The sequence below is a fragment of the Ambystoma mexicanum genome, chromosome 1p, assembly GCF_040938575.1.
Source record: "Ambystoma mexicanum isolate Mex_15411 chromosome 1p, UKY_AmexF1_1, whole genome shotgun sequence".
In the NCBI taxonomy this organism is placed as follows: domain Eukaryota; kingdom Metazoa; phylum Chordata; class Amphibia; order Caudata; family Ambystomatidae; genus Ambystoma; species Ambystoma mexicanum.
The window spans coordinates 228,831,002-229,119,359 of NC_090921.1; the positions used below are offsets into that span (position 1 = coordinate 228,831,002).

General features: G+C 46.5%; 1 protein-coding gene and 1 long non-coding RNA gene across 3 annotated transcripts; one reads left to right on the forward strand and one right to left on the reverse strand.

Moving 5' to 3' along the window:
- The first annotated feature begins 14,318 nt into the window (after positions 1 to 14,318).
- On the forward strand, positions 14,319 to 177,372 carry LOC138568318 (lysophosphatidic acid receptor 6-like). Of its 2 annotated transcripts, none has more exons than XM_069646435.1 (2): positions 14,319 to 14,564; positions 171,553 to 177,372. In XM_069646435.1, exon 2 carries the CDS (start codon positions 171,591 to 171,593, stop codon positions 172,530 to 172,532), a length of 942 nt encoding a protein of 313 aa, XP_069502536.1. In that variant the 5' UTR covers positions 14,319 to 14,564; positions 171,553 to 171,590; the 3' UTR covers positions 172,533 to 177,372. The 2 variants fall into 2 exon arrangements, with proteins under 2 accessions (XP_069502536.1, XP_069502537.1); XM_069646436.1 differs by lacking the exon at positions 14,319 to 14,564 and adding an exon at positions 82,581 to 82,735.
- On the reverse strand, positions 160,091 to 161,979 carry LOC138491266 (uncharacterized). The gene is made up of 3 exons (XR_011276025.1): positions 161,646 to 161,979; positions 161,141 to 161,271; positions 160,091 to 160,486 (listed from the first exon to the last, which is right to left on the reverse strand). It is a non-coding gene; the product is annotated as an uncharacterized lncRNA (long non-coding RNA).
- Positions 177,373 to 288,358: the final 110,986 nt, after the last annotated feature.

The following is a 288,358-nucleotide window of genomic DNA, read 5'->3' on the forward strand; positions in this document are numbered from 1 at the left end:
TTTGCAATGAAAAAATATGCATCGAAGGCATGTTTTTGAGGGGTAATGGGTTAATTCTTTTTGGGTGGGTCTTAAAGGGTAAAAAACGGGGGGATGGGAAGGGGCCCATTAAAAAAAGAAAAATGCATTTGATGCACATTTTTTCGATGCAAAGAATTCGATGGAAAACTCCCTCGAAGCAAAAAATTTGATGGATAGACCATAAACCACTGGGGACACGATAAATAAAATAACACAAAACTACCCCAATTCTATGTCAAGACCAGAGGCTCGGATTATGCTTTACTCTTTCCTTCACTTCTTGAGCAGCAGTTAAACAATAAATACAAACATGAACACAAAACTAAATTTCCCCAAAATTCCAGTCTTTTGTAGTTTGTTATTCATTGGCTGAAATCTTTTCCACCTGACATTCCTGGCCAATCCTGTAACTCACAGTCCATTGCCCTGTCTACTTGCTACACTTCCTCCTCTTTCTTTGCTGCTGCATGAACTTCCTTCTATCACCATGAAATTGAGCCTTCCGTGTATTTGATTTTATTTCCAATAATCTTCTAAAGTCTTTTGTTTTTGCTTGACCCCTCTGAATAGGAGCTCCTGTTCTTTCAATGTCAGCCAATTCCAGTTTGATAAGACCTTGGCTTTCTTGGCTCAGTGAACTCCTTAGCTGAACTTTTATTCTGTTAATTCAATTGCTTTTCTTGACTGCGACACTGAAATGAGGCCTTCTGTTTTGTTCAGTACTCCTTATATTTGTAGCGGAAACATTCATCCTTTCTTGGTCCATATGTCTATAGAGGTATATATATATATATCTATATGTTGGTGCTTGCCGCAGACTAATCTATTTAAAAGCATGTGGCTAGCTTCATGATGGCTTTGCTGCTTGCGTTTCATTGCATCTGTACATGTTTAAACTAACTATCTTCATCAGGTCTGTGGCATAAGTCTTGTCATCTTGTTCCCAAGATGTCACTTAACCTTGGCACCTTCTTGTACTTTATAAATCGTCTGCCTCGTTGGTCTTGTTATCTTTGTATATGGGTGTCGATTCAACTTTAGATGACGTCACCATTCATCCTTGTCATTTAGTTTCTTTGTTTCTTCAGGAAGCTTGTTCAAATGGCCATCATATTGTCTTGGATGCATGTATGGTTTCCTCAATGGGTACTTTACCTCCCCTATTCTCTTAGGTATAGGTATTCTTATGGATACTGCACAGAGTCCATGCTCTTCTCTTTGCTGGTTTACCTGTTCAGTGTACATCACATACTCTGGTTCATACGTTTCAGGTAATGTAGGTGGGGCAGTTTGGGTGGGGGTACTTGGCTCCTCCTCTACAGATGGGAGTTCACAAGCCTCTCATTCAGGCTGGCATCGGCCCCATGGTGTTTCACTGATGAAGCCAGTGGTCAGCCACCTGAGGGAACAGGGTATCATATTGATAGTTTACCTGGACGATTTCTATCTAATGGGTAAGAGCAAAGAATTATTGGAGCAACGGGTGAAAATCAAAATCAACCTTTTGCAGGACTTGGGGTCCCTGATCAATTGGTAGAAGGCAGATCTAAAACGGACTCAGTTGATAGAATTTCTAGGTTTTTTAGTGGACACAAGAAAGGGTACGCTCAGTCCACCAATAACAAAGGTAAACATGAACAAGAAGATCAAAAAAAATTCAGGCGAGAAAGATCATATCACTAAGGGAGTTAGCCAGATTAGCCTCCTCTATTTAGGCAATTGTTCCAGGGCCTCTCCGCTACAGAACCCTACAAAGCCTAAATATTCAACATCTCAGACAGGGACAGACATATAAACAGAAAGGGCCAGTATCTCCAAAAGCGAGAACAGAGCTGTGGTGATGGTTTCACCATATGGAGGCATGGAAGGAGAAAGCGATATTTGGCACCTCCCTGGACCTCATAATAGAGACAATGCCAGCCGTTGGGTCTGGGGAGCCTGCTGCAGAGAAATGACAACAGGGGGCAGATGGTCTGAGAGGGAATTAGACTTCCACATCAATTTCCTGAAACTGTTGGCAGGGCCCTTCACAGTGCAATGCTGGACTCAAGACAGAGCACGTTTCTGTGCACATTGCTAAAAATGGACAATGCCTTCGCTGTAAGAAACATCAACGGATTAGGCGGAAAAGGATTCAAGATTCAGCGCAGCTACCGAAAATACTTTTGCCACCTGTGCCTTCAGATAAATGCCAGTGTAACGGCAGAATACTTCTCAGGACTGCAGCATCAGGTAGCAGACTGGAACCCAATGAATCGGAGGGATGACAGCGACTGGCAGTTAGTCAGATCAGTATTTCAGACTCTAATGGACCTTCGTTGTCCATGCACGACAGAGCTGTTTGTTTTGAGACTGAACAAACAGCTGACACGCTGGAGACCAGACCCGGAAGCAAAGGTAACGGATGGTTTTGTCTAGATATGGGGTCCAGAGAGGGAATATGCATTCCCGCCGTTCACCTTGATCTGAAGAACTCTAGCGCAAGAATGGAAGCAGAGGTAAATGCTGGTGTTAGTGATGCCAGACTAGAAGAGCCAATTCTGATTCCCAGACTTACTGGAGATGTAATACAACAAGTCAATACTACTCCCGCTGTTTGCGGCGATATTACAAGGTCCGACAGGGTTTCAGCCCTTGGTACAGGAAGGGAACCTGAGGTTAATGATATGGGCATTTTTCGGAGAGTCTAGCATTTGCCAGGACTTTTGGAATACGCTTTACAAATCATGGAACAGGCATTGGTGCCAGGAACTAGAAAAGCATACAGAACTGCTTGGCCAAAATGACATAGCTGATGTATAGCGAGGAACGCACAGCCCACTGGAGCAATTGCAAATCACGTGGTGAATTTCCTAGCAGCTTTAGCAGCTCATTGGAAAGCATACATGGCGATTAACACTTGTTGGTCGGCGATATAGGCAGATCATAGGGTGGAAAGTCACCCAGTAGGGGAGCACCCATTAGTTTGCAGCCTGCTTAGAGGGGTATGAATATTGCGACTTCCAACACCCAAGTATGCTCATATGTGGGACGTGAACGATGTTCGGAGATTATTTCAAGGTTGGCCAGATACTGAAGATTTAACAAGGAAAGCATTATCAGCCAAACTAACAACGCTGATGTGTCTCATATCCTGCACGAGGGTATCAGATATTAGAGCATTGGAAGTAGACCAGAAGTCTTTTTTTCCCTTCAGGAATCACAATTTTCATCAATAAGAGAACAAAGATGGACACAAATCAGTCTCGTATCTGTCATTCCCAGATCAACCTAGGCTGTGATTAGTGAGCTGTCTAATGGCATACGAGGCCATGAGGGACAGTATTAGACCAGCACAGGTATCTCAATTACTTATAGCGCTGCCAATAGCATCAGCAACCCTAGCCAGGTGGGTAAGATGGAGCATGCTTAGGCAGGTATTGAAATCGGAGCATATAGGGCTCATTATGTCAGAGGCACGATGGTGGCAAAAGCATATAGTGTAAGAGCACGCCTGGAGGATATTCTAAAAGTATCGGATTGGTCAAAGGAGACGCAATGTGATTTTCGACCAATAGACCAGGTTTCAGCGTTGGTGGTGAGTAAGCTTAAACAAGCAAAATCTGAGCCTCCGCTCTTGACAGAGAATACTGATTTTCCATACTAATGTTAGAGAAAGTCAAGATTCTATTAAAGACACGAAGGTGTAGGATTAACCCACCCGTGTAATCGCTGCATTGTGAATGAGTGCTCAGAGACTGTGATGTTATATAAAGTTTATGCAATGTTGAAATTTGGAAACATGCGATGGCCCACCCGATCATTGATTAGTCTCTCTGCTGGTTTTTGTTTCCGTGTTCCAGCAGCCACAGAAGCCAAGCCAGCAGGATTGTGACAGGAACAAGGAGAGAGTGTTACAAGTTACGGCATCGATCGGTTGGTGCACATGAGTTAACACCAAGGTGCAGCAAGAGAAAAAGGAGGAAATGAAGCAAGCAGACAGGGTTATGGGCTGTGAGGGACAGGATTGGCTAGGAATGTCAGGCGGAAAAAGTTTCAGCCAATCAATACCAAACTACAAAAGACTGGAATTGTGGGTAAATGTTGTTTTCTGTTTAAGTTTGTATTTATTAATATGAATGTTTGAAATTCTGCTCGAGAAATAAAGGAATGAGTAAAGCATAATCCTTTGCATCTGTGTCTTTAATAGAATCTTGACTTTCTATAACGTTAGTATGGAAAGTAAGTATTCCTGCTAGTGCAAAAAGTATATGGGCAGCTGCACTGTGTGAACGTGGTGTTTGTTTCTTCTAGGTGCACATTAACGGTTTTGCTGAAGTACATGCATGAATGTGTCTTGGCCATTTCCATTGCATTCTTCACGGAGGTTAAAGCACATTTTTACTTACCAGAACTCTCAGCTTGAAAATTGAACTTGAACTCTCGGGGCCTGATATAACATGAAGCCAAAGACGGTTAGATCAGATCAGCAGCATTTCAGCACGTGCTTCAAATTAGATCAGATCAGCAGCATTTCAGTACACGCTTCAAATGGTTAGATCAGATCAGCAGCATTTCAGTACACGCTTCAAATGGTTAGATCAGATCAGCAGCATTTCAGCACGTGCTTCAAATGGTTAGATCAGATCAGCAGCATTTCAGTACACGCTTCAAATGGTTAGATCATATCAGCAGCATTTCAGCACGTGCTTCAAATGGTTAGATCAGATCAGCAGCATTTCAGTACACGCTTCAAATGGTTAGATCAGATCAGCAGCATTTCAGCACACGCTTCAAATGGTTAGATCAGATCAGCAGCATTTCAGCATGCACTTCAAATGGTTTGATAAGAACAGCAGCATTTCAGCACGCGCTTCAAATCGTTAGATCAGATCAGCAGAATTTCAGCACGCGCTCCAAATGGTTTCAGCAGGCGCTTCAAATGGAGTCCACTTCTGATGACAGATGGTGAGGATGGGCAAGAGACTGGGAGTGACAGAGAAAAGGGGATCAGGGGCGCGGGATCCTTTAGGAAACATAAGTGCTGATTCACAGAAGCGCTTTATAATGGCGCAATCCCATTGGAAAACGCTCTGTGAATCAGGCCCATAATGTACAACATCAACACTTTTGAGTAAAGGTAAAGGGGACTTCTCTCACCCAGGTAAGAAAGCCTGGCGGTGCCGGGTGGATGGGTGGTCGTACTTGGGCTCAGCTGTCTAGGGCCTGTGCTGCCACACAGGGACCAAGTGTCAGATGCTGCTGCGCCTCTGCCTCACCTCTCTGCACTGCTGCGGTATGAAAGGGGCTATGAAAAACAGATTAATAATGTTAATAATTATAACGTATGCTAACTGCGCCTGTTATATCAGGCGCCGATCTTGTCTTCTGTCCCTTTCTTCATCCCTGTGGTTCAATTGGTTTTAATCAAACTTAACTAGTTAGTCAATTTCTTTTGTTGAATTTTTGTATCGATTTTATTTACCACAGAATGTGGGAGGAGGTCTAACATCCACACCCGCCCCCACACAATCCACATCCCACGCCTCCACCACAACCAAACCAATATTGCCTGACCCCCAAAACAGCATCCACCTTTTGGTGGTTAAAAAGAGTAAACACATTTAGAAAAGAAATTCAATCAGTTGGTGGTCGACCAAAATACATACTTGTCTGTGTCCGTCTCTGCGGGCAAGAGTCGTGTTGTCAGGTGCATATTTGCTACTACCACCCATCTCTGCTGGCAGCAGATATATATTGAATGTCGAGGCATACTTGGAGATAGAAACAAACTTGGAGGCATACCTAGAGATAGGAACAAGCTGGGAAGCATACCTGGAGCTAGAAGCAAGCTGGGAGGCATACCTGGAGATCGAAACAAGCTGGGAGCATACCTGGAGATCGAAACAAGCTGGGAGGCATACCTGGAGATCGAAACAAGCTGGGAGCATACCTGGAGATCGAAACAAGCTGGGAGCATACCTGGAGATCGAAACAAGCTGGGAGCATACCTGGAGATCGAAACAAACTTGGAGGCATACCTAGAGATAGGAACAAGCTGGGAAGCATACCTGGAGCTAGAAGCAAGCTAGACCAGGTTTCAGCGTTGGTGGTGAGTAAGCTTAAACAAGCAAAATCTGAGCCTCCGCTCTTGACATAGAATACTGATTTTCCATACTAATGTTAGAGAAAGTCAAGATTCTATTTAAGACACGAAGGTGTAGGATTAACCCACCCGTGTAATCGCTGCATTGTGAATGAGTGCTCAGAGACTGTGATGTTATATAAAGTTTATGCAATGTTGAAGTTTGGAAACATGCGATGGCCCACCCGATCATTGATTAGTCTCACTGCTGGTTTTTGTTTCCGTGTTCCAGCAGGCACAGAAGCCAAGCCAGCAGGATTGTGACAGGAACAAGGAGAGAGTGTTACAAGTTACGGCATCGATCGGTTGGTGCACATGAGTTAACACCCAGGTGCAGCAAGAGAAAAAGGAGGAAATGAAGCAAGCAGACAGGGTTATGGGCTGTCAGGGACAGGATTGGCTAGGAATGTCAGGCGGAAAAAGTTTCAGCCAATCAATACCAAACTACAAAAGACTGGAATTGTGGGTAAATGTCGTTTTCTGTTTAAGTTTGTATTTATTAATATGAATGTTTGAAATTCTGCTCGAGAAAAAAAGGAATGAGTAAAGCATAATCCTTTGCATCTGTGTCTTTAATAGAATCTTGACTTTCTATAACGTTAGTATGGAAAGTAAGTATTCCTGTTAGTGCAAAAAGTATATGGGCAGCTGCACTGTGTGAACGTGGTGTTTGTTTCTTCTCAGTGCACATTAACGGTTTTGCTGAAGTACATGCATGAATGTGTCTTGGCCATTTCCATTGCATTCTTCACGGAGGGTAAACCACATTTTTACTTACCAGAACTCTCAGCTTGAAAATTGAACTTGAACTCTCGGGGCCTGATATAACATGAAGCCAAAGACGGTTAGATCAGATCAGCAGCATTTCAGCACGTGCTTCAAATTAGATCAGATCAGCAGCATTTCAGTACACGCTTCAAATGGTTAGATCAGATCAGCAGCATTTCAGTACACGCTTCAAATGGTTAGATCAGATCAGCAGCATTTCAGCACGTGCTTCAAATGGTTAGATCAGATCAGCAGCATTTCAGTACACGCTTCAAATGGTTAGATCAGATCAGCAGCATTTCAGTACACGCTTCAAATGGTTAGATCATATCAGCAGCATTTCAGCACGCGCTTCAAATGGTTAGATCAGATCAGCAGCATTTCAGCACGTGCTTCAAATGGTTAGATCAGATCAGCAGCATTTCAGTACATGCTTCAAATGGTTAGATCATATCAGCAGCATTTCAGCACGCGCTTCAAATGGTTAGATCAGATCAGCAGCATTTCAGTACACGCTTCAAATGGTTAGATCATATCAGCAGCATTTCAGCACGCGCTTTAAATGGTTAGATCAGATCAGCAGCATTTCAGCATGCACTTCAAATGGTTTGATAAGAACAGCAGCATTTCAGCACGCGCTTCAAATGGTTAGATCAGATCAGAAGAATTTCAGCACACGCTCCAAATGGTTTCAGCACGCGCTTCAAATGGAGTCCACTTCTGACGACAGATGGTGAGGATGGGCAAGAGACTGGGAGTGACAGAGAAAAGGGGATCAGGGGCAATGTTCCCTCTAAGCTGTGCGCATGTGCGCTCGCCCAGCTTCCTTCTGGGTGCCGCTCAGAAGGTTTTTAGCAGCGCACACAGACAATTCTCACCTATTCAAAAAGCTTTAATAAGGCACAAGCCACACCAATTAGCTGAGAATTGTCTTTCTTTTAAATTAAGAAACTAGTCTTGATATTCTGCTCATTTGCATTACACTAGAATGCAAGGGTGACCGTAAACACCTAAAATCCCTAGCAGCAAAATACACACACAAGAGGTTAAAAACGAAAATATGAAAAACTTGCTCCACGAACAGAAGAATCTAACCAGGATATTCCTGCACACATTAACCAAATGTTCCCTCCACACCCATGATTCCTAAACCTGACTCTCGCACACATTTACCTTATGACTCTAACTCCGTTCCCACAACACATGAAGATACTACCGGACAACCTTGACTCTTTCTCTCTCACCTCTGTGAAAGGTTAGCAGACTTGTAACTACATCCACTTGTTTTTATGTTTGTTGTAACATGAATAACGTTCACGTGCCAACATTTCTGTTACTCATTGTGCCTTACCAAAAGTGTCACCCGCACTATATAATCAAACTACTAGCTCAAATCAAATTAACAGATACTGACTGTAAGTAAGCAGGCTTCTTGGCTGTGTAACCTTATCCCATACTTTCTCTTTTTTTTTTGTTTACATATGCCACACAAGTGCTTTGAAGCAGCCCCCTTGCAAGTTAATGCATTATAAAACTCAAATATTAATTTGCCCTCTAATGATTTTGAGAAGACAAATGTGATGCTCAGTGTCTCCTATTTTAGCATTACGAACATTACACTATAAGTGGAGAGCAACATTGCAATATCATTTACTTAGCCTACAAGGGATAATGAGTATGGACTACCATAGTATCAGGGCACCGGATATTCAGACAGAATACTTTTCACACAATCTGCATCATTTCCAAGTGTCCAGAGTTCCTTTGGGCATAGACCTTCATACATTATATGGTAACTCGCTTTTATACAAAAACGGTTTCACTGAGCACTTGTGTAATCCTACACAATGATATAAGGGTGAGATATGTCGCGAACAATCAAGTATGCACTGCAGAAGAATTGTAAAAATGCAGCGTCATGCCATTGTTAAAACGCACATAATAGGTTGAGGCCAATGTTCCCTCTAATTATTTTTCTCTATGTGCGGAACTGGTTGGCTGTTGTGCGCACATTATTTTTGATCCATAGAAACCCAAGGAACTTCTTGTTGAATAAGCAACCAAGGGAAGATAAATCCTGGAATAAGGAACTATTATGTTATAACATTTATGGTGAAGTTACGAATTTTCCATTTTCAAAATGTATAAACCACGGAAGGACAAAGACATTAACCTTTTCACTTTAGAGTTACACTAAGGGCAAGAACAGTACTTGTCAAGAAATTCAGACAGAATACAACATTTATTCTGAGGGGCAGTTATTCTGATGCAATTATCCTTACACAAATTGTTAAAAGCATGTTCTCCTGGCCCTTGAATTACTTCATTAAAGTGGCACTTCAACTCTTATCAGCATGTTTTTTGACACATTGCTTTTATTTGCCATTAATCCATCAGCAAATGTTGTATTCTGTCTGAATTTCTTGACAGCCACATCAGTTATGCCAACAGATATGTGTTTTTGTAATACACTAGTGAATTTCCAGTGGCATAAAACATACCATTTTCTCTGCACAGAAGTAAGTTTGCAAGGTACTGTGGCAGATGTTGAAGTCTTGGACTGGTTGATGAGTTTTCTCTATAATCACATGACATATTTTATTTTAGCCTATCTGTTTGGAAAAAGTGTTGTAAGATTCATAAAGAATTGCATCCTCTGGGAAGAGGAAATTCTTCCAAACACTTCTGCAACGGTAGCTTACAAAGTGGCTTACCTCCTTAGTCTGTTGCGCACATGGAACATAATGTGCGCACAACAGCCAACCAGTTCCGCACATAGAGAAAAATAATTAGAGGGAACATTGATCAGGGGCGCGGGATCCTTTAGGAAACATAAGTGCTGATTCACAGAAGCGCTTTATAATGGCGCAACCCCATTGGAAAACGCTCTGTGAATCAGGCCCATAATGTACAACATCAACACTTTTGAGTAAAGGTAAAGGGGACTTCTCTCACCCAGGTAAGAAAGCCTGGCGGTGCCGGGTGGGTGGGTGGTCGTACTTGGGCTCAGCTGTCTAGGGCCTGTGCTGCCACACAGGGACCAAGTGTCAGATGCTGCTGCGCCTCTGCCTCACCTCTCTGCACTGCTGCGGTATGAAAGGGGCTATGAAAAACAGATTAATAATGTTAATAATTATAACGTATGCTAACTGCGCCTGTTATATCAGGCGCCGATCTTGTCTTCTGTCCCTTTCTTCATCCCTGTGGTTCAATGGGTTTTAATCAAACTTAACTAGGTAGTCAATTTCTTTTGTTGAATTTTTGTATCGATTTTATTTACCACAGAATGTGGGAGGAGGTCTAACATCCACACCCGCCCCCACACAATCCACATCCCACGCCTCCACCACAACCAAACCAATATTGCCTGACCCCCAAAACAGCATCCACCTTTTGGTGGTTAAAAAGAGTAAACACATTTAGAAAAGAAATTCAATCAGTTGGTGGTCGACCAAAATACATACTTGTCTGTGTCCGTCTCTGCGGGCAAGAGTCGTGTTGTCAGGTGCATGTTTGCTACTATCACCCATCTCTGCTGGCAGCAGATATATATTGAATGTCGAGGCATACCTGGAGATAGAAACAAACTTGGAGGCATACCTAGAGATAGGAACAAGCTGGGAAGCATACCTGGAGCTAGAAGCAAGCTGGGAGGCATACCTGGAGATCGAAACAAGCTGGGAGCATACCTGGAGATCGAAACAAGCTGGGAGGCATACCTGGAGATCGAAACAAGCTGGGAGCATACCTGGAGATCGAAACAAGGTGGGAGCATACCTGGAGATCGAAACAAGCTGGGAGCATACCTGGAGATCGAAACAAGCTGGGAGCATACCTTTAGATCGAAACAAGCTGGGAGGCATACCTGGATATCGAAACAAGCTGGGAGCATACCTGGAGATCGAAACAAGGTGGGAGGCATACCTGGAGATAGAAACACACTGGGAGGCATATCTGGAGATAGAAACAAGATGGGAGGCCTGTCTAGAGATAGGAACAAGCTGGGAAGCATACCTGGAGATCGAAACAACTTGGGAGGCATACCTGGAGACAGAAACAATCTGGGAGGCATATATGGAGATAGAAACACGCTGGGAGGCATACCTGGAGTTAGAAACAAGCTGGGGGGCACACATTTTCATTGAGTGTGTCTAGCAGGAATGTCGTCATCGCATTAGTGTGCATTGGGGAGGTGATTAGTTAGGCTCTCTGGGGTGTTGGGTTCTCGTAGACCATGTAAGGATCCAGAGACCTGGCAGCAGGCTCTAAAACTGTGTTTATTTTCTATGTTCTGTTCATTATTAATAGTTGAGTGTCTTTAACAAATGGCCGGCTCCAACAGCACTACCAGCCAATCTTGGACGGAACGCAAACTGAAACATTACCTTGCTGCTTACAGAAGAATCAAATAATTTTCTTGATATGAGATTGACCTTTTCCAAGAAACAAGGACATTTGAGATACTAAATGGTTTGCATTCTCAAGAAAAGACGCTATTAACAAAAGAAAATGAATTCATTGTATTAACATTGTCAACTGACTCTTTTAAAAAAAAATGCAATACTTATTTCTAATGTCCACTGCCAGTATCTGTTGCAGTCGAAGTAAGAACATACCATTTGTCTTATTGAGAAGCAAAGCCATTGGTGACCAGGCAAATGGCAGCAGTGCATCATATAAATCCCAGCAATGTAGCATTACAAAGCAAACTTTCAAAACCTAGAATAATCATTTCAATTATTTTGTGATATAAGTTTTCATTCCAAAGTGGACAGTGTGGTACACTTCTATTTTATTCTTTCAAAATAGTCCTGGACGAAAGAAGGGAAATAGCACAAATGAGGGTTTTTGGCTGCTTTGCATTACATCAAAGAGCATTTTGGGAGCAAAAAAATTACCACAGTTCTTCATGTTTCACTAATAGGCTGGTGAAAAAAGGGTTGCATGCTTGAATCACTAAATACATAATGCAGACTCTTGTTCTGATCTGTTGTTTGCCCTTTGGTTGTCTTCTAGCGCGACACGCCTTTGGGAGAACATGCGCTATACAAGCTGCAATAATATAACCGATTGGGTTTCGGACACATTTTATTTTTCACAACCCTTACCCTAGCCTAAACGTGTTTGCAAACATGACCCCCACAAGTAACAGCAACTACACTATTTGAAATATTATTATTCGTGGACCTAGCTTCGCGAAGCAATCAAGCACTTTGCCAGTCAAAATGGCGAAGGACATTGTGAGGGAAGCTGACATACAATATTGCAGGGCGCTAGCAACGGGGGAGGTCCAGGGCAGGCTATTAAGCAGCAATGTATCTACAAGCAACCAGGGGAGGAAACGGGGGAGAACGGACCACCCAGTCTCGGGTTAGGAGGGTGTGTGGGCCTAGGTGTTAGGGAGGAGCCAAACCTTTAAGAGCAGGGTCTTGGCTCCGTCCTGAAAAGAAGAAGTGAGGGTTGATTCTGGTTGTGACAGGAAGAAGTTCTTTCCTGCACCAGTTGAGTTCAAGTCTGCATATTTCTATGCCTCTGGTGGATCGTAGGTTTCAGAGATGCAGAGTTTCTCAGTTAGGTAGATCGGGGACTTCAGGTTGGTAGCCTTATAGGTGATGCAGGAGGATTTGAAGATATTTCCTTGTAGGTGGTGCCGGTGCAGCTCGATGAGGGTCGGGTGATGTGGTTGAATTTGCAGAGTCCCTTGATGAGTCGTGCTGCAGCATGTTGGACGCCTCTCAGGGGTGCCACGATAATCGCCAGAAGGCCTTCCCGAAGGCGCATTGCCACCATCCAGGTGGTAGAGCACCAAGGCTTGGACCGCAGAGCAGGAGTTGTTTTCTGGGATGAAGGGCTTTTTTCCAAAGGAAGGAACGTCGGTTCCAAGCCTTTTGTGACTTCCTTACTATGAGCTTCTTGAAGGAGAGGTGTTTCCCAATGTCAAATTCAAAGGACTTGGCCCCGGGGGGTTAACTGGGAGTGTGAAGCCCTCAAGGGTCATACCAGAGAGCCAGGTCTGGATGTAGGGTGTTCAGTGTTGTTGTTCGGCAGTATTAATTCAATCTTAAACACTGAAACGAAAATAATAGTATGAGTGAAAGTCGCATACTGAAATTATTAACAGCACTTGTGAAAATGTTGCACTAACCACCAACACTGCTTTCAAATTTTCACCCACAACCATAATCCCAAACCAATGCCAAAAGCAATTCCAACAGCTGCCCTGAGAACCATCACCACTTTTAAAACAATCTCACCTCAAGCAAACCAAACATCCAAACCAAGCCAGCCACACCAAGCAAGCAAACCAAACATCCAAACCAAGCCAGCCACACCAAGCAAGCAAACCAAACATCCAAACCAAGCCAGCCACACCAAGCAAGCAAACCAAACATCCAAACCAAGCCAGCCACACCAAGCATAACCCTGATAAGACGGCACATTCTTCAACCAATATTCACAATGCCCACCCAAACTCCATAACTACAACCCCAATCCCATGCTCAACAACTTAACCCATAATACTGCAACCACATTTCAATGACATCAGTAGTATCGGATTGAGTTACAAGCATCTGTCATTTGCCTATAGCACCAAGATGCCACCCCTGTGGGTGAACATGTACTATTCAAATGCACTTGTGTAATGTTATTTCCCACCCAGACCATACAAACATAATCCCACCAGCCATTATACTAACCCAAATACCATCAGCCCCAATAACCAACCCCACAAATAACCTCAACTCAAAGTACTACCTCAGCACTGGCCGTTCCCACCCAACCTCTGACTAAACTCCGACCAACCTAACCCCAACAACCACTATCCTCACCCAAACCTCAACCAACAACACCAATATCCACCCCATTAAACCAAGATTTCAGGGCGAGGGGAGGAGGAGGTATGGTTGACCCAACTTGAGAGACTTTGTGGGAAGGGCAAACTTGTCTGTGTGGAGCCATCTGAAGACACACTTCCAGTGAAACTTCAATGTTAAAAGCAGTTAACTCTAAACCAGATACTAAAGGACTACTGTGAGAATGAGCTGTCTTCTGTACCCTCCTATCACTGCCGACATGCAAATGCTAACACCCCATCATCATTTCAATTGCCGAAAAATGTATGCATAACAAGGCAGTTGCTAACTATGAAGTACGTTGCTGTGCCTTTCCTAACTGTGCAGCCGCTGGCCCCATGTATGGTCTATGTCGTGAGCCAGGTCTAGTCAGCATAATGCAACCTGTCAGGAGGAGGGGGCGACGAGGTGGTATGATTAACACTTGAGAGATTGTCGCACCCCCTAATCCTCGCGCTGAGGAAATGTTATCGTGTTTGCGGCCTGTACGGAAGCCCCGCGCGTTGGCGCCCACGCCACAGGCCTCTGGGGAGATGTTTCCCCGCGGGCCTGCGCGCCTCTGCGCGAGAGCCTCCTGCGCGCGCGGTCTCTGCGGGCGCTGCTGGGGAGGAAGCTGACAGGCGCCTCTGTCGTGTCACATCAACCGCAGCCCTCGGCGCGCCGCCGCTGCCGGGAAGGCGCCTGCACACGCCGACCCTTGAGCGTTGCAGCAGCCGGTGCCGGGGCTTCTCAGGCGGCGAGGGCCGGTCCCCTGGGTCGCGCTACAAATGCCAGAAGCGGCGCGCGGATTTCCGAAGGTATGACGGTCTAGAGTGGCTCTGGGTGGGAAGGCCTCGGGGAAAAGGCAAGGGCTTTAAATGGGCAGCGACTAAAACCAACAGCTGTGGTGCCATTGCGTGTAGTGAAAAGCGTTGGGTTCACACATATGAACTCTCCTATTGGCCTTGTAACATCCAAGAGTCAATATAACGTGGCCCACCCCCTCTCCCCCACTTAGTCAGTGTAGACATGTCCCACAGGCAGTACAGGCATGTTGACCACAAGCACTATAGCATGTACAAGAAATGACTACATCCATGAAGCTCATTAAAACATATAGGAAACTTCTAATCAAGCAGTATAGGAACGAGCACACACCAGGCTATGGGTGTGTCGCTCATAAGGCGGAACGACATTACCCTATATCAAGGATCATAAAAACGACCACCAAACAGGACATAAAGGGATTGACTCCAACATACAATATAGATATCAACGCCATCATCATAATAATGAGAGTAATTTGTGTTTTTATATAGTGCTTTATATGGGAGTGTGCCCACTTCTAAGCACTGTCATTATAGGTGTTATTGTTATCCAGTTTCATGATACTCAGAAGAATGAAGGGTTGTGTATTGCCTGCCCATTAATCAGGAATTGGACCTGGAAGTGATTGGGCCATGCTATCTGGAGACATATGTTTTTTAATATGATGGCCCTCTCCGCCTCGAGCCAAGAAAATATTCCATAAAACATAGTGGGAATGGTTAAAAAGCAAGTGGAAGCATACTGCACAAAAATAACACCAGACATGATGCTTATGTTTGTCTGTCAACTTTCTATCTCTAAATAGCATTATTTTGGCCCACCTAGTGGAGATAAGATAGTCCAGTTAAACCAAAACGATTTGCCTCCTAGTTATGAAGTGACTGGTTAATATAGAATGTGAGTGGGCCACTGTGCTGCTGCCTGCTTCATTAAGAAGCATCATATTGGGGGGTTCACAGTGTTCAGTGCTGCCACCGCTTGCCAGATTGGGCTATTCCCGCCGCGTGCAATTGCTATTCCAGTGCTGGAGGGGGTGTGGTGGCATGGCATGGGTGTGGCTGCATGGGGTGTGGCGGAATATTACTGGATGAGTAGCTGTGGGAGGAGTGGAGGAGCGGCAAGAATGCTCTCGGTGAGTTCAGAGTCTGGTCTGATCCCTTGTAGTCTTTTTGTCCAGGAAATGTAGGTGCATTCTGAAGGGGGAGGCGACACACCTTTCTTGTCCTACATTGTATAATAAAAGGCCAGACCAGGAAGAGCATAGTCTGGTGCGCTTTTGCCGTTTGATGATAACATCTGGCCTGGATCCCAGCCTCATTCTGCAGTCAACCCTTTAAGTCAGGAATTTTAGTATCTTCAGATTTAAGGAACGGCAGCTTCACCCCACCCCCAATTCCTCCTGCGTCCTGCATTTAAACTCAAAACCTCTCTAAGATAAGAACTCTGGTTGCTATTGTGTTCAATTTTGAGATCCCTGCTGTTACAAATGCAACATTTTTTGTTACAGTTTTATTGTGAGTAGCACCCAAGCCATTTGCCTGTTGAGCTGGGCCACTACATGTGTTTTTATTATTAGTTTGGGTTGTTAGGTGGTGCTTTAAGACCACCTATAAGCCTAAACTATTGCATTAGATTACAGAGAGGGAGAAATGCCGTATGAGGAGGGACACACAGCTTGAAGGTATGGTTTGGTTATTGTCCCACCCATTGACTGCCCAAGGCCATGCCAATCCCTCTGGCCATTCCCACCCAGTTCCTGCCCCTCCTTATGGGAACTCTTTGAGCTTGTTTTAATCAAGCCTTACCATCAAACTCTGCACTCCAAGTGCCTGTCAGTGTTCTCCTAAAGCAGTCCACTGAGAGTTAATGACTTCATTTGAGTTGTAAACGTGCTACTGGTGTAATAAAAAATGTCTTAACCTGGTCTACCTTCAGCCACTCGATTTATAAGGACGATGGTTGTCCTTCACCGAAGTCCTGTTAAATACAAGCATTGCCAAAGCCAACATATTTGTCTTGTGTATACGTATTATGCATTTGCCAGGCACTGCTATTAGGTGTCCAGGTACTTGCACCGTTTTGCTGCTGCTACCATCAACGGGCAGTTAATACCGTTATGGTAGTGCCTGGGAAGCGCCTACACAAAAGCACAAACGGTTGGCTTTGCCAATGCTTGTTTTTCTTAGTTTCAGTCCACTTACACAACTTGAAGAATCTATTAAACCCGCAAACAATAGCAGGTTCAAAGTAGCAGGTTCAATCCTTACATTTAAATGCATCCTTCAAAGGCTACGGCTACATGACCTCAGAGCTGGTGAATACAATACACACTCTAGTATTACCACTTACTAATCAGACTGTAATATACTAGACCACGCTATGGACCGGGCCTCTATAACATAAGGTTTCAGTGGCCTTAGACTGGGGGAGAATCCATCGGCTCCCAGAATGAGTCATGGTGCAACATCGGGCAAAGTCAAAAGCCAGGGTGGTCTAGAGGTATTATGCCCGACACCTGATGCTGCCTCAGCAAATGTGTGACCAACTTGGCAACTTGGGTCTGTTGCAAATTCAGAGGCTGTAAAAGACACAGAGATCGACACTCTGGACTAACAGAGGTGAGGAGTGAATGAATACGAGCAGAGATGAGAAAGATCTGAACGTTGCAAATGAAACTCCACACACAGAAGACACGCGAGCAATCATGACAACGCCACTCTGCCCTTCATATCAAAGGTGGCATTTAAATATAGCCTGCACAGATGCTTGCAGATTTACCGTTACAGGAATGAGGGGAGGGGTGCTGTGCGTGCACGCCTGGCTTCACACACTTACAGTTATTTCCCATTCAGAACAAAACCAGTGAACCGTATTAAATGGAAACAAAGTCCTCACTACACTCTGTGTGGAAAAACCACGATTTGCAGTGCGTACGCAGGGTATGAGTCTGCACCGTCACGGTTTCATGATCAGCCCACTCACTGCTACGAGGTATCCTGATCAAGAACAATAGCCAAGCCTGACCAAGACAATAACTAAGCCTGATCAAGAACAATAACTAAGCATGACCAAGAACAATAACTAAGCCTGACCAAGAACAATAACTAAGCATGACCAAGAACAATAACTAAGCCTGACCAAGAACAATAGCCAAGCCTGACCAAGACAATAACTAAGCCTGATCAGTAACAATAGCTGAGCCTGACCAGTCACAATAACTGAATCTGACCAAGAACAATAACTAAGCCTGACCAAGAACAATAACTAAGCCTGACCAAGAAAATAATTAAGCCTGACCAGTAACATAACTGAGCCTCACCATCAACAATAACTGAGTCTGACCAGCAACAATAACTGAGCCTGACCAGTAACAAAACTGAGCCTGGCCAGTCACAATAACTGAGTTTGACCAGTAACAATAACTAAGCCTGATCAGTAACAACAACTAAAACTGATCAGTAACAACAACTGAGACTGATCAGTCACAATAGCTGAGCCTGACCAGCAACAATAACTGAGCCTGACCCGCAACAATAACTGAGCCTGACCAGTAACAAAAATTGAGCATTGCCATTCACAATAACTGAGCCTGACCAGTAACAATAACTGAGCCTGACCAGTAACAATAACTAAGCCTGACCGGAAACAATAACTAAGCCTGATTAGTAACAATAACTAAGCCTGGCCTGTAGATATGTGTCAGAAACTATTTTCAATGAGATTGGATGTTTGATAAAAAAGAATATCTGTCTTCAGAATAAAGCATCGGCCTCGCTCTCCTCTTTTATGAAAGGTTTTAGGAGTAAGACACTCTGGAAGGTAAGGAGCGGCCGAGTGGGAGGCCTGGGGTATAGTGAGAATTGCGGCCACCTTGGCTTGCCATTCGGGCATCTGTATTTTAGAGCTGCTGTAGTCGAGTTAACAGGGGCGGTCAGGACGCCTGATTACACAATGCTAGGACTACCTGGCCCTTGTGCTGTGTCTGTGTAATAAGGGAAACATCCTGTGTAAAAGTCGCAGGAAGTGGAGGGCAGTTTTCAAGACGTCTCCAACTTGGGGTTCCAATGGCTTGAATCCATGAGATACCCTGGAATCCTCCCTTAACCAATGTTATTGGAACAGGGTCGCAGTAGGTTAGGCCATGTCTCTCATGGACTGGTGACCGAAATATCCGTTTTTTCCAGCAATTAAATGAAATGTACTGCTGGCCCTCCAAAAGACAAGTTCTGGGTCTGTCACGCAGGCTGTGAAAGTAGACTTGCTGCCAGAATGTGGGCATCATGAGTAATATTTGGTGTTTCATACATCACATCATGTCATGAACTCTAGTTCCAGAGCAATTGGGAACAGGTGTTACTAATACCCATCATTACCGCCAGGATTTGTGACCTCGGAAGGACGAGGGCATGCGTAGGCAGTGGGGTGCATCAAACTCTTCTTCAAACGGCATTGTCTCATCATAGGTGTGTGGCTTATGTGATTTCCCTATATATATTAAATAGTGATGGTAATATTGCTGAGCCCCGTGAGCAGTGGCAGGAAGCTTGGCCAACAGCTGACGATTGCAATAGTGGACTCACAATGACTTGTTCACCTTCGTTCCTATGTGGATTAATCCAGTTCAGAGCTAGGCCTCTTATTTCCAGGTTATTTAATCTGTTCCGTAAAACTAGATGGTCCACGGTGCTGGACACCACTGAATGGTCTACGAAAGCAACGCCGCCAAGGCCACCATCGTCAACCAGCGCCTTTATGTCATCTAGCATCATGGTGGTGACTGATTTGGAACTGTGAAGTGGTCTGAAGCCAGGCCAGTAAGGCTAGAAATATTGTGCTTCAGAACATGGTTAGTTAACTGGTTCAACAGAAACATTTCTAATAAATTATCAATGTAGGGAATATTGGAGAGGGTCCTGCAATTGGCCCGATGCTCTGGGCTAGACTGCAGGGTTTAGCTATGGCCACACTTTCAGAGCACATGAAGATAAATATTACAGGGGGGGGGGCTGCTGTCAATCAGCCGTTCTGCCATTTATAACAAGTGCATCCTGCTGCAAGTTCAGTTACAGTAGCTGCCATTTTGTAAGGGAAACTTGAACTGCTTAAGTAGATGAGAGATTGGTTGAAAGCTGCTTTTAAGTGCTTGCTTTGTTCCATTGTGCTTGGTACATTGCTGGTACATTGATGATTTCCACTTTGATGCAACATTAAATGGTGTTTTTATTTTTATTCTCACTTTGGTTTTAGGCCAACTTGTGTGTTTGCATATGTGAAAAGAAATTAATAGACATAGTAAAAAAGGCTCCATTCACGATATATTTTGGGGTAATTCAAGTATTGTAATGACTTGACACAGGCGCTTTGAGATGGTGTTCTCACATCAGCCTCATTGGCAGGTGTCAACCTTATTTTTGCAATTGCTTGTGAGGTTCACTGGCCAGCCCCCTCTTGCCTGCCCCCACTCCAGCCAATACACTGCATCGCCAGACATATAACGGTTTCAACTGGGCTTAGAACAACACAGCGCTCATCACATCAGCACCAAAGGCACTCATTACATCTGCCTGATTGTGCCTGCAGAGGTCAGGCGACCTACAAGAAGCATCCAGGATCTATCTACGGACTGCTAATGTGACCTATGACCTCAACACCGTAATCTTTGAAAGCTCTTTCCACCTCCAAAAGGGGTTTCAACTGGGCTGAGAAACAACACATAGCTCATCACAACAGAACCAGAGGCACTCATTTCAACTGCCTGAGGCTGCCTGCAGAAGTGGCTGCATAGGCAGCCTGACTCCCCCACCGGCTCCTGTTGCTAATCTGAGCAAAGCATCCTCCATCCAGCCTACTCCCCTCAGCCACCTGCACCACCATCAAGCAGCGGACAGGGCGGTCGGGCCAGGACTCTGTCTCCCGGCATGCTCTGCTCTGTAGCTGCAGTCTAGTGGTCCTGCCTCCCCTACCCACCATTGGATGCTCCTCACCACTTCCAGTACTTGCCTGCTTGCTTTGGGGTGACTCAGCCCTGGGTGTCCCAGCAAAGGGCAAACAGCTAAGGGACATTTTCCAGCCTTTCCTTCAGCCTATTTGCCTCATTGCCTTTGAGCTATTGCTTTGATGTGTCCAACTACTTGCTTGTGAGTGCCAATTACATCTTTGCTCAGCCCTGCTCTCATAATGCACTGCTCTTACGACCTCTTCCGTTCTCTTCTACTTCTTATTTCATTCTCTTCTGCTCAAAACCATTTCAGCTCTCTTCCTATCCATATCATCTCTTTTCCTCAACACTACCCTTCTTCCCGCTCACCTAGTCTCTCTTCACAAAACCTACAACCCGAACTTTCATCACACTTTCTCTTCTCGCATCTACTCTCTTTATATTGCTCTTTGGAATGCACTACCTGTCTGTAACAAGACTTCCTTTTCTTCTGACTTCCTTCTTTTCCATTCTCGTTCTCTTGTCATCATTACATTTACAGGAATTTGGATTTCTCCCTCAGACTCTGCAACCCTTGCTGGCCATTCACAACCCTGCCTACACCTTCATCCGCTCTTCCCAACCAACTCATAGATGTGGTCGTGTACGACTGTTTGCATCTTCCAAACTTGCTATCTATCCTACTCCTCTATCTCCCACTATTTCTCCCTCTTTCGAATACACTCCACAATCACTGCTCCCTATGGCAATCATATTATATCATATTATATCTCTCTATTGGCCACCTTGTCCCACTGGTCAATTTATTGACCACCGCTCCCAACTAATTAAGTCCCTTCCTCCCCATCATCACCTCATTGTCACTGTTGACTTTAGCACTCTTCCCCTTAACCACTTGCTGTCTTCCGTCCACTCTCTGCACACATATTCAAATGGTAACTCCCTTGTCCTTATTCTCTTCTCCTCTCAACTCTCTGCCACTAATATCTACACTGCTCCTTCTCCCTCTCATCATTCCATCGTCTTCGCCTCAATCGTCACTCATACTTCCATTCCTCTCTCTCCATCTACCACTTCCATTACCAAACACGTTTCCCTCCTCAAATTCCCTGTCTGCCTCTCTTACCTTCTCCAATACAAAATCCACTGTTCTGTCCACTGATAAAGACTTCACTAACTTTACACTGCTCTTAATGCTCCCTTATCCCCTCACTTCCCTCCCTGACTTTGCCAAATGTGAGTTGTATCGCTTTGTTTGCTTGACATCTCAACACCAGCCACCTCCAGATGTCCTGCAACAGCCTTATCTTCCTACTAGCCCCCTTACTGTTGGTGTTCACCAAGGGGGAGACCTGAGTCCACCTCTCTTCACTCTCTTTACCTCTTCTCCTGGCACCTCAATCTCCTCCTATGGCCCCTCCTTATCAACTCTTTGCTGATCACACTCAGATCTTCTTCTCCTTTGCCTCCTCAGCTGGTTAGCTATGGTCAAAATTTCTAACTGTCTCTCTGCCATCAAAACTGGACGCCATCTCAGTTGCTCATGCTCAACCCCACTAAGACTGAAGTTCTCTACTTCCCATCCTAACAGGCTAATTCTTCCTCTGAACCTCTTCTATTCTTTTCTCCTGGCTACCTTCCCAACTCTGCTACTGCTCACAACCTTGGTCTTCAACCCATCTCATGACTTCTAGCTCTTCATCTCCAAATCTACCACTTTGGCCAGACTTAATCCCGTCTAATTGCACAAATAAGACATCTTTCCTTTAACACTGCTAAACACCTAACTTCCTCTTTAGTACTCTCTCGATGTGACTACTGTGCTAGTCTCCTCTATGGCCTTCCCAACTATACTTTTTCACCTCTCAACAGAGTGCTAAACTTTGCTGCCCGTACACCGTTCAAACTTCTCTAATTCACCTCGACAGCATATCGTCAGTTAGGCTGTTTATCTATGAGACAAAGGGAAAAGTATAAACTCATTCTCATCATCTTCAAAACTATATACAGGCTTGGCCCACCCTAACTATCGGCCCATTTCACTCCCTTCTTCTCACCCCCTCGCTCTGTATGATCATCCTCGGCTCACCTTCTTGCAAACTCTCGTGCCACTTGCACTCCCTCTCGTTACCACTCTCTTCCTCTCCTCTCTCAATTTCTCTAGGAACCTCTCCCTCTCTGTTCTACTCCCACTACATCTCTATATTAATCCAACCTCCTAGCTCGCCACCTTTATGCGGAACCACTTGCATAGCATTCTATGAAACCACATCTTCCTGTTCTCCTCTGCCCCTACCTCTCTAGGACAACCCCACGGCACTTACCCCTCATCCTTCACCCTATAGCACTTTCTCCACTATCCCGTTCCTATATCATGCTCTACTGCCCTTGTCCCTGGTTCAAGTTTCTACCTCCCCTGCATCATCTGGTTTTATATCCACACCCTCTCACCCTTTGCTAAGGACACTGGTCCTCCGCTCTGTAAATCAATGTAAAAAAGTTTTGTAAACATCTTTGTGCCAACACTGCATTGTTTTCCCTGTAATTTTCATTAAATCATAATACAAAAATAAAGGGTTTCCACCCATCCCGAAGTGTTGTGTTATAATCCTGAAATCGTATTACTTATCCTGCGTATCTACTCAACAAAAGCACGACTGTGAAAGGTTCAGCTGGCACACCGTCCCAATAAGGTTGCTTTGCAACACAGTTTAGATACATCGCAGGTAGAGTTCTACCTGTGCCTTCCATGCTATCCTGTCATAGTACTGCAGCACGCAGCTATCGATGATGTTTGCCTTGCCCGGCCAGCCTTATGCCTGAGCTAAGAGTGCCATATTGCAGGGGAACTGCCCGGCTTGGCTGCATTGACCCGCTGGAGAGATTGAAATGACGAGCCAATTCTGAATCCAATTGCCGTAAGGTAAGTTTGAACCAAAAGCAACTGTTTGCATGCATGCATATTTACATGCACCTGCAGTGCGTGTGAGTTTGTGTCTTTGTGTGCGCGTCAGCCTATGAATATTTCAGTGTGCTTGGACGTGTGTATGTATGTGTACAAGTGTGTGTGGAAGAATGTTGCAAGTCCATTTCCTGTTAGGAAATAGAAGGCGCCACATCAGAGCATTTGTAACTTGAATTAGGGTGCTAAGTGAAAAGGTTGTTCATCTGATACATCCTGCTGCCTTACAGAGAATTGAATATCGAAGTACCTCCTCGCATGCAATGCAACAAGATATCGCAGGGTTGCATTTAAAAAGTACTATTTAAGGATTACATGTCCAAAGGTTTTAATCGAGGAACAAATATTGAATGTACACCGCACTTTAGGGGGATGATGGGAAATAAACTTGAACCTTTAACAGCTAGGGGATCTCATGCAAGCCACTGACCTGAGAGGCAAGGCAAACACGCTCGTGGATATGATATAATATGGTATGGTATTTGTAGCGCGCCTATACACAAGTGTTTCAAGGGGTGATGAGGCCGGGAGGGGAACAAAGGGAAGACATACAACGATCCTACTAGGCCAGGTGTCATTCAGATCGCGCAGCAAGTGCATGGGTAGAGGGGAAGGGAAAAGTGCAAGGGGAAAGGGAGAGGGGAAAAGTGCAAGGGGAAAGGGAGAGGGAAAAATGCAGTATAGGGGTAGTAGAATAACAAGATAAATAATAAGGGCCAGCTGGTGGCAAGTGCAAGGTAAGTGCAGACAAGTGCTGGGAAGGGGGGCTGTAGGGATACAGAGACAGTCCCGCAGTGCAGGGGTTGCCAGGTGGGCAGTGCAAGGGGAGAGTGGCTGGGCCAAGGACCGAGATCGGTGAGAGTGGCCCAGTTGCAGATTCAGTGCAATTGCAGTCAGGAATTTAGCAGGGGAGAGGGGGAGAGAAAGCAGAAGCAAAGAGGAAGGTTTTGAGGCAAGAGTGCCCTCTCAATTTTAATTTGCATTAGCTCAGGATATCTGCGTGAACTTGCACTGCGCGTGTGCCTCCTCAGGCTGGAGACAGGAGTTTGTGTGTGTGTCACTGGTATCAATAGTATTATTATTATTATTATTATTATTATTATTATTATTATCTTCTGCACACGAGAGAAATTTTGACCAAAAGAGCGCTGGCTAATTCTTCTTATTGCTGGGTCTGCGGCCTAGTTGATCAAATAGAATCTGTTCGTCATCTACTCACTTCATGTGTTGGACTGGCGCAGGAAAGAAGGGCTTATTTGACACCACTCATCACGTGCCCTTTTACACTCGACGAAGAGACAATATGGTTCCGTCTAATTGCAGGCGACTCCACTAGATGTAGCTCTGGTAAAAGCTAGCGACATTGGCTCATCGCCTGCAACCTCAGTAAGAGACCTCCAAGGAAATTTGAGAGTGGTGTCGTGAGTCCTGGGTCAACTTCCAACTTCCAAAAGTAGCACAAACACAGTTCGCCACAACACAGTTTTGTAAAAAACCCTAACAGGTTAACAAAAAAAAAAAAAAATTATTATTATTATCTTTATTGAGCATCGACCTAGCTTCTGGAAGCAACTGAGCACTTTGCAAGATTTAGCGGCAAGGGCACAGTGAGGGAAGCAGAGATGCAATGGAGCAGTGATCTAACAACTGGGGGGCATGGGGTGCCATTTGGCCGCACAGGTCTAACAGCAACCAGAGGAGGAAACGAGGGGAGTAGATCGCCCAGTCTCAGGTTAGGAAGGGAGTGAACAATGTATGGACCCGAGGTGGGAGGGTTACATAGAATGCAGGTAGTTAGCAGGCCACTAATTATGTTGAAAAACTGAAATCATGATCTGAGTAAGAATGCCTTCTTTCCCCAACCCACCCCCTGGCCATCCTCTCTAGGCATCCAACACAGTAAAGAAACTTGCATGTACCATGGACACAGATCTGACACTTTCACACCACATCAACTATGTCTAAATCATGCTATCTACAGTTATGCATTCTCAGATGCATCTTCCCCTACCTCTCCCACTCTTGCAGGTTCACTGCATCATGGCTATCGTAATCTCTTACCTAAACAACGCCAGCTCTCTACACCTGGGCGCCCCTGCATCTCAACTCAGAAAACTACAAATGGTCCAAAACAATGCAGCTAGTCTCCTCCTAGCCCTAGGCCCGAGAGAGCACATTGCACCCGCCCTCCTTTTCGTCCACTGGCTTCCTGTCAGGTGACGATCGACCTTGACAGCTATGTGCATCACTCACCGTGCTTAGCACAAGACAGGCCCATAATACCGGTTAGTAACTAGCCATCAACTTAAAGGCCTGCAGGACTAACACAACATGTGTAGTCAGCGAAGTTTCATGGTCGGCTATCACTCTTTCCCAAAACATCTCTGATGATTGTCTGTCTGCACTTTCCCCAAAATGCAAAAAATACTTCAACCTTACATCCTACGTACCTCTACACTCCAGTAGAATTTGTCTAAGGGACTGGACTCTGGCTTCCTCACAATATGGACAGAATTGTATTGCCGCCACATTCGTATTACGATGAGTCTATACTACTATACTATCAAACAGACTAGAAATACCCATAGCCCTCCAGTTTTAGCGAGGAATGTTCTTCACCACTGCAGACAGTAAGAGAAATGTGTAAAGCAGAATATGACATGATTTTCCTTTCAAGGGGAGAGACGTACTTCTTTTAAGTGGCTGGGTAGTGGCAGCATGCTGTGACTGAATGTCCTGGTGCTCTGCTTCGGGGCTTCCTTTGTGTCTGAAGACCGGAGTGCCAGCTGTGAGTCATACTCATAAAGGGCTGCGCTGTTGACTCTGCTGAGTATTGGTGAATCATGTAGACTGTGGGCCTCATGACGAGTTGGGTGGTAGCACTTAAATGCGGCGGTAACGCAATTACACGCCGGAAAAATGCTGATTTTTGGTGCAATGACTGCACAGTAATACCATTTACCGCTCAACCCGTGGTCCGCCGGACAGGTGGACGGTAACACAAATACAGCTGGGTGGTATCCCTCTCGGGATACCGCCCAACTCGTGATGAGGCCCTGTATCTATGGAGTCAGCTAGGGGGAAAGGTCAGGACATCAGTACGACTGGTCCTATACAGCGATGGAGCAATCCAAAAAACGGTGTAGCACAGAAGATGCAGAAATGAACAGCAGGATTCAGCACTGTCTATGGTGTCGTTGAGAGCACGAACGGTGCCAAGTAACTGCTTCAGAGCATTTAACAAGGGTCAGAGGCAAGGAGACGGATACGGGTGCAGAAGTCATCAAAAGACTGTACCTAATGGATGCATATGTGACATTTGTTTAGCGCACTATATTGGTGGCTGCCTGCAGTGCGCCCACCAGGAGCCTGACCAATACCCTGGTCTAAAAATATGACATGTCAGCCCTTTGGAGAATCTTCTGAAGCAGCATGGAATCTTAGCGCTATAACATGTTTGCTTTTCATCAGGAGGATGGTGAGGAATGTTTTGAAAGGTTTCCCTCGGCTGCATTTCTTACCACATAAGTGAAAAATACACAAAGGCATAGAGCTGTTGCATTCCTGGGCAGAAATCCAGAGTTTGCTTTGTTGGACTTGATGATAAGGTTTGGCCACGCTGCATACTCGTCCACAGCCTCGTAAACTGCTTTGGACTGCAGGGAATTGGGGTTTATAAGGACTCACGTGAAACATCATTGGCTTACAAATCACTTTAAATGAAAATGCATTTAGGCTGTCAGGAAAGAAATACACATACACAAAGTCGTGTTCAAGCGTTTCCCAACCTCCCCCACCTGCCGCTTTCTCTGCTGTCCACTAATTTCCTCCAATTTCCGGGCTGCCTGCCTTTGAGCCAATCTCCGAAGAAGAACCACATTGCATCACTGAGCATCTTCCAGCCGACCACTTGCCGACACCTGGTTTGTTCACCTGAAATGAGCAGATCACTGCAAAAGGACTTCTGCGCTTTGATGGATCGTCTTGCGCCGACTTGACTATCTTGATGCCCACAATCCAGTGAAAATCACTCACAAGTGTCTTGATATCAGCTGGACCCATCTAAAGCACCTAGAAGCCCAGCTTGATGATATTGAGCCCCCAAACAAGCAGTGACGCTGAAGGGGGTCTGTCCCTATGGACCACCTTAAACATCCCTAGTGACCTGGAAGGCTCCACACTCTACTGTTTTGAAAGAAATCTTAAAAAACAATTGCTGCTGAAATCATTGCCTGTGCACCTCTTTGTACCAAAGCCTGCACTCTTACAGGGGTGGGTCATTATTGTTTTTGTTAGTTCCGTGTATTTTCTAGTTTATTTGAAGCATCCTATCCTTATAAAATGTTGGTTGGACATTGTATTATTTTGATACCCATGTTATATTGTTGTTTGATTTGTTACTGTAGCAGCTCACATCCCCCCTGAAGAGTACAGCCTTCCCTCGGTACAGCCTTCCCTCGGCCAAATTGCACCCCTTTCACCTTAATGATTGGGACCACTGGTGGTTGTGTAGAAGTGTGGGGCTAATTCGGAGTTTTATCCATTAATCATCTCTGTTCTCCTGCTGAGTTATAGACATTTCAACACAACGCCATAAACTGAAGCATGACTCAATCCCGAACACTTAAACATGCCAAGTCTATCACACTGTACTCCCTATCCACAGACGCAACAATCTAGAGGACCTGTCCTGTTGAATAGAAAGCGATCCTTCATCTTGTGTGTACAACGGCAGTTACCGGCTGGCTGAGTGATCTGCGCTCTTTTCATTTTTAGCTCGGGCTATTAGGTGGCGCTTGCACCAAACATAAGACAAAACTATTGTATAACAGTACAGAGAGGGAGAAATGGCATGAGGAAGGACACACAGTTTATAGGTGTTGTTTGGACATTTTACCCACCCATTGGCTTTCCATGGCCATGCTAATCTCTATGGTCGTTCCAACCCAGTTCCTGCCCCTCCCCAACCAAAACACCTCTTTATGGGAACTCTTTGAGCTCGCTTTAATCAAGCCTTACCATGAAACCTTGCACTCAAAGTGCCTGCCAGTGTTTTTCTAAAGCAGTCTGAGAGTTAATGATTTAATTCGAGCAATAAAACAGCTACTAGTGCAATAATGAATGTCTTAACCAGGTCTGCCTTCAGCCTTTCGATTCATAAGCACTATACCCGTCCTTCACTGAAGTCCTATTAAAAACAAGCGTTTACAAAGCCAACAGTTTTAACTTGTGTATGAGGATAGGGTATTTGCCAGGCACTGCTATTAGATGCCCAGGCACTGATACCATTTTGCAGCTGCTAACACCCATGACCAGTTAATACCACTATGGTAGTGCCTGAAAAATGTCTTTCCCATGCCTACACAAAAGTCCAACGTGTTGGTATTGCCGTGCTTGTTAATTAATGGTCTTGTACCCGCAGCATGGTCTCAGCTTTATCCACAAAACGGCTGTGGGTTTCATGGCCAGCATGTGGTGCCATATATTTTCGATGTGCCTCTTTCTTTCTCTACAGGGAGGGTGTTGACAAACGTATGTGATGCGCATGGCCCACAGTCTAGCATGTTGGAATAGAACGTAATGTTGGCCACGTGCAGATGTCAAGGTGGTGTGCCAGCACATGTGCACATGGTGTGAGTAGCTGCATAACAGACAGTATAAATAATGACGACAATCTCTTTGCTTGGAGTATTCTTTTATTAGGCGAACACACACTTTAAGGTTTTACCAATTTTCGAAGAAAATAGATTCACAAAATCTTTCTTCATTGAACCCAAGGACGACCCGTTGGCCTGAGTAGCAAACACTGGGCTGGCGGAAAGGTTGTCTGATTTCTATGTTATGTTATGTCAGTTAAATGTGTATATTGCACATTCACTCAAGGGCATTTTGGCAATAGGAGGCACAGAGAAAGACTGCACAATACCTAGCCCTAGAAGAGAAGCGTCTTCAAGGAGCGTCTACATTCCAGGTGGTTTTGAATACGCCTAAGGGCAAGGGGCAGGGCGTTCCACAATTTGCCAACTTGCCCTTGAGAACACACATCCTCCACCCTAGAAAGGTGAAACAAGCACTGCCAAAGCGGATGCCAAAGCGTATAACCTGACCAGGAAGATAAGGAACACGCGTATCTTGGAGATAGTCAGCCCCCTGGCGATAATAGGCCCAATCAACCAGCCAGAGAGATTTCAACTCAATTCGCCTGGCCACTGTGAGCCAGTGGAGAGAGCATAAAACAGGGGTGATATGGGCACCATAGGGTGAGTTGGTAGCCACTCTTGCAGCGATATTTGCAAAGCCTGCAACTGGTGGATGAGACCCACTGGCTGAGCTAAGAACAGGACATTGAAGTAGTCTATTTGACTTAGAACTAGTGAGGTTCATAAGTGACAAGGCAAAAATAGCAGAACCTTGCGCAGTACCTAAAGTGAAAGTGACCAGCTTTACGAACTGGACCACCTGAGAGACCATCGTAAGTGATGAAGACAGAGCCACCCCTAAGTTCTTAACCACCGTCACTGGCATCGGAAAGTCAGTCAGTGTAGAATGGGCAAAAGGACAGGGTCCAGGTTGTAGGATTAGGAGGAGAACCCATCACCAGAACCTCTGCCTTGTTCACATTCACCTTCATCCAATTGCTGTTCATCGACATCCTTATGGATGTCTGGCACAATGACCCCTCTGCCTGGTTCAGATCAAAACGAACCATGATTTGGGTGTCATCGGCATATGTTTAGCACCGGAGGCCGAAGGAGCGGACGAGGCATACAAGAGGCTGAATGTAGATGTTAAAGAGTATAGAAGACAAAGCATAGCCTTGTGGGACCCCACAAGATAGTGAGTGGGTGAAGAGAAGGGAGGACGAGAAAGCACTTGGCCCCTATCAACCAGGAAAGAAGTAAACCATGCCGGGACAGGCCCATAGAGACCCACCGAGGCCAGGCGGGACAGAAGGATAGAGTGGTCGACAGTGTTGAAAGCCGCTGAAAGATCTAACAGTATCAAGGCGCCTGCTCCCCCACCGTCCACCAGGGACAGATGAATCCAGTGATGTTTCTTGAGGAGGGGGATAAGGATGGCCTATTTAAGCTCCACCGGAATGCAGCCTGACTCACATGACAGATTAACAGCCTGGGAAACCCGGGTAATCATGCCAGTATTATGATGTCTTTAAGAACATCCAAAGGGTCTGGATCAGAAGGAGCAGGCAGGTTAAGCAGTACAACAGCATTACATATGGCTTCTACAGAAAACATAGGGAAATGTGACCCCATCAGTAGGGAGTCCTCCTTTACCCTAACAGACTCCATACTGACAGCACACTTGTTTGCTAGATGAATAGTGACACGCAGTATATCTTCAATTTTAGTGATAAAGTATTTAGCCAGTGAATTGCAGATCAGTTGGGTAGGAACAGCTGTTGGTGCCCACCGAGAACAGTACCCTCGGCTGTTTCAGGGCATTCTAATTTTTATGAGTAAAGAAGGCTTCCTTGGCCTCGCAAATGGCTGCGTAATAATGTTTAGTGAGTTGACGGTAGACTGCATTCTCAGCCGCCCCATAAGAACAGTGCCTTTTGCGCTCGGCTTGCTCGGTTAAGTTGTACTGCTTTGAGCACACCTGAGAACCAAAGCTCAGAATAAGTTTCGAAGGAGCAACTACATCGGTCACAACCTTCAGCCACTCAGTCAGCCTTCAGCCACTCAGTCTGCGAGGTCAGATCAACTGTGGCGGCCATACCAGACTCTCCTTTAATTATAGACAATAGAGCATTATGGTCCACAGAGTGCCAATTTCGCTGCATAGCTGTAGGAGTGGCAATTTCAGGAAGTGGTGCAGGAACCCTCAGCACAAAATTCACTTAATGATGATCCGACCAGACCACTTTCTCAACAGGAAGAACACTGATCTGAGAATCACCGGAAAGCACCAGGTCAAGGATCTTGCCTAAAACATGCGTGTCCAATGTTCACTGCATGGAGCCTGGTGCGGTGAGGAAGAACAGGTAAGGAGATCAGGGGTTGAAGAGTGGGGGAATGGGATTAAAGGGCATCAATCAGTCTGGGTCTCGATGGGTGGCCATGGGGGGTGGGTGGTCCCCTATTTAGTGCATCGGTGGGAGGGGCAATGTACAGGGAGAGGGTAAAAAAAGTCATTTGTTGGGTGGGACCACAGGAGAGGTGTTCGGTGGGAGGAATTCGGGGAGGTATGCATCGTGAAAGCACAGTGATTCACGCTATTGTTCCCTTTTTTACACACTTACTTTACTTAGTGGTCCCCTCCTGATCCCCTCCACCCCCATTCATTGCTAGACCTTGCGCAAGCTTCGTCAGATCTTGAAATAATGCTAAAACTTGGCAACCGCCATATCACGAACAAAGAAAACTTCAGAAAAGAGCCTTAATCATCACAAAATCTACCAGTGTGGTTTCCAGATGCATGTGCACAGCACATCAGTCACACGTGATGTTGCCTATGTAGGTGAAACAGAAGAGACAAAGAAAGAATGACCACAAATTGGTCCAGCACTAACCGCAGCGAACCAGACAAAACAATTGGTCAACTTGTTGCTTTTCCAGGAAATAGTTCAGGCTGAGAGACAAGTGTCATGTCTCATTGTCTAGGTTGACCTACTTTCATCCATACCGCAAACATCAGCACCCGGAACACATTTCGACACTAATGAAAAAAAAACTCTGCACCTCTTTCTTCACAAAGCACTTAAAACTTGTCTTGTGAAAAAGGAAGATGCTAGTTTCTCCTTTTCAGGGGACTGAAGACACCAACGGCATATCATTTAAAGCCCAAGCCAGTGAATATTAGGACGTTGTGCACACTTGGAATCATGAAGTATGTTACAAAAACCCTAATGATAATATAAAAATTAAATGATCGCAGGGCAAATTACTAGGAATGCATGCTCACAAAATCGCTTGGAAATCATGACCTCTTGATCTCTCTTGTGCTCATCAGTTGCATGTCACTGCCGACAGATCATGATCGTGCTTTTTATTTCCCACGCCTCACCACAGTCTTAGAAATGACACATATGCTCAGAGAGGAGTGAGAACTGCGGGAAGTAGGGACTCCTGTCACTATTCCTTCAACATTGCTTCCTGCACTGAGTGCAGGTTTCACACAAACCCTTTAGAAGAAACAAAAGACGCCCTGCCTGTTTGAGTCTGTGTAGCACCTTTTAACCAGATAATATTGGTTACCTCCTGGCAAAAACAGTGCCAGTGTAAGGATGTATGCTGGCTCAAACAAAGCCGCTTCTCCCTTGCACACAATGTTATGTTTTTAAGGCCATCGTGGTTCCCCTGGATGGTAGAACCAGCCCAGGCACAGTGTCACTCTGGGGAGAGATCTACGTGATACACTCAAGAAGGAACCCATTCCATTGTCTCCTGGACCCAACATCTGAGCTGAATTTATAGATCCTTCACCAAGTCTTTCTTTCTGGAAACGCAGGTGAAAATTCACAGACGGATATCAGGACAAACCAGACAGCATGGACCACCAATACCCGAACAAAGGGACAACTGTAGCATAGGGAGGCGATATGTCTAAGGCCAAAAGGATTCAGAATAGACAAGAATCTCTGTGCCTGTATTCTGGGGAAAGAGGATATTTTCTATGGGAACGCCCTAAAGGCCCTCCAATAAGCCAACACCAGGGAAACACCCATCCATCGGGATGAGATTAGGGTGAAGCCTTTAACAGGTCTAGCATACAGCCCAGACCCAAACAACTGTTCCAAACAGTGACGTATGCTAATTCCCTTGGGTGCAACATTTACAAGGTTTTGGGATAACGAGCCGTTTTATAGACCCGAGCGTCACGTTCTCCACGATATTCCAATGATCTACGAGGATCGAGCTGAACCAATAATGCCCTTGAACAGCTCTCTGTGCACTTCGACGCCTGTAAGTTTTTGTTTTTCATATTTTTCTAAAAAAAGAAGACAGATTACAATGATGTATATATTATCGTGCGCTATCAAATGTTATCAATGATTGGTGCCCCTCCGCACTCATTAACATCCTAAATAATGCTGGTGGGCTTTAGCTTTACACATTTTGTGAAGGGGAGGGCTCGAAACCTAACTGTATGGAATAGGAAGGGTTCCATGTTATAATATCCCCGCAAAAATATTGCGATACAAAAATGTTTCCATATTTTTGCGGCGATATTACCCCATGGAACCTGCGGGGGACACCCCGCAACCCCCATATATTTTAAAAGGGAGCGAGGACACCCCCGCCTCCCCCCCACCGATTTACCCCATAAATTATCCCCACCAAAAATATCGCCTATGGCCGTTCCCGACGACCATATGTACGGCGATATTTTTGGTGGGGATAATATTACCTGATACCATAGGAAGATGAGTGGAAGATAACATTTCATACAATGTAGAGGTGTTTTGGAGATCATGGTAACCTATTTGGTGATGCAAATGCCCCCACTTTCCTCTAACACCTTGCAAATTATGTTTTTGAAGACATGTGACGGTGAGCCCCTTGTCCTGAGCTGGATTAACCACTGATTTAACTTGATTAAGTCACCCATTGCCATCGTTCAATCTCGTCACCAAGCACCCACTTCAATCAAACAAAGGGCGCATGCACAATGCCCGAATCCTAATAGAAAACACAAACATGTGACAATCTGAAGGCCTTAGAGACACTCCATCAAGTGAGGAAAAATTGGAAAAATTGACTAAGGGCCTCATTACACGGACTGCGGTGGACCAAGGAGCTATTAGCACCTTGGTCCATGCCGGTAAAATACCGGCACCGCCTTGGTGGAAAGGGGAATTACCGCCCTATTCCAAGGTTGGTGGGGCGGTAATTCCCCCTTCCCCCATTGCCCATCCCCATTCCCATTTTTGCCCAATAGGGCATAATGGGAATTGGGAAGGTGCTAATTACGGCACCGCAAATTGCGGTATCGTAATTAGCTCCCTGGTCCCTTTGCGGGTTGGTTTTTAACGCCTGCAAAAAGCAGGCGTTAAATTCTCCAACCCGCAAAGGGACCTCGTAGTAAGGCGGTAAGGATTTACCGGTACCGGTAAACCCTTACCGCCTACCGTGTAATGAGGCCCTAAGACTTTTGATCACCAAAGAAAGTGGTCCTCAACATGACAGAGGTGCGATCTGCAGGATCTACCTTGGGGATTGACATTTTGCTGTACGATTTGTGAGCATATATTTTTGGGCTTGGATTCTGGTGTTTCTGATCTGTAAGATGCATTCTTTGAAACTCCATGCAATTATTCGGGGTACTTTTAAATATTTGCTATGAAAGATTTCTTTCCTCATTGATGGTTTTATTTTATGTAACTCATGCTTCTGAAAATGCACTGTTTATTCTTTTATTTTTTAATTCTTATTCTATTTATTAATCTAAGTTCATAGTTTTACTCTGTTTTGTATTCCTGATGTATAATTTGTTTGTAAATGTTTAATTTAAACCAGGCACAATACAAAACAAGTGACATTAAAGGTGAAACATCGAACTGGCATGGATGCTCAAAATAGATCTAACTGCCTAAGATATGGGGGCATTTGCGAAGAAAACAAAGATAATCCTTTTTTCAACTCGCCACTGCGTTCCTTGCGAGCATCAGTCTTCCTCGAAGCTCTCAGCAACGTCTGGAACTGGAAATAATCAGTCGAAAGAGAGTATAAAATAGAATCGGTAAAGCCTCCCAGGGTAAATGTTGGACACAGATTTAAGCTATTCAGTGAAGGGTACAATATTTTAAGTAGAGTTAAAGACTGTGCAGTGAGATAAAAGACCCTGACGCTCTTATTAGGAGTTTTGAAAATAATAGGCTGGAAAATGACGCATCTATACTCATGCCTTGGGCAAGGGTCTGCAACCTGCAGCTCTCCAGATGTTTAGGACTACAACTCCCAAGATCCCTCACCATTGACAATGCTGGCCAAAGCTGACGGAAGTTGTAGTCCAAAACATCTGAAGAGCCAAAGGTTGCAGAGCCCTGCTTTAGAGCGAGGGTGTTAATGCCACTATAATGTCTTTGGGAGTCCATGTGTATGGTAGAAGAGGCCTGAGCACCTCACTTCTTGTCTAGTGTGGTGTGGCACATTCCAAGTGACACGGAAACGTGCACCAGCGTTTATTCAAAAATACACTCTATAATTTTAGTCAGAATTCCCTTTTTGGGGGGTGATTTGCTTATTTCACTTTACATTAAAGAACGCTGACTGTGTTTTGTGGCAAGTCAACAGGCCACAAAACACAGGCCTGCCCTAATCTACATATAGCGACAGCAGTGTAACCGATAAGTGGCGTGGATTTCCTCATATCCAGTAATAATGGGCACGAGTTGCATGCTAATTAATCATTATCGTGCCTCATAGGTACGCCACTTAAGCCTTTAAAAAGCACCATTGTGATGTGTGCACGAAATGATGGTTGATAGGAAAGTCAGTCCACGCCCAGGATAGGCAAATGTGCCACGCGGAACCGTGTGGCCTGAGCTTGCTAGGTCCACAGGGCGATGAAGCATGATTGTTGCAAACTCGTATGGGCAAAGAAAAGAAAATATACTATGGGCTTCATTATGAGTACGGGGGCGCAATAAAAAAGTGGTGGTAACGCAACTGCTGGCACTTTTTTGAATTATTTTTACTGTTGCATTATTAGTTTACATGAAACCTTATACAACATATTGCACATAATATAATGGTTCATTTAATGCATGATAAAACAGCATATACACAGATGAAAGATAAAAGGAGACAAAAACATTCCTGAAAATCAAATTGTAAGTTACTCCAATCAAGCAATCCCACTAAGTCAGTGCCTTGTCTGGGATGCCCAAGGGAAGCCCTTATTTATGTATTTTTATGGCAAGTTATAATCTGGATGATGAACCCTTGTATAACACTCCTCTCTTAGAATCCCCCTGACCCCACTGAGCCAAGAAGTAGATTTGTTTTGCAAATGTAAAAGGTTTATTTGAAAAATTAAACAATATATATCTATCACACTTTCATAGTAATTTAATATTTGATAGCACACTTGTGAAGATGATAGTGATCAACAATGGATAATGTTGCAGTGGTACACTCTTTTTGATGGCTTAGAAGTGATATAGAGAGGATAAAGTAGCTGAGAATGCGTTATGGCTTCAAGGACAATGCAATGATGAATGAAAATGCAGTACAGAAAATAAACTTGATATGACTTCAACAAAAGACAATGTAATCACTTTTCCTTGACAATTCACTCCCCGCCTTTATGCAATATAAGGAGATGGAAAGAGGAGCACACAGTTCTCAGGAATGCAATCAAATACAATACGAAATTCAGTTCCCCCCCAGCAAGTTTAGAGGAAAACAGGTAGAAGTTTGAAACACAGGCCCAAAATGCTTTGAATGTGATGACAATGAAGTGAGAAATGTGCTAAAAATGCTTTTAATTCCCTCTAGAGGTTCAGGATGGGTGATATCTAGTTTATATTAGCCCAGGCTCACTTTAGCAATGCTCTATGAGTAACTAGCAGGTTAAAACGAACTTTAGCAAAGGAAAGCAAGGAGCTGCTGATTTTTACACTTGGCTGAAATTGTGTAAAATGTCAAATCACGGCAAATTTAATCGCGTGCGTCGAGCGTAATTACGGAGGTCCTATAAGGACTAGCAACAGTTAAAACTCACTCCTAGCACAAACGGTTCCAGAGATACGGATACATTTGTAAAGGTAGTTTTACGGATTTGAAATTTTAAAGCTCAGAATGACAGATGACAGTTTTCAGTTTTAAAGATGACAGAATGACACGATTCTAGGAGGCAGTTCTAATAGGCTAAAATAGGTTGGATTAGATTATTTTAAACTAAGAAATTGGTTTTGCACAGTGAGTACTCACACTATATTTTTTAAATAAGCCGTCAAGTTCTGGTCAGGTTGGACGGGACTTCCAGCGGGTCGTTCTGAACAGCGGTCTGGTCTCTGGTTCTGCTCTCAGCACTGCACAGTTCTGGTCTCTCTGGATCTCTGGTCTCTCTGGATCTCTGGTCTTTCTGGATCTCTGGTCTCTGGAGGTTGATGGATTTGAAGTCTGGAGTCTCCCGGCAAAGCGTCCCGCAAGAAAGTGGAAAGTGAATGTCCCTACCTGTCCTGCACTGTCTGCTTTTATGTGTTTAGAAAGTGGGTGTGTGCATGGCATCACTGAGCCTGCCCCTCTCTACTTGTCATTGGCCCAATTCTCCCCTCTCCCATGATTGGGGGAAGGAAATTGATTGTCATCATGATGAGGTCTGTTTATGGGTCAGAGGATCCTCCCCATGTCAATTTTCCCACAAATCTATATTTGATTCAAATACATATTTCCCAGATACACAAGTGGTTGACATTACATGTACATATTACAGATGCATTAAGACAGGTCTCTGTTCAAGCCCCATGTTCCTGCGAGCTGTGATTCAGAAATGACAACCTTTTGCGCTTTTTGGTGGTTTACCAATATCGGACATTTACCAAAAATTACACAAATGTGCGCAAGGAGTATGGACATTAATTGATTAAGTGTCAGATTTTTAACATGCAGACATTTGGAGTAAGACCCTGTTTTCTGCTAGCAACCCCCCAGAATACACCACAGGGTCCTAACACCTCTTAAAATGTGCACAGAAAAATCACAAGAATAATGATATTATTTATATAATTTTAACCAGTCCGCACTATGAGTTATCTATCTTTTTAAAATTATGCCCTGGTCAAAAAGGGGTGTGGCTTCCCACATCACATGGTGGAATAACTGGTTTATCCACTTCCCCCAAGCTCAGCTGGCTCTCACAGGCACTGCCCCTCCCAGTTTCTCCCAAGAGGAAGCCTTTTTACGACCCCCCTAATATAACATTTGCCTGAGCCCAGGACAGGGCTTTGTTCAACCTCCTGCAGTCTGCAGGTACCCCTCCCTTAATTCAATCAGAGAGGTGTGATCTCCTTTTGGTGGGTCAGCAGGATGCAGCCAGGCCTGGGAAGAGTGGCTGAGCCGGTTTCTCCTGTCGGGGGTAGTTGTCAGGCAGAATTCAGCTAAATGTCACTTTAGTTCCCAGTTTTCTACATTCAAATCCAACTTACATGCAGCTATTTTTTATATATATATTAAATGATTACTTCCTTCAAGTCATTTCAGAATATAGTTTTACATTGTATCCACCTCTTAGCAAGTCTTTCCTTGGCCTGGTTTCGGTTCATTTGTTCAGTTTTACACAAAAGTCTGGTGGTTTTAAAACGCCGGCTTTCTGATAGTGGTGAGCACCAGTACTGCATCCATTTTTGACATTAAGAAAATGAATTCCCCACAGTTCTGGGTTGCTTTTGGCAATCAGCATTGCCATTCCCAATGGTTTCAGGCTACTGTGTGTGTAGCCCAATGGTGGTTTTAGGCAGTGCCCTCCTGTGCTCACAACATAGGCAAAAATGGGTGGCAGCCTATTCTTCATGTTTTCCCTGTGCACTCTCTGGGGAGTTCTGGCCATCATGATGTTTTTCATGCCAGTACTGCACAGTTTTATGGTAGGGCTTGGCTGCATGGGTAAAAATATCCCACAAGCCCCCCCTCTTGCGATGGCCATTCTGATCTTTCACTGATGGAACTCACAAGATCTGGGATGTTCACCTCATCTTCTTCCAATTCCGTAGATGGCACAGTTCAGCATCTTTTCCTCCCTCCAGTCGATCAATCAGCTCTTCTTGCTGGTCCTGATGGGCGGATTGGGCGGTACCCCGGGCCCCTCGGATCTTCGCTCCCGGTCCCCAGGTCCCTTCCGTGGTCAGTCTCCATGGTTTCATCTCTCCTAGGATAATAAAGCAAAAGCGGTAATACCTATTCATAGACATTTTCCCACCACCATTGATATAGTGGGGCGGCATATACATTTTATACATCAGGATACATTTTTCAGTCTTGTTTTAAAACAAGATATAACATGAAACATTTTTTTTCCAATCATATTTTAGAGACTATATGTGGGATATTTTAGGATGGGAACTGAATTAATCTGGAGCGGTCCCCTCTGGTATTGCAGAGGACTCCTGCAGTTGCTGCAGAGTGTGCCTTGGATGGCAACACTTTAGCTGATTTATATGTACCCACTTACCTTCCCCTTCTGCCAAATTACCTTTGTGGATGCGGATTTTGTAGGCAACAGGGGAGATTTTGTCTATAATTTCAAAGGGTCCCTTCCATGTAGGCAAAAATTTTCGCTGTTTGGCCTGGTTTCTTTCGAAATAATATAGATTGACCCGGTCTCCCACATCATATTCCTTCCTGGTGGTTTTCAAATCATAGTGCGTTTTCATACTTTCAGCTGATCTTTCTAGATTCCGCTGAGCATAGGCAAAAGCATGTTGGAGGTGTTTCCTTAAATTCTCCACATACTCATGAGTTGTGGAGGCATTTATCAGTGTCTGCTCTTGGGTCCTATAGAGCAAATGCTGGGGAAGCACCATCTTGCGTCCGGTCATCAACTGAAATGGTGACATTTTAGTTGCAGATGAAGGGGTAGATCTGATGGCCATTAGGACCAGTGGTAATCGTATATCCCAACTTGGCCCAGAATCTGCCACAAACTTTTTTAAGATTCTCACAATGGTTCGGTTGTATCTCTCTACTGCTCCAGAAGAAGCTGGCCTGTAAGCAATATGTAGCTTCCTTTTGACCCCCAGTATCTCCCACATCTTTGTCATTACTTCACTGGTGAAGTGGCTACCCCTGTCTGACTCAATCCTTTGAGGTAGACCAAAACGGGAAAAGATGTGGTTAATCATCAGGGCAGCTGCTGTTTCTGCCTTGCAGTTTGGGGCCGGGAGACATTCCACCCACTTGGTAAACAAGCATGTGACGGTCAACATGCACTTGTTTCCTCTAGACGAGCGAATTACAGGGCCTACAAAGTCGATTTCCAAATCTGACCATGGCAGTGTCATCCCCCTCTTTTGGAGAGGCGCACGGTGTGTGAGGGATGCTGGCTGAAATTGTGCACACACAAGACACCCCTTCAAGTATTGGTCGAGGTCCTGCCCCATGTGTGGCCAGTATGCAACCTCTCTTAAGATTTCAAGTGTTGTATGAAACCCCCTATGACCGGCGGTGGCCGCATCATGAGCGTGACTTAACATCAGGCTTCGGAATGAGGTAGGAACCACCCACTGATCATGGCCAGCTTGGGATTTCCTTACCAACAAACCGTCTTGGATTCGGAACATTTTTGGACATTTCATCAACACTCTTAGGTCCTCTTTCCCAATGTAATTGGTATTTGTCAGGGAAAAGTTCTCAGGGTCCTCAATGTGTTGGTAGAACTTGCCAATTATTGGGTCCCCCTTCTGAACTGTAATCAAATCAGCATCAGGGGTCACCTTACTCCATTGGGCAGTTGAAAGATCATTGTGAGTATTTGTCTGGGACCTAGTGATAGCAGTAACCTGGATTTCCCCCAACAGGGACTCTATTTCTATTAGCTCCCCTTGGATGGCCCCGGTTTTGGCCAGCTGATCAGCTAAGTCATTTCCAGTTTTGTCTGGTCCCTCTACTTTGGAATGACCCTTGATCTTTTTCGAGTAGATGGTCATCCCATTCGAGGTGACCAGATCATCAATGTTTTGAATTAACTTCCCATGTTTCAAGGGTTTGTTATTAGCACATAACATGCCTCTGGTTTTCCAATTAACCAGGTGCTCCACGAACCCGTTCCGTACATAATCCGAATCTGTGATTATGACCAGTTTGTGGAGTTGATGTTGGACAGCAGTGAGGATGGCCTAATGCACAGCCATCAACTCTGCCACCTGACTACTTTGGGGACCAATTTTGTATCCAGCGGAGGGTTCTGGAAACTCCTTCACCCATGCATTCCCTACGCCGGCCACCAGTTCTTTCTCCCCGTTGTTGTCAACATGGTAAGAGCATCCATCCACATAGACAGTGGGCATTCCCTCACACTTGTCTTCTTCAAAGACTGTGTGTGGGGAATTAAGGTATGCCTCCATGTTGTCCTTGATTTTTAGACTTTCGTCCTTGAGACAGTTCTCTCTGGCACAATCATGCAAGTCAGCCAGACCGTGCACGAGAGGACTCTTCTTGTTTTGGCCATATCTGACCTCCACAGCAAAGCCTTGCATTGACAGAATCCAGGAAGTAATTCGGGAATTACTCACATTTCCGGCCCAGATTCTGTCACTTTGGAGGTATTGCAGAGGCTGGTGTGGAGTCTCCACTATGATGTGTTCCCCCAGGATAAACGGGCGGTAATTCTTCAATGCCCACACCGTTGCCAGGAGTGCCTTCTCACAATTGTTGAATTTTTCCTCCACAGAGGATAAAGTTTTGCTCGCATAGGAGATTACTTTATTGACCTTGTCATGCTTTTGGTATAATACTGCCGTCAAGCACGTATTAGAGAACCCTGTCTCCAGGAAGAACTCCTTGTTTCTGACAGGGTAAGCTAGGCAAGGCGCTTGTGAGAGGCTTCTCTTGAGTTGTCGTACTGCCTCGGATTGTTCTGGACCCCATTCCCACTTGACCCCCCCCTTCAAGAGATGAATCAGGGGTCTAGTGATCTCTGCGTAGCCTTCAATGAACTTTCTGCTGTAATTAGTCAGTCCAAGGAGGCTCCTTAGTTCCCGCAGAGTGGTGGGGATTTCAGTTTCTGAAGTGCTTCCACTTTCTTTTCCTGGGGACAGAGACCCTGAGGAGTAATCTCATGCCCCAAGAAATTAACACGGGTTCTACACCACTGTGCTTTCTGAAAGGAAAGTTTTGCTCCTGCGGCCCTCAACTGTGTCAGAACATAACGGATCTCCGCTATGTGTTCTTCCACCGATGAACTTTTGATGAGGACATCATCTACATAAGCCAGGTTACCCCTCGCACCCAGGTCGGGCATGGCCTTATGTAGGAAAATGTTGAATTCATTGCCGGAGTTGAGGTATCCGAAGGGAGTCCGGGTCCATGTGTACTGCTGGCCCCCAAAGGTAAAAGCCAGTTTGTATTGGTCCTCCCTACTGACAGGCATGGTCCAGTATCCATTGGTCAGGTCTATTGCTGTGAATACCTGTGACCCCTGGATCTGGGCCAGCCCTTGTTCGATGTAGGGCAGAGGCCATCGGGAAGTATGGACCCGTTTGTTGAGCTCCCTAAGGTCAGCGCAGAGTCTCCACTGGCCATTTGGCTTCAATATTCCCAGCACCGGATCATTGAAAGTGCTGTCGACTGGACGGATTATTCCCCGGGACTCAAGGTTCTTAATTATTTCAGTAAGGGACTCCATGGATGCGAGAGGCAAACGATATTGCTTCACAAACACTGGAGTCATTCCAGGGTCCGTGGGAATTGTTGTGGTGTGGATGTCGGTGAGACCACAGTCATATGAGTCTACCGCAAAGAGATCTTGGAAATCCAAGAAAACTTGTTTCAACTTTTGCTTATGTTCCAGAGTCACACAGGCATCATCTAGGTTGACTCTCTCTTCCACCATCTGCCTGAAGCCTGGAATGACTTCTGGTTTGGCTATCTCAGCGGGCTCCTCCAGCTGGGTGGAGAAGTCCCTGGTCAGAGTGCTGATTTGGACTGGAGGCTTCAGGTGGGAAAGGCAGCCCTCATGGACCTGGAAAATCACCTCGTCCACTCTGAAGTCACAAGTCACATCTTCCTTACCATAAGGGCAAGAAGTGTACACCAGGAAGTTCCCCCCATGCCGGGTGAAAATCCTGTCTGGTGTTGTATTGTCCTCACTGTCACTGTCAAAACAGTCCTTGGGGATTTGTCCTAACAGTTCATTTCCTAAATCAATGGAGAAATGTCGGTCATCAACTGCCATTCCAATGATGGTGCCTGCGGCTAGAGTAATACTCTGTAAGTCACTGTTATCCACCTCTATTGGAATGGTGTCATGTTCTATGTTGACTAATGGTGTTGGGTTTACCCCTAACCCTTGCTGTTGGAGAAAAGCATTTAGATGAATATAAGCATCAGGGTTTTTCAATTTTTGTCCTCTTTTAACCTTCACTTCCAGGGAGAATTGTCGGGTCCTTTCTGGGATGGTGACTTCCTCTTTAAGCTGAATTTCAACTGCATAAGGTAGCAATTGAGCTGACCTAAGTGCTTTTTCCGGATCATCAAAGCCCATGGGTTTATCCGCTAATCGCAAGCTTTGAAGTTTATTAGGTCCAAACTAATGGCAAAGTGATTGAGAATGTCACTGCCTAAGTAAAAGGAGGCAGTGACGTCTCGCACAACCCAACAATTATGGACTATGCTCTTGTTGCCAATGGAGATTTTGACCATACACCTGCTTGGCAGGAAATGTTTGGAAGTGGGTGCTTCCAGGTCCATTTCCCATTTATCTATCAGTTTGAATGTGGGAATGGCTGGATCTTTTGGGAGTTGGTGGAACATGGCTTCGCTGATGAAGCTCTTACCGTTGTTCACACACACGCGAGCGAGAACAGAGTCCTTCCCATCATTTAACTGAACAGGGATGAACAACTGATCTCCAATTTGCTGAATATCAGCCAGCTCTGAGCTGATTTCACATCTTTTTGGACTATAGGAGTGGGAGTGTCTGATTGTGGATTGGTAAAGAATTTTAGAGTGTTTCCTTCCAGTGTGGAATACCACCTTAAACTGGAAGGAAGGTTGATTTTCAGAAATAGAGAGGACCCCCCCACCACCAGTCTGTTGTCCTACTGCTATTACTGTCACGTCTGGAATTTGGTTGTTCTGGAAGTGAAATTCTACTTGGTCAGATTTTTGTTCAACCATGTGGCAGGTGCCATTTAAAATAACATGCTTGATACTCTGTTTTAATTTTATTGGTCGGCTAGTCTGGGTCCGGAGGACCTTGTTTACGCAATCTATTAGGGGTGACAACCTTCTCAGGAGGTCATTCCCTAGTAAACAAAGGGTGCCCTCTGGAGTCACTACTATGACCGGGTGTTTCACCTTGTGTCGCCCAATTTTGATGTCCAAATCTGCAGTCCCCTCGACAGGAATTTCCTTCCCGTCAAAGTTCTGCAGTTGTCCAGGAAGAGAGGTGAGAGGGATATGGTAATTCTCCCCCCTTCCTGCATTTAGTTCATCAAAGGCCCTTTTGGACAGAAGGGTAGCTTGGGATCCAGTGTCCACCAGTGCCAAAATTGTACCCTGCCCCTGTACTTGTACCGGGGCATAGTATCTTCCCTCCTTCTCCTCAAGGGGGCACAGATAATGCACATTTTTGGACAACTGGTGGGCTAATTTTCTGGTTTTGGACATTGCTAGCGAAGAGATCTGGGCAGAATTCTGTGGAGAGCCTGGGGAATCTGAAAGAAAAAGTTGGCAACTGGAAATGGTTTCGGGTTCTGGGCTGCCCCCCTTTTTGGAGGCAGTCATCAGGATGGGTTGGACCCATGGGATTTTGGTATTGTTGGTTCTGGGATGAGATGATGGGCGGAGGTAGCTCAGTCTCCACATCTCCCCAGTCTGTTGATTCGGCTTTAGGTTCCCCTGGTTCTAGCTCTGGGCCGCCCCTGCCTTTTTGGAGGTCACCAGGATGGGTTTGAACCAGGGATTTTTAGTTTTGTTGGTTTTGGGATAGGATGGGCGGCGACAGCTCAATCCCCACATCTACCCAGTCTGGATTGGAATCTCTTGGGATCCATTTTTCCTTGGGAGGAGTTCCCCCATCTCTGAAGGAGAAGATCCTTTTCCCAGGATCCTCTGAGGATCCCTCTCCCTCAAATTGGGTCCTTTGTTTCTCCTACCCCCCCCTTTGCTCCTTGGGAGGCAGGCTTTCAGGGGCAGGAGATTTTGTTTCCGCTTCCTGGTTTTCCAGGGGCTGTTTACAAGTTGGGAAGGACGCTTCCTCCAGGGCTTTACACCCCCCTTCCCCTTGTGCCTCCTCCCTGGGAACCGGTGGGTTATCAGGGTGCTGCCCCCATCATTGTTCTGGAGCACCAGGCCCAGAGTTTGGGGCATTCTGCGGTGGCATGCTCATCTGAGGGTTCTGTTGAGCCTTCAGTATGTGACCCAGATCCTGTGCCATATTTTGGACCTGGCGCTCAAGTTGTGAATCCCGCTCAGGCTGATACAGGGCTCTATTTTCTCCCCTGGGCTGATCCCGGGAAGGGTAGCTATCCCTTCTCTGGTAATACCCCGGATTGGGAAGATTTGGGTACCCCGCCACCCTTTGCCTCCCCTCTCCCGGATTAGGTTGTCTGGGCTCAGGGAATTGGGGAAAGAAGGATGGATGGTTTTGGGGTTGGAAATTGGTTGGATACCTGGGAAAAAAGTTCTGCTCAGGATTTGGTGAATTTCTGCCCTCCTGGTGGAAGTTAGGAGGGAAGTTCCCTGGGTCAGGTGCTTGGCTGGATCCCCTCCCTTGGGCTGGAGGAGTCCACACATAACCCAGGATGGGTCGGTTTCCCTTGTAGCAGGGACTTACATAATCAGGGGAGTGGGGGACCCCATTTGTGGGACTACCTCCTCGACTCCCTGTCTGTGACTGGCCCGAGGGCCTTCTGGGCTGTGAATTATTCGGTGCAGGCAGGTTTTTAGGCCCCCCCATCTCCAAATCTAAAACGGGGGCAACCTTTACCTCCGCCACCTTGGCAGCTGCAGGGGTGCTGTTGGTTTTGGGGTTTTTCTGCGCATTACTTTTATTTTCTATGGGCTTCTTCACCTCATAGATCCGGGTGGCTTGCTCAATGACCCAGTCTAAAGATCTTTTATCATGAAAATCTCTCACGAGCTGGGTCATTATGTACTTGGGAAGAGCATGGAAAAAAGTATTGACAAATTCTCTGCTGTCCATGCGCACCCTTCTGGTGGTCTGCGCAAATGCACGCTTCAATTCTTGCACAAATTCTTGTGGGGCCTGATCCTCCCCACATTGCAAATTGTAGGCTGCCTTGCAAGCCTCTTGAGGATTTCTATGAACAGAATTTTTTTTCAAGATGGCCGCCCTATATGCAGACCATCTTGAATGGTTTTGGTCCTCCAGCCCTGCAAAGAAACTGGAGTATTCTGGGGAGAATGTCCATTTGACGTACTGGATGCAGCTACTTCTGTCCTTCAAATGGAAAGTCTCCATCATTTGCTCATAGAGCTCCAAGGGTTCCCAAACAGAATACTTGGCGTTCTTATGATAAGGCGTGATGACACTCCTTATTGCCTTTATTTGTTTCAATGGGTCCTTAAGCAAGGCCCTTTTTGCCTTATTGGCCTTTTTGGTTCAGGTAACCCTGGTCCATTCATCCTCTGACTCCGAAGCACTGCTCCCAGAGGTGCCCGTCTGATCTTCCAGGTTTTCCCAGATTCTGCGAGCCTGGGAATGGCTGGCAGAATGTGGGGACCTGGTCTCCTGTGTCCTGTAACACTCAGAGGAATCTTCAGATCCCTCCTTGCTGCCAGGATTTGATGGGTACCCCCACCCCCCCACTGACCTAACTGGGCAGAGGTTTTCAGGATGCCCTTAATATGCCTACTCTCCTGGGGTTCCCCACTAAATTGCACTGTGCTTGGGTGCCCATACCCGGATGCCCGCCCCTCCATTCCTGGGTGGTACTGGCCTATGAGCCCCATACTTTTAGCTTTATAGTAATCTGCCATCCCTGTGGCCCCGTGCTCATGTGCGCCAGGGAACATGGGGGTGGCAGAGTCCAGGGACTATTAGAGATGAAGGCCTCTGGTACTAGGGCTCCTGAGGTTATGCTCGGGCATTTCCCTTTCCAAGCGAACTTCATCTCTATCAGCCCCTGCTCCCTTTTGCAATGCAAGAGCCTGGGCTTTCAGCTCCTCAACCAAGGCCTTACTCGACTCTATCAATCTCTCCTGCATGGCTACTGTTGCTGGAGCCTATCATTGTGCTGGCAGAGAGCCTCATTCTCTCTCTGTGCCTCCTGATTAGTACTGGAGTACTGGGCCAGTCTTTGCTGCAGGAGGGTTATCTCCTGCGTCCCATCCCTACTGGCCTGCTCCTTTCTTGCCAGAGCCTCTTCCACCCTCCTGGTGTGCTCTAACAGGTTCTGATGCTCTTTTTGGAGGTCACCCAGCCCCTGGAGGGCCAAGTGATTTTCTTCAGTTTTTCTTTTTAAATGGCAGACTTCCTGGCCTAAGGTGTCCCTTTCCTGACTAAGAGTCTGCATCTGTGCCGCCAGGTCGTCTCTTTGCCTTTGAAGGGCACCAGCTTTCTGGCGCTCCTGATCAAACTATGCCTGGGTATCCAGGTCTTTCAGGATCAGTTTATTGCTCTCTGCCTTTTCCCTATCTAGGTGGCTTTGCAGGGTGACTACCTGCTCAGCACATGCCCTATTGAAATCTAATTGTTGCTCCAGCTTTTTCTGGCTCTGCAGTAGGGAGTCCAAACGGTCTTGGTGCTCCTTCTGCAAGGCCAGAATTCTGGTATCCTGGTCAGCCTTTTCCTGTTGCAGGATATCCATATCCTCCTTTATTTTAATGATGTACTGTCTACTATCATTTTCTGACTCCTGGCTCCTGTGCAGCCTCTGCTCAGAAGAGTCCAGGTCAGATTGGGCCTTTTCTAACACCATCTGTTGCCTATTTGCCAGATCTTGGCCTTCAGCACATTTGTCCTGCATGGCTCCCATATATAGATAGAAATATGCCGCTATCCTGGCAATCTTATTGTGTTCATCTTTGGCTTTGGAAGCCATATATAGTTCACTCAGGGCCACATGTAAGGGACCCTGATCTCTCCACATATCTGACCCAGTTGTAGTGACCTGTTGTGTGATCGCCTGCAACCATACATTTTGGTCCTGCTCAGACCATTCATCTCTCACAAACTGTTTATGTAAGAGGTGCTCCCTAGCTATCTTCATATCTACCGAGGTCGTCATTCTGGAATTTGAGTTCCTTCCTGACTTACAGAAGTTTGTATTTTATTTTGCAAAACAGACCGTTTCCTTAGAGCGTTCCTTTGAGGGGTGCTTTCACAGTGTAAAACAGCATGGTGATCTAACCGGATATGTGTATCCGGTCAGTTGGCACACTGTATTAAGCTGCACAAGTGGTAAATCTAACCCAGAAAATCCCAGCTAGGAGCCCCCACTTTGTAAGTGACTCCAAACAAGCAATCCCACTAAGTCAGTGCCTTGTCTGGGATGCCCAAGGGAAGCCCTTATTTATGTATTTTATGGCAAGTTATAATCTGGATGATGAACCCTTGTATAACACCCATCTCTTAGAATCCCCCTGACCCCACTGAGCCAAGAAGTAGATTTGTTTTGCAAATGTAAAAGGTTTATTTGAAAAATTAAACAATATATCTATCACACTTTTATAGTAATTTAATATTTGATAGCACACTTGTGAAGATGATAGTGATCAACAATGGATAATGTTACAGTGGTACACTCTTTTTGATGGCTTAGAAGTGATATAGAGAGGATAAAGTAGCTGAGACTGCTTTATGGCTTCAAGGACAATGCAATGATGAATGAAAATGCAGTACAGAAAATAAACTTGATATGACTTCAACAAAAGACTATGTAATCACTTTTCCTTGACAATTCACTCCCCGCCTTTATGCAATATAAGGAGATGGAAAGAGGAGCACACAGTTCTCAGGAATGCAATCAAATACAATACGAAATTCAGTTCCCCCCCAGCAAGTTTAGAGGAAAACAGGTAGAAGTTTGAAACACAGGCCCAAAATGCTTTGAATGTGATGACAATGAAGTGAGAAATGTGCTAAAAATGCTTTTAATTCCCTCTAGAGGTTCAGGATGGGTGATATCTAGTTTATATTAGCCCAGGCTCACTTTAGCAATGCTCTATGAGTAACTAGCAGGTTAAAACGAACTTTAGCAAAGGAAAGCAAGGAGCTGCTGATTTTTACACTTGGCTGAAATTGTGTAAAATGTCAAATCACGGCAAATTTATTCACGTGCGTCGAGCGTAATTACAGAGGCCCTATAATGAGTTGAAAGCCTAGAATCTTAGCTTTAAGATGACAGTTAAAACTCACTCCTAGCACAAATGGTTCCGGAGATACGGATGATTTTGTAAAGGTAGTTTTTCGGATTTTAAATTTTAAAGCTCAGAATGACAGATGACAGTTTTCAGTTTTAAAGATGACAGAATGACACGATTCTAGGAGGCAGTTCTAATAGGCTAAAATAGTTTGGATTAGATTATTTTAAACTAAGAAATTGGTTTTGCACAGTCCAGTTCTGGTCAGGTTGGACGGGACTTCCAGCGGGTGGTTCTGAACAGCGGTCTGGTCTCTGGTTCTGCTCTCAGCACTGCACAGTTCTGGTCTCTCTGGATCTCTGGTCTCTCTGGATCTCTGGTCTCTGGAGGTTGATGGATTTGAAGTCTGGAGTCTCCCGGCAAAGCGTCCTGCAAGAAAGTGGAAAGTGAATGTCCCTACCTGTCCTGCACTGTCTGCTTTTATGTGTTTAGAAAGTGGGTGTGTGTGTGGCATCACTGAGCCTGCCCCTCTGTACTTGTCATTGGCCCAATTCTCCCCTCTCCCATGATTGGGGGAAGGAAATGGATTGTCATCATGATGAGGTCTGTTTATGGGTCAGAGGATCCTCCCCTGGTCAATTTGCCCACAAATCTATATTTGATTCAAATACATATTTCCCAGATACACAAGTGGTTGACATTACATGTACATATTACAGATGAGTTAAGACAGGTCTCTGTTCAAGCCCCATGTTACTGCGAGCTGGGATTCAGAAATGACAACATTTTGCGCTTTTTGGTCACTTTACCAATATCGGACATTTACCAAAAATTACACAAATGTGCGCAAGGAGTAATGACATTAATTGATGAAGTGTCAGATTTTTAACATGCAGACATTTGGAGTAAGACCCTATTTTCCGCTAGCAACCCCCCAGAATACACCACAGGGTCCTAACACCTCTTAAAATCTTAAAACGTGCACAGAAAAATCACAAGAATAATGATATTATTTCTATAATTTTGACCAGTCCGCACTATGAGTTATCTACCTTTTTAAAATATGCCCTGGTCAAAAAGGGGTGTGGCTTCCCACATCACATGGTGGAATAACTGGTTTATCCACTTCCCCCAAGCTCAGCTGGCTCTCACAGGCACTGCCCCTCCCAGTTTCTCCCAAGAGGAAGCCATTTTACGACCCCCCCCAATATAACCTTTGCCTGAGCCCAGGACAGGGCTTTGTTCAACCTCCTGCAGTCTGCAGGTACCCCTCCCTTAATTCAATCGGAGAGGTGTGATCTCGTTTTGGTGGGGGCAGCAGGATGCAGCCAGGCCTGGGAAGAGTGGCTGAGCCGTTTTCTCCTGTCGGGGGTAGTTGTCAGGCAGAATTCAGCTAAATGTCACTTTAGTTCCCAGTTTTCTACATTCAAATCCAACTTACATGCAGCTATTTTTTATATATGCATTAAATAATTACTTCCTTCAAGTCATTTCAGAATATAGTTTTACATTGTATCCACCTCTTAGCAAGTCTTTCCTTGGCCTGGTTTTGGTTCATTTGTTGAGTTTTACACAAAAGTCTGGTGGTTTTAAAACGCCGGCTTTCTGATAGTGGTGAGCACCAGTACTGCATCCATTTTTGACATTAAGAAAATTAATTCCCCACAGTTCTGGGTTGCTTTTGGCAATCAGCATTGCCATTCCCAATGGTTTCAGGCTACTGTGTGTGTAGCCCAATGGTGGTTTTAGGCAGTGCCCTCCTGTGCTCACAACATAGGCAAAAATGGGTGGCAGCCTATTCTTCATGTTTTCCCTGTGCACTCTCTGGGGAGTTCTGGCCATCATGATGTTTTCCATGCCAGTACTGCACAGTTTTATGGTAGGGCTTGGCTGCATGGGTAAAAACATCCCACAAAATCAACTTCCATAAAATCTATCACGGCCCTTAATTTTCCAATATAAAAACATTGCGTGTTAAATTCCTTTTTTCCAATTCCTCCGTAATGTCTTGGATTAATAAATTCAATGCTAAGATTAAAGAAATATTTACACCCCACATACAGCTGGTCCAAAACAAGTGGATAGACATTTCGAGATCCCTGTTAAATATATCTTTAAGATAGAGTACACGTTTGGACTCAAAATGGTTACAGGTTAATGCAAGGTGCTTAAGAGTCTCTTGCTTTCTGGTTTCTCTGCAAAAACGACATGTGAGATCAATATGTTCTTGACTAGGTATCTCCTCTTTATATCCCCAGTGCCGTATCCTTTCTAATGTAGGAATCTGATTGAGTCGAAAGCGCATAAAGATTGATCTCGCCCTATGACAAGGGAATCTTTGTAAATAGAGGGGGATACATTCCCTTGCATTTCCAAAATTTGCATACTCCTTGGAGGAGTAAGACTCCACACCGTTTACTGTATCCACCCAATCTGCCTTGAATAAAAGTCTCTTGACCAATCCTGGTCGTTGTACCAGATCCTCTCGACAAAGACCTAGAGTATCTAACAACAATTTCATATTGTCGCTAAACTTTCTAATAGATACTACTGACCCAGATTTAACAACCTTATTTAGTAATTCATATAAAGTGTTTACAGGTGGATCATTCATCTTTCTAAACAAGGATAGTTGCCTCCAAAAATATCTCGCTTTAAGTGAAATAAGACATAACTCATGATGGATAATGGGCCAAGTAGTTCTTTCCACATTTTCCCCTGAGCCACATTCAGGCATGAGCTCATATCATGAGTACAAATGTCCAGGCCACCAGGATGACCGGCTCACACTTTGCAAGATAAAAACGCCTTAAAGGTAGGAGCGAAAATGTACATACCCCACCCTTCAAGAACTTCATTTGAACCTTTAGTTTAGATGCTTTTTCTTCCAGGCTCAATTTCCACATCTTCAGGCTAGATCTATTAGTAAAGTTGTAGCCTAAATATGTTATAGCCTGGACCTGTTCCACCTGATCCTCTCCCATCCTCCAACTATAAGATTTGATGGTTCTTTTCTTAGTAACCACAATCGTTCGAGATTTACAGGCTGATTCATGGAATTAATGTGCGCTGAAAATTTCCGTGCAAGTGTGCGAAAGCATGCGAAATGCAGCGCAAGTGCGAAAATCCCAGCGAAACCCGCACACAGCGATTCATGTAAGTCCGTGCGCGTGTAAATCCATGGATGTGCGCTAAAATCCTGCGTGACGTCTTCAAACAGCGTGCCCTATGCGCACAGCGATAGCGCAGCACACACAACAAAAGTAGGTGTAACGCGGGGCGTAACACGCGGAATGGGGAACAACGCGTGAAAATGTGGGCGTCACGGGGGAAGTACAGGAGGCAAATGCGCGGAACACCCACGTGCGCGCCTATAACACGTATTCATGGAATCGAAAGGGGCTAACGCGTGCGCCAAAAAAGACGTGCTAATCCGGAAACACGTACGCCAGCAGGAAGCAGGTGTACGTGGACCCGCGCAGCACAAAAGTGCGCGCAAGCAACAAACAAGCTCAGACGCTAAGATGAATATACCGTTCCTCGCAGTAGTGGTCGTGGGATACCGCAGGAGGAGGAGGAGGATAGTCAGGGCCAGAATTTTGACACCCAGAACCAGCCTTTTTGGGATGCCTGATGACCAGGTGTATGGGAGGTACAGGTTTCCACCTCACATAATACTCGACCTGGTGAGTGAGTGGGAGGATGACCTCACATCACCCACCCTGTGCACCCAAGCACTGAGCCCCTTGGAAAAGGTGCTCAACGTACTGCACTTCTTGGCCACTGGTTCATTTCAGCGTACAAGTGCCATAGTGGGGGGGTGTCACAGGCCATGCAGTCCGCTGCCTGCACCAGGTGTTGGCCATCATGACTGCATGCCCATCAGTCCACAGGCACATATACCTGCCCAGAACACCTGCAGAAAGGCAAGCTGTCGTCCAGGATTTTTACGGGGTGGCACACTTCCCCAAAGTGCTAGGTGCCATTGACTGCACCCATGTGGCTCTACGTCCTCCCAGGGCAACTGCCCACATCTACAGAAACCACAAGCACTGGCATTCCATCAACGTGCAGGTAGTATGTGATGCCAAGGGAATCATCACCTCAGTATATATGCCAACTATCCAGGGTCCACCCATGACAGTTTCATTTACAGAATGTCAATCCTAAACCGGGACCTAGAAGCTGGGCTGCATGGCGATACATGGCTGCTTGGTGAGTATAAATGCCCCTGCACATGCATGCATGTCAGATACTGAGTAATGTCACAACCCCACTAATGATACCCATCATCACCTCCCCAGGGGACAGTGCCTACCCTCTGAGCACCCACATGATGACGCCAATTCGGAACCCCACCACACCACCCGAGGTAAGATACAACACAGCCCATATTGCAACCCGGGGCATAGTGGAGCGCACATTCGGAGTGCTGAAGTCACGCTTTCGCTCCATTGACCGCACTGGTGGACAGCTGCTATACGCGCCCCCAGTAGTGTGCAAGATCATAGTGGCAGCATGTGTCCTGCACAATGTTGCAACACGCCGGGCCTGCCGGTGGACATGGTGGTGCCCCCACATCCCCAACCACAAGCACGGCCGCTGCGCATGGGAGGGGAAAGGGCACGTGGTGAGGCAGCCCGTACGCAGCTGGTGGCTAATTACTTCACATAAAATCACACCCCTGTGGAGTGCACACAGCCCTGGCACATACCAGCTGACAATCAATGATGATGACATAAGGGACAGTCAACTGTCACAACCATACCAGCCTGAGATTGGTCACCTGGAAGTGTTACATTGTGTGCATTCCTACCTACCGAAAGACAACCAATGCTGTGTCACAAAAAGACACACATTTATGCTGCATGAATGACTACCCCCTTGCAAAATACAACTTGAAAATAGTGCCATGTCACCCAACCCCTCCCCATCTCCACCACCCAACACACCATGGCATGTCCTGCAATGTGAAAGCAAACAAAGGAATGCACAACACATGACACAAGTGTTACAAAGTGCACTGTCCCAAATGGAAACAGGCCACAGACAATATGCTCAGTAATCAATAACAAACAGCTCACATGACCAAATACTTACCAGCAACACAATACAGCAACACAGCTTGAAACATCACCAAAATATGACAGTACAAACTCAAAGTAATGTAGGTCATACAACTTCAATAAGCCAGCACATCGACCCCTTACAACTCCAGAGTGTTGCTGTCAGGCAAATGTGTCAGTGTAGTGCATACAACATGAACTGCATCTGCAAAGGAGACGGCCTTGTGAAGACATGAAGAAGGTACCTGCGGATAAGGAGGAAGACATGGATGCACAAGCACATATCAATACACCATGCAGTGTTCAATACAAAAACAAACCCCACTAGGGATGTCCACACAGTTATGACTACAGACTGCCCACACAGCTCATGGGAGCACAATGTCACTGTGTAAGTCACTGTCACTTGGTCACACCCTTTGCAAGCGCATGGAAATGAGAAGCTGGAGGGGTGTGTGTGTGTCAGGAACCCAAGCATCTAACCCAAACACAGGACAAGCCTGCATGTACCCAGCCGGAATACACAGTGGATGCCCACAGGAGCCACACAAGGCAACACACTGTAAAAAAAAAAAGAAAAATCAAAAATGGCCATGTGGGGGCCAAGAGGGGGGAGGCCACACAGGAGGTCCGAGGACAGGGTGCACACCAACACCCACCTGTGTGGATGTTACGGAAAAAAAACACCTCCATGGGCTCATGGCCTGCACGGCTACGCTACTGTGGGAGAAGTACTGCTGTCGCTCTCATCACCCTCCGCTGCTGCATCAGGAGGTGGTGGTGCTATGGGAGGCAGCCCATGCAAAGCCCTGGTGTGGTCCTCCATGGCAGCAAGCATGCGGGTGTGGAAGGTCTCGTTCTGGAGGATGATAGTACGGAGATCCCCATGCAGCACCTGACGGTGAACGTGTGAGCCGCTCCAGCTGCTGTTCTGTCCTCAAATTTGTGTAAGTCTCAAGTTCAACAAGAGTATGCCAGCGCTCCACGCCCAGATCCTTCGGAGGAAGACCTGTCTGGAGCTGAGCGGTAAGTGGTCAAGCATTGGTGTGTGAGACAGGGCATGTTGCAGTATACTGGTGATCTGATACTTGCCTGTATGTGTGACATAGGCCATGTATGGATGTGTGTGTGCAGGGACATCATGGTCCTGCATGTAAGACCAGTAATGTGTGAACCACATGGCTGGTGCATGTGTTACAATGCAGCATGGGGAGCTGTATGCCAAATGCACACATGAAAGCATGGCAGTGTCTGTTATTGGACATGGAGGGGGTGTGAGGGATGGGTGCTGCTGTCATGTACATGTATGGTGCACATGTGTGTGTGTCTGAGAAGTGTGTGTGTGACTTTGAAACGCCATGGATGCATGACACATGTCCGTGATGATGTGTGCATTCACTCATGCAGTGCGGTCACCGTTGTATGCACTGTGTCTATCCACTGTGTCTGTGGTGTACAAGCCATGAGGCATGACCCTCCGGTGATGTGTGTGCATGGGATCAGTGTGAGCCATGATGCATGTGAGTTCGAAGGCAACATTTTGGTTAATAGAGGCCCTTGTACATGGATGCTGATGTTGATTGCAGGCGCCATGCCTGTTTCTGCGTGTGTGTTGCGTGCATTCACCCATGTGTCGTGGAGGAACAGGATGGAAGTGACCTTTGACACTGCCACTCATGTGTAATTGCTTCCTGTCTAGGGGAATATTGTACTGTACCCTGATGCTTGTGTTCTATGTCTCCCTCTACGCAGCGTCAAGTGAAGAAGAGGGCGGAGACGGCTCTGTGGAGCCAAGCGGCGGGGATGCCTCCACTGGGCAACGACGCAAGGCCCAGCCACCCTCCCAGGACTTGCCATCATCCGGGAGTGAGGGGGCTGGTGCGGCGTCTGCCACTACGGCTGTGGCGGAAGGGCCAGGTGAGCCCCCACAGGGGCTTGCAATGACGGAAGACAGTGTGGAGACATCCAGGTTGGTGGTCTCCACAGAGGAGGAGGAGCCCGCTACTGAGCTGCACATGGGGCCTGGTGGGGGTAGTACCACTGGTGCAAGTGGTACAGTCCAGGGCCAGGGTCAGGAGGCAGCACAGGTCACCGCGGAGGGGCCTGTGCATGTCGCTGTCCTTGACCCTGTGACTGTACCACCATGCACCAGCAGGGATGCCCCGTCCCAGGCCCGTCCGCAGGTAGGGGATAGTGCCATGTCACATGCCTCTCCACGACCTGCGGACGAGGGGTCCCATGAACGTATGGGTTCCGTCCTGATTGGTGTCGTGTTGCGCATGCGTGACAATCGTGATGACGTGCGTTCTTCCTGGCGGTGAACGCACGTCATCACGAACAGCAGCGTCGCGACGTGGCACTGTTGGGAGGGGCCCTGGTCGGTGGGTTTCTACATGTGACGCGCACTCTGGCGGACCTCTCCTCATCTGTGGAGACTATGCACCAGTCGTTCTCCCTGCCATTTTCCGGCCCAGATTCCACCAGGGCCCCCTGTGGACCTGGCCTGACCGACACAGCCAGCTTGGTGGAGATCCCATCCCTGCCACAGTCGGGAGTCGGCGGTCCAGCAGGGGTGGACACCACAACTGGAGACCAGCTGATGGAGGATGTGTGGGCATCATTGGACAGGGCACATGGACAGCAGCAGCAGCAGGAGCAGGCTCTAGGTGGGAGCAATGATGGCTCAGGGCCATCAACATCAGGGGGGCAGGCATCGGCCAGAGGGCAGGAGGACCCTGGAAGGGGTGTGTCTTCCGTGTGGCTGCGGTTGAGCCAGCGTTTAGGTGCGGAGCGCGGCGGGCGGAAGAGGCGCGGCTCCCCATGGTCAGGGCGGAGTTCTCCATGCGTCGGGCATTGAGGCGGGCAGAGTGCCTCGAGGCGACTCACAGGGAGTTGGAACAGGCCATGAGTGCCTCCCTGTGAGACCTCGGGGCCAGGACAGAGGTCCGCCTCCAGCAAATAGACATGGAGTTCGATGATGCCCTGGCCGAAAACATCACTGAGTGAGCCGCAGGACTTGCCCGTCGCCATTGTAAATAGTTTATAGTGTTAGGTTTCCTTTTTTTTTATTTTGGGGCTTTTTGGACTATGCTCGACACTTTTGTATATAGTTTTTTTGTTAGGTAGGTTATTAGATTAGGTTTCATTTGTTTCGTTGGGCTCTTGGACCCTTGAAAATTGGATTGTACATAGTTGGACGTTGGATTTATTTGGACATTTTGATTTCTTTTCACCATGGATCAATGGATTTACCTTTTTGCGTTTCATTTGGATTTGGTTTGGTGGACAGAGAGTTTTGGCCATTTTTCTTTTGGATTACTTGGGGTTTTTTGAGGAATTTTATTTTTTTTATTTGGACATGTATTTCATTTCATGTTTGCCATTATTTTATGCTTTAAGTACTTTCAATTGGTTTTCATGTTAATACATTTTGATCTTTTACTTCAATGTGTGGGATTCACTCATTGGGTTCATGCTTGTTGACATGTCGGTTTACTCAATCAATGGCAACCTGTGTGTGTGTGTGTGACGGACATGTGTTGATGTACATAGTTGACTTTTGGTTTGTGTCATGAGATGGGCATGTCACTGCTGGGTGGGTGAGTGGGTGGGGGGACATGAGTGGGGGCCTGCTGGCAGGTGCCCCTCACTGCTGGGGGGTGGGGTGCAGGGGGACATGAGTGGGGGCCTGCTGGCAGGTTCCCCTCACTGCTGGGGGGTGGGGGTGCTGGGGGACATGAATGGGAGCCTGCTGGCAGGTGACCCTCAGTGCTGGGGGCTGGAGGTGCTGGGGGACATGAGTGGGACATGAGTGGGGGCCTGCTGGCAGGTGAACCTCACTGCTGGGGGGTGGGGGTGCAGGGGAACATGAGTGGGACATGAGTGGGGGCCTTCTGGCAGGTGACCCTCACTGCTGGGGGATGGGGGTTCTGGGGGACATGAGTGGGGGCCTGCTGGCAGGTGACCCTCACTGCTAGGGGGTGGGGGTGCTAGGGGACATGAGTGGGGGCCTGCTGGCAGGTGCCCCTCACTGCTGGGGGTGGGAGTGCTGGGGGACATGAGTGGGACATGAGTGGGGGCCTGCTGGCAGGTGCCCCTCACTGCTGAGGGGTGGGGTGCTGGGGGACATGAGTGGGGGCCTGCTGGCAGGTGACCCTCACTGCTGGAGGGTGGGGATGCTGGGGGACATGAGTGGGACATGAGTGGGGGCCTACTGGCAGATGACCTTCACTGCTGGGGGGTGGGGGTCCACGGGGACATGAGTGGGGGCCTGCTGGCAGGTGACCCTCACTGCTGGGGGTGGGGGTGCTGGGGGACATTAGTGGGGGCCTGCTGGCAGGTGACCCTCACTGCTGGGGGGTGGGGGTGCTGGGGGGTGGGGGTGCTGGGGGATATGAGTGGGACATGAGTGGGGGCCTGCTGGCAGGTGACCCTCACTGCTGGGGGGTGCGGGCGCAGGGGGACATGAGTGGGACATGAGTGGGGGCCTGCTGGCAGGTGCCCCTCACTGCTGGGGGTTGGGGGTGCTGGGGGACATGAGTGGGGGCCTGCTGGCAGGTGACCCTCACTGCTGGGGGGTGGGGGTGATGGGGGACATGAGTGGGACATGAGTGGGGGCCTGCTGGCAGATGACCTTCACTGCTGGGGGGTGGGGGTGCAGGGTGACATGAGTGGGACATGAGTGGGGGCCTGCTGACAGGTTACCCTCACTGCTGGGGGGTGGGGGTGCTGGGGGACATGAGTGGGGGCATGCTGGTAGGTGACCCTCACTGCTGGGGGGTGGGAGTGCTGGGGGACATGAGTGGGGGCCTGCTGGCAGGTGCCCCTCACTGCTGGGGGTGGGGGTGCTGGGGAACATGAGTGGGGGCCTGATGGCAGATGACCCTCACTGCTGGGGGGGTGGGGGTGCTGGGGGACATGAGTGGGACATGAGTGGGGCCTGCTGGCAGGTGACCTTCACTGCTGGGGGGTGGGGTTCCAGGGGGACATGAGTGGGGGCCTGCTGGCAGGTGACCCTCACTGCTGGGGGGTGGGGGTGCTGGGGGACATGAGTGGGGGCCTGCTGGCAGGTGACCCTCACTGCTGGGGGGTTGGGGTGCTGGGGGACATGAGTGGGGGCCTGCTGGCAGGTGACCCTCATTGCTGGGGGGTGGGGGTGCTGGGGGACATGAGTGGGGGCCTGCTGGCAGGTGCCCCTCACTGCTGGGGGTGGAGGTGCTGCGGGACATGAGTGGGGGCCTGCTGACAGGTGCCCCTCACTGCTGCGGGGTGGGAGTGCTGGGGGACATGAGTGGGGGCCTGCGGGCAGGTGCCCCTCACTGCTGGGGGGTGGAGGGGCTGTGGGACATGAGTTGGTGATCACTAGTGCATAGTGACATGTGGCCTGGCTGGGGGCATGCCCATGGTGGATGGACTGCCTGCGGGACATGACCATGGGTGCTGAGTAGTCCCCTGTGGTGTGGTTTGCCTGCAGGGTCCATGGAGGGGGTAGAGGGCACACCGGTGAGAACCCATACTGCTAATTGACGTGTGGGACTCCACGCGCACCCCCCTGGATACACGTACCCCGCTCTGACAGCGAAAGCACGTGTGTAACTTCCCCCGTACCACGTTATACACGTACCCCACTGGCACAGGGCCAATCGCGTGTGAAACTTCCCGCGCATCCCAGAAATCCACGTACCCCGCAAGCACAGGGCCAATCGCGTATGAAACTTCCCGCGCACCCCAGTAATCCACGTACCCCGCTCGCACAGGCCCAATCGCATGTGAAACTTCCCGCGCACCCCAGTAATCCACGTAGCCCGCACGCACAGGGCCTGCCGCATGTGAAACTTCCCGCGTACCCCCCAAATCCACGTACCCCGATCGCACAGGCCCAATCGCGTGTGAAACTTCCCGCACACCCCAGTAATCCACGTAGCCCGCACGCACAAGGCCTGCTGTGTGTGAAACTTCCCACGCACCCCCAAATCCACGTACCCCGCACGCACAGGGCCAATCGCATGTGAAACTTCCCGCGCACCCCAGTAATCCATGTACCCTGCACGCACAGGGCCAATCGCGTGTGAAACTTCCCACACACCCCAGTAATCCACGTACCCTGTTCACACAGGCCCAATCGCCTGTGAAAATTCCTGCGTACCCCAGTAATCCACATAGCCCGCACGCACAGGGCCTGCCGCGTGTAAAACTTCCCATGCACCCCCCAAATCCACGTACCCCGCACGCACAGGGCCAATCGTGTGTGAAACTTCCCACGCACCCCAGTAATCCACGTACCCCGCACGCACAGACCCAATCGCGTGTGAAACTTCCCGTGCACCCTAGTAATCATTGTACCCCGCACGCACAGGGCCAATCGCGTGTGAAACTTCCCGCGCACCCCAGTAATCCACGTACCCCGCACGCACAGGGCCAATCGCGTGTGAAACTTCCCGCGCACCCCAGTAATCCACGTACCCCGCTCGCACAGGCCCAATCGTGTGTGAGACTCCCCGCGCAGCGGGGTACATGTCTTCGGAGGGGTGCGCAGGGAGTTCTACAGGCGTTTTCATGGTTGTGAGCCTGGGCGCTGTACATGGCGCACGGGCAGGGGTTGGCGGCGTAACTGGCACTGCTGCAGGCTCGCTGCGCCACTCTGTCCACGGCTGGTTTTGGATGTTAAAATCCATGAATACGCTGTGCACGGAAATGGATTTTAGCGCACGCGGCTGGCGCAGAAAGTCGCATGCGCACACTGTGCGCCAGCCGCGTGCGCTATTTGTGCACTGAATTCTATGAATTACCCCCTTAGTTGCTTTAGGGGAAAGATTGTTCACCATCGCATAGTGATAGAAAATATCCATCTTTCTACAAAGGACACGTGGAGTGCGGTCAAAAAGGATAAAAGCATCGGCAAATGCCATCCACTCGATAGCCAAACACCCCAACCTAATCGGTGCGATGGAAGGGCCCTGCCACAAGTCCTCCACATCGCACACGTATAGTTTGAAGAGCGTGGGTGCGAGTGAACAGCCCTGCTTGACCCCAACTTTAGTATCAGTGGCCTCAGAGAGGGTACCTTTATGAGTCAAACGAACCTTGACTGAGGTATTACTATGTAATACAGCCTAGAGTTGGACAATCTTTCGAGGGAAGTTCATTGCTGGCATTTTAGTCCATAATCTCGCTCTGATAACCCCGTCAAAGGCATTGGAAAGGTCTAAGGATGGCGTAAAGATTTTACCCATGTTAGATTGATCGTGTCTCTTAAGTGGGCCAAAATATTCCCATTCAAGTTGGTTCCCAAACCCTTTCTAAAACCCACTTGAAATTTGCTAAAAACAAGCATTCCTCCTAATCTCTTTGTTGAGATCTCTTAAAAGTAAAATACCGAAGACCTTACTAGCTGCATCTAAAAGTGCAATGGGTCTATAATTCTGGGGATTTAGGACATCACCTTTTTTAAATATGGGGACAATAATACTTTGAGCCCATGATTTGGGTATGGTATGAGTTTTAAAGAAATCTGATATTATGTCTTCCTCTCTGCGCACATAATTTCCAAAGAATCTTAAACGATATGTCCATGTACCTTTACAGTCCATAGGTAAGTGCCTTAATGTTTGTTTGGCAGGGTTTGAACAAATTGAGCACCGTTTTTTTGCCGTGTCCCCTTGGTTGCGTTTTTCCAACACCGCCCCACAGTGGATGAGGTTTAGTCTCATTCTGAGGAAGTTATAACGCAGCTTCCTATTGGGGAATTTCAATAAGTAGCGAGAGGGACACCCGAGTTCCTTTTCTCCCTTCAAGAAAGCACTTTGGATTGGGTCTGCTCTTACTTTTTCTATTGTTTCGATCCAGTCCCAGAGTTCTAATTTTCTTTTTACTTTGAGAGGGTTTAGGACCGGAATCTCTTCATCCAGATCTGTTCTCATCAGTGCTTTCATTGTCTTTTCCCCTAGTGAGGTAAGAAGAGATGATTTATTTTTCAGATTTTGATATCTTAAATCTCCATAAAGCGTCAAGTCTTTACTCGTAATTATTTCTCGAAACAAGGAAATAAGCTTCCATTCTGCCATGCACTTCTACGACTTGAGACCTAGCTCAAATCTTAAGCTTTTTAGGGAAGCGCAGTTTGGAAGGCCCAAGACTCTTTTCATAATCAGTCCTCGAAACTTTCCCAGTTTGTAAACCAGAGTTCTGGTTTAGCTTCCAGGCCGTATAGTAGCACTGGGACCACTTTTGCTAGGTAGAACTTCACCAGCGGAAGGATAGAAAATGTACAAAATTTGTAATTCAGTTTAAGACGTGTGTGACGTGGCTTGTGTTATTTTAGCCATAATCTCGGATTCTACCTTATATACTGCCGGATAGGCATGGATGTTGTATCCCAGGTATTTTATGGGTTCTACAGTTCTTATGCGTTCTCCTCCCAGATTCCAATTTGTATACTTTGTTTTTGACAAGGGATGTTTAAAGATCAGGATGTTTGACTTAGCAGGGTTAACTGTTAGTTTGTTTAACCCAACATACTCATTACATTTTTTGAGTAAATGTTGTAGGCCAATTGGTGTTCTATCAAGAAGTACTATGTCGTCTGCATAGGCGAGCCAACAGATTTTTCTCCCATTTATGGTTGGGCTTGCCATTGCAGACAGTTCTAGGAAAGGGCCCATATCTGCTAAGAACAGGTTAAAGAATAGAGGCGCTCCCAAGCACCCTTGTCTGACCCCCCTATTTACCTCTAATAACTTTGAGAGATGGCCCATTACATCAACCCGAACTCTCAGATTTGATTCCCTGTGCAGTTCCACTAAGATGGATAATAGCACTGTACAATGTTTGGCTGAAGGTGGAAACAAGACTTAATATAACCATATGGGAGGATATAAAGAGGAGTTGATGTATAGCCATCGTTGAAATCCATGAGGGCTGTTGGCTAATACAGGCCCCTATTTATATAGGAATTGTAACAATACTGAAATTAGATTGATATTCCATCTGTAACCCTTATTGGAGAATATACGGTAGGATGTGGTAAGATCTGGTTCCAGAACTATTGTAAATGTGAATTTAAAATGAAGCTGTTTTATATGGTTTTTAGGAAATGTATATTTAGAGAATTTAATGTATTGTCTTTCTTGGTAATTTCTTATGCAACGTTTTTGTTAATTACTGATGGTTTTCTCATCATAATTTTGTTCCTACTTAAGGTATATTTTATGTGTAAAGTTTCATTGTAAACTAAGTCACAATAAATTATTACTTAATTAATTATAATAGCGTTTCTGGCATTCCCCACTTACGGAGTTTCACCCAGAGAAGAGCTTGTTCTACTTTGTCAAATGCTTTTGACAGGTCTATCCAGGCTCCATACAATGGTTGCGTTTTTCCCCCTTCTTTTCATTCGTTCAATATGTTTAGGATCAGACCATTTATGGATGTCGAGTGGCCTTTCCGGAATCCCGTTTGAAAGCGTGATAAGATGTTAGAGTCTTCTACCCATTTCGAGATGTGATTTAGTAATAACTTCATAAATATTTTGCTTTCAATATCCATCAGCGCTATTGGTCTATAATTCGCTGCTGATCGGCGATCCCCATTTTTGAAGAAGGGTATGATGAGAGTCGTTTTCCAGGATGTTGGAAATGTCTGCTTTTTGAGAATTTCCTCGAAAAGAGCGGATAATAGTTTTGTCCATAATACTGGTTCACTTTTCAGTGTCTGATAGGTCAGGCCATTCAGTCCCGAGGCTTTAGATGTAGAGGAGTTGACTACGATTTCATAAATTTCCTCCTCCTTAAGATTAAGTTGCCATGGAGTGTCTGGTTTAATCATAAACTGACAGGTGCTATCACTCTTGTATGTCTCTGTCAAGTACTTGACCCAACCATCTTCAGACATTAGATTACACAGAGAGTATCCTACTTCCCCGTCAAATTGATTCATTGTTTCCCAAAAGTTCTTACTGTTATTTTCTCTTAGTGTGTTAAGTATATGCTCGCCATCTGTTTGCATCCGGAATTCCTTCTGTGAGATTGACCAAGATTTATAGTTAATTTTTTTCTCTTTTTATTTCAGTTTTCATTTTTTCAGTCGAATATGCTGCTTTTTTGATGTCTCGCAGGGCTTTTCTATGCTCTCTCTTTCTCCTTTGCGTTGGTTCATCAAAGGCATGAAGATGTTTTTGTTTGACATTTCCCGCTAAATCTCCGCGCGCTAAAGTTGCCCAAAGAAATTTGGTGAATCTATGTGGGTCGCATTTCACTTTCCAAATATGTTCGGGGATCTCCTTGAGTCTTCTATTTAATTTAGCTCCCCCATCTTTATATTTCACAACTCTGATTTTCCCTTTTTTTCCCTCTAGGATCTGTGTTTCTCTTTCTGTTTTTGTTACTAAGATATTTTCGAATGAGAGTTCAAGTCTGCTGTGATCACTTCCTCCTTCCTGTTTTAGTGTGAGGACAGAAGGTAAAGCGTGCAGGGCTTTTGAAACAAAGATGAAGTCCAGAGCAGCGGATGATTTCCCTCTACGCCATGTTATATATGGTCCTTGTTCTTCCTCTTGTATACTGCTGACCATATAAAGGTCCCAATGTTCCATAAAGTCCTGCCACATTATTTCCCTGCTTGCTTTCCCATTGTTCACATGACATGCCTCTCCTTTCTTTGGATGTAAACAGTTTGAGTTAAGGTCTCCTGCCACAACGATCTTACTGGAGGCCGAGGTTACTTTTACTGCTTCAAATAGTAAGGCCAGATCTTCTAAGAAACAGTTCAGTTTAGAGTTTGCAGGGTTCCAGTATATGTTTATAAAGACCCAGGTTATGGGAATTTCTTGTAGATTTATTTCTGCTCTACATGCATAAATACCTAAAGGGTTTTTCCATATTTCTATTGCATTTTTAAAAGTTTGATTCTTCAGTGCTATAAGCAAACCTCCTGAGGGACGACCTAATGATTTTTGTGAAGCTGGTAAACAAAAAACTGTGTATGCTTCGATTTTTAAAGGGTTTACCAGCCAAGTTTCTTGTAATAGGACCACATCTCCCTGATTGAATAAGTTTGCCCTTGTTTCGTTTGCTCTAATAATGCTGGAGCCCCTCGTGTTCCAACTAAAAACATTTAGATCATTTCTTCTAAAGTTGCTGAGTTCCTAATCCCAGCTTCTGCAGTACTTGTGTCAGTATTTCTGGGAGAAGCATGAGGGTATTATCTTTTGTCTTTAAATCCTTCTCTAAGCTTCCCTTTTTCATCAGGTACGATTCATTAGTGGTTTCCTTTTCCTTGTTTTTTGATGAAAAGACGTTCTGATGATTGTCTGTAATACTACTTTCTGTATCATTACATGAGACCTCTAACCCATAGGATTCCAGCTCTATAGATTCTTGTAGCATAGCATGTTTTGATGTTGCAGAGGTTAGAGTTAGTTCTACCATGAATGGGTCGTTGGATTGGGAATTTAACACTCTCTATGTCTTCAGATACGAAAGATTGAAGATTTTTTGTTTTTTTCGTTATGCCCAATATTACTCCACGACTCAGAGATTTGTGATACCCTAGGTTTGAGCGCAGTCTCAACCAGACTCTTTGAGTGGTATTTTTTTTATGTACTTTGATTCAGCTGATCACAAACTTTGGGTGAGGTCTGTGTTGCTGAAAGGGCATCATCTCGATATCCAAAGCTGTTTAGCTTTACAGACTTCCCTTCACCATTTTGAGCTTTGTTTACATTTGCTTTACATGGCTTTTTTTCCGTTGTGATCATAGAGGAGATTAGGTTTGGAGGAAGTGTATTTGGATCCTTGGCAACCAATTGTCTCTTAATTAGAAAGATGGGAGCAATTTTCATATTATCACACTGTGCTGTAACGATGTTCTTTACATTATTTTTCTCCTTTTCAAGGTGAGGATTTTTTTCAAAAAAATCGTGGCCCATTTTTGTTTTTTTATTGTGGGATCCTTTTGAGGTACACCATCTAATTCATTCCTTGTTTGTGGTTTCTCCAGTTTTGATTTTCCTTTCAGAGCATTCTCTGCTATTTTTGTTTTTGGCTATTACTTCGCTCTGTCTCCTCCTCAATTTGCAAACCGATACTTGCTTTTATGATTACAGCAGTTCCTTCCGTTTTATTACTGTTACCTGTTTTGATCTTTTCAGGCTTTTCCTTATTTAGCTTCTGACTTTCCTTTCCTTTGACAATCTTGTTTTTTTCTGTAAGGTTTTGTGGATCTTTAACCTTACGTGCTATGCTGTCCTGTTCCTCACTGTTGCCAGAGGTTATTAAATTTGTCTTGTGATTTGTTTTTCCTTTTACATTTCCAGTTTTGTTGTTTTTTGACCCTTTTTTTTGTTTCTTTTCACTTTGGGGTATGTTGATTTTGACCTCTCTCTTCTTGTGAGACGTTTCCTCATTTTCCTTCTGCCTCTTGAGGTCTGATCACCTGGTTTTTGCCAGTCTTGAGTTTTCTACATTTGATTCCCTTTTCCCTTTTCTGGTTCCGTTTTTTGGGTGTCTTCTTCAGGTTCAATTTCTTCTTCTAACACATTGGCAAGCCTTCGGAATTCTACCAGTATCGAGTCTGATAGTGGTGTGTCATCTAATGAGTATTCTTGGATTTTTTCTGTAGTTCTTTCTGCTTGGTTTGTATTCGGATTTCCATTCAGTACTGCTAAGACCTCTTGCAGTAGTTTGTTATTTTGGTTTCCAATCTCACTTTTTTCCTTCAATGATTGCTGAATAGAGGTTATATCAAGTCCTTGTTTTACCAGTTCCAGGTTTAGGGCCTGGATCGGGAGGGTCAAGTTTGCATTAGTTGCGGTCACCAGACATACTAAAGAAGAGTCACAGAGTGCTATTTCTTTTGCCATCTCTATAAGTGTCCCATTTTGTGTTTGCACCTCCATTTTTAACATCTCAAAGACTGAGACCAATGAGTTGAGAACAAAGTTCAAAGCTTTCAACTTGTCTGTACTTAGATCTTTTTTTGTTTTGTCATCTACAGGGTGGGCTAAGTCTCTTTGTTCATTTAAAGGTTGTTTCGTGTTTTTTGGTGATTGTGGGTTTTGTGGCATTTGTGATACCACCTTTTCCCCTCGTTTGGGATGGAAGTTTCTTTCCCCAACATCACTGGCGATATATGAATTTCTGTGCTAGAAGATGGGGTTTGAGGTTGCCTCGGGTTTTCCCAGAGGATGAGTGAATCTCCTTTGATGTCACTGTGACTTTTATGTCGTTTTCTCCCAAAGTGATTTTCTATTTTCCGTTGAATTCTTTTCGTCGTTGTAGTGTATTCCAAACCCGCTTCCAATTGTTTACTATTGCGACACTTGGGTTCCTTTTCTTGAGGCTGTCCACTGGGGTGTTATGAAGTTCTTCTGCATGTACCAGAACTTGAATTTGCTGGGGGGTGTTTGGGTTTGCGTTCCCCTGGGTGTGTTGTTCCATGGGTATATTTACTTCATGGCTTCCATTTAAGTATGATCCATCCCCTTCACCCCCCATGTCTTTTGTGCTGCAGAGTTTCATTGGACCTTTTTATTGAACGTAAGCACTGTCTAAACAGTTTTGTGTCAATAATTCCTTAAAGGGATGGTCTAGTAAAAAGTTTTATTTCAAAAATAGATAGGCCACATTAAAAAAAAAATACTAGCATCCTCCGTTTTAAAACTTCCTATGTAAAATTTTGAACTATTCAAGCTCAAAATTCGAAAAAGCAAGCACAGGGGCGCCGCCATTTTGTGAAATGGAGGCCCTCCTGTGCTGGCTTTTGCTTTTGCGGCACTAATGAAGGAAAAGCCAGCCAGCTGTAGTAAACAAAGTCTACCGCTGGGTGGCTTTCCCTTCATTAGTGCCGGGACTCGGAGGACGCGGACCGGAGACCAGAGCAGGAAAGCTGCAGCTGAATCTCGGTAAGTGCTATTTATTTTTTTTACAAAAAATAAGCACTAGCTGCGGTTTTTTTTCTAAGTTTTCCGGGCTGGAGGAGCCCGGAAAACTTAGAAATAAAACCGCAGCTTTAAAAACGTTGTATTTATGTTTGCGGTCGCTTTTGGAGCGACCGCAAACATAAATACAACGTTATTGTGTTGGAAAACGCTGCGGTTTTTCTTTCCAAGTTTCTCAGGCTCCTCCGGCTCGGAAGGAGCCCGGAAAGCCCGGAAAACTTAGAAAAAAAACCGCAGCTAGTGCTTATTTTTTGTAAAAATAAATAAATAGCACTTACCGAGATTCAGCTGCAGCTTTCCTGCTCTGGTCTCCGGTCCGCGTCCTCCGAGTCCCGGCACTAATGAAGGGAAAGCCACCCAGCGGTAGACTTTATTTACTACAGCTGGCTGGCTTTTCCTTCATTAGTGCCGCAAAAGCCAGCACAGGAGGGCCTCCATTTCACAAAATGGCGGCGCCCTTGTGCTTGCTTTTGAGCTTAAATATCTCAAAATTTTACATAGGAAGTTTTAAAACGGAGGATGCTAGTATTTTTTTTTTAATGTGGGCTATCTATTTTTGAAATAAAAATTTTTACTAGAACATGCCTTTAATGTTTTTCCCCTTGAAGGTATTTACAGACTGCCTCTATACCCCGTGTAAAAATGCAGTCAGGCAGTGACACTTCCTGCTTTGCAGTGTGGGCAGAGTCTTGTATCCCTTAAGGGACCCGCACCTTTTTAGATACGAGAGTTCTCAGCCAGTTACGGGTGTCCTGGTGTGAAAACACAAGTAGTCCGTTCCGCTTTTGCTCCCAGGCGAAAAATAACAATGTAGCAATAGCAGTGTCAGACAGCCACAGAAACGCTGTCTCGCACAGCACAGCACCTCGGTCAGGGGTTCAAGAAAATGGGGCTCCAATAAGTTTGCCCCCCGACCAGAGGGGAGCTGTATGCAAAAAAAAAAAAAAATCACTCACGCCTGATGATCGTGGCGTTTCAAAGTTGCTGTCGCAATGGCCTCCAGAAGAACAGAAGGACTGTCAGGACACCTCAATTCCTTTTCATATTTCTTATTCTGTGATTTATTTTACCTCCTTGACTTGGGAGTTCTTGGTCCCCTATCCCTCTATCTGACGAAGTGGGGTGATCCCCTGAAAGTATGAATTCCAACAGAGTGGTCATTTTAGCATCCATGATTGCTAGCCTAGTGCTTTGTTCCTCTCTATATTTATCATATTGAGTCTGCTCTTTATTGTTATAGTCATTATTGATCTTGCCCTCCACCAGGCCCTCCAAAAATGCCAAACGAGTAACTAATTGATTAAAGGCAGCTTGTTGGCCTACCATAGAACCACCAAACATCTCTGCCACTTTTACCATACCACCATATCCTGAGTTTGGAGGTAGAGGAAAATACCTCCAACACTTTGCTGGAGATGTTTCTTCTACATTGCTGCCAATAAATGGAGGAAAATGTAGGCAATTCCATGAATGGGGGCTAACACTGCCTTAGCACCACTGGTAATCTTGCGTATTTACAGCAGATCATGTGGTATTAACAATCAACTACTGCCAAAATCGTAATGAGGGGCTATGTCTAATGCCAGCCAGGTAGTAAAATTCAGAAAGGAAAAAACATACTTCACCACCCTCTGTGCATCCTGAGCATGACTGGCCCAGACTTGGAGGAGGAAACACAACATGCCTGCACTCCAAACCGGAAGTACATGGATGTTCCTGACAGGGGAAGGCAATGGCCGTAATTAAAAGAAGTTGATGGAATAATGCTAATTAGCATTATCTGCTAGCATCTGCTGCGACTTCTACCACTGAAACTATGCGCTTGCATCTGGTTGCAAAAGCAGGTGCTATGGAAACACCTCAGCAACAATGGAAACTATACGCGGAGCATCTGGCGAGAACGCCCAGATGTTATAATAAACATTGGTCCAGGGACTACAAACTGGAGACCTTGTACATTGGAATTGATTTAAAAGAACACGTTAAGGTGAGCAGTTACACGTCATAAAGCAGTGACTACCAGACCCCTGCTACCAGACCCCAGCCGGACAGTGGGTCATGTTTATTTATTTTTAAAATCCTCTCCTTGTCCGTATCTTTTCTATTCCTAGCCCTTGTTATGGCTGAATCACCAAATAATTTTGGATTTTGTTCTATTTACATAGAAATCTATGAAAATGAAAGATCATGCCAATTACCAAAACACCAGAAGATTAGAAAGATTAAATGCCTTAGTATTCTTTCTCATTATAGTCTCAATTATTAATCCACATTATAATCCTTTGCAAACAACATTCTAAATGGACTATGGTTTCCCAGGAGATGCTTGCACATGTGTGGCTATTGTTGAAGTCAATTAAGTTGAATATTAGAAATATTGAATAATTAACCTTGGTTTTATACATTGGGCCTCATTACGACCCAGGCGCTGGACCATGGTGCTATTAGCACCATGGTCCATGCCTGTCTCCGGCATGGTGGATGGCGGAATTACCGCCCCCATCACAAGGTTGGCGGGGGCGGTAATTCCCCATTCACCATTTGCCCTTCCCCATTCCCATTTTGCCCCATAGGGCATAATGGGGATGGGGAAGGCGCAAATTACGGCACCGTAAATTACGGTTGCCGTAATTAGCTCCAAGGTCCCTTAGCGGGTTGGATTTTAAGGCGTTAAAGCCTCCAACCCGCTAAGGGACCTTGTAATCAGGCGCTAATGGTTTAACGGCGCTGACGCTCTTTACGGCTACAATGGAGAAATATTTTACTGGATTTGTTTGGTAATGAAAAAAGCCAAACTTGTGGTTGAGGAGCTGCCAAGAAGGTAGATTGTGGTCTTTTCAGCTTTCAAATGTATCATCAGAGTTTTATTCTCTCAAAGGCAGTAGGTATTGTGTTCAGGATGAGCAGTGCAGACCTGGATGGGTGTTTGCTAGAAAGGTTCTACTGGGACTAAGACCTTGCAATGTCAGGAACTTTGTTGGATAGATTTAGATGTACGAGGTGCATTGGAAGCTCAAATCCATGTTTGTTGAGGGGTCTGGCTGCTCCTTTTCAGCATAATTCTTACATATTTCCAGAGATAATCCACAAAGGCAGTGTGCCATACCGGGTCTTAGTGGACCATGCCCCAAGTTACACAATGACCTTCAAGAAGCGCTGAGAAAGCATCCATTATGCCCCCTTGCCTCTGGGATTATGGGCAATAGCACCCCAGGATAATGTACTGGATGCTAGTGACATTTTGTTTTTGTTTTACAAAAGAAAACGGTCACATGGAGATAGCAAGACATTTCTCCTGTTAAAAAAAAACTACACTTAAAATGACCGCCATGGAAATAGAAAAGGGTGCTTGCAGAGTCCCCTTTTCATTTGCATGGACAGCTGAGAAAGGCAAAAGAGACGCCAGTAAAATAACGTTTCCAAAATGTGGGATGAAGTGGGTAACAGAGCGGGAGGTGGTGAGTAGCAGGCATGGAGCAGCAAGGCTGTGTGGGATGGAGGCGGAGCAACAGGGCAAGTGGCAAGCACAGGACCAGCCAACAGCTTGCTCGGATGGCCTTCTTTACCAGAGGATTCAGCCTGTCATCCGAGCACCCTGAGTAGCTGATCCACCATTTCCTAAATATTTTAAGAAGCTGGTTGTTTAATTGCTTCAAAAGACCTTGAAATGAACTACCACTTGGAATAAGTCGATGTCCAGAAATCTTAATGGGATTACGTTTTAGCTGAACTCCCAATGGTACCTGTTGGTTTGCGATGAAGACTCATTCAATCGAAAATATATTTTGCAGTTGCCATTGTTGGGCAAAGATTCGAAATTTCCCTTTGGCTCCTCCATCAAAAAGAGTAGAGCTTAAAACCATACATTGGGCCTCATGAGCTGGGCGGTGTGGTTAAAATGCAGTGGTAAGACCATTACCGCCGCATTACCGCACTGCCCAACTATGAGTTTGCTGGAAAGTTGGAGGATTCACCTCCAGCTATGAGCTAGAGGTAAATTTGCCACATTTCTGTCAAATTCTGCCAGAATCCTCTATGGATTCCTATGTACATTAATTAAATGTAGGCTAACATTGCCACCACCACTTGTAATACAGCAGTAATTCCGCCGGACCAAGTGGCAGTAACGGTATTACAGTTTGTTGGTATTCCGCCGAGATACCACCAAAATCATAATGAGTCTCAAAGGCTTGGGAAAGAAGTGCAGAAACTAACAGACACAGTTGCTGAAAATAAATAATAAAAGAACAAGGGATACAGTGTGCCACAGTCATAAACACATTCAACTAAAGGTACCAGCATTAGTGGGTGCCTGAGTGACATGTCAAGCATTCCACTGCTTGGGCCCATCCAAACCCATTGCCAGCCCTCCCCGCAGCCAACAATGGTGGGGTGCAAATGAAACATATCTCCTAGTAGCAGTGGACGAGTTCACCCGGTACCCAGAGGTTGAGCCAGTATGATCCACAGATGCAGCATCAGTATTTATGGCACTTGAAAAAAAAATGGTGGTACACTGCTTACCGAATAGGATCAAGAGTGACAATGAGCCGTCTTTCAAAAGTCGAGAGCAACAAATCCTTTTTGACAATCTGAGCATCCATCATCATCGGATAACACCATACTGGCCACAGGCCAATGGGGATGCAGAAAGATGTATGGCCTCAATCAATAAAGTTGTAAGAATCGCCAAAGACAGAAGCCTGCCATGGCTCACCGAGGTGTATCGTTTCTTACGCTCTTACAGCCAGACCCCCACTCATCTACGTGGGTGAGGCCGGCCGTCCTCATGTTTGGAGTCCCAATTCAAGTGGGGTTCCCACTCCACCCCACAACAGCTCCGCAAACCATGGAAACCGAAACAGTAGAACAACACCGACAAGCCACAATGAGAAAGAGAGCCTGGCACGGCAGGCCACCACAGCCCACTCCTAGTGGGAGACACGGCACTGATAAAGAACAGGGAGCTTCCGAGGTAGCTAGCTCTCACCTATGAGTCACAGTCATGGACCGTCATGGAGAAAGACTACAGCATGGTGACTGCAGCCCGAGGAGGAGAAAGTGACCCCAACACTCCTCACACTTTCAGAAGGTGCCACAAAAGATGTGGCAAGAGGTGGGTGAGGCTGCCCCTGAAAGGAGCAAACACGCCCCGACAGAAACAGAATAGTCACAAGACGAAAAACCAACATCCCATAGTGACCTGGAAAAAGGTCCACTAACAGAAGCCAGCTGTGGGCAAAGAGCCCCCAATCCCAATGAGACCCCAAGGATAGAGATCTAATGTTGGTACGCCTTTGGAAACAACAGCACTGTCCACCAGGCTTTCAGTGTTTGTGCTGAATAGAATAAACCGGCGTGCCATGAACATAGAGTAATCATGAGACTGTGGCCTCCTGAACTTACCCATTTTATAGCGAGATGAGAGGGGGGATTTGTATCCAATTTTGGGAGGGGTGTGATGTTGTCATGTGACTGACAATGGCGGCATGACGGGTAACAGGAGTAAGTGCTACCAATCAAACCAACAGTGTTCGGGTTGAATGGATACTCAGGGTAGTTTAGTAGTGCCCCTGTTCAGATGGACAAAGGCGAAGGCTGCATGAAAGGAGGTAAACAAGTTTAATAAAAGAAAGGTAATTGGAAGCGCAGCATTGGGTGGAGTCAGCGGAGAGGAGGTCTGTTGAGTTGTAACAGCAAGAGCAAGCACAGTAAGGGTTCCTGGGTGGGTGTGGTTCTCATGGCCAACCAGATCTTGAGCTTTTTAGGGAAGAAGAGAAGCAATGGGGCATAATGTAGATAGGGGGAAAGAATTCCAGTTCATGCAGGTGCCTCCAGGGGAAGATGGACTCAGAGTTTGCTGTTTCCTAATATTGATAATGCAGACTCTTATTGATTTACAGAAAACAATGGGGAAATGCATGAGTTGCAAAAAACACAGTTTTAATGCAAGTTAGAGCAAAAGGAAGAATGGACAGACGTTGGTCTCAGGGAACAGGAAGACTGAGCGACTCTCAACACGCCCATGTTACATTACAGTATTTAAGGATGAAAACCACAAGATTGTACAAAATATCAGGTGCATTACAATTCCCACATTCCTTTTGGCTATCACCTTTATGAGTACCTAAACACAATATATATTCTGGCACTTCATTGGTTAGTGAAATCCTAGTGGTGTAGTAAATGCATCCCCCTTCAGACGCCCTAATTGCATAATAAGCAGAAAAACTGAAACTTACCTCCTGCAGGAACACACTTGAAACAGTGAGCTTCTCTCCCATGGGACCAGTCATCTGTCTTGGCAGCCTCTTCTTCTCAGGCCTTAAACAGTAACATACTTTTGTAACTATCTTAGTTTTCTGGCCAAGACCTCCCATCTCTTGGGAAGCTGGTGACTTCATGAGAAGCACAGCTGAGGCACCTGCTCTTGAGGAATTCATTCTCATATTTGTGTGTGTTTGGACATCGCCCTACCGTGTACCCAGCAGCCCTAGACTAGATAGGGGCACTAGCACTACAGCCTGGGCTAATGTTTTGACATAATTTCTACATGAGGTCTTCGCTCACACTGGAAGAACTGCCCTTCAGTGATTCTTGTGTATGTCTGCTTTGTGCCAAGGACAGCAACTATTAATTTGTGCTCGATGTCCTGGGAACAGTTTGTGAAAGAAACAGTGAGGGTCTAATTCTTAACATAAGAATAGCTTGTGCATGTTCTGCCCCTCCACCGTGGCTCTGGCATCATTGCTTTCTCTGAAGGGGAGCAAGACTGCAATTTGATTTCAGTAAATGGCAGAACATTCAGAAATGGGCCTAGTGTTGTGAACTACAAAGCCTACAACCTTAATGTCAGTGACTACTTCTAAAACAGCAGACAGCAAGCTCTGTCATCTTAGTGTTAAACATAAGGCTTAATGCGACTGAATGGTATTCTTTATGGTGTTTAAGAATGATAATGAAAATGCCTGCCTGGCCTGGTTCAATAGAATGACCTACCCTTGGTCAGCTTGTCAGAGCTCTTCATATGGGTAACATTCACAGAGCCTGTATTTCCTGTTAGGTCTGGTGTGTTGATAGTGCATCCCTGTCTCTACAATCAATTCCAGGTGGACTCTATTTGGCGTGTAGGGAAATAGTAAGATTGTCTGGCAGGCATGTCCAGTGGGAGTCAATGAAGATTGATGAGAATTAGGGTCTCTGATTTTTGGCTTAAACAGAAAAATACTGATAAAAGACAACAGAACAGATTCTCTTCATTTCTTGTGCCCTGGGCCACTCAACATGTGCAAAGGTCCTGCTCACTCAGAGGGTTTGGGAGGGGAACGAGGCAATCTCTGCACTAGCCAAGCCCCTCACCTTTCCTTGCAGGCGGCACTAGAGCGCAGGAACTTGGCAGGGTCAGACATACCGTCAACCTTCACCATGCCTGCCAGCTCTCAACAGAGCAGCCCCAGACGCAGGTCCCTACACCTGTCAGGCTCACCACAGAGAGGCAGGTCCAGTGTCAAGAAGCCACGGAAGTGAGACAGTGGCAGACATCAAGTGACACTGATGCTGCCTAGGGAGTGTTTCCGGGAGGGTGAGTTTGAGAGAGTTAGTCAAGGAGGGATAGTTGGGAGGGTTGGGTGGGTGGGCTAGTTGGGGATGGGGTAGTGAGAGGCTAGTTGGGGAGTGGGAGGTGGGGGGCCAGTTGTGGAGGGGGGGGCTTGGCCACACATGGTTCTGCATATTAATTCACGTCTGAACATTCAATTTGTGTAGTGGTGTGCTTTATTTTTGCCCTGCCTCAAATGCAGTGTGTGCCATGTGTCCTGTGCAGGTGCTGTAGTGTGCGCTCAGAAGTAGTTCTGTATGAGTTCCGTGTGGGCTGCACGCCCATCCCTGTCATCCATGTGATGGTGTATTTGCATGTCCATAGCTGCATCCTCTGCACTGTCATCATCATCATCATCATCATCATCCACTGGAGGCATGCACATGTCCGGGGCAGCGGACTGTTCTTCCGTGTGCACATATTGTGCAACATGTCACAGGCCACTTACACAGCCCTATGCATCAGTGCCCCACCAGAGTGGTGAAGGCAACGAAACCGTGCCTTCAACAGTCCGAATGTCTGCTCAATTGTCGCCCTTGTCCTGATGTGCCCACAATTGTACTCTGTCTCCTTGTGGCTCAGTGGATATCTCACAGGGGTCACCAGCCATGGTAGTATGTGTAGCTGGAGTCACCTGCATGTAAAGGGACACAGGGAGGGCCACATTATTGAGGTGACTGGGCAGTGCATGCATGTTGGTATGTGGATGTGGGACACATGCCTCTGGGTCTGTGCGCTGGCGGGCCCTTAGTCACCTTGATGCACCCTGTGACACAAAATGCTGTTCAGGGCATGTGTAGGATCAGACTCCAAGGGATGATTTAGTGGTGGGGCATAGTGAGCATATGCAGTGCTATGTGACATGGGAATGATGCATTCTGGTAACTGTGGTCCATTACTTGTGCATGTCCATCCATGCCTAGGTTTTGCTGGTGTGTCCTTCCATAGACTCATGTGGTACATGCCAGTCATGACCACCCACTCTTGCGTGCAGAATGTTTCCCTGCATTTGCATGGTGCCTGTGGGCCATGCACTGGTGACAGTGAGCATCCCCCCATGCACTAGTATGCATGCAATGTGGTGTGTCTGTTGATTCTTTGACACACCCAATAGCCAGGTCCGCCGTCCACTGTAACGCAACATGTACCCAGGGAGCATGCTGTTGCGCTGCACCATCGAGTCATCTGTTGATCCCGGGAAGCATGCGCAGCAGTGTGTGATCATCAGGTACACATCACAGACGACCTGCACATTCATGGAGTGGTACAGCTTTCTGTTCCGATACACCTTCTCTGTGGCGTGGCCAGCCACTAGCACTATATGTGTGCAGTCAAATGCTCCCAATACATTAGGCATGCCCACAAAGGCATGGACGCGGACCTTGGTGGCATATACTCGGGCCTGTGTCATTGGTAGGGTTATGTGCTGGGACACATGATGCAGGAGGGCATCAGAGGGCCTGCAGAAGCACTTTTGAGAATGCTGGCTGGGAGTTGCCATGCAGTTCCCCGACTCTATGCTGGAATGTGCATTTAGAAAGAAAATACAGCACAGACACCACCTTCAACAGGGGAGATATGGCAGGCCGGATGCCAATGACGCTCTGGATGTCATCCTGGATGAGGCCCACTATTGCAAGGATGGTCTCCCTGTTCAGGAGTTAAAGTGTTTGACTCAGCCTGTCAGTCAGAGACCAGTGTGTGGCCCTTATGCGGGGCATAGTTGCACGCCTCTGTGGCACAACCTGCTGCCCATTGTTCCTCTGCATCCTCATCCTCCTCTTCCACTGCCTGTCAGCCTGATGCCACTGTTGCAGCTCCTGCTCATAGAGCTGCACTCCTGGATGCAACACCTCCATGTCCGTGCCAGCATGGCTGTGTTGGAGGGTGTGTGTGGTGTGGGTGTGGTCCTTTTAAGCAGTCCCTGTACTCATTGTGTGCAGCTGGGTCAATTGAGCACCTGAGGCCTGTTCCTGCACACCTGGGCCTGATTACCGCCTGCTCCGCGGTGCCAGTGTTTCCAACACGGTTTTCTCAGTGGCACTGGCATTTTTGTGCCGGTGTTTCCAGGAAATCCATAGTTGTAATTCCGCCATCTTTCTGTGGAGCCTGAGTTTCCCGCACTGCTTCACGTGGCTCCTGCAGTTTCAGTTACATGCGCTACCGGCAGCGGCAGCACAGTGCACACTGTTACTGGCACCGCAGTTACCGCCATTGCCTCTCACAGTGCAGCGGTCCAGAATGAGTGCTAGTAATCGGAAATACTGGCACGCTGTTCCTGAAATGCCACCGTTGTAATGAGGGCCATATTATTTGGATGCACTTACCAGCACCCAGCAGCGATGCGGGTGCTAGGAACCCATTCCACACTGACAAGCCCTTAAATGGCCCATCTTCGTGCAATGCTAAAAAAAGACAAAAATATATTTTGATATTTTGATCACGGTTTAAAAGATTGAAATGCAAGTAGGGTTGAAGCGGTTCATATTGCTGCTGTACCAGTTACAACAAAAGGTTGAAAGGGGTAGAAATTACCCTGTCATGCTTTGCACATTCCTCTCTGTCTGTTCTATACAGATGCAAGCAAAGCCCATCTGTGCATATGGGATGGGCTTTAAAATGCACAGGAGCACCTCCAGATTGTCAGAGTTTTGCAAAGGTGTGAAAAGGGGTATCTGAATGTGGAATGCACTTATGTCATTACGAATTGTATGCCACATCATTTGGTGTAAGTTAAGAGGAAGCGGTTGCAGCAAAAAAAGGTTATTGAAATTGTGACCTTTATCTAGGCCTCCAGAAATCTGTGGTGAAATGGAGAGATCTGGGTGCATTTTCAAAGTCTGAAGAGTTATGGCTGAATCTGCTTTTCCTCTTTCTGAGATCGTTAAAATGAGTGGCATTAAGGTTGATAAAGGCAATAGCTGTTAGTCAGCGACTTTGTGCTTTTCTTGCAGTACATTTGCTGGGCTGGACATTTCATGAGTTCTGCGGCAGCTATGTTCCTTCCATTTGCATTTCCTCAGCCCCTGCTCGTCCTCCCCTAGTCTCCTGATGGCTTTTCAATGTAAAATCCCCTTGGTTGGGAGATGAGGGGGTCATTGGAAGATATCAGTTTGAAATCAGTCGTGACCTTTTGTTCCTGCACAGCGTAGCTAGATAATTCAACCATCTTTCCAAACTTGACTTTACTTTTAAGAGATGCGCTTTCTCTGAGTGTTAGTCTTGGCTCACGTCATCGTCACTTTCAGTTTATTTCAGATAAGAAAATATAATGCAATCCGTAAAAAAGAACAATAATTAAATAAATATTAAAGATAAAGAATCCAGGCAGTAGATACGCTGTAGTTCACAATTATATTTGTATTTTTAAAACAAAAGAACATAAGCTCTAACTGAGCACATATAATAACTAGATAATTATATTTTAACATAAGTTGACATTAATATTCAATCTAAAGTAATGCACTCATACATCTGACCAACATTAACTCATAAGAGCACGCGCAAATGTTTTGTGATATTTGTATCAGTCTATCGGTAAAAACAAAAAACACATTTGCATACAATTTTAGACCACAGTATGAGTATACTTTGCGCCCTGTCAAATTTGCATACAATCTCAAACCACAGTATTATTATAATTTCATCAAAACGAAATAATCTTTAGGTTTCCCTGGTCCTATACTTCTCCAAATTGTACACAGATATGATTAAAAGCAATGCAGTTGTACATTGTGCCCTTTCGCAATCCACAGTCCTTTTATGGATAATATATCTATAAAGAGAGGGATAGAATAACAAATCATTTTATGATAAAGAGAAGAAGAAGATGAGGAGGTATGCAAATGAATTGTTAGAAATCAATTCCAATTCAAAAGTATTGTTAATATCCATCTAAAGTATAATTGTTATTGATCAGTAATTGCATACTCATATGAGGACCCAAACCCTCACTACTTTCCTCAACCAACCAACAGCCTATAACATAAGGCATATCTCTGTTAGTAAATATGTTGCTAAGCTTCGAGTACAATTTTTAAACTAATTGTTAAAAAATAAGGATAACATTTTGAGGTTTCCCATAACATACTGTTTACAAAAGGGGTTTATGTACCCAATTGGTATAAATAAGTAGTAGTACTAATTTCTTTATTTCGGATTATATAACAAAAATCCATGGAAGATACATCATGCAAAGCCATTAACAAGAAGCATTATAAAAATATTAAAAGCAAGGGCAACAATTAATTCACAAAATCACATACATAACACAACGTAACACCTGTACCTAAGTATGTACGTAAGTATGTACCTGCGATCTGTGGCCAATACTTAATGGCACTCTTATTATGTATCATTCAAAATTCCAGATATGAACAGCATCACAGATTACCAGGAAATAGTATCTACAAAAAATGGTTACTAACCCGTTTGTATAATGGCTTCATATAATTATTGATATGAATCACATCAAGCCATATAATAAAAACAGCATCACCATATGCTTGGTAATCATGATAATGCGCTCGGATACTTATATAGTAGGAACAGCCATTAAATACCTTGTATGTATTGAGTCATCACAATCCTTGTGAGTATGGTTCAGTCATATCTTCATTTGCACTTTTGAGTCAGATTTGGGGTCTAAAATAAAGTGCGCCATCCTTAATGCCCTCAAATAACAATTAGCTAGACAACAAACCAAGATTAGATATTCAAAAGATATTAATCATGCTTTAGTGTGGTTTGAATACAAATTATGTGAAAATATTAGTATCCGGTTATTAAGGTATATGTGCTCAGTTGTTGGAACTTATTTTCTTTTGTTTTAAAAATACAAATATAATTTTGAACTACAGAGCATCAACTGTCTGGATTCTTAATCTTGAATACTTTACACAGGTTGCCTTGTAGTGTGGCAACCTCCAAACAATTGATGCTGTGGATTGAGTTCAAAGTAGAAGTACACTATAATTACTGAATATAATAAGGACACTTATAGGTTAGGATAGGGAGTGTTCCTTTATCAAACACTGAACTTGTTCTTAAGTAATTAGATAAGGACACACATATATTAAAAAAATTATAAAAGCATTATTTGTCAGCGTAGGATATAACATCCTAAAATGCCAGCCAGGTTATTTGAAAATATGCAAGAAGTGCAAATATAAACCTAGCCCAATTAGTTCTTATCTAATTCCCAGCTACACTCAGAATTCAGTCCTCATCCTCCTACTTTCACTAACTTTCTCCGGTCTTGCAGCTCTTTCTCTGTCTCCTCTCTTTCTGTCTCCTCAATCCCTATCCCTCTTCTATCTTTTACTCTCTCTGGTATTGCATCTCTTTCTCTGTCTCCTCTCTCTGTCTCTCTTTTCAGTCATCACTCTCATCCTCTCTCTTACTCTCTCCGGTATCACATCTCTTTCTCTGTCTCCCTCTCTCTCGTCAATCCTCATCCTCCTTCTTTCTATTTCTCCACTATTACATCTATTTCTCTCTCTTCAATCCGCATCCTCCATCACTATCTCTTACTCTTTAGTATTAACTCTACTTCTCTGTCTCCTCTCCCTCCCTCCCTGCCTGTCTCTCATTCTTGTCAGTCCTCATCCTTCTCCAGTTTACACGCTCTGGTATTAGATCTCTTTCTCTGTCCCCTTTCTCTCTCTCTTCAATCCTCATCCTACTTCTCTCCGTTACTCTCTCCAGTAGTGCACCTTTATCTCTGTCTCCTCTCTCTCTCTTTTCAGTCCTTTTCCTCCTACTCTCACTTACTATCTCCGGTATCACATCTCTTTCTCTGTCTCCTCCCTTGCTCTCTGTCTCATTCTCACGCTGTCTCTCTCTCTCTCTCTCTCTCTCTCTCTCTCTCTCTGTATCTCTCTCCCCCTCTCTTCACTCATCATCCACCTTCTCTCTCTTACTCTCTCTGGCATTGCATCTTTGTTTCTGTTTCTTTCTCTCTTCAATCCTCATCCTCCTTCTCATTATTACTCTCTCCAGTATTGAATCGCCCTTTCTGTCTCCTCTCTCTGTCTTTCGCTCTCTCTCTCTCTTCACTCCTTATCTTCTCTCTCTTACTCTCACTGGTGCTGCATCTCTTTTTCTGTCTCCTCTCACTCTCATTCGCTCTCTTCAAGCCACATTTTATCTCTCTCTCTCTCTCTCTCTCTCTCTCTCCTTCTCTCTCTCTCTCTCTCTCTCTCTGGTATTGCATCTCTCTCTCTCTCTCTTTCCTTGGACATGTCTGCTCCAAATATAACTGTATGTAACCTGTCAGTTTTCTAAAATCCCAATTAAAGATGTAGCAATAACATTACTATTAATATGTGGTAAGCACCATAAACACACACTTATCATCATTTTGATATGAGTCAGAATGTAGAAACACTGATTAATAAACCGTTAATTGCTTCTACTAATAAAAAACACTAAAACACCACTCCTAAAACCCATAAAACAAACACGTAAGCCGGAAATGTAAAGTTTCATACAGATGCTAAAAGCGAAGCAGAGAGGCTGCTGTTCGTCTTCTGCACTTCCTCTTGCAGCCAGTTGACATTTAGTGTGGTCCATCTCCAGCATCTGAAAGTGACGACCCAAACAATGTCTCTGCTCGCAAGGTCCCCAGGAGGAAGTGGTTATTCTTATTCTTCACACGTGCACTCGATGCGTCTTCTCGCTTCACCCTGCCAACATCAACATCACGCTTAGAGGTGAGTGCTGTTTTCTCATTTTGGTTTGGTTATTATTAATCAGCCGGATCGCCTGAAGCGGTGTAAGCATGCAGCCTCCTCGCGTGTTTGGCATTAGTGATACCGCAGGTGGTCACGGGCGATTCTCTGCCCCGTTATAAGTGTCTGTTACTCCCCGATCTGAAGGCCCTTGGTCTCAGTGAATTAAATCCCTGACGCCCAGAACTCCACTTGCCAACTAGCTGCTCAGATCACTCTGCAATCTCATTATTCTAATGGTCTCCTGCACTCATTCTTCTAGCTCAATGTTCTGCAACCTTTGGCTATCCAGATGTTTTGGACTACAACTCCCAATAGCTATATCCAGCATAATCAATGGTGAGAGGCCATGGGAGTCGTAGTCCAAAGCACCTGTAGATCCACAGGTTGCAGACTCTTGACATGGTCTCAACTTTCAGCACTACAAACGGAACATAACAGGGATGTATTCTGGAGGTGAAGAAGGATGGTGGTAGCAGATAAAGAGTTTTTAAGGGTGTTGTGGCAATAGGATAATGAGTTTGGGTTGTCAGAAGATGCTTGGTTCTCAAATTGTGCCACATTAGTCTTGGCAAAAGAAATAAACATCAGGAAAAAACATGCGTGTGCATTTTGTTAATACAGAACATTTGTAGAATTCAGCTTGCACCAGCACACTACCATGTAACTGTGCCTCATTCATTTTAGCGGTGTCCCTTTTCCATGGGCAATCTTGCACAGCGGTCAAGTCTCTGCTATGTGCTGAGCTCCTGTGGAGCATAGAGAGTAAAAGGCGGGGGTTTTGAGGAGAGAGAAATTACCTCATCTCCTCCATAAAGAAACGAGCAACCAAACACAGAAATGCAGAAATATTGCTGCAAGACAATCCCCTCCAATTCCCACTTGGTGATAACCTGGTGCTGGATCAACTGTTATAGTAACAGAGTGGGCAAGAGATCGAGACGAATTGCCCAAAGGAAGTCCAGGTGCTGCATTTTTGTCTAGGTGTTCTCCATGTGAGATTCCCAAGGAGGAATTCATGGAAATAGAAGACATTCACGCGTCCATGAGCCTAAAATATCTAAAGGGAGGCAATTTGTGGACGTTCTGAGGAGCAAGGAGGGTAATGTTTTGAATGAAGAGTGGTTGGACCAGTTGCAGAGGGGTTAGTTAAATGCAAAGGGATGTGAAATGGATCCTCTTTGTGGAGGTGGATCATTTGACGGGAGTCTTCAAATGGATTGATATTGCTACGGAGCAGAGGAAGGGTGAGGGGAGGATGGAGGTCAACAGTGTTGAAGGCTGCAGAGAAGTTGAGCAGGATCAGAGCACCAAAACAATTGATGGCAGACAGCATTCTCAGGATCAATATTATGCCCCTGGAAGCTTTGGCACAATGGATCTCATCTAGCAGTCCTAGAGTCAAAGACAATCTGTACTTGAGCAGTTATCATATGCGCATGAGGCATTGATTTGGAAGGCAGGCTGGAGATGAGAAAACAGCTTCATGGTCTCTTCCAGAGTACATTACGATTTGCTGAGCAACCAAGTGATAACATTTTACTAGATTTAGAGAAGGGATCAAGGCAGAGGAAAAATATTGAAGAAATGCCATAGGAGGGATAAGGGGCCAAAGAGCATTGTAGGCGTAGGTTGTAAGAGTTAAGAGGGCAGCCTGAATTCCTAGAAGCTTGAGGAGGGTGTGATGTTAGGTGGCTGTGAGAGCGGGTAGAAAGAGAAGAGCTGGGGTGGTGGTACTGGGGAATGGGCAGGTGAGCACTGATGTGTACAACAGGATGAACAATATGTTCGGTGGAAATGTCGATGAGGTCTTTGCAGCACAACAAAGAGGGTTAGGGTCAGAGGCATGAGGGAAGAGGGAGAGTTCACCTACGACAATGGAGCCAAAAATGATTCTTTTGAGGTGTTGGTGCCATCAGTGCTGTAGGAAGTTTGGAAGGTGTGCTTAGTTAAACAACTTCAATTTTATTGGAATAGATGTGTGAAATAGCAATTTTCCTTGGGGCTGAGCCCTAGATGTGTGCCTGGGTCCTTACCTGGCACTTGGATTGTGCAAGCTGCTGAAGGTGAGTGATCTGAGCAGGAGTTTTTTGTGGATGGTTGTATTTAGTTCAACAAGAGGGATCAGCGTAGAGCGAATGTTGTGTTTCGACCCAGATGTTAATATATCCAACCTCAATCATGTAGGCACCGCAGGTGAACATTTGTACCATCCAGCAAGAAAAAGGATGAAAGTTAAAGGTATCTGGAGAATGATAGACAGCGGTTAATATGGGAGTTAAGAGTGAGGTATTGGGCTTGCAGGCCACTTCACAATGGACGGATTCCATGAGGAAGTCATTGAGGTAAACATTGCATAGAAAGGTGGCCCAACTCTATGCTCGGAGCATCTGGTCATGTGTAGGCATTGTCGCGTGCCCCTACTTGGCACCATACCAGTCAGCCTTGGCTATGAATTTGAAGGGACCTTTCCCTGTCTCCAGGTCTAGCTGAGAGCAACATCTAGCACTCTGGACCAACAAGGTGGCGCTACAGACATTAGAACATAGAGAACGTCTTCCCTCAGCATCATTCAGCTCTGAATCTGCCCTCGCTATGACTTACATTTATTTATGTGGCCTAGAAGTGTATCCCCTCTCACCTTCATTAGTCACCCGTTGCAGTACTGTTTAAATAACAAACCTTCTTGCTTATAACAGTGTTCTGCTAATTTTACAACCTACCCACAACTTGGCTGCTTGCATATGAGCTCTCAAACTCTACACACTCATTTATGAGGCTGTACCCAATGCATACAACAGGTGGATAGATGGAGAGGGAAAAAGGTAGAGAAGCAAATTGGCATTACATAACACTTAATTGTTTGTCATTTTATTAATATTCTGGGGTCACAAATGGCCACATTATAAAAAAGAAAGATGTTTTATTGATATATGAAATCCTCTATGAATTCTCATGTCCATAAATAATATAAATATTGGTATAACACATCTTTCCATCATCAAACGACCCTCCATCGTTCTTTTGGCACATATAATCAAGCACATTATTTTGTTAAGGATGACAAGTCACATCACTGTACTTGAATCAATCTACAATGCCCCAAACATGAGCTTCATAACTGTGCCAATCCCTATGGCCATTCCCTCCCATTCCGCCCAAAACACCCCCTCATGGGATCTCTTTGAGCTCGCTTTAATTAAGCCTTACCATCAAACTTTGCATTTGAAGTAAATGCCAGTGTTTTTGAGAATTCACGACTTAATTGGAGTTTTAAACCTGCTACTGCTGTAATAAAACATATCTTAACAAGGCATGCCTTCAGCCACTCCATTTATAAGCGCTCTGTATGTCCTTCACTGAAGTCCTGTTAAAAACAACCATTGGCAAAGCCAACGGTTTTGGCAACTGGACGGGTGACACCGGATAGACTAGAACACAGGCGGCAAGCACGGAAACTGTGTCAACTACCCCAGACAATCGCACCAACACTTTCACCCGCCCCTTAGTTACCACCAGGCATCACAGTGGTGTGGAATTGTCGAGATATTGGCAATCACCACACACTACCTGAGAGGTTGACATTGGCAGGGGCACTGGCCGCAGGAGTATAAAGGGAGGATAAGGGAAGCTATGAGAGAGCATGGTAAAGGTGGGGGCCAAAGGAGTAAGGAACCTATATCCCAGTTGGACCCAGATCAGTACAGAGCCGCATCAGGGGAGACCACGCAAGCTGAGCGCCTCAACTCAGGATAGAGACGCAAACTAACCAACCCTACTAACAATTTCCCTTTCTGCATACACCTCTCAAACTCCAAACCAAACACAACCAAAACCTACAGCACAACAAACCGCACAGACTTCACTACATCGCAACAACAATACAATAACACACATAGTCTTCCACAACAGTACACAACGACTACCAGCCGAAAACATCCCAGGCCCAGCCAACGGACCCACCAGGCTGGGGCCGCCAACAGCACATCACTGCTCTCTTGCACTTTCCCTGCTTCCTCCCACTAACTCTACTTCCCCTCCTCTTTCAGAGCCGCCAGAGCACCAGGGGACCACTCCGGTGGTGATAGTGCACAGTACAAATGTCCTTTAACATTAACATATAAGTATTCTGCATTTGACAGGCACTGCTATTAGATGTCCAGGTACTCGCACCATTTTGCACCTGCCACCATTAATGGCCAGTTAGTACCACTACGGCAGTGCCTGGACAGTGCCTTTCCCTGACCATGATTATGCTTTTGCGCTAGAAGGAAGTTAAAGTGCCTTTAAAATGTGTATAGTTTTGGAAGCCAAAAGATAATAAAGGCTTTCATTGAAGGCTTCACTTGTAGGTATACTACATCTGGGGACTTCCAATTTTTTTAATTCTCAGAAGGATTCTTCTATTTGTTTTTCGTTATACCACTGTAAGGTTTCTTCAAGTTTGGGGACCTTCCTCGTTGTGCAGTGTTTCTACGATTTCAATTTGTCTACCAATTTCAGTGGATGGTGGACCTTGCCTGATTAAAGATACTGTCAAATTGGGATGTCCATTTCTCCCTGTGGTACAGGCTTATTTTAGCTCCCACATGGCCATTTTCCAGAAGCCTTTTGGGTCTCTATTCGCTGCCGGCTTAGAAAACACCAGCCATTACTTGGTTTGGTTAGAGAGAGCATTAGATCTCCGCCAGAGTTCTTGCAGCAGTGTGTTGAATGGCACTTCTGTTATTCAGCTGCTTTTTTGATGCCTTGAGACCACATCATGGTGACTCCTTTGTTAAAATGATGGCCACTTGTAGAAATAATGTAAATGAGGATAATGTTGTCAAATGTTGCTTTCGTGCCGCATTGCGGAATGGTTAAAGGATATAACAGCAAGCTTTTCAGGGCCTATGCACAACAAGAGCCTTTGATACAAGTGGTGCTTTTCTTTGGGCCATTGTATCTTTGCATGGGTGCCCATTGAGCAGAGGTTCACAGGCTTTTCTTAGCCTACAATGCATGAGAACATGGCTGTGCTTATACTGCCGTGGTTGTAATAACATCATAAAAGGGAATCGCCCCATTTCACTCAGAGACAGGCAAAAGGATCTCTTTAAAGTGCTTTTCTCTCTGTCTCACGGACCATCTAACAATATAATAAATGGCCAGTTGTATGTTTGTCCCTGTATGTTTGTACGATGCAGTAGCTTTGCCTGTTGTCACCGCTAGAGGGAGCTGTAGGATTAGGATTGATAGTGGTCCTGCTGTGTCAATAAAAACCTGCACTTTGGCTCATGTACACAGGGCTGTACACTAGTTTGGAATAATTACTAAAGAGTGCTTGTGACAGAGTGTACATGCGTCAAAACTGAAGATGATGAAAAAATGTCCGATTAATGAGAACCCCAAATCGTCTAGAGCACAGCACTTCACTCAATATGGGAATAAGGTGTCCCATTTACAGTTCCAAATGCTACAAGTCTTTCCACACCCCAGAAGGAGGGAGTACCAAAAATGATTGTTGTAACGCCCATGATTTGGGGTTTTCACTTGGCTGATTCTGTATCAAACAAACAAACAAACAATGCTTTATTTCGACACATAGGCCATAACAGTAAGCATAACATCAGTACATGCATGATTAATATACAGTACGTGATTCGATTGTAAACATATAATAAAGGTAGTTGCTAAAAGTCTGTAAAACCTCCTTAGACCTCCTTAGACCACCGAGCTAGTTCAGATAGTTTAGCATTCCACCTTCTCCAGGTCCTCTTTGCATATCTAAGAGAAGTGGGCAAACCACTGATCCTCTGTGATGGCCACTTAAAAAGGGCCACCCTTCTCCCTATCCCATACATAGGAAATCTGCCAGGCGGCAATTTGTGGTCCTTCTGTCTGGTTGACTCGTTCAGCTTCTCCCATCTACTGAGGATAATACCTTATTTTTCCTTTTCATAGAGTCTGTGTCCTCTCGGGATGAATGATCGAATTACCTGGAATGTAGTTCTTAAAAAAGTTCGTATTTCTTATGTTTTGCTGAATTGTATCTTCTGTGAAAGCAACAAGCAATTACTGTGTTTGTTTTTTGTATAGTATTTTTCTCTGTTATTTCAAACTGTCTATAACTGTTGTCCTTTTGTTATGTCGATGGTATTTTCTCTATAATGGCTGTCCGCCTTATCCCTCCTATTTGGCAAGGGCCCCTTTCCTTTAGATGCCATGTACGTCCAAACATTTTCAGCAAAGTAATTCCACTGAAGATCACCAATCTATGGCCATTTGGGGAGTAGCATTGCATGGAGCAGCAGGTTCTCTGAACATGTTTTTTTGCGCAGAAGGAAATGTTGTAATTGTCATTTCTACAAGCATGACTGCTCAGGTTGGCTTTGTTTCAAGGAAGGATGAGAAGAAAGTGGGAATCAACTGTAAAGAGAGGCCAGAACAGCTCTCCAGTGATCAAGTGAGTAAATCCGTTCATAAGGGGTAGGTCAGCAGATCATCTCTGGGATCTGGGGGATTCAGGATCTGGGAAGAGCCTCTGTGAGTTCCACCAAGTCCAACATTTCAAACTAAAAATGTTCCAGCTGATCAGTCTGGGTGAAAGGTTCAGAGGAGCTCAGAGAAACAGAGGTCAAAAGGAAGAGTGTCCGTTGCAATGCTGGTTACTGTTATGGCAGATTGCCTAGACAAAGACAAACATAAGCTCTGCTGCAAACTAGGTTATAACAAGTTGGTACTAGTTGGTCGCGCTCGCCTTAGTAAGTAATTATAAGTGTGTTAGTATTTTTATCTCTGAGCACATATCTTGCATTTTAATGAAGTACACTTTAAAGAAAAAGTCAGGCAATACCTGTTTCGACACAGGGTCTATCTCAAGACTGATGCATTATTTATGTTCTGAGTGAGCGGGTGACGTCACACGTAATGTGCGTGTGATGTCACGGCTGCTGTTTGTCAATGCAATGTGTGTGTGATGTCACAGCTGCTGTTGGTAGGGGTGCCGTAGTCCATATATTAATAGCATTCTCTGCAAAGCACCACTGAATTAATCATTGTTGTAGCTTCCAAAATCTTTATGCTTCGAGTGGCCTGGCTCCCAGATCGTAATAATGAGCACAAGTCGTTATCTGGGTGATATTTACCCCTGTTGCTAGTTAGGCACAACTTGTTGAGACTGTTAGGGTGTCGAAGCTGTCATGGATTGGTACCATGCAAATTGCTATAATGTTGAATGTCACAGCAGTGACATTCATTCAAAGTCATAATGTGCTACTATTCTTGCTGGTGGGCAGTATAGAGTATAATGTTGTGACATTTTGTCTGGGTTTAGTAATGAGTTGGTAATGTTCTTTCCTGTTAGTATGTGACATTTGGGGTGCTTCATCCCTCCAACCTGCACATGTTTCATTCAAATCTATTACATAGGTATGGTCTCATAAATCAGTGCAAAATCCCAGACATTGACTCTCCACCTCATCTACAGACCACCACGACCCATAGGAACATCCGAGGAGGATATCAACAGCCTACTCTCCAATAACCTTAAAATATCTACACAATTACTTGTCCTAGGGGACATTAATGTGGGATACAATTACCCCCTAGACAAATACACCACCACCATTGCCAACATTCTCCCTGAAGTGGGCATAACTCAATAAATGCTCAAACCCACTCGTACCAAAGAGAGAATTCTTGATTGGCTGGCACATTACAACTGCACCGCCAACATCAAATCCATCTCCCCACAACCTTGGAGAGACCACTTCCTCTTGTCCTTTGAACTCTCCACCTCTAGACCACTCTCTCTAGTTCCCACCATGGCCCAGCCATGTCAAACAAGGAATAAAAAGAGTATCACTAAGGATAAAGTGATTCCCGCTATCCTACCCACTCTTAACTAATTAGCGTATCACTTAGACCTGGAAACGCTCATTGACAAGTACAACAAAATGATGTTAACTACACTCGACAACATTGCCCCTCTAAATCTCAGACCGAGTAAACCCAAATCCCATCTAAATAAATGGTTCACTCCGGAACTAAAGGATTTACGACAACTTAAGAGGAGTTGTGAAACCTCATGGAGGCTATTCCCCACAGAATACCACGAAAATAAACTAATGAAAATCTCCTCCCACTACAAAAGGGAAATCCACCTGGCCAAGCGAAACTCGTATAACAAGCGTATATCTAATGCTAATTCGAGTATGAGGGACTGTTCACCATCCTCAAGGAATTAGAGTCACCCATCCCCATTCCGGATGCATGCTCCAAACATAAAACATGGTGCTCAGATATACAACAAGCACTATCAAATAAAGTAACTATGCTCCAAAAGAAAATAGCTAAGAAAAAAGCCTCTTCCAATCAACCATCCCAGACTAACAATCTGAATACCGACCCCCCTTCAAAGGAACAGGACTCAGCTATGCGATTCATCTTCTCAAAAACCTCTATCCTTGAGGTAGAGAAAGTCATCCTCTCTCTCAAGCCATCCAACTGCCAAGGCGACCTCTGCCCTGTCCAGCTTATAAAAGACGCTGCCAGAGATCTCTTCCCCATTTGTATCTAAACTTATCAACGCTTCATTTGCATCGGGCACTGTGCCTACCAACTTGAAACATTCTTGGGTACTGCCTTTGCTTAAAAAGCAAACCCTAGACCCACTTATACCTACAAACTACCGTCCCATCACAATAGTCCCATTTTTGCTTAAAATCCTGGACAAGATTGTTTACAACCAAATTCAAAAAATGTTGGAACAACATAAGCTCTTAGGAGCACGTCAATCAGGATTCCGACCCCAAATTGGCAAGGAGACTGCCCTCATCGATTTGAAGGCACAAATAGATGAACTACGACACAAAGGTAAAACAGCCCTTCTCCTGTTGCTAGACCTCTCGGCTACATTCGACCTTGTCGACCACAAGGTCCTTTGCAACCACCTAGACTCAGCTGCACATTTTTCCAAAGAAGCTATAACCTCGAATGAGTCTTTCCTTAGAGACAAGACTATGAGGGTGTTCTCCCTTTCGGCAGCAGCAGACCCGATCCCCATTCTGTGTGGAGTTCCCCAGGGCTCTTGCGTCTCCCCCACCCTATTCAACACATTTACTAAGCCCCTTTTTGATGAACTGGACCTTCTTGGTATCACCTACACTAATTATGCAGACAATACCCAGATTCTCCTCCCACTTTCCGGGCATTACACCAAAGATTTGGCCTTGGTAAATAGGGTGTATCTCATCATCCAGGCATGGATGGCAACCCACGGTCTATGCCTGAATGATGATAAAACAGAGCTAATCATCCTGGGTACTCACTCTAATCTTAAACAATTAGGCCAAGACTACACCTCTTTTGAGATGGATGGCAGTATCATCAAGGTGTCCAAGGAGGTGAAGACACTTGGCTTTTATCTGGATTCCACCCTCTCCTTCGATAAACAGGTGAAATCCCTGGCATCAGTCACAGTTTACACATGTGAGCTCATTAGAGCAGGTAATAACTTTCTCTCAGATGACAACTGCATTATTTTAGCTAGAGCCCTGATTCTGTCTAGGCTCAACTATTGCAATGCCCTATACATCAGTGCTAACAAATCTATCATCCACAGAATTCAAATCCTACAAAATAATGCCTTGAGAGCAACTCTTGGCATGGTCAAAAGATTGCACATTTCTAAGATAAGGCGCCAAAACAACTGGCTGTCTACCACAAAAACAAAATCCACTTAAAAGTTGCATCTCTTGTTCACAAAGCTTTGAATAATGCTGCACCTAGCTATCTCACGGACAGATTCCTAAAGAGAAACTCCACCCGACCGGCAAGAACCACCAATATCAATAGCCTTATCATACCGAGATTCAGGCTGGCTAAGGCTGGGGGAGGCAGCTTCCAGGTCCGAGCGCCCCAATTATGGAATTCATTGCCACATCCTCTACGTGAAGAGCAGCCTTATCTGAAATTCAGATACAACTATATCAATCTGCTGAAGTCTGCCGATGACTAGTTGCTCACTAGCTCTTTCAAGACTCCTGATGGTTTATAGTCAAAAAGTCGAATCCAATAATGTCGAAAGTCAAAAAGTCGAAAACAAAATGGTCGACATTTTTTTTTGGTTGCTTTTTTTTCGAAATGGGGGGTTCCCCCCCAAACCCCCTTTTTTAAACATTTTTTTTACCCCTTTTTTTACCCTCAGAGCCCAAAAAAAAGATATAAATAAAAAAAAAACCATTCGACATTTTTGTTTTCGACTTTTTGGATTCAACATTTTTGTAATTCGACATTATTGTTTCGACATTATGACTGGACACCACACTCCTGATACTTCCTAGTGTGTATATATATATATATATATATATATATATATATATATATATATATATATATATATAATATATACTCACCATCCTGCTGCCCATTTGAACATTTTCCCTTTTGTCTAGTGTTGTGACCTTCTATTGCCCGTATATATTCTGTCTTGCTTGTAATCTGTAACCATCTAACTTTAAGCCTTGCATATTCTGTACTGCTGCGCCCGGTTACCCTCGGGTTTGGTGCACATTATAAATGAATAAAACAAACAAACAAAATGCAATGTTGATGAGGCAACAACTTATTGTGCATGTGCAACACAGATAGAATGCAGAAAGAATTTATATTTTCTCCTGTAATACGGATATAGCAATGTCTATGGGATACGTAACCTTGGATTCTTTGGTGGTGATTAGGCTTTGCACAAGTTTCTGCTGCAAACTGAAGCAAAGATTTCAAAACTGTACGTGAAGAGTCAATGTTTGCAGTTGCTTGGATCACCTGTAATGCAATATAATGGCAACTATTAGAGCATGGCTTTGTGTCAATTATTGTAGCCCCCTGGCACAAGGTTCTGTCAGAGCGGGGGAGGGGACTGAGTGTGTGTGCGTGTGTGGGTGTGCGTGTGGGTGTGGGTGTTTTGTCGAGTTATGAGATGAGTTGCACAAGTTTTGCTGAATGGACCCCAGGTTTAATGATCATTTGAGTACTACGATATTCATCCGACGCGCAGCGGTAGGCAGGGGAATGCAATGAGAATGGATGATAGAGTAGATAAAAGTAATTATTCCATTGACGGTGGTTGAGCTGCCGAGCCGCTTCTAGTTGAATTATGTGTAAGCCGGTAGAGGAATCATGGAGATCTGGTTGGTTACTAGGAGCTGAAGTTAGTTATTGCGGTTCATATATCGGCCAATAGCCTCCCACAGACGATGAATGGTTCGGTGGGTCACAGGTTTCTCCAGGTGTCCTTGTGATTACCCTCACGTGTTGTATCCATTTTTATTAGTGCAGGTGAGCATTGTCATGGTCGAATAGTCAGAAGGTCATGAAGTTCATGATTGCTTCCTTTTTGGTGTATGAGAATCTGGCTGTTTGGCATAGGCGAGGGCAGTTAGGACATCCGGGTATTGCCCGGGGACCTGTTGGTGGGAGTGTATGGTGGTGTGCCATGTTGCTCCACATTTCTAGACAGGTTCATCTCAATCATCCTTATTTGTGATTGATTTCAGGCATTTGAAGTTCATGACATCTTTGGGAGATTGGTGGTTCATGTTGGTGTTCAGAGGTTCCTGCCCAAGATTAAGGATGTTTAGCTAGGCTTGTAAAGGTGTTTATTGGCCATGGGGTAGGCAGTACTAAACAGTCATATTGCTTAATTGATGGCTTGGAGGAAGCTGACATATTTAAATTTAGCCAATATAAGGGAAGTGTCTGGACTCCCATCAAGTTGTGATGGCAATGTTAGGCACAGGTATTTTTATTAACAGGATAGGAAGGTTATGCGTTTTTAAAATGTTATTATTTAAAGCCCATATGTAGCTCAAGCTGAAGATTGCTGTACAGGGTGTGGGTAGCCGGAATTTGGGCTAGCATCCTTTAACAGTAGCGCAGTACTGTCAGCTGCAGTCTGTGTATCAGTATGTGCGTCCATTGGGATTAGTCCTTGGTCAGGTTTGTTGAAAAAAACACATTTTGAGAAACTTGCAAAATTGGAGAATTGTGGGGGCATTTCCCAGCCAACAATAGGATCCAGTTCCAGATGGTTCTTTGTTGAATGTCTGACTTTCTTCTCACCTGGCAGGGCATAGAGTATTAGGTTTTCACCAATATAGGCCAGGGTGTATTTTATTGAGCATTTGTTAGGCGCCTATACAACAGCAGGATGTTTCCAGGTGCCACAAGGCAAGTGGAAAGGGAAAAAGTGGAGTAAAAAACAGTGTCAAAAACATTAAATATACAATCGTGGTTTTACTAGGCCTTGTGGCACGTGCAATTGCAGTGAAGAGAAGTGACAGAGATGGGGAAGGCAGTGGGGGGGTCAAGGTTTGGAGAAGTTCTGGTGGGAGCCTGGGAGGGAAGTGCCAAGGGGAGCCGGGGAGGAGGTCACTGGTTAAGTTCTAGGGCGGACGAACTTCAAGGTGGGATGCAGAGCCGTCAGGCTGGGGGCCCGCATGGGCAGTGTTGAGGCGGGGGAGGGTACTCGAGTCAACTGGCAAGAGGGCCTGGTAACCCATAAGGTTCATGAAGGACCAGGTTGCCAGTCTCAGTGGCATTGGGGTGATTAGCAGGGAAGGGAAAGAGGGAAAGAGGGAAAGAGGCAGAGAAAAGCAGTGTTTTGAGAAGTTTCTGGACCTTAGGGAGGTCTGTCTCAAGTCTGAGAGGGGTCAGGGAGGCTGTTTCAAAGGGAGGCACCAGCCGAAGAGAGAGACCTGCCCCCCACCCTTTACTGGGAGAAGCATTTGACAAGCAGAGAGTTGGAGTTAGAGGAGCAGAGGACTCTAGCATGGAGGTATTTAGGGAGGTAAATAGTGCGGTCCCAGGCCCCAAAAAGCCTTGTAGATGAGGCAGAGGCCTTAACTTTGGTCCGTGTGGCCACTGGGAGCAAGTGGAGAGATTTTAGGTTTGGAGAGATAGGGTTCCTGGACTTGAGGCCAAGGATACATTTTGCAGTCCTTTTCTGGATTAGCTGAAGGGGGTGTAGGGAAGAAAGGGGGAGATTAAGGAAGAGGCTGTTGTAGTAGTCCAGCCTAGAGAGGACCAGGGCTCTGGTGACATTGAGCTTTTGGGGGAAGTTGTCATTCTGACATTCTTTCCATGCCTGCCTCACATGCACCTAGAGGCAGAGAAGTATGCCAAGAGTACTTCCCATCTAGTGCCATCATTAATGGGTGAAGATGAGAAAGGGGAGAGAGTAGAGACCAAGTGGGGAGTCCATAGGTCCGGTGAGGGGACAGAAAAGAGGACGCATAATAGTATGTCTGAAAGTAGCTTTGACATAAGGGTAAGCAATAGGTAGGTCTTGTTTAGAGGCCAGGAGAGCTCTTTTAAGATGTTTTCTTCCAGACTTCGTGAGCGAGGTAGGATAGGTGATACAGTTGCAGTTAGAGTAGATGGGGAGATAGAGAATGCCATGTCAGTGGCAGGGGTTTGGGGAGGGGGAGAGATAGACTGGGATCTGCACAGCGCACAGAAAAACTCACCAGGTGGCCTAGCAGCCAGGCAGGCACAGATGAGGTGCTTTGGGCAAGGATACGCACAGGGTAGTAGAATTGTAAGCACCGGCTGAGTGAGCACTAAAAGGCAGCAGAAAACAGTCCCTGCACAGATTTAAGAGAACATCTAACTTCGAATTTACAGCAAGGCATTCAAATGCAGCACAAAACAGCAAATGCATACATTTAAACCACAACGGAATCAGGTTTTAGATGGTACATGAGTAAGGTAATCAGTCAGAACATACAGGGTATCGAAAATGGCAAATAAGAAAGAAAAAGACGAGGCCGGAATATACTTGTGGGAGTGGTGTGCACAAGGTTTGCATAAGGGTAGCCAAATAGTAGGTACCCAGAAATTAGTTTTAGGCAGCACAACAGAAAGCAGTGGGAAAGCAATTAAGGGAGCACGGTAATACAGTTAGTATCGTTTTTCACAAAGAACGCTAGAATCAAGACTCAGGTTGCAATTAAAGGACAGGAATTGCAGTGAAAAAAGCAGAACGAGACATAAATGAAGGTTTGTGTCGCCTGCGGATGCCAAGCTACTCAACAGGCCGTGGGAGTGCAGTACAGTACATCAAAGGATGGTAGATAGTGAGGTCTCCAGTCCAGGGATTGGAAGTTCAGGGGGGGCAAACACGGCAAACATGCTCTGGGCAGCAGAGCCAGGCCAGTGAGATAAGCTCACGATCACGCTCTTACCTAGAGGAACACCGGAATGAATTGTGAAACCCATCTGTGCATCTAGGTGATGCAGAGCAGCCTGTCGTCCATGGCGGGAAAGGCCTGACAGGGGCCATAGTGAGGGCCTTTATCGGGGGCCGCTCAGCCTTCCTGCTCCATTGATTGGTTTAGAAGGAATTCAATGGGCAATCAGAGGGTCTGCAACATTGGACTAACAGGCACTCCAGAGCCTGTATCTGCAGCTGCCATATTGGAGAGTGTAGAGGCCACGATGTTAAAGCACACCAGGTAGAACTTTGCAAATAAAACAAATGCGCTCTTAGCTGCTGAAGCGGGTAAACCCGTGAGAGAAGATTCACCCACACAGCAGGTTCAGATGGTGCTGGGGTGTTTTATTTCTTCGATATCTGCCCAAAAATGCTGCGCCTCACATATAGCCCATGTGGGTTTACCTAAACCATGTTATCCTAGGTTCATCATTTGCCAAATACCCATACAACAAGCAGTGAGTGAAGAGATACAAATTTGATTCAATCAATTTGACCTGATGTGGTAGTCCAGGTATTAATTGCTAAGGTGTGAAGAAGAGACATGTTTTAAGCTGTTATCGAATGGTCATGTGGCCCTTGTGTATGGTAAATTATCTAGGCATGGAGTTCTAGAGATTGGTGGCCATCACAGCGTATGGGGGCCCTCCTAGACTTTAATTTATTTACTAGGGGACCACCCATAGGGAAGGCTTGCTTGAAAATAGTATATTTCCAGTGACATGAGGGATTGCTTGGACCTAGACATGTTGTAGGAGAAGCCCCTTGCTTCCTGGGCTCAAGTCTAAATGATTCCTCCAGAATAAAGAATTTGGGCTGTGTAAGGAACTCATGATATCATATGATATGATTATTTATATAGCGCCTATACACAATGGCCCTCATTACGACCTCGGCGGTAGCCATGCCACTATTGGCGGGATGGTTGCCGCCGAAATCGCATCCGGGTCCACAGAATGAGGAATTACCGGGCCATTCCGAGTTCGGAAGGCCCGGTAATTCCTCCCTCCAAGGGGCCGGACTCGGTCCTTCCCCATTCCCATTTTAGCCCCCATAGGGCTGAATAGGAATGGGAGAGGGAGCAAACAACGAGCCATTACGAGTTGGCGCGTTGTTTGCTCCTTCTTCCCCTCGCGAGGGGACCTCGTAATGAGGCGGTACATGGTTAACGGCGCCGGCACCTTTTACGGCGCCGTTAACCCCGTACCGCCAGGGTCGTAATGAGGCCCAATGTGTTTCAAAGCGCTTCAAGGCAAGGGACGGAACAAGGGAAAATACAATGACATTCTTACAGGTCATGAACAGTAAGAATGTGGAATTAACTATCGTACTCGGCCTGACGACATTTCAGATAGTGCAAGAGCTAAAACATGGTGGCAACATTAAAGATAGACACCAAGTGATCACAGCTCAAGGGTGTTTATTGAACAATCAATGCACAGTGGAAAAACACCTAACCTAAACCTAACTCTAAGAGGGGTGCAAGCGTCGACCATCAAATTATAAATAAGGCAGTCCTAGTGACGTTGTGTAAAAATAAAAGGGCCTATACTAAAGAAAAACCTAATGCCAATTCCTTACAACTAATTATAGAAAGAGTTTGGGATAGGGTTTCAATAAAGAAATGAAGTGTTCCAAATAATAAGTCAGGATGTGATTGCCAGGGGTCTCCCTTCTCTGCGTTTTCAGAATGGGACAAGGGACCTTGGAGCACAGCACACACTCTAGCTTTGTCAGCACGAGCCAACAGTTCCATTCCAGCTATCAGGTACTTTGATGGTAAAGTCTCTTTTCATTTAAAAGTCTCTTACCTTTGAGGCCTGATGTATCCAAAAAGCAAACAAAAAGTTATTTTCCACAGTTCACGTTGGTTGATAGCTTCACCCTTGGGTCCCCCTCTTCCGGACGCTGACCCCTCATATATCGTATTCTACCAATCAATTGAACAGTTCCTTTCGCAATAAACTTTGGGTGACAACTTTCCACCCCGGATCTCCCTCTTTCGTTCATTCATTTCAGTCTGATGGGTTCACTCTTGCCAACTTTACAACACACTGTTCGTAGGGACTTCAGCAAGTGGGACCATTTCCCTTAGCTTTTCAATCATCTGTCAGTCAAAGACTTTCTACGGTACAGAGGATTTTACAAGACTCCTGCATGACCACTTTGACCTTTTCTCGCCTCTTCCCAAGGGCTTCTGGTAACAGCAGTGTTTATCTCGGGTTATCACCCAGAGTTTCCTGCCTCAGCGCCAAGGTGGTGCCGGCCTCCTCTGTTGTTGGCTTTCCCCTCTCTCGTCAATTGTATCTTTAATAATTTCAATGTTCAAATTAGTGGTTGGCTACTTTTCGTTCAACACAGTTCAGTTTCTTATCAATTCTCCTTTCGACTCACTGGCTGTGATGAACTGCTTGCCTTTCTTTATCCTTGGAATCAAGGTTGGTACCACCAAGACCAGTGTCCTTCCCATGTTTGGTTATCAGTGGAGGAGGGTCTTGCGTATCATAGACATCTGCTGCACAACACGCTGGCAATTGTTTGCGGTCTTATGATTCCTTCTGTGGAGGATTCACGGGCCTTGGTCCGAAAGGGCAAGCTCAATTCTCTTCTGGTCTCCCTCTCGTTCGGCGCAGTCTTTCTCTTCCTCTTGAACCGCCGTACTGAGTTAGCTCTCACTTTGTGCGGTCCGTCTTGCTCATCCTGTGTTCTCATCCTCCACCTTTTATCCCTGTGGGGAAGAGAAGGGGCCATCAGGTGTGCGTGATTCTGGTCAATTGCCTGACTTTGCCTGACCCTTGTATTGGGACATGTCAGGTAAACAGCTCTGGTGTTAGTCCATTGTCTTTTGTGTTGTGCGAAAGTGTTTGTGCAGGAAAAGGTGGGAGGGGCAGTGTTTTGGAAAATCCTGTACGGTAGGATGGGGAAAAGGTGTTGAAAGAAGGGGAATGCCACTTCTCACCTGTCAGTGTCCCTCTCTCACTCCCCAAGGACTCTCCTTCCAGGGGATCCTCCATCACTGGTCCACTCCCAGGAACTGGATCCAAAAACGATGGCCGTGTACTGGCCCCCTGAATGACAGATCCCTGGGGACTAGCTAGGGAGACACCGTCTTGTTTCTCACAACTGCATTTGGCATTTGAATTTAGGCTGTGCAGGCCAGGTTAGTGGCACGTTGCAGCCCGTATTCTTTTCTTTGCGCATCTTTCCTCCTGCTCTTCCATTTATTCCAAAGAAAGATCATGCCATGGTTGTGGGGACACTAATGAATTCCCAACTCGACTACAGTAACAGTATGTTAGCTGGTATACCAAAGAGACACGTAACCAGGCTTCAGAGAGCCAAAATGCTGCAGTGAGATTCATTTTTAAAATACCCAAATCTTCATCTGTCTCTTGCTTGCGTCAATCTCTCCATTGACTCCCGGTTAAAGAGAGAATTGACTTAAGCTATTATGCTTGGTCTTCAGATGACTACATGATCTTGCCCCTACTTACCTTGCAGAGAAACTGAAACAGTACCAACGAAATAAGCTCTTGCGCACGTCAGACAAACATCTGCAGGTAATTCCAACCACCCGATGTGTCTCTAGAGGAGACAGATGTTTCCCACTATTTGGGCCAAAACTATGGAATTCCTTACTGTGGAAACTGAGGAATGTGAAGGATCTATTACAGTTCTGTAAATCTTTAAAAACATATCTGTTTAAAGAAATACATAGAGTCAGGTTAGCTATTGAAATGTTAGTCAGGTACCTCTGTTGGAGTTTCTTCATCCACCTTCGCTGAGATGCAGTTATGTCCGCTCGGCCCTGCGCATTACAAATACTTCAAATCAAATCACATAAGGGATATATTTCTCTACGCTTACTTCTGTATCCCTGCCGTGGAAGGCTCATGCGTGATGCAAAGTGTTTTGAATGAAACCGGATGCCAGTTCCGGGATTTCTGCGGTGTTAATGCTGGTTTTACTGCAGATTTTTTACACTCTCGGGGTGGTTCAGGAGGTATTTAGGGAGGGCTATGTAGAGGATGTTGCCGTAGTCAAAGCTTGATAGTACTAGTGCAATGATGGCTAGAGTTCTGTGCAGGACTTCAAGTAAAGCATGATATGCTGGATAGAGCTGAGGTGGAAAAGCACTTCCTGACGAGTGCTTTCCTATTTGGTTCCAAAGAGAGTAGTAGTCTGTTATAGCCCTGAGATGTTTACCAGTTTATTGGGCTCAGAGAGGGTTTCTTCCCATCCGGCCAAGGGACAGTGGAGGGATGCATCTTCTTGGTTAGGCAGATCATTAATTCTCCAGGTTGAGGTTCTGTTTGTTTTTGATCATCCAAGAGTCGATCAGGCTTAAGGTCTTGGCCAGACCCGGCTGTTGCTTTGCTGAGCCTCTTGATATGTGTATAGGATTTGAGTGCAACCTGCACAGTTAGAGCAGATAATTCCTTGTTCATTTGTTACATCAAATAGGGGTGCAGTGGGGATGTTGAAGAGGCAGTGGGGTAGGCTGGAGCCCAGAAGGGCGACACTTATCATGTTTGCCAGTGTTCATTTGAAAGGAGCCAGGTGGGCAGTTTGCATCCTGTCTGTGTGATTTGGGGCCAGCCAGCTGGATCCTGTTTGTTCCACCTATGCTTCAGTAGCCTGTTGTTCAGGATTTCATGGCTGATTGTGGCGGATGCATCTGAGATGTCCTGTAGAATGATGGTTGCAAGGAATAGCTGAAAGGGTGCGTTCTGCTCCTCTCTAATGCCTGAATACTGCCTGGGATGGCTGTAGGAAGCAGTTAGAGGCCACATAGAGAAGAACTCTAGTTTCTGGTAGATGTGTACTTTCAAGGATTTTTGCTAATTAAAGAAGGTTGGAGTTGTCCTGTATTTGATAGGACCAGTGGGGTGAGCTGTGACCTTTTTTTGGAGCAGATGATGTACGTTGCTTTTAAGGCTTGAGGGATGAGTCAGTGTTCATTTGATTTATTGATATGGGTGAATTGTGATTGTTGTTGGGTGGTCTTGTAGAGGCCTTGTGGGTATGGGTCTTCTGGTGATACGGCGGGATTGCTGGTGATTATTAAAATCGATGAAATGTCGGGTTGTTTCATGGACCGTATGCAAACCAAAACATCTGGTAATACATCTTAAAACTGATACTGTAGTGTATAAGTTCACATACTGGCAGCACTAAATCAGCAAAAGTGATTTCATAAAGAAAACATTTCATAGAAACCCAGCAGCCAAAAGCTTTATGCTGCAATTTGCATAGCGCACAGCATCCTTAGCACAGGCCCTAGCACAGCACAGATCAAAAGCTTCCATTAAGTGTATGAATTAATCTTTTTTAAACGTGCTCTGCTTTGTCTTGCTTCCAAGCCAAACGTGTTGCCCCTCAGCTAACAGCATGCTCCATATTATTCCAGAAGTGCACATGCACTGCTCTTTTTTGCTTAATGTGACTTTTACTCCTGGACTTATAAAAGAAAAGGCAAAGCTACAAGTATCGGAATACAAAGCATAAACCAGGCCTGGGTGATCATCTCCGAATGACATGCAGAATGTTGGGAGGCATGAAAAATAGGACGATGCTAGGTTTGGTGGTGCAAATTGAACAAACTGTCATAAAATATTCACGCCATCCTAAGGATACATTATAAGAATTATTTCTGATCAGTGGCCATGCATGCAGGCAGCATTGCGTGCAGGATCAGAGGAAATTGCACTATATTCATATAACCTTCCTTCCCATTTCTCTTTGTTAAGGCAGCTTAGTAAGTTAAGGGCCCTGCTGCATACATCAGTGTGGACATATAGATCTCTGGTTTCAATGCAAATGCGGTGGACCCAGCCTTTCACTCTTCCACCGTTGATAAAGCGAGTACCAGTGATTTGCAAATAGCTCCTAATATTGTGCCAAGAAACAGTTCAGTTTGTGGAGTGTGTATATATACTATATCAATGTAACCTTCCTTTTACTTTTCACTCTTTACACTTTAAGGCGCACACAATAAAAGTAGAAGCCTCTAAGTATACCCATTCTTGGGTTATGTCCCGAAATAGGTGGGGTAAAACACGAGACCACTTCTTCTGTGTGCTCCGTGAGTCCATGGCCTGTCATGACCCTGTCCACTGACTGAGTGAGCACTGTCGACCTACCCCCTCTATGAGGGCACTCTGAAACCGCCTGGAAGACTTTGACCCTCGGACAACTCTCCCTGTCCCCTGAGACCGACTTGAGCTTGGACGTCTGATGCAATTCTGATGTGGATCCAAGATGGCGGCCACCTCTCTGAGCCCCACAACTGACAGTATGGTAATGCTTTCTGAGACCTCGCCCGAGTAAACACAACGAGAGAAATGAACGGAGAAATGCTGGGAACCACTTGGCTCCGCTAAGGCCACGTTCCTGCAGCAACCGAGGAGAGCAAAGGAAGACTGCCCTGAGGACAGAACGGAAGGGGTGAGGAAGAAGACGGCCCGGAGCAGAGAATCCTGAGGGAGTCCTACAGCCGTCTTTGAGGGGAGTTCCTCCCCCCAGATATGTTAGAAATGGGGGAACAGCCAGCCCAACGTTGGCCCATATGGACTCCAGTGAGTCGGTGGGGGAGGTCGGGACTCCCCTAGAGGTGATTGCAGGCCGGGCATGCTGTTCTAATAGCTAGAGAGGTGGAGTAAGCCACTCTGGTGGGTGACGGACCCCACCAACCCCCAGAGGCTCAAACAGCTATACAACCATATGCAGCTCTATGTATCGCCCATGGTGGCTTGAGACTGGGCAAGTGGGAGAGGCTGGATTAGCATACTGCTCTATTGGCAGGAGGCGAGATACCCCACCACCATACTCACGGGACAATTATGCTAATAGATGCTAACCTATAATTCTATGTCATATGTTGATGTGAGGCCCATCTTCTGTCTGGAGTTCTTCCTAAAGGAGAAGATCCATGTTCCCATTCTGATTGCACCCGCTTCACCCAGGATATGGGTGCTTATAAGGCTCGGCAGGGCACTAGGAGATGTGCTGTGCACTACTTAGAGGTCATCTTGGGGCTCACCTAACAGTAATCTGTTTCGGAACTGGGATCCTGCTGCTCTGAGATATCAATTGCTTTCCCGCATTCATCCAAAGAAACGGGGCACCCTAGCAGTGACACAGAATGCCTAAAATCACAACTAAACAGAGGGGGGGGTCAATCGGCTGAAATCTGATATCAAATCTTTTATGTAGCCCCAGGAATCCTCTAAAAGGAATCACCAACTTTTAACTCTCTGTAAGCTCAGCCGAAATTGGACCCACAGTTCATGTGGCAGAGATCAAGAAGATGAAAGATAATGCCCCCACTTAGGCTTAGTCCATGGCATATCGTGATAAACATGTGAGAACTGCGGAACCTAGGCTGAGGTGGTAGAAGTTACACTCTGTGAGCAAGCACATGATGGCTGACTTAGCAGAAAGAGTAAAGGCTCTAGAGCACCAAATGGAGTTTTTCCTAGCCAAACAAGAAGCTGTGGAAAACCGGATGCGGCATAATAACACCTGCATGCAGAAGCTTATGTGATATCCCTGTTTCGTCAAATACTGAGGGAGAAAGAGATCTTCGAAATTGTTTTGGATCAATCACACTGGGTCTTCTCTGGACTGCAACAAAGGTCGCTCGTCCTTTCCCTTATTCTGGAAGAGTACGGCCCCGAGGCCTGTTCCCAAAGTGTCTGTGTGCAGATAAAAAGGCAGCTTAAAGTCGGGGTAATGAAGAACAGCTTTGTCTGACAGGGCTGTCTTAAGCGCCTTAAAGGCCCCTTCAGTCTTAACATTTCTCCACTCGCTTTTTGGTGGAGCATCCGATCTCAGCAGATTTGTCAGGGGAGTTGCAAGAGTTGAAAAGTGTGGTATGAACCAAGGATAATATCCTACAAATCCCATAAATGCCCTAACCTGTCTTGTATTTGCAGGGAACTGTAATTGCTGAATGGCCTCCACCTTCTCCTGTTACGGCCTGATGGTTCCTTGCACCACAAAATATCCCAGATATCTGGTATGCGAGTTGGCCACATTTGTTTTCTTTGGGTTTATGTGTAATCCTGCCCCCTTCAGGGTTTGAAACATTGCACCTAGATGTTTCAAATGATCCTCCCAACCTTGACTATAGACCACAATATCGTCCAAATATGCCCCCACATAACCCTCATGACCTTTAATCAGGTAGTTCATCAGCCTTTGGAAAGTGGCTGGGGCCCATGAAGACCGAACGGGAGGACGGTAAATTGGAACAGACCACTAGGAGTAGCAAAAGCAGTCTTTTCCTTGTCCCCAGGGAACAAATGAATCTGCCAGTACCCTTTGGTCAGATCAATTGTTGTCAGGTACTTTGCGTCTCCCAGTTTCTCTAGTAGGTCATCGATCCTCGGCATGGGATAAGCATCGAATTTGGACACCTCGTTCAGCTTCCAGAAATCCATACAAAATCGAATGCTCCCATCTGATTTCTGTACCATCACGAGAGGAGAACACCAATCGCTATGCGAGGGTTCCACCACCCCTAATCGAAGCATCTCTTGTACCTCTTTCTCTACAGCTTGTAATCTGGCCTCTGGTATTCTATATGGCCGCATTCGTATTTTTACTCCTGGAACGGTCTGAATTCGATGGCACGTCAACGTTGTTCTTCCCGGCACCGAAGAAAATAACTCTGTATAAAGATCCAACAACTTGGATAGTTCCTCGTTTTGGTTAGGATCCAGCTTTGGGTTGACATTTAAAGCTTCTCTACAAAGTGGTGGCTCAGAAGTCGGTAGGTACTCCGCCGATCCCTCCTCTAGGTTAATCACAGCGATCGTCACCTCTGGCTCCACCCACTTCTTTAGTAAGTTAACATGATAGGTTTGAAGAGGGATTTTATTTTCAGGTTGGTGCACTTTATAGGTCACTGGCCCCAACACCTTCTCAACAGTGTACGGACCCTTCCAAGACACCAGCATTTTGTTTTCAGATGTGGGCAAAAGCACAAGGACCTGATCCCCAACTTGAAAACTACGCAGTCGTGATTTGTGGTTGTAATATTGCTCTTGATTCCCCACAGCTTGTTGCAGGTTATCATGTGCCACTGACTGAAGCTACTCCACTCTTGCTCTTAGTTCTGATGCGTATTCCGTTAGGGTAATCTCAGGGTGAGCCTGTTATTCCCAATGCTCTTTCAGGATATCTAACAGGGTCCTCACTGGTCTCCCGAACAGCAGTTCAAATGGGGCAGAACCCGTCGACGATTGAGGTGTATTCCTCAATGTCATTAAAATCCAGGGTAATACTCTATCCCAATTTCGTTCCCCTGGTTGTATAGTCTTCCTCAACATCTGCTTTATCGTCTGATTGTATCTCTCAACCAGGCCGTCCGTTTGGGGATGGTAAACGGCCGTTCTGAGCTGTTGGATGTGTAGGGTCTCGCATACTTGTTTCAATAGCTCTGACATGAAGTTACTACCTCTATCTGTAACTACCTCCTTTGGAATGGCCACTCTCGATATGAATGGGACGAGGACATGACATCTCTGTTGCGCAGTCGTGGAGCGTAAGGGAAAAGCTTCGGAATACCTGGTCGCGTAATCTACCACTACCAGCAGATATTTGTGCCCTCTACTTGTGGGTTCTAACGGTCCGACGATATCCATTACTATTCGTTGGAAGGGTTCTAATATTAGAGGCATGGACTGGAGCGGAGCCTTGGCTATATTTGGTCGATTCTTTTTTTGGCATTCCGGACACTGCTGACAAAAGCGTGCTACTTGTCCAAAAACTCCCGGCCAGTAAAACCTTGCCAAAATTTTCTGTGTGGTCTTCTCCACTCCAAGATGTCCCTCCCCTTTTTGCAGATGGGCGACTTCAAGAACAGGTCGATAATACTTGCTGGGTACCAACGGTTGTCGGAGTGTTCTTTTGTCAGGGGCACTAGTCAGCCGATAATATAACCCATTCTCTTTAATAAAATGGGGAGTTTTTCCATTCGTATCCACTCCTGCTGTGTCTCTCGCATGCTTCAGGAGGGGTTCGAGTTCCTGGGCCATACGGAAACTATCCCCTTGTTCATCTAGTCTCCAGTCTACGTCTACGGGGCACATGTTCTGTGCGATCCATGCCTGTTTTTCCCCCACCTGATTTTTGCTCTTCCTTATCTTATAGTCTTGTGATGTATCTTCTTGATCATAAAACGGAGCCTCCTTTAACCACTGACTCTCGATTCTTCGGATAAATCGAGGAAGATCAGGTACGTCAGAGCCAATTAACAAGGGTTCCGGCAGCGCAGGCATTATCGCCGCTTTCACAGTCATTTGTTCCCCTGCTAGCTTAACCTGGATAGCCTTGATTGGATACTCTCTAACATCACCATGCACACATCTGATGGGGCTTCTTTCCTTCAACTTCTCAACTCCACCTACCAGCTCTGGGTTCACAGCTGTTTGTAAGCTCCCCGAATCCAGCATTGCCCTGGCAGGTCGTCCCTCTACCTCGGCTTCACATGCATAAGGGTACGTGATCTTCCGGCTTGAAAGCAGCTTCACACTGGTTGATATCCTTGACTGTCTCAAGAACTTCCACCTCCATAGGTTCTGGTTTAGCTCTTCTGGGACATAGTCTTGCTAAGTGACCCCAATCGCCACACTCGAAGCGTTTCTGGTCCCTTTGCACTGAGGCTGGGAGGTCTGGTCAACTGTGATGGTCCCACGCCTTCACTAATAGGCCGAAGTCTCCCTCCTTCCCATTCAGGTTTTTTAATCATCGAGTTTGGCCAACGAGAGGTAGATACGGGTCGGATGTTCATACCCGTCTGACTTCCCCCAGCTTTAGGAGTGGAGAGGTAACTCATTAGCTTCGCCTGACCGGCCTTCTGGTATGCAGAGGCGATATTGACTGCCTCAATCAAAGTGGGTCTATGTTGTTGTCTAACCCATCTCTGCATTGGCAATGGTAAAGCCTCGATAAACTGCTCCAATGTGACTTTCTCGGCCTCTTCATGAGTTGTTGAGATGTTTGTCTGTATCCACTTTTCCCCCAACTCTTTTATCCGATAGAAAAGCTGGCGGGGAGTCTCTTCTGCCATGAGTTTAGCCTCTCGAAACTTGATCCTGTACGCTTCTTTGTCATGCCCAAGTCGCTCAAGGACCTCACTGCTGATATGCGCTCTGCATCTCGCCAGTCATAAGTGGTGCGATGTAATGACACCACCTCTCGGCGGGCCATTGGGCATTCCTGGCTACCCTCCTGGCTACCCTTTCGAAATTGAAAAAGAAGTGTGTGGGGTCTTCGCCACTGGAAAATTTCTGAATGACCGACGTTGGCACAGGTGTGTGGTTTCTCAGGTTTGTGGCTTCCAACAACTGGGCTTGCTGAACTTGCAACGCCTGTTGAAAAGCTTGTCTGTCGGCCTGCGCCTATTGGCTTTGGAGTTGTAGTTGTAGGGCCTGCTGCAGCAACTGTTGGCCCTCACTCAAGGTCTTTATCAGCTCCTCCATCGTGCTCCGGTCTATCCCACCACTGCCACCAAATTGGTAAGGATGCGGCTGGGAAGAGACCACGCTTGAGACAGATTACATTGAAACAAGGATGTTTTATTAACTTAACATACTGGCAAACTATGTTCTAGCAGTAGCGATGGCTCCGACTCTCCCTTTCTAGGCAGTCTTTATTTAACATGAGAAGTTTAGGCTTTCAGGGAAAAATGTCTTTGTTGGTCATTGGGCATCGGGCCTTAATGTTCATGGCGTAACACTGTGGCTGGACCTTTTGACCAGCGTGGAAGACATCCCCTCCCAGGTGGGCAGACGTGGAGATTCACAACAAAGATTTGCCCCTTTTACTTCAGACCTTTAGAGTTTACTTGGAAAGTCTTTGCTTATTAATCTTTTCCCCAAGCCTTCCTTCATAGATCGAATTATCACTCAAGTCAATGCAGAAGTTGGCTTTCTCTTCTCCACCCGCCACTCTGTGGAGGCTTTCCCCTTCTCACCTCTTTTGCTCGTAGTACAGGATCACTCGGCTCTGCTGCATGGACCCAACGTTCTTCTCGGTTCACTTCATCAATTCCGCAGCCCCTGTGAGATGATGGACTGCCTCCGGAGACTTCCACCCTGTCTCCTATTTAGGTTCATGCAACAGCTGTCAGATGACAGCTCGGCTTCTCGTCTCCTCCGAGGCCGCGGCGCCAGCTGACCTCTGCGGCTTCGGCTTCCTCGCTGCGTAGCTTCTCCCTCGCAATGGTGGGGGCCAGAGCGAAGGAGCAATCTCCTCCCGGCTGTTAGGCACACGCTGCCTGTAGCTCGCACAGCTGACGGAGCCTCAGCACTGTCAGTCGGGGTACCTTTTCTGGGCCGGGCCAGCAGTCCAGCACAGCTCGCTGGTCGACTCCACAACTTCAACTCACACAAGTATTAACTGTTTTATTAACTATGCTCAACAGGAGCGTTTTAACGATCCAGAACTAGTCTCTTCTCCTAGTAAGCCCACTCATAGGCGGCGGCTTCTTCATGGGGATCTCCTGCCTCCTCGTCCCTTTCTGACACCTACCACCAGGAAAAAACGAATAATAATAGTCAAGTTGGGAAAAACCAGTATTATTCAAGGAAAGCACCTCTTAAGCCATTCTTTCATTCACCATTGGACCAGAGACATGTCTTTCCCCAGGGAGACCCTCCATTCATGACAGCTGCTGACATCACAATCCTCTCAGCCTTCCTGGCTGGCTGCACCATTACTTAATTGGCTCTGAGTAAGGTTCTGATCTGTTCCTTCTCTCCCTGGTTTGTCACAAACCTCTAACTAAATTATTTAACTAAATTATTTAACACAGTTCCCTGAAAGGGGACTGTGTCAAGAGATATGGGGCACTGAACAATGATTCTGGTCCTCAAACCTGGAAAAGATTGCAAGAGCTATCGGCTCATCTCACTCCTTAATGGTGATGCAAAGATATATATGCCAAGATCTTGTCAGCCTGTCTGATGCAAGTGCTCCCACACATAATACATCTGGACCATAGTTGTTTATAGTTGGTAAATCTATGCATGACAACATCAGACAGGCTATCAACCTTATGGAATGGTGAGGGAGAACGGGACACAAAATGTTGGTGATGGCATTGGATGCACACAAAGAGTTTGATAGACTCGACTGTTGTTGTTTTGCAAATTGACCCAGGAGGCATGTGGCATTGGTCCAGGGTTTATGGCAATGATTCTGGCCAACTTCTGGCCAACTTCCAGATTCCCTCTATAATGATCTGCGTCAATGGAGAGTTTACCCCCCCCTTATGCACATCGCTGGAGGTACTCGTCAGGAATGCCCATTATCACCCCTGATATTTGCAATGGCCATGGAGCCTTTGGCTTGTCTGATTGGGGGATCTGAGAACATCCTGGGGGTAAAATGTGGGGTACCCAACTTAAGATAGCCTTATATGCGGACAATGTACTTTAATTCCTGAGGGACTCAGAGTATACTCTGCCCCTGACGATGGGAATTTTCATTGATTTCGGGGAAGTCGAAGGATGTTCTGTAAACTAATCGAGGTCCAAGGGACTTAATGTGAGTGAGAGTCCTGACGTAGTGGACTAGCTCTCTAGATTATACCCCCTTACGTGGGAAACAGGGAGTGTGCATTACCATGGGGTATGCCAGACCTGATCCTATGGGGGGATAATATTCTAGGTTTATGGAAGTCAAGGACCTTACTAGATGGGATTTACAAGAACTGGGCTGGTTGGCAAGAATAATGGCGTAAAGATGATTCTGCTACCAGGAGTCATATACGTGTTGCAGACCTTACCAATACAGACTCCAGTTGGAATGGTTAAACGTCTGTAGGGGAAATAATTCTGTTAAACTGGAATATGAAAAGACCTAGAATGGCGAGGGAAATCTTGACAAGGGATCTTTTGTTGGGGGTTTGGGAATCCCCGAAATTAAGTATTTATTTACAGTGCAATTGGCCACCATGCTGCAATAGTCATCTGATAGGGGAGCTAAGGGTCGCAAGGATATGGAACAGTGCGTGATGACCATTCCATTGTATGAACTCCATTTTGTGGATAGTTTGGGGAGAAATACATGAGGGCAACTCTTAGCTTTGATGGCATGTTCCATAACCTTCTGGCGTAGGGCATTACGTGCTTGTGGTATTCCTCAAAGTATGGGTCCTTTCATGTCTATAACCCAAAACCCTGATTTTGTCCAGGGCTGATAGCAACCTATTTAACCAGGATTGAATGGAAGGTGATCAATCGGCTAGCCGATTTATACATTGGGCCTCATTACGACCCAGGCGGAGGACCATGGTGCTAACAGCACCATGGTCCCTGCCGTTAACTTACCAACTCCGCCATGGAGAAAGGGGGAATTACCACCCCATTACAAGGTTGGCGGGGCAGTAATTCCCCCTTCCTCCATGGCCCTTCCCCATTCCCATGTTTGTGCCATAGGGCTCAATGGGAATGGGGAAGGCGCTAAGTACGGTACCGCAAATTGCGGTACCGTACTTAGCACCAAGGTCCCTTTGCGGGTTCCTACTTTAATGGCTGGTAAAACCAGCCGTTAAGGTCGGGTCCCGCAAAGAGACCTCGTAATCAGGCGCTAAGTGTTTAACGGCGCCGCAGCCTTTTACGGCGCCGTTAAACACTTTGCGCCAGGGTCGTAATGAGGCCCATTGAGGGTCGACCAACAACATTTCAGGAATGCAACTGGAAGTATAACATAGAAGAATAGGAAAGATTCCGCTATACCCAACTCCGCAACTGGATCTTGAACAGAGGGGTAATGCAAGCTTCTAATGAAGTCCCAAAGGGGTTGGAAATTTCGATGGTGGAGGGCACAGATCCGAGATCGATTGTAGAAGCTTCTTGACAATGATACCCTGGGGGATAAGCTTCCTTACATGATACGCTGGGAAGAACAACTAGGGAGGCAAATTTCACAAGAGGATTTGGAATATATTTGGGAGAGAACGCCTAAGGCCTCCCTAAGGTAGTAAGATAAAAGAATCTATGCACAAGATATGTTTCCGCTGCTACCTTACTTTGGAAATGATTTCAAAATGGCTTCTCGGTTTTCCCCTCTCTGTTGCAGTGAATGTTGTGAGGTAGGAACCATGAGACACATGCAGTGGACATGTAGCAAATCACAGATGTATTGGAAGGAAATCCTGGAGCATATTAAGGACATAACAGGATTCTTACTACCCATGTACCTGACTGTAGTCTTTCTAAGAAATGTGGTGGCATGAGGCGTGATACAGTGGCCCTAATCACACATTTGTTGAATGTGGCCAGGAAAACATCATCTCAATTTTTGAAAAATGCTGAGGGCCAAATTATCCTTCAGTGGTGGGGTAAGATTTAAGGGGTATTAGCATTGAAGAAAAAAACAGCCCTGCCTGCTGGAGACTTCCCAACCTTTATTAGAGTTTGGACCCCATTTCAGGAATGTGTGCATGAGAGGGAGCAACAATTCAATAAGCCTGGTCTTTCCAGAAGCTTCTCGATATGGTGAATGTCGGTATGTTAATGGGGGTGGGTGTGGGACAGGAGAATTCAGCCAATCTGGGGAATGCTGCTCCTGAACCCATTGAGTGCCAATGCCGATTGATCAAGCTACCATTGATAATGTGTATTCTCTATTGTATGTTACCTGAAAGTATATGTATAGTGATGTAATCAACCAGGACTTGGTCCCTGGCTAAAGAAATGGTGCTCAAGTAAACCTTCATGTACTGTCATCACATTATTGGAAATTCAATAAAGAAAGTTTGTTTGTGTGTAATAAAGTGTAAAGAGTAATTGAAAGGCTATATTAATATTGTGCAATTACCTGAGGTTTCAGGGATAATGATGATGGCATGCCTCCATAGATTTTGTGTTAGGGAAAGCGATAAATGGGTCACCTGTGATTCCTTGAGTGTGTGACAAAGTAGGGTTAGGCTAGCCTAGCACAGGCAGGCAGGGGTTGGGGAAGCACATACTGAACGACAGAAATGGTGGCCAGAATGCAAATTTGAGGCAAATGAATGTGAATGCAAAAATACTAGACTTGAGAAAAACAAAACATGATATTTTAATAGAAATCAGCACAACATTCAGTGACAGGCTTACATACACAGGCAAGTAAACAACACTAAAACAGAGTGGCCAGATTTGCATCTAAATTACAATAATGCAAACAGTGAGTGGTGTTTCACTTATATTTTACAGAGCAATGTCTGTTATACCACACAACATGAACTCTCCGTTTTTTTATTAAAGCATTGTAGTACATGATCTTATTTACCTTTTATCCTTTCTTGAATTATGAGCTTTTTTCACATGTATGATTTAAAATGAGCTCCCTTTTACATACAGTTCAGATCTTTTTTTTTAAAAACACTTTACATGCAACTTTCAAGACTCCTCTGTGAGGGGCAGAAATGTGAGGCGGACAACTTTGTAGAGAGTTTTCAACTTTTGCCATTTTATTAAATCAAACAGGTTGAACAAAAGCTTCACTATCCCTCTCCTAACAAGGATTTCCCCCCCTGAAATGAAATAAGGGGAACACTCTAACCAAGGGACATCTAATCCTCACCCTTACACAACAATCAAAGCAAAAAAGGAAATACATGGCAATTCAAATCAACAACATTATATAATATATGACCTCATTAACAGTCTGATCAATGTCTCTTGTCGTGGTCTGGGCAAACTTCCATTCCCCAGATCCAAACAAGTGTTTTCTCCAAACGAAAGAAGCACAAGGAAATCCGATTCAACACAAAGTTTCAGTATATTTGTTAAGTTTTTTTACTGAAATTCACAAAGTTCTGTTGCTTCAATAAAGTACCTTGAAAAGGTCATAAGCTCTCCTCCTGGAATACGCACTATTTCACAATTATAGTTGCAACAAATAGTCTGGTCAGGATGCTTAACCACAATTTTAACTGCAAAAAGAATAGTATCTTGTCTTGAACCAGCTTTCACAACTCTTATGCTATAGGCCCAACTCAATGTGTTGTTCTCTATTGGTACCACTCCTTAGCACTTGCACCTTCTACTACCTGGCTTATCCTTTCACCAGGTTTCTTCTGGGCATCCACTTCTTCCCTTACGGGTACACTCGCCTGCCCGTTTATTCTTAAACAACACAAGATAAAAAGTGCTTCAATGATAACGTTCAATTTTAGAATAACAACAACTTCAGTCATTTTTCTTGATGTCAAAATGCAGCTTTCAGGGAATAGAAAATGCACTCTACAAGCAATGCTCATCTCCCTCTGGATAACTCTTCCAGAAGGGCAGCATGTTTGCCACCTTTCTCTCCCTTTTTCACCAATGGTTAAACAGTAGATAGGATACAGTCTTTCCTTTTGACTACCTTGGTTTTGGCAATGTGGGTTTAGATTAAGCACATTCCTCTCAACATAGGAGTAGGGCGTCCTATAGCCCTTGGGGTTCTGATTACTGCACTCCAGCTTATGACAATGCTTGGTGTTCTCACTTGGCCAAGCTTTAGCACTCTTTTATCTTTGGCCTTGCTTATTATTCTCAATTGGCCCGGCTTTAGCTCTCTTTTGACTTTGGCTTTGCTTGGATGCCTTAGTTCTTAATATTGGTTTCTCATATGATTGTTGGGATCTCCAAAAACTCACAAAAGGTACATCCCAGCTGCGTTGTTTCATTAACTGCCACCTCTGTGGTTTCCTAATAGTACAGTATTCAACAGAAACACCTCTGTCATGCACACGCGAGCAGCGTGGCTGACCAGGCGCACGCGAACAGCACCCGAGCACTCCGTTACCACTTACAAGTGGGAAACTCACTGGGTAAGTCATTATCACTCGGTGCTCACTGGCCATTAGCTTCTGTGGCTCTCCTGGACCTGGAAAACAGTTTCTGATAGTTTTCTGTCACCGCCGCCATCCCAACTCAGAGCTTCCCAAGCTCCTGCGAATATCCTGCGTGACCCAGTCACCGGAGATCTCTCTGCAACTTCCACCATGCCAGCTTTCTGCTGCACAACCTCTGCAAGGGGGATAAGGTATTAACCCTCTTAGGACCCTCAGTGGTCCCGGTGTCTTCTCGCTCTGTTAATCCTGGCTCCACCTGTAGACACGGCCCGCACAGCATACACTGCTTCTTCTTTTTCTGCTTCTCTGACATCTTCATCTTCCCTCCAGCCCGCACCAAAGGGGGCCATTTAATCCTCTCAGTCTCCCTCAGGTGTGGGTCATTTAGGTTAATTAGCTGACTACTACAACTTGGTCGCTCTGCATCCCTCTTCCCCGTCCCAGTACTGAGGGAATTATGGGACTTGGAGTCCCAAATAACAAAATTAGTTTTCTTAACTATTTCTGCTTCGCAATAAGCCATCAACAGATTAGGGTTTTGTGGAAATTAAACAGGAACATTTCCCCTTCATCCTGGCTTTTTCCTCCCCCATTTGATCCTCCCAAGAACAATACCCCCAGGGTCAGGATCGGGAAGCATTGCCTTCCCCTGGCCACATGTGGGAGGTCCCAGTTCAGGGTTTGGGGGTAAATCATTACTGATTCATCACACCTCTCACTAATCAAAACCACTAGGGCCAAGCTGACCCACAATCCTGTGTGTGAGCAGTGAATAATAAAGAGAAGCTTTTTTAGCCCAAGAGGCTATTTTCAAACACACAATTTAAGGCAGGGTAAACTTCTTTACAGCATATTTACACTGTTGAAAGAGTCACGCAGTGCTTAAAACAGACCAAACAGTCCTAAACCCCAGTGGAACTGTCTAAAATACCAAATCAGTGCTCAGAACCTCAGAAACATGGGCATACAGAAATGCATTGGCAAAAGTGGAGGACCTCTTGATGTGTTTAGAACTACTACAATTAAACTGTATCACAAAGATTTATCATGAGAAATGTGCTGCAGGCATCTAATGTCCTCCCAGGGCGATGATTAAAGATGATGTTGAGTTATTTCTTATTGTCTTCCTTACAACCAATCTTTCTTGTCTGCCCAAAAGTATTATAATAAAAAAATGTGCGGTTGTATAGTGTAGTTGGATGCACCAGGCAATGAACATAGTTTGTTGGAAATGAATAAATAGCTCATTATAATCAATGTTGATTCAAAAAAATTGTAATTACAGATTTCTCCGAAACATCTTCCAAATGCTTATTTTTAAATTAGACCTTTGTTCAAAGGATGTTGTCAATGATAGTACTGGTTTCTTAATTAACTTCCAAATTCCAAAATAAAGAATTTTCATAAATCTCTTTTGTTCAAAGTGTTGTCAATCTTTGTTCAAATTGCATATCCAAAAACTATGTTGGTTACTCAATTAACTCATTGAGATTTTGTTTTCCTCAGTTCAAATTATAATTGTCCTTTGTTCAAGTTAAATTCCCAAATAATAATATTGGTTTCTCATTTAGCTCATCGAGATTCCTTTTTTGATTTTTAGTATTCCACTTCTTTTATATATCTTTTTACCTGTGCACGTGTTTCCCCACCACTTTTGGTGGATCGTCAGGAGGATTTTGATATCTATAGAATGGAACAAATTTTGAAAGTTTGTTTAGTCATTTGTTCCAGATTGATGGATTCTTCATATAAAATGACACTAGTTTACTAAAATGCATCTTAATTTTAAATTGCACATTTATACACATATTTCTGCATCCAGAAGCTATTTTAAACGCATATCATAGAAATAAAATGTGTGCAGTGTCTCCAACACCATTATAAAATGCAAAGTAGATAGACCTTAATTGTGCATACCTTTAAATTGTTTTGTTCTTTAATGGTTGCCGATTCTTGACAATTTGGTATGTTTAGGCATTGTGGTTTGTAAGTTTTAATTTCTTCTAAATCACTTCTTCTACATCCTACAAACAAATACAATTTGAATAAGATGTGTAACCCAAAGATGCGGGCTGGATTATGACATTATTTTGCTTTTGTGCAGTTCTTAGCTTTATGAGCAGAAAAGGACCTGAATACAGTTGTCCATCTGACCGTTTTCTGGCAAAGATTGTGCGGTTCCAGCACACAAAATGACAGCCCTTTATTTATATTCATAATGACATCATCACGCATAACGTAATGCACAATGAAATCATTGTTCTTTTCTGCTAGAAGCCAATTTGAAATGGTTTTGAAGATCGTTAGAGCTTGAAAGAATTTTACATTGGGTTATCTTGTGCTATAGATTTTGCCAGCCAAATTTACTCTTAATGATTTAGTTTTATATATATTATTTATATATTTTATAATGGAATTCTAAAGCTCAAATAAATTGTTGCCAATAAATTTACCCTGTGTAGTCGGTATGTAACTGCAGCATTTTAGTGTGACTCAGTTAACCATTTTATTAAACATCATTGTATAGATCCATTTACCAACTAGGTATTGGGCCTCATTACGACCCTGGCGTTAAGGGTTTAACGGCGCCGTAAAAGGTGTCGGCGCCGTTAAACCCTTAACGCCTAATTACGAGGTCCCTTTGCGGGACCTGACCTTAACGGCTGGTTTTTCCAGCCGTTAAAGTAGGGACCCGCAAAGAGACTTTGGTGCTAATAACGGTACCGCAATTTGAGGTACCTTTATTAGCGCCTTCCTCATTCCCATTGAGCCCTATGGGGCAAAAATGGGAATGGGGAAGTGCCATGGTGACATGGGGAATTACCGCCCCACCAACCTCGGAATGGGATGGTAATTCCCCATTCCGCCGTGGCGGACACCGGCATGGACCATGGTGCTAGTAGCACCATGGTCCTCCGCCTGGATCGTAATGAGGCCCACTGTCTCTAAATTGTTTAATGATGATATTATGGTCAAATATTATTGTCAAACTTCTTTCTAGAGTACTTAAATTTCCATTTGATTTAAAGTCCATATTTTACAAACGTTTTATTTAAACAGTATTAGTCTTATTTGTGTTCACATCCTTCACATATTTATTCTACAGAGTGGGCTTTAATACAAAATCACAAATTTGATCAACGTTAATTGTCCGAATTTAGACCAGAATAACATGTATCTATATGTGTGATCCACCTTGTCGCAATTTTAGTTCTACATTACTTTTGTATCACAGATATACCGCATACAATTTGAGCCTATTGAAAAGTGACCAAAGCTCCACCTATTAACAGCAGAGATTGCTGCACTATGGTTAAACAAAGCACATAAGTCAAAGCATAGGCACATGCGCATGAATATAGAAGGAACAGAGGGGGAACCCCAGGGCAGGCAGCAAACAACCCAAACAGACTGCAAAGCAGGGGATCGGCCCACGGCTTGTAAAATACAAATATAGATTGCTGGAACAGCCTCGCATGGAGCTGGGGTGCTCACATGAAGTCAAGCGACCACAGCGCCTGCAGTGGTCCCTGCCATGGCAGGGTGAACAGCAGCAAAGCAGCACACAGGAGGTTTCAAGCCCTTTCAGAGGGACAGGATTCCAGTAGCAGTGTGACATGTTACAGACATGCCTGAAAGCAGAACACAGGCTACCTCTCTCCAGAAGGTCTCCATGGAAAAAGCCACACCCAAGACTATCAAGGCTTGACTATGGCAATGCCCTGTTATTAGGGGCCTCCTCTAAGGATGTTTCTAGTTGTCAGGTGCTTCAGAACAACGCGGTTAGGCTGGTAAAAAATCTGAAGAAAAGAGATCATGTTACTGCAGAGAGAATAGCCTTGCATTGGCTCAGAGTGGAGGAGCGTATTAAATTCAAAGCCCTCTGCCTGGTGCATAAATGCCTGTACGGCTCTGCTCCTGAGTATCTGAAAAAGGGGTTAGTGCTTCATACCCCCAGTAGGAATCTTCGTTCAAAGGGTAAAAGTCTGTTGATCGTCCCCAAGTTTAAATTGAAATCTGGGCTGGGCAGTTCCTTTTTGGTGCAGGCCCCCAGCTTGTGGAACAGTGTTCCAGAAACACTCAGAACCGTTACCAACCTTACTGTTTTTAGGAAAGGGTTGAAGAATCATCTTTTCAGATGATGAACTGGGATACGGGGGATTATGACCACCTCATGGCTTAGCGCAGACGTTCCTATTGTATTGTTTTGTTTTTCGTTGTATGCCTAAGCGCCCTGATGCCCGCGGGCTATCGGCGCTATACAAAAAATAAATACATACATACATAACAGGGGCTTGGGCTAAAATAACCACAGGCACCGACAACGTGGATGTGGTGGTGAGGGCCACTGGGGGAGGACCATTTTAGATAATGGTGTAGAAACAACAAACCTATACCTACAAACCTAGAAATAAAGTGCTAACATATGAATGGACATTCCAACAACACTCCCAATATTAAAATGACACAATACAATTAGCAATTAATGAAATCACACCATTTTTTTCTGAGTTTGTAAAAATAATTATAGAAATAAATTAATGCAGGGTCCAGAAACTGCCTGTCGGACTTCCTGTGGTTATTTACAGGCTGGCTGTCTCTTGCTTAGAAGAGAAGGAGGCCTGTAACATTCCTCAATCATCGAGATGGGGAGAGGGGAGCAAGCAATATAACATTTTCCATCTGTCACAAACCTAAAAGTCTGCTGAAGAGGATCTGGGGAGTGGCTGAGCAGCATGCTGGTGTACTAGAAAATTCCAGCCCATTGAAATCACTGTAGTCCATTGAACACAATGAGGGTCCATAGGAGATAATGGCTGTTCATTGGAAGCAATGTCATTTAAGTCCACACTCTATATGACAGCTCTCCTATCAGCCTAAATCATTTTCACAGTGCATATACTTGTGTACAGCACAAACTAAGTATATCTTGCCAGAATATTAGGAGATTCTTTCCCAGATTCAGTGGTACTCATTCCATCCACTTCAGAAGGATGAAAAGCTGAGTTCCTTCTGACAGCATTCACATCTGTCATACATAGTTACACAGAGATGCCTGCAGTAGGATTATTTCCCATTGAGCTAAATCACTAAACATCAATAGGAAGGAATGCAATACTGATATAGCACAAACTACACATGGAATTGTTTCTTGGTGCAGTAAGGTTTATCCCAACTCAAGGCCCTCTTTCTGCCGGCCGCAGTTTAACTTTGGATCGAGCCAGACAGACAGATCCCAACCAAAAGAAAGAGCATGACTACATGAATACACTGGCCCTCATTACGACCCTGGCGGAAAGTGACTGACCTGACCGCCATAGCGTAAATAGCGTTTCCGCCATCGCACGACGGAGCAAAGTGCGGCCAATTCCGACCCATCGGGCATGAGCACTACGCCATGGCGGAAGTGCAAAGTCCGCGATGGCGGAAATGTCCCCAAAACGCGCCTCACCGCCGTCGTACGGCGCCCTAGGTGCAATTCCGCCACCCATCTTAGCGGTCACCGTAATGAGCGGCAACCGGAAAGTACGGTGACCGTAAACATACGGAAACGGAAGTAAAAACATGGGCCCGGAACGGGAAACAGCACGCCGTACACCTATAAAATCAGAATCCCAACACAACCATTAAAAATACTACCCTGAGACACATCCCAACCCGTCATCCACCCCAGTGAAAGCAATATAAATGGGAAAAGTAGCGAAAAAAGCGTGCGACCGCAAGCGGCAGGTCCACTTCTCCCGTGAGGAACTCACCGTGCTTACAGAGACCCTCCAGGAGAATGCTGCCGTCGTCTTCTCCACGCAAATGACCAGGACGGCACTTGCGAACAAGAAGGCCATATGGGCCCTGGTGGCACAGCGGGTAAGTGCGGTGGGGACCGCACACCGCAACCCACTGCAATGCAGAAAGCGATGGGACGACCTGCGGATACGCGTACGGAGCATACTATCCGCCAATCGCAACATTGCCACAGCTACCGGGGGAGGATCGGAATCACCCATCAAGTTGACCCCCTGGGAAGAAATCTGTGCCTCCACCATTGGAATGGAGAGTATAGAGGGAGTCGGAGGGATGGAGAAAGGAGTGCAGACATCCGAAGAATCAGGTAGGTGGGCCAACTAATACAATGCCAAATCCACAATGTCCAATCATGTGAAGTACCATGTGTCCACATAGTGCAACAGTAACACATGTCCAGGAGAATGTCCACATACATTGGCCTGACAGCGCACTTTAAAACTCACATTAAATACATAAATAATTAAAAACCCTAAAAACACCCTCTACACGTGCAGCAGGCACACCCTAACTGCAGGCTGCAAAACAACTGCATCCTCAATCCACACAAAAATGAAACCACCTCCAAGGCCCCGACCCGAATCACCCTCAGGTACCACCCCAATGCATGTGATACATTGCCATTCCAATTTCCACAGACCCATAAATAACGCTCGCCCTCCTTTACTCCACCACAGGGTCCGATTCAAACGACGAGCTTCAGGACACCCCTACCAGCACACCTGCAAAGAGGGCCAAGACCCTCCACCTCAGCTGCACGCATCAAGACACGGCAGCAGCACAAATCAAGTGGCAGCACACAGGAGGGAACATCAACAGGCACCCCAGCAGCCAGCATGCCCACAACAGCACCACCACAGGTCCCCCCAATGGATGCCACAGAAGGCACTGCCTCTGGTGGCAGCAGCACCATAGGTGACACCCCATTAATGGCAGCATGCTCCGACACAGAAGACGGGGATGTCGAAGTAAGATCCATCCATGACCTGTCTCAATCCCCCTGTTTGTTTCATCCCGTACACCATGAGGATACCACGCAGGGGCACCCACAAGACGACGACTGGCCATCCCCCACAAGCCCTGTGGCAAGGCAACATGAGGTGACCAGCCCCTCTGTGACACCACCGCAAATGGCCATGGCACAGCAGAGGCAACAGTCCCTCGACCAGGTGATCGTGCAACAGCAGCAACTGGCCACGCTCCTCAAGGACCATGCTGATGAATGTGGGGGTACTAAGGCAGCCATAGAAACATCAACTGAGACGCTTAGGGCAGAAATGGAGAGAAGCACCGAGAGCCTGAGAGTACAAATGGAGAGAAGCACCGAGAGCCTGAGGGGGGAAATGCATGCGACGTCCAAAGACGTATGTGCTGAACTTGCCGCTGTGCACCGTGTGCTCACTGAGCTCTCACAAACCCTTAGGGACATGCATGGACGTGAGCAGGCAGAGACATCATCCGTTGCAAGTTCCGTCCAGGGCAGCCCCCAACGTAGATCTGGGAGGAACCTGCGCTCCACAGGCAGGGGTGCCCCTGATACCCGGAGAGGGGGCTTGCAATAGCGTCTGCCCACTGACAATGAGCATCTTTGGACACTGGTGTTCGGGGGGGAGGTAGGAGGGTGGAGGGGGTGTGTTGGGCTCACTTGGGTGGCGGGTCGATGGGGTGTGTAACATAATTTCACATATGCTATAAACATTTCACAATCATCCAATGAGATGTGTGGACATTGATCTTTGTGTACGAGGCCTTTATAGGCGTACAGTCCATATTGTGCATGTTCCAGACACACACAGTGCCACAAGTCCCGTGTCCATGTATCAGCCACCAGGCGTGAGTGCTAGAAGCATGAATCTATGATATCCTGACGAATTTCACGGGCCTCCTGTGCCTCGCGGACTCCTTGAGGTGCTGCCACATCCCCACCCTCATCATGACCATCTTCAGGTGCTTGCAGTTCTGCGTCAGGGGGCATGGGCACATTTCTACGTACGCACATGTTGTGTAGCATGACACATGCCATGACCATCTTTGCAACCTTCTCATGGCGGTACAGGAGTGCCCCGCCAGACCTGCTGAGGCAGCGGAAACGAGTTTTCAGTAGGCCGAATGCCTGTTCTATGACTACACGGGTACGTGAGTGGGCATGGTTGTAGTCCTCCTCATGCTGGTTCTGTGGGTTCCGGAGTGGTGTAAGGAGCCATCTCTTCAGTGGATACCCGGCATCACCTGTATGTGGACAATAAAGGATGTTTGTGGAATGACATTGCTACGTACGCACCCCCCCCCTTCCTGCCAGGTCATTGCCGCATCACATACCCCACATTATCATGCATGGAATGAGACTCACCAAGTAGCCAGGATCTGTTCCCTGCGTGTCGCTCCATGTAGCGTGGTATTGTAGAGTTCCTCAAGACCATAGAATCATGGGTTGATCCAGGAAATCGGGCACAACAATGTGTAATGATCCTGTTGGAGTCACACATCATTTGTACGTTAAGAGAATGAAATTGTTTTCGGTTGCGGTACTGGGCCTCCATGGCATGTGGGACGACCAGTTCCACATGGGTGCAGTCGATGGCACCAACGCAACCCGGTATGCCGCCAAGTGCATGGAATCCCACTTTTGTGTTCGTAATTTCCTGCTCCGAGCGTGGTAGAGAGATGTAGTCGTCTGCGTGCTTCAGGAGGGCATCGAGCACTTGCAATAGTGTCCGTGAGAACAGTGGCTGTGAAATGCCATGCAACTGTCCGACTGTGTGCTGGTAGGTGCCTGTGGCCAGGAAGTGGAGTACAGACACCACCTTCAGTAGGGGTGGGATGGCGGTTGGGCTATCTATCATGCAGACAAGGTCAGCCTGTGTCATGTCCACAATGGCGGTTATGGTGTCCCGGTCCAAACGGTAGAGGGTGTGGATCTGCTCATCCGTGAGGTTGAACGGATGTGCTCGGAGGCGTGGGATTGCGGGCTGCCTGCGTGGTGGTAGTGGCTGTGCTGGCGGGCCTTGCTGGCCCTGCCTTGCCCTCCTCCTCCTCCTGCGTCTCCTCTGTGCGGCCGGTTGTTGTAGTAGTTGGTGTTCGTCTTCTTCTTGAAGTTGGAGTACTTGCAGTGCTATCAGGTCCCCCAGGGCCAAGATCGCTAGTCCTGCCGGTAGCATTTTGGAGTGGGTGTGGTTGTGGGAGGGGGTTGGGTGTGCAATTTATGTGTTTTCAGGCTGTATGGCCTCCACCTGTGGTGATTCATTCCACCTGTGCCAGCTGCAATCCCCTTTGGGCGAGCACCGTACCGAGGTTCACCGACGGGCGGGGCGTCCCATTTGTGAGTGAAGCCAGTTGCCATTTACACACACTGCCGCACTACATGGATGAATTTGTGATTTCATGCGGTCACAGATGCCTTTTCGACGTGATGTTGCAAATGAGGAATTCGAAGGACAGCGCTTTCGGTTTTCAGCTAGCGGCGAGGAGACGCCCACAGGTCTGACTGCAAATATAACGTTCTATTGTTTAATGTCCTTGGGACAGGGGCCATGGCGAGTATGCTATGATTGATATGGATAGTATGGGATGCGCAATAGCGTAGTGGACAAAAAGGCAGGACGTTCCCAAATACATGTTACTTCACAACACTAGAATTCCGGGCTGGAGAACAGTGGATTTTGCAGACTGCATTACGCACAGACTCAATGGAAGTTTCAAATGTGATGTGAGTAAATAATCAGGCGTTTTCATACCGGGATGAGGGAATGATGTATGGATGCATGGACAGATGTTTTGATGGAGAGTTTGCCATGTACAGGGCTTTTTGGAATCTATCCACCTCCCCTGCGCTATGTCATGCAGAGCTGCCATAGTGGGACCATCGTCTTTCTGCCCTTGTTGAACCCTCCCTGTCTCGACGCGCCTTCAGGCACTTGTGTCTATGCACGTTACTAATCCCATCTGATGGATTCTGTCTTCACAGACGCATGCACACAAACACTCGTTTGTAATGCTGTTTTCACCTCGATTTTTATGGTTGTGATTCGCAAGTGATTTTTGGGTGGGTATATTCCTTTTGAGTGGGCTAGCATGCATATGGCTGTAGATTTAGTGTGATCATTGAAGTGAGTTATACAATTGTAGTTCTGATGGCCATACTATTCTTTTTCATTTCATTTGGGTGACAGGTATCTCCTCCCCTTTTGCCGCTGCCATCTGTACGCCACTCCTGCAGATGGCTTTTACTCCCGACACCTGCTGCTTCGTGTCAATCAGTGGAGCACCATTACGATCTTATGGGACGATCGCCAATGGGCCACATGCCCTTACGCAGTGCTAGTGGCTAGGAGCAACATATCGTCCTTTCTGCTGGACTAGTGCCTACCTGATGGGACGGCCCTGCGGTTCTAGGCGCTTCCGTGTTGCCTTTTTGGACGTGAATGTAGCCCCTGTGTACCATGATGGAACAGGGCGTCACACAAGCAGAAGCTGGTCATTTCTTGCGGATGCAGCCCACAATACTGAAATGTATTTATGAGTTCATGACCTAATGGCTGTATGGCCCTTGGTGGTTTTGTGGTGCATTAAATGTCTATTCTGTTTTTGTTTGTCTCATTTTTCTGCTCATGTTGCTGTACTTGGACCTTCAAATGCCTGTGCTGCATCAGTGCAGCAATGGTGCCATGGCAGATATGGATGCCCACTCACAAGGCACTTGGAGCCCCTGGATTCATTTGTTTGTTGGCATGCATGGGTGACTTGTTCATTTCACTGGTTGCATAGTGTGACTTCATTGCACCTATGAGGAGTTGTGCAATGTGGGCAGGGAGTGGTGTACAGGCACTCAGTAGGGCCGTTTACGGTTGATTCGCGATGCCGTACTTCTCACCATGGCGGAATGGTACTTTCCGCCATGCTTGATGGCGTTAGGTACATGTCCGCTAGGGTCGGAATTCGCGTACCGTTGCGCCATGGTGGTAATTACGGTTTGGCATGGTGCGCGTGCGCGTACTTGGTGCAGTTAGCGTTGGCGTTCGCTACGGTGTCGCTAATGGCATCGTACTTTACGGTGACGGGTCGTAATCGCACCGAGCGCTATTCGATGGCGGTATTGCATTTCCGCCATCGTTTTTCGATTTCCGCCAGGGTCGTAATGAGGGCCACTGTGTCTGGAATGCATCTGCACTGCATGGATGTAGTGAAACAAATCCTGGGTTCCCCTGCCTTTCAGCTCAGGCAAGTGCTCAATGTATGGAGATCTCTGCCATGTGTGCAGGAGGCTGGACATTCTCCAGGTGCATGGATCTGCAATGACAGCTGCCGCTGCAAGAAGGGCGGGCCTCATGGCGGTATTGATTTCCATGGATTGTCCCTTGTTTCTGCAGATGCTCAGCATCCATGCAGCCACAATCTCCTCAAATCAACCCATTCCTTCGGGACAGGAATTGCTGCTCCTCATGACATGGGCCAAGTCTGTGCTGGCACAGTACACGTTTAACACGTAAAATAGCTGATAGATCACTGGTTAACAATTTGTCTTAAATATCTCTACTGCCTGCCATTCATCCTACCAAGGTCAACAAAAGTAGGTTACCATAGAAGCAGGTAATAAGAGTTACTGTGCTTAGGTGAGGGAGGAACGCAGCCTTCCCTGTCCACATTCAAACTTCAATCTGCATATAGATGTCTGCAGCAGGTGAGTTAACCTACTGAGCTACCTTACTGAGTTATTTGGATATGGGGAGTCCCTTGATTTTTGAATCACCACAAAATTCTCAAAACTGCCTTGAATCTAAATTAATGTTTGAGACGTGCAGGGAGATTTGTGGGGTCACTACGGTTCTGGGACCTCTTTGAATGTTCCTGGATCTGGGAAGGTGGTTTGGGGGCTCCGTGAGCGCATGTTGAATTATTTTGTGTGTGCACTTTTCTCTACGTCACATTGCTTCTGACACCCAGCCTAGCCCGCCATGTTCAGCTCAGGGGATTTAGCTTGATCACATTACCAAAGTGAGCGCCCTGACTGTCAAAAGGGATCTACAGATTCAGTGGTGAACATAAATCCCGGACCTTTTGGGAGTTCAGCCGCAGCACTTTAAGCTTCTCTCTTTGGTGCAGTTTTGGACAGATTCTCACTCTTATGTGCCGATTTGTAAATTAGGCACAATAGTGCCACAAAGTAGTGAAAAAGGCAGATGGGCACTTTACAAATCACACATAGCAAGACATAAAAAATTTAAAATTGTTGTTCTATATTACACAGTTACAGGTGCACACACACATTTAAAGGTGTTTACGCAACTTGTTGGCATTGCTAAGTACTGCTTAGGTCATGCAGGCCTCTCCCAGGTACATGGCCGAGAGACCTAGAAGAGCCTGCATGGCGTTGGTCTGCAATGTTCGATTGTGGTTGTTCATAGTCAACTAATGTCGGCTGTGGGCAGGTTTTAGACAGTGGTGGTTGGCTATGGCCTGAAACCGTCAGACAGGGTAGGTGGTTGTCTATGGTTAGTGTTGACTCACAGTGGTCGTCGATGGTTGCTGATGGGTGACTGACAATAGTTGTTGATGCTTCACAATGGTTAGTAACGGTTGTCAACTTTTCGCTATGTTCGACAATGGTTGGAAATGGACAGTCCTTTTCAACTGTGGTTGGCAATGTGGCGAGCCAGAGTGCATAACATGCCCCATGTTAACCAACGCCTCTAGAAATAGTAACAATTTCCTAACCCTAAAATGGCTGCTAACCGAGCCACCAGGAAGTGCAGCCAAACAACACGCAGGATGTAAATGTGCCTCAGATATGCCAAGCCAGGCCTATAACATGAGGATTTGCTCATATGAGGCAACAGGAAGAGTACATTCTGTGATGTGGGCATCTTGTCCCGGAGTAAAGGCAGGTAGCATTGCAGCACGTGTTTTGACAGTGGGCCTCATTACGACCCTTGCGGAAATGGAAAAATGATGGCGGAAATGCAATACCGCCATCGAACACCGCTCGTTGCGATCATGACCCGTCACCGTAAAGTACGATGCCATTAGCGACACCGCAGTGAACGGCAACGCTAACTGCACCAAGTACGCGCACGCGCGCCTTGCAAAACCGGAATCACCGCCATGGCGCAACGGTACGCGAATTCTGACCCTAGCGGACATGTACTGAACGCCATCAAGCACGTCGTAAAGTACCATTCCGCCATGGCGAGAAATACGGCAACGCGAACCAACCGTAAATGGCCCACTGAGTGCCTGTACTCCACTCCCTGGCCTCATTGCACAACTCCTGGCAGGCGCAATGTACTCACACTATGCAACCAGTGAAATCCACAATTCACCCATGCATGCCAACGTAGAAAAGCATGCAGGGGCTCAAAGCGCCCCGTGAGTGGGCATCCATGTACGGCATGTCACCATAGCCGTACTGACGCAGCACAGGCATGTGAAGGTACAATACATCAAAATGAAAATCAAGAACACATGACACAAAACAACAGTAGTCCCCCATCGCTTGCCACCAGCGCAAGGCAACATCCAAAACAGCATCCTGAGGGGGATTGCACCAGCCCTGTACTCATGCCAGTAAACAAACCAACCATCAGCAGAAGCATGTACCACACAAGTCGGCAGAGTGACTGAGCAGCCAGGCACATCCCAAGAGGGGCCGATGGGAGCTGCAGGGCACAGATGGCATCAATACAGAAGCTATTCCAATGGACATGACCCCAGTCCCCCTCCAACAAACGCACGCAAACACAGTCACCTGTGACCAGCCACATTCTGAACAACCCATCATTCCACCAATCGACCTGGCTGACAGGCACCAGTCGGCCAAAAGCCAATCCCCCGCCCCTGAACAGCACATCATGTAAACAGTCACAATGGCAGCCCCTATCCGTGACCATACTGTGCTACGTAGGCAAACGCGGCCAGTACTGTACCACGCAACTCAACTCAGAAGGCGGAACACAATGCAGATCATCACGCAATACATACCGCCACAAAGCGAAATTCGCCACATCACCTGCAAAGAACAACGCAACACGACAAATATCGGAATACAATTTAAATGCACATCCAAATGACAAAGGCCCCACAGCAATTTGCAAAATACCACCAAAACAACCATCATCACCGAGGGCTGCATCTGCAATAATTGACCGGCTTCCACTTGTGTGACGCCCTGTACCATCATGGCACACAGGGCCTACATCAACGTTCCAAAAGGCACCATGGAAGCGGCAAGAACCGCAGGTCCGTCCCATGAGGCAGGCACTAGTCGAGCTGAAAGGCCGAAATGTTGCACCTAGCCACCAGTACAGCGTAAGGGCATGTGGCCCATTGGCGATCGTCCCATATGATCGAAATGGTGCTCCACTGATTCACCCGAAGCTGCAGGAGTCGAGAGTAAAAACCATCTGGAGGAGTGGCGTAGAGATGGCATCTGCAATAGGGCAGGAGATACCTGTCACCCAAAAGAAACACAAATCAACCGATTGCATTACGGGACTCATGATGCATTACAATCTTCATTCAACACACCAAATCCACACCCATATGCATGCTAGCCCACTCCAAAGGAATATACACACCCCTAAATCAGTATCGAATCATAACGAAACCAATCGAGCTAAATACACCATTGGCAACGTCGGTTACTGTGCATGCGTCCGTCAAGATAGAACCCATGACATGGGATTAGTAACGTGCCTAGACACAAGTGTATGAAGGCGCGTCGAGACAGGGAGGATCCGACAAGGGCAGATAGACGTATGTCCCACTATGGCAGCCTTGCATCACATAACGCAGGGGAAGGGGAGTGAATCAAAAAACCCATGTACATGGCAGACCCTAAACGGAATCATCAGTCCATGCATCCACACATCATTCCCTCATCCCGCAATGAAAACGCATGAATATTCACTCACATAATATGTGAAACTTCCATCGCGTCTGTGCGTAATGCAGTCCGCAAAAACCACTGTGCCCCTGGCCGGATCTGTAGTGTTGTGAGGCAAGATGGATTTGGGAACGTCCTGCCTTATCGTCCACTACGCTGTTGCGCATCCCATTCAATTCATATCATTCATTGCCTGCTCGTTATGGGCCATGTCCCAAGGACATACTACAATAGAACGTTACATTTCCAGCCAGACCTGTGGGCGTATCCTCGCCGCTACTTCAAAACCCAAAATGCTGGCCTTCGAATTCCTCACTTGCAACATTACGTCGAAAAGGCTTCTGTGAACGCTTGCATTCACAATTACATCAATGTAGTGCGGCTGTGTGTCATGATGCTAACTGGCTGCAATCACAAATGGCACGCCACGCCCGTCGGTGAAGTACGTTACTGTGCTGCATGAGGGTCGGCCATCGATCGAGCCCTACATACCACTGACTCTTCACAGGTATGGAAGCGGCTGCAATCATAGCATGTGTAACAATGGGAGCATAGCATGAAAATCAGTCAAAGTACATCACACTGCCATCGGGATTTGATACATGATTCAAATCCCAAGATGCCATGCGGCCAAATTCAGCCTTACGTGCGGGACGTGCTCGGCCAGAAGGGATTGCATCTGCCACAGATTCATTCAATCAGCACAGTTGGAGGCCATACAGGCCGACAGCACATATATTGCAGACCCAAACCCCTCCCACAACCACTCCCACTCCAAAATGCTACCGGCAGGACTAGCGATGTTGGGCCTGGGGTACCAGATAGCACTGCAAGTGCTACAACTACAAGAAGACGACGAACAACAACAGGTACAACAACCGGGCGCACAGGGGAGACGGAGGAGAAGGAGGAGGAGGAGGGCAAGGCAGGGTCAGCAAGGCCCACAAGCACTGCCACTACCACCACGCAGGCGGCCCGCAATCCCACGCCTCCGAGCCGATCCGTTCAACCTCACTGCTGAGCAGATCCACACCCTCTACCGTTTGGACCGGGACACCATAATCGCCATTGTGGACATGACACATGCTGACCTCGTGAGCATGATAGATAGCCCAACCGCCATCCCACCCCTACTGAAGGTGGTGTCTGCACTCCACTTCCTGGCCACAGGCACCTACCAGCACACAGTGGGACAGTTGCATGGCATTTCACAGCCACTGTTCTCACGGACACTCTTCCAAGTGCACGATGCCCTCCTGAAGCACGCCGACGACCACATCACACTACCACGCACGTACCAGGAGATTACCAACGCTAAAGTGGGATTCCATGCACTTGGCGGCATCCCGGGTTGCATTGGTGCCATCGACTGCACCCATGTAGAATTGGTTGTCCCACATGCCATGGAGGTCCAGTACCGCAACCGGAAACAATTTCATTCAATCAATGTGCAAATGGTGTGTGACTCCAACAAGATCTTTACGCATTGTTGTGCCAGATTTCCAGGATCTACCCATGATTCTATGGTCCTGAGGAACACAAGAATACCACGCTACATGGAGCGACACGCAGGGCACAGATCCTGGCTACTCGGTGAGTCTCATTCCATGCATGACATCGTGGCCCATTTGATGCGTCAATGACCTTGCAGGGGGGGGGGGGGGCTACTTAGCACTATCATTCCACTGACACCCTTAATTCGTCTCATACAGGTGATGCCGGGTATCCACTGAAGAGATGGCTCCTTACACCAATCCGGAACCCACAGAACGAGCATGAGGAGGACTACAACCATGCCCACTCACGTACCCGTGTGGTCATTGAACAGGCATTCGGCCTACTGAAGGCTCGTTTCCGCAGCCTCAGCAGGTCTGGCGGGGCACTCATGTACAGCCATGAGAAGGTTTCTAAGATGGTCATGGCATGTGTCATGCTGCACAACATGTGCATACGTAGGAATGTGCCCATGCCCCCTGACGCTGTACTGCATGCACCTGAAGATGATGATGGTGATGAGGGTGGGGATGTGGAGGCACCTCAAGGAGTCCATGAGGCACAGGATGTACGTGCAATCCGACAGAGCATCATAGATGCATGCTTCTAGCAACCACGCATGGTGCCTATTACACGGAAAGGGGACCTGTGGCACTGTGTGTGTGTAGTACAGGCACATTGTGGACTGTACGCCTATGAAGGCCTCGTACGCAAATATCAATGTCCACACATGTCATTGGATGATAATGAGGTGCTGTATTGTTAATGTGATTTGATTTATACACCCTATGGACCCGCCACCCAGTGAAGCCCAACACACCCCCTCCACCCTACTACCTCCCCCCCCAACACCAGTGTCCAAATATGCATGCTGTCCGTGGGTAGACGCTATTGCAAGCCCCCTCTACGGGTATCAGGGGCACCCCTGCCCGTGGAGCGCAGGTTCCTGCCAGATCTGCGTTGGGGGCTGCCCTGGACGGAACTTGCCACGGATGATGTCTCTGCCTGCTCGCGTCCATGCATGTCTCTGAGGGTTTGTGAGAGCTCCGAGAGCACACGGCGCACAGCAGCAAGTTCAGCACAAACGTCTTTGGACGTCGCATGCAGTTCCCCCCTCAGGCTCTCGGTGCTTTTCTCCATTTGTGCTCTCAGGCTCTCGGTGCTTCTCTCCATTTCTCCCCTGAGGCTCTCACTACTTTTCTCTATTTGTGCCCTGAGTGTCTCGGTGGATGTTTCCATGGCTGCCCTGGAACCCCCGCATTCATTTGCATGGTCCTTGAGTAGCGTGGACGCTTCCTGCTGTTGCTCGATCAGCAGGTCGAGGGACTGTTGCCTCTGCTGGGCCATGGACATTTGCGGTGGTGTGACAGGGGGGCTGCTCAACACATGTTGCCTTGGCACAGGACTTGTGGGGGTTGGCCAGTCGTCGTCTTCAGGGTGCCCCTGCGTGGTTTCGTCATGGTGTAGGGGATGGAACATGCAGGGGGATTGGGAAAGGTCATGGATGGTACCTACGTCGCCAGCACTGTTTTCCGTGTCGGAGCATGCTGGCATGACAGCTGTGTCACCTATGGTGCTGCTACCACCAGAGGCAGTGCCATCAGATACGTTCTTTGGGGGGACCTGTGGTGCTGGGGTTGTGGACTTGCTGGCTGCTGGGGTGCCTGTTGCAGTCCCCTCCAGTGTGCTGCCACTTGATTCCTGCTGCTGCCGTGTCTTGATCCTTGCACCTGAGGTGGAGGCTCTTGGGACGTTGGTCCTGGCCCTCTTTGCAGGCGTGCTGGTAGGGGTGTCCTGCAGCTCGTCGTTGGTATCGGACCCTGTGGTGGAGTAAAGAGGGGCGAGCGTTAGTTATGGGTCTGTCGGATTTGGAATGGCAACGTATCAAATGCATTGGGGTGGTACATGTGGCTGATTTGGGACTGGGCCTTGGAGGTGGTCTCATTTTCGTGTGGATTGAGGATGCATTCATTTGGCTGCCTGCAGTTAGGGGGTGCATGCTGCACATGTAGGGGTTGTTTATGGCTTCTTGATTGATTTGTTTGTTCATTCTGACTTTTAGAGGGCGCTGTCAGGGCAAAGTATGTATTGCACTATGGGGTCACATGGTACTGCACATGTTCGTGGTTTGTGGATTTCGCATTGTTTCTCTTGGCCAACCTACCTGATTCTCCGGATGTCGGCACTCCTTTCTCCATCCCTCCGACTCCCTCTATGCTCTCCATTCCTATGGTGGAGGCGCAGATTTCCTCCCAGGGGGTCAACTTGATGGGCGACTCTGAACCCCCCCCGGTAGCTGTGGCGATGTTCCTGTTCGCAGAAAGTATGCTGCGTACGCGGATCCGCAGGTCGTCCCACCGCTTGCGACATTGCTGTGGCGTGCGGGGTGTTGTCCCCACCGCACTTACGCGCTGTGCCACCAGGGCCCATATGGCCTTCTTGTTGGCAAGGGCCGTCCTGGTCATTTGACTGGAGAAGACGACGGCGGAATTTTCCTGGAGGGTCTCGGTGAGCACGGTCAGTTCCTCTCGGGAGAAGTGTACCTGCCGCTTGCGGTCACACGCTTTCTTGGCTACCTTTCCCATATTTATTTTTTTAACTGGGGTTGCTAACGGGTTGGGATGTGTGTCAGGGTCGGATTTTTTATGGTTGTGTTGGGATTCGGATTTTATAGTTGTGCGGCGTGCTGTTTCCCGTTCCGGCCACATGCTTTTACTTCCGTTTCCGTATATTTACGGTGGCCGTAATTTGCGGTGCACGCTCGTTACGGTTACCGCTCATTACGGTGACCGCTAAGATGGGTGGCGGTATTGCACCTGGTGCAGCGTACGGCGGCGGTAAGGGCCGTTTTGGGGTCATTTCCGCCATCGCAGCCTTTCGGATTCCGCCATGGCGTAATGCTCGTGCCCGATGGGTCGTGATTGGCCGCACTTTGCTCCTTCGTGCAATGGCGGAAACGCTATTTACGCTGTTGCGGTCCGGTCAGTCACTTTCCGCCAGGGTCGTAATGAGGCCCAGTGTGTTTTCACAGTTTACTGTAGAAGGGGAAGGCCGGCTCAGACCTTTGTGTTGAGAAAAGGCACACATTAACTCAGCACACCCACTCAGGTCTGAGGGTTATCTGGAAGGGAAGTTGCACGACTATTATGAGTTTTTCACAGAAATGAAAACCGTGCCTCTTAGAAAAGCGGTGGGTTTTGTTTTTGAACTTCTTGTCAGCCGCTCTGTTTCGTTAGACCTCAAGCCCCCTGCTGTTTTCATTCGGTGTTTGTGGTCTGACTGTTGGTTGATTAATTTCTTTGTTAGGCCAAAAAAGAAACTAACCGCACCTCTCAAATATGTCCATGTTCTGGTGCCAAGTGGAAACTGCTCTACTGATGTGCAGGGTTTTGTACGGGCTGAGATCTTGTTGACTGATATTGGTGTGTTCTGTTCTGCTTCTCTGGGCTTCATGGCCACAGTGTTGATATTGTAGTGGCGTGATCACTGCCTTCTGACGTACAAAGCTAAGGGAGCTCTGTAGGACTCTCACTTCCTCCAATGCCTTTTAGAATTGTCTTTTTTTACTTTTAGTTTGCTGCTTTTTTTTCCCTTCTGCAAGCAATACAAAAAAATAAATAAATCCAGAAAAAGCACAGGTAGTGTGACGAACCTAGAGTATTCGTCCCTTCTCCCCAGGGGGAGCCGCCCCCCCAGAGGGTAGGAAGGTCAGTCCGCTAAGCAAGACTCTCACTAGGGGTCCGGGCAGTGGAGTAACTTTGCTGAAAATATTGGGGGGGACATGACATCTGAAAGAAAGGGGCAGGGTGGAAGATGGGCGGACGGTGACTCTGAGGGATAACACTAAACTACTACACCACAAGAGTCCATTGCCAACGCTCTGTTATAACTTTCATAAGACTGGTGGCGTATCTTTAAAATTCAATTCTAAAGACATGGCAGTCTTCTGAAACTTACAACACCACAGTTGGTCTTTAGAATTCACTGCATTGACAACAGTAAAAAAGCCTGTGTCCCCTCTACCTAAAAAGGGCCTGCAAACAGGCTGAAGGGAGCTTGTGTATGATTATTGCCACCAGGACACTGACTCAAACAAGCATATCAACATAATACAAAATGAATGCCTGCAAGATTTTAAAATGGCACCTTAGGTTGCTTATTCTGATTTAATTAATTCCTTGCAATATTCTAACTCATTAAATTTAAGGTATGTTTTTTTGTGTTCAAATGACCACAAACACTACCGTACTGAGTGGGAGTCCAAAACCAGACATTTGTCAGTGGGGCAGCACTCCCTTTTGGCACCTTAAAGATGGTGCCCAAAGGAAAAGGTGTCCCACTGGCAAGACAATGTGTGCCGAGCAATTCCTTCTCAGCACGCTTATTGTCCCGGCAGCAGGACACCTTACCCTGTCCGAATGGTAGAGGTGTCCCGCTGCCAGGACAATGTCCCAAAGAGCTCCAGGAAGCAGAGATACTCACGTTTCTCCCTGTCAACAGAGCATTAGACTGTGAGCCATTAGGCACTGATGGGAGGGAGGTGGCGACTACTAGCAGGTACTTTTGTCCCTTAAGAAATTTGTAAGGCAGGGAGTGATCAGAATTGAGAAGGGTGCATAATGTTGCATGCTTTATGAAATAATGACTATGGGCCTCAATACGAGGCGGGCGAAATGAGTTTAACAGCACCAGTAATGGTGCCGGTGCCATTAAACCCACTCCGCCCTATTACGAGGTTCCCTCGTGGGACTCGGAAAGGAAGTCTGGTTGGACCAGACGTCCTTTCTGGGTCCCGCGAGGGGACCAGGGAGCTAACAATGGGCCTGTTATTAATGGGCCCATTGTTAGCTCCCTGCCCATTCACATTTGAGCACTATAGGGCTCAAATGGGAATGGGGATCAACTTTTACCGGGCCCATGGAATGGGCAATTCCCGGGTCCGCCAAGGTCGGCATGACCCGGTAATTGCCCATTCCATGGGCCCGGTAAAAAATCATTACTGGCGGCAGCCTACCACCAGCCTCGTAATGAGGCCCTATGGCTTTAAAACCCAAGGGGGATGTATTAGGCTTATGTTACTCTGCATGATACTTTTGTGACTTTGCATGTGGGATGGGGAGAATAAAACTAAAGCCATACTCTCATTCCTCAACACATTTCTCGGACAATGTATGTAGTGTACAGTTAGACTACTATGAAAGACTAGCTTATTATGCAATGTGGTTTGGTTCCAAGGCCCTGCTATAATTATTTAAGCAGATGAAATGTAAAGCAAAACTTAATAAATATTTATATCAACTAAACCTGGGAAGATGTACACAGTTGCTTAATTTCTTCACATCCCAGTTTCACCATTTAACCAAAGTGTGTGATCCTGGGCAATCCATTTAATCACATTGGGCCTCATTATGACTGTGCCGGTCCGGTAACAACGGTGCCGGTAAACCTACCGGCACCGTTGTTACCGGACCATCACAGTACGAATAGACCTGCCGGTACTCCTGTGTCCCCATTCCCTTGGAGTCCTATTGGACTCCATGGGAATGGGGACTAACAAAATGACTGGCGCCTGACTTCCCGGCTGCCGGGGTTGTAATACCCCAGTGTTACCAGGAAGTCAGGTGCTGGTAATTTTTCTCGGGTCTGGCGGCAACCTGCCGGAGGCCCACTGCGTCTTATCTGAAGCTCTGTACGTGATTCTGATTCACTTCAAAGCTTATGTTAATATATCATGCTATTATAATTAAAAAGCCAGATAACTATAGAGTTGTTCCATATATAAAAATAGTGCATTTTAGGTAATGTGCACCACAAACGTATGTGCCACTTTGCTTACTTATGGCAAAGTATTCTAAAGTCACTACCATGGTGCCGCCACGTATCAAAGACTGATGATGCTCCTTGCAATGTCCCTTTCTGCCAAGTCACTTCTGTTGGTGCAATCCATATGCAAATTAGGAGGTTTCCATATATGTTGCCCCAGAGAGCTTGGACAGAGCTCTAATAGATGGGTTTCCTGCATCTGCAATGATCCTGCAGTTTTATGTGTAAAAATGCCTTCTGCAACTAATGTTACCAAAAAAGTACATTTGGGCAGGGGTGGGCGGTTTGGGTGTGTGAATGAGACTATTACACACACTGCATTTCATGACTCAATCCACCCCCCCGCCCACTCTTGCAATGCTAAATACACCCCATACCCCAAATGTGATTGCCTAAATGTGACCCTTCACTAGGGTCAGCCCGCAGCCTAGGCCTCCAGCACCATAAACGCAGCTCAGCTCAGCTCAGCTCAGCTCTGCATTATGTAATGAAACAGTGCAAGCCTTGCTGGGTACCTCAGCCAGGCTCGTGCTGTCCAATTACATGATCAATGAATGCGGCAGCCATAATGCGGCCCCCTGCCCTCCCACCAAAAGATAAGGGGGACAAAAAGGCATGCCACAAAAGTTGGGTGGGACTTGTCCCCCTTCACCCCCTCTATAATTAAGCCCATGGGTTCGGGCAAGTGTTAGCTGGAAGCGACTCCCCTCCAGAGAACAAGGACTCCCATACCCATGAGAAAGGCCCAATGTGAGAAACACTGCTTACATGGGAATTAAGGTGCTTACACTTACTGCTGTACCACCTTCAACAACCAGTAATAATATTCCCATCTCCTTGACTTTAGGTAATGCTGGATTTCACATAACCATGGAAGAGAAACAAAACACCCCTTTAAAAGTCAGCAAAAAACTTAAAGAGACGAAGAACCCAAAGAGAGGGAGCGAGATAACCTTATGAGAGCCTCTGATGAAGGAACATCCTGGAGTGACAGGTCACTGATAGGCCGCAGAGCCAGCGGCAGCTCAAAAGAACCGAATGAGCAGCGAGGACTGTCGGAAGGCCAGCTAAATAGAGCCAGGAGCTACCGCTACAGGGATGGGGTCAAGAAGACCATCCATCTTGGTGACATGACCACAGGGTAACCGTGGTGGCTTGGAGCATAGAGCCCACAAACAAATGCTGATATCAGGTTCATCGGAAGACATGACTCCTCCGTTCAGCCTGTGTGCACAAAGACTGCCGAGGTGGGAAGATTGAGAAACAGAGACACTGGGAGACTGGAGAGGGAAACCAGCGGGAAGACGCCCCGACGAAACGCCAAACCTCGGGCCCCACCCCAAAGCTGAAGAAGGTAACATGGTGTTCCAGGGAAGGAGAAGGCAACTGGAAACGAGTGAAGTCACAGTGAGCATAGTTAGGGGAGCCTGAGAAACCCGAAGTGTGAACATAGTGTTGTATAGAGAATCACAAGTGTCTGGAGAGGCCTATAAGAGATACTGTGAAAGTAATTAATAGAGCAGAATCTGGAGGATTCAGTCTATTTCAGGAGGAACCACTAGAAAGCGTACAAGTCATTGGAGAAATGATACAAGAAGGCTCCCATTGAAAAAGATATTAAGATTTTAAATGTATACCACAAATTACAGAATCTCTTGAAGATCGCACAAGGAAGATTAAGAACCGTTCTTTATTGACTTTAAATAAACTTTTTTAAATTGGAAATAAGAACATTGCCTTGAGAAGAAGCCCAGTGAGCTCGACCAAGAGAAGTCTTAACCAGAAGCACAGTGCTCTGGTCTTTAAGGTCTTTTTTGATGGTGGTAGGGCCTGATAGAATTAGATTTTGGACAGAGGACATATTTTTGGCTTTTGGACGACTGACGAACACCCATACTTTAGTTTGGTAGGTATGGAAAATCCCTGATGTGAATGGATAGGCCTTTTTTACATTTTCGTCCCACATATGCTGTCAGAAGTGAGATGTCATCCGACTGAAAGAAGTTGGGGACCCATGCTATTTACCAAGTTAAACACCAGGGGCAAAGCCACCACAGTAGCAACCCCACAGTCAACAGGATTTGATTTGATTTTCAAAGTGTAGAGGAATGCCCAATCCCATCCAAGGAGAGATGTTTACTATCTACCGGCTTGGTATGTATCCTTCACCAGGCACGTATGTTTGTTTAGTCTCCAGGTCAGACTTGCATGGCAGTATGCCCTGGATGTCATGGTGGCTGTAATAGAACCAGACTATCATGGAGAAGTCAAAATCCTTGTCCATAATCATGGGTCTAACCCTTATATGGCCAAGGCTGGGGAGACCATAGCCCAAGGAATTCTAGAACAAACAATGTTTACAATTCCTCAAGAGGGGCACGGCAAGGGGCTCTCAATGGTTTGGAGAGGCTGACTTTCCTAGGGAGGAGATAGAGCCAGTGGAAACTGAAAATACCAAACCCCTACCTGGCCTTGCCTTTGCACAAAGGAATGATTCTGCCCTTATGGAGGCCTTTGGCAGGGTAACGTTGGAAGAAACCGGATGCAGTTAGGCTGGACTCTTTTTCTTCCTCAAAATGGGTTTACTCTACAGAGGGTACCTCGGGATGGATGGTCCTCCCCAAACCCAATTAGTAGTTCCTCGAATTCATCGGATGATAGTGCTGGAGCTGGCTAATTCACATTTGACCAGAGCTCACCAAGGATTTGGAAAAATGCAAAGCCAGATGATCCCAATGTTTTATTTGCCAGGAGTATTTGTGGATGTAAAGAGCTATGTCTAGTCTTGTGATATCTGTCAAAAAATGCAACCACTCCAGTACCACAGGCTCCCTTACAACTTCTACTGATCATTGAAGTAACCTTTTCATGCATAGCAATGGACATAGTTTGCCCTTTAGAAACATCCAAATTTGGGAACACGTTCATTTTGGTAATTGATGACTATGCTACTCAGTATCCTGAAGCATTCCCCCCTAGGAACAACACAAATCAGCACATTTTAAAACATCCATTACCTTTCCTTTCCCGAGTTGGATTGCCAAAAGAAATCCTCATCGACCAAGGAACCACCCTTATGTCCAAGATTATGCAGGTGGTTAAGGAAATACTCCACATTAAAACCTTGTATACATCAGTATAGTAACCACAGATCCATGGACTGGTAGAAAGGTTCAATCAAACCTAAACTACGTTATTACATAAACTGTTGGAGACAGGTTGCTGTAATTGGGACATCATGATTCCCTGAGCTCTCTTCACTGTCAGACAAACACCTCATGCATCTCTATGCTATTCCCCTTTTGAGTTACTGTACAGAAGAAAACCTTGAGATGTACTCAAGATGTTTAAATAAACCTGTGAAGAAAGAGATGAAGCCACTTTGCCCATCTCCCAAACATCACATTTGTTCCTGCACATGGTTGTCTACTTTTAATATTGACACAGTTGCTGCTCTCTCTACTTCTCTTTCCAGTTCCTCTCATTCTCCTTTTAAGGCAAGGCCAAGGAAGCGGGACTGCCTTTCCTCTGTGTTCTGGTCTACTACTTTTTCCCTTATTTGAGTATCACTTTTGCTCTTTCAAATCTCCCCACTTTTTAAATGTTCTTATTATGTACCGTCCCCCAGGGGCTATTTCTTCTTTTTGATGCTTTGTTTAGTAATCTCCTTTTGCATCTTATCTGGCACTGCGAGTTCTCTCCCAGACTCTTGCCAGCAACGACCACTGCAACGCGCTTCCTGGAGGAGGCGCGGCTTCGTTTGGACACGTGATTTGATCACGTGATCTGGGGCGGACTCAAAGGACGGAGTTTGCCGCCCGTTCCGCTGTGTTCTCAATCACAAAAGCGCAGAGATTGGAAGCGGGCCTACCTTTTGCATCTTATCTGGCACTGCGAGTTCTCTCCCAGACTCTTGCCAGTAACGACCACTGCAACGCGCTTCCTGGAGGAGGCGCGGCTTCGTTTGGACACGGGATTTGATCACGTGATCTGGGGCGGACTCAAAGGACAGAGTTTACCACCCTCGCGGCGTTAAGCCCGGTAGGAGACAAGCCCATCGGCTGTTGTGCGGCTGTTTGGCGGTCTAAGGCGCACCCAACAGGTAAATAACTATCGCGTCTTGCACGCACTAACACCATCAAACAATAATTGTAACATCCGTAATGAGACTGCGCAGCTCACCTCTTGAAGAAGACATGGATGTACAAGATGGGTCTTACCTAGAGGCAGGGAGCGAGCCAGGGAGGGGGGCATCTATTGTCTCAGACGCAGATCCAGTAACCTCACAGGAGACTCTAACCCATATAGACGCACAACAAACTCCAGCGGGAAGATTCCCCAATCTTAACATTCAAAAAATATGGAAAAGAGGGCTAGAGTACACTCTGACAACTGAAAAAATCCAGACAAGAATCAACGATCACTTCCCTAGGAAAAGGAACAAGAGTACCAATGACCTAGAGGACATTATTGACACTACATGGCAATTATCAACACATAAACCCAATACCCCGGCCACAAATACATCTACAGAGGGGCCAGAAGCAAACGCTACCTCAATAAACAAAACTCAAGGAACCAGGGCAATCTCACTGAGAAACCGTAGCCAACAAGAAGAGCCATTGGCCATCTCACCAGAAGGGCCTCCAATGGCATCTGAAAACACACTGGCAGCCCTGAGCTACGTTTTAAATTCTCTGGTCTCAGTGTTCGAACTTCTAAGAACAGAGGTGCAAACACAAGCAGGCCATCTCTTGGAAATGTCGCAGGAAATTGCGAAAAACGAATCATCTATGGTTGCTGTAAACAATATCATGAATAGCATCCTGATTCCAATTCTAAAGGAAACACAAATAGAGGGCATCAAACAGGGGCTAGACATCACCCAAATTCAAAGCCTACTGAAGGAGGGGGCAAAAAGTAATTCAATCACCCATGAACTCTTAAAGATAATACCCTCGGAAATTCAAAAACTGCAAAACTAGAACAAGACTCTAAACGAAGAAGGGCCAAAAGATCTCTTCGATGACACACCACTCTCAGACTCAATCTTGGAAGAATTTCGAAGGCTGGCAAATGTCGATGTCGACTATATAGAAGTTATCAACAACAGCCCTCAAAAAACCCAAGAGGAGGAAGAAAAGGAAACCGACAGTTTAAATCAGAATATCGAGGCACCACATAGATTGAGAAGGAAAAAATGTCACAAAAGGAACAAAAGGGGCAAACAAATAGAGGCTACCTTTTCTCAACCTTCAGGTGGAACAATGAAGAAACCCAAAAATCAGAAAAACAAGGCAAAAAAGAAAGCAGGGACAAACACATTCCTGAAAAATCTAACTACTCCCACAGCTGAAAAGACAGCTGATTCCATCGCTATTGCATCTCCAGTAACCAACTCTTCACAAACATCAATAGTATATGATGCCCTCGTAAGCAAGTGTGCTCCTGAGAGAATCCAGGGCAAAAAGACGTGCTCAACGGGCAGGGAGAGTCCTAGTAAAATCAAGGTTCAAACATCAAATTTCGGTATGCAAACGGACCTTATATTTCCATTATCTGCAGCCTCCAACAACCAAAAAAGTACACCGGTCTCTACAAACATCAAGATTGCTCCAATATTTCTAAAAAAAATTTACATAAAGAACCAAGAAAGGGACTTAGCGGGGAGCCCAAGCAAGCATTTATAAAAATGGCCCCCATTTTCCTAAAACCGTCAGGTAAAAAGGCTCCTGCATTACAAGAAAAAAATACATCTCCCGTGTCAGCCATCAAAGATGTGACATCACCAAGCCTCTCATTCAGTGAAGTAGACTGCTGGAACGGGTCCGGGAAATTTAAAAACCTGGAAATGTGTCCTCAATATGGAGAAAGAGAGAAAAACGAACAAAAACAACAAATCCCTACTGCAGGAAAAGAGGAAGTAGCGGCATCAAACTTTACAATCCCAAGATTGTGGCTTAGACTAGAGAATCAGAGTACAAAGACATCACTCTGTAGATCCGTCTTACTGTCAGAAATTCAAAAGAATTACAATCTCTTTCTTTTCGATTCAGAGGACATTGAATACCTAGCCTTCCCATTTAGGGAGGATAAATTCTTTGTGGAGATAGCTCTTACCTCAAGAAAGGCACAACAGGCGCTTATCAATAATAAAGACGATCTGGCTAAAGAAGGGCTCTGGGTTTATGAATCAGAGGAAGAAGGCAGATCTGGAAATCACTGGTGGCATAAACAGACCGGAGAGGAATCTGCACCAACTGCTGTGGGTATTGCCAGAACTGCTAGAGGGCTCCAAAGCAACGCAACAAGTGGTCTCAGATTAAAAGACGATCTGATAACTAAACTCCCAGAAATCATCTCGCAAATCCTCCAGAAACTGGGCGAGGAGCAGAACAGTCTTTAGTCGGAGGGGCCTTAGATTAGTCTCCTGGAACACCAGAGGCCCAAGCTTTTTGAAGAAAAAGCAACTCAAAAACGACCTCTTAGAGCGCAATGATATCTTATTATTCCAGGAGACATGGTTAGCTAACCCCATCGAGATAGAGGGCTTCACAGTGCAAAACCTCAAGGCCTCTCAAAAAGCCAAAGGAAGACCAGCAGGAGGAATGATAATAGCAACCAAAAATTCAGCCATTAAAAATGTGGTTACGCTCTGCAATAATCCAGTGGGCATCCAGGCCTGTAAAGCAGAGACAGGACAGAGCGACTGCCGGGCCAATCTCATTCTGGTAAACATCTATTGGAACCCAGCCATTTCCAAACTCCGAGACTACATAGAAACTCTAAATGAACTATTCTCCACGGTCAAGATTAATCACATAGGAGCACAGATCGTTGTAGCAGGGGACCTGAACACAGATCTCATCAGTGTAGGAAATAGGAGAAATAGCTTAACTAATCACAGTACCACTCAGAAAGGTAAACAATGGTGGTACTTCTTTCAATCATGGGATCTCGAAATGATATCTGAAGACGATAGCAGTACGGACAACCCCGGACCAACATGGCGTCAGGGAAGGTTGCAATCAATAATAGACTACATCTTCGCCTCACCATCACTTACCCTGCACCCACATCATCTCACCTTAGATTGGGAAGGGGGAAGTGATCACGCGAGGATGGAACTCTACTTTCCTGAAATTCAGTGTTCTACAAACCCAGGCATCAGACAGGACTTGGAGGGCTCTAAGGGGAAACTGAAAGTAGTCAAGTACAAACATAGGGGGGGAAACTTGAACGATCATTTAGCAATAGTTCATCCCTCAATAGTGGCCGAAAAATGACATCCAGAAAGATTCGGAAAGTTTATATGGTCCATTTGCCGACCAAGTGAAGTACAAATAGTGGGGAAACAGACACATCTCCATCACTTCGACGAGGAAACTTTCAAAAGGAAAAGAACTCTGCGACATACACTGCGAAGCATAAGACAGACCAGAGCAGAAGATCCTCTAGGCTGTATTCAAAAACTTAAAAAAACCAAACAAATTTATAGAAACTGGTCCAAGAATCACAAGCATTTAAAAATACAAGAGGATGGGGAGAGAATGCTTTTGCTTCTTAGTACAAATAATTGCAGACATTTTTGGGCAGTTCTAAATCAACTTGAAACTGGCCAAAATAGTTCTCTTTGCAACTTAGTGCCGGAACACAAGTGGGTAGACTATCTGGCCAAGAACTTCGAAGCAACAGGCTCAAGAGACATTAGCATCTGCAACATCACCTGGTCTCAGGATTTTACCGAAGAGGATATTGAAGAACTCATAACATCATCCTCTACCTCGAAAGCAGCAGGTCCGAACGGCCTCACATATCAGGTGTTAAAAAATCAGCCAAAACTCTGGTCAAAAATGCTATTTCATCTCTTTCAAGGAATCTTGAGGGAAAAAACTTTTCCACCGTCGTGGAAGAACGCAGTGATTATTCCATTCTTTAAAGGGGGTGATAGGCTAAGTCCAACATGCTATCGACCCATAGCCCTCTTGGATATAGACAGTAAAATATTTATGAGAATATTATTGAGGGAACTTTCTCTATGGGTGGACTCAAATGAGATTCTCCCCCCGCACCAAACAGGCTTCAGGAAGGGTCTTTCTACCAGCCTTAATGGCCTTACACTGAACCTGTTGAGCGAAAGCTCAAATGAGAAAGAAGGCTCGCCGCTGTATGGGGCATGGGTAGATCTGTCCAAGGCATTTGACCTGGTGGACAGATCACTCCTCTGGCAGAAACTGAACAACTGGGGAATACCAGCCCCCCTATTGGCTATGCTCGTCGAACTACATAAAAATACTACGATTAGAGTGAGGCTGGATGACGTCGGCAACCTATCAGAAGCAATCCAGGTCCTTAAAGGGGTACGACAAGGATGCTTGGGTGCACCACTTTTTTTCAACCTATTTTTATCAGACATTGGAGACTTTCTGGCCTCGGCGTCGCTCATCTGTCCCAGGATTAACAGCAGAAGACTACACTGGCTGGCCTATGCGGACGATCTTGTTCTATTGGATGGATCAGCATTAGGACTGCAACATCTTTTATCCAAACTCAATGAATATGCCAAGTTAAATGGCCTAATAGTCAACCCACTAAAATCCAAGGTCCTGATTTTCAAACATCCAAGAAAAAAGGTAACATCAAGGATCTGGGTGATGGACAACGAGGAAATTCCCCGAGTAGATGAGCTCACATACCTGGGATATGAAGTCTTAGCCCATCCAACTGTAAACAAGGTGAACTCATCAATTCTCAACAAGACCTCGAAAATTATTGCGCAAATGAAAAACTTAAACGGAAAATTTTGTAAATTTTCATTGTCACCACTCAAGAAATTCTACGTAGGTAAAGCAGTTCCTGTCCTCCTCTATGGATTGGAGGCAAAACCTCTGCTGTGGAACTACGATTGGAATAAAATTGAGGGCCTTATTTGGAAATCGTCCATTTCGTTACCAATGTGCACATCGTCAGTCAGTCTGAGGTTCGAACTAGGTTTGACCTCATTGAGCTGCCGTGCAGAGTGGAAACTCCTGTCACTCTATCGTAATATAATCACAGCCAGCAAGGCCACTCTTTTTTTCGATATAAACCAACACCTAAAGAAAGCAAAATCAAACCAACTATCGAGCCTAGAAGAAAAGATTGGACTGATCCTGCACAAGCTTGATTTACCAACAGAAATCATTCTACAAAACCCCTTGAAAGTAAAAAAAAAAACTAAAAATGGCTGACTGGATCGAAACAATCACAGGAGTCAGAAACCTAAAAACACTAAACTCCTTCTTGATAGTAGACAGGAAACTTGGACCCATGCCACGTTACCTGGAAAAATTCCCAGATCGTGAGATAAGAAACAGCTTTCTCAGACTGCGACTGAACCTTGCCTACACAGGAGAAATATTGGCTCAAAGAAACCAGGGAGAGAAGGCAACAAAATTCTGCGAAATCTGTAAAACTTCGAACCTCAAAACTTTGAAACATCTACTGCTGCAGTGCGAAGGCACATGGGCCACAAGAGTGTCTTTTCTGAGGAGATTTGTAAGCAGAGAAGAGAGTCTAAATCAAGATGCATTCTGGAACAGACTGATCTCCGGCCAGGAAATCATGCTCACTGCAGCGATAGTAAAAGTCTCAGAGAAACTTACTATACTAACAAAGTATCAAAAGATGACATGGCCTACTGAGCTTCCTGGTTGACATTCTTCGGCCCCCGCAGTTATTCTAGTTATTCTAGTTATTCTAGTTATTCCCTGGTTTCCGAGATCCTATTGTAATTTTATCTAAGGAAATGCACTATTCTTTTGTAAAGGTTTTTCTTTTAAAACCAAAAACAAATAAATAAATAAAATAAAATAGTAATCTCCTTCCCATCAAATCCCCTATCTTTCTTCTGGGCAATTTTAACATCCATCTTTCTTCTTTTCATAAATCCTATCTGTTTCTTTCATTAATACATTTGTATCACTTTCCCTACTCCACCCTCTCATAGTTCTGGCTCTTGTCTATACATAATATGGTTTTCTGTCCAATATACTTCTCTCTATTTCTCATACCATTTTCTTCACTCATGCACTGCCTTCTTTCCTTCTTCGGGCTTTCACTCTCCATCCTTAAATACATTCCTGCGCCGTGACCTTCATGCATTTAGGGGCTGATTCATGGAACAAATGTGCGCCAAAAATCCTGGCGCAAGCCGGCGCAAGCGTGAAAAAGCAAGCACACGCGTGCGATTCATGGAAGGGCCTGTGCGTGTTTACAGCGGGATGTACGCCAAATCTGGGTGTGGTGCGCACGGGCGTACATGTCACAGCAACATCCTGAACGCCGTGCGTGACACGCACAGCGAAAGTGCACAACGTCGGCGCACACACTAAAAAGGGGATGGGACACGGGGTGTAACACGCGGAAGTGGGAACAACTCGTGAAAAAGAAGGCGTAACTGGGGAAGTACTGCAGGGAAATACACAGAACGCCCACACGCACGCGAACAACACGTATTCATGGAATCGAATACGGGAAACCCGCCCACAGGCGTCAACATGTCCGCCACACGAAGGCAGGCGGAAGCGTCCCGTGCACAGTATAAAAGTGCACGCAACAACAAACACGTATATACAGCTACGATGAATGCCCCATTTGTCGCAGCACTGATCGTGGGACACCGCAGGAGGAGGAGAATAGCCAGGCCCTGCATTTTTTTGCCCCGGACCAGCCTTTTTGGGATGCCTGACGACCAGGTCTATGGCAGGTATAGGTTCCCACCTCATATCATCCTAGACCTGGTCAGGGAGTGGAAAGATGACCTTACACCCTGTGCTCCCAAGCATTGAGCCCCTTGGGGAAGGTGCTCAATGTCCTGCATTTTTTGGCCACTGGGTCATTTCAGCGGACAACTGCCATAGTGGGGGGTGGGGGTCTCAAAGGCCACGCAGTCACGCTGCCTACACCAGGTGTTGGAAATCATGACTGAGCGCCCCTCAGTCCACAGGCACATATACATGCCCAGAGCACCTGCAGAAAGGCAGGCCGTGGTCCAGGACTTCTACGGGATGGCACACTTCCCAAAAGTGCTTGGTGCCTTAGATTGCACCCATGTGGCCCTACGTCCACCTACGGCCACTGAGCACATCTATCGAAGCAGCAAGCACTGGCATGCCATCAACGTGCAGGTTGTATGCGATGCAAAGGGAATCATCACCTCTGTCTATGCAAACTACCCTGGCTCAACCCATGGCAGTTTCATATACAGAATGTCCGCCCTGAGCCGGGCCCTGAAAGCAGGGAAGCATGGCGACACATGGCTCCTAGGCGAGTACAAATGCCTGTGCACATGCATGCATGTCACACACAGACAAATACACAAACCCAACTAATCACAACCATTATCACCTCCCGAGGGGACAATGTCTACCCTGTGAGCAACCACATAATGACGCCAATCCGGAACCCCACCACACCACCCCAGGTAACATACAATGCTGCCCATATTGCAACCAGGGCCATAGTGGAGCGCACATTTGGAGTGCTCAAGTCATGCTTCCGCTCCCTTGACCGCTCTGGCGGCCAGCTACTATATGCACCCCCAGTAGTGTGCAGGATCATTGTGGCAGCATGTGTGCTGCACAACACGGCAGAGCGTACCGGTGGACATGGTGGTGTCCCCACATCCCCAACCAGAGGCACAGGCGCTGCCCATGGGAGGGGAAAGGGCAAGTGGCGAGGCAGCACAGACCCAGCTTGTGGCCACATTTTTCACTTAAACTCCCACCCCTGCTGAGTGCACACAGGCCTGGCACATACCAGGTGGCAATCGATGATGACAAAGAGACAGTCAACTGTCACAACCTTACCACCCTGAGGATGTTGCCATGGAAGTGCTACATTGTGTGCATCTCTAGCTACTTAAACATAACCAATCCTGTTTGACCAAAAGGAACACATGCACCACCCCCCGCAAAACAGGCCATGACAATCCCTGGTATGTCACCGAAAACCCTCCCGAACCACATCACCCTTGTCTGCCACACCATGACATGGCATGCAACAGCAAAAGGCCAACACATGACCAATAATATACGAAGGGACATGTGATAAATGGAAAGTGGCCCGAGACAATGATGCCTGACTTGGAATCAGATGAAATTACTGACCAACAACCTCCCACACATACCAAGTCATACACAAATGCCGTCCACCAGTGGTAGCTTGAACACAGCACTGAATGCCTGTTCACATGTACATTGAGCAAGGCAAAATCGCCACTCCCAAACCCGTGTGCTGTTTGTGTCTCCTGCTACACACTGCTCAGCACACAGCACAGTGAGCAGCCATTGTGTTGGGGATACACCTTGAGCATCACATCAAAAGGACAAATACAAAAATGTACCCATTGACGCATGTCCAGGACCCCTAAATGGTAATTGATCATGCGCTGCAGGGACACACCGTGCCCGAGAAGGCAATATGTGTGCACCTGTGGGCATGGAAGGATGGTTGTACATGTGGTGGAGCATTGTGCAACAGTGTGTGTCAGTAGGGACATGCACTCAATATATGCATGTGAAATCAAGTGACCCTCAGTGTCCTATACACATCACATGTGAACATAGCCCATGTGTACACCTCAGCAATGTCAAACCACAAAAATCCCCTGACACCTGAAAATTAAATGCAACACAGGAACAGCCATTGAACAGCAGAACACATCATGTACATAGTACCCCACAATCGCATGGTCAGAGAGTGCCCAAACACTGTAGCCCAGTCTTACCGTCCAACAACAAAAGGCCCTCCCTCATTTACACATCACCATGACCTTCTGAACAACTGTGTCTTCTCCCTTTTAGTCTACCTGGTTACAGGATCCCCATACCCCTTGGTCTTCATGTTCCGCCTTGCGTGTAAATAGGGTCCAGCCCCCACAGAGGCCTCCTTGACTGGTAAAAATACCAAATCGCACAGAACTCCAAGGAGCCAAACCCCCAAACCAGGGAAAAAGCCTCCAGGCACAAAAATACCCTGGAAGAGTCTCCAGTAGATTACTTGAAGTGGAAAAAAAAGTCATGGCACATGTACAAGCAGAATGATAGAACTACCAAGGTAGCACAGTTCAACAATGGTTCAACAGGAAACAACATACAATGAGGATGCAACAACTGATGGGTAGTGTCACAGCTCCGGTCTCCAGGCGCAGGAGTGGCACGAACCAACCACCCCCTCTGTGGTCTGGGCGCCTGTAAGGTAAAACTTACACAGGCCTCCGAGACCCTGGCGGGCAAAGAGGGTCGGGGATCCGTTGGTTGGACAGGCATTGGTATTCAGGATAACCGGAAAGAGGGGCAGGAGGGGGGAGTTGGATTGGCAAAGGAAAGTAGTCAAAATACAAAATACAACTATTGACAATAACACATACTCAATCAGCGAAACCATGTTCTACATGCACATAGTACGAAATAAGTCAAATGCAAGACAAAGAGAGACTTATATCTAGGGTGAGTGCTGGCCTCCTGCCTGTGCACTCTCAGGTCCGGTAACAGGATCAATTCAATGCTGCAAAGAGAGCGTGAGTTACTAATCTGTGTGTGTTTACAACACACACACAACACCATTCATGCCCCGATGTAAGTGACTTCTCCACAAACAAACACTCTTCTCTTCTCTGCTGCTATGTACGTATACGTTAGCTTTCCCCTGTGATGGTTATACACTGTCAATGCAGTAAAGCAGGCGCACATGGGCGCGCAGTAACTGGAAGACCAATGCGTCAAGAATCACACATGATAGAATGGTCCCTGGTTGACCTGCTAGAAGCGTATAGCGAGGTGCGACTTCAGTACAAGTCGTGTTCTGGCAGCCGTGGAGTACAATAGGTAGTGCAAGTGGCAATTTGCACATGGATTTGTGCGCTGTTCATGGCGCACGGGGCGGGGTTGGGGGCATAACTGGAGCTGCGGCAGGGTCGCTGCACCACTCTGCGCCATGGCTGGTTATGGATGTTAAAATCCATGAATACACTGTGCGCTGAAATGGGTTTTGGCGCACGCGGCTGGCGCAGACTGCCGCACGCGTACACTGTGCGCCAGCCGTGTGCGCCACTTGTGCGCTGATTTCCATGAATTACCCCCTTAATTCTTTCTCTTTTGTCTCTTTGTTCTTATCCATATTATCATCAGTTCTGATGTTTCGTGTTTCTGCGCAGACACTGAGGTGTCCTAATTTTCTTCTGCCCTGTTAAATACCCTGAACCACCTTTATGCATCAATTCATTTTTCCCTTACTCGCCGACCTCCTCAACCATGGCTAACTCCCTCTATTCATCTCATACGTTGTACGCTTTTGTGTATGGAGAGACATGGGCTTAAATCAAAATCTCTTTCTGACTTATTATCCCAATCTTATGTATATCCCATACATCTCACCTTCCTCCTACAGTCAAAACAGCAGTACTATTCTGATTTAGAGGTTGGCATGCTTCGATTGCACTTCAGAATTTACTCCTAATAGATCCAGAGTATTTTTATATTTTTGTGATCACGCCCAATAGTTCACTTCATCATGTTACCATTTCTGATCGCCTTACCAAGCAGCTGGTAGCAAGATCCAAAAACGCAGTTTCATAATAATCAGACTTAGGGTGAAACCTTGCTTAGTGTTTCACTCAGCTTCATCGCGACTATGTGGGCCTTCCCAATATAGGGTTATTGTTTCATGACAAGAGGATACTATTAACCTAGACTACAACATAATATGCATTCAAATGGGATTGTAAATAATGTTGTATACAAGAACATAAACTAACCTTTTATATTTTCGTTTATTCTTTATTTTTTGTTGTTTGTCATCCTCACTCTATCTATTGTAGCATGGAAATGGGTCTTTCTGATTTTGCATTTGTTAATGGACTTTCATGATTATGTTGTTTTAAAGCTTACATTTATGGTTATTGCTTTTTCAATCAAATTTACAGAGTGACCCAGTGAATCACTTAGAATGATTTGCAACCTTTTGCAATCTTAAAAGCGAGCTCACTATTTTTAGCTTTCAACAGTTTCTGATGGGGTATCTGTGGCTGCACGGTAATAAAGTCATTGAGGTTGCCCAATGTTTGAAAGGAATAAGGTAGAGATGGATATATTATCTTTTATTTGCGCCTACAGTTGTAAAGGTTTTGAATAACATGCAAATGCACAGTATGTGTATAATTTGATTTTTATTGATATATAATCTTTGCACACTAATCACTCTTTAGTTGAGTATTCATTAATTTGAAAATCAAAAAATGATTTTCTCAAGTCCCTTTTGTTGCTTCACAGAAGGGACGTTTATATAGCGTGAAATTCACTATTTTTGATCATTGTTTTAGTTGAATGTTCATTAGTAGTTTGAGTCCAAATTAGAGTCCTTGATGTTGCTTCACAGGAAGGTCCTCAAATCATACGTATCCTCTTGGTTGGATTTGCTTTTAGTAACCTGGACCAAAATTGGGATCCTTAATGTTTTGTTAATGTCACAAAAAGGTCCTTGGTATTGCTTGTGCCCACAAGATTGGGGTCCTTAGAATTGCTTCTGTATTCAGTAAAGCATATGACTCTGCTTGTTACTCTAATTTTAGGTGAGATTAATAGTTGGGCTGAACAACTAAACATCTAGAACTACCTGGTTTCTAGTTTTATGTTTAATACTGGTGAATGCCAAGTTGTGGTTCTCAAGAGTTAAATGATTATAGTAAGAAGTTGAGGTACTTACTGGTCATGTTTAATCATAATCATTCAGACTTATTCATGATTCCCTTTTAGTGTTTGTGCCTTCTTATATCCAAAGCATTCAAATCTGCTAATGCTTCTTATCAATTATTTGGAAAGATGCACCCTAGTTTGAAAAAGTGACATATTACAGTTATTGCGTACTGGGTAATATTTCCTAGTGGCTTCAGCATTAGTGCTCAATTAAGGATGAGTATCAAGCTTACCTTAATTCTTAATAAGGTGAGGCGCGAAGATACCAGTGCGGTAAAAGTTTAATTGGCCTCTTGTTCGTTTAACGCGGCTAGGCGGACCCTTGACTGGATAAGTTGGTCCTGAAAGAATATCATATCGCAGTCTACTTATTTCTTTAGCAAAATCTACTGTTTAGGGAGCATGCAGAGTGGGGTTCTAAGGCTAGCATTAATATTGCGCTCTGGCTTACCTTCATTTTCATGGAACGGGGCACACGAATGTGGGTATGATAGCCGCGGTGTGCTGAGACGCCATATCAAATCGCGCCGGTCATATTTAAATAGCATGATGACGTTTTGTGTTATGTGATGACGTTACACAGAATAGCATAATGACGCTTAGAGTTGCGTGATGACATTACGCAGTGTTGGTTAGCTTATTAGCTTGGATCAAGTAAAGATCACCATTTTGTGTTGGGTTAGTATTGACATTTGGGTTTGGCGGAAACTTCATGTCAATAGTTTTGCGGATAGTGGTAGCATTTGCCCAGAAACAATTTAACAGAGTGTTTGACATCCATAAAGGCACATATTAGCCACAATAGTATTTATATATGTTATCAGTTGTCAGGAAAAGAGATCATGTGTGCAGTCACAATAGACTGATAGAAGGATAATATTGAATCACTGCTAATCAATTGACAGATTTCAATGTAATGATGTTAAATATAACAGAATGTGCGTTTTTAGATCTTGAAGCAAGTTAAAAGCGGAAATGAGCCATTTCGCTGTCTAAATTTAAGCCAGAATGGCGATTCTTGTTGTCGTAGTCGTTGTTCCCAGTTGCCCACATCAGAGAGGGGTTTCGCCGCAAGGTTATATGAACTAGATATACATTTTATATAAAGTATAGATGACAGGCTAGAGAGTTAGCTTCAATGGCTACTAACATTAAACATGGATATAGCTTTGATATAGAGTGCAAACAGAGGCTGGCACGGCAGCCCAATTGAACTCGCTTTATAGGCAAAGTGTGGTTTATCGTGCTAATACAAAACACCCAAAACTATTGACTTTGGAGAATGTGTGTTTCTTTTTGTACCAAATTATGAAAGTTTTACATACAACTATTGGCATTGGACAATGCATGTTTTAAAACAACGAATGTAAACAATTCGCTTTAGAAGAAAATTGTGTTTTTTCTGAGCCTATACAAAAGTACAAACTCTTGCCTTTGACAATGTGTGTTCCTTTTAAATAATGAAAGCAGTTTGTTTTATAAGCAGTGTGTTTCACATTGTGTACAAAAGTCCAAACTATTGTCTTTGACAATGCATGTTCCTTTTCAGTATTGAAAACAGCTGACTTTATAAGCAAAGAGTTTCACAGAGCCTATACAAAAGTACAATCTATTGCCTATGACAATTTGTGTTTCTTTTAAATAATGAAAGCAGTTCACTTTATAAGCAAAGTGTCTACATCAGAGTTACACAAAAGTCCAAACTATTGCTATGGCAAAATATAAATGACAGAGCGCAAAGTGTCTTCTTCAGAGTTACACAAAAAAACAAAACTATTGCCATGGCAAAAATATAAATGACAGAGCGCAAAGTGTCTTCACCAATGTTACACAAATGACCGCTGGTCTAGACAATGCTTGTATTTAAAGAAAAGTATTGAGTACAATTTGCCTTATATGTAAAGTGTAGTTTACAGCGCCAATAGAAAAGATCACTGCATCGGGCAGTGCAGACAGTTCATTGCCAGATAAAAACATCAGCGGCAGAACCCGTCACTTGTTAGCCAGCGAGAAGTGTTTGCTTTTAAACCTGGGCTGCTGTGGGGTAAACTTAGGAAAGGATGATGTAATGCAGTGACTCACGGGCCTCATCACTTGTTCGGTGGGAAACCTTAAAAATGGTGGTAACCGAATTAGCGCTGCCAATACCGCTCTGCCAGATCACGAGCCGGAGCAAATCCTGCCAACTGTAAAATCAGCCGGCCATATTGCAGCTAGCGCTAACACAGCTGGCCACATGAGGTGCCAACACAGCCGCATCATAATTCCACGCTATTAACACCGAAAACTGGTGCTAAGAGCATGATAAACACAGCACTGTTACCTCCAGCTTGGACACAGGAAGCGGAAATCAAGGCACAGGTGCAACCAATGCACTCCATATGGCTACATAAGGCACACCCCCACCACAAACACTGTTTCATGCTGCCATCAGCCACACCCATCCCTAGGGTCAGGCCCTCACCCTGGACCCTCAATGAAACCCTGTTGGTGACACTGTACCGCCTGAACAAGGAGACCATCACAGATCTGCTCACCTCAATCCAGGATGACACAGGGAGCAGGATTAACATCCATACAGCTGTGCCCCCAGTGCTGAAGCAACTGTCAGTACTACAATTTCTAGGTACAGGCACCGTCCAGAATTCTGTGGCCATGATGCATGGCATGGCACAGCCCACATTCGCAGATGATGGATGCCCACCTGCGTCATGTGCAATACCACATTGCACTGCCCACCACCCCAGCCCAGATCAATGCCATGAAAGAAAAGGTCTATGCTGTAGCCCAATTGCCTAATGTGATTGCAGCCCTGGACTGCACCCATGTTGCATTGGTGGCCCGCCCGGCCCACAAAGCAGTGTAGCGAAATCGCAAGCACTACCACTCCCTCAATGTGCAGGTGACCTGTGACCCCAACCTCATCATCATCCACTACTGTGCCTGCTACCCAGGTTCCACCCACGACTCCATGGTCTTATGAACAGCACACTGCCAGGATACATGACGAGGCACAGGAGGCAACGGACCAGGATGGTGGTGAGTACAACTGCCAGCACCTATGCACTGTGAAGCACCTGACCAAATTAGAGTGGGGGTTTAATAATGACACAAAGCAAAACTAGTACCCAGCCAGCTACCTCACCAATGACAGGGTGCAGCCCAGGGAGCATGACCATGTTGAACACACCTGGACGGACATACAGATAAACACATACAGCAGCAATTCATTCCACACAGGTACATTACTACAGGTACCAAAATGCATCATGCATGATAAAAAGCAATAACAAAGTTTCACATTGCAGCACACCACAGCAGCACTGCCAGCGCTGCACCCATGCACCCATGTACACCCAATGCGCAATGCTGACCCACTGCCCTTGAAGTGTAGGGAATGCTGATGGGCAACCCAGCAAGCCACATGCACAAGAGCAATATCCAGCAACAAGACAGCCATCAGGTACACATGTCACTGACAGATACATCACAATGCATCTGTGCGATATAACAGGGTGCATGTGATGCCAATACAATGCATAATACCAGTGATACAGCATGCACAGACATTGTACAGGCATATGCCATGGGATGAACATTTCCATGATGCTGTGTAAGTCCACCCCCATACATTTCATAGTGACTAATGTCTGTGCCTCTCCACATGCAGGTGACTCTGGATACCTGCAGCTTCCATGGATAATGACCCCTGTGCGTGATCCACATACACCACATGACATAGCCTACAACCACGCACACAGCAGGACCCGTGTGTGCCCTGAGTGCAACTTTTGACTCCTAAGGGCATTTTTTCGCTGCCTAGATCATACAGACTGAGTCCTTATGTATGACCTAGAGAAAGTCAGAAAATAGCGCTTGTGTGTGCTCTGCTACACAACATCTACATGAGGAGGAATGTGCCCCTACTCTGTGACGTGGACATGTCACCCCCAGAAGATGATGACAAAGTGCCTGAGGCAGGGGCCACAGCAGGCAATGCCAGAGATGACGTGAGTGATGGGAGACTGGCTCACCAGGCACTGATTGACAATTTCTTTGAAGTAATTTCCCTTACACAAACCATGCACCACTGTGTGACTGTCACTTCGGTAAATAAACTCCACAATGACACAATCAGGAATGTTGTTGCAGTGATGTAGTTCATCTGTTTTATTGTAACTATGTTCCCTGACTATCTCTCCTCTCCCACCAACTCCCCAGCACACTATCCCCCTCACACCACAACTCCCCAGCAAGACCACTCATGGCAGCCAGTGCCCCAGTGTTGTTCACAGTCAAGGCCCACCCCCCACCAGCCCCAGGTGACTGCGGACATAGAATGCACTGCAATTGCCGTCATGCCCTGTAGTAACCCCTCCATGGGTGTCATTGAGGTAGATGGAACGGAGCTGGCCACAAGGTTCTGCTGACGTTGCAGTTAATTGCCCTGCTGGATGGCTTCCACAAGGGCAGAAACACCCTCCGTCAGTTCACGCACACGTTGTGCATATAGCATCAGGGCAGACGTGTTAGCACTCGTCTCGGCCCTGTTGTGCTTCATCTGCTGTACTATCCTGCTGGTGGCCCATGAATACTTTCTCTGATGGCCTGCAGGTATGCAGAGTGCATGTGCCCAATCTGTTCCATCTGGTGCTGCCTGCCCTCCATCTCTTCCAGCCTCTGTGTTGTGTTGTTGTGTGATGTGTGCTGGATGGGAGTGGTGCTGTGCAATGGCTCTGGGATGAAATCTGGTGTACCATAGGAAGGCATGTCGACGTCCTGCTTTGGTGTCGTTTCACGCCAGCATCGGTGAGGGCTCTCATGGATTTTTGCCCCTTCTCTGGGCAGGGATACTGGGCTGCTGTCCACCTGTGACACCACTGTGGCCTTGCCAGTAGGTGTGGCGTCTGTGCGGGACACTGCAGCTGCAGAAGTGAGTGTAGAGGTCCAGGAGGTGCTCCTGGTGGCCTGTGGTGTTGCCGTGGGGCCTGCGGTGGTACCTGCGGCTTTGGCCTTGGTCTTGCTGGGTAATGGTGTCTTATGGAGGTCTGTGGGGTGGTGGTGGTGGCTGCCCTTGAGGTCCTATAGGCATCACTTCCAGTTGGTCCTGCCCCCTTCTCCTCCTCCGATGCTTCCAGTGATACATCAGTGCCTGTAGGGGACATAAGCTATTCCATCAGGTATGGTTTAACCATGTGCATTCGCCTGCAAGACACATTTGCAATGGAATAGAGTAGGACCCAACACTGATGGGAATGGTTGGTCTGGGTACACTGCATGTGTTCACAGCATTGTGGTGATGGTTGCGGCCATGTGAGTGTGACACATGGCCAGGTGGCCTATTGCATGTGTGGGGGGATGGCAGGGTGTCCATGCTGGGGCTTATGATGTGTGCCATGCATGCATGTGGTCATTTATGTCCCCTCATCCCCTCTCCGGGTGGCACACACCTTGTAGGTATGGGTGTGGTGGCTTTGTCCATGGCACTGCCATGGCTCTATAGGGCGCTGCTGTGCAGCCAGTAGTGTTGTGCTGTGGTGTACTGTGATTGGCTGACTGCACCAATGTTAGTATAGGGGGACATGTACTCCCATGTGGGTCGTCTGCCATACTAGCATGGGGCAGGCCAACTGTTGGTGTGACTGCGGAACGGTGTTGTTGTGGTTACTCACCCACTGCATTCTCTCTGTCACAAGTTGCACCAGCAGGGCTGTGGTGTGCATGCCACCTGGATTGATAACTTGCCACCCCTTCACACTGCTGTGACACTCAGGGATTGTTGCCCTGCCCTATGGCTGCTGTGGAGGGGGGCTCATGTGGCACCCCATCACTCAGGCAAACAGTAAAGTCAGGCTTTTTGACGCTGGCTAACTAGCATTTCTTTCATGTTCTGTTTGTCATATTGTTTAACCCTGTCCTGACAATGTTATGTTCATTAAAATGTGTAAAAATGAATATTTACAGGGACTTGCATTTTAAAAGCTATGTCAGTATTGTGTGGAACACAGCCCTAACACTCTGAATTTTCCTTGCACACAGAAAATAGGCACAAAGGCTTCATTAGCGCTTTGCTTCCACAAAACAAATACATTGTACTGCATTGCCCCCACTGACCAAAATACTATCAATTGTAACACATACTTAAAATATAAGATATAAACTTTCAGGGACAAAACAGCTATGGACCTGGTATAAATTTCCTTTTCCAATCAAGCCCTGAGACTGAATTATAAATATGACTCCTCCTCTCCCCTGCTGACCTCCTGGCTGAAACTGAATCTGCACTGGTTAATTGGCCACCCTCTGTTCTCGGGCCCAGACCCCTCCCCCACCAATCACACACACCTGCACTGCCTGCCTGGCAACCCCCGCACTTGGGGACTGTTTCTGTATCCCTACACTCCCACTACCAGCACTTGACACCTGATGTCTGCACTTACCTTTGCACTTGCCACCTGCTGACAGTTACCTTACATATTGTTATTATTCTATGCCATGTACTGCACTGTCCACTCCTCCCTCCCCCTGCAGTTTCCCCTTTCCCCCATACCATGCACTTGCACGATCTGAATGACACCTGGCATAGTAGGATCGTTGTCTGTCCTCCCTTTGTTCCCCCTCCCTTGCCTCGTCGCGCCTTGAAACACTTGTGTATAGGCGAGTTATAAATGCCATATCATATCATATAGCATTTATATTTCTATGCTGGTTCATACATCAAACTAGGCTTTTGGCTGCAACTGCTTTTAACCGCTAGATATGAAACACCACTCCTAAATTGTTTAAAACATCCCGGCATTCATTTAAAATGTAAAAGAGCCTTGTAACTAGATCAGGACAGGCAAAAGATAATTTCTGCATGCCATACGTTTATAAAAAAGCACTGGGCCTTATTACGACCCTGCCGGTAGCCGTGCCGGTAAAAATGGCATGGCTTCCCTGGAGTTTTTTTTTTCCAGCGGCTGGCAATGGGAAATTACTGGGGCATTACAGCCCCGGCGGACCAGGTAATTCACCATAGCCAGGCGTGAGAAAAAATGACTCCCCTTTCCCATTCGAGGTCCATAGGACTTAATGGGAATGGGGAGGATGGATGCACCGGCACTGTGTGCGACAGTGCCGGTGCATCCGTCAAAGTCTGCAAGCGAGTGCCTTTCTGACCTGGCGGGCGGAAAGGCACCTGCTTACGAACTCGGAGTATGCCGGTCTGGTAACAACGGGGCTGGTAGCTTACTGACACCGTTCTTACCTGACCGGCATACTCATAATGAGGCCCACTGACATTGTGCAACCTATATACAAAGTGTTACCTAAACCAGGTAAAGTTCCCAATTTTTTGTCTCGTGGGATCAGCACTAAAGGAACTAACTCAAACGGAGAAAGCATATAAGTTGAGTCTGATTACCCCTCTTTCCACAGCCCCAGTACTTTGAGTGACCAGTAATTACAAACTAAACAAATACAGTTTGATATTATTGCTGCTTAACATCATGAACCCAAAACAGAAGGCTATTTACAAAAAAAGCTAATTTTATTGCATGTTATATTATAATTAAAAGGCACAAAATGCCACAAACACCAAACAATGCATAATTAAACAATTAACCCTAATTCTTTAAAAACTTAATGGGAAAGAAAAAGACATTATGCATCATGCACAAACAGTGCAAGGGGTACAAGCAACGCAAAATATATACATTTGTTAAAACTTTGTTTGCAACAAGATCCCACAAGCCAATTCACATGGGTATCCTAGATAACTGTCGACATGTTTCGGCCATTTTATATTTCAGACACTATCGCTAGTGTCTTTAGTTCATTCTTTTTAGGCCATCTTCAGGACATAATTTCTTCCAGAGAGGTCAACAAAGACTATCGCCCAAAATGTTGTTCAGCGTGATTATTTCTATAGAAAACATAAAAGAAAACATATACAAGGTGTGAGGCAATCCTGATTAATTTCATGGGTTCAAAATTAAAAACAGAATACATCAAATTGGTTATTCAAAATATCTACATTCATGCATAGCACAAAACCATCATAAAGAACACAAACATTACTTCGAAGATTAGTGTGAACATAGAACAATATAAGAAAACTGTTATTACTCCAGCTCAATAAATTTATAAAGTAGCTAATTAATAGCCCTGTCTACATAATTTTGGAGGTGTAGTATTCATTTCCTCTTTAGATTGGTATAATTTGACATGTACGATTTGTTGTGCTTTAAATCAATTGCTTCTTAAACACCCCATGCATAACTTTGTGCATGTGTGTACTCTAGATAGTGTATTTTTCTGGAATTAAAAAGATGAATGAAGGGGCTACAACCAATTGGACAAAGTCTACTTTGTTAATGCAGCACGTGTGCTCAATCTTATTACAAATACTCAACATTGCAAAAAAAGAGAAAATGTCCAAAAATGGAAAAACTTTTGAAAACGCACTTTAACACCGCGGGAAGACTGTCATGCCGATTCATGAATTTGTCTTTAGCCTAAGATGTGCACAATAAACAGTGTTGTACACAGTCAATATTACAAACAAGCGGACACTTACTATTTGCACTCGTATGTAGTTAGAGCAAAGCTCAAAAAAACCAATTGCTTAGTAGTTGGCGCGTCCGTCAATAATAGGGCATGATTTTCGGACTATAGTCACACCTCAACCAGTTTCTGGTACCAGGATGACTGAAAAAGACAACACAACACGCCTCTGTAAGGTCACTACATGACTCTAATGTTTAGGCATTGGAAAGGAGAAACAGAAAACACCCATTCAACAATTAAAACGTACAAATGAGCTGGATAATGTCGGTCTAAGGAAATCTTCCAAAGAAAGAATGACTCCATCAGAAAAAATAAGGCAGGAGCAGACGTCTTAGCACTTTTTTTATGCAAAGAAACAGCAGGAGGGGAGCCGATCTACAGTATGTACAGCATTCCCTATAACAGAAAGGTGTATCTCAATTATTCGAAAAGCACTCTTCAAGAAACCGAGGGGTTAAATTCACAAACTCTAAATGGACAGTCAGAGAATTAGTAACTCCTATGACGTAGCTCACCCAAGTTATTGCAAGCGAAAAGACTCAGAGTCTTAAGAACTCCGATATGCAAATGAGGTGGCTGTCACTCGCTTCCTCCCATTCTGAAAACTTGCATACATAGGGCTGACTATAAACCCTAGTAGAGAAATAGAGGAGTAGTTACAATACAGCCCTCAGTCTCTTGGTGCTAAAAGGAGCAAGATGTGTTGCTGCAAAATGCAGGCACGCCCTACAGAGGGAAAGCACAAGCTTCCCGAAAGGTGGCTGTCTCCGTATCGCGACGCAGTGGAGAAGGTAGAACAACACCATTGCACGGTTGCAGTTTTTACCAGTTTGCCGGCGTCACGTGATTTTAAAAAAGGACGTGCTCTTTCGTGCCTCTATAGGTCACATGACACACAGCACAAGTGAAACAAACCTGACGCTGCATGGACGCTGAGTTAGAAAAGAGGCTCACAATGAATGAGAGAGATATCGTATATCTCTATAGAGGGCCGCTCATAGAGAAATATATCTATGATGCTCCTCTTTCATTTGCGATTTAAACGCTGCATGGTTGGAAGAGTTCACCATTTGGACCCACAAGTTCGAGAGTGAGGGAAGCCAAATAGTGTGGTACAAGGCAAAGTACATTAATTAAAGATGATACAGGAAAGCCAAATGTTGCAACACAATACATTTTGCGTTGTCTAGGGGAGACTATTTATAAGAGGGTGTACCACTCCACCGATAAAGTCAAATCTTGTTGCGCTGTTTTAAGTGTGTATATCCAGTGTTGTTCACAAAGGGCTAATCTGGTTTCTCTATTACCTCCTCTTGGGGTACTTGCAATTCTTTCAATAACGAACCAAAACATATCTGTGTGTTTATTTTTTTTGTTTCATAATGCGCTACTAAAGGTTTATTGGCAACTTTGTTTTTTAGGCAAGATCTGTGTTCACATATACGTTGCCTAATTGGCCTTGTCGTTTTTCCCACGTATAGTAAAGTACATGGACATTTGATGCCATAGACCACCCAATACGTGGTACAATTAGAAAAAGTAGGTAATTGCCACACTTTTCCATTAAGATCAATGGAGGAAATGTTTTTGGTGAGGTCACTGACGAAACATTGTCCACATTTAGAATGGCCTATTACTCGTGGAAGATTCCAGAGGGTAGGCTGTTGTAAGGCACATGCTTTGATAGGATAAGTGTGTACCAACATGTCCCTATAATTCTTCTGCCTCTTAAAAGTGAATCTCGGGGTGGTTGGGTTGAAATCTGAGGTTTTAAGTATATGCCAGTTCTTTTTCACTATTCTTCTCAGATCGTTACTAATAGGGCTATACGTTGTGACACAAGTGATTTTATCACCTTTAGTTGTCTTCTCGGGAAAGAAGCATCATTCCTGGTTAGAATGTTGGGCTCGTTTGAAAGCCTGATGGACTATTCTGCTTGGCTAACCACGGGATTTTAACCGGAGTTTCAGATCTTTGCCTTCATTGATAAAGTCGCTCATGGACGAACAGTTCCTTCTGATCCTTAAAAATTGACCAATCAGTAAATTATCTCAGAGACTTAATGGATGGAAACTGTTATATTTCAACAGTGTATTTTTGTCGGTCGGTTTCCGAAACAAAGTGGTCGGTAAATGTCCCAAGGGACTTTTTTTGATGAGAATATCTCGAAAAGAAATTTTCCAGAGGTCGTCAGACATAGTAAATTGAATACAGCTGTTTTGGTCATTGAACCACTTGAAAAAGAGTTGTAAACTTATTTTGTCACCTTTCCATACCATCAAAACATTGTCAATGTAACGGAACCATTTAATCACGTTACCTTAAACGGATTAATTTCATGGAAGATGGATGCTGCCTCAAAAGAGTCCATGAATAAATTTGCTAGGTCGGGAGCATACGTGGCGCCCATGCTCGTACCGTGGATCTGTCGAAAGAAAGAGCCATCGTACAGGAAGAAATGTTCATTCAATGCAAGGCGTATACATTCTAAGGTGAAGTTAGTAGGTACTGCTTCCTGAGTTGTTGTGCGTTTATTCAAAAATGTTTCCATTACCCTTAGACACTCTGCTCATGCAATACCGGTGTATAGGGCTGTCACGTCTAAAGTGACCAGTAGATCTGCCTCATCAACCACCAGATCTGCTAGATGATTAATCATACTGGTGGATACAGACCTATGTGCAGACACTCCAGATAGGAGTGATAGATCTTCCCTGTCCTTTCAAGGCAATGATTCATCTTATAAGGACACTTCAGAGTCAGGAGAGAGCACATTTGCAGCTTTGAATATTGTGCTGCAATCCTTAGTTCATTTGTACAATACTCTAGCCACCAAACTTAGGACGAATTCTATCCTACTGAATTAAATTTGCTCACTACAGTCGTCCGGTGTTGGTAATCCTTCTGTAACAGCTGCAAAATTGTTAATTACTGGGAAAGAGCTATAGGGTGGTATGCCGATGCAAGGAGTAGTGCAGACTTCTCTGAATGTGGAGTCTGGTGTGATTCCACCAGTCCAGCAGCCTGTATCTCCAGCACAGTGTTTTCAGTCAGTATAATGAAGCGACTATCTGAGGGCATTAACAGGAGAAAGCTAAAAACATGAATGGTCTCTCTAGGGCGAATACTAGAGGCTCACGAAAGTTTCAAGAACCATTACTCAAACTGCCAACCATAGAGTGTTGAGGGAAAGTGAAACCGAGGTTCTGGCACCCACTTCCATTACTATTATTGATAGTCCAGGTAGAGTGGTGCCTGTGGGTGTGATCACTGATATTGCGCCTTCTTCCGTGAACATCTTACAGCAGCCTTCTGAAAACGGTGAGCGAAATGTTTGGTATTGTAAGAGAACGAAAAGGAGGAAAGCTAAGAAAGAAAATGGTTTAGCAGTAATTTCCTCAAAGGAATCCTGTCCTCTTGAACCTGGGCTTTCTACTCAGGTCAACATGATTCACGACTTTGACATGATTCAGCCCGGGCTAACAATTGGTTATATTCAAGTTAATACCTCAACTAATGCTGACGTTAATACGATCACCAAGCGTAATGTTACCTGTATGATGGAAGAACATAATAATATGCATAATGTTATTTCTCTGTCTCTGGTTGTGCCCAATACTGTAAAAATGATTGGTGATCTACCTGTTGTAAATAACCCTGAGCTTTCACAAACAATAATCTTCAAATCAGTATTTGGGGAGGACCGCCACCTTCCTTTAAACAGATCAAGAATTCTGGCTATTCTTTCCTCAATTCCAGAATTAAGCTCAATTGCATACGCAGAGGTAACTTTTGTTCATCTATTTGATAAATCACGGTAGGGGAGATGTGCTCTACATTTCTTTTCAAAACTAATACATAAATTATTAAATGTCCATCAATAAGATATTGTATGAAAAGGCTGTGAAAGCTACTTCTTAAAACATACTCACGTAGTGGCAGAATCTCCCCGAAGGAACTTGACTGTGACATGCCATTTTGACAACGATCAACAGAGGCATTTCAAGCGAGATCACTACTCACAGAGTTGGGGGTGGCTCACCACCACCCTCCCATCAACCACAGTCACTAGACCAGGATTCAAGTTACATTAAAACGACCATCTTGAGTTGGAATTCGAGAGGAGATAACTTGTTTTTACATGATAGCCTGATTAAGCCTTTTGACTGTTATGACTATATTTTGCTCCAAGAGACTTGATTGACTGACAATGATCAATGGTTTTATATTAGACCATAAGTTAGCAAAAAAAGGTCTACGAGGAAGACCAATGAGTTGACTGTTAACTGCTATTAAGATTAGCAACTATCGCTCACTACTAAACTGGAAATGCTCTTCGGCTGCTCCATTGGTCACTGAAATTATTGGTTCTTATGATATTAATTCTGTCAATACTTTATTGTTAAATATTTATTTGAAATCAATTTGTTCAGACATAGACGTTTTATTAGATTGAATTGCCAAGATATTGATGACTTGGAAGACGCAACATCCAGATTGTCTTATTATTATTGGGGGTGATTTTAACTGTGACTGTGATATTGTGGATGTTGATTTAGATTTATGTGATGAGAGTAAAGTTATGGCTGTTCACGGGACCTATGCTGGAGGGAAAAGGAGATTATGGTATGGTAGATTATGGTCATCTTTCCTCTCCAGATGGGGTTTTTCTATAAATTAATTTGTTATTTGATAATAGATGGAAGTATGTACCGACTTCGTCTAACTCTGTAGCATCATCAATCATTCACTATTTGTTTATGAAAAACAGATGATGGGGAGGTGGTGTCTTTTGACATAGTAAAAACTTTGGTGAATGATCATGCGATGTTGCACCTAATTGTAAGGGCGAAAGGTAAAAGTGACCTAGATTCCCTGGGTCCCCAACATCTTGTTGTTAATGGACAGAAGAACAGAGTTATGTAGTTCCGTAACTCTAAGAATGCAAATGGTAGATTACAGATATGGTGGGGCGAGCTTTCCTTTCAGGAAAAAACAATTTATTCTCTCCCTTTAGAATTTCCATCTTTACTATGTAGATAGGGAAAGGTGGCTATAGAACAAACGTACCCCTCTACCGGTCTGTTTCTACCGAGGCCTAGAAACCATTTCGATAACGAAATAAAAAAGAAAACAACAAACTAAGAAGATCGATACAATTATTAAATAGAGGTTTTCGGATTGACAGGGACGTACTTTAAAATGGGAAAAAAACCTTGGTACAGGTTGAAGAGAAGCAGCTTAAATCTTACAGAATTCAACAATATCTGTAAAAATCAGATTTTGGTCAAAAAATTAATAAGGAAAGATACACGCTCGAACTGGCGTATTTTAAATTCTAATAGTGACTCCCAATCTAAGTTGCAATCCTGTTATGTTTCAGAAGAAACTTGAGTTGATTACTACATCAATACATTTAGTGCCAATAATGATCATCCCTCGAGTTCAACGCTCAGGCTGCACCTATTTGGTCTTTTTTATTCAACAACATTGGTGTCGAAAGAGTGATTGGGAGGTTAGCGAACTCCAGAGTCAATGGTCCGGATGTGGTAGCAAATAGAATTTCAAGGACGACGTGCCTTTATGGGCGGACATTTTATTCAATCTCTTTCCACATATAGCTGAGGGCAAGCAATGCCCCAGCTCCTGGAAACAAACGTTTTTAGCACCAATTTTTTTTAAAAGGAAAGAGAAAATCCTTCGAGCTATCATCCTATTTTCCTAATTGACTCTTTGTCAAAAAATGTTTGCCACTTTGATTATGAGGGAACTAACCAGTTGGGCTGAGTCGACCCTGACTTTTAACTCATTACAAACGTGCTTTAGGAAAGGTGTGGGGGTGGGGACAGTAATGAGTGCTTCGGCACTTTGTGAGTGTATTTTGTGTATTTTGTGAATTGGCAAAATTATTTAATGCCACTTTGAGCAACAACCTGGTCCCTGTGTCCTGAACCACTGCGGAAATTGTCCATATATATAAAAAATGGTCAGTCATGATGATCCTGCTCATTTTAGACCTATTTCATTACTGGACGCAGGAGGGAAAATATTTGCTAGGTCATTATTGTTCCACCTAGAGGACTGGGTTAAGAATAATGGGATCATTGACCACCGGCAGGCAGGGGTGTTGCTAGGTCTGGAAAAGACCTGAGGCTACGCTGATGTCGGAAGTGTCGGGACTGGGGGCTAGATAGCCTTTTGGTTGTAGCTCCTGAGATTCTATCCGGGGCTACGACCTAAAGACCAGGGGCTATAGCCCCCTTAGCCACCCCCTAGCAATGCCTCTGCCGGCAGGTGAGATTTTGTGAAGGTTTGCTATGAGGGATCAAAGCCTTCGACTTCGGTTGGTATGTGATAAATATGCAGTCCTCAGAAAGGTTAGTGTACATGCCATTTTTGTGGATTTATGCACTGCCTTTGACAACATACCAAGGCATCGGCTGTGGGAGGTGCTAAGGGATTTGTGCATCTCAGAGGCCTTACTCTCTGATATCCAGAGTTTATATACTGGAAACACTGCGGTTGTCTGGTGGGCAATTGACGGGAGAACGACCAGCAATATAGACATTAAGAAGGGCGTACGGCAGGGGTGCATTCTGGCCCTGAAAATGTTTTGTATTTTTACAAATGGACTGTAAAGTAACTTTTGAATGCTCAAACTGATGCTCCTTCCCTGGCTGGTGATACCCCTGACACCTGCTGGCGTTAGAAAGCAGCTTGACATTTCTGTTGACTTCTGCAAGAGGAATGGGCTGTCAATTAATGTTAGCAAAACTAAGTCCATGATTTTTAATATTTTGCGAGAAGGCTGTGGGCTTTCAGGCTGGCCTTCGGCGAAGAGGAAATCAAGCAGGTTTCCTCCTATGACTATGGGGGTGAGAGTCATGGCATCATGTGGGTGCTCAGCACACCTGGAGAAGGCAAAGCTGACTTTGTCAAGCTATGGTGGTGCTGTTGCCAGGTTCACTTATGAGCATGGAAATGGGGTGATCTCAGTGTCACTGGAGTTATATAAAGCGCAGCAAAGGAAAGCGGCACTGCAAGGGGCAGAACTGTGGGGCCATATGAATGTCAAAATCTTGGCTGTGGCTGGAAATACATTTCTGAAAAATATTTTAGGCCTGCCTAATAGTGCGCCAAATCCACCAGTGCCACTGGAGACTGGTTTGCAGGGCATCAAATCAATCTGCCAGTCACGGCCTGTGCTATACTGGTCTGCCTGTGGACAAATAAAAAACATACTCAAATACAGAGAGGCGATGAGGGACGTTTTGTTTCAGAAAGGGGGTACCACACTGAAATGAGCAATCCATGTGAAGAGTCTGTAGGGGACTTTCCCGTTTGTGGACTTTTGGCTGAACCCAACTGTTATGGTTCCTCACTCTAAGGTTGAGGTAAAGAGGGCGGTGCTGATCAAAGTGGATCGGGATGTAGTCCTGAAATCACAGGACTCTGTATCGCTGGCTCGTTATCTCACACCCAAAAAAAAAAAGGCAGTCCAGCACCGAAATGCTAGGCAATTCTCCTCTGAACAAGGATCTCACCCTAAGTTACTAGGGGAATCCCTTGCTCACTATTCTTAGAGAGGCACAGATCCACCCTACTGATGAGGTCCAACCAGACCGAAACACGTGTCTGGGGTTTCTGTTGGTACTCTTGTTCAGAGGAGAATTGCCTAGCATTTCGGTGCTGGACTGCCCCAGAGCAGGACAAAGACTGATATGTTTGTGATATTTCTTCTCTGTGAAAGATAGTGAGCTAAAGACTCTGGGTAAGGCTCTTGTAACCAGGACTCATGTCTGGCAGAGAGTCTCCAAGGACCCCCCTTGTTATCTGCATATTGCAAGTAACTTTGGGTCTCACCCTAAATTAGTAGGAGAATCCAGACGTGGACCCCTTGCTCACTATTCTTAGAGAGGCACAGATCCACCCTACTGATGAGGTCAAACCAGACCGAAACACGTGTATGGGGTTTCTGTTGGTACTCTTGTTCAGAGGAGAATTGCCTAGCATTTCGGTGCTGGACTGCCCCAGGGCAGGATAAAGACTGATATGTTTGGGATATTTCTTCTCTGTGAAAGATAGTGAGCTAAAGACTCTGGGTAAGTCTCTCGTAACCATGACTAATGTCTGGCAGAGGGACTCCCAGGACCCCCCCTTGTTATTCTGGATATTACTTCTACAAACTTTGAAAGTGTTGTGGAGTTGCTTTTTGGACCTGGTAGGAGTGTCGTTTGCTCTTGATCTTTTTGTGCGTTAAGTTTGCAGGAGCTGTACCCATGTGAGTCGAGATCCTAGTCTAGAGTTCCTAATGTTAACAGGGCAAGATTGATTAGGTGTGTGCTGGGTGGCATATATCAGGATCCATTGATTAGGGGTGAATGGGAAAGAGGTATTAGGTATGGGCTCTTGTTTTAACTTTGTTATAGTATTGACAAGCTGAAGTGCAGGGAGGAAATTGGTAGCCCTTATGGAATTTATTTAAGCTAGTGGGGTAGACATGGTTAGCGCTACATGGTGGATATTGGCCTGTATTGGTGGCGGCCAGTGTTGCATTAGGATTAGGGTTTAGGGTTTCCATTTCCTACTGTGGCCTACCCAACTGTGGTTAAGGCATATGAGCACCTGTCAATGCTTATTGTGGGGATGAAGTTTTCTTAAGGCATGTTGCATGACGTTAGTGACACAAGTATAGGGTCAGTGTCTATACTAGACCCAAGCTAATGTTGCTAACAACATATTTGGTAGGCGCTATAAGTATACTAAGGAGACTAGTCTAGCAAAGGTAAGCATGCACCAGTCAAAGAATACCACTTCTAACATTGTATGCCTAGTATTCCTTAATAATTCTTAGAATATTGTCTAGGCAGCATTGTTGTACCGAAACCTCATGCTAGGCAAGCAGTAATACAAGTCTAAGGCTTGTGTTGAAAGTAATAATATCGTAGTAGGCGAACTAGGGTTTGAAAGGTACTTTCACAGTGGGGCCAATGCAGGCAAAACTGATGAAATCTCTCAGGGAGCAAATTGAAACGTGAAGCAGCAATAATTAACAGTAAACATACTTCACATGTGTATTAACTCTGGCAAGCATTTTGGGTAATAAGTTAGCAGCCTAAGGCACAATACTCAAGTAAGGAATACAATAGGTAAGCTAGCAAAATATTTTACTCAAGATGAACGAGTAAAACAAAAGTAGACCCTGAGGTCAGGTTATAGGCAGTGATTAGCTAACTTGTTGTATAAAAGTCAAGATATTCTGTTAAGAGTTACCCGCACATTGCACTCGCTGCGTCTTCCTGGGATAGGCTGGCGTGTATTCGAGTGTTCCTGAAGCGTGAGGATTTGGCTGCCAAGGTTAGATGATTTATGGAGGCCTGTTGGTACTGTACGGTTAACACGGCCGATGTACTTATCGGGGGAAAGGATCCAAAGATGCAACATTAGATATCTCATCCCTCGTTAAAAACAAAAGTAGGAAAATTGCCACATCCAACGATTTTATGCTGGTCACAGTCCCTGTTCAGGAAAATGCCCACCTTCTGCAAAATGCTACCTTTTATTATTTATTTATTCATGGATTAAAATAATGCAATTATTCCCCATTAGCCTTGTGCGATACCATATTGAGGTTCAACGTGTGACTGACTCTTCATTATCTAAATTACACTTTAAAATGTTTTTTGGGACAAACATACACACAGTTGAAAGTCTACAGAAAGCCATTGGTGTAAGGATATGATTCTTGAAAATATTTACATCAATTACTTTTTTTGGGTTGATTCTGTAGTAAGTGTGGTCACTTTACTTTTGCCAATCATTTATTGATGTTTGTTGGAAGGTTGGAAATGTAATTTCACGAAAATAGTGAAGAGTCACTGGCACTGCTTTGTCATTTGAAAACATACAAACCAGTGGGAGAAGATTTCACTAGCCTTCTCATCCTAACAGTGTAAATCCTGCTTGAAAAATTGTAAACGTTGACAGCCAGAGGTGCTCCAAGTAATTGAAATATAAATTACTGAAAACTAATAACCAGTTCTCTAATCAATGGGTAAAGAAGGATAATAACTAAAAAAGGTACTGCCAGAGTGCTTGAAAAAAAAAATGCAAAACCTATTTTTAGACAATAAGGTAAAAGTGTATTTACGCTTTTGACATAGTAACATTTTCATTGGTGGTTTCATGATGTTCCTAGTCCTAACATTGTGTAACAAGCTTATGAAATGTTTTAATAAGAAACACATGACAACAAAAGATAATTGACATAAAGAATTTAAATCTAAACTGGCATCAGTCTGAGTGGCCGCACCTTTTGATCCATGATACTGTTCCTTTTCAATGCGAAATCTGAGCCACATGTCTTTGTAGAGTTAAATGATTGATAAACCAATTAATGTCTGTCTACTTTTCTTTCCTTAGCAAAGGTAATTTGTTATACCTTTCGCCTGACACTGAAGATGACAAACAACAATGCCTCGCATGGCCCAACAACAACATTCCTCTTTGTTGGACTATATTCCATGATCTTCAGCGTCGGCTTGGTCCTCAATCTATTGGCGCTCTGCATTTTTATCTGGGGCACCAACATACGTTCTTTGACCACCACCTACATGAAGAACTTGGCCTTCTCTGACCTCCTTCTTGTGTTCTCCCTTCCAATGCGTATTTATTATTACAGCACAATCCCAAAACTTCCAGAGTGGATATGCGAGATGATGGGAGTGATCCTATTGGTGAACATGTATGGTAGCATCTTCTTGTTGACTTGTATCAGCTGGGACAGATGCATGGCTGTTTGCTACCCGATTAATCAGCGAATAAGGTCCCTGAGGAAGAAGGCTAAGTGCATCTGTTTTGGCGTTTGGGTTTTGACAATTGGGGCAAGCATTCCAGCTTATTTCCTTGGGAACGTGAAAAATAACAATGAAACAGGGTCTTGTTTTGACAGCCGACCTTTACACGTTACCCAGTATGGCCCTGTGTCATTGGCTTTGACTGTTGGGTTTGTCATTCCACTTGCCATCATGACAACCTGCTCTTGGGCACTCATGCGTGCCATCCAGAAGAGTGTAGTTGCCCAAATGAAACTGGTTAATAGCACCAAAATTCGAAACATGATCGCCACCAACTTGACCATCTTCTTGCTGTGCTTCTTGCCCTATCACAGCGTGCTTCTTCTCTACTTGATGGTGAAGGAGCCCAGTAAACTGGATTTTACTTACAGATGCACAATGCTGGCTGCCTGCTTCAATACCATCCTGGACCCGCTGGCTTACTACTTTGCAACAGAGACTTTCCAGAAGATGGTGGTCATGGACAACCTCCGGAAGGTCTTTATCTCCAACAGCGACAATGTTGATGTACAGAACCGTTCCAAAATACTCTCGAATGCCTGCTAACAGGAAGAGCCTATAGCAGCTGTCACAGTGCAGGATAACCATTTCTTGTCAAACTGTGGGTAGATATGAACTCATGCATAGAGAGAGTGTGAGAAAAGATCATGTTGGTCCACATGGAGCAATAAAGGACATTTCCAGTGGATATTGTTCAGTCATCCACTTATGAAAGTTCATACTTGCAAACCAAGGGATGCCATTATACTGTTTTGAAAGATAGCATTTTGTAGGATGGGAATTATTTCTGGATCTTGTTGCACTGAGAGTATGTGCCCCTCACACTCTCTAGTCAAGTCCCACTATGAGTCTTTTTTTTAAAGCCGAGAGGGACTATTCGGAGAATTAACCTACAAGCCTGAGCAGCACACAGTGGACTATGGGAATTTCACTTCCAGCTCACATGTGTAACAAGTATAAGCATAATTGCACTTGTCAACAGGAAGACAACATGCACTCTACAAATACATCTGTTACAGTCTATTTGAAAAAAGATTAATATTGTTTACAGAGACCTGACCTTCTATGATAATTCTACCAGATCACATCCCTCCTTTGCTTGCCAGAGTCTTTGCTCTTTACCAGCTAACTAGACACCTATGGTCAGACTTCCTGAGCAAACAGAAGCATCTTGAGGCCAAAATCTTGCACACCCAAAGATCTTCACTCTGGAAAACGCACTCCCTACAAACCTCGACATAGAACTGATGTCCTGACATTCCAGACAGCGGTGCATACATTTCATTTTTTGTATGTATTTGGTTGGTTGGGTAGGCACTTCAACCGGACACGCTGCACAGAGAACAGAAAGCATACATCAAATACAGTACCTGTACAAAGTAACTGTGAGCATGTTGGGGGAGGATCCAGTATTGTGGAAGTGGAGCATGAAAACACAAATAGGGGACATCTGATAACAGTGAAACAAACATAAACATAGTGTATATTTTTGCCTCAGGCCAGTATATACATGTTTACATATTTACAGTTGTAATTAACAAATTATGGTGGGGAGAGAGTTTGACGGAAGGTTGTTAGAGGATGCCCCTTCACTGGCAGGTGGAGCTGGAGCCTGCTATTCAATAATACCACTGATGCTAGGGGGGAAGACAATTCAGTGGTGGGGCCTAGTAGAGAAAAAGGAGTGAAAGGGGGGCTGCACAAGGGGCACAGAGGACAGAGAGGTTGTTAAGGCTTTAAGAACAGAGAGACCAAGTTGGAGAGTAGGAGATGGATTCAGCCACATAGCAGATTTATATAAATACAAGGAGAAAAAGTATGAACATGTGAGAAATTTGGGATAGGAAGCAACATGACATGATGACTGGTATATGTAGATGGTATGTGTAGCAAAGTTGGAGGTTTTACTGAGAGAGCCAAAGAGAAGGGGCACAGGGGAGGCACATGAGTAGGCAAGAGCAAAAATCTATTTTACTGAGTGTAAGGCTGGGCATTAGAGTTTTGGCAGAGTTGTGGTTGAGGTGCAAGTCAACTGTCCTGCTCTTTAATAGGTTGATCAGTGCACGGACAGTGATAAAGTGGTTTGGTTTGGTTTAAGTTTGCTATCACAGAACACCATGGTTGTGAGATTTGGATGATGAAGTCCATAGATCAGGTGAGCAATTGTGCCTGTACAGAAGATGGCGGTGTCCAGTTGTCTTCAGCTGGTGAATGTCTGGGGAGATCTATGTTAGAGGGCAGAGGCGGGGAATGGTGAAAGATCATGCTTGGTATTGATTGTCAACGCAGGAAGCGAGTACAGTTTTGACCGCCACAAAGACGAGTTTGGTAGAAGGATCAAGCAGAAGAAATGGAGACAGCTTAGAGTGAGGTCTTCACATGGTTAAGATAGGTGATCATAGAGTCGTGCTTGAATTTTATTTTGGTGACAGAAATAGGCAGGGTAATGAGAGTAGTGGGAGCAGAGATGGTGAAGTGGGTGAGTGAGTGGTTCGAGAGGGCCACATCAAGAGAGGGAACAGAAGATTCAAAAGAATAGATAAGGAATAAATAAGGAGATCGGCCAGGAGGGTTTCAAGTAGGAGACTGAAACTGTCAAAGAAGAGATTGATAGTGCCGGTTGGGCAGTAGGTGAATAGGATAATCAGGGAATGATACCAAGAAACTAAACAGAGTAGTGTTCGAAGGAGGTGGGTGACCAGTCAGAGGAAGGCACTAGGGACTATCGTGTACCATTGCTGATCATCAGACATTCACTTTAGTTGCTAGTCAGGGAGAGTAGGATAAGATAGAGAAGTGAGTAAGGAGAGCAACCAAAGTGACAATGTGAAAAGAGGGAACCAGGAAGACAGCCATCACAGAGTTTGGGGTTATGGGAGTCAAAGTGGTCAGTGAGAAAGAAAGTTGCATCACAGAGAATAGCATTTCATTGCCCAGAATTAGCTCAGTAGGAGAGCAGGAGGTGTAGAGAGTATGGGGGACAGTCTCTTGAGGGAGACGCGTACAGTGTTCATGCATTGGAGTACTCAGAGTGAGGGGGTTTATTGGAAGTCACAGTATCTATAGGAAGAACAGAAGGGCCAGCCTGGAGTTCAGATTGCCACCGTATGTGTACATCTCATCATTACTTGGTTCTGGGTGCGGGGAATGAGAGCGAGCCGTGCACCCAGATGGAGAGAGGCATATTCTTCACCCCTTTTAAAACAAATCTTTGCTTTTCAGAGCCCATAGCAAATCCATTACCCCATCTTGTCATGTATTACCTGTTACTTTTGAAAGTAGGTGCAAAAGAGCATTAATTATACTTCTTAAAGCTTAAATAGCATTGCCACACTCCTGCTCTCACTATCTGATGAGTGCTTTGCTGTATTGCTGTATTCATCCTGATCTTTCCTAGTAATGATATATATATATAAATATATATTTATATTAGTTGAAAAATAAAATTAGAAAGTTTAGACCAGCAAAAAAGTTGGCTATAAATGCATATGTTTAGGTTAGGTTACAACATAATGTACTCTAGATCCAAATAAATAAATATGTTATTTCAGAATCAGAATCAAACTCCATTGTAACGTTAACTCATCCATGCATTTGTATTGCAATTCTTTTCAATGGAATGTGTTATAGTGAAAGTGATGTCATGTTTGTTTGTGAATTTATTTTTGCACTGAAATAATATGCTATAATACATTATATGTGATGTAGGGTTGTAATGTTTATTAGCACCCTTGGGGGCACTAGCCCATCAGGAGGCACGGAACACAGACTGAAACTGTTAATCAAAGCCCACGTTCCAAGCCACCTGATGGCCAGTTCCCCCGCCTGCCATCTTTCCCCTTACCTGATTGCTGCTGCGGCGGATACGGCCAGCGCAGCTCCCGCAGCTTCTGTCCCCGCTCCATTTGGCCACAATGGAAATGGAAGGAGGCTCTGTAGGGAGCCCTGTCTTCCTACTCAATGGCGGCCATGTTTGTATAGTATTTTATTTCCATGAACAGGATGGCGTGAGGAAGAAAATACTTTCCAGTTAGCCCCAACCAAGCCCATGGGATGGGTGCTAATATCGTTAAGCCCCCATTCCAAGGACTGGAATCGGTGTTAGTATCCCAGGGCCATTAACACCTCTTCCAGCCCTTGGAACAGGTGCTTAACGTTTAACTATACTACTGAGTTTTCTGTTGGTATTTATGGTTTATTTTATTTTAATAATGTGATGGTTACCACACCTATTACAAGTTTGGAGTTTTTTTATGCAGAGTAAGAGTTATTAGGATCAGTGTAGTATATGTACATAGTACATATTGTAATTGTGTATTTATCCCTAGGTTTCCAAATATGTACTGTAAAGTATGGTTTATTTTTGTGTTTGTTTTACAGTACTTACATATATTTGAATTGTATGCTTATATATGTTTATGATGAAATGGTCTTGGATTTTATATTTAGCTATATTGACTTCTGTGACTATTTGATAGGTATTTTTATACATTCATTTTCATGCTTACATTTTATTTACTTTGACAATGCTGCAACTTCTATAAAAGTAGCTTATGCTACAAGTGTTAGTGTTTTTATGTAATGTTTCATGTTTCTGGGTGAGTTAAATTTGCCATGATATTTGATTTTGAGGCAAAAATTGTTTCATTTGTGTAAAGAGCACATTATGTTTCAACATTGACATATGTACTTATAATATTTGAGACTAACGTTTTTGTTGGTTTAACTTGAGCTCTTAAGTGAAAATCTTTTAAAATTAATTTCCATCTTTTTTTTAAGTGTTACCAATTAATTTGGTGACCTTGTAAAACCTTTCGATTTTACCTGACTTAAACTAACATACAGTGTGTTCTGACATTATGTATAGCAATATGAGGTTTTGCTGAATATTTGTGTACAATGAGAATGTAGTAAGACCATTTTTTGTTTTATTTCAAAGATATCATGCATTAAACGTGTACATTTAATTGTATAATTTTCAATTGTATAATTTGATAGCCTCTACATTACACATAACAGCCATACCATATCTCCAAATAAAATAAGAACCTTTAGAAAGAAGTTATATTAAAAAACACAAAAGTAAAATTGCCAAATTCCCAATTGAGCAGATTGCGCACGTACAAGAATTTGGGAAAATTAACCATTGAAAGGCTCTTTAATTAAACATGTTAATTCATGTATGTACTTATTCAAGATTGCTCTAGGTATCATACTGCAAGACACCAGAGACTGAGGAAGTATGTAAAAGTACAGTAACAGGTTATTTTTACACTTAAGGGACAAGCACTTTCGAAGCCAAAGAACTGTCTTTATGTTGTAAAGTAACTACGTGAAATGTAGCTTGTTGTTGCCTTTTAAAATAAAAGAAAGTATCCAACTTTTACATTCCTGGGGAGTCTTGCCTTTATGGTCATGCCTTAATTACATTCAAGACATAATGTGCCTTATATATGTTATGTAGTGTCCACTATCTGTAGAGTGACCACAGTGAAAAATAATACTTCCAGTTTTTAGTATGTACCACAAATAGTGGAACATATTTTTTTATTATTTATTTAGTGTTACGGTTCATTTAGAAACCTTCACTTACATTTCATTGCATTACAAATACCATTTTAAAATGTTACAATTTCATACACATACCAATACAATACTTCATTCTTAAAACCTTAATAAACCCCCAAAAGCCTAAAACATTCAATTAAACCTTATTTTAAAAGGGCAAAAGGAGAGGAGCGAAAGAGAACAAGGCAGAGAAGAATAAAGGCAAGAAAGGATAGAATGTTGTTTCAACTCCCAATTCACTCTCTACATAATTCCACCTTACTTTTCATTTCCACCGATATTCCCAAACAACCGTCTAGTTCTTATTCTTGTTCCCAGACACAGATGGAAATTTTAAAAATTGCACTGTCGCTATCCTCCATTTATTTGCTTTCTCTATAAAAATAATTTACCACACAAAACCCACATCAAGTATATTACAATTCTTAACCAGATGTGCAAAATGCAATTCATACTTTGGGGTAAAGTTCGGACATTCCAATCTATCTATCAGATTCTTATATTGTGCCAAACGCCCATAGGCCTCGAGGCGCTCACAAGACAATTACAACAAAGAACAAAAAGCAATAATCAGAAGGGGAATCTGGATCAATCGGGGTGCGAAAAGAGCATAGCCCAGGTCAAAAAGATATGTTTTAAGTTGTTTTTTTAACTGGGCAGTTGACTCACAGCCCTTAAGAGCAGAGGGAAGCTGATTCCAAAGATCCGTGGCCCAGACATGAAAGCCTGAGCCACCAGTCCTCTTCAATAGAACTCGTGGTTGCTGTTGAAGAATGTCTTTCTAGAAACGAAGAGTTTGCCAAAAGGGAACTCTAGAGAGCCTGGTTGACAGGTAATCTTGAGCATTGCCTGTCAGACAGCTATGGACTAACATGATGCCTTTAAATCTGATTCTTTGATAGACAGGCAACCAGTGTAGTCTTCTACGAGCATCAGTAACATGGGTGCGTCGAAGGCCTAGCTTATCTAAAATCTTCAATAAAAAAGGGATGTTAGTGATTGGCCGGAAATTTCCAGGATCTTCAGCATCAAGGATCGCTTTTTTCAATAGAGGGGTGATCCATGCCTCCTCAATGTTATCTGGGATGAAAGCTTTGGCAAATGACCAATTAACAAGAGTAGTTACCCAGGGTATTAGGGAATTCTGGAATTCTTGAAAAAGCGATGCAGGGAAACTAGTCCCTTGGCATGATGTAGGTTTCAGCTTAAGTATTACTTCCTGAACTACACTTTCGGGAACCTCATGAAAGGAAAAACAGGGAGATGCTGAGTCATGAAGGGAGCAGGCAGGAGATGTGTCCTTATCGTGGGATTGAAGTAGATTAAGGTAATCTGATATATTTTGTTGATGTAGTATATTGTAAATATTCCTACAGTACATGGTAGATTGTTTCCACCACCTCTGCCCCCTGACAAAGCGTACAAGATCTCAATCTTTGTTCCACCCCACTTCTTGCGCTAAACACTTTGTTTGTCGGGAATAAATTCAATCACATGCACAAACATTGACCCCTCCAAAATTGGCCCGGAAAACATTGCAGATACGTAGGCAGAACCCCATAAGGTCTCATGCCCAGCAATAAACCAGAGAACAGATAGCACAGATCCATTCATTTTCCCACATCTTTTGTTTTGCCTTAACCAGAGAGTCTTATTACTCTGTACTCACATCGTTTTGAAGCAACTGACCAGTACATTCCTCATGCCATCTGTTCATTGGAAAATGTAATCCGGCTTTGCATGATGTCCTTTAATAACCACCAAATCGTACACTTTTCTGCATTCAAGATCTTTCTCATAAGATTTACATTTTCCCAAACTACCATTGATTCCAAGGAGAGCAGCCCACGCGTGTACCTTATAACAGGCGCAGGCACTCCCTGAGGCAGTTTTAAAAGGTTCCTCCAAAAGAAGCCTTCAAACATTTTCCAATAACCAGTTAGTCTGAATAGCAATGTTTCCGCCCCCTAGGTTAAACCTGGGATCACCTTTTTGCAATAGAATTCCCTAACCGGGACACAAGAAAAATAGCCACATTTTTGTATTCACCAAGGCTGCCTGGGCCACCAGCACTTGCAGCCGTTCCTTTTTCTGCCTGAACAATTCTTCCACATTGTTGTTCCTGAACAAATAGAAACCTAAATACATAAAAGTCTCCACTTGCTCAACAGAATTATTGTTCAGTGTCCAGCTAAATGTTACTTGTGGCTGCTCCCTCGGAGGTCCTAAGGCAAGAACCTTAGTTTTTGAAATGTTTATCAATAGCTTGTTTCTTAGTGTATGACTCTAAGGCTACCAACTGGCGTCACAGCCCTATAAGGGTGCAATCCATTAGGGCCATATCGTCCGCATACAGTGAGTAATTAACATGTCACTTATCTGCCTTTGGTGGAAAGCATTGTGTGTCACAAAAAGCCTCCCCTATATCTCAAATAAAAAGCTTAAAAAGGAGAGGGGCCAATATGCAACCTTGTTTTAGTCCCCTATCTGTTTTTACTGCAGCAGACAGGCGTCCTTACCTGTCAAGTCTTACACGTAAAGATTTATTGGAGTGCATACCAACCAGAATGGCCAATAAGGCTGGAGGTCAGCCCGAGGCATCTAACGTGGCCCATAGCTGGTTTCTAGGGATGCTATCAAAGTCCATGGATAGATTGAAGGCGAGATAGAGTGGTTTCGATCACTCCAAAGCTTCCTTTTTTAGGAGACCAAAAATTAACCCATTGACTTCTGTACCCACTCCTTTATTAAAACCAGTTGATAAACATCCAACCTCTTACCTTTCTTGGCCCAGCTGCCTAACTCCCTTAACACAATGCCTGCAAATATCTTTGAAGGAAAGTCCAATAACGATATAGGCCTATATTTTCCAGGCATAGTACGGAGGCCCTTTTTGTAATTGAGGTTACCCAAGAACGTGGAAATAGTTTTCCTCTAACCTCCTTAAGGAAATTTCACCAAGGAACTGCACCCAAGTAAAACGGTTCTCTTTTAATACAATATTGGCGAGACCATCCGGGCCCAGAGCTCTTGAATTTTTGCTTTTAATAATAAGGTACATCCGATTGTCGATGTCCCACTCCAAGGAACAGCTGGCATCGACAATCTCTTCCAGCACGTGGGGAACCTCATTCCCTGATGAATAAATCAACTTAAAATGGTCTAACCAACACTCTTCTGCAATCGGGTTGATTTGTAGGCTAGACTACACACTTTCATTAGATTTGACAATATTCCAAAAGGCCCTTGAGTTCTTCCCAGCTAATATTAGGAGCATATTTTGGGCGTCTGCCAAGAGTAAATGATGTTTATGATGCACTAGCCAGTTTTCATAGGCTTTCTTGGCGCGGCTTCTCAACAACCCTTCTTCGGGCTTAAAAGATCTTCCCACCCTATGCAGCTCCCTTTTCTTTTGCATTATTTCCTTGTCGTAGAGATGGCTGTGAATAACTCTGGACTTGAAGCCTGTGTGTAGTTACTCGTAAATGTCATCCAACATTAATTGATAATCCCCATAGTGTGATTTACCTCCTATTACACACCCTTGGAAAGTCGACAGAAATATTTGGGTAAATGAACGTATGTTAGGCTCATTTCATGTGACGCTGTTCACCCCAGAGTTTACCCCCAGAGGCAAACAGTATCTCTTCTGAACCAAATTTCTTACTTTCATACGGCAACTTACTCTTAGGGGGAGATGATCGCTTGCGTTTTTTCAATCCTCAACTCTTGAGCATTCATGGAAACAGTAGTCTAAGATACTTTTTTTCGCCACGCCCTTGACCACATGTAGTTTGCACACTCATCCCCCTTCAGGTTACCATTCAATAAACACAAACCCTAGATCTCCATGAGTGATGACCATTTTTCCCTCTGTTCAATGAGGCTTTGTCTGCGGGCATACTTTTTTTGTCATTCGCCCGTTAAGCATCTATAGTTAAGGTCACCACATTCTATTATTGAAAGGTCCAAACCACGGAATTGTCAACTAAACAGGATCTCCTCAGTTGATTCTAAGAAGGCATCTTGAGTGATCGTCAATGGGCTCCAGTATAGATTTAACAACAATGAGAGATTTTTGACCGAAAAATAAATGTGATTCCAATGGAGTTCTATGGCTTACCAAAATGAATTAGGATTTGCGAATACCAATGATTTACCCCAAATTACATTGACAACCCCTACCAATAACCCAGCTGACAACAGCACAGTATAACCGTCCACCTATGGTGTAAACCTAAGCCATGTTTCTTGGGGGCAGAACAAGTCCACCTCTATCAAATTCACACTGTGATTCTCAAATAAGTGAGCAAAACCCCTACTGTTCCAAGAGAGTAAACAAACTTCTTTCACTTCACTTGAACTACCCCCTGTACAGTTATATGAAGCTGGACAAGGCTTATTGCTAGTGGGTAGGCCTCTTATTCAGATTCGATGCCAACCAATTCCAGATATTCTCTTCTCCCTATATCACCTGAAACATCCATAATCACTTGACATTTTGTATTTTCACCATGAAAGCACTGAATTGTAAATAACTGTGCCATACCACCTGACCTTTCCAATCACACTACTTGAGGTACTTTCAACTTTGTTTCTTGTTGCAATACCTTCTGTGAAGCAGACATCTCTCGATCACCCCCCTCGCTGTCTCATGGGTGTATATGTCAAAACCCCAGGACCTAATTTCATCGGCTGCTGCCAAGACCTGATTACCAACCATATGGGATCTAAAATACAATATAACTTTGTCCAGATTGTATCCATTCCAAAATTCAATGCATTCTATGTCCTGGGATGACAGATTTTCCAGAGTTGATGCTCTTCTTAGAATGTGCATAACCGATACTCTATTTAGAATGACTCTATCTCGGTCTAATGGCAGCTTCTGTAATATTAGTTTAAAGGCCCCAGGGACCCCATCATTTTCCCCACTCAGTCTCATCTCTCCCAAAACTCCCTGTTCTTTACAAACAGCCTTCCTCTTTTCCTCTAGAGTCATAAATACTTCCACCTGTGGTTTTAGGGCACCAGCCACCTGTCTAGATTGATTAGCCTGATCATTTCGTTGGACAGTAATAGAGTCCCTATGCTACTTCTGCTCTTTCCCCCTGGATGTACCTGTGGTTCAACCAATTTTCATTCAAGCCAGGCCCCCCCACTACTCTCAACCTCAATACACTCACCATCATCATCTTTAATTTACCTTTCTTCTACATCTACAAGATGCTGGGGCTCCTCAAAATATCTTTCAGTTTCTTCATCCATTCCCCTCCTCCTTTGTCTCTAGTACATAGATTTGTTTTACTCAATCCCGTAACCACCCTCAATTGCTGTTCCTTAGGTGACTTCAGGGGTAGAGGAGTGGACAGGCCTCCCCTATTATTTTGTTATCACGCAGCTCCCGATTTTCGTTTAAAAAAGGGCCCCAGTGACACAAATGCTGCCAGGGGACAGAGGAGACCGGGTCTGTTGCCCCCCCAAAACTCCTCTTCCTCTTGCACCCTGTCTGTGAAACCTCAACCATAGAGCCTAGTTCTTCCACCTCAAGATCGACACTCTCCAATACTCCAGCTTCCCGAACATCTTTTGTTGTCTGAGCATTTAAGTTGCCCAACAATCTGATTCCGCACACAAATAAAGCCTTCAATGAAGTTTAATTTTGTATCCATCATTGTTAGAGAACATCCTTGCTGTTTTAATTCTATTCCAACATTATCCTGCATTTTTGCTAGAGTCACCAAAGCGAGCTCCAACGCTCCTGCCACGTTACTCAAGTGAAGCATAAAGGCATTGAAGTCCCTATCTTTCAATCTAGATTCACAGCCAACCCTCTTTTTATTAGAGGGGTGAAGGCTGTTTGTGTCTGTTGCCTTATACACCATGACCTTCGCCCAACTCTCCACTTGCAATCCCTGATGAGAAACCTTTTCCACATGTTTGGCCCGTTCACCGGGGGCCATCTCCTTTTACCCCAATCTGTCCCCACCCTACACGTCGTAGATCGATTCACTAAGAGGGTGTTATTAGAGAACACAAACTCTTTATGACCTTGGTCGCTGACTAGTTAACCCAACCCCATTTAGCATGTAACAGATTCCCATAATAAGATTTAGTGCAAATGAGTCCATAATGAAATAAACTGAATGCAGACTGATGAGAATGCATAATGCTCTGGAAATGGGAAAATTAACTTTAAATGTACAGGTTGAATCTGCGCTGTGTGATAAGATGAAAAATTTGAAGATCCATTCTACTAAAGACATGACTTTGTCTTGGAGCAGGAAGCGCAAGAGAACTGCAAATCACCTGATTTTTTTAGTGGGATGAACTGGACAAAGGGAGGTGCTCGTGATTAACAAGGGGTTCCATAAAAAAGGATTTTGAGGCAGAGTAGAGAGGCATTCCTCTTCTGGCACTGACGGATGAAGGAGGCAGAAGAGCTGGTTGCTGAGCAGACTGACAGGCCGATTCATGGAATAATTAGCGCGGCGCAAGTGGGCAAAAACGTGCGAATCGCAGTGGAATAGCGAAAATCGCAGTGCAAGTGCGAAAATCGCACGAAAAGCAGCGCACGTCGATTCATGGAAGGCCGTGTGCGAGAAAACCCATGGATGTGCGATAAAAAAGTGCGCGGCGCACGTTGGCGCACAGGCCATCTAACAGCGTGCGCCAGGTCACAGCGAAAATCGCACAAGCCACAGCGAAATTCGCACATAGCGCGGCGCACACAACAAAAGTAGGCGGAACACGGGCGTAACACTCGGAATGGGGAACAACTTGCCAAAACGTGGGCGTCACGGGGGAAGTACAGGGCACAAGTGCGCGAAACGCCCACACGCTCGCCTACAACACGTATTCATGGAATAGAATAGGGGAAAAAAGCGCACGCTCAAACCAGCGCACAGGCACAAACACGACTGCCACAAGAAAGCAGGCGGTAGCGTCTCTGCGGCTGTAAGAAATGTGCGCCAAAAGGTGCACCAACAAATAGCACCCATATACTGCCATGATGAATGTCCCATACTGTGGCCCTCCAGGAAAAATGACGTGCAAAGGGGTACCCACAAACACGGACACCCGCTGAAAAAAAAATACGTGTGCGTGTATGCCGGGGTGCGCGGGAAGTCTCACACGCGATTTCAGCAGGGTACGCGCATCACAGGGGTACGCGTGAAGTTATTCACGCGATCGGGCCTGGGGGAGCGGGCTACGTGTATTTCAGGGGTTCGCGTGAAGTTTCTCACGCGATCGGGCCTGGGGGTGCGTGCTACGTGTATTTCAGGGGTTCGCGTGAAGTTTCACACGCGATCGGGCCTGGGGGAGCGGGCTACGTGTATTACAGGGGTTCGCGTGAAGTTCCTCACGCGATCGGGCCTGGGGGAGCGTGCTACGTGTATTTCAGGGGTTCGCATGAAGTTTCACACGCGATCGGGCCTGGGGGAGCAGGCTACGTGTATTACAGGGGTTCGCGTGAAGTTCCTCACGCGATCGGGCCTGGGGGAGCGGGCTACGTGTATTCCAGGGGTGCGTGAGAAGTTCCACACGCGAATAGCCTGGGCGCGTGTATTTCAGGGGTGCGCGGGAAGTTCCACACGCGAATAGCCTGGGCGTGTGTATTTCAGGGGTGCGCGGAAAGTTCCACACGCGAATAGCCTGGGCGCGTGTATTTCAGGGGTGCGCGGGAAGTTCCACACGCGAATAGCCTGGGCGCGTGTATTTCAGGGGTGCGCGGGAAGTTCCACACGCGAATAGCCTGGGCGCGTGTATTTCAGGGGTGCGCGGGAAGTTCCACACGCGAATAGCCTGGGCGCGTGTATTTCAGGGGTGCGCGGGAAGTTCCACACGCGAATAGCCTGGGCGCGTGTATTTCAGGGGTGCGCGGGAAGTTCCACACGCGAATAGCCTGGGCGCGTGTATTTCAGGGGTGCGCGGGAAGTTCCACACGCGAATAGCCTGGGTGCGTGTATTTCAGGGGTGCGCGGGAAGTTCCACACGCGAATAGCCTGGGCGCGTGTATTTCAGGGGTGCGCGGGAAGTTCCACATGCGAATAGCCTGGGCGCGTGTATTTCAGGGGTGCGCGGGAAGTTCCACACGTGAATAGCCTGGGCGCGTGTATTTCAGGGGTGCGCGGGAAGTTCCACACGCGAATAGCCTGGGCGCGTGTATTTCAGGGGTGCGCGGGAAGTTTTACACGCGAATAGCCTGGGCGCGTGTATTTCAGGGGTGCGCGGGAAGTTCCACACGCGAATAGCCTGGGCGCGTGTATTTCAGGGGTGCGCGGGAAGTTTTACACGCAATTTCTGCACGGTACGTGTATTTCAGGGGTGCCGGGGAGTCCCACATGTGATTTGACAGTGTGGGTCCTCCCAGGTGTACCCTGTACACCCTCCACGGCCCCTGCAGGCAGCCCACACCACAGGGGACTACCCTGCATCCCTGGTCATGTCCCGCAGGCAGCCCACCCAACATGGGCATGCCCCCCAGCAAAGGCACATGTCTCCTTGAACTAATGAACACCAACTCATGTCCCCTTGCACCCCAACCCCCCAGCACTGTGGGGCACCTGCCAGCAGGCCCCCACCCATGTCCAACTCATGTCCCCCACCACCCCCACCCCCCAGCACTGTGGGGCACCTGCCAGCAGGCCCCCATCCATGTCTCCCACCACCCCCACACCCCAGCCACCAGGGGCACCCTCCACCAGGCCCCCACTCATGTCTCCCACCACCCCCACACCCCAGCAGTGCAGGGGCACCCTTCACCAGGCCCCCACTCATGTCACCCACCACCCCCACCCCCCAGCCACCAGGCTCACCCTCCACCAGGCCCCCACTCATGTCTCCCACCACCCCCACACCCCAGCAGTGCAGGGGCACCCTCCACCAGGCCCCCACTCATGTCTACCACCACCCCCACCCCCCCAGCCACCAGGGGCACCCTCCACCAGGCCCCCGCTCATGTCTCCCACCACCCCCACACCCCAGCCACCAGGGGCACCCTCCACCAGGCCCCCACTCATGTCTCCCACCACCCCCACACCCCAGCAGTGCAGGGGCACCCTCCACCAGGCCCCCACTCATGTCTCCCACCACCCCCACACCCCAGCAGTGCAGGGGCAGCCTCCACCAGGCCCCCACTCATGTCACCCACCACCCCCACCCCCCCAGCCACCAGGGGCACCCTCCACCAGGCCCCCACTCATGTCTCCCACCACCCCCACCCCCCGGCCACCAGGGTCACCCTCCACCAGGCCCCCACTCATGTCTCCCAACACCCCCACACCCCAGCAGTGCAGGGGCAGCCTCCACCAGGCCCCCACTCATGTCACCCACCACCTCCACCCCCCCAGCCACCAGGGGCACCCTCCACCAGGCCCCCACTCATGTCTCCCACCACCCCCACCCCCCAGCCACCAGGGTCACCCTCCACCAGGCCCCCACTCATGTCTCCCACCACCCCCACACCCCAGCAGTGCAGGGGCAGCCTCCACCAGGCCCCCACTCATGTCACCCACCACCCCCACCCCCCAGCCACCAGGGGCACCCTCCACCAGGCCCCCACTCATGTCTCCCACCACCCCCACCCCCCAGCCACCAGGGGCACCCTCCACCAGGCCCCCACTCATGTCTCCCACCACCCCCACACCCCAGCAGTGCAGGGGCACGCTCCACCAGGCCCCCACTCATGTCTACCACCACCCCCACCCCCCCAGCCACCAGGGGCACCCTCCACCAGGCCCCCACTCATGTCTCCCACCACCCCCACACCCCAGCCACCAGGGTCACCCTCCACCAGGCCCCCACTCATGTCACCCACCACCCCCACCCCCCAGCCACCAGGGGCACCCTCCACCAGGCCCCCACTCATGTCTCCCACCACCCCCACCCCCCAGCAGTGCAGGGGCACCCTCCACCAGGCCCCCACTCATGTCTACCACCACCCCCACCCCCCAGCCACCAGGGTCACCCTCCACCAGGCCCCCACTCATGTCTGCCACCACCCCCACCCCCCAGCCACCAGGGGCACCCTCCACCAGGCCCCCACTCATGTCTCCCACCACCCCCACACCCCAGCAGTGCAGGGGCACCCTCCACCAGGCCCCCACTCATGTCTCCCACCACCCCCACACCCCAGCAGTGCAGGGGCACCCTCCACCAGGCCCCCACTCATGTCTACCACCACCCCCACCCCCCCAGCCACCAGGGGCACCCTCCACCAGGCCCCCACCCATGTCTCCCACCACCCCCACCCCCCAGCCACCAGGGGCACCCTCCACCAGGCCCCCACTCATGTCTCCCACCACCCCCACACCCCAGCAGTGCAGGGGCAGCCTCCACCAGGCCCCCACTCATGTCACCCACCACCCCCACCCCCCCAGCCACCAGGGGCACCCTCCACCAGGCCCCCACTCATGTCTCCCACCACCCCCACCCCCCAGCCACCAGGGTCACCCTCCACCAGGCCCCCACTCATGTCTCCCACCACCCCCACACCCCAGCAGTGCAGGGGCACCCTCCACCAGGCCCCCACTCATGTCTCCCACCACCCCCACACCCCAGCAGTGCAGGGGCACCCTCCACCAGGCACCCACACATGTCCCCCTGCCCCCAGGTCCTGACGATACTCAATCATGGCAGTAATGGGCAGCATACCCAGCACAAACACCCAGGCAAGGATTGCATCCACCCACATTGTGAATGCAATTACATGATACAACCCCAATGGCAAGTCTGTAAATGAACACATGTCCGTCACACACACATACACAATGGGTGCAAGTGAATGTCAAAACCCATATCATGACATGTATGAAACCAATGAGAAAATACCACAAGTGAAAGTTAAAAAAACATGTATTAAAGATGAAAAATAAGTAAAAAAATCAAACATACAACAATGGGGATAACAAAATAAATGGTCCATGTCCGAGAACAAATGTAAAAATAAAAAAAACAAAGTAATCCAAAAACAAATGTTGTCCAAAGCAAAATCATGTGGAAGTAAAATAATGAAAAACCATTTCCTCATGGTGAACACAATCATTAATAAAAAAAATGTTTCTTCAAAAAGCAAACTATATACACGAACATTCCAGGGTCCATGAGCCCAACACCATAAATGAAACCTACTACTACCTAATGAAAAAATATATACAAAAAGTGGCCATTGTCCGAGCGGTCCAAAAAAACAAAAATTAATAAAGGAAACCTAACACTAACTAACTAAATAACTATATACAAAGGCAGCGGGCAAGTCCTGCGGCTCACTCGGTGATGTTGCTGGCCAGGGCATCATCGAACTCCATGTCGATGTCCTGGAGGCGGGACTCTGTCCTGGCCCCGAGGTCTCGCAGGGATAACCCCATGTCCAGCTCAAACTCCCTGCGAGCTTCCTCGAGGCACTCAGCCCGCCTCAACGCCCGACGCATGGAGAACTCCACCCTGACCATGGTGAGCCGCTCCTCTTCCGCCCGCTGCCGCTCCGCACCTTTCCGCTGGACCAACTGCTCCCACACGGAAGACACCACCATCCTAGGGTTGCCCTGCCCTCTGGCCGATGCCTGCCCCTCTGATCTTGAAGGCCCTGAGCCATGATGCCTCCCACATCGAGCCTGCTGCTGCCTCCGATGCCACTGCCTCTGCCAGCACGACGGTATCCAGGCTGATGGAAACCACCGACGCCGTCGTGCACGTGCCCTGCCTGATGATGCTGTCACATCTTCCATCTGCTGGGGTCCAGTTGCTGTGTTGTCCACCCCTGCTGGACCTCCGACTCCCAACTGTGGCAGGGATGGGATCCCCACCGAGCTGGCTGCATTGGTCGGGGCAGGTCCACAGGGGGCCCTGGTGGCATCTGGTCCAGAAGACGGCAAGGAGAACGACTGGTGTATAGCCTGCACAGAGGAGGAGAGGGCCGCCAGATTGGACAACACATGCAGAAAACCCCCGAACATGGCCGATCCCAATTGGGCCACGTCGGCACGGTGCACTTCGTGATGACGTGCGTCCTCCTCCCGGGAAGCACGCACGGCATCACGAATCACAGCCGTGCGCATCGCGACCCCAATCAGGACCTTCTCCACACGGCCAGGGGTTCCCACGTCCACAGGTGGAGGGGAGTCAGGTCACATGGACATCCCCTCTACCTGCGGACGGGCCTGGGACGGGGCATCCCTGCTGGTGCATGGTGGTGCACTCACAGGGTCAGGGACAGCGACATGCACAGGCCCCTCCACGGTGACCTGTGCTGCCTCCTGCCCCTGGCCCTGGACTGCACCACTTGCACCAGCAGGGATGCCCCCACCATGCCCCATGTGTGCCCCAGTGGCGGCCTCCTCCTCCTCTGTGCAAACCACCAACCTGGATGGCTCCTCACCGTCTCCCACCGTAGCACCCCTTCCGCTGCAGCCGTGGGGGCATCCCCGCCGCCTTGCTCCACAGCGCCGTCTCTGCCCTCTTCTTCACTAGCCGCTGCGTAGAGGGAGACAAAGAACACAAGCATCAGGGCACTGTACAATGGTCCCCTAGACAGGAAGCAATAGCAGATGAGCACCACTGTCAAAGTACACTTCCATCATGTCCCTCCACAACACATGGGTCAGTCAAGGCAAAACACACACAGTAACAGGCATGGTGCATGCCATGGACATTTCCATGCATGTCCAATGGACTCTTGAAACATTCAATGATATGTAACTCACATGCATCATGGCTCATGCCTAGCACATGCACACACTTCACCTCAGTCACATCCATCTGGCCCCAAACACACCAAACACAGCGGATACAAGGGTAATTTGGCTGCTTCACTGAATCTGTGCATTGTCACACACATGTGTCATGCATCCATGGCATGCACAAGTCACAGACACGCAGGTCAGGCACACAGACATGGCTACCATATATGTACCTGGCATCAGCACCCATCCCTCACCCCCACCCATGTCCAGGTACAGAGACTGGCATGCTCTCATGTTCAAAATCTGCATAGGGCTCCCCATGCGGCATTTGAACACATGCAACAACCATGTGGGTCACACATCACTGGTCGCACATGCATTACCATGATGTCCCTGCACACATACATGCATACATGGCCTATGGCACACATACAGGCAAGTATCATAGAACCAGCACACCGCAACATGCCCTGTCTCACACAGTAATGCTTGGACACTTACCGCTCAACTCCAGACGGGCCTCCCTCTCAAGGATCTGGGCGTGGAGCGCTGGGCGTATGCGTTCCAGGACCCTCATCTGGATGGAACTCATGCGGCCCCGGCCCCCCTCCACGAGGCGCCGGGCCTTCACAAGGGTCCTGGACCTCAAGTCCTCCCAGCGCTTCTTGATCTTCAGGACGTTGCGGGTTTCCACCCCCTCCGCGTTGATGGCAACCACACAGTCGGCCCAGATCCTCTCCCGTCCTTCCTTGCTGGCGCGGGACGATCCAAAGAGGGCATCATACTGCCCCAGGACATGCTCCACCAGGACACCAACTTCGGTGTCAGTGAAGCTGGTGCCCCTCTGCCCCTCTGGCCTGGGGTTGCCACTGGTGCCAGATGTGGAAGTGCCCGACATGGCAACCCCAGAGGCAGGTGTGGGTGGGCAACTGGGTCCTGGGGCTGGGCTGTGGAGCGATGTAATCCCAGTCGGGAGTCTTCAGTTCCAGCAGGGGTGGACACAGCAACTGGACCCCTGCAGATGGCTGATGTGCAGGCACCAAATGGCAGGACACGGTGGCAGCAGGCAGGCAGGCAGGCAGCAGCAGATGGCACGTGGGAGGCTGCTCGGGGCACTGGGGGGCAGTAACTCGGCCTTCTGGGCAGGAGCGTGGTCTTCCGTGTGTTTTCGCGTGGCCAGCTTGATACGGAGTGATTTGGCACGTGAAAATCCTGCACGTCAGCGTGAAATCCGAGGAAAGGCCCTTAGCGCGTAAGCGCGTCAGCACGCATACGCGATTCTATTGGACCAGAGTCCCTCAGCGCGTAAGCGTGTCTGTGACGTGACCCGCACGGGTGTTCCCCACTCAGCACGTGATGACGGGGCACACGTGGAAATACTGCACGTCAGAGTGTCATCGCGTGTAATTGGACAAAAGTGCGCGTACACGCGATTGGCCTATGTACGTGTATTTCATGGGTGCGCGGGCACTTACACACGCAAGTACGTCAGCGAACCTGTATCCCGTGGTGCGTGTGAATTTCCACACGCTATTGGACTGGGAACTGGATTCCAGGGGTGCGCGGGTCACACGCTCGCCTAGAACACGCGCAAAGCATACATTTGCGCACTTTAACAATAACAAGCTCAGACGCCAGGATGAACATACCGTTCCTAGCAGCAGTGGCAGTGGGCTACCAAAGGAGGAGGAGGAGGATAGTCAGGGCCAGAATATTCACACCCAGAACCAGCCTTTTCGGGATGCCTGATGACCAGGTGTATGGGAGGTACAGGTTTCCACCACACATTATACTGGACCTGGTGAGTGAGTGGGAGGATGACCTCACATCACCCACCCTGTGCTCCCAAGCACTCAGCCCCCTGGAGAAGGTCCTCAATGTACTGCACTTCTTAGCCACTGGATCATTTCAGCGGACAAGTGCCATAGTGGGTGGGGTGTCACAGGTCACCCAGTCACGCTGCCTACACCAGGTCTTGAACATCATCACTGCACGCCCATCATCCGCAGGCACATATACCTGCCCAGAACACCTGCAGAAAGGCATGCTGCCGCCCTGGATTTTTACGGTGTGGCACGATTCCCCAAAGTGCTAGGTGCCATCGACTGCACCCATGTGGCTCTACGTCCCCCCAGGGCATCTGAGCACATCTATAGGAACCGCAAGCACTGGCATTCCATCAACGTGCAGGTAGCATGTAATGCCAAAGGAATCATCACCTCAGTATATGCCAACTATCCCGGCTCCACCCACGACAGCTTCATTTACCGAATGTCCACCCTAAGCCGGGACCTAGAAGCTGGGCGGCATGGCGATACATGGCTGCTTGGTGAGTATGTATGCCACTGCACATGCATGCATGTTGGATACTGAGCAAGGTCACAACCCCACCAATGATACCAATCACCACCTCCACAGGGGACAGTGCCTACCCTCTCAGCCCCCACATGATGACGCCAATTCGGAACCCCACCACGCCACCCGAGGTAAGATATAACACAGCCCACATTACGACCCGGGGCATAGTGGAGCGCACATTCGGAGTGCTAAAGTCACGCTTCCGCTCCCTTGACCGTTCTGGCGGCCAGCTGTTATACGCTCCCCCAGTAGTGTGCAGGATCATAGTGGCAGCATGTGTCCTGCACAACGTTGCAATACGCCGGGGCCTGGCCGTGGACATGGTGGTGGCCCCACATCCCCAACAACATCCCCAACAACATGACACTAGTCTCACTATGTACAGTGTTAGAAACCTGCAACACCTGAAATGCACACAGCAATGCCGGACCAACAACATACTTGAGCACGTACTACCATTAACATGACATCACAAATGTTACATATTAGTAGTCTCACCACCTGGAAATGCCTGCACTCCCACCACTACCAACTGTGCAGTGTTGGCGCCATGTAGAATTGTAGGTGCACTGCTGCCAACATGGACCCCATCTCCAGACTAGAGGTCATTGTGTAGACATGAGGAAGGGACCTGCAAATTGGGAGGTAGACACAGAAGAAGAGTTACACATCAATGCAACATGCAGTGTACAACACAACAGAAATATGCACTAGGAATGTATACACAGTATTGACTACAGACTGCCCACACAGCTCATGGGAGTCCAACGTCACTGTGTAATTCACAGTCACTTGGGCACACCCTTTGCAAGCCCATGGAAACGGGAAGCAGGAGGGGTGTGTGTGACTCAAACCCAAGCATCTGAACCAAATACATTACAAGCCTGCATGTGCCCAGCCACAATGCAGCGTATGCCCACAGGAACCACGGAAGCCAACAAATCGTCCCAAAAAAATTGGGAATAAAAGAAATCAAAATAAAAATAAAAATAAGAAACAATCAAAAATGGCCATTGATGGGCCCGGGGGGGTTGGGGAGGCCACCCAGGAGGTCCGAGGACAGGATGCACACCAGAACCCACCTGCGTGGATCCTGGGAAGATAAAACACCTCCATGGGCTCATGGCCCACACGGCTACCCTATTGTGGGAGTATCACTGCTGTCGCTATTATCACCCTGTGCAGCTGCATCCAGAGGTGGTTGCACTATGGGAGGCAGCCCACGCAAGGCCCTAGTCTGCTCCTCCATGGCTGCAAGCATGCGGGTGTGGTAGGTCTGGTTCTGGAGGATGAGTGTGCGGAGGTCCCCATGCAACAACTCACGGGATGCCCGGACCTCCGCCCTCGTTGCCTGCATCTCAGCTGAGAGCGTACGGGTGAGACGCTCCAGCTGCTGTTCTGTCCTTTGGTGTGTTGAAGCCTCAAGCTCAACAAGAGTCATCCTGAGGTGAAGGATCTCCTGCCTCAGGGCTTCCCTGTGGCCCTGGGACTCAATGGAGATGGCCTCCTGCAGAGTCGCCAGTGCCGCCCGCCTGTCCCTGTTGGACCCCAACATGTCCTCCCTGTGTGACTGGCAGATGGAGTCGGTTGCCTGCTCTAGTCGCTCCATCAGCCTTTCTGGGGGGACAATGGAAGTGGCCACCCTATCCATGGCCTGAGCCATCATCTCGGATGATGCAGCCTGTTGGGTTGCCATACCGTAAATGGATTGCTCCCATGCGGTATTGCCGGGTGGCGTACGGCCACCACGTCGGCGGGCACCACACCTGTCTGGGGCAAGGCGAACTGCGCCTTGCTGTGCCGGCACTGCCTGAGGCTGCAGGACTGCATTCCCCCTCTGATCTGCTGGCCCAGGAACAGGATCAGATGTCGCGGAGTGTGACCCTGCATCCGTAACCACCGAAGGCGTAGCTGCCAACACTGACATCCCCATGGAGGGTTCTGACCCTGGTGCAGGTGGGTGAGACAGAACAGAATCCCTCCCTGGAACACTCACCTGCGACGGCACGTAGGTCTCATCCGAATCAACACCTGAGTACAGCTCGGGGGAGGTGCAGCCAGAGACACCCCTTGAGAGCACGACCTGCAGCACTTGTGGGTTCTCCCCCACCACCACACCACGTCCCTCACTGGTGGTTGGTCGGCCCTCGGACCCCTCCTGGGTCAGCACCATCTCCACAACCCCAGCAGTATCAGGTGCGTCTTCCCCTGCAAACACATGAAAATAAAGAAATGGAAACAGGCATTAGCACCATGGCACACAATGAGGGCTGAGAAGCAAGAGAACCAGTACTTGATTGACACATGTCCCACATTACTAAAACCCTCCCATGCATGCACCCTCACTGCGTATGAAGTGCAGGCAAATGGCACACACTGATGACACCAAGATGGAAGATGAACACATTTTCTGCATGCTGCCTGGCAGTGGCATCACACATTGGCCTGTGATTGCCAGGTGATACACACATGCCATCACACAGATGGCATGTACCATTGCTATTGAGTGAAGATGGAGAGGAGGGCAGCACCTATTCATTCAGTCCAGTTCCCGCATGTAATCGCTTTTCTAATTCTAACAGGTCAGATTTTTCACCTGGAGCTGCCAGTCTGAAATGGTCCAATTGCACAGGGACATGTGTGTACAAATGATATCCAGGTAACAAAGTCACTCCACTTTACCATAGCCATGTCAGACATGTGACTAGTGGACAGCGACATGCCTAGTGAAAGTGGTGGAATGCAAACAAACTGACTGAATGAACAGTGAAAAATAAGCAACTATGTTGTGGCAAGGTGACACTTCAAGGGCAACTGGCGTGCAGTTGGGCTAGATGTCTACTGTTGGCAGAAGGGATACTGCTATGGCCAAATGCAGCTGCGCAGGAAGTATTGCATGAAGCACATGGCTGACCCATACGACTCAGGCGCACACACTCTCACCTGGCACACAAACAGAAGCCCTCACACACACACCATGCACATGGATGACACACACATGCATGTGCACTCACCGGACAATGCCTCGTAATCAGCCAGATCTCCCACGCCTTGGATCTGTTCCTCCGTGACGTAGGTCCCAGCGACTGACTCATGTGGAGTGAGTTCCATGTCTACTACTGGAGACCCACCTCCAGTCACTAGAGTTGCGGCATGACTTGAGGCCAGCTTACTCTTTGCCCTGCGCTTTAGGTCATTCCAGCGCTTATAGAAATCATTGGCTGTGCGCCTCACGATTCCAAGGGCACTTACGATGTCCGCCACGGTCTGCCAGTGTGCCTGGCGTTGTGCAGGTATGGTCTTGGGTCCTGCAACAATGACCATCTCGTTGTCATGTCCGGACACATACTCGACAAGTGCATTCAGTTCGTCATCCGTGAAGCTGGGCTTCCTGGATGGGCCGGACTGTGTAGCCGTGTCTGGGGCATCAGCCTGTGCCGGACGAGCACTCTTCCTCTTCCGCTTGGAAGGTGGTGGTGATCCTGAGTGTCCTGCGCCGCTCTGGACACTAGGGGCAGGAGCCCTGGTGGACTCTGTATCAGGAGTGTGGGATTGCACACTCAGCATGGGAGTTGGTGCAGGCATTGGCTGTAGTGTGATGGTGTCAGGGGGAATGTCAGCAGCATGGACTAGGACTGACACTGTCCTGGCTGGGTGTGTGAGGGCTGGGGTGGATGGAGCCGCAGCTGCCCCTGCAGCCTCTCCGCCCTGCCTCCTTGGTGCAGCAGATGACCTTGCTGGCCCAGATGCACGTGGCATGGTGACGTCAACGTGCACCAGCGCACGTGTCATAGGCCTGCTGACCTGGAAGTCAGCCATGGAGTCAGCCAGATCTGGTGCCACAATGGGCTGGTCCAACAAGGGCTGAGCATGGATGGTGTCAGCCACATCAGCCTCAACGGGAGGGGGGGGGGATTATGGGTGCCCTTGACTGGTCCTCCACACATGGGGGGACAGGCTCACCCTGCAAGTAACGACCACGTCCCCTACCGGATCCACCACGGCCACCACTTGTGGCTCTTCCACCTTTGCCACCCTTACGGAATCCTCGCCTCCCAGCCATGGCACTGATGCAAATGTGCGTATGGGAGTGGCTGGAAACTATTCTCCTGGGCAATTGGGGGTCAAAGGGGTTGGGTACCAGATGGTAATTGTACCCTAGTGCTCTTGCAAGGCTGATTGTAACCCCTGGGGAAAGATGACGGGTCACGCTACGCACAGGAGCCCCAAAAAAGGGAGATGACGTGCACGCAACCCCTCCTAGACCACGTGTGCAGAAAGAAAAACCTGCACTACGCTGTGGCACCCAGTAACACAAGAATGAACGTATGCGTGTCACACGCAGCCTAGAATGACCTCTGAAGGGGTAGGCTACACACGGGGCAAGCACAGATGTTAGATACGTGCGTGACTCACCGTTTGCCTGGTAAACGAGCGTGTAAAAGGAGCACGTTTGGTTGGCAACACCCCCGCCAAAAGAAGATTTGTATGCTGTCTGAGGAGACAGGACAACAGTAGAAGGGAACACTGTTTGAGGGAACAGGCCCAGGTAAACCAGTAAAAGCGAAAAAAGAGAAAAAGCTGTCAGAGGTAACAGGGAATACGAACTTGAAACGCTGTGAAGTAAATCGCGTGTGAAACGACAAGAAGTACAGAATTCACCCACTCGCTCTCCACGAAAAGCACGTACAAGGAAAACGTGTTCTACACATACCTTTTATACAGGGCCACACGTCCAGCGTCACTTACGCGGCGTGTACGCGCTAGGGCCATTTCCACCAATTACACGCTTTGTCACTTCTGCGTGTAGGGACATTTCCACCAATTACACACTTTGTCACTTCTGCATGTAGGGCCATTTCCACCAATTACACGCTTTGTCACTTCTGCGTGTAGGGCCATTTCCACCAATCACACGCAATTACACTCTGACGTGCAGTCTTTCCACGTGTGCTCTGTCATCACGTGCTGTGTGGGAAACACCCGTGCGGGTCACGTCACAGACGCGCTTACGCGCTGAGGGCCTTTCCTCGGTTTTCACGCTGACGTGCAGGATTTTCACGTGCAAAATCACTCCGTACCAAGCTGGCCACGCCTACGCACACGGAATACCACGCTCCTGCCCGGAAGGCCGAACTACTGCCCCCCAGAGCCCCGAGCACGCTCCCACCTGCTGCTGCCTGACTGCCTGCTGCCCCTGCACTGCTGGGGGGTGGGGGTGGTGGGAGACATGGGTGGGGGCCTGGTGGAGGGTGCCCCTGGTGGCGGGGGGGTGGGTGTGATAGGGGACATGGGTGGGGGCCTGGTGGAGGGTGCCCCTGGTGGCAGGGGGGGTTGGGGTGATAGGGGACATGGGTGGGGGCCTGGTGGAGGGTGCCCCTGGTGGCGGGGGGGTGGGGGTGATAGGGGACATGGGTGGGGGCCTGGTGGAGGGTGCCCCTGCACTGCTGGGGGGTGGGGGTGATAGGGGACATGGGTGGGGGCCTGGTGGAGAGTGCCCCTGGATGCTGGGGGGTGGGGGTGTTGGGAGACATGGGTGGGGGCCTGGTGGAGGGTGCCCCTGGGGGGTGGGGGTGATAGGGGACATGGGTGGGGGCCTGGTGGAGGGTGCCCCTGGATGCTGGGGGGTGGGGGTGTTGGGAGACATGAGTGGGGGCCGGGTGGAGGGTGCCCCTGGTGGCTGGGCGGTGGGTGTGATAGGGGACATGGGTGGGGGCCTGGTGGAGGGTTCCCCTGGTGGCGGGGGGGTGGGGGTGATAGGGGACATGAGTGGGGGCCTGGTGGAGGGTGCCCCTGGTGGCGGGGGGGTGGGGGTGATAGGGGACATGAGTGGGGGCCTGGTGGAGGGTGCCCCTGGTGGCTGGGGGGTGGGGGTGGTGGGAGACATGAGTGGGGGCCTGGTGGAGGCTGCCCCTGCACTGCTGGGGGGTGGGGGTGATAGGGGACATGGGTGGGGGCCTGGTGGAGGGTGCCCCTGGATGCTGGGGGGTGGGGGTGTTGGGAGACATGAGTGGGGGCCTGGTGGAGGGTGCCCCTGCACTGCTGGGGGGTGGGGGTGATAGGGACATGGGTGGGGGCCTGGTGGAGGGTGTCCCTGGATGCTGGGGGGTGGGGGTGTTGGGAGACATGGGTGGGGGCCTGGTGGAGGGTGCCCCTGGTGGCTGGGGAGTGGGGGTGGTGGGAGACATGAGTGGGGGCCTGGTGGAGGGTGCCCCTGCACTGCTGGGGGGTGGGGGTGATAGGGGACATGGGTGGGGGCCTGGTGGAGGGTGCCCCTGGATGCTGGGGGGTGGGGGTGGTGGGAGACATGAGTGGGGGCCTGGTGGAGGGTGCCCCTGGTGGCTGGGGGGTGGGGGTGATAGGGGACATGGGTGGGGGCCTGGTGGAGGGTGCCCCTGGATGCTGGGGGGTGGGGGTGTTGGGAGACATGGGTGGGGGCCTGGTGGAGGGTGCCCCTGGTGGCGGGGGGGTGGGTGTGATAGGGGACATGGGTGGGGGCCTGGTGGAGGGTGCCCCTGGTGGCGGGGGGGTGGGGGTGATAGGGGACATGAGTGGGGGCCTGGTGGAGGGTGCCCCTGGTGGCTGGGGGGTGGGGGTGGTGGGAGACATGAGTGGGGGCCTGGTGGAGGCTGCCCCTGCACTGCTGGGGGGTGGGGGTGATAGGGGACATGGGTGGGGGCCTGGTGGAGGGTGCCCCTGGATGCTGGGGGGTGGGGGTGTTGGGAGACATGAGTGGGGGCCTGGTGGAGGGTGCCCCTGCACTGCTGGGGGGTGGGGGTGATAGGGGACATGGGTGGGGGCCTGGTGGAGGGTGCCCCTGGATGCTGGGGGGTGGGGGTGTTGGGATACATGGGTGGGGGCCTGGTGGAGGGTGCCCCTGGTGGCTGGGGGGTGGGGGTGGTGGGAGACATGAGTGGGGGCCTGGTGGAGGGTGCCCCTGCACTGCTGGGGGGTGGGGGTGATAGGGGACATGGGTGGGGGCCTGGTGGAGGGTGCCCCTGGATGCTGGGGGGTGGGGGTGTTGGGAGACATGAGTGGGGGCCTGGTGGAGGGTGCCCCTGCACTGCTGGGGGGTGGGGGTGCAGGGGGACATGAGCAGGTGTGCAGGGTAGTCCCCTGTTTTGTGGGCTGCCTGCAGGGGCCGTGGAGGGTGTACAGGGAACACCTGTGAGGACCCACCCAGCCTAATTGCGTGTGATAATTCCTGCACACCCCTGTAATACACGTACCTGGCCAAATCGCGTGTGATAATTCCCGCGCACCCCTGTAATACACATACCTGGCCAAATCGCATGTGAGAATTCCCGCGCACCCCTGTAATTCACGTACCCAGCCGAATCGCGTGTAGAACTTCCCGCACACCCCTGTAACACACGTACCCTGGCCAATCGCGTGTAGAACTTCCCACGCACCCCTGTAATACACGTACCAGGCCAAATCGCGTGTGATTATTCCCGCGCACCCCTGTAATACACGTACCCTGGCCAATCGCGTGTAGAACTTCCCACGCACCCCTGTTATACACGTACCAGGCCAAATCGCGTGTGATAATTCCCGCGCACCCCTGTAATACACGTACCTGGCCAAATCGCATGTAAGAATTACCGCGCACCCCTGTAATACACGTACCCAGCCGAATCGCGTGTAGAACTTCCCGCACACCCCTGTAACACACGTACCCTGGCTAATCGCGTGTATGACTTCACGCGTACCCCTGATATGCACGTTACCCGCTTTGCATTCCTTGTTTGGCAGCCCTGTAGACTGGTCCAGGGTTAGCGCAGCCCTTTGCGATGATTTAGCGATTTTGATGGCTTTTCCTTGCGTGAGGGCGTTCTTGGAGGCGTTACTGGCGCTGCTGCAGGGTCGCTGCGATACTCTGCGCCACGGCTGGTTTGGGTGCCTGAAATCCATGAATACGCTGTGCGCGGAAATCGGTTTTAGCGCACGTGCCTGGCGCAGACAATCGCACGCGGACACTCTGCGCCAGCCGCTTGCGACACTTTTCTGCGAAATTCTATGAATTACCCTGTGAGTCCGGTGCTTGCGAGCTGGCTGTCTGCTGGGCAAAGGCTGAAATTGAGGCTGTCTCTCTCCTGGGTTGACGATCCTTAGAAAAACTGCAGTCTCGAGAATCCTTATCTGTGTTGACCCTGTAGGAGTCAGGCAGAAAGGATGGGAAAGATTTCACTGCCAAGCTGAGTCGGGAATATCGTTAACAGATTTAGGTGAACATGAGGTTAATTGAGGTGCTGGTGATGTGAATGATACTATGTAGCACAGGTTAAATAGTTCAGCTTATTTTAGGTGCTGCATTAGAAATTCAAATTTCAACATGCCTGTACTACTGTGTTTGTATTTCTCAAAGTTCTAATGTTATTCAAAGTATATTTACCCTGCCAATTTTTTTTTTTTACAAAGCCAAGGTCAATTGGCAGAGCTTTGCACAGATAGACCGCTGAACGCCATTGCAAGAAAAAACGTACTTGCACTGTGAAGTACAACGTGGGCATAAGTGTCACTCTGTGTAACTTGCATAATTCCATTTTATGATAAAAAACAAATTCAAAAAAGTAATTTAGTCTCATTTATATTTATTCTGCATTCAGTCCCTTTGATTTGGCGTGCATAGAGAGATGAAGCGAGCAGCCGGGTCTTCCCCGATTGAAGGGAAGACTGACTCGCGTATGACCTGAATGAAGACACAGACGGGACTGTACGTTCAGTACCCGTCTTTTTTTTAATTTTTTAATTTTTTTTATTTAACTTTGTATTTAATTACATTAGTAATTTTTACAAAACTCTTGTTGCTCGTCTCTAAAGAGCCACATAATAGAAAATACCGAAGCAGCAGGCGCTGTTTTCACACAGTAATCGGCGAGAGATTGCAAGGGGAGGTGTATCACTGCCAGTCTCTTGTTAGGGTAACTCCCTCACACTTTGGTCTTCAGAGTTGGTCACCAAAGTGGATCGTAAGGTAATCATTTCAAAAGCGCTTTCCAAGATTTTTACAGACGCTATAGTCCACTTTGTTTTCTCCCCTGACATCAACCTATTCCACCAAGTTGAGTCTTCATCTTCAAGCAGTTCTAAATGGTTTGTACGAAGGTTGTGTAGGTGTGTGGCTCTTACGTTTGTCAACTCTGAACAGTGCAGTAAGAGATGCTTTATTGTTTCTGATTTGGATAGTTCCTTACAGAGACGACAAGCTTTGTCGTTGGATTGTATCCGGATCGCCATAATTTCACGTGTCGGAAGAAGATTGAATCGAGCTCTCATGTACATTTTCCTTAGATGTTTGTTGGGGAATTTCGTGCAGTATGCCACCGGCTCATTCAGTCTGTTAAAGTTGGGTGGAAGATCTCTTGTCAGTTTGTTTGCATGCGCTTTCTCCAGAGTCATTATCCAGTCTTGAGCCTGGAGTTTAGATTTCACTCTTACTGGATTTGATTTCAAGTCTCCTTCTGTGCATGCAATCTCAGAAAGCTTTTCTTTGAGCCTGTCTGTCCATTTGTTGAGAATGATTAAGTGGCGATTTGTTATTTCTGCTGCTATGATCTTGTATATGGGTGGACTATCTGCCATTAGAGTATTCCTGAAGAGTTGCATTGCGCTTTGGGTCACTGTCGCTTCCAGAGAAAGTAGTCCCAGCTCTCTTCTGATGAGATCCATTGAAATTGAGTTTGGGTGTCCTAGGACCGTCTTCCAGACATAACTCTCTAGCTTCCGCAAGATGTCGTTTGGCATGCTCAGTGTTGCCCCCATGCCATAAGTCAGTGTTGGGACAATTTTCCCTTTGTAGAATGCTATCACCGGACTTAATGAAAATTTGCCATATTTTCTGTCGATGACTTTCATTTGAACAGCAAGATTTTTTGCTTTTCCCCAAAGGATGGTCTGCATAGATGCTTCTTTTGCTGAGTGGTCTATCTGAACTCCTAGATATTTGAAACTATGGACCACTTCGATTTCAGATTTGTCCAACACCCATTTGTACCCTGGACGGGTCATCTTGGCACTTTTCCCCAAGATCACTATTTTCGTTTTTGTTTTATTTATTTTCAGATTGTTTCGCTCCATGTATTGCGCCAGACTTGTAAGTTGGCGTTGTAAGCCAATTTGGGTTTGATCTAATAATATCAAATTGTCTGCGTAGAGAAGGCGTGATATATTTACCTTACCCAATTTGGGAGGGAACGCTTTAGCTGGTGTTTCTGAGTCTTTTATATCTCCCAAAAAGGCAATAAATAGTGCCCGGGCCAGAGGGCAGCCCTGTTTGACTCCTCTCTCCGCTGTTATCTCTTTAGACAGAAGGCCTTGGTTGTTTAAACTTACTCTTAATGTCGTGTTGGTGTGCAGGGCCATCACAGGGTCTAATATTTCCGTTGGGCAGATCCATTTTTTAAGTTTGCTCCACAGCATCCGCCTGTCCACTTTATCAAAGGCCTGTGATAAGTCTAAAAACGCAAGGAACACCGTAGGAGACCCTTGCTTTACCTTGGCTTTTATGAGATTGAGGATTAGGATGTTGACTGACGTGCTCCCTTTCTTTAGGAATCCCATTTGGAAAGAATCATGCCAGAGAGGTTCTAGTCCAGATTTGGAAATGGTGCAGGAGAAGAGTTGCAAACATTTTACCTATTATATCCAATAGGGCAATGGGTCTATAATTACCCGGCTCTTCTCTATTCCCTCGTTTGAAAATCGGCACCACCACCGCAGTGACCCAAGACGCCGGGATAGATCTTGTCTGTCTGCATTGAGTGAAAATAGAGCTGATGAAAATAGCCCATTTTTCCGGATTTTGTTTTAGCTCAATGTTACATAGCACATCTGGACCAGGGGCTCTGGAATTCTTTAAATTGAGAATTGCACTTTTTATGTCGTCTATCGATGAAATAGCGATCCAAGGTGTTATAACTGGTCCTTCGACCACCAGTGGGAGATGTTCCGGTGCCATAAACAAATTTCCAAAAAAATGTACCCACGCATTTTCACTCACTGCGTTTAGGATCTGATTGTCCATCTTCTTATCTGGTTTCTTGATAAGTGCCCAGATGTCACCAGTTTTTTTGGTGCTTAACGTGCGAAGCATGTCCTCTGCATCTTTTTGATACATTACGTATCTGTGACCTCGGATCCAGGCTTTGTATTTTAAGTTTTCTTCTTTCCATTTGTTCCATGCTGTAGGTGAATTATCCTTTTTTATTTTTATTTTCAATTTTCTCAGGGATCTTTTTCTTTCTGCGATCAGGTTGTCAAATATATGTTTATTTTGTTTTGCCTTTTGCCTTTTCGCTGACTTCTTCAATCTGTATTGAAGTAGAAATGGAAGATAGTCCGGCCTTTGGGTCTTTTCCCCTTGCTCGTGGATGCTGGTTTTGTATTTTTTAGTAATGGACTCGATGTTAGCCACAGTCAGACATACTCGGTTTTGTTGATTATTCGACTCAATCTGGTTGTTGTAGTGGCTGTTTACAGGTCGTAGTGCTTTCCACTTTATAGCCAACAGATTGTGGTCACTGTCTTGGGTTTTTGTCACTGAGTAGTCTTCTATGCATGCCACTAGACTGTTGGAGATGAAAAAATAATCAATGTTTGCGCTAGAATGCCCCCTTTCCCATGTGGGAGTATTTATATTGCAGGATTTCAGAGAGGCCACATTGTGGAGATTTCTCGATTTCATTAGCCTCTTCCATACTTGTCCTCTGTGTTCCCCTGAAGATTTTATCTTTTTCACCCTATTTTCATTTTCATTGCTGCAGTTAGCATTTAGATCTCCACAGATTATTGGGCCTCATTACACGGAAGGCGGTAATGGTTAACGGCCACCGTTAATGGTAACGGTGTCCGTTAACCATTACCGCCTTGCTACGAGGTCCCTTAGCGGGTTGGTGCTTTAACGCCTGCTTTTTGTAGGCATTCAAAACCAACCCGCTAAGGGACCTCGGAGCTAATTACGGCACCGCAAAATTGCGGTGCCGTAATTAGCGCCTTCCCCATTCCCATAGAGCCCTATGGGGCAGAAATGGGAATGGGGAAGGGCAATGGCGGAAGGGGGATTTACCGCCCCACCAACCTTGGAATGGGGCAGTAAATCCCCTTTCCGCCAAGGTGGTGCCGGTAATTTACCGGCATGATCCAGGGTGCTAATAGCACCCTGGATCACCGCCTTCCGTGTAATGAGGCCCATTATGTGCGTTTGTGGATCTTCAAGAATAATGTTGTCAATTGTTCCTGCTATTTGATTACAAAAATCTGATACTGTAGATTTTTCCGGGTTCCAGTATATTGTTATCAAAGCTAATTTCTCTTTTCCACATTCCTTTTCCCTTTCGGTGACTTGGGCCCATGTTGTAGAAACTGCCAGTATACCATACGACTCGGATATCGTTTTTATGATGGAAATTCCTGACCCCGCCTTTATTGCTAGCAGGAGTCCAGCAGACGGACGGCCCAGCGGGCCTTTTATGGCAGGAGAGAAAGAAAGCCGTCTAAAGATGGTTTTTCTGTTAGCCAGTGCTCTTGGAGACATAGGATGTCGAAAGCCCCCAGATCTTGATTTTCAGGGTTCGTCAAATGTCTGTGGCCTCTCGTATTCCATGAGGCCATCGAGATCGATTTCGGAGGAATCGTTGCTTGGTAGTAGGTTGGAGGCGGTGTGCTTCTGGGCCCACCTCCTGGTGAATGCTATTTATCCTATTGAGGGTTTAATGTTTTTTTCAACCAATTCCATGGTCCCTTTGGTTGTCTGAGTCCTTGGCTCTCTACCATTTTCATTTCTCGATCTTTTCCCGTTCTACACTCCTCTTCCGACCTTTCACTCCTCGTCCTGGTCATTTTCAACTGAGCCACAGTTTCAGCTCTGTGCCGTTCCCTTCTTTCCTGGGGTTGACCCCCGTACCTGGATCATTCTTCTTTTCGCTCTTCCCTATATTTGGGCTCTGTTCGTCTATATCTTTCGTTTCTCATGCCCCTTTTTTCCCACTCGTACTGCCGACGGCTTTCTTGTTCCATATGGTCCAAGGGGGCATGTCTTTTTCTATTGTAGAGTTCTTTTGTTCTGGATGTATAGTGCCATTTAAGGCTCTCTCTCTCCTTTGAGGACTGTCCTTTTAGATCTGTTTTTGACGTACCTATTTCCGTCAAGATAAATCCGGCTTGTTCTAAGTTCTTATAGTCTTCCTCCGGCACTCCTTTTAGTGCCTTGGATTGAATGTGTAGATAGGACTTCGCCTTTTGATCACGATGGTAGGGTTCTATTAATAGAAAGTCTTCGGACTTCAGATGTTGTAAGCAGTGTACCTTACTTAATAAGTACAATACCGTTTTCCTGTTAAGCACGATGTATCTGCTTTTGCAAGATATTTGTTCTAGTTTGAAAACTCTGGATTCTTTTTCGGTGTTGTCTGGGTTCTTATTTTTTTTTTCAGAGTGGTATTTATGCGCAATTTCTCTGCTCTCCCCCTCGCCCCTTTTACTTGTTTTCTCTTCATAGCACTGGTGTAATCTTTGATTCAAGGGGGATGATCCATGGCTTTAGCTAGTCTCGTTGTCTGTTTGTTTTTAACTCTTTACAGGTTTTGACATTGAACTGACTAGGACTTCATCGCTATTTGTTTCCCTCCTACTTTCAGGGACAGATTTGCTTTCTTTTGTGGTCCCTCTGGACTTGTGTACTCTTCACCCTGCACATCTGCTTCGAGATGTAATGATAAATCCATCAGTGCACTTACGCTCATGAATTCATTCACCGTTCTCGGTGATTTTTCTGTCGGTTTCAAGTTTTTTGTCGCTGCCGCAATTTTGTGAGATGGAGTTTCGGGGCTTTGGGTTAAGTTGATTATTTCATCTTCCTTTTTGGATTCGGATGACGCTATTTTTATTTTGTTTGATTGACCTGTGATAGTTTCACTTGTCAAACACAGAGCCACTTTTTTCTTTTGATTTGTCATTGCTGGTGCTATTTTTGCGGCCCCAATCATATTCTGAGTTTATAGTTCTGACAAATCATTTGCATTTTTTGATTTTTGCTTATTGAAGATTGGTTCCATTTCTTTCTTATCCCACTTCGCCGTTGTTTGACAGGCTCTGTCCATACATAGTTTTTTGGCAATTTTTTTTGCAGCTAGTGCTTCTTTTCTTTCTATCTCTAGATTAGCCCATTTCTCCTCCCAAATTGACTCCTGCTTACTGTTTTTGATCTCTGCGGCTGTAATGTAACCCTCCAGAAACTGTAGCCTAGATTGCATCTTGCACAGTAGTGTAGTGTTGTCTTTTGCTGCATCGCTGATTGTTTCATATAATTTGCAAAATGGTGCAAGTGCGATCGTAAGCGCCGCCATGATTGTGGTCATATCAGGTTTTTTATTTGGGGATGATTTTTGAGAATCTATCATAATTTCACTGTGCCTTCTGTGTTTGGCAGGCGTGTTCACACTTTCCCTGCCCGGGCCAGTTTCGGTTTGGGTAGCTGAAATGTCCAATATCGAGGTCCCAGCTGTCATAATAGATACTTCAGAACAGTCTGATAGTGTTTTAGAGGCAATTGGATTTGTTGTTCCTCCTTCTTTAGCTTGCCTGGTTAATTTTACTCCTCTTTCTGTATGCTGGAGGTGGATTTTTGTCCAGGATTGATCGCTCATTTGCGCTCTTGGGCCTAGAGCGCCTTCTTGATATCTCCATGTCTCATTATTTGTTTTCTTTCTGGCCTGTATTTCAGGTCTCAGATTTCTTTTTGGACTTTCAGGTAGTACTTGCAGCTCCCTCTGCTCTTTTCTTGGGATCTCGCCTGGTACTAAATCATGGGGGTTCCGGGTTTTTAATAGGGCCCGCATCGCTTCCTGTTCAGTCTATTTTTGGGGCCCGCTTTGTTGCGTTGTTTTCGACGTTGGCAGTGTGTCTGTGCCATAGATCAGTGGCTCAGTGGAGGTTGATTTTCTCCTTAAATTAGTACTTGGCCCCGATTTGGTTTCTTCAGGCCCCAACTGCGGAATAAGATGGCTTTCGCAAATTTTCGAGGGGGCTTTTGAAAGGTCAGCAACCTTCCTTAGGGTGTCTGATGCTGTGTTTTCTTCCCTAACATCTTTATTTGCGCTTGTCGGTTCAGTCGGCAGGTCTTTTCCCGTGGTCATCTTTTTGGTCTGCGTCTCCTTTTCTTTCGTAATAGACTGATTTGCCTGGTTTATTTCTTCTATGTTTGTTTTCTTTTGTTCAGTCTCATTTATGCACATTTTTTCTTTTGGACTAGACTGAATTGCCTGACTTGTTTCCTCTACATTTGCTTCCTTTTGTTCCATTTTATTTGGGCTGACCCCTGACTGATCCGCTGCTCTTGATCTCCTTTCACCATCTCCGATTTTGCTCTCACTGTCTGTAATATCTGTATCCATTTTCCTCCCTTTTGTCGCAGGGAAAGACCCCTCTATCACTTCTAGAATTTCCGCATCAGTGATTTCGTTCTCTGTTTCTAATTTGTGTTTCTTCTGTTTAGTCTTGAAGAAGGTAAACAGGGCATTTGGGATACAAGGTTTTTGGTACTTTCCCGGCCCTGCTGCTGGTTTTTCCACTGGCGCACGTTTAACTTTGTTTACCCCCGTAGTACCGATGTTTTTCTGATGATGCGTGGATACTTTATTATCTCGCTGGTTTTGGTTTAAGGATGCATTTGCGGCTGTTTTTTTCCCCCTTTGGCGCTTAATATAGTAGCGCTTGTTGCCATTGGATTTATTGCACTTTTTTGGGTCCATCATATTCGTATGTCCTGGGGACCCAAGATCGACCCAGTCTCCTGTATCAGGATTCGATTCCTTGGTTATGCAGTCAATCGGCGCTGCTCTAATCTTCAAACTCACATTTCCCTCCTCTATCCTTATTGGATGGTTGTTTGGGTAGCTGATTACAGTGTGTGTGGGGCTAGGTGCACCGATGCTGTCATTTAAATCTCTGTTCCCATCTGTCGCCATCTGTATGTCTTTAGTACTGTGAATTAGGGGTCTAGTTACAGTAACCGGTCTTTCAATCGGCAGTGTCTGTACTGAGTCCCCTATATTCCTCTCTGGGGACTTGTAGATGTTTGGTAACTCAGTCCGCTCCCCTCGCGTGTTAGCGCACAGGGCCAGGGCAGGGTCCCAGTCTGACCACCCTCCGGTAGTCAGGACTGAAGAACCACTCGCCGAAGCAGTGCTCTGGTCCTGCACTGTCTTCGCCACCTTGCTGATGTCCATGGGGCTTTGCGGGGGGGCGGCAAATATCCGTGAGGGCGCTGTTGCCATTTCAGGGGACTCTTTGTTCATATCCATGTTGCGGGGTGTATCCTCCCCCCTTCTACCAAGTCCTAAAGACTGGAGTTGGGTGGCGGTGGGCATCAACTCTTTAAGAGTTTTCAAGTCTGATGCGGGGTGCACGGGATTCTTACCTTTTTCGATGCAAGTCCGGCGGCTCCGTCATAGCCCAGTGCTCCTGCCCCTGCTCCCTGCATTGTTCTATCAATCTGCTGGGGCTCTGTGGGGCTCCGGGCTGGTTCTTTGCGTCGCTGAGTTGCACTTTACTTCCACTTTACTTCCACAGAGCGGGGCGCTCCCGGATCTCCCCGGACCCACCGGGAACACTGGAAACACTCTGTCCACTCCGCTCCGCTCCGCTTCGTTGAGCGAGGGGTTTTTGAGAACTGGCTCCTCCTTCACAATTGGAATGGCAAACAGACTGCCAAACACTGGAAACACCCTGTCCACTCCGCTCCGCTTCGTTGAGCGAGGGGTTTTTGAGAACTGGCTCCTCCTTCACAATGGGAATGGCAAACAGACTGCCAAACACTGGAAACACTCTGTCCACTCCGCTCCGCTCCGTTGAGCGAGGGGTTTTTGAGAACTGGCTCCTCCTTCACAATGGGAATGGCAAACAGACTGCCAAACACTGGAAACACTCTGTCCACTCCGCTCCGCTTCGTTGAGCGAGGGGTTTTTGAGAACTGGCTCCTCCTTCACAATGGGAATGGCAAACAGACTGCCAAACACTGGAAACACTCTGTCCACTCCGCACCCGTCTTTTTGGTATATAAGGCACTGGCTAAACATTTAAAGGGGTTGACAAACAAATTCCCACCAAGGGACGGCATGATGTGGTGGTAGGCGACATGATATGATATGTGCCTATACACAAGTCTTTCAAGGCGCGACGAGGCAAGGGAGGGGGAACAGAGGGAAGACAGACAAACGATCCTACTAGGCCAGGTGTCATTCAGATCGCTCAAGTGCATGGGAAGGGGAAGGAGAGAAGTGCAGAGGGGGAGGAGTGAGGGGACAGTGCAGTACATGGGATAATAAGATAAATAAAGTAAAAGTACAGCCAGCAGGTGGCAAAGAGAAAGGTTTTGAGGTGCTTCAGGAACCGGAGAGGATTCTCCTCAAGTTTCAGGGGGGCAGGGAGGCTGTTCCAGAGGGGGCCCCAGCCGAAGAAAGAGATCTACCACCAACTCGTTGCTTGGAGAAGCGTCTGACCTGGAGGGAGTTGGAGGAGGATGAGCGAAGAGCTCAAGAAGGAAGATATTTAAGTAGGGAGAGTTGAAGGTATTGAGGCCCCAGGCCCCAGAAGGCCTTGTGGACAATGCAGAGGGTTTTTAACTTAATCCTCGCAGCCACTGGGAGCCAATGCAGAGATTTCAGTCCTGGAGAGATACGATCCCTGGGCTTGAGGCCAAGGACAAGTCTCGCTGTCCTGTTCTGGATGAGTTGCAGAGGGCGGAGAGTAGAAGCAGGCAGATTTAGAAAGAGGCTGTTGCAATAGTCCAGCCTAGAGAGAACCAGAGCTCTGGAGACGGTGAGCTTCTGGGGGAAGGAGAGGAAGGGAAGAACACCTCTGAGGAGGTGCAGCTGGTAGTGAGACTTGTTAGAGACGTCAGAGATGTGAGGAGAGAAGGAGAGTGTGGAGATGAAGATGACCCCGAGGTTTTTGGCCTCTCAGGTGGGAGCAGGAAGAGGGCCAAGAGAGGCCGGCCAAAGAGTGACAGGAAAGGAGGGAGTGGGTGTGCCGATGAGGTTGGAATAAGGTTTGTAGAAGGAAGGTGGTATCAGATGTTTCTGTTCGGAAATGGTCCAGTTCATTGAACCCTTTTCCTAGTGCAGTGTAGGTTCAAGATGGCAGTATTTGGAACCTATCAATAATAATAAAATATGAGTCTGGTTCCTGTGCGCCAGAAGGTAAAAAGCCAATGGTGGAATGGAAGGCGTATGCAGAAGAAATATGGCCTAATGTGGAAAAGGGGTTAGTTAGAGCTGTCACCCTCCCACCTGAGGCCAGTACACAACCTGAGGTAACAACCGACACAGTGTCAGGAGCACCTTATTGTGTTGATGTTACTCATTAGATGTGTTATTGGTGGTAACATATAAAAGAAGGGGGTGGTGTGGCATCGGGGTCAGCTCACTGGCTCGTACATTCTCTAGGCCACTACCACCTTCCACCACATGGTTGGAGAGATCTCCGGCCTGTGAGGGAGGTGACACATGGGGGCATGCAGTTGGTTAGCTGGTGAGTAGGAAGGGAGTAGTGCAGGGAATTTCTTTATATAAAGAAAGGGGCTTTCTCACCTCTTGGTGTCCAGATTCTCCTCTCTTGGTATTCCACCATGACACAATGGATTGATTGTGAGGGTTCTGATTCAAAGTCTTGGGCACAGGTTTGTTATTTCCATTAAAAAAAGATTCTCTTTGCTGGCCCAAATCTTGACATATGGGCAATGTCCACTCAGCTGTGACCATCCCCACAATAAATGTACTGAACAGGAGAAGACGATGGAAGGGACAGCGTTGCAGGTCTTGCCAGTCATCTGTGTACCATCAAAACCCTAAATCTAACCCACTGTTATCATAGGTTGTATGGTCCCCAGCGACTATTATTGTAGCGACCACCTGCAAGATATCTTAAAAACCCCATCAGCCTAGTCGAGGAACTTGCTAGGACTCAGAATTGTACACACGCAGGTTTCATCAGGGATAGACGAAGGAAAGTGCATTTAAATGGCCTGCAACACTCAAAATGCTACAGCGATTACTATGCTTTTATTTCAATACAAAAACTCCTGGAGTTTGTCAACACTGGCTCATGTCCCAAATTCTATGCCAGGGATTACACTAATCATGCCTGTGACTGCTTGTGTGTAGCCCACTAATACAGCTCCACCCAAGTTTTCCTCTCCATTAGCACTGATCAAAAGCTGACTCACCCTGAAGCTCCCTGTTCGTTAATTGAGCTCTGAAACTCGAGCAGCTGGAACCCGTTTGAAATTACTCTCTGCTTTGATGACCATTCTGGCTTGTGCTTTGTCTGAATCCCAGCTTCTGTGCTGTCTTGCTTCAATTTCTAAGGCCCTGCCTTGAAGGCTCAGTTCTTACACCTCTGCCAGCTGCGAGTGTCTTATCGCATTTCCTTTGTGCTGGGTTCCTACAGCCTCTTGTTCCTGTTTCTTGAGCTGTTTTCCTGCAGCTCCCAGACCCTGCTTATTGTGCTGTTTTCCTGTAGCTTCTAGCCTCTGTTAGTCATGTGCCTTCCTTCACTCCCCTACCCTGTTCCATGCTATCTCATGTCTTTTTACTCTCAGGCTTTTCCCATACTCTGTTTCCCTTAATTGTGTATGTACCTTTCTCTTTAGTTATAGTCCTAGGTCCTGCAGCCTTGTCTTCTATTGCCCAAGTATTTCCAGTCCGGTTTTAGTGCCTGCTTCAGTTACCTTGTTCCAGTCCCTTGCTACAGATGACCTCCTTCTTGTCTCATGCTCCAGTTACTTCATTCGACTACCTTGTTACAGTTTACTGCATTTCTAGTTACTGTGTTCATGTTCTGAACTCCTGATTGCTGTTAGGCTTTTAGTGTTTGGTAAGTGTTCTACAATGCCCTCACATGAACCTCTGTGTATTTCTTTGTAAAACCATTGGCTCTTATTTCCAGGAGGCAGTCTCTGTTCTTCTTTTGTCTTGCTTAGTTGTAGCCTATTGTGTATTTCATGTAATACTATGTTCTGTCTTGCTCCACAAAGGCTTGTCCCATGTAAGTACACTTCTGGTTTGTGCCTTAAAATACAGACATGGACACTCTTGCTGTCTCTCTCCCATGGGCTTTCAATGTAAGTATCTGTTCCAGTAACTTCCAGGCATTGAGCTTCCCTTATTTCTGGGGGCAGTCTAACCAGTTTACACTCCGAGGGGGATGCCACATTGTTTGGCCAGTACATAGTTCCCACCCTTCTTGATCACCATTGTGGTCTGCCTTTTCCTCCTGCTCTGTTGTTCTTGCCTGTTCATCCTTCTTGTTCATCTTCCAGCTGTATGCTCTTTTCGTGACCCTTTACGTCAGCACCACAGTTCCTACAGTTCCTAAGCCTAGTCAGGGTGCAAACATGCCAACAATAGTTTGCCCAGTATCATAGAATGTTTGGTTTGCCAGCATTAGACCAAGGACTATTGAAGGGGTCAATCATTCCTAGGTCATACATGTTGTTCAACTCAGTCTTGATGTGGTCTCTTACTTTATCTGAAATCCTATTGATCCTATTGACCCTGGTTTTGACAGGCACACTATACTCATTTCCGATCATGTTACCTCCAGGGTGTTATCCCCAGGGAGAGTGAAAACAAAGAAGCAAACTGCTTTCACAAAATGTTTCATTGCTGCTGCTGCTGTTGTTGCTGCTACTGCTCTGGTAGGGTCAGTTGTAGAGACCCCGCACTTGAGGAATCAGAAGGACTGCGCAGATCCGGAACTTGCCCACTTCCCTCTTTCTCTCCACTGGAAACCAAGGCTATGGCTCAGAATGTAATCCTAGAAATAAACTCCTTTGATTTATTTATGTGGAAGGCTCTTGGAACCTCTCTGGGATTGCCCAAATCCACTAAATAGTTCACACTACCAAGTTTGGATAAATAATTGTGACACATGGCCCATTTGTCCTGTGAAACTCTAGGCTGGTAGGCTTGATGACCAGTACTTCTTATCCAGAAGGGTAATCTATCAGAGAGGCCTTCTGGTCATATCAGTGCTTGACAAAGCTAAACATGCATTCAGATGGACACTCATAATGGCAAAGGCAAATGCCATTCCCCTTCTGAGACCCAACACATATTCCACCATATTTAGAGAGTGTTGGTTTCCCAGTTTTCCTTCACCAGATCCCAAAGGACTCTGAAGGGATGGCTAAGGATTATCTCTTAAGGGCTGATACCAACACTCTCCTCAGGCACCTCTCTGTAAGCAAATCCACTTATTTCTCACAGGCTATCCTAAAGCCCCCATTGGGCTCTCACAGGCTCTGTTGAATCTATCTTTCAACTAACCCATTTGTGTGTGGGTAGTATGAAGTAGAATATGTGTAATCAATACCACATTATTCTCAGATCGTCTTCATATAGTTGGTCAAGTTGGACATGAGGTTGGACCCACTATGTGACACAACTGCTTTTGAAAAGCCAACTCTGATAACAAAATAAACCAAGGAGAGCCTTAGCAACTGACTTTGAAGTTACTGTTCTCAGCGGGCACCCCCTTAGGATATCTAGTGGCATGGTCAACAAGCATTAAGATACAAATATTTCCTGGTGAAGTAGGAAGCCTGAAAGGACCAACAATGTTGATCCCTATTTTATCAAAAGGAATCCCTCTTACAGGGAAACTGACCTGGGACTCCATTTCTGCAGTTTTCTTCTGTCTGGATGCCCATCTTAGGCCAGCAGAAATCAAGAGACAGTGGGGGGCATCCCGAGTTTGCCGGTATCCTGGAGATAAATCTGACTTCTGCTCAACAGGGGTGACATGGAAGCAGTACCTCTTTCCCTTGAGTCTTTTCTCTGATTTATTTGCATCCCGGAACTCGGAAAAAGATTACACCTGGCCTGCATCCTCCTTGAATTGGACTGCACTTGTTCTTGGAGGCCCTCTAGCCTTTGGTATCTTCTCTGCTCTGGTGGCACCTCTTCACCTTGCAGATGCTGCTCTTCTTCACGGAGAGGATACTGCCTGGAACCTAAGTCCAACTGCTTTGCTGCTGAGCGCCTGCTGACCATATCAGTGGTCGAACCGTAATATGCTTCCATCGGCTGATGCTGGGGAGATCTCCAGAGTCATAGGAGCCCAGGTCCAGCAGTCTTCACCTGATGGTGACTCATCTCACTGTTGGAAGAAGTCTTGCATCAGCAACCAGTGAGTCTTCTGCCACAGATCCAACAGTGAGTGCTGTTGCCCTTAACAATTTACTGTTGCCGGGCTGTTGTTTTTAAATTTGTATTCCAGGGTAGCAGTTTGATTATATATTTTCCAGGGCACCTCATCCCCATCAACATATGGTTGATGTTAAATTCAGCCGCAGCTATCCTTGCCATTCCATAGGTAGTGGAATTCATTCTGGGGTCCCTCTGGACAGATGGGATTGCTAATTCGCATTTTCCTTGGCAGGAGCTTTGACTTTAAGTAACTTTGCTATTCTACTAAGACTATATGAATGATTAGCTACCTTCGAGTCTTTGCTGTCCAGTTCTATGTGATTTAATCGAGGAGATTTGAATCCAATACCATGCCATACAAAATCAAAGGTGGGAGAAAAATTGGAAAAACTCCCCCTGCAGTGATAATCATATGGGCTGACCAGTGAACCCCAAGCAAAGAGAGTTGAGCAGGTGATGGGGCTAACAGCCGTAATAAGAGAAACTGTATCAACAGCTTCGCCGCACATGCTGAGGCACATAACAATAAACTTGGCGTGTTTGGGTCACGAGACAGTGGTTTTCATGGCCACTACTCTTTACCAAGAGGCATGTATTGACTGGAAGTTATTCTTAGATGGTTGTTCTGTTTCATGCCATGCCATTAGGGGCAGGACGTATTTAATCAACGTCATTTTATGCTATGTGTTTGGTGCAAGTGATGAAAGTAGCGTTTGCGTTGCCCAGTCATTCCCCGCTTCAAAGACTAGGCGGAGGAATTCCATTATATTACTCTATTTTAGGCTGCAGAGGCACTGGGGGAATGAGTGGGCCAGATTGGGGGCTTGTCCAACTCTCTCCACAATGTCCCCAGGGTGTGGGTCCCTAAGACAGAGGGCATTTTGTGGTGGAAACCGCACGCTGGAAAGCCATATGTCCTCCTGACGCCACACCACAGAAAGAGTAGTGACACTGCCGTGATGAGCATTGAATCGATGAGCATCCTTGTCAGGTGACAGATGACAAGCCCACATGTGCAGTCTAGCAGTGCACTGCTTGGTCTATGGTGCTTGGCGAGTGAAGGGGTGTATGCCCCGCCTTCTTTAGAACGGGTGATGACTCGTGGGGTGTTCATTTATCATAAACACATTCATTTTATTTATTGTTCACTTGTTAGGCGTCTATACAGCAAGTAAATACTGTTTCAAAGCGCCCACAGGGCAAAGGGAGGGAAGAGAGTGTGAAACACATTAATAAACACAACAAATTAAAAAACAGTGACTCACAGATAAGTGCATAGTCGAAGTGCATGTTGAGGAGAGTGCTACACGGCCAAGGGCCGCAGGGGCTAAGTGCGAGATTCCAAGGTGAAGGGAGTGCAAGGGCAAGTGCTAAGGGTAGACAGGAGCTGGGACGATTGGGTGTGGGAGGTAAGGGGTCCGATAATGCATGGCGGCCCGGGACACCAATCACAGCAGCTGTGCAAATTAGCATAGAAGAGAAGAAGGGAAGGGGGAGGTAAAGAGGAAAGTCTTGAGGATCTTCCTGAATTTAAGGACATTCTTCTCAAGGTGCAGAGAGAGGGGAGGCTGTTCCATAGGAGGGAGCCAGCAGAGGAGAGAGATCGACCACCTACTCTCTGTTTAGCGAAACTCTTTACACACAGAAAGATGGTGCCAGAGGAATGTAGAGGTCTATAAGGAGAGTATTTAGTGAGACAAAGTTGAATATAGTGTGGTCCCTGACCCCAGACAGCCTACTGGATGATACAGAGGGATTTAAATTGAATCCGTGCAGCAACCGGGAGCCAGTGAAGACATTTTAGAGCAGGAGAGATGCAGTCCCAGGGCTTAAGGCCAAGGATAAATCTTGCTGCCCTATTCTGGATTAACTGGAGAAGTCTCAGAGTGGAAGAAGGTAAATTCAGGAGGAGGCTATTGCAATAGTCAAGTCTAGAGAGAAGCAGGGCTCGGGTAACATTGAGCCTCTGGAGGAAAGTGAGAAAAGGAGGTATTCCTTTGAGAAAGAAGGGCTGAATGTGGGACTTCTTGGCAATGTCCTGAGTATGAGGGAGGAAGGAGAGAGAGGAGTCAAAGATGACTCCAAGGTTTCTGACTTCAGAAGAAGGAGCAGGGGGAGTGCCTTTGGAAGAAGGCAAGATTGAGGGTGAGTACGAGGGGACAAGAGTCCCAATGGGAAGGATCTCAGTTTTACAGGCGTTGAGACAGAGATTGTTGGCGGTGCACCTGGACTGGATGGCAGATTGGCAGTTCGGGGATGATGGAAGGTGCAAAAGGGTCTGCAGGCATTTTGAAAAAGAGTTGTGTGTCATCAGCATAACACTGGAGGTTGGGGAGAAAGTGGAGGTGAGGAAAGCAAGCAGGGCAAGGTAGATGTTAAAAAGCAAAGGAGAGGATAGAAACCTGGGAGGCACCACAGGTGGAGAAGGAAGTAGGAGAGGAGAAGGAGCCCAGGACAACCTGGGATGTTCGGTAACTTAGGAAGGATGTCAGCCATTCCAGTGCCCAGTCTGAGATAGCAAGAGTATTGTGGAGCCTTTGTAGGAGCATGGAATAGTTGACTATGTCAAAGGCAGAGGAGAGATCGAGTAGGGTGAGTACAGCTTGAGTATTGGTGTCAAGGGATGTGAGCAGTTCTTCACGGGTGTTTAGAAGAGCAGTATCCGGGCCTCTGGATGCTCAGAATCCGATTGCTGGTCGTGGAGACCACCAACAAGTTTGGTGTACGAGTTGAGTTGGGGCAAGGCCAGCTTCTCCAGCAGTTTCCTCAGGATGGGGCGATGAAAATAGCGCAGTAGTATGCTGGACAGGTAGGGTGAGCTGAAGGTTTTTTAAGGAGGGGCGCACAAGGGAGTGCTTGAGGGAGGAGGGGAAGATCCAGTGGCAAAAGAATGATTACAAAAATCAGCGAGTGCAGGGGCAAGAGAGCCAATGTTGTCCTTGACGGTTCTCGATGAGCTAGGGAAAACCTGTTCAGAAGAGACCTTCATGCAGCAGACAGCTCTGGTAACTTCTTCAGGTGTGACAGGGGAGAGGAAGGAGAGGAAGGAAGAGGAGGGTGAGGAGCCAAGGAAGGCAAGGGGGAGTGGAAAGGGTTGAGAGGGTGAATAGCAAGGGTTGAGAGGGTGAGTAGCAAGGGTGTTCAGGATGTCCTGAGTTTTTGTGGAGAAGTGAGTGGCCAGAGCATTATCAGAGCCTGGGAAGGGGAGTGTCACACTCACCTCTGTCTCTGCAGGAGCGATGGACAAGCCTCCCTTGACCCCGAGTCTTCACTTCCCCTGTTTCACCCAGAGGAATGCCTGTCAAATACAAGGTGTACACTCAGCCCTGAATTCACCCGATTCCCCTGGGCCCTTCTCCTCTCTTTACTGTGTGCTGTGATGTCCCCCTATATGATATGATATGATATGATATGGCATTTATAACCTGCCTATACACAGGTGTTTCAAGGCGGGACGAGGCAAGGGGGGGAACAATGGGAGGACAGACAACGATCTTACTAGGCCAGGTGTCATTCAAATCGCGCAAGTGCATGGGAAGGGGAAAAGGGAGAGTGCAAGAGGGGAAAGAGAGAGGGGAAAGTGCAGTACATTGAAGTGGAATAAATAAGATAAATAAAATACATCAAAAACAGGCAAGTGCAAGGAAGTGCGGACAAAGTGCTGGAAAGGGGACTGAAGGGATACAGAAACCCTATGGGCTTACCTTGATCTTTAGTAGGGTGTGCACTCCATCCTGTATTTGCAGGGGCGCGATTCACTCATGTGATTGGTGCCAATGGGGGTCCTTACAACCCAGGCGCTAATTCCAAGGTGAGTGGGGCGGTAAATCCCCATTTCCCATTTTCCCTTCCCCATTCCCATTTTTGCCCCATAGGGCATAATGGGAGTGAGGAAGGCGCTAATTAGGCCACCGTAAATTACGGTGGCGTAATTGGCATCATGGCAGGTTAGCGCCATGGATTTTAACGGCTGCTAAAGCAGCCGTTAAAATCAGAATAGGCGTTAAGGGTTAACGACGGCGTTAACCCTTAACGCCTGGGTCGTAATGAGGCCCAATGTCTGTAGGTTGAGTTCAGATGCCAAACGCTGTGTTATGCCTTCACAGCGAGGCCGAGAGTTCAAGGCACCAGTTTCTTCACTGGCTAGAAAGTCCTTCCCACAAGTGAACGTTGCGCGGAGAATGTTGAGTGTCCAAAATTGTCCGTATTGTCTTTGCCGGTATTTTTGTGGGTGAGTAGCGCGGCGTGTAGAAGCTAGCTGCTGGTAGGTTTGCGCAGCGCCTTCAATTCGAGTGCGCCTGGTAATGTCTCTCCCTTTCCCTTGCAGGAGAAATTATGTGGTATTAGCGATTCGAGTCCGGGTTCAGCGCTACTGGAGACTTGGTGATTAGGTAAGTTTGTACAGAGGCTTTTGGTAAGTATGCACCGCGTAGAGAGAGAGAGCGCAGTGAAATAAGTGTCTGCGTTATTGGAGCGAGCGCAATGAATAATGTCTCTTCTTTCTTACAGGGGTTTGTGCGCTCGTGCAACTAACCTGGATTCCAGCGTTGCGGGAAGATTCGGTGAGTATGCGTAGCGTTACTGATGTGCGCGTGTTAACGCTGTTCTTCTTTGTTCTTACAGGTGCCGGTGTAGAGGTCCCCTCCTGACTGGAGATAGCTGCGGCGTGGAGTAAGAACCAGGTAAACTGAAGCTGAATGATCCAGAGCAGGTAAGCAGAAGTAGGATGATCCGGAGCAGGTAAGCAGATGCTGACTGATCCAGAGCATGGCAAGTGTGTTGCTGATACAGCTCACAGTAAGCAACACAAAGCACTGGAAGAATCTTGGGTGTGGCTCATATAGCCAGCTATAGAGCCACTAGAGAGCTCATGAGTTATCATGCACTTCCTGTTTGATAACAGGAAGTGCTAACCAGGAGGTTACTACAAACACTAGGAAGGAATGAAAGGAGGGATTTGTTATGGGTTCTTTGTGTGCCTATGCCAGGCCTGCCAAGCCTCCACCCAGCTTGCCCCAACTACCTGCCTGATACCCATGACAGGGAGGGGGAGGAGGAGACTGCAGAAAGGTTGGCTAGTTCCCTACAGATCTTGCAAAGTTCAGCTGTGTTGTTGGATGCACAGGAAATCTGTGCCTCTATGTGGGCTCTTTTCTTGGCACAGATGGAGAGTCTGTATTGCTTTTGGAGCAGGCGACAGGCCAGTTTGTCAGAGGATGAGCCAGAGTTTGCCACTTATGTTCGGCCACTCTGCACTTTCATTTCAGGGCCGCAAGTTCAGAGTCGTAGCAGGTGTTACGCTTAGAGGCAGATTTCAGGCCGATGCTCATGACTGTGGCAAGAATGTCAAGGGAATTTGTAATGGACAAATGGAGGTTGCTAAGAGCAGAGTCAGTGGTAGAGTCAGAGGTAGGGGCGTGAGGTGGGATGAATGTGGAGGTGAAGGCAGAGGCTGAAAAACGTTGCATCGGTGAATGTTAGTGTATGAAGTTGGCAGGGCTTTTGGAGGTGCAGTCAGAGGGCCAACGGGACCCAATTGGGAGGGGAGGAGTGAATGGCCTGACCAAGAGAGAGGGGTGACAAGTGGGGATGAAAGAGAAAGGTCAGAGTGAATGAGGACATCAAGAGTGTGTCCAGCTGAGTGGGTTGGACCAGAAAGGAGAATGGAGAGGGATAGAGAGGAGCAGAGGTCAATGAAAAGAGTAGATGATGTGACAGGGGAGTCCAACTGGTTGTTGAAATCCCACAAGAGGAGATGATTGGAAGTGGATGAAAGTAAGGAAGAACAGAAATCAGCCCATTCAGAGAAGAACAGGGTGATAGTGCTTGGAGGCTGGTAAATGGTGGCAATGGTCATGGAGGAGGAAGGAGTGATGACCAATTTGCACACCAGACTCTCAAAGGAAGAGTAGAGCTGGGTGGGTAAGATGGTGGAAGGAACCCACTCAGGGAAGATTTAGGCAACCCCACCTCCAGCACGTGAGGTCCAGGCTTGGAAATGATTTTGTAGCCATCAGGGAGGAGGGAATCAAAAGCAGTGACTGAGCTGTCATTAAACCACGTCTCAGTAAGAGCTAGAATGTCGAGGTCAATGGCTTCAAGGAGGAGACAGATGTCAGCGGAATGTTTGTTGGCTGAGCACGTGTTAAGTGTTGCCAGGTGAAGGAGGTCTTTGCTTTTGAAAGTTTTCTGAGGAGGGGTACAAAGGCGTGGAACACTGGTGAGAAGGGGAGGGGTAGAGAGAGTAGTGGGAGGAGAGGCAGGAGAAGGTAGGAAGTTAATGAGAGATGGCAAGATCCGGTCAAAGAGAAGGACGTTGGGCTGAGGACCCTGAACCAAGATAGTACCTATGTGGTAGACATTAATGAAGCAACGTTTGTTCGACTTCAAAAGGACTTCCCACTTGGAACCATCGTTAATAGGAGAGGATGAGGAAGGAGTGAGAGTAGAGATGAGTTGAGTGAACCACAGGTCTGGAGGGGGTACAGAGAAGAGGATATCAGTGAAAACCTCTCTGGAAGAAGTGCTGACATAGGTTCTGTGATGGGAAGCCCAGGGCTTGCACTCAAGATGTCTATTTTGTGCTTTTTCCATGCTGACGTCGAGAGAGAGGGGGGATAGGTGATAGTGTAGCATTTAGAGAAGATGGGTAAGATGGTGAGAGCCATAGAGGAGGTAGAGAGGATAGTAGAGGAATGAGGAAGAGTGGCTGCATTGAACAGTTCGAGCTAAACTCACCAGGTGGCCTAGTAGACACAAAAAGCGAAAATGCTATTCAAAATTAAAGCAACTTTTCAAAAGTAGGCTTTAAATGCAAGCAAACATGGTGTACAGATGAAAGGGCACTGCTAAATTTGAGTTTCAAACGTAAGCGTTAAATGCAAGCAAAAATGGTGCACAGATGAAAGAGCACAGCTAATTTCGATTTTCAAACATAGGCCTTAAAAGTAAGCAAAAATGCTAAATTCTATTTTCACACATAGGCCTTAAATGCAAGCAAATTAGTGCACAGATGAAATGCACAGCTAAATTCCATTTTTAAATGCAAATTCAATGAGAGAAGTGGTAGGATTAGGTATGAGAATGGAGGCAGGAAGGCAGAGAACAAAGACGCATGGCAAAGTTCAGTTTGTGGAGGAGGCAAATGGATAGTTCAGCCATAACTCACTAGTAGGTTTGCATAATGTCTGCTGATCCTTAGGTAAGATCTCACTTGAGAAGCAGTCATGACATCTGGAGCTGGAATCATACTTTGAGAGGGGACAAAGTACAGAGAAGGACCTCCAGGTCCTTCTCGGCCTGGACAGGCACAGACAGACAGGGCCTTAGAGGTGGGCCTTTGGTGTAGGGGCCAGCTTCTGCCTGCCGGTGCCCCTGATTGGAGATCAGGCACCTGGTGGTTCTAACATCTTTACTGTGATTATGCTCATTTTGCCTACCTAATGCAGATGAATTAAAAGAAGCTGCGTGCTTGGTGATGAACTAGGGTGACCTTGGGGGCCAGATGCCACCACTCGCTCCGCGATTCAGGCCGCTTAGAAGGCACACAGGGATCACTCAGGCTCCCCAGTCCATCACCAGCTTCAAAGTAGCTACCCAGTCATAACCCTTAACTGCCCTGAGTTTACCAAATGTCAGGCTTTCCAGGCCCTAAATCCACATCTGCAGAAAAGGGAGGAAGCATGAGCATGGTTCAAGTGGGAATTGGGAATTACCCAGAAAGGTACATAGTATTGCATACCAGACCTTTGAGCAGCCTCTCGAAGTCAGGGCTCCACCTGACTGACACATGTCAAGACCCCTCCAGCCCACTGGAAGAGCCATGTCAGAATTACCCAGCAAGATACAGAGTATTGTGTGCCTGACCCTGCTTTGAGCAGCCTCTGAAAGGCAGGGCTTCACCTGACCCATCAATTTTAAGACCCTTCTATCACACGAGAAGACCCATGTCAACCCGAATAGAAGATATTACCTGTATTGCAGCCCACCAGTCCCTCTCACGATGCCTGCCGGACAAAGTGTGGAATCTGTGGAGTTGCCTGAGGCCGTTTTGATTGAACAATTACCATGTGTGCCCAACCACGAGGTCAGTGCACATGGCCCAACTGACAAACTGCTAAAAACATAATTGACTGGTTTTCTCAGATTTTTTTTCTCAAGAATCCTTGTCAGGTGAAAATACTGAGAGTTTACGAGCCCTCTGTAGACAAGAGAATCTTTCTGTAAGAGGCAAGAAGTTAGAACTGATAGCGAGGTTGCTGGCGAACCAAAGTCTGGGTACTGGTTCAGAGGAACCAACTTCTCCAGCAGATGTAGATAACAGTGATGGTGTTGATCTAAATCATAATTCTGATGATAGTGATGAAGAGGCTGAAGAGGAAAGAGAGGCTAACAAAACTGTCTCCCCTGCCTCTCTGTCTGCCTTACCAGCTGTACCTACAGGGCCTATAACAGGTCCCACACTAAGTCCTCAAGTCCTTGAACTAGAAAAAATGAAAATAGACTTGGAATTCAGAAGGATTACTGCTCAAACCGAACAGAAACACCAAGAAATGCAACAAATTCTTAGGCTCCGAGAAATGGAGCTCAAGCATGAGTTAGAAATGAAAAAGTTGTCTGTCGAAACTGCTTCTGTCTCTGGCTCTTCTAGAAGCTCCAGTCCCAAAAGACCCCGGATGCCGAAGGAATTAATTGGTATGTATGAACCGAAGTTGGATGTATTGGATTGGCTGAGTTTGTTTGAGTACAATCATGGGCTCCAGGACATCACCGGGAATGATTTTCTTCCCTGGTTGTTCTCTAGGCTCCCCCCTGTTGCGACTGATGTGGTAATGGAGTTGGGGGAGGCGGATAAGAAGGATTATGAAAGTGTGAAACTAGCTTTGATAGCTAGATTCGGGAAGACCCCTTCCCAGTATCTTAAGAGGTTTAGAACCCTCAAAAAGCATGATGGTACCCCTTGGGCTACCTGGGTGAGTTAAGGGTTACAAAGTGAACACTTATGAGGGTATGAACAATCTTTTTATGTTGGAGTTGATTTATGATGCCTGTTCTCCTGAGCTCAGACAGCACTTGGCTGATTCGAAGGAATTGGATTCCCGGAAGCTGGCTAAGGCTGCTGACTTATGGGTTGCCAACAGGGCTACTCATAAGGATTCTGGGGCAACTCAGAAAAAGGATGAGGGAAAACAGCCTAAAAAAGACTCAAAAGAGAATTCGAATAACTCAAATTCCAAAGAGGGCCCCAAACAAAACCAGAAGGGTAAGCCACAAGGAAAACCGCAGCAGAATAGTGTGTCTTCTGGTGCCAAACCGGAAGGAGGCCAGAACAAGCCACCATTCCAGAAAGCATTCGGGAAATGCTTTGTTTGTGGCTCGACTGACCATGTGAAAGGAGATCCCAGATGTAAGGGTAAACCTTCAGGGGTCCAGCTTGTCTCCTTAGCATTCCCTCCAGAGGAGGAAGTCCAAATGCAAGTGGAAACTTTCTACTGCTGGCTGATGAACCCATTGGAGTCTCAGCCAGCGTTTCTTTAGTATCTATGGGGTTGTGGGAACAACAGAATTTAGATGTCTATAATTCTATCCCCGATAATACTAAAGAGTATTATAAGGACAGTGTCTAGGTGAATGGTCAGGAGACTCCTGCCATTAGAGACAGTGGGGCCAGCATAACTGTGGTGGATAAATCGTTTTTTCAGGCTGAGGATGTTGCTAAGGCACCCAAACGCCTCACCAAGTTAGCTGGAGGGCCTGTGCAGATGCTTCCCCAATTACCAGTTCTCATCCAGTACATGACTGTGAAGATACCTGTCAGCATACAGAGTGAGGTACCAGGACGCGTACTGTTGGGTAACGATTTGAAAACTCTCGGAGTTGTATCGCATACTCCCAGACCTCCTAGTAAACGGTTACAGGAGCTAACCAGACCTGCAAGAGAGAGGACCATGCGCGGTACTCTCCAGGAGATGATGAAGAAAGAAATCACTCCTGCTCCACTGGAATTGTCGGCCGCTATCTCGAAGAAATCAGAAGCGAAAGGGAAACCTAAGACTTCTATCCCGAAACCAGCAGCCAGCATTTCAGTGCAGCCAACAAGGACTTCCCCGCGGTTGTCCAAAGTTACACCCGTAACTCCACCTCCAGCTGAGGCTGAGAGAGAGGTACAACCCTGTGTGGTAGAATTAGACTCTGACGAAGAGCTAATGGAAGGCCAGGAACTCATTGGAGATCTGGATCCTGTTGACCATCCTGAGCTGCAGTCTTTACTGGCAGAAGGTGGACCCAGCAGGTCAGACTTCAGTAAGGGACAGAGAGAATGTCCAACTCTGGAAGGTCTTCGCCACCAGGCAGAAGCTCAGGCTGAAGGGCAAGAGCCTGGGAAATACAGGTTGCACTGGGAAGACGGCCTCTTCTACAGTGAACCGACCGAGTCTGTACCTGGAGACTACAAACAACTTGTAGTACCCCAAGAGAACAGACCACAGTTCCTGCAGTTAGCCCACGAGATTCCTTTGGCTGGTCACTTGAGTTTCAAGAAGACTAAGGAAAGGCTATCTCTCTACTTTTATTGGCCAAAGATGGGGGCCGAAGTAGAAAAACACTGCAGGAGTTGCCACACCTGCCAGACCTCTGGTAAGGTTGGCGCCAAGAATGTGGCACCTTTAGTGCCTCTCCCCATTGTGGGAGTCCCATTTGAGAGAGTAGGGATTGACATTGTTGGTCCCCTTGATCCTCCAACCTCCTCAGGCAACAGGTTTATACTTGTTGTAGTAGACCATGCTACTAGGTATCCTGAGGCAATTCCTATGAGGGCTGTTACAGCTCCGGCTGTGGCTAAGGCCCTCCTTGGTATGTTTACTAGGGTCGGGTTTCCTAAGGAAGTAATCTCTGACAGGGGGTCAAACTTTATGTCCCACTACATGAAAGCCATGTGGAAAACCTGTGGAGTTACTTACAAGTTCTCAACAGCTTACCACCCACAAACAAATGGGTTGGTAGAACGGTTCAACCGAACCATGAAGAGCATGATAGGTGCTTTAGAGGAACCCCTTAAACGTAAGTGGGACCTTCTACTGCCATGCCTTCTATTTGCTTATAGAGAAGTCCCTCAGGAGGGAGTAGGTTATTCTCCCTTCGAGCTTCTCTATGGTCATCCCGTCAGAGGTCCATTGGCCCTGATTAAGGAGGGGTTGGAGAGTGCTCCTTCCCCCAAGCCAGTCAGAGTGACTGATTACGTGATAGGTCTCCGGAGGAGAATGTCGCACATGATGACAGAAGCAAGCGATAACCTGAAAGCTGGACAAGCATTGGTCAAGCACTGGAACGATCAAAAGGCTAACATGGTTGAGTTCGCTCAAGACCAGCTCGTTCTCGTTATGATCCCAACAAGGCAGAGGGCCTTGCAAGACAAATGGATGGGACCCTTCAGAGTTGTGGGTAAACTTGGAGAGATCAACTATCTGGTGGACTTGGGCAATCCCAAGGAGGCTCCGACAGTCTTCCACACCAACCGACTCAAAGCGTATGTCTCAAGACCTGATGTAGGAGCGTTGCTTCTAGCATCAACCAAGGAAGAAGACAAGAGTGAAGCTCTTCCGGATCTCCTCAGAGGCTTACCTTTAGGCAAAAAAATTGAAGGAGTAAATCTCTCTTCAAATCTGACACCCGAGCAACAAGAAGAGTGCAAAGCTATGTTGAATCAGTTTGCCTCCCTGTTCTCGCTTTCACCAGGCTTGACCCCTTGGGGCCAGCATGACATACTCACTGGTGACTGTCTGCCAGTCAAAAGCAGAGGATACTGAATGTCAGAACACGTACGAACCCACATCAAAGGTGAGGTCAGCAAGATGCTTGATCTCGGGGTAATAGAGCCCTCTACTAGTCCATGGTCTAGCCCAGTTGTGTTAGTACCAAAGGCCGGATCTAAAGAACTTAGATTCTGCGTGGATTATAGCGCTCTTAATGCAGTCACCAAGACTGATGCCCACCCTTTGCCAAGAACAGATGAGTTGGTGGATAAACTTGGCGCAGCCAAGTTCCTCAGCACATTTGACTTGACGTCAGGCTATTGGCAAATAGCCCTGACAGACCATGCCAAGGAGAAAACTGCATTTTCTACCACCGTTGACTTATACCAGTTTAAAGTAATGTCTTTCGGATTGAAGAATGCACCTGCTACGTTTCAATGGATGGTAAACCAGGTTCTGAATGGGATGGAGGACTTCTGCATGGCATACTTGGATGACATTGCAGTGTTCAGCAATTCCTGGGAAGAACATGTAACCCACCTGAGAGGTATTTTGCAGGCTCTGGGACGAGCCAATCTGACCATAAAGGCGAGTAAATGCCAAATTGGACAGAGTAAGGTAGTCTATCTTGGACATGAGGTAGGAGGTGGAGAAATAAGGCCTTTGCTCAGTAAGATTGAAGCTGTGCAAAATTGGACAACACCTACTACTCAGACCCAAGTGAGAGCCTTCCTAGGCCTCACTGGGTATTACAGGAATTTCATCGAGAACTATGGGACCATAGCTTCTCCACTGAATGTCATCTCCTCGCCCAAATTTCCTAAAAAGGTTAGATGGAACGAGGAGTGCACTCAGGCTTTTGAAAACCTGAAGAAGGCTCTTTGCCAAGCCCCAGTACTCAAAGCTCCTGATTACCGCCAACACTTCATTGTGCAGACAGATGCTTCAAATGTAGGAATAGGTGCCGTACTCAGTCAACTGGATGGGAAAGGTAGGGAGCACCCCGTTTGCTTCATCAGCCGCAAGCTGAAGGATCCTGAAACCAGGTGGGCAACAATCGAAAGAGAGTGCTTTGCTACCGTGTGGGCTCTGAAGAAGTTTAGGCCATACTTGTATGGTTCTACTTTTGTCATTCAGACTGACCACCATCCCTTGAGATGGTTAATGCAAATGAAAGGGGAAAACCCAAAACTACTGAGATGGTCGATCTGCCTGCAAGGGTTTGATTTCATCATTGAGCACAGGTCAGGGTGTCACCACCAAAATGCTGATGGTCTCTCTAGGATGTATGTCATCGACTAGAGGTATGAGATTCATCCAGGAGTGGATTAAATCCTCCTGTCCCTTAGTCTGGGGGGGGGGGGAGGCGAGTGTTAGGGAGAATTCTCTGTTTAGGCTGAATTTCCTAACCTAGTGAGTCCCCAAGCAGCTTTGCTGGATTTCTGGAGTTTGTTTTTTCCATCCTGCCAAGAGTGAGACTCTTTTTCTCCCACTCTTGGACGTGAATGTGTGTAATTCCTTTGAATGTCAATGTGTTCTATGGGCTATGGGGTCTTTTACTCTATAGGGTCTCATTTGTTTTTCTATGTGTGTTACACCACACCCGCCGTGCCGTAGCACTGGGGCGTCCTAGCGGACCTCCATCATAAACTCCATACCCGGGGACTGACTACTGTCTCCCCGGGTGTGTAAAGTCACCATTGGCTTTACTAGACCTAAATTTACTAACAGAACTAGTACAAAACATCCTATTGTGGACGTACTAGTAGGGGTAATTCGATTACTGCTGGGTCTTTTATTCGAGGGGGCACTGTCCCGTCCCCCCTCGTCGAGTTTTGGCTGGTGGCAGTGGAAACTACTTGTTATATTCGACCCCGACTATAACCCTATGGGATTCTTCCCATTGTTGGAGATTAATACTTTTTCTCGTTAATCTCTAACATACCACCGGTTTACTTATCTTAAATAAGTCTATCGGGTGGTATTTTCTGCCAGAACTCGGTTTTTAAAATGGCGTCTGTGTTTGTCTCTGTGACTCCTAAACCAAAGGTTGAGCCCTTTGTTCCACTTTTGGCGGGCCTCTACACAGAGGCCCTCCAAAGTGGTGCCATTCTGTCTGGGTTACCACAGGGGTGTGGGAGGGGGTTTAGGCACCCTGGACTGAGTTGCCTTGCCAACTCACGTCGCACTCTGGTGTGATTGGCCCAAGTGGTGAGCCACCCCGCTCACCACTTAGCGTGTTTTGAGTGACAGCTAGGCTGAATGAATGGGGGTTTTCTGCATAAAAGCAGGGCTTTAGGGACTGGATCTTCATAAGTCGCCACAGGACCTAAGTTTCCGACGAGGGTGAAGCTGAGCCGGCCTGCAACGACAACACTTCCGGTGGAGCGCTGCTGAACCGACTCACCACTTCCCGACGACAGAGGAGATCTCCCCGCCAGAGAGTCTCTTCCCCTGACTGGTGGGAACAACCAGTCGCCTTTGCTTTTTCTTCGCTCCAGGACGCAGTGGTCGAATTGCCCGTGCAGAGCACCTCGGCAACCGGATAGCCACTACCCCTGTACCGCGACCAAAAGGTGGTACCTTGTGACGGAGCACTCCGCGGCTGGTCTCTTCCCTGGTGGTGCAACGATCTTCAACTTTCCTTCGACGACGAGATCATCTCTTCTCTTGGCAAAGACCCGACGTGCATCCACCACCAGGAACAACTGCCCCTGCCGGAGCTGTCTCTCCACAAACAAGGTACCGTGTCCGCCTGGCTTCCCTTTCTGCCGGATAGAGTGAGGTGTCTTAATCCTCGCCTTTCCATTGGGTCGCCTCCAAGCTTTCTTAACTTTCTGTTCTGAACTGGTCCAATCTTTCTATAACAATTTGCGATAAAGACTCGAAGCGCATTTCCACTGAGACACTTTTTGGGACATATTGCCTTGCCTCTCTCCGAGTGGGCCTGGCCTCTGAACTTTGTGATCTGCAGTGGACCCTGCCTTACTTGCCTTGCATTTGTCCGTAAAGTATTGGTACCGAGTTGATTTCATCACCTGCCTTATTTTTTCTCTCCCGACCTAAGGAATACTAGAGTGCCATCTAGGTTAAAGCATATACCTCTGTCTGCAAATAAGTGATGCCGTTGAACCTAGACTTGTCGAACTATTGTTAGGGGGATTGATCTTTTTCTTATAGTAATTGTGATTGAAGTGTTTGTCGTATTAGTGCCTGAGTGTTTTTCATAGATGTGTTTTTATAAATAAATAACTATATATCTTTACACCGAAGCCTTGTTCCGTGTTTGCTTGTTCTACTGTGTAAATTGCCCTATGTTGTATACTCCACATACTGCCTAACTCTTCTTGATGGAAGTCTGACTGCTCAGCCACAGCTACCAAGTGAATCTGTGTGGTACAGACTGCTACCAAGTGGGTTTACTGCCAAACACCTGTAGTCCTAAATCTTTTGCAGTGGTCCCAGAGGGAACTGCACAGGTTTCCGCCTAACAAAGGACATCCTAGTGGCCGTAGCTTTCTGATGGGACTCAGTCGCCAGTCCCAGACATGCACATGCCTCCGACCAGCATCTGCCGCCCTCATGGAGATGACCCCCGCCTTCACCCCATCATAGGCCAGTGACAGAAAGGAATTTGATTAGCCCCCTCAAGTCCTGCAGTACTGGAGCATAATCAGCAACGCCTTCAAGAGTGCATTCTAAAGCCTGTACCGACCCCAGGCCCATCTCCGACATATAAGGGGAACAAGTAACAGCCCGCAAACCCAGATGGGCGCCGGAATAAACCCTCTTGAGACTGTAGTCCACTTTGTGATCTATGCTATCTCAGACTTCCTCCTTGAGAGCAGCAGATGATTTGCCAACCAGACTGGGTATGGCAGTGTCCACTGCCGCAACCTGCAGTAAAGTCTTCTCCTCACCACCCAGCGGATTAGAGTTTGAACATAAACCTGAGAACACAGGCCTTCTCTGGATCACGCCATTCCTTTAAGACCTCATCCTGCACCTTGGTGAAGAGAGGAGGACCAGCCTTCAAGGTGTGCTGTAATTGTGGAGGAGTAGGCTTCCCATGCCGCTCATTGGCCGTTACCAGCTCTTGTTCGGGAAACCCCATGAAGTCAGCCACTTGGACGAAGACCCAAGCCACAGACTCCCTATTCAAGTACTTCCCCATGTGATCCGACTCAGGATCAGAGTCTGTAGAGGATGACGTTGATAAGGAAGAGGAAGAGGAAGAGACAGGCAGTGCATCCCCTTACCCCTACCATCCTACTGTATCGCCTTGCAGAACAGCCGTACCAGCCAGTTATCTGTGTCCTAAGCAGAATGCTCCCTCTTATGGCAATGAAACTCCAGAGAGGTAGAGCTGGAGGTGGAAGAGGAAACCTCTGCATGGCAGTGTTTGGCCGAAGAGTTACCCATGGTGACACCAGAAATATGGACACTCTGCACACAACCGCCACACCAAGGCAAGCCCATATATAAAGGGAGCAGAATCAGGAATTACAACATTCGGCTCCCTTCACGACCGCCGGGGACCAAGCTCACATGCCAGCATCACCTGGCAGCCGCTAAACAACAGGACAGCAGGAAATGGCCGCCCATTGTGCCCCCTCCTCCTTACCTGCAAGGTCCAAGCGTGGCAATCCACTGCCTGGACCCTCCATGTAACCGTCACTGCCCACAGTACAACGCCACCATTTCCATCAAAAATGGTGGAGGCGCAAGCCATGAGCTTGCAGTGCTGACGAGCACGCCAGCCAAGTGCATCTAGCAAAGCTGCATCAATTGCGTGCCTCTCCCCGCAGGGGCACCAGTACCACTGCGACCCTGGGTACCAACGGACAGCCCGACTGTCAGTCGCCCCACGGGAGACCAGAATGTCACCCCTCAAGCCTTGCAAGGGGAGTAAGAAGAGGAAAGCAGCCCAGCTACCCACTGGGATACCTGCCAACAGGCAGGAAAAAAAAGAACTGGGGCTTGCTTGGGTGCCGGCAGTATTATGCTCCCTGGACTAGGAGAGGGGCAAGGATGAAGAAAACACAGAAATAGAAGAGGGGTTCCTGTCATGGATGCGGACGCCTCATGAGTAAGTACCAGACGAGGAAGAGCGGCGTGGAGGTAATGCATTCAGACAGCAGTATGAATACATCTAATTTCCGCAAGATATCACTATAGGAAAATACGTCGTAGTGTCAGAACAAATCGGCATAACGGATTAGAAGCAGAGCCATTAGTAGAGGCATTCATGGAGCAAGGGTAGGTTAAACCCTTTAACTATTCTGGTAAAATGTTTTAATAAAAACATTTTTGAATAAAATATTAGCTCCATGCCTGATCGAAGCTCATTGGGAACCATTAACTCGTGTATTTTGTTTATTGTAGATTTTAATATTTACGGTGTATCATAGTCAATTTTGTCAATAGCCCCCTGAAGAATATCCTGCATTGAAAAGCCAAGTTGACAGAAACTTTGTCATTTGCACGGCAGAGTTCCAAAGTGTAGGGAAAAAGGCAGCGTATACGTGTACAATTGTGAACACTGCTTACCCTATCCTGCCTTCTCCTTTTGGAGGTCTGCCAGAGCGCCTGGAGACCTACTCCGTTGGTGACGGTGCGCGGTACAAATACCTTTAACATTTAACAAAATTCAAAGTCTTTTTAGTGCAAACATCAGAAGTTTGGATGGTCCTTGCACAACAGTGACATCTGCTGGTCGTTCTTTAAAATTCTCCAGTGAGATTTCATGATCTGTCTAACCTTCCTGCAAATATGTCACTTGACAAATTATTCTGCTCCTATGTGGTCTCACTGACGTGTTCAGTACCTCAAATACAGCAACTTGATCTGCCCTTTCCCAGGTGGATGCTAGGAGGGGACGATTTTGACATTCTTAAAATTCCTCGCGTGCCGGTATATCTTCTGTACAAATCCTTTCCATGCGAAAAGATTGAGAATATGGTACAATTAAATGCAGTATGGTGGATTATATGACGTGGCACGTTGCTACATCCGTGGGCTTTCTGATGGGGTTCATAAACCATAGTATCAGGAACATGCATTTCCTGCTTTGAATATTGCACCCTGAATGAGATGTTTCGATCACATCCATGTAAGAAATTGATGAAAGAATTCAGCGATGGTTTGTGAGGCAGCACGTCAATGCAACGGTTGTGGAAAGATGTCTCACCAGAAACGAAGCATATATTCTCATGATCTCGCATCAGCATGTTTCCAGATTATGGGCACAGGTCAAATCCATGCACAGCCCTTTAATGTGCATAAAAAACAGTGAAACATGACTTTTCCAATAAATCACAGTAACAGCATCCGTGGTTTCATCCATGGAGGGTGAATTGAATTTCAAAATGAATGAATACCATATTTTTAGGAATGTTAGTGTAAGAGAAGTGAACATCACATGTTAACAAAATAGACTCCGCACAATCGTTTGCGATGCGACCAAATTGTATTAATGCAATCCACCCACCAGTCCTTGAAGTAATTTTTTAACCTTAATGATTAACTGTTGTAAAAAATAATCAACACACTGTGAAAAAAGGTTCAAGAATACTGCCTGCCCACAAAATGAGTATTATGGGATTTTTAACCAGGAACAACGCCGCCCTTCTCTCGGCAGTGTGGCCCAGGTCTAGCCCCGCCTGCATCGCTGCCTTGGTGGTGGGATTGTAGGGTCGCCGCTTAAACGCTCATAAAAATGAACACACTTCAACTGGTAATACACTCCGTGTAAACAATCGAATGTATTCCCAATTACAGTGGCACTACCCTCATTTGAAGGTTTAATAATTAACCAACTGCCTTCTTTAAGAGCCATCAGGGCATTGCATTAGACTTTTGTAATGTTATCCAGTGCTTAAACTGTGGGGGTGTTTGCCAGGGCTCAGCCCTGGCACTTATTTTTATTTATTAATTATGTGTTTATAGTTCATTTTGAACTTTAACAAAACAATCACATACATAACCAAATCACATTATACATATATCATCCAAAACATTTAAAAATTAGATAAAACTTGATTGTATCATAGGTAAAAACCGAATAAAATGCAACGGCAGTTCATGCAGCGTAATCATCAGAGAACCGATCTCTGCAATACATGTGCGGGCTCTGTCATTTAAACAGCCTGATGCATTTCCCAGCTGAATAAAGAGCAATGTGCATTTGGGTTGACTCTGTGTTTAGACAATAGGTCCAAAAAGAGTCTGATTCAATGGACTCGTAGTCGTGTACTCTCCCACCCAGCAGACACATATTAGCTGAGCCCAGGCTGCCACACTCTGTCAAGACGTGTCTACCAGACTCAAGAGGAGTCATGGATTTGCACATCCGACACAGCCCCTGAGCTTTTTCGATACCAAGTTGGGGCCCTGTGGCTGTTAGCAGAGGCAGCACGTTGATTCGTAACCTCAGCGTGAAGTGCCATACACCAGGACTCGGGCTGAAAAGGAAATAGGGTTCTGGTTTCTTATAACAGTGGGAGACATGTACCACCGAACTATGTTTACTTAACGTGGATCGGTGGGCGTGATTTTTGGTCCAATCCCAAATGTTATGTGGGCGAAAAATGATGCTCTAACACGATCGTAATTGCGCCACACCTCACAGCAGGGTGTCCAACATATTTTCCCAAAGAAAACCAGCTTAAGAGTTTTAAATGTCAAATGGGCTCTAGCAGCTGCAACTTCCCCAGTTGTGCCTAGTTTATTCAGTAAGCAGCAAATCAGAGCCATTTTAGATTTTATATAGAGAGCCCCTCTCCTTTTGAGCTGCTGAGTATCTAGTGACAGGATACCAAGTTCATGCCACAGGTATTCCATAGGCACGAAGGAGGCACATGAAATACCCTGCGCCAAACCTGCCCTCCAGGCGATCTAGCCAACTAGTCTCCTTCCTCTAAAGGGCAGATAAGGGACAGTGACATAAAAGGATTTGTGCGGGAGCACACACTTTGGTTATGTGGAGAAGCCGGGATTTGTGACCAAAATGCAATTCACAAACTTGAACACATCTCTTCCATGATGTAATGTATAGAAATATTGTTTGAAAAAGTTATTTTTGAAACTTTTGTTTGAAAACACCTTCTGATTGTGAAAGGCATTGAAAACATATCGTGATTGTATTTTGCTAACTGTAGTTAACTGCTGTTTTTGCAGGCGTTTCGCACATGTTTTTATTTTCATTGTGGATGTATTTAGCCATATTGTTGAAACTAGCAATATGCTTTTTTTTCAGAAGCTACAGATACAGATTATTTTGGCCGTCCAAAGAAATAAACTCCAAGCCAGTTCCAAAGATGGGGGGTCTTGGGGCAGGGTAGTAAGCATTTTTATGGTCTTCAAATGTTAAACAAATGAAGAGGGCTCAAGTCCAAAAAACAAAAGCGCTCGAATGGGGGGGCTCAATAATATATGCATAGGCGTTGAGTACATGGGGGCAGAGGGCATAGGTGCACCTGTTCTCCTTGCCATGCTGAACTAAATCCCTGGTTGTGGGTGGGTTTCTTTCTCCTCTCCTGCTAGGTTTAGATTTGGTGGCATGTTAGCCTTCATCTTGCAAAATTAGCAAGTGCTGCCCACTTCAAAATTGAAAAGGAGCCTCATTAATGGACAACCTGACCTTTTAATGGAGTTGTTTGGCAGGCTAAATCTGCTTTGCGGGTGTAGCAGGGGTTCCTACAGCAGAATGAAGCAAAGCCTACTCATCAGGTTAGGTGCCTGTTGCTGAGATGTTATATGTTTAGACCTTCCTGTAAATCATACAGCATTTTTCTATTCCTGCTGCAAAATGGACTGTGAAATGTGTTGTTTTCGACTTGGGGATGAGTACAGCTCCGTTGTGTCACTTGGTGTGGTAATCTCTGCCCCGTAGCGATGTCAAAAGCTGCCGCCTATTAATATATGCACAGTAAGTGAACATATCTTAAAGTGAAATATACAAATTTAATTCAATTGGCCTTTCTCGTAAGAAGAAAGTGCACAAGACAAATGAACATTTGCCTTTAAAAAAAAAAGGTAATCAACACTGGAAAAATACCAAGAGAGAGGAGAATTTCCAATAACTGTGCTGCCAAAGTATAAAAGGTACCCACCTTAAATCCAACAATGTATAATGAAATATTCCAAGGAAAACAAAATCCAAACAGGAGACGTGTGCTTTGATGACACTTTTATGTGGCGTCTTCACTGGAAACATGACATCCTGGGCTGAAATCCTAGTAACTGAACACTTGAGCAAGCACTTTTTTTAATGCTGTCCTCAAAAACACCTAACTGTGGTTGTGTCCGTCACCTCAAAAAAGAGGACGGTCGCTGTCCACCCACATGTATCCTCGAGTTGTACCCTGTAAATCAGCACAGTGCGAGAACCAGAGAAAATAACCCCTCCAGTCTCCAGATTTGCAACCTCTCTTGCCACATTCTGGGCATATAGTCGTGACTCACTTGCCCTCTCATCCTTACCCTTCCCACCCCCACGTTTGGCTTTACATACGTTGTTGTATAAAGAGAACTTAACTACACAAACCATAGTTGAGTATTCAAACAAATATATACATCCTCATAGAAATATGCTAGGCAAAAACCTTATGTTTGTGGCATTTTTCCCCTCCGCATTGAATGGAAGACTACAAATACCAGAATTCAATTCAGCAGAAGGCAAAAATGGCCTGTGGAGTTTCAAGACTTAAACACTCATAACAAAACGTAATGGTGGAAAAGGTTGCCTATTTGTGTTGCATTGTTTGTCAAAGGCGTGCTTCATATATAATCTAAGAACATGTTTACATTTTACCTAAAATAAACGATTTTTTGCATGGTAAATATGAACATGTGAAAATAAGGCAGATAGTTGAAAGAGTTTTTTTGTGATATGTTTCATTGTCTTTGAGGAAGGCACAGATTTTAGGCAGCTAACTGTAGCTTTGCATGTGTTTTCAAAAGAAAAATGTCCATTTGCAGTTCTTAACAAGGAAACGTTAAGAACGCCTTGTCCAAAACAATGGTCTCTTAAATGGGTCATCACGTGTAAGTCGCTCCCACTTTAAATGCTTTGCTTTAAGAAAGAAAGAGATAAACAGTGCTTAAGAGGCTCACAGCATCTAGTGGGCTTCCGGGAGGGGGGCATTTGTCTTGAGCAGTCACAGCAGAATGGGAAACGTGACATGTTGCCTCACCAGGGCAAACAGAAAGGGAGCCCAGCCTCTTACATAGTGGTAGGAAAGCCACCTTCGAAAGAAATATTCCTTGCTATGCAGGCAGCAGGCAGCTGGTGCCTACACGGCCCCTATGGCCGCAGGGCCCTGGTCGGCTGCACACACTGCCCATCCCATGACCGGCCCTGACTTAAGTGATCAGTCTATTATTAATCCCGTCCTCACTGGACACAAGTCTTTACTACTTCTATCCATTAGCACCCAACAGCTCTTTCCTTTCTGATCCGTCTTTGATCTGCTGATCTTTATATCGACACCTAATTCTGATAACTGAATATCTCCCCACCGTAGACCTCCTTCCCCTCTTCTGCCCCCCACCAGCTCCGACACCCTAAATGTCCCAAAAAATAACCAACTGAAACAGGTTGCACACATGTCCCTCTTCCATGCTGACCAGCACACCCCTCTCAAAGCCTTGCACAACCTCACCAACAGGGCCGCTGAAACAGGTCTCTTGCTATCCTTGCCCCTCCTGTTCTTTCTTGCCCACCCTTCCAACATTCTCAGCGCCATCTCCCTGCCACTGGGCTGAAAGCCCCAAATCCATTTCCCGTAAATTGCAATGCCCGCCAGTTTCCCCGATACCGCTGCCCTCGACCAGCCCTTGTCCATACACCCCAGTATAAACTTAACCACATCATCCCTTCTTCTCTCCTCCGCATCCTCAATACCCTTCCAGCTGCGCTCTCCCCCTTTTATAAATTCCAACCATGCCCTCTTGTTTGAAGTCCTAGACGCTGGGGCTAGCTAACTCTCCACTAAGGGCAGTGCTCTCAGTTTGCAAGACGCCATAGCTCCTCCGGGATCCGATGTCCACTCAAGTCCGCTTCTGGTGGCATTCCATGGAATCTCTGCCACTGAAAACGAGATAATGCACAAGCGATGCCATTACCCTTTCCCGGAACGTGCGCCACTCTAAACACCCCATTCCACTTCATACATCACAATACAAATTCTCTCATTCATCTAGCCACCCTCTGGCCTTTTGCACACTGCACGTTAACCACATTGACCACTGTCTCGTTATCCATATTAAAATGCACTTTCTCATTCCGCAACTCTCCGCCCCACAACTCCATTGCCACCAACAAAAGGAAAAATTCCCAAAAGGCTATGCTTCTACCTCCTCTCTGCCGCTGCTCAGGCCACCTTTCGGCACACCACTTACCCCACAAAACACTCCAAAACCTCCTGAGCCTGCCGTGTCCGAAAATACTTGAACTTCCCATGAAAATAGATGACTCTGCAGCCACACGGAGACCCCATTGAACTCTTACAGAAATCATAGACAAATCCTGCAGTCCTCCCTGACTGCTCCTGACACCCTCACCCTGTGATGTGGGCACTTAGCCCCTGCCATAGACCGTGCCATGTTTCTACAGAAAGTGCCATGACGGGCCACTATCCGACACGTGAAATTAAGATGCCCCACTAACATCTGCATGTCCACCAACGTCATTTATTGAGCCGCTATTGCCTTCTCAAGCAAACCCACCAGCCTGCTCACATTGTCATGCGGCAAGCGTGAGGTCATGGCCTCTGAATCCAACTCTATGCCTAGAAAGGTCAACACCACCGCAGGCCCCTCAATTTTATCCTCCGCCAATGGCACTCCCAAATCCTGCATCAATGTCTGAAAAGTCTCCATCATCCTCAGACATTCCTGTTCTTTGTCCACCCCACTAATGAAAAGAAAATCGTCCAAATAATGCAGCCCTCCTTCATAACCCAAACTGTAAGTAAAAACTCACTGCAAAAAGGAGCTAAAATGCTGAAACAATGCACATGAAATTGCACAGCGCATAGACACTTCTTTGTCTATATAAATTTGGCCTTTAAACTGCATTCCGAGCAGCCAAAAATCTTCCGGATGCACCGGTAACAAACAAAACGCTGCCTTGATGTCGCACTTCGCCATGAAAGCCCCACAACCTTCATTCCTCACCAAACCCACTGCTCCGTCCACACTGGCATAGGACACCCCGCAATCCTCTGGCGAAATAAAGTTATTCAATGACATGCCATCCGGCCATGATAAATGGTGAATTAGTCTGAATTCTCCCGCAACATTCTTAGGCACGACCCCCAACGGGGACACCACCAAGTCTCCCAGCAAATCCGTAAACGGACCTACCACTCTCCCCGCTGCCACTTCCTTGTGCAGATTGGCCCTCACCACTTCAACATTCTCCTGCGCCGACTTCAAATTTTCGACCCACCCTGATAACCCAACCTAAAACCCTCGTGAAAACCTTCACCCAAAATCTTGGCCCCTTCGCTGTCCGGGTAAAAACTAAGCCATTTCTCCAAATCTGCAACTTTAACTGGAATATAAGCCTTTCCCCACCACTCTCCTTCCTACACCCCACCCACTCCCTCTGTCCCCTGTTTGAAAACATTGCGTAACCGGATAGCGTCCTGCGCATCTGCTACACTCGTGCCTAAATTTGAACACCGTTCTCGTGCAGCTTTCCTTATTGAACGCCCAATGCTGCTGATGGCTGACCCCTGCCTCCTCCCTCTGCCCACTCTGAAAGGGCCGGTAAGGCACAGGTAACCCACTCGCTGTATGCAGCGTTGGTGCTGGACGCGTAAGCGCCATCCATTGTAGCCATAGATCCATATCAATCGCTCCCCATACGGCCTGGCTATCCTCCGCCATCTTTGCCCTAAATTCTTCATCGTATCTCACCCATGCGAAACCCCCAAAACTCGTAAACGCCTTCCTTATAACCTCCATGTATTTCAGTAATGCTACACACCTCTCAGGAAACTTCTCGCACGGCACATTCACATATATAATAAACAGCTATGTCCCACTGTCAATTGTGACCGGCACCTTTCATCTTGCGGCCAACTCCCGCTCTTCCTCCTTGAACCCTTCATTCGCTCTCAACTCACCTGCCCATATTTTTTCTTTTGTCGCCCTCATCAAATGCACACCCAGCGGCTTTGTAATGCCCATATAAGGCATCCTTGTATCCTTCCCTGCGCCCTCCGCAGTCCTCTCCTTAGGAACCTCAATCACCCCCTGGGCCGCAGTCTCTGCCACCTTGTCAGTTTGTACTTCCACAGAACAGATACTCCTTCCACTCGCCCTCACCAAGGCCCCGCAGTCAGAGTCTCCATCTCCCCACCTGTCCCCTGTGACCCAGCCCCCTCCCTGCGTGCTCCCCACCTCATACCCAACCTGAACCATGTCGCCGACCACTCCCGTTCCTGCTCCCCTCTTTCAGCCCCACTGTCACCTAGCCGTGGCATCCTGGCCTTCACTCCGACACTCCTCCTCTCCTTTCTCACTGGGCTCCGGCTGCGAGGACAAAAAACATCAGCAGAGTCCCTCAGCCAATTTCCCCGCTGTCCTCCTGCGCTTCTGCTCCCCCAACCCCTGCTTCCCCTTCAAACCTTAGACCCATCCTCAACCTATCCCTCCCCCGCAACCCTTCTTGCTCCTCATCCCTCCAATGCACACCGTTATCCTCTTCCCATTCATCCTGCCCAGTGAAATACCTCCTCGGGTGAGCCCAGGGCATCCGCCTCGCAGTGCCATTGACGTCTTCTCGGCGGGGTTGCGCCAAACCCTTCCTGTTCCTCTCTTCTTGGGCAAGGGGTTCTCTCCTCCACCCAGTGCTCAGTGGTGCTAGGGGCTGTACTGCACCCTCTAGTCTGTTCTCTACTTCCTGCCAGAGGGGCCGTCCCCAAGCCCTCTCCCACTACTTCATCAGGAACCACGGGGCCGTAGTACGCCATCCGCACACCACCCTACTAGGCGGGGAGGTCATTCCGCACCTTCCCCTTTCTTCACTAACCAATGGGGATAGAGCCCTCCTCTGTCGACTTGCACTCTTTTGCAGGTATTTCCCTCCTCTGCCCCTCTGAACAGTTGCCCCTCTAGGGTCCGAGCTGACCCTTATCTCGCCCCTACCTTGTCCTGTGCCCACCTCTACCCCTGTTCCTGCTCTGCCAGTGGCATACTCCAGCCCTCTAGCTCCTGAACCCCTACTCGCCCCATCAGCGTCTGCTCACTCACTCTCGGTTGCTCTCCTAGGTACCTCCCTCCTGCTATTTCTGGACCCTCTTTCCCACACCTCCCCCCTTCCTGCTGACGGGCTGCAATCCACCACTGCTGCGAGGGCCCCAACTATTGCCACTCTACGCTGTGGTATCCCCTCCCCTGCGCCCTTCTCTTCCGTAATTTCCAGTACTGCCCCCTCAAGTTGGGCCTTAGATACCCTGCTTATAATACTCAGTGCCTCCCTCAGTGCCTGGGCGTCCACCAGGCTCTTAGCTCCAGCTCCCTGACCTGCCATCCCACTGGTTAACTAATTAACACTCTTAATACCACCAACCCCCAAACGCCACACAAATAGCTGGCTCCCGAGCCTGCAATATATACAACCTCCTGCTGGGCCTTCTGTAATATCTTCCCGGAAGTAGTACCTTACTTCCACAACTTAGACTGCTGTATTCCCCCCTCCACTAGCTGGAGGAAATGCCCCTGACAAATAGCCTTGCGGCAAGGCAAAAACATGTCCCCCGCAATCTGCATCTCAAAAGTGAAAGTGTTTAATTAAGGAACTTGCTTTGTTTTATCCTACGATCTCGAGGTTGTGGACTTAGATAAGCATGCAGCCATGGAGGCATGTGTTTGGTTAATATAATACAATTGGGTTTTCAAGAAGACCCTTCGCAATAGGCCAAGTTGAAAAAGCATTTCCACTAAATGCCCTTCTTAAAATGGGACATGTGAATGAGGTCTACTTTTCTAACCTCGTTAAAATAGCAAATTCAAATGTACAATAATATATATCTACATATGGTGGACTCGGATCTTTGTTTTGTCGTTTCTACATCCTGCAGACTTTGAAGGCGTTGAAGAGTGCTCCTCTATTTCTTTGTTGTATACTGCAGCAGAACCTTTGGAATATATATATATATATATATATATATATGTATATATATATATATATATATTACATGGCCTGCGGTAGAAGCCATGTAGTTATGGTTGAGTTGCTAAACCCATAGGAAGAGCACTTTGTGGGCGGCTTATAACTTTGCTCCCCCTGGACGAATCCTCATCAAACTTTCGCCCACTCTGAATTTTTTTTGCAAGGTTTGGTGAGGTTTGGTCAACGGGGGCAAAGTTATAGGGGGGGTCCCAAAGTTTATTTTTTTCCCATAGACATAATGGGAAAAAACTTTACTCACGCCTACAGCCCAAACCGCTGGACGGAATTTCACCAAATTTGCGGCAGGAGCGGTGGGTCCCGAAAGGGCGCTTTTGTTAATTTGGTGTAAATCCGTCCAGTAGTTTTTTTTTTAAATGACCAAAACATAAGGCATAAAAATGTGTGATATTAGTGGTAGTGTGTCTGGTCCGCGGACTCACTTCCCTGTTCGGTCCACAGACTGGCCTCTGATTGGCCTAGAAAATTCACAGCCTTTTGCGTGGTCCGCGGACATCGGGACGCAGCCGCTGATTGGGTGGTGAGAAAACTTGAAATGCGTTGGTTGCCGCGAAATGCCCGCACGTTGGATTCGCAGACTTTTTTGGGGTCCGAGACAGTGCAGCGAAAACATTTAAATAAAAGCAACACTGCACTTGTGAAACTCAACAAAACAATCTCTGGGGAGGTGGGGGGATGAGGACGGGATGGGATATGGCCATAAGAAGCCAAAAAACGGGTTATGATATGATATGATATGATATGATCGTTTATTTATATAGCGCCTATACACAATGTGCTTCAAGGCAAGGGATGAAACAAGGGAAAATACGATGACATTCTTACAGGCCATGAACAGTAAGGATGTGAAATGAACTATCGTACTCGGCCTGACGACATTTCAGATAGTGCAAGAGCTAAGACATAGATAAGGAAGGGAGGGGGAGAGTGGGAAGGAAATGGAAACAGACAGGCGACTACCGTACTAGGCCTGATGACATTTCTGGTAGAGCCAGAGAAAAACAAAAGGTGAGGGAGAGGGGTGCACACCCGACAGTCTGCGAACACTCCAGATGTCCTGGGGCAGTCCTGTGCTGTCCGTAGACACTTCAGGTGTCCTAGGACATCTGTACCTATTTCTGCATTACAGGGTTGGGGAAAAGCAGTTTCTGGATGGCTTATAACTCTAGCGCCACTCAATGAAACTGCATGTACTTTTGCAATTTTATTCTAGACCTAATCCTGAATGGTTTTGCAAAGTTGTGTGGGATTCTGTCAAGAGGGGGAAATATTAGAGGGGGGGGTCCCAAAATATTGTAAAGGTATATACATGTGGTGTCATTTGACGAATCTGCACAACATTTGGTAAAACGATTTTGGATCTAGATATAAATGTTTTTTTAAAGTTTGGTGGGATTTTCTCAAGAGGGGGTGAAATTAAAGGGGGGGTCTCTGTTGCTATTTGACGAATGTGGACAAAAGTTTTGAGAAAGATTATAGACCCAACCTTCAATGTTTGTGTAAAGACTGAATGGATTTTGTCAAGTGGGGGCTAAGTTATATGACTATTGTATGTACATACATTTTGACACTTTTGAAAAAATAAAACATTGGCGTATTTCGAGCAAACTCGTGAGGAGCATTGGCAAGGACATTAAAGCATGGTTTTGCGAATGTGCCTGTGTTTTATTTATTGACAAGTGTCATAATGTAGGTACAAAAATAGTCATATACCTTTGGTGACTGAGGTATAGCCTGTGGCCATGTGCAGTAGCCAGATTGTCGGGGTCATGGCATAAGGTCAAATGTGCTTGTGGTAATATGGTCATAGGGTTCTGCTGGCTGCCATAGAAAGCGAAGAGGGGCTCTGTACGGAGCACCGCCTTCTCTTTCCATGGTGGCAATCTTGGAAAAGGATTGCCCTTTCTACAGCGGGACGCTCGAAGGTGTCCCGCTGTAGGAAGGAAAATCCTTCCTTCCTACAGCGGGATGTCTCAGGCGTCCCGCTGTAGGAAGACATTTTTTAGCACTCCGGGTTCCCGCTTTGTGCATTTCACTTCGGTATCTTAAGCCTTTGGTACACTCCCAAAAGTGGTAAAGAACTGCCACACCCATGATTCTCTGTGGGTGCTGGAGGTAGGCACGTCCTCTACCTCATCTTCTTGGTCCTCTTCATTGTCTTTGGAAGTACTGTACCTTTTCTGTTGTGTAGGTCCTCCAGCTGGTGGTGGTGGTTCTTGGGGAGGAGTGAGGGCAATATCTGATGCCATTTCTAAGAGAAATAGCAGTTCCAATATTCTTCCAAGTATGTGCTTTGCATTAGATTGTTAATGGATATAGAGTAAGTGTAGGTGTAGGAGCTGTGCAAGGGTACATTATGAGCTTGAAAGTTCCTAGATCAGTTGAAAAATGCAGTTCCAAACAGTCTTCCAAGCATGGACCTGTCATGAGATACAAAGTGCCATATTTGATATTAGGGCCTTAGATTGCTGCATTTACAGCTAAGACCAATAGCTTATTCAAAGTATGTGCTAAATGTTGAAAGTATGTGCTGATAGCTCCCACATTAAGCATTAATGAGGTACAAGGACTGTGCAGGCCTAGAAAGGGTAGAAGGTTACATAGGGTTACATTATACCTTGTGTATAGACAGGCAGGGCGAGGCCCCAGTTTAGTAGCTAATATAGAGTTGTATTTGAGTGTTTGGAGCATTATAGCACCTATATAGCGCTTAGATAGCCAATCTTTGAAGCACTATAGACACAGCTTGCAGAGTGCAGGCCGGGTAACGCTTGCTCACTAGGGGTTAATTGATTTCTGCTTCTCTTATAATATTCAGTCTTTTCTTAGCCGTGACTTAGCCGTGCCTCGTAAATACATCCTATTTCTCTGAGAAGGCCTGGTACGGATCTTCTACACGCTGATTAGACATTCCCGTGCTTTCGCGGACAGGGCTCCAAGGGAGGGGTAGGAGCAGGGAGCATCTCAGAGAGAGTTGGGATTTTCCATTGGCAAACATATTTTGCACAGGGAAGGTTCTGGCACTGTGCGTCACGTTGACTGACAGCACGAGGTTACAAAAATGCATGCCCACATGACCCAGGTGGGAGATTCATCCGCGGACCGAGTGTGTGCCCAGAACCTGAAGCTCTGTGCGGCACCTGGCAGCGCTGTTGTCTGAAGGGGCTGGCAGCAGTTCGCATGAGACAACCAGGGTCTCCTAGCGCTGATTAATGATTCCATCTCAAGGGGCGTAAGACTGTGTTTCTCTAAGTTTTGTGATTACTCTAACTATTATTATTGTTTTCCCAAGTTCTATTGCTAAATTTACTGTAATGTTATATTATGCTATATGTCTAATAAATGCAACATTTATACTGAAGGAGGTCATTTCTCTAGCATGAGTCCATTGCTCAGCACGAGCGATCATGTAATTTGGGTGGAAATGGGTAATGTATGATAATAAGGGCTGGTCCCTGGGAAGAGATACCCCTTTTCAAGACATTCGGTGGCAAGGTTTGGTGGGATTGTGCAGGGTCATGCCATGCTGGGGAGATTCATCCGCGGACCAAGTGTGTGCCCGGAACAGGCTCTTTGCGGCACCTTGCAGCGCTGTTATCTGAGCAGGGCTGGCAGCAGTTAGCTTAAGATGACCAGGGTCCCCAGCGCTGATTAATGATACCATCTCAATGGGCATAAAACTGTGTTTCTCTAAGTTTTGTGGTTTCTCTACCTTTTTTGGTTTCTCTAAGTTTTGTGATTACTCTAACTATTATTATTGGGTGGAAATGGGTAATGTATGATTCCCTGGGAAGAGATAACCCTTTTCAAGACAGGACCCAATTCTGAAGTGCGGACGCCTTCGCAGACATGTCATCATGCTGCGTGTGAGCGCATGGTCACGTGGCACTGTCTGGAAGGTCTGTGATGATATTAGATGTTTGCGGACGTCGACAGATGCAAAAACAGTGGAGAAAGTTGCAGAAATGTGCATGGAACAGTTCAAAATGATGCTAGAAGGTGGGAAATGGCAGAGTTATAAGGTGCAACATTGTAAATTGAACAGAAGCTTTGCTATATTGGGCTAAGTATGATATTAGTAAGTTGTAGGAAAATAGCATGCACTGGTAAAAACTCGTGAAATTCAGTGAAAAACCTTTGTTAAAGGGACGTTATGGTTAAATTGCACTGATAAAAACCTATGAAATTCAATGAAAAGACTTTGTTAAAGGGACGTTATGGTTAAGTTGCACTAATAAAAACCTATGAAATTCAATGAAAAAACTTTGTTAAAGGGACGTTATGGTTAAGTTGCACTAATAAAAACCTATGAAATTCTATGAAAAAACATTGTTTAAGGGACGTTATGGTTACAAGTAAAACCGATAAACCTCAGAAATTAGCGAGTTATGGTAAGCTAAGCAACCATAACTCGCGCCACCACCATGCACTGCTAAGATTAACACCCAGGACATGAAAGACATAAAATGAAAATTAACGGATGCAATTGCTGTTTTTATATATATATATAAAAAACTGACACAGAAAAAATGTCGTATATAACATTTGTGAATGAGCGAACATTCATTGAAAACATTTGATTTTAATATACTGTGTCGTGGTATGGCTAATGTTTAGCAGCATTACTTCAAAATACTAATACTATGTGCCGTTTTGTAAAAATACAGCAAAGCAACTTAAGTAAGGTGCTCCTTAGCACTTATATCTGCCATCTGTTTAAGCAGCAAAGTGCAGCATTCTGTATATGGCTATTGGAAGTAAAAATGCTGTGATTATATATATACTCCAGCGGAGATGGGCAGTGGTATAATGGGAAAAAATGCCTAGTGGTAGTATTGCCTATTTAATTAGGCTGTGCAAATATGCAAAGAAGCAAAATACATAAAAGAGTTTTTATATTATTATTATAGGTGCCAAGTATAAAATAGCACCTAAAGATTTTTTTGCGTATTATAAAGCAGCAAAGAATAGAATGCAAAGTGCTCTCCGTCCATGCATGTAATCCTACCATTAATATGGTGCTCTGTGAATAGATCATTTTTTATGTATATATGGATATAAATATCCTAATTATAATAAACTAAAGAAAAATCTCTGCTAATTAGTTTATTTTACAGAGCCATCAATACATGCATGGGCTGCTTATTTGGTTTATTAAAAAAAGGGAGAAAAAGGAAAAAAAAACGTTTCCTCTTTTAATAAAGTGCCAAGTGCGTGCAAATATTGCATTGATCTAAAGTGCAAAGTGCATTGAGTATCCATATTCTTAAAAGGATTTTTCCCATAAATCATGTTAAGTTAGTATTAGCCCAAATTCATGCATCATATTATAAAAACAATACATTTTAAATGCAATTTTAAAATTACTATGTGTAACACCCATTAATGATAATTTCAGATTATAGCAGTTTAGGCAAATCAAAAGCAAGTCCAATAATCTCTGAGTTGAGAGGGCACTTAGAATATATATATTTGCATGAGAGAAAGTTCAGAGAATGATTGGAAGGCCCTGGTGCACTCATTGTTTAGCTCGCCAGATGATAAACCCTGTGAGGCCTCCGTTGACTGAGGCAAGAAGAGATTTGAGGATTGTTACAGAGGAGTGGTGGGCAAGGTCTGATGGGGGATATGTTGAGGGGGTGGGCACCTGGATCGATTTCTGTGGAATTACGAGCTGTTAGTTACTTAGTTATTGAGTTAACCAGTTGCGATTAGTTGAATTGTAGAAGTAATGGTGGTATCAATGCACTGATGTGAAAACTGCGTGTTGCACTGTAACGAAATTAAAATAAGATTTAAAAAAAAGATGTATATATGTATTTGCATTTCACCGTGCACCAGGCACGATCATTTCCAACAGGCAGGCCTATCCTTTTAATGCAGCCCTGTGCATAACATTCAAATTCAGTTTTTAGCTGATACCTGCTTTTAGTGAAACAATTGGAAAATTCGTGTTCTGGGGGCTTCTCCCTTATGGCTTTCTTGATGGGTGGCCAGTAATAGTTCTCGGGTTCATACCACTGGTCTCACTTTGACATTCCATAGTACAAATGCCTACCTTGTCGTTAGTCAGCCCCTGCCCCCAACTATGCCTTACTTCCAGATGGGGTTCTTAGGAAGAAGTGCTGAGCGAGGTCTGGGGAATCGCCATGACCAACACCATGGGTCACATCACGGAGCGGTTGGCTCCCTGTGTCTCCCTGAGTTCCCTAGTCCTCCCTCAAGACTAGTAAACAGGTGACTTGTTTATTTTAATAGTCTTATAAGGCGCAAACCTAACCAGGACACTGTAAAGTAATAAAGAAGAATTAAAGAATAAAAATGTAATAAAAACCCACATAACTGAAATAAACAATGGAACTGCAGCCCAGATTAATTATCTATAGCAAACTGAAATACGGAGACTGCTTCAATGTAAAGCAGTAGAGGCCTTGCCCAAAAGATAATGTTTATGCAAGACCTCTGCCTATTGCTCACTCACATTATAAAAAGGGTTCACCTGTGAGATATGAATAATTACATATGCACCTGAGAAACATCCTTCAACAAGTGAAAGAAAGTAAAACAAGCTATCACCATTTCTAGGCCCTTTTAAGTACATTATGTCCGAGACTGGGTTGTCGATGCCACGAATAAGGACATCCAGAACTATCCCTGTTGAAATCGGAACAATGGCACAAGTAAAAGGATAACACCCAGACATTTGGAATGTGATTATTAGCAAAATAACTCAGTCCAAAGTCCAGGTTATTCATTTTGAAACTTTGAAGTTTGAAAGAAGCACTCAATTTGCAGCATTTTTTCATATTCCTGATGGTAAAGTGCAGAGAAAATGCTACTGTGATGTTAAAATTATGTATTTCTTTCTTTCCAATGGTAAAATGTGGCTATCCTCGCTATCAAATTCAGCATCTACAACAGCAGAATCAGGAAAGCCAGCTCCAACACCAGGGACCTCTTCAAAATCCTCGACGAACTTGAATCCCCAGCACCTCCCATCACCAGCTTCCTGAAAGACAAAGACTGGTGCTCACTCGTCCAATCAGACCTGGGCCACAAAATCCACAATCTCAGAGACAAAAAATCCTTGCTCTCGGCAAAGGATGCATCTCCACTTCAGCAGGTTGATCCATCCATGACCTCGCCGTCCCCTTCCACTCCTCCCTGTCACACCCTCCGACATCCTAATCATCATCAAGTGCCTCAAAACATCAAATTGCAAAGGAGACATCTGCCTCTCCCACCCTTTCAAGATGCGTTTCGACCCATGCTCCCATTATTGCCAAATTCATCAATGCCTCTTTTGCCTCCAGCTCAGTCCCTAAAGCTATCAAAGAAGCTTGGGTCACACCCCTAATAAAAAAAAAACCCACTCGACCCCACCCTCCCTGCCAACTACCGCCCTATCATGACTGTACCATATCTTCTTAAATTCTTGACTACACCACCTACGCCCAACTCCAAACCCATTTGGAGACCTGCAAATGTCTTGGCTTAAGCCAATCTGGATTCAGACCTAGGCACAGTACCGAGACCACCCTCCTTGATCTCATCCTCCTACTACTTGACCTTTGTGCGACATTCGATCATGTTGACCCCCGACATCCTCTGTCAACACCTTACCTCTAAAATTAACTCCAATTCTCCAGAGAGGCCACCAGTTGAGCCACTTCCTATCTCAGCGAGCTTTCCTCCAGGATCTGATCTGGCTCTGAAGCAGCAGACCCTATCCCTGCTTCATATGGCGTCCTGCAAGACACGTGTCTATCACCTATACTCTAAAACATGAACAGTAGGCCCATTTTCGACCACCTTGAAAACCTTGAATAACCCTACAGAATCTTTGCTGATGACACCCAAGTCTTGCTGAAACTCACTGGAAACCATACCCTTGACTCCGCTAACATCAACCGGGTCTATAGTATCATCCAAGTTTGGATGGCAAACCACTATCTCTGTTTGAATGATGATAAAACAGAGCTCCTTATTGTAGGCTCCCCACACTGACTCAAACATCTGGACCCGGCCTTTGCATCCTTCTCCATCGATGGCAACATCACCATTGTCTTCAGCCATGTGAAAACATTGGGAGTGTACCTAGACTTATATCTATCCATGCAAAACATGTCAAGGCCCTCACCTCATCAGCAGCATACTCCAATTAGTTCATCAACCTCAGCAGAAAATATCTGTCTTCCGACAATTGCCTCACGCTAGCCAGAGCTGTCATCGGCAGCAAACTGGATTATTGTAACACCATCTTCTCTGGAGCCTCTACTAAAAAAGTAACCAAACTTCAACTAATCCAAAACAATGCCCTTCAGTCAGCCTGGGGTATGAAACAAACAGATTGCATCTCTCAAGCGGGGTGTGAGGCTCACTGCTGCCTATCGAAGCCTGCATTGAGTTCAATATTTTATCAATCATTCACTCATGCATCCACAGCGCTGCACATACCTTCCACAACTAGCGTATCTCCAAAAGGACTAATCCACGTTGCTTATGTTCCTCTACGACCTTGGTGCTAGCCACACGACGATACACCAGGAAAAGAGCAGGCGGAGCGAGCTTCGCTGTCATAGCTCCTACTCTCTGGAACGCCCTTCCTCAGTGGATTCAAGAAGAGCCTTCCTACTTAACCTTTAGAAAATATCCGAAAACTGTACTGTTCAACAAATATGTTGAGGGCTGTCCTACCTACCATCGCATGACTGTATTGCTTTAATTGTAATATGTACTAGCACCGTGATACCTCCCAGACTGGGCGCTATCAACAAATGAAATAAATAAAGTCATGTGAAAATGCAATCAGAAATGAAGAAAAGAAACATTATTTAAAGTTCTATTACTTTAAATAACACTGCATTCTATTTAACTTGAAATAGTGCATGTTTGTACATGTAAACTTGGATTTTGGTTAGAGCAGTTAGCCTCAACCTCAGGAATTTGTGTCATAAAACTGATCAGCAGGTTGTTATTTTGTCCAAGTGGAAATCACCTGCATAATCTTGTTTAATACCAGTTTCCCATGGGGTAATTACAAGACAGTGTTTAGCCCAAAAGAAAATAATATTTTGGGCTTCCTATTTTAGTATCAAAAGAGCTTATTTGCAATGTACTACCAGTGACATCTGGTGGCCAAAAGTGGCATTTATTTGACATGTACTTCTTGTCAAACTGAACAAATGTTCAATGTGTTGCATTTCATCCCAAAAATACAATAGATCAAAATCAATAACAGTTTAGTTGAAAGTGAGAGGGATTTAAAACCAATTGGCTTTTGTAGATAATAAATGTCTTTCAATCAACACCAAATTCAAATAGTTGAAAATTATAAAAATTAAGAAAAATTACAAAAAAACAGTATCTTTGTAAATATGCACACCACAGTCATTTAGTATCTAAAATCATGTGTAGATTTTAATGATCTTTGTTTTTGTAAACTAGCACCTTCACAGTGATAGTTATAGAAAAATATTAAATAGCTAGTTTAACATGAGGAGTGATGTGAAGTCCCCAGACTTTAGGAGTGGCTGATGACAAAGCCACCCAATGAACATTTGTAAAATCATATTGCCAAGGGGTAGAGGTATCTTTCAACCAACACCAAATTCGAATAGTTGAGAATTATAAAAATTATGAAAAATTATGAAAGACCAATATCTTTGTACATTTGCATCCCACAGTCGTTTAGCATCTCAAATCACCTGTCCTGAGGTGTACATTTTAATGATCTATGTTTTAGTAAACTAGCTCCTTCACAGTGAAAGTTGTAGTGAAAAAACATAACTGCTAGTTTAACATAAGGAGTGATGTGAGGTCGCAAGACTTTAGAAGTGGCTGATGACAGAGCCATCCAATGAAAATTAGTAACATTATATTGTCAAGGGGCGGATCTTGGATGATAAAATACCTTGAGCACAGATATAGAGAGATTATATTCATTATTAAGTATATTATTGCAGATGAATGGGGAAGAACATACTCCAAAACAAGGACTGGATTTACAGGAAGGCTGCAGGAAGGATGTTCTCTGTTCATAAGATGAGCAGTCCATATTGGAGCCTATGCATCAACTAAATGTACCTTGCATATTGAGAAATTCCAAACTGAGTGAGGCCCGGCTGATTCCTAAAGATAGAAAATAAACAACATTTCAAATTAAATACTCAGCCCGATATAACTCCATATTGCCCTAGTGTTGTCAGGTAACTTACCAGGAGTAAGGGTGGCCTGGGAACAACAGAGGAGGTGCTAATTTTTAAAACACACAGACACAGTGTAAGATTAAAATATACTGTGTTTTTCCTTTGTTGTTAAGTGTAAATTGAGAATTTCAGTTCTGTAGAAGCCATTGTATTAATTATGCATGTCAATGCAAATCTGACAACATTTTGTGTAACTTAAACACAGTTTTGTTCTGCAAAATAAAGCAACATTTTAAATAGAATCCATGTGTTCCTGCCGGCATAGTTCGGTATTCGAGTCATAAAGTTGTGATGAAACTTTATTGACAACTAACACCGGCTGGAGCCTAGTAATTAAATAGATGCTTGCGAAGGAAGCAGATTAAAGGATCTATTTTTATTCACAGAAAATAGTTCAGGGGTAGACCTATGTGTGATGTGAAAGGACGAGGGTGCTTTTACTGTTGCATCTTAATGGACAATATCACATGTCCAGCCCAAAACCTGTAGATATGTAGGCAAATGCTTAGAAAGAGATTGAAAGCTGAACACACAAAGTCAGAAGTCCCTGCAACACATCTAGAAATAGTGTTCTGATTCTGTAATGCCGAGTGTCATTGGGGAAAATGAACACTGTATTATGATGCATTTAAAATAGGATTGTAGGACTCATGGTGAAACACTTGGATGAAGTTAAGCATTGCAAGAGATATATATCAGCAAGCAATAGAAGTGTAATTAGAATGTCCAGTATCATTCTGAATTTAATATATACATAGAAACAATTATGAATAATGAGCACTTGTGTGTGGTTCAGTAACACTGTCGTGACTTCCCTAGCATAAAGCTGCAGACCACTTTTGTTTGGATTTGACTTTAATTATTTTAAATACAATTGAATTTTCATACAACTGCCTATTTATTATGTTTATTGCCAAGAATTGTGGAGTGGGACAGTATGAGCAGGGGCCATGAAATCAGCCATGTCACTCTAATGAGGGCTTATAAATCAAAAATGTATCTTGCACAGGGAACCCACACCATGCGAAAACTCTACTTTCACCGCCATCAGACGAGTGAGACGGATGTCCTGGAAAAAGTCAGAAAGCCATTTACTTATTTTCCCACCACATCCAGCTAATTTAGAATGAATCTTTCAGAAGGAATAAAGAATAACAGACTCTTTTCTATTTCCCAGGTAGTCAGAGTAGCAAAGAGGTGGCATGGAGGGCGCATCTGGCGAGAAAGGTAAATGTCATAGTGTCACAGTATGCTTGGTGGTGGCCATTGTTACCTGCTTGATTGCTGAGTTCACCGGTGAATGGAGACCTGTGGAATGAATGATGAAGGTGTAGTCAATGAACCCCAGACCAGCCAGGCCGGATAAAGATAAAAACACTCCTGATGTTATAAAGCTCCCTAAACCATCAAAAGTATCTCCACCCTGAGTTTAACGTGGAATAGGGAGAGAGCACTCAATGGCGTGAGTGGAGAATCCCCATGGTGTTCAAAGAGAATCTTCAAGGTAAGACAGACATTGAGCAACAAAAGGAACTCCAAGCAGGATAACTGGCATGATGGAATAAAGGCAAGGGAGTAACCAAAGAGAGTTTACAAGGAGCAAAGGGAGGAGGGTAAGCAGCAGGATGGGGAGGCAGCCAGACAGGAAATATAACTTGGGAGTCAGAGCTGACAGCCAGGTAGGAAGATGCCTGACACTTGTTGGAGCATAACAGTAGGAAGACTGCAGGTGGAAGGAGAAAGAACAAAATCACAGTATGGCTTGCGGGGAGCATTTGGCATCAAAGAACAGGAATCATAGTGACACAATAATCACACCTTGCACGCCACCGTAACAGAAGGAGGCAGCAATGCACTTGTGCTGTCACCATGAACAAAATACTGCATGCACGAAACTGAGACAATGGTCCTGCGTGCATGCTGCCTTCGACCAACAGGGTAAACCCATGCGAAGGGCACCAGATGTGCAGAGGGGGTGGCATACTAAGTGAACTTCTGATGGAGAAGGCAGAGAAAGTGCAAAAACAGTTGCCTTGCAGACAAGTGCCACAGACGAAGCATTGGTGGATAAGGTGAGAGTGCTTAACAGCTTGTAAGGTGGTGGGACTCTGGGCTACCCAGAGAGGTGAGCACAGAGCTAGATGGAGCAGCCATCAGCTTGCTGGAAATCTGGGCCATTGTCAGAGACTCTAGTGTTACGAGCAACCTGAATGGTTGCCTTGTACTTAACCTAGCTTCTCTCCTCAAAGGTTTGAGACTCCTTGCCCTGTTCTTTTGGTATTTTTAGGAAGTTAATCTTTATTTTGGCTACTGTCTCTAATTAGTCCCATTCATACACAAAGATACTTCTTTTTCCTGCAATGGCAGTGTTCATAGGTATGGCTGTTTGTTATAGTTCCAATAGATCTCTTTCCATAGGCTAGAGGGTAACCTTTCTGTTTTTTTAGTTTGTTCTTATCTTTTCACTATGTCTTCATTGTATCTTGGCATTTTCTTTAGGGCATATTTCAATGTTTTTATTGGCCTCACTGGCTTAAACACCTTGCTTAGTCTTAGACAATCAGCCTGGGCTTGTATATGAACCATTATTTTTTAGTTATTCTAGACCGTACAATATTCCTGCCAGCATTGGTCTAGCAGGTTGTAATGGCCTATTGACAGGCACTTCAAAGAAAACCCTTCATAATCTTCAAGTAGTACAAAACAATGCGTTCAGAACAATTTGTAATCTGGGCCCACGCAAACATCTATCTCGGTCAAGACGAGAATTACACTTGCATAGCATTTCCCATAAAGTCTTGACTTTTTCATACAAATGCCTTACCAATCAAGTACCCAGCTACCTAGCTAATCGATTAATTAAAAACAATACTACTCTCACTCTGGGGTCCAGCAAGCATTTTAAACTTTCTGTCCCCCGGCATAAGATGAGAAATCCTGGTGGCCGGTGTTTTTCCGTTCAGGCCCTGCTCCTTTGGAACTCCATACCTTTCTGCATCCACCTTGCGGCTAGTCTTGCAGGCTTCAAAAAGGCTGTTAACAAATACTTCCGGGCTTCTGTCCTGGTCCTGACCCCTGGTATTGACCCTCTTTCTTCCAGCGCACTGAGGCCTTTGGGCATGTTGGGACTAATAAGAATTCAGTAACATAATATAACATAAGCTTGGCTTCAGTGCCTTTTAATTGAAAACTCTATAGGGGCTCTCCTTATGCTATCAGTGATGAAAGTGCAACACAGATTAATTTCCACAGTTTTAATGGGTGTGGCTTGGGGCATAATCACAGCTCCATATAGATCCAAAGTTTCAGCTCAAAAGAGACGACCAGATCTGGGGCTTTATCATTCGCACAGACGTATACGCCATACCTAATTTGGCATTCCATCTTGTGTCTACCACTTTATACTATGTTATGATATGTAACAAGGGTTTCCTACTGCACGAAATCACCACTGTAGTAGCCTTAGAGTGCCCCCACCCAGTGTATCCAGGCCTTAGCTTGTGGGGGAAAGAGATAAGAAGACAATAAAACAGGTGAAATGCCACAGACATAGGGGTGGGGTAATGTAGAAGGGGGAAAGGGAAAGTTTTCCAATAGTTTGGGTGCAAGTGGATTCATTTAAGTCGACCATAGATTGGTATCGTAGTAAAAATTGTATTTTCTAAGTGTGTTTGGCATAAAATAGATTTTCTCTGTAAATCAGTTTAGAGGAGCAGTAGGCAGTGAATAACGCATAGTGTTTTTGCGTGCATTATGGGCTCGATGTGTGTTCAAGACCACTAGTAAACCACTGTGGCTTTTTCACCGGGGAATACATTTTTCATTTTTCCACAGGGCAAATTCCAGAATAATAATTTAGAAATGCCAATTCAGGAGTCCGTGTGTAGCCCGGTTGTGAGTAGACTGTGTGAACAGTAAATGTAGTTGGAGAACAAAAATATTGGACAGGCCGCTATGCATCATGAGCATAAGGTAATTTCCTCAGTGGCCAACACCTTCCTTCCCAGAGGGTCCTAGAGCGTCTCAATGACCACCTCCCACTCGTGCTCCACAGTCCACAGGCAGGTGTGTGGACAGAACAAGAGAACGCCCGGAACAGGATCTCAACCGGATCCCCAAGCAAGCGAAAAGGGACATGAATAAGATGTCAGCTCGAACCAAACAATAGAGGAAGTGTATAAGAGGATTTACCTGGTAATAGGCTTGCAGACACAGTGCTCCATCGACACTCACCTGCCTCTTCTGTTTCCCGGAATCCTATGGAAAGTGCAAATAAAAACCCTGAAGGTCCGGGGAAAAACTGCAATAGAGATACTGAAACTTCCCAGTAGGAATGCAGAAACGGCAGAAGGAAGCAAACCGCAGGTTAAGCATGAGCAGCAGAAGAGTGCACTGAGAGCAGATGTTAGGTAGGGAAGGTGCACTGAGCGCGAAGGTGTGCTAGACAAGCACAGTAATACAGTGAAGTCAAACTAGAACAGAGAGAATGGCAGGGGATGTTCGGGAAAGATAAGGGATGAACATCTAACAGGTAGGGGAAACCAAGATATGCTGACCACAGCAGAGGCGGTGTAAGAAGGAAAAGGAGAATGGAACATAAGGTCGGCGTGAGTAAAGCACGAGAAAGGGCAATCAGAGTGATAGAAGGGAGTGAAAGTGAGGAAAACATAACAATATTTCAACAGAGCAATGGAAGCAGATGAAAGGTCAAGTAGAGAGAAAAAGCGACGAGGAATAGTGGAAAACAGAACAAGAATCCAACTCAGCTGAATGATGAAGGGGTATCCTGGGCTGCCAAAGTCCAGAAATAACTGGTGAGGAAATCTTCAAGGGGGTGGAATGGGACCACTGGAAAGATTCACTGAAGCAATAATTTAATGTTAGTCCCAGTGATGTATTGTCCCGTTCAATCCCAAAGCAGGTAAGTCCTTTGTCTATGTTTCAACTACCAGTCTAATATGGGTGCCATCTTGGAATGGACTGATGTACAAGGATACCATACCAAGATCCAAGTGTGGCCCTTTATTCCTTGGTTCCTTTCTGCCGAATTTTCATCTGGGCCAGATTTTCCACTGTCTCTATAATCCCTTTCTGATCAAGCTCTTCTTTCATCTTCCTCCTGCCACTATGGATCTGTGGACACATTCTAGTTAGCAAATCTGAAATTCAGAAAGAGGGGGGAATATGGTGCTTCTGAAATATATTGTGTGAGTGTGAAGTTGCTGCACAGCTAGGGGTTCTTGTTCTGTGTGTTACATGGCTGTATCACATAAGACTATGGCATACATGCCAACATTTTGTGACCAAAAATTTGTAGGAATCTTAAAGTTTCAAAAATAGTCAGGCGAGGCGTTAAAGCTAGGAATAGGGCGCGTCAGCACCCTATTGCCATTGAATAAGCCCGCCGCCGTGGGTGCCTTCAATGACAATGAGGCACCTGCCACGCCTTCTGCCACCACGCCAGCTCGGGGGATCGCTTGAAAGACTCCCCCGAGCTGGCGTGGTGGGGGGCTAATGGTGCCTTTTGTCAAAGGCACCCGCAGCGGAGGGGCGCATTTAGCCCACCACCGTGGGCGCCTTTTACATCAAAAGCCTGCATGCCGTGCCTTCTCGGGGGTGCCCTTGAAAGACTCCCCCGAGCTGAGGTGGCCAAAAAAAAAATATATATATATATATATATATATATATTTTTATTGGTATTTGTTGCCAATAAATCGGTAGGTGGTCGAAAAGCTTAAAAAGCGGTATGATACCACCTATATCGGTAGGGTTGGCAAGTATGCTATGGCAGAGTGTTGCTTGGACTTCACTTTATGCCACAGCAAAGCAACCTCACAGCATGGAAAATCGGCGAGGAACATGGTCAACCAACAAAGTAAGCACCTAAAGCTTAAAGCACAGCACGATAGGGCCCCTCAGTCCTGAATGGCCATGATCAGACAGTTTTTTAGTAGGCATTAGTCAATGGCCATGAATTCATGTCTAGGTTAGGTCGGCATGAAGGTTCCCTGCTGAGGATCCAGTGCTGAGACTGCTGCTGGAGCAGTCAATGTGCCCTGCCAGCAAACCTTTCAGGTTTCCCGAGGTATTGTGAGGACTGGGCATATTGCTGCTGGGCTCCTCTAATACTCTGCATATAAGCCACCCATTTCCAGCTACTTTCTGAGCTGCAATTGACTCCCCAGGTAGGTTAAAAAAGCTCAGGTTGCTGGCCACCCTTTTTTATATACAGCACTGAACAGTCTTCAGTCCCATGGAAAACCTTTTAAGAATGAAAGACAGGATTGGCTTCATGCCAGAAACATGAATTGCCCATTTTTATGCCTTCATGAAAAGTGCACATTTTCTATTTTGTCAACATTTTCATGTTTTTTTCATTATTAGGGGGTTCCACACACATGTACCCCTTTCCTCCCACCCTATACTACTCGTTCTTTCCCTTCCCCATACTTTTCCTTTATTGTTCCACCTTTGCACACTTTTACTTTCATTTCCATACCAACAATAAATATATGTGGTCTGAATGGAAATCCGTCATTAAATACATTCAAATGTATGGTTGCAAGCCAGCACGTTTGCATGAACAACTGTCAAAACACAAATTAATTTCCTCTAAAGCAGACTCCCAAACCTGGGTCTTTCGCCAGCAGCTGGATCAAGGGTGATAACATTAAAACCTGTGGTAGCCCACATTCATTTGCACCAGCACTGATCCCCGGAATAGATATGTTTCAAGTAGCAAGGAGAAGTACATTTTAGTTGATTCAGTCACAATATTTCCAATACTTTCCAGAGAAAGCCAGCAGAATAAGCAGATGGCAGTATTTGATACCAGTCTTCTGATGATTTCTTTATGCCTGCCGAGTATCATGCCAATCAGAAAACCAAGAAAAACCTCTTTCGTGTTACTTAACACGAAATAAGGAAAATTAGTGTTCCCACCGATGCGACCCTCTCGATTTCTAAAAACAACTACAGATGGGTTAATTGGTTGGAAGATGGATCCCACAGAACACCAGGCTGTAAGGACGAAAAAGGCACAGTTAATAACAAAGCCTAATAACAGTGCAAAACATAGACTATCTGAGCACTTCCTAACCTGTACTGGATGATGACTTGACTCAGAATATAGTAGAATGACAACCAGGTGAAGCAGGTAGATCTAAACAAGTAAACAAGATATCAGCAAAGTACACTAACCTGAAGTATAATGATATATACAATTTAGGAGTCCAGGAATCCGATGAAACATGATAAGAACATTTTGGGACTGATGATAACCAATAATGTAATGTGGAAAGATTGAACTGCGATGTACCAAAGGCAGTTCCTAAATCCAAGGAGAAAAAATGCAAACAAGAGTCTCCCTCGGTGCACGCGTTCAAGTTCCCACTAATGGTCCAGTGAAAGGAAGTAACAGCTGATCCCTCGGTGCGCGAGTTCGTGTCCTTGCTGATGGTCCGGTGAAAAAAGAATCACCTGATCCCTCGGTGCGCATGTTCGCATCCTCTGAGATGAAGAGAAAGTGTGACAGGTGCTCCCTCGGTGCACGGGTTCACGTCTTCAGGGATGACGAAAGAACCAGTAGAACAGCTGATGTCACAGAGCTTCAAGCCACCGGCAATCTGAGGTGAGAAACCCCACAAGAGGCTGCCGGGACAGAAGAGCAGGTAAGGCAAACAAGTTAAGGGTAAAGCTAAAGACAGGTCGTAAAATGTTCCAAATTCCGGTATTCGTAGATCAAGAGAAAACCAAGCGCCAAATCCGACAAGGGCAAAAGCGAAAGACAGAATCCATAAACCAGGCAAGAACAATTGGCAATGTGAAGATTCCAGAACAAAAGTAATGCGTACTGGGAAAAGTTCAGAAGCAACGCCTCCTTCTAAAACAGGACTGATAAGGACCTGATCACATGATTAGTCTGATCCGTCCCATACGTAACGTATGCCACTGTTTCCATGGCAACCGCCATCTGTCCATCAAACAACCAATACGCAAAGTTTTTCTTAAAGGGAAAGTACGTTTAGAAGCGTCATCGTGAGAACGGCCTTTGTTCTTTTTGCAACCTGGTTTCCCTGCATGAGAGGAAGCTATATTTCTACGGCCATAACCTCGAACCATGACAGTACCCTCCCGCAAAAAGAGCTCCCACCTGGAGGCCCAGAATCTGGAAACAAGACGAGGGGCGTGAATGTTCCCAACCGGCTCCCAGGTCCTGTCCTCTGGCCCATAACCCTTCCAATCGACCAGATACAGCCGAACAGCCCGAGTAACTTTCGTATCTAGTATCTTGTTAACCTCATACTCATCTTCCCCCTGATCCAAAATTGGGGCAGGATGCGATACCAGTTTAGTGTCAGGTTGGTCAGCCTTGAGAAGCGAGAAGTGGAATACCGGATGAACCTTCCATTCATCAGGAAGTTTCAGACGGACAACCACAGGATTCAGGACAGCAGAAACAACAAAAGGAACCAAATATCGTGGAAGCAGAATCTTACGGCCAGGAATGCGAAGGTTCTTAGCTGATAACCAGACCTTGGAGCCAACCGTGTACAATGGTGCAGAGGAACGAAGCTTAACGGCATACTTTTTGTACCGTACTTGAGCTTCAAGGGGATGTTGCTTGATTGTCTTTTGAACAACTAGGATGTTGATCACATAGGACGCTGCCGCTGGACTGTGACCAGATAAAGCTGGAGAAAGGGGCAAGGACCTCAGGTGTCTACCGTAAAGAGCAAAAAACAGGGATGACCGAGTCGCTGAGTGAAGAGAGTTGTTATACGCAAACTCTGCCATTGGCAAGACGGAAAGCCAAGATTTCTGATATTGCAGCGTAAGACATCTCAGATATTTCTCCAAGGTAGAATTAAGACGTTCAGTTTGACCATCAGTCTGCGGATGGTAGGCACTAGAAAAACAATCGTCAATACCGAAAGACATAGTAAGAGAGCACCAAAAACGAGGTGTAAATTGAGAACCCCTGTCAGTGATTCCAATAGACGGGAGACCAAAATGCCGGAATACATTCTTGATGAAAAGATTGGCTAGAACCAGAGCAGATGCAAGACCATGACAGGGAACACACAAGGCCACTTTCGTGAGATAGTCAAAAACAACCCATATGGTGTCATACCCATCAATAGCTGGTAACTCTACTACGAAACCCATGGATATCATGGACCAGGGATGGTCAGGAATAGGCAAAGGTTGTAGCAACCCAACGGGTTTCACTGGCAGAGTCTTGCATTGTGACAAACAGCACAAGCAGATACGTAGCTGGTGACATATGTGGCTTTGACATCTATGGCCACCAACACCAGCGTTGCAAGAGATCCAATGTTTTCTTTATATCTGGATGAGCTGCAATTAAGGAATCATGACACCACTTGACAGCTTTGTTCCAAATTGGTGTGTTAGGAAGGAAGACTAGTCCTTTAACATAAGGGATAGATCGTATAATTTCTAACTTGTAGTTTCGGATCTCTGCTGGGGAAGATTTCATCCATTCCTAAAGATCAGTACACAAGGTGGGTTGCAAAGTACAACTGCAGATGACTTAATGTGGAAGCAGCAAAGCCTTAGTGGGTCTAGGTGCATTGGCGTCAGGATACATACGCGATAGAGCATCAGCTTCAGTATGACTCATGCCATCGGACATGACGTGCCATGATGCACTTGACCGACTGTAGAGCCAGAAGGTTGCGATGGTCAGTGTAAACCTGGACCGGTAGTGCCGTTCCTAGCAAATGGTGTCTCCATACCAAAAAGGCATCCCTGACAGCCAGCAATTCCTTTTCCGTAATAGTATAATTGCATTCATAGGATGCTAACTTCCTGGAATGATAAGCGACTGGATGCAAGCTGCTAGCGTCAGAACATGACTGGGAAAGGATAGCCCCCAAAGCGACATCTGACGCGTCCGCCTCCACAATAAATGGAAGCATGGGATTGGGATGTTGCAAAACAGGAGCATTAGTGAAGGCCGTCTTAAGCGCAGAAAAAGCCTTATTGGCCTCACTACTCTAGATAAATCCGCTTTTACTACTGGTTAGGGCAGTTAGTGGTGCGGCTATAGCGGAAAGGTTTTGTATAAACTGCCTGTAAAAGTTAGCGAATCCCAGAAAGGGTTGAAGGGCCTTCAAGGTTGTAGGTATAGGCCATTCCAGTACGGCCCTAACCTTGTTATCGCTCATCTGCACTCCCTTGCTAGTAATTTCATAACCAAGAAATTCCACCTCTGAAACATGGAAAATCAATTTTTCTAGTTTAGCGTAGAGATGGTTGTCCCATAAGCGACTAAGAACCCTTGTTACATGAGACAGATGACGTTCGTAAGAAGGTGAATAGATCAAGATGTCGTCTAAGTAAATGACCAAGAATTGTTCCAACATGTCCCTGAAGATGTCGTTGATGAAATATTGAAAAGTGGCCTGGGCATTACAAAGTCCAAATGGCATCACACGATACTCAAATAGACCATACCGGGTTTTGAAGGCCGTCTTCCACTCGTCCCCCTTCCGCATACGGACCAGATTATATGCACCACGGAGGTCTAACTTAGTGAAAATAACTGCGGAACCTAGCTGGTCTAGTAACACCGATATTAATGGGATCGGATATTGGTTCCGTATTGTGATGGCGTTGAGAGCCCTGTGATCTATACATGGCCGTAAATCCCCTTCCCTCTTAGGAACAAAAAACAATGTTGAAGCTGCGGGAGAATGAGATGGTCTAATAAACCCAGACTTTAGAGATTTGTCAATGTATTCCTTGAGGACTTGGTCTTCCTTATGTGTCAAGGAATATATTCTACCGGAAGGTATCTGTGCCCCTGGGATGAGATCAATGGGACAGTCATACGGCCTATGAGGTGGTAAGACGTCTGCCGCACATATATCAAATACATCTAAGAATTCTTGGTAATCAGAAGGCAAGGAACTAGTGACCACAGCTCCTATAGTCGAAGCAGTGTCCAAATGTCATGTACATGGCGTCAGAACAGCATCGTGAGACAAAAAACAATGCGTGTCGCAGTATTCGGAAACAAATTCCACATGTCTGGTATCCCAATCAATTGAAGGATTATGTTTCCATTACCAGCGCAATCCAAGGATACATTTATACTGAGGTGCTGCAATAAGATCTAAGTAAACAGATTCAGAATGACCCGAAGAGGTCTCCATGCGCAAGTCGGTGGTTTTCTCTACCACCAGACCGGACAGTAATGTTGTACCATCCACAGCATTAACCTGTTCTGGTTCTTTCTTGGAGACAATACGTAACCCCAGCTCCCTGGCATACTCGTGATCTATATAATTACCGGTAGCCCCGGAATCCAGGACAGCGGTAACCGTAATGGCCACCCACGGAGGCTTGATCAAAGAAATATCCAGGGTAAACGGTCTGAGATCATGGGGATCCTCTGAAAAAACATTACCCGACAATGGGACTCCATTCATTGACAGGCTTTTACGTGTCCCTGCTTCCTGACCGGTTTCTTGGGACATGCTTTCAATAGATGTTCCGAAGACCCGCAGTAGAAGCACAGGTTATTCTTTTTTCGGTTTTCCCATTCCTCTGCGGACAATGGTCCTCGAGCTGTAGCCCCTATTTGCATAGGTTTGAGTGCTGGTGTAGAGGTGACAGGAACATACAGATAACCCGGTGGTAAAGCCCTCTTTTTTCCTCGACGCTCAGCCTTATGGGCGTCAATCTGTAAAATCAAATCTAGAAGTTTAGGGAAAGTAGTAGGAACGACCGGTAGCAGAGCGCGGGTGTCTTTCAATGTATCCGACAAGCCCTTATAAAACAATGTAACCTTCTTGTCGTCCGGCCATCCCGTTTCTGCTGCCAACTGATTAAACCTAGCAAGATAGGCTAAGAGTGTTGAGTCACCCTGTTAAAAGCTCAACAACTCCAGTTCCAAGGTCTGAGACTTGTATCGAGTATCAAAAACCTTGCTCATTGCATCTATCAATGCGCTGCAGTCATACAATAGATCACTGCCCTCCTCCAGCTACGGATTAGCCGAAGAGGCTGCTGTTCCCCCTAAATGTGACAGGAGGAAAGCTGCCTTAGTAGTGGAGTCTGGAAAGGAGCGCGGTCTACATAAGAAATGCAGACGGCATTGATTGAGGAAGGTCCCAAAGGCCTTAGGCTCACCATGGAATCTCTCTGGTGAAGCTAATGGGAATTGTGAAGTCACATAAACAGGAGCAGGGTCCTGCCTGGGCGACTGAGATTGAGACCCAGAAGTTGCTTCCTGAGCTACGGCATGCTTGGCTGTTGCATGATAGCTTGAAGTTCAGCGATGCGATTCTGCATGGCGTCATGCGCCGTAACCATATCAGTACGGAACTCAGCCACCAACTGAAGTACATTAGCCAAAACTTCAGTGGGATCCATTGTATCGGCTTCTGAATCTGTCATGCCAATCAGAAAACCAAGAAAAACCTCTTCCGTGTTACTTGACACGAAGTGAAGAAAATTAGTCTTCCCACCAATGTGACCCTCTGGATGTCTAAAAACACATACAGATGGACTAATTGGTTGGAAGATGGATCCCACTGAACACCAGGCTGTAAGGAGGAACAAGGCACTGTTAATAACAAAGTCTAATGACAGTGCAAAACATAGACTATCTGAGCACTTCCTAACCTGTACTGGATGAAGACTTGACTCAGAATATAGTAGAATGACAACCAGGTGAAGCAGGTAGATCTAAACAAGTAAAACAAGATATCAGCAAAGTACACTAACCTGAAGTATAATGATATGTACAATTTAGGAGTAGATCTTACCCAAGAATCCATTGAAACATGATAAGAAAATGTTGGGACTGATGATAACCAATAATGCAATTTGGAAAGATTGAACTGTGATGTACCAAAGGCAGTTCCTAAATCCAAGGAGAAAAAATGCAAACAAGAGTCTTCCTTGGTGCACGCATTTGCGTTCCCACTAATGGTCCAGAGAAAGGAAGTAACAGCTGATCCCTCGGTGCACGCGTTCGCATCCTCAGAGATGAAGAGAAAAGTGTCACAGGTGCTCCCTCGGTGCGCGGGTTCGCGTCTTCAGGGATGACGAAAGAACCAGTAGAACAGCTGATGTCACGGAGCTTCAAGCCAACAGCAATCTGAGGTGAGAAACCCCACTAGAGGCTGCCGGGACAGAAGAGCAGGTAAGGCAAACAAGTTAAGGGTAAAGCTAAAGTCGTAAAGGTTCCAAATTCCGGTATTCGTAGATCAAGAGAAAACCAAGCGCCAAATCCGACAAGGGCAAAAGCGAAAGACAGAATCCATAAACCAGGCAAGAACAATTGGCAATGTGAAGATTCCAGAACAAAAGTAATGCGTACTGGGAAAAGTTCAGAAGCAACGCCTCCTTCTGAAACAGGATTAATAAAGACCTGATCACATGACTAGTCTGATCCGTCCCATACTTAACGGACGCCACTGTTTCAATAGCAACCGCCATCTGTCCATCAAACGACCAATACGGAAAGATTTCCTTAAAGGGAAAGTACGTTTAGAAGCAGTATCGTGAGAACGCCTTTGTTCTTTTTCCAACCTGGTTTTCCTGCATGAGAGGAAGCTATATTTCTACGGCAATAACCTCAAACCTTGACACAGAGATATTTTCCACCATTTCCAATGTACACGGTCGATGTTTGCTGCAGTTTTTATTTCCAATGGAAAATCTCTGGCATGGGTACAGTTGATCTTATAGAGGACATTTCACAATTTTGTTGACTGGACTCCTATCTCAATTTTTTAGTTCTTTTCATTAATTTTAAGCCTATATTCTTGACAGACTGTCTGTCTAATACGTTAAGGCTGCACCGAAGGGCACTTGAAGTTCTTTTTTCTAAAATAACCAAGCTGTCTGTGTATATGGTGAGGGGCTTTTTAGTCTGACCAATCTTCAGACATTTTCTACATCCTCGATTTAAGATGCCCACATTTGGTTTGTGCACAAGTCTAACAAGGCTGTTTCCATGAAGATTAAGCTACTGCATTCTTTGCTGTGGGAAGCTGTGCTTGCTCCCTTCACCTTTCTCTTCCACTCGCTTTGTCCCATCATATATCTTTCCTGCCAGAGACAGAGCCACAGAGGAATGTCAGGGTGGTCACCCACCCTATGCTCCTGCTCATTGCGCAGTTGACTGCTCTGACTCTCAGAGGGATATCACTCATTAGAACAGGCCGTTCAATTTATTTAAGTAAAAAGTAAAAGCGTGCAAGAGCATGTTTCGTGGCGAGCTGGCACCCAGATTGCATTTTACCCAAGTTAATATCTGCTGGAGAGAGACCTGCATGTTCAGGTCCTTCTCGGAAACTGTCTGCTGGCGAATCAGCACCCAGCCTCCTTGACTGAACATGAAGACTCAGCAGACCACCTAATGGCATTTTTTTTTGTTGCTTTCAGGTTGTGTGTGTGTGCACGTGCAAGGGTTTTGTGTGATTGGTTTTGTGTGATTGGGTGTGTGCTGAGGCAATGGTGGCATATATTTGGGCATAGCATCATGAACATGCAATGCAGTAGCAGTGCTTGTATCTACTGTGAGCTTGGCTTTATGAACGTAATGTACAGTGGCCATTACAGGCGCAGATTGTGGCCTCATAGTGATAAATATGGTTTGCAATGACCATTCTGGTATAGACTGTGGTGTATAGACTGTGGCAGCAGCTTCATGAAAGTGTTTTGCAATGTACATCCCATACGGGCAAAATGTCAGAGAAAATGCAACAGGGATCGTTTTCTTGAAGTAAACAGCATAAAAGCCTTCGATAGAAGCGTAATTTACAAAGGTATGCCTCCTATGGATTGCACATCTTGCTCTCTACCATGGTGACAACACATGCCCTGTAAAATGTGTAGTGTAAATAAATGTGTGCAATGTAATACATGTGTGCAAGTATAAATAAATGCACACATTCCCAAAAACGTTTTCAACAAAGTAAAAGTGAACCTAAGCAACTACAACCATTCCTAAAGCATTTTAATTACATTTAGAGACTGGCTTGTCAGGGCTGAGGATATGTCGAGAACTGTGATTAAATAGGAATTCTCTACATGTTAGTTAAAAAAGGTCTCATTTCATTCTTTAAAGACACACATGTAAATCACGTATTTCTTCACCTATTGCCTCATTGATGCTAAGGACATGCATAAAATGCATGGAAGTTGGAACTGTGTCCCATGTAAAAGATCTGTTGGATAGATTTATGGTTTTCAGCAATCATTGTCTGTTTATTGCCTGGAATTGTTGTGTGGGACTGTATATGAGGGGCATGAGAGCAGTTGTGCCGCCTTAGCTGACCCTATAAATTAATACATACACAAATATTTCTACAATAGATTGTGCCCGCAGCGTCATGAAAGTGATTTAGTGACCATTACTGACATAGAATATGGCAGTCCCTTTGTGAAAGCGATTTAAAGTGACATTACTGTTATCTGTTGTGGCTGCATCTTCATATAAGCGATATGAAGTGACCATCACTGGCAGAGATCGTGGCCACATCATGACAGCTGTTTACAGTGACAGTGATGTCATATTTTGTGTGTGGGACATCATCAAAGTGATAGACTGTGACAACAATGGCATAGATGTCGGCAGAGAATCATGAACATGCAATGCAGTAGCAATTCTCGTATCTACTCTGGACTCAGCTTCATAAAAGTTTACAGTGACTACTACTGACATAGAGTTTGGGTGCAGGACATTAAGGTGATTTACTGACTGTCACTAGCATAGATATATTGTGGCTGTAGCTACGTGTGATTGATTGACAGTGAACATTACTGACACAGATATACTGTGGCTGCAACTTCATGAAAGTGGAATACCTTGAATTTCACTGGTAAAACTAGATTTTGGCCGCATCTTCATGCAAATGATATACATTGACCAATACTGAGGTAGATAGATTGTGGCCCTCAGCTTCATTAAAGGGACTAACAATGACAATGTTAGACTACCTTGTGGACATAGGCATCATGGAAATGCACTAACATGCTCCTGTGTACCATTGATGAAATGGCAATTACTTATATTTTCAAGTTTTACCCGCAAGAACCACTTGTAGATTGGAGGGGTTTTTACCCATTATTGTCATACATTATGCTGTAAAATCGGGGAGAACCACTACAAAACATATACATTTCCTACGGCTCCCTCGCCACACCCGATCAATTGCGCTAATTGAGAGATGTTAATGGACCTCCACTAAAACTATTCATCTGCCAACACTGGTCTTGGGCTGTTTACGATGCCATTGCCAAATCAGGAGTTCCACACTCCCTTGCAACAAATGCTTCCTCTGTCTCTGTGTTCACCTTAACCTGCACAACAAAGGGAAAGGCCAATAATCAGATTCTCTGTTGCCAGTGGGACTGTCTACTAAGCTTGTCGCTGTTCTTAAAAATACCTCTAATGGTCATGTACAACTTGGACAACAGCCTCTAATGGTCATGTACAACCTGGGCGACAGTATACAAGGTCTATAAAATGTCCATCTGCTGCATTTTGTGCTGAATCCCATCTTGCAGACATCTGTTGCCTCTGTGGTCGAGCATAATGTATTCAGTATATTAGAGTGATGCAAGCACACACTAAGGGATGGTGGGTTTATTCAATGCTGTGCATTGCCTTAGCAATCTCCACCCGCAAGGGGTACAACCACAGAGAACTAAGTCTGTTGTGTTTTTGGACTGCTAGAATTATATTTTCATAAACAACTGCAGTATAGATCATTGAAAGGAAGTGTAAAAGCCCCAGATACAGCTGTAAAATGTGGCTAAGTTTCTAGGTACATCTCTTTATGAAGTAGTTGTGTGAGCAATTATGATCATGGGGTGTTTCCATTGGGACTGGAAAAGCTGCTGAGATTTCTAGTATTTTATGTTCTCTTAAATGTGTGTTGTGTAGGGCAACTTCCCAGCAATAAGACTAAGAAAATACAACCCCAATAGGGAAAAAGGCTAGGTGCACCCTTTTCCGAGACAGACAAGAGCTTTTATTTTGTGTACAAAAAATAAAAGTGACAGGGTATTATTAATCCACTGGCATGGAGCTCTGTTTCATCCTTTGTACAAGATTCAGTTTATAAACACACTCATGACATACCAAATATACAGTGTCAATCCCCCAACTGCATTGACTACCACCTACATACATGCTAATGGTGACATAAAGCTCATTCTCCAATTGGTTCCACTGTCTTCTCTCCCATCTTCACTACACGTAGGTAACATCTTTGTTCATCATGAAATGCTGCAAAGCAATTGGTTAAATGCAACTAGCACCACCCTTCCTTCGATCCTGACCACATGAAATGCACCTGGTTATCAACATGAACTCAGCAGTCAACTTTGAGGTTAGCTAGGTCCTTGTGGACAAAGTAGCCCTTTCCTCATTCCAGACACGTCAGCGCCTCCACCACACCCTACCCACTGTATGGGCATCACTCTTATCTCTCCCTGGCACAAATCATAGATCATGTTGTTCTCCGCTTTCCCCTTTATCATTTTCCATCCCCAAGAGTATACCTAATGTCCCACTAATTAAACCAGTGCGCAAAGGATTTAGGACCCATTTCCCTGCTCATCTGGTAGTTCAAACAGAATGACTGTAATTGTGGAGGGCGCAAGTGCCTTAAATCTTGGTTCGTGATTTGGCAACCCGAGACCTCTGCCTCAGCTCCCAGGAATATGACCTTGGTACTGGGCTGCAGCACTTCGCCTATTCAGCTGCACACATTGCTGCCTAATTTGTTCAAAGGTGTAACTGATGTCGGTGTATGTGCATGTTCCTTGCCATGCCTAGGAATCAGAATGTGATGGTCAAGCAAGGGATGAGAACTCATTGTTCTGTGTCTTCAAACACAGCCTGCGGGAATTCAGGCCTACTCTTAAATGTAGCACTACTTCATGTTATAACTATTATATATATATATATATATATATACACAAAAAAACTTTGTTGAGGGGACGTTATGGTTAAGTTGCCCTACCAAAAACCTGTGCACTTCACTAAAAAAATGTTTTAAACTTCCCCATTATGGTTCGAATTAAAACCAAAAAAAACCCTGAAATTCTCCAGTTATGGTAAACTAAGCCCCCATACCTGCCATCACCACTGTGCACTGCTACCACTAACACCCAGAACATGAAAGATGGCATCACAAATGTCATTGACGACATCACGTTTAACCCCTTTGTTTGCGTTCCCTGCCATATATATATATATAAGCTAAGCAACCATAACTCGCACCATCTACGTACATTGCTAAGACTAACACCCAGGACATCAAATATGACATCACAAATGTCATTGATGACATCACTGATCAACAAAGTTTTTTTTGTAGTGAATTTTACAGGTTTTTGGGAGGGCAACTTAACCATAACGTCCCCTTAACAATTTCTTTTTGTAGTGAATTTTACAGGTTTTTGGAAGGGGAACTTAATCATAACATTGTGTCAATGAAGGTGTTGTGCTGAATATACACTGTCATCATGTGATTGTGGGAGGTATGTAGTATAATGTACGTACTTGCAGGCCGATTCATGGAATTAATGTGCGCTGAAATTTTTGGCACAAGTGTGCGAAAGCGCACAGCGATTTATGGAAGTCCGTGCGCGTGTAAATCCCTGGATGTGAGCCAAAATTCTGCGTGGTGCACACGTCTCCAAACAGCGTGCGCTACGCGCACAGCGAAAACGCACATAGCGCGGCGCACACAACAAAAATAGGTGGAACGGGGAACGTGACACGCGGAATGGGGAACAAATGCGCGCAATTTCCACATGCACGTTCAAAACACGTATTCATGGAATCGAACGGGGCTAATGTTCGCCAAAAAAGACGCGCTAATCCGGAAACACGTACGCCAGCAGGGAGCAGGCGTATGTGGACCCGCGCAGCATAAAAGTGCGCGCAAACAACAAACAAGCTCAGACGCCAGGATGAATATACCGTTCCTAGCAGCAGTGCTTGTGGGATACCGCAGGAGGAGGAGGAGGATAGTAAGGCCCAGAATTTTTACACCCAGAACCAGCCTTTTTGGGATGCCTGATGACCAGGTTTATGGGAGGTACAGGTTTCCACCTCACATAATACTCGACCTGGTCAGTGAGTGGGAGGATGACCTCACATTACCCACCCTGTGCTCCCAAGCACCCAGCCCCCTGGAGAAGGTCCTCAATGTACTGCACTTCTTGGCCACTGGATCATTTCAGCGGACAAGTGCTATAGTGTGGGGGTGTCACAAGCCACGCAGTCACGCTGCCTACACAAGGTGTTGGCCATCATGACTGCACGCCCATCAGTCCGCAGGCACATATACCTGCCCAGAACACCTGCAGAAAGGCAGGCTGCCGTCCAGGATTTCTACGGGGTGGCACAATTCCCCAAAGTCCTAGGTGCCATTGATTGCACCCATGTGGCTCCACGTCCCCCCAGGGCATCAGAGCACATCTATAGAAACCGCAAGCACTGGCATTCCATCAACGTGAAGGTAGTATGTGATGCCAAGGGAATCATCACCTCAGTATATGCCAACTATCCAGGGTCCACCCACGACAGTTTCATTTACAGAATGTCAACCCTAAACCGGGACCTAGAAGCTGGGCGGCATGGCGATACATGGCTGCTTGGTGAGTATAAATGCCACAGCACATGCATGCATGTCAGATACTGAGTAATGTCACAACCCCACTAATGATACCCATCATCACCTCCCCAGGGGACAGTGCCTACCCTCTGAGCACCCACATGATGACGCCAATTCGGAACCCCACCACGCCACCCGAGGTAAGATACAACACAGCCTATATTGCAACCCTGGGCATAGTGGAGCGCACATTCGGAGTGCTCAAGTCACGCTTTCGCTCCCTTGACCGTTCTGGTGGGCAGCTGCTATACGCTCCCCAAGTAGTGTGTAGGATCATAGTGGCAGCATGTGTCCTGCACAACGTTGCAACACGCCGGGGCCTGCCGGTAGACATGGTGGTGCCCCCACATCCATAACCACATGCACGCCCGCTGCGCATGGGAGGGGAAAGGGCACGTGGTGAGGCAGCCCGTACGCAGCTGGTGGCTAATTACTTCACATAAAATCACACCCCTGTGGAGTGATAACAGCCCTGGCACATACCAGCTGACAATCAATGATGATGACATAAGGGACAGTCAACTGTCACAACCATACCAGCCTGAGATTGGTCACCTGGAAGTGTTACATTTTATGCGTCCCTACCTACACAAACACCACCAATGCTGTGTCATCAAAAGACATACATATATGCTGCTAAATTCATTACCCCCTTGCAAAATACAACATGAGAACAGCGCCATGTCACCCAACCCCTCCCCAGCTCCGCCACCCAACACACCATGGCATGTCATGCAATGTGAAAGCAAACAAAGCAATGCACGAAACCTAACACAAGTGTCACAAAGTACACTGTCCCTAATGGAAACTGCCCACACACAATATGCTCCCAGTAATGTAGAACTAACAACACACATGACCAAATACTTACCAACAATACAATGCAGCAACTCAACCTCAAATATAGCAAAAACATGACAGTACTAAATTAAAGTAGTCGTAGTCTTACAACCTGAATATGCCACCACATCAACTCCTTCCAACTGTACAGTGTTGCTGCCTTGCAAATTTGTCAGTGTACTGCATACAACATGAACTCCATCTCCAAAGTAGACGGCCTTGTGAAGACATGAGGAATGAACCTGAAAATTAGGAGGAAGACATGGATGCACAAGCACATATCAATACACCATGCAGTGTACAAAACAACAACAATATCCACTATGAATGTCTACACAGTATTGACTACAGACTGCCCACACAGCTCATGGGAGCCCAACGTCACTGTGTAATTCACTGTCACTTGGTCACACCCTTTGCAAGCCCATGGAAACGGGAAGCAGGAGGGGGGTGTGTCTCACGAACCCAAGCATCTAACCCAAAGTCAGGACAAGCCTGCATGTGCCCAGCCGGAATACAGTGGATTCCCACGGGAGCCACACAAGGCAACACACTGTAAAAAAAAGTTTTAAAAAAAAATCAATAATGGCCATGTGGGAGCGAGGGGGGTGGGGGAGGCCACCTAGGAGGTTCGAGGACAGGGTGCACATCAACACCCACCTGCGTGGATGTTGCAGGAAAAAAAAATACCTCCTTGGGCTCATGGCCTGCACGGCTATGCCATTGTGGGAGAACTGCTTTCGCTCTCTTCAACCTCTGCTGCTGCATCAGGAGGTGGTGGCACTATGGGAGGCAGCCCACACAAAGCCCTGGTATGGTCCTCCATGGCAGCAAGCATGCGGGTCTGGAAGGTCTGATTCTCGAGGATTAAAGTGCGGAGATCCCCATGCAGCACCTCACGGGTTGCCTGCATTTCTGCACGCATGGCTTCGTGTGATGCCCGGATCTCCTCACGTGTTGCCTGCATCTCAGCTGAGAGCGAACGTGTGAGCTGCTCCAGCTGCTGTTCTGCCCTAAAATTACTGGAAGCCTCAAGGTCAACCAGAGTCTGCCTGAGGTTATGTAGTTCTACCCTCAGGGCTTCCCTGTGGGCCTGGGACTCTATAGAGATGGATTTGCGCAGAGTCTCCAGTGCTGCCCGTCGGGCCCTGTTGGACGCCAACATGTCTTTCCTGTGTGATTGGCAAATGGAGTTTGTTGCCTGATGTTGTTGCTCCATCTGCCTTTCAGGGGGGATAATGGAAGTGGCCACCCTCTCCATTGACTGAGCCATCATTTCTACTGATGCTGCCTGTTGGGTTGCCATACCGTACATGGAGTTTTCCCATACAGTATTGCCTGGTGGCGCACGGCCACCGCGTCGACGGGCACCACACCTGTTTGGGGCAAGGTGATCTGCACCTTGCTGTGCTGGCACTGCCTCAGGCTGCAGGACTGCATTCCCCCTCTGATATGCTGGCCCAGGAACAGGATCAGATGCTGTGGAGTGTGACCCTGCATCCGTAACCGCCAAAGGCGGATCTACCAACACTGACATCCTCATAGAGGGTTCTACCCCTGGTGCAGGTGGGATGGACAGAACAGAATCCCTGCCAGAAACACTTACCTGCGACGGCACATAAGTCTCATCATCCGATTCAGCACCCGAATAGAGGTCTGGGGAGGTGCACCCAGAGGCACCTCTGGACAGTATGGTCTGCAGTAACATTGGGTTCTCACCCACCACTACACCTCGTCCCCCACTGGTGCCCGGTCGTGCCTGAGATTCCTCCTGGGTCTGCACCATCTCCTCAACCTCAACAGCATCAAGTGCGTCATCACCTGCAAAAACATGAAAGACAACAAACGGAAACAGGCATGAGCACCATAGCACACACATAGGCCGTGACAAGCCACAGATCCAGTACATGATTTACAAATGTCCCACATGACTATAACCCTGCCATGCATGCACTGTCAGAGTTGGAAGTGGAGTCAAAAAGGTAGACACTGGGGAGAGCAAGATGGAAAAGCAACACATTTGCAGCATGTTGGGTAGCACTGGCATCACACATCAGGCTGTGAGTGGCATGTCCAATATACATGCCAGCAGACACATGTCATGTAGCATAGCCACGGAAAAGTACAAAACTACAGCAATATGTCAGTGAATGAGTACTGTCACACATCCATGTGACATCGACATGATGAGAAGATTAATGCAGAATAGTGTTGCAAAATATGCATGCGCCACTCACTGAAACACATCCAGTGTCCAATAATACAGTCAATGTGGGCTCATCAATGGTTTGTCACTTTGACATCACAGGAAACATCTGTCATGTTCGACATACAAACAGGCCCTTATAAAAAAAATTCTGCAGGCCAATACTCCATCAGCCTGAATGGTCTATTCATTAACATAACCAGGTAAAAATAGTGCCCCAGTGTGGGCTGTAAAAAATGACCGAAGCATATCAAATATGTCGCAACAGGGCAGAAAAATGTCTAGCAAAAAGGGGAGAGTGGAAACAATCAGCCTGAGGAACACTTACAAAATCTGACCAATGTAGTTGCAAGATGACAGTACAAGGTAAAGTGCAGTAATGTGGAGCTAATAGGCTACTGTGGGCAGAAGGGATACAGTCATGCCCAAATACAAGCTATGTGATTGTATGTGAGGAAGGAAATGGGTGACCCATAACACTCTTGAGTATACACCCTCACCTGGCACTCAATCAGAACCCATCACCCAAACAACATACACATGGATTACACACACACGCATGGGCACTCACCGGACAATGCCTCGTAATCAGGTAGTTCTCCCACACCTTGGATCTGTTCCTCTGTGACGAAGGTCCCAGCAACAGACTCATGTTCAGTGAGTTTGTTGTCCTCTGGTGGAGACCCACCGCCAGTCACCAGAGTAGCGGCATGATTTGAGGCCAGCTTGTTCTTTGCTCTGCGTTTCAAGTCATTCCACCGCTTGTAGCAATCATCAGCTGTGCGCGTCACAAATCCAAGGGCACTTATGCGGTCCGCGATGGTCTGCTAGTGTGCCCTACGTTGACCAGTTGTGGTCTTGCACCCTGCAGTCACCACCATTTTGCGGCTATGTGCCGACACATAGGCCACAAGTGCATCAAGTTCCGGGTCATTGAAGCTAGGCTTCCTTGACATGCCGGAGTGTGTAGCCGTGTATGGGGTCTCAGCCTGTTGTGCCAGAGCACCCTTCTTCCTCTTTTTCAAAGGTGGGGCAGAGCCTGAGTGGCTTATGCCGCTCTGGTCAGTAGGGGCAGAAGCACCGGTGGACTGGGTAGTAGGAGTGTGCGAATGCACAATGCCCATAGGCCTTGGTGCAGGCATTGTCAGAAGTGTGATGTTGGCAGGGGGAACATCAGTTTGATGGACCTGGACAGACATTGTCCTGGCTGGGAGTGTCAGAGCTGGGGTGGATGGAGCTGCAGCTGCCCCTGCAGCCTCCACACCCTGCCTACTTGAGGCAGCAGATGACATAGCTGCCCAGATCCACGTGGCTTGGTGACACCAACTTGCACCGGCACACGTGGCCTAGACTTGCTGACCTGGAATGCAGCCTGGGAGTCATCCTGTGCCAGGTCAGGTGCCACAATGGGCTGGTCCAACAAGGGCTGAGCTGGGATGGTGTCAGCCACGTTTCCCTCAACCATGGGGGGGGCATGGGTGTCCCTGATTGGTCCTCCACACATGGGGGTATAGGGGCACCCTGCAAATCCCGGCCATGTCCCCTACCGCGCCCACCACGCCCACCTTTTGAAGGTCGGCCACCTTTGCCTCCCTTACCGCTTGGTCGCCTCCTAACCATGGCACTGATGTTGTTGTGCGTATGGGAGTTGCAGTAAACTATTGTCCTGGGCAATTGGGGGACAAAGGGGTAGGGTACTAGATGGAATTTGTACCCCAGTGCTCTAACAAGGCTGTCTGTGACCCCTGGGGGAAGATGACGGGTCACGCAACGCACAGGCAGCCCAAATTCAAAAAATAACGTGCATGCAACCCCTCGTAGACCAGGTGCGTGAAAAAATGAACCCGCACTACGCTGTGGCAACCAGAAACATAAAAATAAGCGTACGCGTAATACACGCAGCCTAAAAAGACCTCTGAAGGGGTACGCGACACACGGGGCAAGCACAGTTGTTAAATACGTGCGTGACTCACAGTCTGCCTGGAAAAAGAACGTGAAAAATATGCGCGTGTGCACGTTGGCAACACCCCCGCCAAAAGAAGAATTGTACGCTGTCTGAGGAGACAGGACAAAAGAAGAAGTGAATGTTGTTTGAGGAAACAGGCCCAACAAAAAGTCCGAAAAAGCTGTCAGAGGTAACAGGGAGTACGAACTTGAAACGCTGTGAAGTAATCGCGTGTGAACCGACAAGAAGTACAGAATTCACCCACTCGCTCTCCACGAAAAGCACGTACAAGGAAATGGCGTCCTACACGTAGCTTTTAAACCGGCCCACATGTACACGTCACAGATGCGTGTACGTTGGCCCTTTCCTCCAATTACACGCGATGACACTCGGACGTGCAGTTTTTTCCACGTGTGCTCTGTCATCACGTGCCATGAGGGAAACGCCTGCGCGCGTAATGTAACCTACGCGTTTACGCGCTAAGGGCCTTTGGTCCAATTAAATCGCGTATGTGTGCTGACGCGCTTACGCGCTTAGGGCCTTTCCTCGAATTACACGCTGACGTGCACTTTTTTCACGTGCCAAATCACTCCGTATCAAGCTGGCCGCGGGAAAACACACGGAAGACCACGCTCCTGCCCTGAAGGTCATTTTCCTGCCCCCCAGAGCCCCGAGCACGCTCCCACCTGCCATCTGCTGCTGCCTGACTGCCTGCTGCCCACATGCCCTGCTATTTGGTGCCTGCACATCAGCCATCTGCAGGGGTCCAGTTGCTGTGTCCACCCCTGCTGGAACAGAAGACTCCCGACTGGGATACCATCGCTCCATAGCCCAGCCCCAGGACCCAGTTGCCCACCCACGCCTTCCACAGGGGTCGCCATGTTGGGGCAAACACCATCTGACACCAGTGGCGACCCCCAGCCAGAGAGGCAGAGGGCCACCAGCTTCAGTCAGAAGGAAGTTGGTGTCCTGGTGGACCATGTCCTGGGGCATTATGATGCCCTCTTCGGAACATCACGCGCCAACAAGGAAGGACGGGAGAGGATCTGGGACGATGTAGTGGTTGCCATCAACGCAGAGGGGGTGGCAACCCGCGACATCAAGCACATCAAGAAGCGCTGGGAGGACTTCAGGTCCAGGACCCTCATGTAGGCCCGGCGCCTCGTGGAGGGGGGCCGGGCACACATGAGTAATATCCAGATGAGGGTCCTGGAACGCATAGGCCCAGCGCTCCACGCCCAGATCCTGCAGAGGCAGACCCATCTGGAGTTGAGCGGTACGTGGCCAAGCATTGGTGTGTGAGACAGGGCATGTTGCAGTGTGCTGGTAGTCTGATACTTGCCTGTATGTGTGACATAGGCCATGTATGGATGTGTGTGTGCAGGGACATCATGGTCCTGCATGTGAGGCCAGTAATGTGTGAACCACATGGTTGGTGCATGAGTTACAATGCATCATGGAGAGCTGTGTGCAGAATGCACACATGAAAGCATGGCAGTCTCTGTTCTTGGACATGGAGGAGGGGTGAGGGATGGGTGCTGATGTTATGAACATGTATAGTGCACATGTGTGTGTGTCTGAGAAGTGTGTGTGTGACTTTGAAATGCCATGGATGCATGTGACTTTGAAGACAACATCTTGGTTAACAGAGTCCCTTGTACATGGATGCTGATGTTGATTTCAGGCGGCGGGACTGTTTCTGCATGTGTGTTGCGTGCATTCAGCAATGTGTTGTGGAGGGACAGGATGGAAGTGACATTTGACAGTGCCACTCATGTGTCTTTGCTTCCGGTGTAGGGAAATTTTGTACTGTACCCTGATGCTTGTGTTCTATGTCTCCCTCTACGCAGCGTCAAGTGAAGAAGAGGGCGGAGATGGTGCTGTGGAGCCAATCGGTGGGGATGCCTCCACCGGGCTGCGACGCAAGGCCCAGCCCCCTCGCTCCTGGATGATGGAACTTCCTGGGAGGGTGGCTGGGCCTTGTGTCGCAGCCCGGTGGAGGCATCCCCGCCGATTGGCTCCACAGCGCCATCTCCGCCCTCTTCTTCACTTGTGTTGTGGAGGGACAGGATGGAAGTGACATTTGACAGTGCCACTCATGTGTCTTTGCTTCCGGTGTAGGGAAATTTTGTACTGTACCCTGATGCTTGTGTTCTATGTCTCCCTCTACGCAGCGTCAAGTGAAAAAGAGGGCGGAGATGGCGCTGTGGAGCCAATCGGCGGGGATGCCTCCACCGGGCTGCGACGCATGGCCCAACCACCCTCCCAGGAAGTTCAATCAACCAGGAGAGAGGGGGCTGGTGCCGCGTCTGCCACCACGGCTGTAGCGGAAGGGCTGGGTGAGCCCCCACAGGGGCTTCCAATGGCAGAAGACGGTGCAGAGACATCCAGGTTGGTGGTCTCCACAGAGGAGGAGGAGCCCGCTACTGAGCCGCACTTGGGGCCTGGTGGGGGTAGTACCACTGGTGCAAGTGGTGCAGTCCAGGGCCAGGGTCAGGAGGCAGCACAGGTCACCGCAGAGGGGCCTGTGCATGTCGCTGTCCTTGACCCTGTGACTACACCACCATGCACCAGCAGGGATGCCCCGTCCCAGGCCCGTCCGCAGGTAGGGGAGAGTGCCATGTCATCTGCCTCTCCACTACCTGCGAACGAGGGGTCCCATGACCTTATGGGCTCCATCCTGGTTGGTGTCGCGTTGCGCACGCATGTCATTCGTGATGACGTGTGGTCTTCTTGGGTGGAGAACGCACGTCATCACGAAGAGCAGCGTCGTGACGTGGCACCCGCTGGGAGGGGCCCTGGTCGGTGGGTTCCTACATGTGTCGCGCACTCTGGTGGATCCCTCCTCCTCTGTAGAGACTATGCGCCAGTCGTTCTCCACACCGTCTTCCGGCCCAGATTCCACCAGGGCCCCCTGTGGACCTGGCCCGCTGGCCCGACCAACACAGCCAGCTTGGTGGAGCTCACATCCCTGCCACAGTCGGGAGTCGGTGGTCCAGCAGGGGTGGACACCACAACTGGAGACCAGCTGATGGAGGATGTGCAGGCACCATCAGACAGGCCACATGGACAGCAGCAGCAGGAGCAGGCTCTAGGTGGGAGCAATGATGGCTCGGGGCCATCAACATCGGAGGGGCAAGCATCGGCCAGAAGGCAGGAGGACCCAGGAATGGGAGTGTCTTCCGTGTGACAGCGGTTGGGCCAGCGGATAGATGCGGAGCGGCAGCGGGCGGAAGAGGCGCGGCTCACCATGGTCACGGCGGAGTTCTCCATGCGTCGGGCGTTGAGACGGGCATAGTGCCTCGAGGCAACTCGCAGGGAGTTGGAACAGGCCATGAGTGCCTCCCGCAAGACTTCGGGGCCAGGGCAGAGGCCCGTCTCCTGGACATCGACATGGAGTTCGATGATGCCCTGGCCCGGGACACCACAGAGTGAGCCACAGGACTTGCCCGCCGCCATTGTATATAGTTAGATAGTGCTAGGTTTCCTTTCTGTTTTGGTTTATTTTGGGGCACTTGGACAATGCACCACATTTCTGTATATAGTTTTTTATTAGGTAGTCTTTTTTGTAGGTTTCATTTCATTAGTTGGGCTCAAGGACCCTAGATTGTTGATTTGGACATAGTTCACCAGTGGATTAATCGCTTCTTTTTTAATTTCACCATGGAGCAATGGATTTCACTTTCTTTTTTCCCTTGGATTTGCTTTGTTGGACTGAGACTTTGGACAATATTTCTTTTGGATTTCTTTGGATTATGATTTCTTGTTTTTTATTCTTTTACGGACATGCAGCGTTTCTTTTTTTATTCCCATTGTTGTGTGTTGTATTTTCATTACATTCATGTTGTGTTTAATACATTTTTTTTCATACTTCCATGTTTGGTATTATCTCATTGGTTTCATGCATGTCATGATATGGGTTTTCACATTCACTTGCACCCATTGTGTGTGTGTGGGACGGGCATGTGTTCATTTACATACTTGCCATTGGGGTTGTATCATGTAATTGGCATTTCTATGTGGGTGGATGCAATACTTGGCTGGGTCTTTGGGCTGCGGAGGCTGGCCATAAGGCCCATGATTGAGGAACGTCATGACGTGGGGGCAGGGGTACATGAGTGGGGGCCTGCTGGCAGGTGCCCCTCATTGCTGGGGGGTGGGGGTGCAGGGGGACATGAGTGGGACATGAGTGGGGGCCTGCTGGCAGATGACCCTGACTGCTGGGGGGTGGGGGTGCTGGGGGACATGAGAGGGGGCCTGCTGGCAGGTGACCCTGACTGCTGGGGGGTGGGGGTGCTGGGGGACATGAGTGGGGGCCTGCTGGCAGGTGCCCCTGACTGCTGGGGGGTGGGGGTGCTGGGGGACATGAGTGGGGGCCTGTTGGCAGGTGCCGCTGACTGCTAGGGGGTGGTGCTGGGGGAAATGAGTGGGGGCCTGCTGGCAGGTGCCCCTCATTGCTGGGGGGTGGGGGTGCAGGGGGACATGAGTGGGGGCCTGCTGACAGGTGCCCCTCATTGCTGGGGGATGGGGTGCAGGAGGGCATGAGTGGTGGCCTGCTGGCAGGTGCCCCTGACTGCTGGGGGGTGGGGGTGCTGGGGGACATGAGTGGGGGCCTGCTGGCAGGTGCCCCTCATTGCTGGGGGTGGGTTTGCAGGGGACATGAGTGGAGTGGGGGCCTGCTGGCAGGTGCCCCTATTGCTGGGGGGTGGGGGTGCAGGTGGACATGAGTGAGGGCCTGCTGGCAGGTGCCCCTGACTGCTGGGGGGTGGGGCTGCTGGGGGACATGAGTGGGACATGAGTGGGGGCCTGCTGGCAGGTGCCCCTGACTGCTGGGGGGGTGCTGGGGGACATGAGTGGGACATAAGTGGGGGCCTGCTGGCAGGTGACCCTGACTGCTGGGGGGTGGGGGTGCAGGGGGACATGAGTGGGGGCCTGCTGGCAGAAGCCACTCATTGCTGGGGGGTGGGGGTGCAGGGGGACATGAGTGGGGGCCTGCTGGCAGGTGACCCTGACTGCTGGGGGTGGGGGTGCAGGGGGACATGAGTGGGGCCTGCTGGCAGGTGCCCCTCATTGCTGGTGGGTGGGGGTGCAAGGGGACATGAGCTGGTGATCACTAGTGCAAGCTGACATGTGGCTTGGTTGGGGGGCATGGTGGATGGGCTGCCTGCGGGAGATGACCAGGGGTGCAGGGTAGTCCCCTGTGGTGTGGGCTGGCTGCAGGGGCCATGGAGGGTGTAGAGGGAACACCTGGGAGGACTCCCTGTGCACCCCCGAAATTCACGTACCCCGCTCTGACAGCAAAATCGCGTGTGAAACTTCCCGCGCACCCCAGTTATACACGCACTCCACTCGCACAGGGCCAATCGTGTGTGAAACTTCCCGCGCACCCCCGAAATACACGTACCCTGCTCCAATCGTGTGTGAGACTTCCCGCGAACCCCAGTTACACATGTACCCCACTCGCACAGGCCCAATTGTGTGTGAAACTTCCCACGCACCCCAGGAATACATGTACCCCACTCGCACAGGCCCTATCGCGTGTGAAACTTCCCACGAACCCCCGAAATACACGTGCGCTGCACCAATCGCGTGTGAGACTTCCCGTGAACCACTAGTTATACACGTACCCCACTCGCACAGGGCCAATCGCGTGTGAAACTTCCCACGCACCCCCAAAATACACATACCTTGCTCCAATCGCATGTGAGACTTCCCGCGAACCCCAGTTATACACGTACCCCACTCGCACAGCACCAATCGTGTGTGCAACTTCCCGCGAACCCCCGAAATAGACGTACCCTGCTCCAATCGCGTGTGAGACTTCCCGCAAACCCCAGTTATACATGTACCCCACTCGCACAGGGCCAATCGCGTGTGAAACTTCCCGCGCACCCCCGAAATACACGTACCCTGCTCCAATCGCGTGTGAGACTTCCCGCGAACCCCAGTTATACATGTACCCCACTCGCACAGGGCCAATCGCGTGTGAAACTTCCCGCGAACTCCCGAAATACACGTACCCTGCTCCAATCGCGTGTGAAACTTCCCGCGAACCCCAGTAATACACGTTCCCCGCTTGCCGTGTGCTGTGTGGCGGTCCTGTATACTGGTCCAGGGTTATCACAGCCCTTTGCGCTGGATTGGGGATTTTGATGGCTTTTCCTTGCGCGAGGGGCGTTCTTGGGGGCGTAACTGGCGCTGCTGCAGGGTCGCTACGCCACTCTGCGCCACGGCTGGTTTTGGTAGCTGAAACCATGAATGAGCTGTGCACGGAAATGGATTTTAGCGCACGCGGCTGGCGCAGATAATCGCACACGCACACTGTGCGCCAGCCGCGTGCGCCACTTGTGCGCTGAATTCTATGAATTACCCTGTAGATATACATTTAACATAGAGCATACAGAACAAGCTCCCTATTGATATTTGAAATGGACGGACTGAGCGCCTGTTTGCGGACGGGGGCGGACGGGATCAACATTACCCAAAGAGGCAGGGGGTATCTGAAAATGTACTATTGTCTTACACAAAAAATGTGCAACGTAGAAGAAGGACATAAAGACATTATAAGTAGTAATAAGTAAATATGGAAATCTAAAGGTGTGAAATGAAAATGACAAATTTAATAACCATGTAGAATGAAATGGATGGTACCATAAAAAAAGGATGTCTCCATCGTAAGCACTGCACAGAAACTCTGCAGCCTGCACCGACAGTGGACGGATGCAGTAGGACGAAGGGAAATTACATCAAAATAGTGAGTGAAGGTGATTTTTTTGTATGTGTGTGTATTGTTTTTGGTATGTGGTGCAGAAATAATTTCTTTCTGTTGTTTTGACACAGAAATGGCTAGTACTTTGGAGTGGCTGGAGGAGAATTTTCTGCATGGGGAAATGTCTGAAGACAGCGACAATAATGGTATACACTGCTCTACATATGCAAAATAATGATCAGTATTGTATAGGCATTTAACATAAGCATATTTTTTTTGTACAGACCAGGAAAGAAAAGAAGAACGAGACAGAAGAAGACAGGATGAAAAGGATTGAGCAGAAAATGGACATACTAAATGAGAATTTTAAACGTTTAAGGGAGTTTGTGGAGGACTGTGTGAGAGGAAAGGTACGTTACTATTGTCCCACCTGTACCTGCCCCGCTTCTCCATTCCCTAGTGAACCATCCCCAAACCTTGAAGAAGAAAATAGACGTTTTGACGAAACATCCATCCCTTCTTCCCCTCACAAATCTTCTCCTCATAACCTGAATCCTAATTCCCCTATATTTGTGTCAGCATCTGCTTCCCGCGATATTTCTTTGGATTGAAGTGTGTGGGTGTGTGTTTGGAATGTTTTTGTATAGTAGTTGTAGTGAAAGAGTTTGAGGAAAACAGTTTTTTTTAAAAAAGACTTGAAATGTTCACGAACAGCGCGCCTGTTCAACCTATCAGTAAGGAATGGAATATGGGTGCTGTAAAGGCAGTACACCTACCCTTACTAATGTCAAGTAAGATGGAGTTGATGTTTGACCGCACCATCTGTTCAAGTTGTGCCTACATAAACAGAAAGGGGCGTCCTAAGGACATTATATCTTGCCGTACCGCTTATAAACGAGATGAAACATGTTCGTAGAACACACCAGGTGTCCGGAATGTCTGTAAATGAGCAAAATGGGAGTGTGTTAAGGACAGTATACCTGTCCGTATCGTCCGCAGCCAAAATGGTGCCGTCCGTAGAACAGGCGCGGTGGCCGGCAAGTTCGTAGTCAAACAAAATGGAGTTTTCCTAAGGACACTGCAGCTGTCCGTACAGGGAGCATATCATGTATGCACATGCGCAGTACAACCGTAAGTATAGCGAACATCGCGCCTGTTCCTAACTGTCAGTCTCACTTGTGTCGCACTTTCAATTAGTTTGAGAACCCGAACACTGTCCGTAGGACACCTGCGCGCATGCGCAGGTTTGTTACTCTGCATTTGCTGTCCAGAGCACTCCCATTTCTGTTGTGGATGTGTTCAGGACATCATCATGTGACTGCACCCACGCTGAGCGGGTGGACTAATTTGCGCAGTTTGTGTTCTTCCGTAACAGTACAAAAGAACTTGTAGACACAACACAAATTATTGTAGAGTGTAAAAATATCATTTCACATATCCCAGACAATAGCTTACCTGAGGACTTGTTGTTTAAAATGTTCGGACTGCTTTGCAGTGATGAAGACGGTCACGAGGCACACCCCTCCACCCCTATAAATAGCCACACCCCCGGGCGCATCTTCATTGTCCTTCTAGCTATAGCAGATTGAGGTGTACTGCCTTTACTGCTGTAGTGACCAAAAGGAAAGTAATCGGTATAGCTTCCATGGCTGCTGTTGGTTCATTAGCCTCTGCACCACCCCCAAACCCACCACCACCTCCTCAAGGGCCTGCAGAGAGATATACGGGTGAGGATGTAGAGAGCGAGGAAAAAGAGGAGGAAGAGAATGAGGTGCAGGAACTCTGCACTACGAGCACTCGCCGGGAGTCGTGGGTGTGGCGGTTGTTTTCCGTTTATGGGAGCGTACCAAAAGCACATGCGAACCTGGTGAGGTGTAACTAGTGCCAGATGGTGTTGAGTCGCGGGAGACTTGGTGCGTACAGCTTTGGTACGACAACCATGAAGCAACACCTCACTTCGTTCCACACTGCGGGCATTCGCAAGGTGGTGCCATGTGAAGAGCTTAGTTGATTGAGTTCCTCCACAGCATCCTCCGTGTCCGATCCTCTCACCACAAGAGACACTCCTGTGGGGGGGGCGCCTCCCTCCAGCTACCTCACAAGCCATTCGCAATCCTGTTGACCCTTACCTTTCAAAGGTGACAATAGTGCGTATGTATTGTGACGCAGTACTCTGCAGGGGGGAGAGTTTTCGAAGTGCTTTTAAGGCTATGGTCACGGAGCACCAGAAGATCTGCTCCTTACCCAAGTAAAGCTCACCCTATATCTTTCTCTGTCCACTTGCCCTTTCTTATCCCCGTGGCTGGTGTCCCTTTCTTACCCTCTTTTGGCATCCTCTCCTAGTGTGTTGTGTGCTGAGAAGCAATAAACGTAAAAACAACAAAACTTACAGAAAAGGCTCTTTTCAGGGCCGCCTTTCTCAGTTTAACAATAGAACTATGAAGTGACCGTTGTAGACCCCCGCGGAATTCTGGAAAAGTTTGCGGACAGTCGTAGGAAAAAAAAGAGGGTGCAAGCAGAGCAAACACAATGAAGTGTACGCTGGGAGTAAGTGGTGGCTCTGAAAAGAGCCTTTCGGTGGTGTGTTGTATGGGTCAAAAACTGTGCATTGGAGAAAACGGATTGTCACATAGGTTATTGTGAATGTAAAAGAGGCTGCAATGCATTTTGTACATTGCGTAGAAAAATCTGATTGCCAGCATATCTCAGATGGACTCCATCTCTGCGGAAAATGAAAGAGCTGCAAAACAAAATGTTTTCATTGTGGAATGAGGACATGCCAACATCTCTTAAAAAGGCACAAACAGCCTTATTCACATTTTGTCTCGCTTTCTCCATTTGTGGACCGAAAGCAGAAGAACGCAGCCATATTTGTCTTTGTGCAATACGGGGAAAAAGTATTTGACAATTTGGAAACATGTCCATGAGCTTCGCAAGTCCTTCCTTCATTGCAAATTGCAAAGAAATTCCAGAGACATGGCCTAAACTGTTTCCTTCGCAATGAATGATAAGTATATCTGGAGGACGCTCTGTCAGTAAAGTAACAGAGAGCGGTACCGAGTCCAGTCACCTCATGCCACGCACGCCATGCCAGTGCACTTTCACATGAGGAAATCCGAGATCTGCAGATAAACTGCAGCTTTCGGCATGCACCTTCAACCAATGTATCCATGAGTCTGCCAAAATCCAGATAATCTTATTTCGAGCACGCAAAGCCATGGCTGCGTGGTCTCCTATCAGGGAGAGACGGTTTTACTAAATCTCGCCGTTCAGAACACACCTACTGAACTTTATTGACCAATCCCTAGCTCCGCTCATTCTCATTTGCATGCGTCTTCACCCCAGAATCCCTGTTGTTGATATGCGCTGGCTGCAAACTACTGCCATGTCCGCGGACATGTATAGGATCAGAGCGTGACGACGGTACATTAAAGTATTATTACCCTTTAAAGTGGGCTCTGAAAAGAGCCGTTTTTTTTTTGTTGGGCAGATACCTTACAGACATATGTTATTTTGTTTATTTTTTTGTATTTTACGTCCTTACTTTACTCCTACAACCATTACAGAACCTTCTCTAAAGCAAGCCTTACGTTCCAAAAGAACATCACATTTCCCAAAGAAGATAGCGCAACACAATCTGCTTCAAAATAATCCGCATTACTTGGAACAATGTTTTCGTGGCTGCAGAAAAACATACCAGCTCGTAACATGCATGCCGCAATTAATGATACATCTCCCAATACTTTGATTTGGACAGAAAAAAGAATTGTTGTCCCATTTTACTCTAGGGAGTAAACCAGAAAAAATTACTTTCGCAGTTGGAAAGATGTTCATGAGTGCTTGAACCAACTGTTCCAAATCTGCCAACAAAGTATGTGAACTCACGTAGCCCAAATGGCAAAAACTGTAGTGCAAAATTACCACATGAGGAGAGGTCATCGTACGTATGTCTCTGCAAACTTGCAGAATTGCCTTTAAACAATGTTTATTATTTTTTAAGCAAACAGCACAACACACCAAACATTACAACCTTTTTGAGGACATTCATAATCAATATCAAGATATCTTATTATCCAGTGTGATTTACTGTCCTTCCCCCTCCCTCCCCACCAACTCGAGCCGTCTCATCCATGCCATCTGCATGAGCCCTTTCCAGTATCTCATTGTTTGTCGACTCATCTGAGTCTTCTGTTTCATGATTGACCTGGTGGGGGTTTGCCATTGATGACACCAGTTGCCTCCAAGCTATCAGGGGGCCCACTTCCTCCTCTCCTCCCCTAGTGACCGCCTCAAACCATACCACAGTTTCTGCTTCAGCCCATCTCTGGAGGTCCGCTCACCATATCTCCACCCTAGGCCTATGGGCCGCTTTCCAACTCATTGCAATTCTACGCTTGGCTAAAATATAGGCCAGGTCCTTGATCTTGCTGATATGCTTTGAATTACGTGGCCTGGGAAAGCTCCCAAGCATACATGCCCAAGCAGACCTCACGTCAATCTCCACTCCCCCGCTGGCCATCCTCGTCCTTATTTCTTCCCAGAATCTCTGCACCTCAGGGCAGGCCAAGAACATGTGCAGCAGCCCTGCCTCTTCTTCTCCGCACCTGGGACATTTCTGGATAGCTGAGCCTCCAAACCTGGCAATTCTTCCGGGGGTCAAATAGGCTCTGCGGGTGATATACAACTGGATCTGTTGGAGTCTTGCATTCCGGGACACCTTTTTGTGGTACCTTAGAGCTCTATCCCACTGTCCCTCTGTCATGGGTTCTCCCACCTCCTCCTCCCAGTCATTCCTCAGTTGGGGCAGCTCCTTCCCCGCCTTTGTCCTCAGGAGTTCATATATTCTGGATATTTCGTGCCCACCCTCCGAGACATCATACATCATTTCCAGGGTGGCATCAGGTTCTTCTGCTAGCGCCGTCTCAGGCCACCTCTCCCTCACCCGTTTCATGAGCCTGGTATAAGTGATGTATTGGCCTCTGTGCATCCCAGTCTCCCCCTGCAGCCTCTGGA

Excerpts from the sequence above, each read along its gene's own strand:
- LOC138568318 (XM_069646435.1), top strand. The coding sequence starts at position 171,591 with ATGACAAACAACAATGCCTCGCATGGCCCAACAACAACATTCCTCTTT.